Source organism: Rhipicephalus sanguineus, chromosome 4 (genome assembly GCF_013339695.2).
Source record: "Rhipicephalus sanguineus isolate Rsan-2018 chromosome 4, BIME_Rsan_1.4, whole genome shotgun sequence".
Classification (NCBI taxonomy): Eukaryota; Metazoa; Arthropoda; class Arachnida; order Ixodida; family Ixodidae; genus Rhipicephalus; species Rhipicephalus sanguineus.
The window spans coordinates 191,934,797-192,223,154 of NC_051179.1; the positions used below are offsets into that span (position 1 = coordinate 191,934,797).

At 47.2% G+C, this 288,358-nt stretch overlaps 1 protein-coding gene across 1 annotated transcript; it reads right to left on the minus strand.

Annotated features, from left to right (window-relative positions):
• Positions 1-91,816: 91,816 nt before the first annotated feature.
• LOC119390982 (oxysterol-binding protein 1-like) lies at positions 91,817-205,248 on the minus strand. Its single transcript, XM_049415006.1, is given in 10 exon segments — positions 91,817-92,718; positions 119,928-120,069; positions 130,037-130,416; positions 148,080-148,184; positions 170,931-171,176; positions 177,435-178,052; positions 194,102-194,310; positions 194,313-194,366; positions 204,777-204,941; positions 204,944-205,248. Coding segments are annotated over 10 exon segments (2,274 nt in total). The 5' UTR covers positions 205,074-205,248; the 3' UTR covers positions 91,817-92,493.
• Positions 205,249-288,358: the final 83,110 nt, after the last annotated feature.

The following is a 288,358-nucleotide window of genomic DNA, read 5'->3' on the forward strand; positions in this document are numbered from 1 at the left end:
TCATGATCCGGACGCCACCGCGGAGCGCTGACCCAAGCCCAAGCCGCGAAGAAGACGACTCTAAGGACAACCCGGATCCTCGAACCAGCCGCCGGCAGAAGGGACTACAACCAGAGTACGGGCTCCTTCCCGAAATGCCAGGCAGCCGAAGACCGTCACATCGACCACCGAGACGATGACAGACCCCATGGCACCTACAACGGTAGTGATGCAACAGCCAAGGGAGCCAACGACTTTCCGTGGATCGTCGTTTGAAGACCCGGAGAGCTGGCTGGAGACGTACGAGCGAGTCGCCACCTTCAACCACTGGGACACTGAAGAGAAGCTGCGCCACGTCTACTTCTACTTAGAAGACGCCGCAAAGACGTGGTTCGAAAACCATGAATCGAGCCTTCAATCCTGGGACCTCTTCCGGACGACGTTCCTTAATACCTTCGCGAGCATCGTCCGCAAGGAAAAGGCCGCTGCTTTGCTGGAGACAAGAGCACAGCTACCGAATGAGACGGTGACTATCTACACGGAAGAGATGACGCGACTTTTCCGCCTAGCCGATGCTGCCATGCCTGAGGAAAAAAAGGTCCGCTTCCTTATGCGGGGAGTGAAACAAGACCTCTTTGCAGGATTGGTGCGGAACCCACCGAAAACTGTCACCGAATTCCTAAAGGAGGCTACAACAATTGAAAAATCCCTCGAGATTAGGACAAAGCAATACAACCGCTCAACCCTGTCGACAGGCTACACCGAAGCGCACTCGCTAGGCACCGACGACCTACGGGAAACCATCAGAGCGATAGTGCGGGAGGAGCTGCGCAAGCTATTGCCTTCAGCGCAGCCTCAAGTGGATTCGATCGCCGACATGGTCCGCGAGGAAATCCAGCAGTCGCTTGGCACCCCCGATGCAGCGCAGCCGCAGCTGCAAGCAATGAACTATGCTGCAGCAGCCCGACGCAACGCCCCCGCTTCTCGTCCGCGTCAAGACGCCGCGCCGTCGCGGCAGTTCTGCCGCCAGACGCCGCCGCCATCACCACCAACGCCCTACCGTCCTCTTGTCGCCCAGCGCTATGCCCCGCGCTACGCCCCAAGGAAGACCGACGTTTGGCGCGCCCCCGACAACTGCCCGCTCTGCCATCATGGCGGGGAGGCCGGCCACACATACCGCCGCTGCCAGTACCGACAGATGTGGCTACGCGGATTCGCCGTCAACGCGCCGCGCCCGTAGCCAGGCGAACGGCCTCGCGACATCGACGACTACCTCACCGGAACACAGTGGCAAGAACGACGACCTTCCCGCTCGCCTTCGCCGGGCCGCTACATGTCACCGCACCGCCGGCAGTACATTGGCCCAAATCGGGGCCGGTCGCCTAGCCCGTATCCGGGAAACTAAGGGCAGCAACCGATGGAGGTGCGGTTGCTGTTCGACGAAATGCCGAAGATCCTCCGCGGCCGCCGCCGACGACCACCCGACGAGACCTGCAGAACACGACGCGAAGCAGACGAAGCCCTGCCGACGAAACCTCACGGACCGAAGAAGACCCGACGACGCAACATGGAAGCAGCGGAACATACCGACGCAGCCGTGACCCGACGCCGCGACCCAACCGCAACGCAAGACGACGAACTAGCGACCTCGACGTTCTCATCGACGGCCACAACGTCACCGCTCTCGTCGACACTGGGGCCGACTATTCCGTCATCAGTGGGCCATTCGCCACCAAGCTGAAGAAAGTAAAGACCGCTTAGAGTGGACCCGAAATCCGGACAGCTGGAGGCCACCTGATAACGCCGATTGGTGTCTGCGCGGCGAGAGTCACCATCAATAACCGGACTTATCCTGCGACCTTTGTGATCCTACAAAACTGCTCCAGGGATGTAATACTTGGAATGGACTTCCTACGTGAACACGGCGCCGTCATCGACCTGAGGTCTGAGTCGATAACACTAACCTCAGATAAAGCGCTCCCGCCCCGCGCGACGCCAGGGAACCATGCATTGAATGTGATAGAAGAGCAGGTGACCATTCCGCCGCGTTCAAGCGTCATTATTTCCGTCGGCACCGAAAAACCTGCGTACCTTGAAGGCGTCATCGAGGGCGATCAGCACCTACTCCTGAACCGTCAAATTTGCGTCGCACGAGGTATAGCCGAGCTGCGTGACGGTAAAGCAAAGGTAGTGCTGACAAACTTCAGCCACGAATATAGGCACCTCAACGTTGGTACGACGGTCGCCTACATCGAAGAATGTGTAGCCGCCAGCGATGCTTTCGCCCTCTTCGATGCTGCCGAACCTGCTTCGACGAGTCGAGGTCCCGAACCAGATTTCGACGTCAACCCGAGCCTTTCGAAGGTCAAGCAAGACCAGCTCAAAACCCTGCTCGTGCAATACAAGGACTGCTTTTCATCGTCGTCCAGACTTCGGCAGACACCGATCGCAAGACATCGCATCATAACAGAAGAAAGCACCCGGCCACTTCGTCAGAGCCCGTACAGAGTTTCGACGCGACAACGTGAGGCCATAAAGAAACAAGTCGACGAAATGCTACGCGACGACATCATCCAGCCTTCAAAGAGTCCGTGGGCGTCACCGGTGGTGTTAGTGAAGAAGAAGGATGGGACCCTACGTTTCTGCGTCGATTATCGTCGCCTGAACAAAATCACGAAAAAGGACGTGTACCCTCTCCCACGTATAGACGACGCCCTAGATCGACTCCACAACGCGAAGTACTTTTCTTCGATGGACCTCAAGACAGGCTACTGGCAAATCGAAGTCGACGAGAGAGACCGAGAAAAGACTGCCTTCATAACACCAGACGGCCTGTTCGAGTTCAAGGCCATGCCCTTTGGTCTTTGCTCGGCACCTGCGACTTTCCAACGAGTCATGGATACTGTATTAGCTGGCTTGAAGTGGCAGATTTGCCTTGTTTACTTGGACGACGTCGTTGTGTTTTCCTCGACCTTCAACGAACACCTCCAGAGACTTAAATCCGTACTTCAAGCAATCAAGAACTCCGGGCTCACCCTGAAGCCAGAAAAGTGCCGCTTCGCGTACCAGGAGCTCTTGTTTTTGGGTCACGTGATCAGCAAGACTGGAGTGCTCCCAGACCCGCAGAAGACAGCTGCCATCGCCGCTTTCCCGCCACCCACCGGCAAGAGGGCCGTGCGCCGATTTCTCGGCTTGTGCGCCTATTACAGACGCTTTGTCAAAGACTTTTCACCGAAAGCTGAGCCACTAACACAGCTCACGAAGACCGACGTCGAATTCAGGTGGCAAACAGCGCAAGTCGAAGCATTTCATGAACTCAAACGACGCCTGCAGACACCTCCGATACTTGCGCATTTCGACGAATACGCCGATACGGAGATTCACACCGATGCAAGCAGCGTAGGCCTCGGCGCCGTCCTTGTGCAGCGGACGGGTGGACTGGAAAGGGTTATCAGTTATGCTAGCCGGTCGCTGTCTAAGGCAGAGGCCAACTATTCCACAACAGAAAAGGAGTGCCTCGCCATCATCTGGGCTACGTCAAAGTTTCGCCCCTACCTCTACGGCAGGCCCTTCAAAGTTGTGAGCGACCATCACGCCTTGTGTTGGCTAGCTAACTTGAAGGACCCTTCAGGTCGCCTCGCACGGTTGAGCCTAAGACTTCAAGAGTTTGACATTACCGTCGTGTACAAGTCCGGAAGGAAACACTCCGACGCCGACTGCCTGTCTCGTGCCCCCGTCGACCCGGATGATGACAGCTTCTTGGGAGCCATAAGTGCCGAGGACTTCGCCAAACGACAGCGAGCCGACCCGGAATTTGAGGGCCTTGTGGATTACCTCGAGGGCAGGACCACCGTTGTTCCGAAGGTATTCACGCGGGGACTGACGTCGTTTTTCTTGCGTAACGGTGTTCTCCTAAAGAAGAACTTCTCACCGCTTCGAGCCGATTGCCTTCTCGTGGTACCCTCGACATTGCGGCCAGATATCCTCGAGGCTCTCCACGACGACCCGACGTCTGGACACCTGGGTGTTTCTCGCACGCTAGCAAGAATACAGGAGAAGTACTACTGGCCGCGCCTTTCCGCCGACGTCACCCGTTACGTAAAGACCTGCCGGGACTGTCAGCGACGCAAGACACCGCCCACTAGGCCAGCCGGACTTCTGCAGCCTATCGAGCCACCTCGACGGCCGTTCCAGCAAATCGGGATGGACTTACTGGGGCCGTTCCCGACGTCCAATACCGGAAACAAGTGGATCGTCGTGGCAACTGACTACCTCACCCGCTACGCCGAGACAGAGGCCTTACCCAAAGGCAGTGCCGCCGAGGTAGCCAAGTTCTTCGTGGAGCACATCGTCTTGCGTCATGGCGCCCCAGAGGTCCTCATCACAGACAGAGGTACCGCCTTTACTGCGGACCTAACTCAGGCGATCTTCAAATACAGCGAGACGAGCCACCGCCGCACCACCGCCTACCACCCGCAGACCAATGGCCTCACCGAGCGTCTAAATAAGACCATCACCGACATGCTGGCCATGTACGTCAACGTCGAACACAGGACATGGGACGTCATCCTTCCGTACGTGACCTTCGCGTACAACACGGCCGTACAAGAAACGACACAGATGACACCATACAAGTTGGTCTACGGACGGAGCCCGGCAACGACGCTTGACGCCATGTTACCAAACGTGACCGCCGAGGAAAACATCGACGTGACCACTTACCTACAGCGCGCCGAAGAAGCACGACAGCTCGCCCGCCTACGGATCAAGAACCAGCAGACGACTGACAGCCGCCGCTACAACCTTCGACGACGTCACATGGAATACCAACCCGGTGACCGTGTATGGGTATGGACGCCAATACGCCGACGGGGACTTAGTGAGAAGCTTCTTCGACGATACTTCGGACCGTACAGGGTACTTCGACGCATCGGCGCACTGGACTACGAGGTTGTCCCTGACGGCATTACGAACTCTCAGCGACGCCGTGCATGACCTGAAGTCGTCCATGTCGTGCGCCTCAAACCATATTACACGCGTTAGCGAATCTGAGGACTGTCATTTTGCTTTATTATTGTACTTTCTTGCTTGTGCTTATTGTTTATTGTACTTTGTTGCTTTATTCTTGTTATTTATTGATGCATGTATTGCCCCCCCCCCCTCCCCGTGTTCTGTTTTAAGCATCGGGACGATGCTTTTTCAGAGGGGGCATTGCCACGTGCGTTTCTTTATCACTTTTGCTGTATTCAGTTTTCGGCCACAAAGACTGTCAGCAACGCTCAGCGCGAACCGCGCCTCATTGTTCGAGAAGATTCGCGATCATCGTAGATCGTTTTGTTAAGATTGCGCGCAAGACGCGCACACTCGAGCTTATTCTAGAATTTGCACGACAGCCAGCGATAACGCTGGAATATTCGACGGCACATGTTTAAATGCCGACGCGCTTCACCGCTTGTCAGTTAATGGACGGTCGACGCTCTGTTCGACGCTATCAGGGTATTGCTTTAGTTTGACATTCAGTTTCTCGGCCACAAGTTCGGCCAAATAAACAGTTTCATCTCGGACGTGCTGACTGCTGTCTTCGTCGACGTCACGACCACGTGACATTATGTTCCCACCATTTGAATTGCGTGGGGTTGTTTGGAGGTCCGAAGAAGTGTCGTGAAGCGGAGTCGTCGTTGCGGTAGCCGCTCTTGCACCCCGGCGCAAAGCGAGTCGGCATACCGCGCCGTGAATCTCTTCGTCCTCGCAACGCTACGTACATCATGAACGTGTCTTCGTACAAGACGCTAAGCCTGGTCAAGAACAGTCGCAAAAATGACGAGCGAACGAAGCGCAGACGTCGCTGTACTCCACGTGCGCTCGTACGTCGCCGGCATGGTCGCCAGCGCCGATTACAACAAGCGCCAGCCGCGGCAGCTAGACGTGACTGCAGTGCCACTAGTTACTTTTATTTTTTATTTACAAAATACTGCAGGCCCAAACGGGGGCCCAAGCAGGAGGGGCAAAAGTACATGAGAAGGCAGATCAAATAAAGGCAGAGCAATCGCATACTCAGCAGAAATGAACACTGATAAATATAAAAAAGAAACTGCAGCATAAAATAACGCAAAAACCGCATAATTTCTTTAGAAGGGGCACTCCAAATTGAAGCAACAAAAGTAGAAACATAATCGAAAATTTTCACACACTCGAAATAAGACCATGTTTCAAAAGCACGTCATACATCGATATACACATAGAGGTACAAAATAAGGCAAGTGACATTGGCTTCTTAAATTAAGGATCAGGGAAACAGGAAATAAGAGATAATGAAGGTATAGGAAATTGGAACATCACGGTCAGAAGTTCAAATAATTACATGTTAATTCTAAGAAATTGGCGTTTTGTAAGGGGGAAAATGGCAGGTTGTTCCAGTCGGTGATGGTTCGCTGGAAGAAGGAATATTTGAAAAGATTAGTGCGTGTCCGATACGGCGTTAGAGAGTCAGCGTGACGACCGTTCTCACGACTGCCGCGCGGACCGCCTCTCCGGCGGAGCTTTTAAACTGAGTTTTTTTCTTGTAACGTTGCTCAGGACTAGTAATAAAGTTTGACCAACCAACCAACCAAACAATGTAGTTCTTCACAATGTCGCATGTCAAATGACCCGCAATCCTGTTTTTGTCGTGTTCCTCAGGTTAACTGGAAGTGCACGAGGTGTGTTTTTGTATATGTTACCCGCTTTTAGAACTTCAGAAAAAAACAAAAAAACGAAAGATTAGAGTTGCTTGACAGGTACAGATGCTATCACTTCCTTTCATTAGTGTATTCTCCTGTGTAAAAATATATGGTACAACACAGAAGTCGAACTGAATGCTACATTTTATGCACCAACTAACTGCATGGATTCATCTGTCGATTATGTAAACCTCTTGGATGCGTGCATTACCACCACAGGCGATATTCTACGCAGTAACATCACTGAAGCATGAAAATAATGAATTTCCTGTCATGAATAACATGAAAGCGAAAGTTAACTGGAGAAACATATTGGTCCATGTGCGTGTGCGGGCATGTATTTTTTTTTTTCAATATAAACATGCAGTCGTCTATTTACTCTTGTTTGCATCTTGCACGCCTTCCTCGTATTTCGCCTTGTTCATGCTAAAGAGTGATACGTAATTATGCATGATTATCAAAATAATTGATCCTGCCAGCTGCTGTCAAGAGCACATTGGTTTGAGCACAACTGTTTTGAACTATGCATTCCGCCCGTGGATGAAGAAATGATTGTGTCCTTTTCAGGGGTGTACGCAGAAATTTTTTTCGGGGGGCGGGGGGCACCTCCGTGATCTGAAGTGGGAGCAGGGCAGGCAGATGTGGTCGAGTGTCATTTTGTGCTGTGTATGCCATGGCAAAAAAAAAAAAATTCGGGGGACACTGCGCACTTGTGCTGCGGGCCGATCTGGTATAGCATTATCTCCGGGATCGTCCCCCATTCTGTGATGATGGACCACAATGACAACGACACGAAAAGTTCCGACTGACGGGCTTTAATGTCATAAACAAGCTAATGAGCGCAGTTCGTCTTGGTGCTGGCAGGGAAACCATACTGATCCCAAAAAAATGAGCGTCTCAATACCAACCAGTTCACTCGCAGCGCAGAAACGCCTTGAAAGCAGTGCAAATAGAAACCTAAAAATCTGCTGTGCACAAATCAATGGTTCTTGGTTTATATAAGTGGTGTCCAACTCCACATATCATTTTCGCAACTAAACAACAAAACAAATCTCGGAGGCCATACTTAACTGCACGCACCACATTTAAAAACGAAAAATAAAAAATACTTTGAAACCAATCTCTAAGGCCATACTTATGCACAGCACTAGCTGCAAGAGCGACGTCACTGCCGGTTTATCATCATCATCGTCATATGCTCAGAACATTTTTTTCTTTTTGTTCACGGTTTTGCTAGCGCGGTATTTGCAAAGAGGCTTCGGAGTGCTTGCGGTAGAGAGGCTCTACTTGCGGCGTGTATTCACTTCGCACGTGGCACTTCGCCCTCCTATTTCGCCATGTCGCACGTTCTGGTCAAATGGCTGACCGAAGAGTCCTGGGACGCGTACCCAGTGTGGGCCATTCAGAGTACGACCATAACTTTACAGCTCCTCTCAGAGGAGGGCAGTATTAAAAAGTTGCGCGGAAGCCTGGTTCTCGTGGACTTGGATCCCTGCAAGAAGCCAGCGTAGGCGAAGCTTTTCGATTTTTGTAAGTCTGTGGAGAAGTGTAGTTTTAAGCAGTTGTTGTTTTTGAGATGGCAATGCGATAAGTTTTCGCAGGCTCCCAAAAAGCAATGGAAAACAAGCGGGCCCGGCTGGCCAAAGTTGCCACGGTCAAGCGACGAAGTTCCGGAGATGCGCCTGCGGAGACGCACGGAGAGGCAACTTTTCGCGTTGCACGCACTTTACGAACATAGTGTTACCAATCAGCTCGCACATTGCATTTTGCACTGCCTTGAAAAGCACGTACAGGACTGCCTGCGTCACGTGGCAGCATCAGCACTCGACCGTAGGAGTAAACAACTTGGAGGAAAAGAAAACCAGTCGGTTATAATAGCGTAGGATAACAGTGAAGAAATGTCTCTTGCACGACTGATCGACGTGTGACTTTTATTTATGGTTCTTTGCAAACGGCGTGCAGTGATAGCAAACTGGCTGATTGGACTAGAAGCGGCGTGGTGCCCGTCTTTTGTGCACCACCTTGATTGGATGCTATAACGACGCCAGGACATAAATCGTGCGTCACTAGTGCTTATCTGCTTTTCGTTGCTCTAGAACTGTATTAATGCACATATTATAGGTGTGTTGAGCACAGAGAGAACACTGAACTATCATATATGTTACAGCACGTGGTCAATTTCATTTTTAACTGTGGAATAACAGTTTTCTCTGCAAAAGCAAGAAAGAATGACTGCTAACACGACTCCTGTAGGCTTGAAGTTTAATCAACTTCAAAAAATGTGCGTGTTTGTACCAGCTTCTGCCGCCACAGCAAGCTCTGTGCAGTAAGTGCCACCTTCCCCGAGCCTGTTGAGTTGTAACAGATGTCACATTGTTACATTCCTGCGCAGCTTGTTTCTGTGCTGATTGAAACATAATACCAATCTGTTTACACAGGTGGTTGTTCAGAAACAAAGGAAAATGTGCTGCTTTACTGGATCAGATTTGTGTTCTTTGTTTCTTTCCTGTGCTGCTTCCTTAGTTGTGCAGTAGGTAAGCCACATTGCATGCGCAGACGGCACAGCTTGGTGTAAAAAGTTTGCAAGTGGCCCGTGTGGCAGCAGCCTCTGTGGCCAAAGTATCCTTGTTCAAGGAGATGCTCAACTTAACTCCATGGGGGCCTCCACAGCTGACACAGGCGGCTTGTACGTGTGAGATGGGGGTGGAGGTGATATATGTGCATGTGTTACTGATTGTGAACAGGCTCCCCTTTATTTTTCGCGGATAGCTCCGCATTCAAGCCCTGTTGGTCATGTAGTATCCATTCCGTAACAAGAGGGTCTCCCACTTGCATTGTAGCCCCGCCACGATGGTCTAGTGGTTATGGCGCTCGGCTGCTGACCTGAAGGTCGCGGGATCGAATCCCGGCCGCGGCGGCTGCATTTTCGATAGAGGCGAAAATGTTTGAGGCCCGTTTACTTAGATTTACGTGCACGTTAAAGAACCCCAGGTGGCCGAAATTTCCAGAGCCCTCCACTACGGCGTCTCTCATAATCATATCGTGGTTTTGGGACGTTAAACCCCAGATGTTATTATTATTATCACTTGCATTGTACAAGTGAAGAGCAGCCCTCCCAATTATGACAGGTCTCAGAAAGCATGTGAATTGCAATTTGCCTGCATGGATGCTATACCTGTCACACATTCAACCTTGAACTCTTAGCTTCATCACTGCGCTAATGAGATGCGCTCTGTCACAAGGTCAGCCTTATGTTGGAGAAGCTATTGATGGCGAAAGTAGTACCTTCATCCTGTAGTTACGATAAATGCCAATAACACGTAATTTTGCTGTCAACACACCAATTGGCTTTAGCAGTCTAATAGTTTTTTCATTGCACAATACAATAACATCGTGCACACAAACGGAACACTTGACTCAACAGTTGCTCTGTTATGTACCAGATGGTGCTGCAGGTGGCGGTGGCTTATTATTCCTGTCAATGCTCCCACAGGAACACTACTGTGTGCTTTCGTCATTTCATGATTTATGCGACAGATGACACTGATCATCTCCCCGTGTTGGTGGGCGGCCTTTTTAAGGGGCCCCACCACACCTTTTCAAGTAATCATAGAATGACCTCGCCATTGGATTTTGTTTTCTCATGACTCTCCTCCTGCCATGAAAATTTATCAAGTATAAGCAGAATAACCGGTAGTTATTGCATGCTTGCACCTCTTTTTGTTTTTCATCCCAGCAACTGCACAGAAGCTGCACAGGGAGAGGAGAGTAATCAGTGGCAGGAAGGCTAGAAGCTACATTAGCTCATATCGTGGCCCTGACATTTTTTTCTTTTTTTCTTTATGTCATTGCCACCACTCCTAGTTTAGACGAGCAAGGTTGTGGTACCTACGTGGCTACGGTGTACTGCTGCGACACTATATTACGATGTGGCAGAAGTGAACAACCGTCTAGAAGTCTTACCCAGCTGCACGAGTATCTGGTGTGCAATGGCTGTTGTCTTGCCTAGCCTTGATTCAGGGGTAGTAATCAAATGCACATTTTAAAGCTGTTTTAATTAGCTAAACACCGAGCGATGTTGGCCAAGGCATCTAGCTAACAAAGCGTGTAGAAAGCTAGCATATGCTGTGAAGAATACTGGTAGTTTTGGAGACGACGATGTGCATCTGTAAGCAGGGGCGTAGCCAGAAATTTTTTCGGGGGGGGGGGGGTTCAACCAGACTGTATGTATGTTCGTCCGTGCGTTTGCACGTGCGCGTGTATATATATGCAAGCAAAATTAAAAATTTTCGGGGGGGGGGGTTCAACCCCCCCCCCCTTGGCTACGCCCCTGTTTGTAAGTACTCCGTGGCAGACTTACTGTGAGGCAAGTGACTGACTCAGGCACGTGATTTCTTAAAGAGCATGTACATGCTCTTTAAGAAATCACGTATATGCACCAGGTACCGCATCATGTAAATGTAGGAGTAAAAAAAACAACGAACAGATGACCGAAAACTGGATGTGCTAAGATGAGATACTTTTTTAGTGTTTCAGCGGATTGAGGTGCAAATATTCTTTGTTTATTGAACTAAAAACAAGCAGTAGAAGTATCACTGGGAATGTTTTCATGGGCAGAAACTGGCCGATGTTCGTGTCAGTAACAGCTGCTACATAGTTTGCTGAGGGGAGAGAGAATTTTCGGACGTCCTTGGCACAAAATTGCAAGTTCCCTAGTGCATGCAGTGCAATAATAGTTGGCTCACATGTTCACAGGAGCATTGACTACAGATCAGCAGTGTTTTCTATGTGTTCAAAAGGACTTGTAGGGCCCCTCTAAGCCTCGCATTTTGTTGACCTTAAAATGTTTTCTTTTGTCTTGCAAAACATTTTTGACAAACTGATCACAACTAAGATTACTTTTGTATCTTCAGAATGGCAATGAATGCCACTGGAACGCGTCACAGCGCATAAAAGGTCTTGAAGGCCACGTACAGGACCTTGAACAGAGGCTGCAGGAGGCCAACAACAATTATGGTAAGTTCCATATCAACAGGTACATTAAAAAGTGGGTGCAGTCTGTTTGTTGCCCGAGAACACATCCTACTGCACAATTTTGCAAGCTCTGTTAACTGTTCAACATCCATTTTTTTTTTTCTGCAGGTCATGCAGAATTAGCCTGAAGAAATTTCTGCAACCATATATTTCTTAATCTGATTAAACTGACTTCTCTTAGCGAAGCTTTCCGTCTATGCTTACCATACTGATGGGACCCAACTTACTGAAATGTTCCATATTTATTTGAACTGATATGTCGTTAGAAACTGTGGAGCTTGCTGACTATGCTTCATTGCTGACACATACACAACTCAGCATGTCATTGTCCTTGTCACCGCTCTTGTCATAGCTTGAAACCGTCTCTTATTCACCACCAGAATCGCTTTGCAAGATGTATGCCATATTTCCACACAAGTAACCTGCTCCGAAAAACTGAAAAATGTGCTTAAAAGTAGAGGTGTGGGTCATGTGCAGCCGTTTTATGCATTTTTTTCTTCACTTTTTGTAGAGTTAAAGTTAGGGGTGCAGGTCAATGCAGGGGTGGCTTATATGCGAGAAAATACAGTATGCAGTCTTCAGAAACAGTGAACTTTCCCCTGAGTCACATTAATTCTTCAGCAATGCTGTCTGATCCACTCCAGCAGACCCGCCACGGTGGTTTAGTGGTTATGGTGCTCGACTGCTGACCCGAAGGTCGCGGGATCAAATACTGGCCGCGGCGGCCCCATTTTCGATGGAGGCAAAAATGTTTGAGGCCCGTGTACTTAGATTTAGGTGCACGTTAAAGAACCCCAGGTGGTCAAAATTTCCAGAGCCCTCCACTACGTCGTCTCTCATAACCATACTCTGGTTTTGGGACGTTAAACTCCAACAATTATTATTCAACCTACTCCAGCAGCTTTTTCTTAAAATATCTCTGCCACTGGCATTCCTCATGTGCGCTGCAGTTTTTAAATTGCTGTTGCCAGGCTAAACAAATGTCAGAGGTGTAAAGCTAGTTTTTCTGGGTATCTACCACCCTACAAAGTGTAAAATGTACTTAAAGGGGCCCTGCAACATTTCTTCAGCATGGTCAGAAAACACTGCCGATCAGTAGTCGAGGCTCCCAAGAACACGCGAGTCAAACATTGTAGCGCAGCACGCGGCCTGGGATTTACAATAAATTCTCAAAGTCAGCTAAAGAGAGCTTCCTCTTCTCTCGACAAAAATGATGCTTACGGCGTGACTGACACAAGTTCCACGCCATTGGCTGCTATGAACAAGGCACGCTCGGTAGTTACTGCGGCCGCTGCAAGAGGCTGTCACTTGCCCGCGCGCGCGCAATTGCACTGATATTACGTTGCGCGTTCGAAGAAAAAAAAAAGAAAACGTGCTCAAGGTCATGAGGCGCGCGTGACTTACCTTCTTCTCCCGTGCCACCCCTCCCTGCTTAACTTCCAGCGCTTTTGTCAGGAGGACAGAAGAGAGAAAGCAATGACAGCGTGCGAGAAATCTTCGGAACTCCGCTCGTACTGGACGGATTGCAAAAATTTTTGCGGTGGTCGATTCGCGAATAAGCTCCTTTAATGAAGCCCTTCCATGGCTACTTGGAAAAGTGTTGCAGGGCCCCTTTAGAGCCAATTCGCTGGCCATAACTTGCTTTTGGTTCTGAGATGAGCAAGCAACAATTGTGGCTTACCACTACCAGTATGGGTACAGCCTCCAATGAGAATAGGGCGTATGCACTTGACGTCATCCGCGAGGAGCGCTAGCGACGGGGTTACCATTTGACGGTCCGCGCACTTGCCGCACGTGCAATAAACTCGGGGCACGCACTGTGTCCGAGATCCGTACGGAACAAATGACTAGAGACCTCCAGTAAACCTCCTCCACGCCAACGCATGGACAGCACTGATGGCGTGTACGGATGGACCTCGAAGATGGCACGGCAATGACGTTGCCGCCTTGCGGATCAAGGCTCAGTGCATACCCCCCCCCCCCATATAGCTCAGCCCTTTGGGGTTAGAGGGCATACTATAGTTTGTAGGAAATGTCATAGCTGAAATGATGTTAGGATTGTTTAATGCTATTATAAAAAACATTTGTGCAACTGATTGCATTAAAATGCTTTATTGGCTTATAATGCCTTTCATTAACCACCATGCCTACTTACCAGCTATGGCATTGTGCAACTCAGCAAATGGTTGTGGGTTTTGTACCCAACCACAGTGGCCACGTATTCATTGCAGTGGAATGTGAAAACCCTTGTGTATATAGATTTAGGTGCAGCTCACAAAACGCCAGGTGGTCAGAATTAATATGTGTCCCTCACGATATTGTTCGTCATTATTGTATTATTGTTGCAAATAATGTCAAAAATTTTAAAACTTTAATTTTTTATAACACAGATATTAGCAGAAGGCAAGCACTGCACAAAAACTGAGCAATAGTAAGCAGGTATGATGCCAGGATGTGTGCACATTTGCCGTGTCTTCTGCAGCTGATCAGGTGACAGCCCTCTATCATCTCTGCAGTGATGCCAATACATGCATGGCCTTAGAATTTTGTTTTACAGATGTTCTGTTGGTGATTCAGTGTGGTACGATAACCATGCTTGTTCAGAAAGAATAGTATAATGGAGGCCATTGCACACAGTAAGCTGTGTAATGAACATTTTTCTGGAAACTCCTGATTTAGTACACTTTTTTTCCCGGAAAATTGGCTGAGATTTGGGAGTGTGATTATTACGCGGGTAAAACTTTTGTGCGAAAAGTCAAGCTGCAGTTCGCAATCCTTACGATGGCTAGCGTATGCATTACCGAAGAATCAGGGTAAATAAGTCTTATCATTGCATTAAAGGCACATGTTCACTTTGCTTTGCATGAATTCCTTAATAGATGGCGCGGCGCCTACACGGGCGATCGCGAAAACTGAAAAAAAAAGACGGCTGAAGAACGAATCTTTTCGTCATCTTCGTGCCCCTGCATCTAATGGTGCATCTAATTTCATCGTTAGAGAAGCGATGCGGGACAGTCTTGTCCTTAGGCAAATACTCAATAGCCTTTAACGGCACACGTGTGACTTTTATACTCAATTCATAGCACAACAGTGCAAAGCAAGATGAGACTGCTCTTTTTTGCACAATGGCCGCATCACAAATTGATGAACATGTGCCATCATAATGGAAATAACCGCCATCGCCTAAGTTGGGGGTGCGATCATTACGCGGAAAAAAAACGAAATTTTGGTGCCAAAATTCAGGGGTGCGATGATTACACAAGTAAATACGGAGGCATATTTTCGGACATAGACAATAATACGCATTTTCTTTTTCTGCCTGCTTTAGACTCCCTCATTATGGTCAAAAAAGCAAGAAAACTAGTGCGAAAACTAGAGAAGCTCACTGACGTAGTCGAGAGTTCGACGGAATACCGTCTGGTCAGGTAAAGGCATGGTAAAAAACAGGTCACTGACCACTGTCAAAAAACAACAAAATGACGTTTCGGGATCCGTACGGATCCCTTGTTCACAACCTTTGTGAACAAGGGATCCGAACGAACAAGAGATTGTGAACAAGGGATCCGTACGGATCCCGAAACGTCATTTTGTTGTTTTTTGACAGTGGTCAGTGACCTGTTTTTTACCAGAAGCTCACTGAGCAGCCAAGGGAGCAACATGTTGAAGCTGAAAAGGTAAGATGTCTGGTTTTAGAAGCACATTTGTGCATATACGTAGCAAGACTGGCTTGTATTAGAGAATGAATGAAGGGAATTTTTGGAGGGCTCGTTTCTTTATTTGAAACTAGCTTAATGAAAACCAGCTGATAATGAAGCCAAGGAAAGTGCAGAGGACGTCAACTGTTTCAAGTGTATTGTAATAATTGTGATATAGATGGGAAGAAAGTAAAGTGGACGAAAGGACAACTTGCTGTTGGCAGGGGCCGAACCTGCGACCTACGGATAGAGAAGTACATGATGCAGACTTTTACGCCTATTTATGGTTGTAAAGGGTAATACATGTCAACCTTTTTTACCAGTGCTACACAGACTCTGAAAGAATTAAAGCAAGGGAATGGTTCAAGAGGCTTGTTTCTTTGTTAGACAGATCCTAACGAAGCCAAGGAGATATGAGGCTAAGGCATAAGGGACATTATTTGTACTTCCTAACCGTAATGTAGTTATGACATAAATGGAAAATGAATTAAAGTGGACAAAAAAAAAACACCTTTGTCATTGGTGGTGCTTGAATCCAGAACCTTAGCTGTCGGGCCCCATCGACGGCAAAGGTGTTTTATCATCCACTTGAATTCATTTTCCATTTACAGTTAAAAAGACTACAAATAATGTCACCTACGATTTCGTTGGCTTCATTAATTTATGTCTAACATGGGCTTTGAAAGGCATGTGAGCTTCCACTTATCAATTTTGGTACAAGTGCATATCTCAGTGATATGATTGCTGCGCCAAACTGCGCCAAGACATGAAACCTGTTATATCCTCCTACATTTTGGCAAAAATTGCATAATTTTGCGCTGAACGTATGCCAGGACATCGTTTCGGTGATGTTTCAGAGAAAAAAAAGAAGGCAGCAGGCGCTCGAAATCCTTGTTTAAATTACGACTGTCTTTCTCAGTGGTTATTGAACCAGATGGGCGAGTGTAGCTGGAGAAATCTCTAAAAGACAAATAAGTGCGTTCTCATGAGATGGCATTGCTCACTTGATTCACTGGTGATATTATCTAGTCGTTGCCTCTTCGTGCCTAATTACCATTCGCACTGCAATGCTGCCTGTTGCGACCACCTTGCCCAGCTACAAAGAGATGCACACAGTCTTGTAAGTGGCCACTTACGTAAGCATTCAAGTGCGTGCTCTGCCGTGAACTGCACCACCATGATTTCTCAGCGGACTGCTTGTGGAATACTTATTTTGTACAAATAGCTCGTGGCATGACAAAAACATGGGAGCGTACATGTTGCACAACAATTTGATCAAAATAGAAGGGCTCTGGCTTGATGTACTGATCAAAACGATGCCCGGGAGGGGGTGGGGATGGGAATGCGGGGGTGGAAGCCGAAGTTGCGGTGTATAGACCTACTCCATCTTTGTAAATAGCGGTAGGCGCCGTCGACATACTGAGGCGCTTGTAGCGACGTCGCGGCGCGTAGGCTCCGCCCAGCCCGAAGCTCGCTACCGCCCTCTATGACCACGTGACAACTAGCATAGCAGCTGCAAAGCTGCCTCCGAGCACCGCGAGTCGGGGCGCCTCCCGCGTGTTTACAAGGGGCGGCCGGGCGGCCGCGACAGAGGAAGTTCCCATGGCCCCAACAAGAACTCTGAAATGAACGTATAAAAACTACGTTGACGTGCAACTCTACCTCTGATAACCTCACCATAACATTAGGTATCTTGACGCCACGAATGTTACTGATTCGCGAAATGCCATCGACGTTCCCGTGGTCACACGTGTACACTTCAATTTGTTAACTAATGCAAGAACGGACCTCCTAGCCCCGCACGACGCTCTTTGCTGCGGTATGAAAATGCGCAGAGTAAGGTTACGAACAGGTCCATAATCGTTACGGTAAATCCTCGCACAAACAAATTTGCCGGGTCAGTTACTCATTCAAACGTGAAGGGCGATCTCGGTGACACTTTAATTGGCGATACAGCTGCGATAACGTGTTAAACAATTACTACATGCCATGGACAAGGCTGCTGTCGCTTCAGCGTACGGGCCCGCGGCTCTGCCCGCACGCTGAAGTCGAGGCCGCGAAGGCCTACAGCCCTTGTAAACAGACTCGGAACATTTCACGCTTACAGTTTGCCTGTGCAGTCTGACAGACATGCAAATATCTTAATGCGTATCGCCAAAACAGCCGTGTCCAATGCACTTGTGTTGCATGTGTAATCGCAGCCGCGCATACAATTTGGAAAAGCATAGCCGAAGTCGTGCTTTCATACGCTGCTGCATTAATGAACCGAGCTACACCTTTAGTTCACGCGAATGCTACAAAATCTTCCTTACCCCTCTGACTTCCACATTTTTCAATCGTGATGAATTCTCCGCATACGAGATTACAAAGCTATCCACACCGCTTACGTATTTGTGCTCTGAGGTCAACATGCTTCCAATGGCTCCACGCAAGGCTTATGCGAGAAAATGTTGTGCGGGACATTACAATGACGCACATTTGACAAAGCTACTCGTTTTCTTTAGATAAAACGAGCCCCGCAAACCGCTCCTTTTTGTCACGCTACCGATGAGCCGGCGTCGCAGACGAGATCTCATGTTTAACAGCTGCGGCCAATTTCTTGCGACGGTCTTCGTAAAAAAAGTGGACAAAAACTTATTCCGCCTCGTTTGTGCCTTCCTACGTAAGTAACCGCAACGCATCTCGTCGGCACACCCTTTCTTCGTAGCACGACGCAAACAGCGTACGCACCAGCGAAAACAGGCAGAGGAGTTGCTCGGAGGATTTCACCCGAGACGGACGTGTCGCCCGCGATGCCCCGCTCGCCCGTTCAGGACGCGCTCGTGCCTCTCGCTGATCGACGCCCCGTGACGCCTGCCTCGACCGCCATGCCGTGCGCCTCTCATCGGCGGGGCCTTCGCCGCCTCGTCACCGACGTGTATCGTGCCCCTTGCTGAATCGTGGTCCTGTCCGTGAACTCCTGTGACCGGCTCCCCAATCTTTCCTATCCTCTTCTCTCTTCGTCGCGCCTGTCGGCATCCGATCACTTCCTTTACTATTTCTTTCTACATTTTTTTTCTTTTATCCCTCCTTACCCCCACCCCTATAAGGCACTGCGCCGTGTCGCCTATAGGCAGACAGAAACTAGGTGCCTTTTTCCTTTTCCTCCCGAACCACCAAGAAGAACACGGCAGCAACTGCGGTAGGCACAGCGGCTTTTGCCTTCCGCGCGAAACTAAACGCCTGACGTCAGCGCCACCGCATTTTCGTAGGCTGCACGAGGGAAACACTGGGCGGCGCCGGCCATTTCCCTTCCAGATCGTCTGGGGAGCGACTAAAAAGCCACCAAAACATGCCCGCGTTGCCAGACCACTTTTTGGTGCTGTCCCTAGGATACCTGCGATACATTAGTGGTGCAGGTGGGCCCCCAGGCCCTTCTCACATTCTGTCCCTAGGAAATTCCAAGCGAGATGTACCTAGCCTAGTCCCGTGGCTCTACGTGCGTGCGAGACGTTGATCATGCGATTTAACCATGGAAATGCAGGTGGCTTGATTTAAAGGACGCACGAATAAAGGTGCATACTTGCTGCTTTCTTTGGGAAGGGATGGGGCCACTTTTTGACTAAGGGGCACGCAGTTCGCAAGGAGGGGGATCTTGCTCAGTTTTGTTTCAGCTCAATGAGATCATTCTGCGAGTGCAGGCATAGCCGCACAGTGCATTAAGTTTCATTTTAGTGCTAACTTTGCTGGCGTATCAAGCGCATTAGTTTACGAAGCTGGTTCTTTTTGGACGACGAAGTTTCCGACATGATCAGAACAGCTGGCATGCTATATATTCATATGAGCTGCATTTTGGGCCTTGTTTTGTGGTTCCAGAAAAGCCAGCTTTTCCCAAAAGGTGCCTTGGAAAAACGTTTAGCTCCAAAATTCCGTGATAGCCACCGAATAATCAATATTATTGCTTGTTTTAAACAAATGCTTGTGGCGATCGAGCCACCACGCGAACGAGCGTCACGCCGAAGCCGGCCTCCCTACTTAGAGCGCAGCATGCATGTGTACTAGGAGCCGCAGCGATGCAGATTACTTATTTTAATTTCTCATCAGATCAGTGGAGTTCCCGGTGCCTAGCGAACACATCGTGGTGATGGATCTAGGCCATCCTCAACACATATATGTCGCATATGCATGCATGGCTCCCATCGCATGCGTGCGGTATCAAGCAGATATATGAAACGCCATTGTGAATAACTTTTTCTGTTGTATCCGCGCACTTATATGAACTCTGCCTAGCTGTTCTTTATGAAATATTTTTTTCATTGCTGTGCTTTTCACATATCCTATCATCAGTGAAAAGGAGTAGCCGGTGCTATACAGAAGCACCAACATCTCCTAAATATCATATAATAAAAAAAAGCATTTGTTTACACCAGGAAAATCAATGCTCCTCACCACATAATGCTTCGCTGAACCGACCAATATGTTACGAATGCACACTGTCGGCTAAGTGTACATACAGTAAAACTCGCATACATCGGAATCAAAGGGCATCGCTAAATAGTTCAGTATACGTACCCGTAATTAAAAATGCATAAAATGCCTGTCTGAAGCTTAAACATTCATTCTAGAAGGATTCGTTGATGGGCTAGTTGGTACATATGTCTTGATATATACTGAGTATGTATCAATGAAACGAAGACCAGAGAAGACACATAAACGACATAGCCCGTCTATGAATATCAAAAATTACACCATTTCCCACTAAAGGGGACCATGAGGCGATGCGAAGCCGGAGCACTTCCACGATCGCGTTCTGTTGGCGTTCGTTGGGCATGCTACCGACCTCGCGTCGTGTAACGCGAAGAGGAACGCTACGCGCGTCTTGTCTTCCCTCTAGCATGGCCGTTAATTTTCAAGGGCGAGCGGGGAACGCGGTCGACAGGCGTGCGAGAGGGGGGCAACGTAGGAGAGGAGAGAGAGGGGGAGGGGACGCGCATGCGCTGGTGCTCATCGCGGCGTTGCGCAGGAGAGAATTTCGGCATGTCTAGCCCGCGTTTCAGAGGAAAAGTGGAAAGTGGGAGAGGAAGTGGAGAGGGGTATGGGAGAGGAGGAAAGGGGAGAGGTGAAGTGTGGAGGGGAAGTGGAGAGGGGAGGGAGAGGGTGAGTGGAGAGGGGTATGGGAGAGGAGGAAAGTGGAGAGGGGAAGTCCAGAGGAGGAAAGGGGAGAGGTGAAGTGTGGAGGGGGAGGGGAGAGAGTGAGTGGATAGGGGAGGAGGACAGGAGGAATGGTGAGGGGGAGTGGAGAGGAGGTGTGTGAAGAGGGTATGCGCATGCGCAGTAAGGGTGGTCACGTCGCACACCACCACCACCACCACCGGATTGAACTCCGCCATAAGATACTTCGCATCTAATAAATATTCATGTGTCTCGGACTGTGCCTCGAGAAAATTGTTCGTTCTAAATCTGCTGTGAAGCCGTTGAAGTTTTGCCATTACTTATTTTTCATCAACCTGCTCGTGTGAAACGTGTACGTATCGGACCAGACAACACTTTGCGCAACTGAAGCAGCCTGCTGATACTCTTTCCGGCAAGTATAATTACAGCCACAGGTAGCAAGCTTCACAGCATGGCATTTAGTTGTCGTCGCATTACAGCCCTGTGTAGCGGTAAAACTTACAAAGCAATGCCTTCATTATGGAGCGCAAAGAAATCTGTGCTGCACACGCCGCCCATATTTTGACTCGTACCCTGCTTGTTTACGCCCCTTGGATTCAATGCACTATATATTTACAATATATATGCGTGCAACAAGATGACAGATTCACTATAGTCAGCTTTATGGCATTGCAGCTGTGTTATGCCACAAAGCATGTACTGACAATTACGGTATCGACGATTCGTTGTGCAGCGAAGCCCACCAGCAGGGGAAATCGTAACTGCCACATACGTTACCTGATGCTTTGTCTTCTTTAATTACAAAATAGGCGCCCACGCAGTCTCCAGTCACCGTACGAGCACCCAAACGTCTAATAAATGCGCAAGTGCATAGCAAAGGTTTCTTCAATTCTTCTACCTACCCACGCAAACGAATTAGCAGCAACCCTCTTCATTAGAGAACAGACCAAGCCACTTCTTGGAATAGTGTCATGGAGAAACTTAATTATGCCAACAGAGAATATTACAAGATACCAATGAATCAGGTGGCCCTTCCCGAGCATGTCTATACCTATGTATTGCATTGCACAAAACGTTATCTGTTCGATGTTTGCCTTGCTTTTTGCGCATGCGTTTGCATATATATACTACTGCAGTAAATTTGGAATAAACAGTCGAAAGTTTGCGCTCCCCTTAACCCTTCCCTTCTGATTTCTTTGCGCGAAATAGCCACATCCGTGGCTTCTGAAAGAACATGAACCGACTAGCCCAACAATCCGACGAGCCCAACAATGTGTGCTTCTAGTAGCTAGCACCCCTAGCAAGAATAAAGAAAAAATACTTCAAGGTTTCAGAATCGGCCCCACGCATTACACAACTTGTATAAAGAGAATGTGCATAAGTGACAGGCATCAGGGCTTAAAATTCGGGTGTTTCCCAATACCATGAAGTCATATATTAGAGGCATTGAAAATGAGGTTTAATATCCTGTACAAAGCCTTCAATCTTCACAGGCGCCAGGTTGTACAACCAATATGCGGATAGCTGAGGCGAGCGCAAAGCGAACATTCTGCACCGAAGATCGCATGCCAGTGCAATCGATAGGTTGAGCATGCAGCCGATTCCGTGCAGCACATGTGTGATTCAATCGGCGCTTTTCTACTTCTGAAGGCGCCGTTACCCACTTTTGAACACGAAGTCCTTTCTTTTAAAGCGTCTAAGCACAATTACTTCCTGATAGCTTTACTCCGCATTGTCTAGCTTTGCGCTTCGCATCCGTTTTTTTTTCAGAGAGGCATCGCGTCTCATGAGTAACAACAACCTCATGTGCATTGTAGCATCCAGAATTTAGACGAGGTGACCAGCTGTAAACATGGTAGCGTTCACTAAAGGCGCAGGAGACATAAATGAAGAAATGAAAAGACGGTCGTCGTTCTAACACTGCCGTAAGCAAAGTGCGATTGCTTACCTTCTGTGTTGAACAGTGGCAATCCACCGCGGGCCGTCGCTCTTGCTCGTGGAGTAGCACCGCCAACTTGAAGAAGTGTGTTCCTAATGAGTTCTTTTACGTGTTCGCGCAGCCAACTACGCGGTAGTTGTTTCTGGGCATCGCTGAAAACTAACAGAAGCGATGGAAGACGCAAGTGTCACAGCAGCTACATCTCTCGCCTTGACGCTCACGGGAACACTGCTCGCCCGCGCCGGCCTACGCTTCCGAGCCGTGGCGACAGGCGGCGTTGTCGGCGCTTTGCACAGCGCCTATTGGCCGCGAGATCGAGCGGAGTCGCCGCCTGGCGGCTTCTGGCTGAACCGCGCCTAGTGTGGATTGCTCCATGCATCGTCTGCTAGACACGTTGTGTTTGCATGTGCGCGTACGTCATCATCATCATCAGCCTGTGTACGCCCACTGCAGGGCAAAGGCCTCTCCCATGTTCCGCCAATCAACCCGGTCCTGTGCTTTCTGCTGCGACGTAATACCTGCAAACTTCTTAATCTCATCTACCCACCTAATTTTCTGTCTCCCCCTCACGCGTTTGCCATCTCTTGGAATCCAGTCAGTTACCCTTAATGACCACCGGTTATCCCGCCGACGTGCTACGTGCCCGGCCCATATCCATTTCTTCTTCTTGATTTCAACTATGATGTCCTTAACCCCCGTTTGTTCCCTGACCCACTCTGCTCTCTTCCTGTCTCTTAAGGTTACACCTATCATTTTCCTTTCCATCGCTCGCTGCGTCGTCCTCAATTTAAGTTGAACCCTCTTTGTAAGTCTCCAGGTTTCTGCTCCGTAGGTAAGTACCGGTAAGATGCAGCTGTTATATACCTTCCCCTTGAGGGATAGTGGTGGATTACCATTCATGATTTGATAATGCTTGCCGAATGAGCCCCAACCCATCCTTATTCTTCTAGTTATTTCACTCTCATGGTTCGGCTCCGCGGTTACTACCTGTCCTAAGTAGACGTACTCCTTTACAACTTCCAGTGTCTCACCACCTATCGCAAAGCGCTGTTCTCTGCCAAGATTGTTCCACATTACTTTAGTTTTATGCATAATAATTTTCAGACCTACTCTTCTACTTTCCGTATCCAGTTCAGTAATCATGAGCTGTAATTTGTCTCCCACGTTACTCATCAATGCAATGTCATCAGCGAATCGAAGGTTACTGAGATACTCTCCATTAACTCTTATCCCTAACTCTTCCCAATCCCTGAAAACCTCCTGTAAACACGCGGTGAATAACATAGGAGAGATCGTGTCTCCCTGCCGTACGCCCTTCTTCATTGGGATTCTGTCGCTTTCTTTATGGAGGACTATAGTGGCTGTGGATCCGCTGTAGATTTCTTCCATTATTTTTATATAGGCTTCGTCGATGCCTTGATTCCGCACGTCATGCAGGGCCTCAAAAGGCGGTTTGTTCCGTTCCGTTAGTCCAACTTTAACCGCTTGTACGTATCCTAACACGATGAAAAGAAGCATTTGGCCTTGATCGGCTGATTATGTACCGTTATAAGATCAGCGAGTGCACTTGTCGAGAGTGCTGTGTGTGGTCGTCGTACCCTCCGTTCACGTGAGTCATATCAGTGTAGGTGCCCCTCTGTGGCTCAAGCGCATTGCAAAGTGCACTTGGCGTTGTCCTAAAGATGAGAAGTATTAAATATCATGTGAATATATCCTTTTAGCGGCTCGGCGGTAAAAAAAAAAAGGCTCTCACGCAGTTGCGCGTTGTGGTTAGGTGTGTAACTTCGGGACTCTCAATTATAGGTTACGCGACGAGCTTTACTTGTGTACGGTCCCGGTCCACTACAGAGAAATATTTCTGTCAAGTCACTTCTGACACTTCGCCACTTAAATTGTCCCCTACACAGAACAGAAAATATAATGACACGGAAATCGCAAAACTGAGTTTCCTTGCGCAATTATAACTTGTGGCGAAATGTATACAAAGACACCCGTGTACTTAGATTAAGGTACGCGTTAGAGTGCACTGATGGTCAAAATTAACCCAAACGGCGTACTTTACATTTATGTCGTAGTTATTTCACGCAAAGCCACATCTTTTTTTCTTTGCAGTATCTTGAGCATTTCTGTTGAGATATAGCAGATTGACGGAAGGCAGCGGACATTATTCGCATCAAAAAACGTACTTTGGTCCCGTGAAATAACCGGACCTTTGTTTCATTACTGTCGTGCAAGTAATCAATCCAAGAAAGTTCCGTGTTGTACAGTTACCTTTGTGTATTGTTACTGGAATAAAAACAAGCGTGTGCGTGTTAAACGTCTCAGTAGCGCGCTGTCAGCCACGTAGCTTTCTTCAGTAAACCTATCAACTGTCCTACATTGCATGGAGAACTGAATAATAAATTCGAATGAATATTTGAGCACGCAGAGCACATAGTGCTATTTGAACTCATCGTGCAGGAATACGGGCTTTCTTTTTGTTGGGGGTTATTCAGATGAACAAGAAATAAATACTTAATTCAGTCGCGCTACAGCAGTGCGTAGCAAGTGGAACACAAGCTAAACGTGTAGAAATAAAACAACAAGAATCCATATTGCTTTTTTAGCGCAAAAAACGACACCACAAGAAAGAAGACGGAACACAGCGCTACTCTCAACTGACATGGTTTATTGCGTCACTCCACTCTTTATAGCAGCCAGATACCGGTAGGACATGCGCCGTGCACCCTATGCGCACAATCACCACACCTTGGACACCTGAGCGCAATCATGAAAGCGCATCCAAAAAGCAAAATTCAGCAGAAAACAAGGTAATGGACGGCACACTAATGCACTGCGACCCCAATGATTGAATGAAAAAAGCTTCCGATAATTCTCGGGCGGTGGTGTCATGACTCTTCTTTAAGATAGTGGTTAGTCTAAACAAGGCTTGACAATTGCATTTTTTGCAGTGTTGAGCTAAATGTGAGCCTGTACCAGTCGGCAGGGATCGCTCATGTTCTTTAAGGCGCTCATCCACACAGCGGCCTGACTGACCTACATACACTTTGCCACAAGAGAGTGGAATCTTGTAGACCACCCCTACGCTGCACTCGACAAACTTCTGGTGTCTCTTTTCACATTGCGGCTTTTTGTTTTCTTTACAAACACGCCTGCACAACATAGACAGTATGACTGGTTGAAGGCTACATGCTACTCGCGGGACACTTCTACCGTGGCCGAGAAGAAATTTGGCTGCTACAAACGTCTAGCAGCTCAGACTACTGAATTTTGGTGGGTGCAGCTTCTGCTACAACTTCGGTCAAGGCGTTCGCCGAGGAAGGACGCAACGCAAGCCGACACTGGTGGCTACCATGTTCTCGGTAATGTCAGGCTTCCTGACACAGTTGCGCATTTGTTGTTAAGGAAAGGTCCGAAGTTTAGCACGGAACCACGTATTCCAGCACATGAGCTGCTGGCATTGAATAGGCGCATCTCAAGGAAAGCTGAACTGGAAGACCAGGAACGGTGCCTCCTTGATGGAGTGGATACCTTGCGTAGGACTGTCAACAAGGACCCCCCACCTTCGTCGGCTCTGATCAAGAAAACGGTGTCGTTTTTCAAAGACAATGAACTGCGGTTGTTATTAAGTGACAAGGAGGGTAATTTTGTAGTAGCCCCGGCTGCAGTCTTCAACGACAAAGCCATTCAGGCTGTCAACAAGAACTTCACTCCGTCCACAGCGAAACCTCACAAGGTAAAAAGCAAAGCAGTTTCCTTGTTGGGTAACGTAGGCCTCACCAAACTTGCTAAAGGTGTCAAACAATGCAAAGTGCTCGCTCTTGAAGTATTTTTCACTGCTAAGACGCACAAATTGGATGTGCCTTTCCGTACAATAGTCAGTGAAAACAATTGTTGGCAGATTTTAGTTAGCCGTTTTTTGCAAAAACAGTTGAATCTGCTGACCATTGAAGATCCTTTCGGCATAAAAAACTCCTCCGATGTTGTTTCCTTTCTGAGAGACAACCACTCAGTTGTCAACTTTTTTTCTGTGGACGTCGAAGATTTATATTATTCGATACCGCACGATGAGCTTTTTCGCTGTGTGATGGCCTGCATCGAAGAAAACGGAGAGTTAGACTTTCGCAATGCTACTGGAATGTCCTCAGAAAAATTCTTGTCCGTTCTTGAGTTTTATCTAAGCGCAACTTTTATCTCGTTCGAAAACCAGCTATTTATTCAAAAAAGGGTGTGTGTATTGGTTCGTGTGTGGCGCCTGCTCTTTGTAATATTTCTTTTTATCCTTTGTCGACCGTGCTCTTAAGAGTGTTTTAGACAATGACCTGGTCCAGATTTTTAGATATATTGACGATTTCCTTGTTGTGATAAAACAAACTAACCACGAAGGCTCTGGCGCAGTAGCTGATATTTTATCTCTGTTCAAGGACAACGGCAAGGGTTTAACCTTCACACACGAACTCACAAAGGATGGTAAACTGCAGTTTCTGGATCTACAACTTTCCTTACAAGCAGGTCATGCCTGCTGGATGTATTCGCCGCGTGCACGTAAGAGTCTTCTGCCATACGAGTCTGCGCACTATAAGGTTGTCAAACGTGCCATTGCCATGATGTGTCTTGAATCATCATTAATGAAATCGTGCCATCACACAGCTAACGAGAGCTTTAACGCGCAGTTAAAAAGATTGCAGGATGCGCGTTACCCAAGTGTGGTTGTGACGTCGGTCTCTGAAGTTTTGCTTCAGAAGCTGAAAGGCAAGCGCCAGAAGTGTAGAAACGACACAGAGATGAAGCCAGTAGTAGTGCCGTATTGCCATAAAGTGGCCCACGATCTTAAGAATGTGGCCACTAGGTACCAAATCCCGGTTGTATTTTCTGCCCCCCGGAAACTGTCTATGTTGTGCAGGCGTGTTTGTAAAGAAAACAAAAAGCCGCAATGTGAAAAGAGACACCAGAAGTTTGTCGAGTGCAGCGTAGGGGTGGTCTACAAGATTCCACTCTCTTGTGGCAAAGTGTATGTAGGTCAGTCAGGCCGCTGTGTGAATGAGCGCCTTAAAGAACATGAGCGATCCCTGCCGACTGGTACAGGCTCACATTTAGCTCAACACTGCAAAAAATGCAATTGTCAAGCCTTGTTTAGACTAACCACTATCTTAAAGAAGAGTCATGACACCACCGCCCGAGAATTATTGGAAGCTTTTTTCATTCAATCATTGGGGTCGCAGTGCATTAGTGTGCCGTCCATTACCTCGTTTTCTGCTGAATTTTGCTTTTTGGATGCGCTTTCATGATTGCGCTCAGGTGTCCAAGGTGTGGTGATTGTGCGCATAGGGTGCACGGCGCATGTCCTACCGGTATCTGGCTGCTATAAAGAGTGGAGTGACGCAATAAACCATGTCAGTTGAGAGTAGCGCTGTGTTCCGTCTTCTTTCTTGTGGTGTCGTTTTTTGCGCTAAAAAAGCAATATGGATTCTCACCAACTAGCCCGCCAACGCATTTTGTTGAAAACAACAAGAAAACGTCATCCATTGCGAAAACGCCGACTGTTGCCGAAGGCGAGCGACCCGTTCGTTGACAGAATGCCCTTCTCTCAGAAGTAAGAGTAACGTTCGGCGCACTTCGTGCATTAATTCAGGAATGAAGAGCGCACACATTACCAGAAAGCTGCAGTCAACGCATTTCGTTTGCCGGAAATCGGGTCAAATCGCTCACAACGAAGCGCTGTTGTGTGCGTTTGTATACGCGCCGACGACCGCCTATCCACACTACAGTTGAAACCCGCAATAACGAAATCGGTGGGGAAAGCACAAAATTTCGCTCTTGCGGGAATTTCGTTGGCGAGAGAATGCGGCAGAAAAGACATAGAATTTACAAAAAAACACATTTTATTTCCAAAAGTCTGTAAGTTTGCTTTGACGGGCCTTACCATGCAGCAATTTCATGCCTCTCGATCGGGAATCACGTTTGCCACGGCACAAAGTTCGCCCCATGCACTGGTCAGTGATGGCGGCACTGCGCTGTCACCAGTACCGTCATCAAGTGCGCCTACAGGCGAACCTCCTTCCGGCTCCGCTGGATCAGCGCAGAGTCGTGGACAGCAAGCTGCACGCAACGCCGAATTCTTCGGCGATGTCCATTTTTTTCCTGCCCTTTTCCACCTCACTGATGATTGCAGCCTTATCTTCCAGCGTGATGAACTTCCGCTTTTTCGTTGGAGGCAGCGAAATTGGATGAAGCAATCGCAACACACAGTTCACGTTGCACCAAGCGGCCAAGCGAACGCTCCACAAATGGCTCCACACACGCGACCATGTGCGCGCAAAGGCGACAAAACCAAGCACAGAGCCATGTCAACGAACGAAACTCCATGAGGAATGTGGATTTGGCTACGTAGCCCGCGATGACAAGCATGTGTCGGCAAGCCATTATCATCATCATTGTCGCCAAGTTTATGTTTTTTTTTTTGTAAAGAATGATGGCGGCTGCTCCTCAAGTGTGCTGTGGCGATAGTTTTGCACAAACATGAATGCACTTCAGCAGTTTTCGAATGTAGTTAGTATTGCGAGAGTAGATTACAGTTGAAATCAGCAATAACGAAATCGGCAGGGAAAGCACAAAATTTCGCTCTTGCGGGAATTTCGTTGGCGCGAGAATGCGGCAGAAAGACATGGAATTTACAAAAAAAAACACACACACATTTTATTTTCAAAAGTCAGTACGTTTGCTTTGGCGGGCAATTTCATGCCTCTCGATCGGGAATCTCGTTTGCCACGGCACAAAGTTCGCCCCATGCACTGTTCAGTGACGGAGGCACTGCGCTGTCACCAGTACCGTCATCAAGTGCGCCTACAGGCGAACCTTCTTCTGGCTCCGCTGGATCAGCGCGGATCAGCGCAGAACCGTGGACAGCGAGCTGCACGCAACGGCGAATTGTTCGGAAATGTCCATTTTTTCCCTGCCCTTTTCCACCTCACTGATGAATGCAGCCTCATCTTCCAGCGTGATGAACTTCCGCTTTTTCGTTGGAGGCGGCATCTTAGCAGTCAGCGAAATCGGACGAAGCAATCGCAACACGCAGTTCACGTTGCACCAAGCGACCAAGCAAATGCTCCACAAATGACTCCACACACGCAACCATGTGCGCGCAGCCGACAAAGCCAAGCACAGAGCCAAGCCAACGATCGAAACCACATGAGGAATGTGGATTTGGCTACGTAGTCCGCGATAACGAGCAGGTGTTTCGGCAAGCCATCATCTGCCATCATCACCATCATTGCCGCCAGCTTTATGTTTTTTTTGTAAACAATGATGGCTGCTGCTTCTCAAGTGCGCTGTAGCGATAGTTTTGCACAATTTAAGTGTAGCATGGATGCATTTCAGCAGTTTTAGAATGTAGTTAATGTTGCGAGAGTAAATTATTTGCGCACTCGTGTTTCAAAAATTTCGTTAATGAGGGACTGCGGTATGAATATTTTTCGTAGTCGCGAGTTACAAAATGCATTGACTCCTATGGGCGTTCGCCGGTGCTCCGAAAATATTTCGTTGCGGTGAGAATTTCGTTCCCTCGGGATTTCGTTATCGCGGGTTTCCACTGTAGCGCGGCGACGGTGCTGCCACCTGTAGCCCGATCTCGCGGCGAATAGAGGGAGGCGTCACGACGTAAAAATTGATTTAATCGAAACATTAAGTTTATGTATGCAAAGTTTATTCCAGCAGTCTACTAAATGTAGAGAGTTTAGCTGGTAATTCTGGATGTTAATGTCTGTGGCCGGAGGGTCTGGGGTGCGCGGTGTGACAAGGTGGCAGGTGCAGGGTGCACGCGTGCGAACAATTCCAACTAGCTTGTACTGCTTATATAATCTTTTTTACTGCTACTCGCCGATACTGTGAGATAACAATATTAAGTTGAGCAAATATAGATTTTAGGTTGCGTAAAAATATTTTTTAACTGTTCAAAAGTAATCTGTTTAGAATTACAAGTTTTTATAGGATGATAGTCTTTCACTCGATTGTAGTTGCATTAACCCTTTGACACGCTATGTACACAACTGCGTACACCACTTGTTTTTGTTAGTTGTATTCACTAGTAGTTAAGAGCCAGATACATTGAGCTTTGGATAAATTGAACCTCCTGTATAATAAATATATTTTCAGTAAAGTTCATTTTGCAGTGTACTGTTGGATACGATTACATTGCTGAAGGCACTACAACGTTCGATGAGTCGTTCGGCGTGCCGCTTCGCGCGAGCAACGTCTAAAGTATAATTTTCTTTGCTCAAAATTGGCATAACCGAAAACGAATTCACATTATATTTCCAGCCTGAGATTTGATTCTACAAGGAGGGAAAACAGCGCGAATTTTTGGACGAACACAAAAGGGAGACAGACGACGACAGGCGCTGTTACAACTGATCTTTATTTCTGTGAAGTAGGCGCATTTATACCATGTCAGTGTAGACACACGTGACTGCCATTAATGTGCTGTCATCCCTCTGACATCAACATCCCCACATGACCACTCTGTGTCACAAACAAGCGTGAATTATCTCAATGATAAAAAGTCCATTCCTTATTCAGATAGGGTTACAGATGCCATACTAACACATTTATCTTTAAGGCGTACTATTTCGGCTGCTTCAGTTACTTCTTCTTTCTTTATGCCTGGCAATGACGGTTGTCTCGCGAAACTTCGCTGTGCAGCCACAATCCCTACAATGGATACCGAGGTGGCCGCTGATTGTACCTTATACTCGTGCTCTTTCAACCTTACATTCAAGCATCTTCCTGTTTGACCTACGTATCTTTTACCGCAGCTTGCCCAAGCCTTAACCCTAGCAAGCTTTATTTGATTCTATTTATGCAAAAACAAGGCATGAATGACTTCACAATATATAGATATTACAATTTATTTGGGAATAATTACTATAACACACATAAATTAGCGTATTATGCGTTATTTTTGTTGCAATAGAATATCGATTGCTTCGAGATAACGTACCGATTTGACATATTTACACACATCTCTTCATAGTGGCGCCTGAAAGGGTTAATATATAGAGTACGAGCACGTTCTGGAATAGACAGCCTTTTATTAGTTTGCTTGCTTTACAAAACGTATTGTACTATTTATTGCAATTGAGTTACAGAACAGCTCATGCAGGGCACATAAGTTTTAATACTATACAAAGTATGGTCAAGATGTATCACTAATTGTACCCAATGCAGTGGCCTGGGAGATTTTGTTGAAAAAAGTACGCTCTCGCAGTATACTGGTGTCTGGGTTCTGCTTCTCGAGTAGCGGTAAATGTTCGTGTTAAAGAACTTGTAAAAGTTAAACAGAAAGCCTTTTATTACCACAAATTTCGTGGGGCACAAAGTAGATATTGGTCAAATATGTTCAATTAATTATCAAATCCTGTATTTGACTAAATCCCCGAGAACCAAGATCCCTTCTATTTGTCCGCAAAGGTATAACAGTAGGCACTTCACCACCCAACGAAGATGTAGGTTGTGCTAAAAGCACAAATGCAATCAATGTAGTTCATTTCAGTTGTAAAAAGAGCGTACAGGAATTTACATAGCTTGCGCTTTCAATACTGTAGCGAAAGCATCAAAGAAGTCTGATTCAACTAAATTTTAAGTGAACTGCTCATAAAAATTACATCATCTGCGGTCACGGGACTAAATAAACTTAGCAATGTCTGCAAGAAAAACAAAGACCTATAATTTAATTTTGCACTGGGGAACATTATATATAAATATGTATGGATTGCGCATGTTGGTTTTGCTAAACATGGTGCAGCCGCTATAGCTCAGAGGTTGAACGTTTGTGCTCGAAATTGTTGGGTTTTAGATGCTCCACTAGATGTAAAGTGCCTTGGGGAAATTGCAGAAAATGTGCATGATTTTAATTCTAGGACATCAATATACAGAACAAGCTTTCTCTGGTACACAGCACGAGTAGATGTGCCCAAAAAGCATAGAAAATGTTGTCTCGCAGTGTACTTCTAATAACACCATCAATTACATGAAATAAGGAATGTGTTCAATGGAGTGTTATTTTATGTAGTATTTCCGTTAATTAGCGTCTGGCTTTGCCGATTTTTGGGCCGTCCTTTATTGGGTGTGACCACTGCAATGCCAGTATGTGATATTTCTCGAATAATCATTTCTATTCGAAATTGATGTTATATCATATTTTGTTATAATAACAATATCTTGTGTGTGCAATTCACACACTTTAAATGGTGATATACCGACCAAAAATTTGTGCTGTTTTATGCAGATCAACATCGGCGACGGCGTCCTTGTCGAGAAGACTGTGTTCGATCGGCTACAAACACATTGCCATGGGCTGCCGACCAAGTTCGCAAGAAACCTGCTGCGTCATCTATTCTCAGAGGAAGAACCCAAAGGAAAGAGCCTCTATGGCACAGGTTCTAACAAATATAAGGACGTTCCCACGAAAGAGGCGCTTGACCCGGTGCGCCTGAACGCCGTGATTGGTATGTATTATTTCCAGTTTGCAGACAGAATAACACTGCATACAGACTGATATGTTGAACAAACAAGAGAAGGTACCTCAGCCAGGCTGCCCGATATTTCAGTAGGAGGACCTATCTTTGTCAAGGGCGCCTTGTCATCCTTGGTGTGTTAGTTTTCAGGAGGTTAGCGTTATTGCCATGTCCAGTGGTTGCACGTGGCGCTGTATTACCAACAGCGCCACGCGCCACCACTGGACATGACGCCAACACTAATCTCCTTAAAGCTAACAGGCCAAGGATGACAAGGCGCTTTTGACAAAGATAAGGTCCTCCTTTCGAAACGTTGGCCAGCCTGGCTGATGCACTTTCTCCTGTTTGTTCTACCTATCCCACTCCGTGTTTCCATCTGTCGGCTCCCATCTTGAACGTGTACAGAAGTTGTATTTTTGGGCAGTGTCGCATGCCTTCATAATTTCCATAGATGATGGTCACTGTTCTTCAGAAAAATATGTGAAAAATGTGCTGGCAAGACAAAGCCAAACTGCAACCTCGCTATTTATAACTGCATACTTTGACATTTAACTTTGATGCCATTAACCTATCTCTTGTATTTCAGTGCAGCGCACATCAGTCTAGCATGTGTCCCTGCCATAAAATTGTGTGGCGAAGTCCAACCTAGCTGTGACACTAGTTCTTAAATCGAAACATTTTGTTCTCCTTAAAACGTAAGGTATACGTTTCTAAAATTTCTCGTACAAACAGTCACATGTCTTTCTCCATGGTGACTGCTATAAGCTGGATGTTTTAATGGATTGCTACTGTGCTCTATTACCATGTAAACAATGGCGAAAATGCATTTCAATATTTGTGCATTGTTTGTCAGGATTTGAGGGAAATAATGTTAGCGCCCTGTTAATCCCATGACTGTGTGGTCAAGTGCCTCGAGGTCATGAATTTGACCTCTGCACGGCAGCTGAATATGGATACAAGCAGAGTGCAACATTTCTAAAATTTTAGCATTTATGCAACACCTGTATTGGGTTGCCGTGATCTACAATGTTATTCAAAAAGCTTCTACAAAAATGCTGCACTTCTATCATTTTTACGAGGAAATGGCAGAAATAAAAATGAAGCAGCAGCGCCATAAATAGTCACGCATGCACGCTGTACCAAGACTTTTCGCAATTCTGCTGTAAGCCATTGTTTTTCTCGTGAGGACTGTGCGCTTAAAGGGACTGTCTACCGTCCTTCATCGCTTTTCTGTTTTGTACGGCGAACGAAAGCATGCAGCCTGAAGGGTCCAACCCTGCAGCGGTTTCTCTGGAAAGTGAGTAAAAATTTTTAAAACAGAATTTTTCGATCTGCGTTAGGTCTTCTTCCATTGGCGTGAAACATGCCCACAACACTGGTTGGTGGACACGATGACGATTGCAGTGCCGGTAAAAATTAAAACCGAAAGCACATGAGATTTCTGTAGGATTACATTATTTTCGCTGAACACTAATGTAATGAATGTAACAATCGTTTTCAGCGCGCTAGCGGTTAAATGAAGCCTTACTATACGATTAGAGAACACTTCTTTTGCTGTAATCGCAGACTATGCGTTTATTTTAGCATTGCTGCTGCAGTCCAAGCCAAGTTGATTCATCAGAAGGAGACTATAAATGCACGCCTTCACAGCGCAGCACATGCGAGCATCCTAACAGCAATACAGCTGCACTGTACGACCAGCGCGGAGGGCCACATGGCATAGCGCATGAGTTGAAGCGGACGAAATCGAAGGCAGCGCCGCAAGCAGCGCCTCTGGGCGCCTTTTTAGACGCGTGAGGGAAAAAAGGCAAAAAATTACTCTTCGACGCAACCAAAAGCTGCCTCAAGTGCGTAAAATACAATTTTGAGTTATGCATTTAAAAAAAAGACACTGATTCCATAAAATAACCGGACCTTTGTTGCATCACTGTCATGCATGTAATCAATCGATGAAAGCTCTGTGCTAAGCTCTTACCTTTTTATTCTGTTAGTGGAGCAAGAACAAGTGCGTACGCGTTGAATGTCTCCGTGGCGCCAAAGCACTGTCGATCACGTAGCTTTCGTGACTAAACTTATCAACTGTCCTACATTTCATGAACAACTGAATGTAATAAAACAAATCCGTATTTGCACGAGCAGTGCTAATTGCACAGGAATATGGAGTGGTATACAAATGAACAAGAAGTAAACACTTAAGTAGTTCAGTCGTGCTACAGTAGTGCGTAATACAAAGAACACAAGCCCAACATGTACAGAGAAAACAACCAAAAGTGTCATAAAGTGCGTATGCGCAGACTGTCATCCAGGGCGAGCATCCCTTTCATCGGCAGATTGCGCTTCTCTCACTAGTAATAGTAACGTTGGATGATCTTCGCGCATCGATTCAACAATGAGGAGCTTATATATTACCAGTAAGCTGCAATCAACGCATTTTATTCGCCGAGATCGGCTCAAACCGCGCACAACGAAGCGCCGCTGTGTGCATTTGTATACGCGCCGCCGACGGCCTCTCCACTGACGCGGCGATGGTGCTGCCACCTATAGGTCCATGTCGCGGCCAATATTGTGCTGGCGGAGGGCCCAAAAGGGGGGTGGTCATCTTTGACAGCTGTCTAGGGACGTTTCGTTCTCTTGCCCCTGTACAAAGAGCGGGGAGTCGCTTTCGACAGTCTTCTTCGTCTTCTTAACTACTTCCCCTAAAACGCGGGCGAAAATTACAGTACTTCACAGTAAGCCCATTTCGTTGCTCTGAAGGATCCTTCGCAGAAAAGTCGTGTGTCTGTCATGGATTCGGACGCCTCGCTCTCCCGCTGACCGACGTGACTGCTTGACCATGAGAGGGTTGTCTTTAGAGCCGAAAGGGTATTCTTCTTCGAACGTTCGCCACTGAAGTTTGATCCTTTGTACTATTCAGACGGGGGACAAATCCTCGGGGGATAAAGGCGGAGCATAGTGACGTCAGCTCGCGAGGAGAAGTCTCCACTCACACGGACCAGACGAACGGAGGGGGAGACCAGTGTTACTAGACTACTCTGGTGGCTTGTGCCACCCATTTGACGAGCTGCTGACGACGAGCTGCAGACTGGACACCCACTGCCGCTCTCTGCAGGAGCAAGGGCAACAATGCGGCCAAACAAGAGCCCGAAATTCCGCCGTATCCCCCAACACCGGGGGATAATTTGTCCTGTCAGGGAAAAGGTCTCCGTATCCTCCGAGGAGTCGCGCCCACTCACTAATCCGTGACGTCGTGGTCACGTGATCCGCAATCCCCCCGTATCCCCCGCCGATTTCTTCCTCGTGTGAATACCCCTGTACCGGCGGCGACCGCAGGGATGTTGAAAGCCCCGATGTACCCCGAACCAGGTATAGAATGCAAGACTGTCACAAATTAGCGCGTAATAAAGCGCGCACGAAGCCGCTTTCAAACGGCTGCGAGACAGGCGGCGCGAGCCGATCGCCCAAGAAGCGCGAACGGCGAAAAAAACAAGCATCAAAAGACGCCGGCGCGCCGCATCCTCCTCACCCACTCGAGCCAGACGCAGACAACGCGATCAAACGCCCGGCAAAACCTGGATGTTTCTAGAAGGAAGGGGGGACGCATCACCGAGCGGCGCCGCCGCGAGTAGAACCGGCGCGAGAAATCTCGAACTATCCTTAGCCTTGGCTGTGCTGCACGCCGAAGAACCCTCCCGACGCTTCTAGAAACCGGGGGAGAAGGGATAAAAGCGTGCAAACGACAGTCAGTGAGAGAGTGAAGAAGTCGAGAAGGTCAGTGAAGAAGTGAAGGAGACAAGAGTGAGTCAGTCGGCCCGGTGATGATGAAGTTACGCTAAGTGTGGCTCCGTTAGCCAACGAAGACGTGTTTATGATGGTGTGCGGTCAGTCGATGGTCGATCTGGAAGAATCCGATGACGACACCGTGTGAGCCGTGACAAGTCACGACGACGGTTGAGCTACGACGATCAACGCTGGAGCTGGCGTGAGTGTTTCCCTGAAGAGAAGCATTCGATTACCGTCCAAGTATTGTGGACTGGATACGCCATTGTCTATTCAGGACTTTAACTGTCGTTGAATAGTTGTAATGCATGCGATTGCATTTGTAGCGTGTGATCTGTTTGTTTAGCTCCCGTTGTGTAAACACCGTCTGAATTATATTGTGAAGTTGTAACTGGTACCAGCCGAGTGTGCATGTGTTTGTATTATTTGTATTGCCTTAACTGAGAATATATTTCGTTTTCGTTTGTGCTATCGACTCTCGGCTCTGACTCGGTCTGTGGACCACAACCGGCGTTCGCTGGCGCACCAAAGGACCAACTCTAAATTATCCGCGCTTTCGTGGTGCGTTTTCGGAGGGCCGTGACGACAGCCCTTAGAATCCGCCCGGCGATTGCCAAACCCGATTAACGGGATCAGTGACAATTATTCTGGCGTCCGCGACACAGGACCCTTTTGGTGCAAAAGTGTGTCCAAAGTAGGGAGAAAGAGCCTTGAGACGTTGATAGTGCTCGCGAACGATTTTTGAGTGCTGCACCGCGTTCTCGCTAACCTGTGTGCATAGAGTGTTTTGGTATTCGAAGTTAGGCAGAGGTTTTGTGCACGCGGCTAGGTTATCGTTGACGGGCATCATGGATCTCGAGAAATTAGTTGCCCTTGCTGAGAAGATGGGTCTTTCTGGGGCCGATCTACGAAAGTGGGTTAGCCAAAAGGAAAAAGAAGAAAGAGAAAGAGTTAAGAAAGAAAGAGAGATGAAGGAACAACAGCTGAAAGCAGAGCTTGGACGAGAGAGGTTGGCGGTTGAGAGGTCTAACAAAGAGAGAGAAGCAGAACTTGAAAAAGAGAGGTTAGCGGCTGAAAGGGCCAAGGAGGAAAGGGAGGCGAGAGAGCGACAGATGGAGGAAGAAAAAGCAGCAGAGCTTGAGAGAGAGAGAGACTAGCGGCTGAGAGGGAGAAAGAAGAAAGAGAGGCGCAAGAGAGACAGATGCAAGCTGAGATGGCTGAAAGCGAAAGGCAACGGCAGCACGAATTGGAACTCGAACGGCTGGCTTCGTTTGCAGCAGCGCGCAGAAACTCCCGTCCAGGCTAGAGTGGAGAGCAGTGAAAGGGAAGATCATTGCTTCCGTTTGAACCCAAGCAAACTGCTTGTGGCGTTTGATGAGAGGAAAGATGACCTTGATGCATACCTGCACAGGTTTGAGACGATAGCTAGAAGCCAAAATTGGCCGGAGCAGCAATGGGCAACGGTTTTGAGCACTTGCTTGAGTGGCGAAGCGCTCAGTGTGTACGGTAGGCTGACACCTACCGATGCAGCTAATTACACGAAAGTGAAAGCTGCTTTGCTGAAGCGATTTAGATTCACCGTGGAAGGCTTCCGTGATCGGTTCCGTACGGGAAAACCAGCTGATGGCGAGACGGCAACGCAGTATGGCGCGCGACTCAGCCATTATTTTGACAGGTGGATCGAACTTTCAGAGACGGCACAGGAGTACGGTGAGCTTAGAGAGCTGTTAATCAGAGAGCAATTTCTCACCAGTTGCCACCCGAGCCTGTCGCTGTATTTGAAAGAGAGGAGAGCGATATCGCTTGAGGACATAGTTGGCCGATCAATTCTTAGAAGCGCAAGGTGGCACGAATCTGGCCAAAGTAAAAAAGGAAGTTCACGAGGAGTCGAAGAAATCGGCACCTGAAGAAAAGAAGCATGCACAGGAGAGTGTTCCGCGATGCTTTCTGTGTAACGAGTGGGTCATCGCGCTAACAGTTGTCGGACCAACTTCTCACGCCCCAGTGTGATGAAGTGTTTTAAGTGTGGACAAACTGGGCACAAAGCAGACGCATGTCGAATCGATGCGAGTAAGGCCCACCAAGCAGCTTGTGCATATGCCCCGCCAAACGAGGAAGCGGAAGGGACCAATGATGAATTGGCCGAGCTGAAAAGCGGGAAGAAGATGCATTTCATTGGTGCTGCAATGACAACAGACACAACGAAAGGAATGCCGACACTTAAAGGGACACTAAAGGCAAATATTAAGTCGACGTTGATTGTTGAAATAGCGGTCCAGAAACCTCGTAGTGCTGCTTTTGTGCCAAGGAAGTGCTTATTTTGAAATAAAACCACGTTTTTAGTAGTCCGCATCGCGTTAGCGCGCTTCAAATCTCCCGCTTGAAAATACGACTTTCATACGTCACTGCTGCCGTGCCCAACGTTGCCCGCTTTTACTGCGCGGCCGCCGAACCTAGTAGCAGCCGAGCGGAAGTAGCGGGACCCACAGTAGCAACAACGGCGCAGCGGCAAAGACTTGCTCGGATGAGCACATTCAAAGCCTTCACCAAGTTGCGGTTGGTCTCGTAATCCTCAGTACGAAAGTGCAGCGAGCACACACGCAGAGGTTTTGACTGTTTAGCACAATGGCGCAATGGCATGACACTTACGCATTACACTTACATGAACCCTTACGCCACTTCGAGCGTAAGGGTTCATTCCGCGGCACCCAGTGAAAAGACACACCGGTTTCCTTGCTGCAGCACTGGCGTTGTGCACCATTCGGGCATCCGGCAATATCACACGCATGTTGCATTTTGTCGAGCTTTCTGTCAGAGCGACTTTCACGAGCGCGCAAAACATGCACGGCAGTACGCGATCCCGAAACTACCACTGAGACGGGCGAGGCGCAGTTCGGCGAAAACGGAACCTTTGAACCACGCGCGCCGTTCCCCATGGCAACGCCACGGAGGTTTTGTTTTCCATGAATCAAGCGGAAACGAATAAACAGCATTTTATTACGTCTTTTGATGCTCGGAATGTTCTTTTTTTACTGCTGCTAGTTTGTGTAGTGATTTATTGTAGGCCGACTTCCATACGTCATCGGGATCACTTCGAAAATGTCCCACTCGTGGCGCTCATCATGTGATACATTTAGCTTAATTTCTCGGTAAGTAGGGCACTGTTGTTGATAATATTGCCGTTTTAGAAGTTGTCATACATTGGGCATTCACTCTGACATAAATTGTTATTTGCCTTTAGTGTCCCATTAAGGGGAAGGTTGGTGGAAAGGAAGCCACGGTATTAAGAGATAGTGGGTGCACCACTGTTATCGTACGAAAGAAATTGGTCCGAGAGAGTGATTTCACAGGCAATACCCAACCGGTTCGCCTGCTTGATAGTTCGATTAGAATGCTTCCTGAAGCCAAGATTGAGGTTGAGACCCCTTACTTCATCGGGAGAGTTACTGTCCTGTGCATGGATAACCCCCTGTTCGACCTAATCGTGGGAAACATCGACGGAGCGCGAGGGCCATACGATCCTGAACGTTTGGGAGAAGCCCCGAAGATGGAGCCCTCGTCAGTTCAGGAACCGCGACAGAAAGGAACCGCGGAAGAGAATCCCCGGAAAGATGTCGCCCAAGCTCCAATCGAAGCCGAGGTGTCAGAGAATGGCAACAAGGAGGCACCTACGGTCGCTGTACCGCCTCGCGGTGACATTGCAACTGAGCGGCCACCATCATCTGCGACTCAAAAGATGACGAAGGTGGTCGTCCAAGCAAAACACCACGACGCGCAGAAGTTGGCGAAGCACCGCGAACGTTCTAACGAACGCGACCACGCCTTGCCGGTGTCAAATGTGTCGACGGCAGCAGAGACGCCCCCTCCGGCACCGTCAAATGGAACGGCTCGCAAGAAGAGAAAGAGAAACAAAAAGAGAGCGAGCGAGCACCGAAAGAAGGGGCGCAAGCGCCACACGATTTAAACAAGACAGGGTGTTGGAGTTGAAAGTGTTTGAAATGGTTTGAGTTTTGAGTGTGTTGTATTATTATACCCTGCGTCGAGTGTGTATGGCTAGTGAGCCCAAGTGTCGTTTGCGCAACCTTATGTGTACAATGCCATTGATATATTTGTATGAGTATTGTAATTACCGAACTTTGTGCGTTCGCATTGTCTTATATGAAATGTGTGATGGTGTTTTGTACTTATGTACTTGTGTTTATCTTTCATATGTAGTGACATCGAAATGCCCTATGAATTGTATTGATATTTCTATTAGAGCACTGCACGGGCCCGGGCCGGCCCGAAAGCCCGGGCCGTCCGAAGCGTTTTTCGGCGGGCCCGGGCTGGGCTCGGGCGTGAAAGTGCGGGCCCGGGCGGGGCCCGGGCTTGAAGCCGCGGGCCTGGGCCGGGCCCGGGCTTGAGGCTGCGGGCCGGGCCGGACTCGGTAAGTCGGGCCTTCGACCACACGCGAACGTTATGCATTGCATGGTCTAAGGCACCGTGATCTAAGGTATACTGTGCCAAGCTGAAGTGACACGTGCCAAAGAGCTGGCTCTTAGTAAAGTTTAGCAATAAAAATAGAAAAACAGTTGAAGTGCTATTTTTTTTCACCAGTATAAATATAAATTGGCACTGTATATTTTCACTAACGTTTCGTCTGCTGGACCAGACTTTGTCAAAGTAACAAGTACATCGTGGTGGGTTTCTTTATAAACACGCCAGATCACGTATATATATATAAACAGCACTAACAATAGGCCAGATCACGGTTGTTCCCATGGGAGGAATAAAGATTTCGGTCTTTTATTCTAGGTTGACACATACGGTACATTTCATTTATATTCCTTGGTATTACGTGCCAAAACCACGATATGATTACGAGGCACGCCGTAGTGGCACCGGATCAATTTCGACCACCTTGAGTTCTCTAACGTGCACCTAAAGATAAGTATATAGACGGGTGTTCTTGCATTTCGCTCCCATCAAATTGCGGCCGCCGTGGCCGCGGGAATCGCACCCGCATCCAAGGACTTAAAGGGGCCCTGCAACACTTTTCGAGCATGCTCAAAAAGCGCTGCCGATCGGTAGTCGAGGCTCCCGAGAACACGCGAGCCAAATATTATAGCGATGCGCACGGCCTGGAATTTACAATATAAATTCTCAGAGTCAGCTGAAAATCGCTCCCTCTTCTCTCGACAAATGATGTATTAGTCCGCAAAATATGACGCGATTGTCGGCAGTTCCACCATTGGCTGATGTTATAATCACGATAACAACCTCATTATTACTTTCGTTGTTAATTTTGAGTTCAATAAGTAGATAATATTTATGTTTATATTCTGTTATCGCGTTAAAAACACCGAACAAACATTAATATTAGCACTTCCTCTCTCACCGACAGCTCGTCTGCTCGTAGTTGCGTGGTTCTGTTTTCTTTGCCATGCGCAGTGCCGAAAACGTGAATATTTCTGTGCTTTTGACCATCGCCGGTTGCCGTTGAGAGTGGCAGCCGTTCGAGTGTTGCCTCGTCAGCTGGGAACTGCATCGTCGGCACGTTCTCACGACCGACCGAGGCAGGGGCGCAGCATGTCTCCGATAACAATGCTGGCGTCCGGTAATGGCGGCGCTTCGGGGTCGTCTGCCAGTTACGAGGCGGTGTATCGGAGTATGGGCCGAAACCGATCTCAGCTGTCATTCGTTCCAAACGAGCGCGCAGGTTTGCTTCCATGGTTGGCAGAGCGATGAAAACACTACGGCGTTCGAGGTTCACACCCAACATAACCAAACCGACGCGCAGTTTTCAAGCATGCCCGATACACAGTGCCATCGGCTCCGCTCGACGAGAACGACGCAAGCCGACCGGAAGTGGCGGCACAGACCACGTGGTTGCGCCCAGACGTCAGAGAAAAAAATGAAGAAAAAAATTCCGCCGGCGCTCTTGGGCGGAGCCTCGCTCCTCTGCGCTCCCTCCCTCGACTCGCTGCCTAGCTTTCCGCGCGCTCGCGGCGTAGAGTGGAGGGCGAAAGCTGCGGAACGTGATTTCTCTAATTTGGTAACACCACTTAGACTTGACGGATTCGAAAAGTTTTTGCGGCATATGACTCGTGAAGAGTCATACGTCAATAACGAGACTATTCCAATATAACTCAGAAAGGTGTTGCAGGGCCCCTTTAAAAGCGAAACAGATTAATCGCTAACTGCCACCGCAGGCAAAGCAACATTTCGATGCATGTACACACCGGATTTTCCATGCGATCGCCCGCTACAAAGCGCACGGCATCATTAATAATCATCATCAACAACTAATATCCTCTAGCGGGCCCGGGTCGGGTCTGGTCATGAACAAGCGCGCCCTGGATTAGTTTAGTAGTGAACGCCCGGGCCGGGCCCGGGCTTCAAACGACGAGCCCGGGCCGGGCTCGGGCTGGGTACGGTCAAGTACGCCCGGGTCCGGGTCGGGCCCGGGCTTGGAACCACGGGCCGGGGCCGGGCTCGGGCTGGGTTCGGTCATGTACGCCCGGGCCCGGGCCGGGTCCGCGCTTGGAACCACGGGTCCGGGCTGGGCTCGGGCTTCATAAAGCGGGCCCGGGCCGTAAAATCCGGCCCGTGCAGTGCTCTAATTTCTATTGTGAATGTGACGCACATTGTGTGAAGGACTGAGTTATGGACTCTATATGTGGGACATTTCTAGTTGTGTGTATGTGCGCGCTCATTTGTGTTGTTTGAATATTATGTGATAATATTCTTGAAGTCGGGGGCAGTGTCACAAATTAGCGCGTAATAAAGCGCGCGCGAGGCCGCTTTCAAACGGCTGCGAGACAGGCGGCCGATCGCCCAAGAAGCGCGAACGGCGAAAAAAACAAGCATCAAAAGACGCCGGCGCGCCGCATCCTCCTCACCCACTCGAGCCAGACGCAGACAACGCGATCAAACGCCCGGCAAAACCTGGATGTTTCTAGAAGGAAGGGGGGACGCATCACCGAGCGGCGCCGCCGCGAGTAGAACCGGCGAGAGAAATCTCGAACTATCCTTAGCCTTGGCTGCGCTGCACGCCGAAGAACCCTCCCGACGCCTCTAGAAACCGGGGAAGGAGGGATAAAAGCGTGCAAACGACAGTCAGTGAGAGAGTGAAGAAGTCGAGAAGGTCAGTGAAGAAGTGAAGGAGACAGGAGTTTGTCAGTCGGCCCGGTGATGGTGAAGTTACGCTAAGTGTGGCTCCGTTAGCCAAAGAAGACGTGTTTATGATGGTGTGCGGTCAGTCGATGGTCGATCTGGAAGAATCCGATGACGACACCGTGTGAGCCGTGACAAGTCACGACGACGGTTGAGCTACGACGATCAACGCTGGAGCTGGCGTGAGTGTTTCCCTGAAGAGACGCATTCGATTACCGTCCAAGTATTGTGGACTGGATACGCCATTGTCTATTCAGGACTTTAACTGTCGTTGAATAGTTGTAATGCATGCGATTGCATTTGTAGCGTGTGATCTGTTTGTTTAGCTCCCGTTGTGTAAACACCGTCTGAATTATATTGTGAAGTTGTAACTGGTACCAGCCGAGTGTGCATGTGTTTGTATTATTTGTATTGCCTTAACTGAGAATATATTTCGTTTTCGTTTGTGCTATCGACTCTCGGCTCTGACTCGGTCTGTGGACCACAACCGGCGTTCGCTGGCGCACCAAAGGACCAACTCTAAATTGTCCGCGCTTTCGTGGTGCGTTTTCGGAGGGCCGTGACGCGAGCCCTTAGAATCCGCCCGGCGATTGTCAAACCCGATTAACGGGATCAGTGACAAAGACGCACCGGCTTCTCACGAGAGGCAAGAAAATGAACCATTCTCACGGTGAAAACTGCAGGTGGGCAAGCCATATGCGATCTCTCGCTCAGTTGAGTACCTCCCATAATTAAAAAGGGGCGTGGTCAATGTATTTTTAGGGCCGAGTTGGTAACAACGAAACGCACATGATTGGACCCATGTGGAGGTCCCTCTTCCCCCAGTAAGAGAAGCGGGGGACACGAAGGGATATCGCTTTGCTAACCAGTCTAGTTGCTTGTCTAACATGGTGTAGAAGCAAATCAGCAAATATCCCTTCTGGAAGTTTTTAGTGTGGCTCTGTATCGGCGGTCCACCTAACTTAGCCTTAATATCTGCAACGTAGGCATAAGAACTTCAATCTCAAGTTAGCTCAACCTGCCTGAGATCGCCTTCAAGCACTATAGCCCCCGGAAAGATCAACATTGAAATTCCGCCGACATCTCAGTCGCGCCAGACCTCTCTGTGCCTTCTCTCATCCGATCGTCGGGGACTCAGCGCTTCCGGTCATCGCGCGTATGCCTTCATACGTGCACGTATGCCTTCCTACCATTCGGATCGAAAAACTGTCTGACTTGGATAAGCTTGCGTAGACATGGCGGATATGGAAAATATCACCTGCACCGACTTTACGAATGCAGCTAAATTCCTTTCCGATGCCTCATCTGACGGCTTTAAAGTAGCACATATCAATATTCGTAGTCTTCGGAAACATTGGAATCAGTTCTGTGCCATCACTTCATCATCTCGCCCAACTTTCGATGCTTTCGTCCTTACAGAAATCAATATTCCATCCGAACATTTTTCACAGTTTGCTCTGCCGGGTTACCAGTCCTTTTCGTACACACACCCAACAAGAAAAGGAGGAGGCATCGCAGTTTTTATAAGCAACATATGGGCAGCTTCACAGTTATCGTTTTCTTTTTCACAAGCCGAAGTGTTAGCACTGCGATTGAACACGCCGTCTTTTTCGGTGACTCTCTTATCGGTGTATCGGCCTCCCAATTCCAATGCGCGGCTTTTCTTAACCGAACTTGAGTCCACGCTATCATCCTTATCGCTAGAACAGCATGTGTGCATCACAGGCGACGTCAACATTGACCTTTTGCGTCCCACTGTAGGCCTCGTTGCTGATTATCTAGACAGCCTTTCAAAATGGGGCTTAGAGAGCCGAATAAATCAAGCGACTCGTCAGGAACTTTTGCTTGGCAGGCTCGTCAGGTCGTGCATTGACCACGTTTTCGTGCGTGCGCAGAACCTGCTCACAAAAACCGCAATAGTACAAACGCAGCTAGCTCACCATTACTTTGTTTGCGGCTCAATCAGCCGTCCACATACGACTACGATACCAACCGATACAAAAAAAAACAGTATCGGTGCTAGATCAAAAAAAAATTGATAGACTGGTAGCTCATTATGACTGGAATTCTTTTTTGTCAATAATGGCTCCTGGTGATCTCTATGATAAAGTCGTAGAAACGTTCATAAGTTTAAAGGAAAGTGCTACGCGAACGTAGCACTTTCCCAACAACGTAACTTGGATAATAAATGGATGTCAACACATTTACTCGCGGCAATAAAAGAAAAGGACTTGCTTTGGACACAATGTAAGCGCTATCCTAACTGTTGAGACTTGCGGGTCAAATTTAAGCAAAGCAGAAATAAGGTTAATGCTATGATTCGCTCGGCTAAACGAACTCATTTCCGAGCTAAATTTAAGAATGCCAGTAGAAGCAGTAAAAAAACCTGGGCGTTTTTTTTCGAGTAAAGCCAAGAGCGCACAGGAGATTGCTGACAAATTTAACAGTTTTTTCTCCCGAACAATTAAAAACACAAATTCCCAGGTAGGCCCGTGCACTTTAGGTCACTGTGTTAGAGAATCGGCTTATCTGCCTTCTATCTAACAAGAGGGCTTACGATCTATCATATTCAGTTTAAAGTGTAACAAATCTACTGGTATCGATGGTATTTCTATTACTGACTTGCGCCATACATTTGAATACACCCATGAAGTTCTGCTAGCACTACTTAATCGCATTATTTCTAGTGGAGAAATTCCCATAAACTTGAAAACAGCAATAGTTATACCTTTACACAAAAACGGTGTGCGTGATAAAATTGAAAACTATCGTCCGATATCACTTCTGCCTTCTATAGCGCAAATACTAGAAAAACATTTGTTGTTAACAATGACAAGCTTTCTCGACCGCCACAACATTTTATCGCCCTGTCAGTATGGTTTTCGGCAGGGGAAAAGCACTCAGACGCTATTGGAAGACTTCTCTGATCAGTTGAACGCAGCGTTCGATAACAACAAGGTTGCCTGTGCGCTCCTTCTTGATTGCAGCAAGGCTTTCGACAGTGTCCATCATACCTTGTTATTAAATAAACTTTTTCAATTAGGATTTAGGGGTGCTTTCTGGTCTTTGTTGGCAAATTTCCTTTAAGACAGGCGTCAACTTGTATCCGTTGGGCAATCTCGTAGCGCGTTCCAAATCATCAATACCGGCGTTCCACAAGGGTCGATTCTTAGTCCGTTGCTATTCAATGTATTTGTAATTGACCTTCACAGCGCGATACCGGTTTCTCTATGTCAATACGCCGACGACACGGTGATCTTGACGTCTGCTAACAATTTCTATGAGGCGATTACTCTTCTGCACTCAGCTGCCACTAAAGCCATGGATTGGTTTCGTGACAACCTTATTAATATAAATGTGTCTAAAACTAATCTAATCTGCTTCCATAATCCACTGAAGAAAGTAACCGTTCACTATCCTTTCATTTTGCATTGTTCAAATTGTTCATCCTGCTCTTGTAGGCCATTACAGTATTCATCTGTTGTGAAGTACCTTGGCTTATACATTAATAGCGACCTCTCCTGGAATAGTCATCTTGCCTATGTTTGCAAAAGACTTCGCGCTGCGTCTTGTCTACTATATAATATAAGATACTACATGCCGTTTTCAGTACGTAAGATGATAACACAGGCTTTAGGCTACAGATACTGCGTTATGGAATAACCATTTACGGACACTGTGCTGTCCGATGGCTCAATAGATTAAACAGAATATTACGTTCGATCTTAAAAAATATTTCTTATGACCTGAACATGAACTCGGAGAGAGACATTTTCAAAGTGCTTTTAATGCCGAACTTCAATGATCTCTTAATTCAAACGGTTGTCTTAAAACATTTCTGGCCCAAAGAATTCCTGGTTCCGTATGTCACCTCCCGTTCTTTAAGGCCCAAAGTCCGTTACTGGAGACCGCGGTGTCCAACAAGGTATGGAACTAGAATACGAGCCCATTATGTTCCAGCTAATTTTAATGTGCTACCCCCCCAGCATTTTTCGCATAAAAACAAAATGCAAATTAAAGAAACTGCTACGGCGTATCTGTCGATAATTGTAATGCATGTAATGTCTGGTGTTATTTCATATGTACTCATGTGCAAGCATGCTACTGAACAATCTTCTAGTGTGGTATACTTTGCTTAAGAAACTTTCGCTGTATTTCTGTTTTTTGTTTACTTTCAATTTCTGTAATTGTTATATATTGCTAATAACTATCGCTTGTATGCCCTGTTGCTTATAATGCGCACGTTGTTTTTTGTCCTATCATCGCTCTTATGCCATGTACTACAACCTTGTAACGCGTTCGGTTTGTTTCGCTTTCTGCCAGGCTCTGACACTCAAGCCACCAATTGGCTTTGGCAGGCCTAGCCACATGTACTGCTTTATTTGAAGAAATAAAAGGCATTATTATTATTATTATTATTATTATTATTATTATTATTATTATTATTATTATTATTATTATTATTATTATTATTATTATTATTATTATCTGTTTATAGTTTCGAACTTTCACATCTTTAGCTACTGTTAACTTGATTGACGTCCGCTGGTAACCTAGATATACAGTATCAGAGGCTGAGTCCGAGCTAGTTGGTACATTGGCATTATGAAACCGTTAAGCGCACAAAGACGCGAACAAGAAGACGACACACAGGGCTCTGTGTGTCGTCTTCTTGTTCCCGTCTTTGTGCGCTTAACGGTTTCGTAACAGATATACAGCCTGCGTTAATATCTACTAATGTTTGTTGATTCTGTGATACTTGCCTCTTGTAAGCTGATTGATCGATTTTATACGTGTGTTAGTTATGTTGGGTTTTATGGCTCAAAAATACGTATGTTAGTTTGCTTTAAGTGTTGTACTGCTGAAATTCTTTGAGCTGCGATACCGCTAGTTTAAAGTTGTTGTTTTGTTTTCCAAACACGTCTCTGATCTCTTCGCTGTGTTTGCTTGCGTACGGAACGACCTAACCTGCCGACTTCGCGCTGGGGACGCTAGAGTCTGCGGAAGATCCTTTTCCTAAGGGTAGTGCAAAAGAAGAAAAAAATAGTGAAAAAAGCGAGTTCTTTCAAAAAAACCTGACTTTCAAAAAATAAAACAAAATAAACTCCGGTCTCAATTTTGAGAACTTTTTATCCAAGAGCGCTTATGTCAATGAAAACACAGTTTTAATATCATATGTCCTCATTTGTTTGGTTCACGAGATATAACGGGCCAAATTGACCCTTGCTGTGTGTGCTCACTCCATTGCGATTAATGATTGTTCTCAGATTGCATTGTGCGTAAATCTACGGTTTTAATTATTTTGCTCAAGCAAAGCCTTGCTCCGGTGTCTTGTCGTCAAGAAAAATGCATTCTCAGATTATATTTGTGTCTAGCGTGTGCGGAGGTGGGCTGCTGCCGCTCTCTAAAGGGCTAACGCGTGCACAGTTTGCAGCCTACAACCTCGCCTACAAGCATTAGAGGAAAGGTGGGCGCACCTGTTCAAGATATCAATCGCTTCTTTTTCCTGAAGAAATGCTTGGTCTACCTCATAGCGGTTAGATGTAGGCAAGTTTTCCTTGATGAGCCTAAAGCAATGCTAGCAGACCTCGCAGGTGAGGACATATGATATTAAAACTGTGTTTTCATTGACATAAGCGCTCTTCGATAAAACATTGTCGTCAGAATTGAGACCGGTGTTTATTTTATTTTGTTTTTTGAAGTCAGTTTTTTTTAATACTCGCTTTCTTAACTATTTTTTTCTTCTTTTGCACTGCCCTTAGGAAAATTATCTTCCGCATAAATGTTTCAAAGGCTCTTTTCTATACTTGACACTGTTTTGAAGTTTCTGTGTGAAATAGGAAACGCGCCAAGGCGCACGAAACTTAGCAAACTTTTTTAATTTGGGCGGAGTTTGGCATTTTTTCACATTTTTTTAACACGAAAGTGTTTTATGCCGGAGTCCACCAAGACTTCAGTGACGTATTTCTGTGACAGAAATGATGTTGAAAAAATTTACACGATCAGATGACAAAAAGTTCCGTCAACGGGCATCGAACCCACGACCGCTCGGTCCGCAACTACAGATGCCGGGCACGCTAACCACTGCGACACTGTCACTTTTTTTATTTTTATTGCCTTGCATACCAAGACTATTTACATACTCGCAAAAAAAAAAAGAGTAGAGCTATACAATTGCAAGGTGAAAATATGAACCGTCAGCACTGAGCTGACTACAATCAAAACTTTGGCATGCGCAACAATAGTTCCACACGTGAAATCCACTCTGGTGCATCCTCCTGCCCTTTCAGCACTTCAAGAAAACGGCACACTGATTCGCAGAAATATTCCCGTACAGATCTCACTTGTACAGTGCCGTCCACTCTTAGGGTGAACACGGCTCAGCGTGGCCGCGCTCTGCGGAGCGCCAGTGCATCCAGCCAACGCCGGTGCTGGCACGCCCGTGATCGCTTCCCTGTAGTACAGCAAGAGGAGCACGTTCCCAAGCGTCTGCGCCGTTTCGTTTCGATGCGCAGAGCGCGGCAATGCTGATCCGTGTTCACCCTAAGAGTGGACGACACTGTACATCCGCATTGTCAAAGGCAGTTCGAGTTTGCCATATACTATGCAGGCCCAGGAGCATGACTAGGTCGAAAGGTACTCCATCATCATTTTTAACAGAAAGAAAACGGATGCCGTGTGGACTTAACGGTAACTCTTTTTTCAAAGTTCTCTGTAATATGTCCCAGAAGAACACCCCGCTCCAGCAGTCTATAAAAACGTGTTCAATTGTTTCCGGTTTATTGCATAAGAAACAATGTGTGCCCCAAGGTACGAATAATCCCCTATCCACTGCGACACGGTCACAGACTCCAGCCCCGGGCCCGGGCCGGGCTCGGGCCTGAAGCTCCAGGCTTAGGGCCGGACCCGGGGTGCGAGGTGGCGCGCTCGGGTCGGGCCGGGCTTGGACATTGCTCCGTTCTTAAAGGGTCACTAAAGTGAAACACTGAATCGGTTTAGACCGATTAAGTGTACTCTGAGAACCCGAACGTCATTAATTTCACCATCAATGAGTTTATTAATAAAGGAGAAAAATCAAGGTCAAAGTTCAATTTTGGAATTTCGCGCTGAAATCTCCGCACGTGACGTTACGGATTTCAAATTGTATTCGTCGTATTTGGGGACCTTGGCTCAACGAAATTTCCAGAAACTTGGTATTTTAGGTCTGCTAAGGTCCCTCAGAGGTCAATGTACTTCGTTTTCACCCACTATAAACTACATAGGGCCCAGTAGATGCCGTCAGAATCTATGACGTCAAGGCATTTGCTGCGTGAATTTCAAGTTGGCGTCGTTACCTGCATTTTCCTGTGAGTTTTCTCTCTTACCAACAGTCTTGTCGCGGCGAGCGTGGTGCTTTTGGAATGGTAAAAGAGTAATTTACTGATAATAGAAAAATTGTTTTTCTCTTTAATGTGCCTTGTTCCGCATACGCTGTGCATACATATAAGTCCCACATTTTATCTCGAAAACACGCTTTTTTATGTGGGGTAAGCTATTTGAAGAAGTTTTATGAGAGATAAGTACTGAACTGCTTTGGCTTCTTGCATGTGAGCTACTTGATTTATCTGAAACAGGCGAGCTAAAATTAAATAGACCAGGCGCTAATATGTAACATATCGCTATTCTGTGCTTTATTTGCTTTCGTTATTATTGCACATTTCAAATGTTACTCTGTAATCGCAGTAATAAATGTAACATAATAAAACTATACCTATCAGATGTCATCGCAAGAGCGATCACAGAGCTCCAAAGCGGGGAAACGTTGTTTAAAGTTAGAGCCCCCTCTAAAACGAAAGGACTGCACGGAGTCTTGACACATAGAATCTCTAAAAGGCACATTCTTTTTCTGTGACTCTGTTACGGCTCCCAGTGGTCATGTGGCGCGAGATGGACATGAACAGCCTGCTTTGTGTTCCCACATTGTTAAAGTCTGAGCCTTCGTCTTGTTCCGCCATATCAGGGTCTCAAACTCACCTCAGCTAACGGACCGCATTCACGAAAATTTACTCCCGCACGGGCTAGGGCAATGACGAAGGTATAGAGCCTGGGAGTGGGAAACAGGTTTTAAATCTACCGTCATTTCACAGCAGATCTACCTTTCCCATATCTCATATACGGGATCATTTCTGAAAGGCATTTGGCGGCAGGAGTTCAACAACATATCGATACCCATTGTTGCAAAAAAAAGTCACAGTTTCACCGCAAGGGCGAAGCAATGAATGTGATAGCAACAAATTGTAGTGTTACAAGAAGTGAGGTTGGCAGCTAACTGTTTTGTATCCATTCTCGCGTAACTGCAAAACGCTGGTGTAAGAGAATACGGCCGCTCCAGGGAGAGATGCTCTCCGCATAGTCACTTTGCGTTGAGAGCGCAGCACGAAGAAGGGTATACGAGCCGCCCGCTTTGATGGCTTTCGAGATAACGCGCGCGCCAGCGATTGCGACCGCGCCCTTAGATTCAAAGTTCAAAGTTGCTCCTCGCGCAACACCCATCCCCCCTCGCGTCTTCGCGTCTTATTAGAGGCTCATTAAAGACGGGCGGGGCGTTTCCTGTCTGCTCCGAGCGGCGTGATGTTATCGCATGCACCCTCCGAGTGACGGAAATGGGCCGGTTCATTTGAACTCTGCTTCGGCCGCGTTCATCGCGCCCGCTCGCGCGCTTTTACCATCGGTAGAACGTACAATGCGCGGGGGGATCTTATCAATTTGCACTTTATACCGGAAGGACATGACGCAGAAACCCGTCGAGACTGTCCATATAACTGCTATCGCAATAATAGTGCTGAACGGAGCAACTTGGAGCGCACCAGACTATCGAAGAAGAAACCGAGGGGCATCGAGGGCACGTGGCCAGCGCAGCAGTTCGCCTTTAGTATTGCCATTAAACGGACGTCTCTCTTTCACGTCTGGAAACCAGTCATTTCGTACCACCCATAATGACTAAAATCTTGAAGCCGATTCTGAAATATAGCTTTTGTTTCACGGTTATATATCAACACGGTGACCGCAGGGGGTGCCTCACGAAAAATATGCTTTCGATCTGTGGTGTTTGTGTATCTCATGAACATACTTATAAAGAAAAAAAATGGGATGAAGACAGTCATGTGCGGGCGGAGGGGCGCTAGCGAGAGGTCCGCGAGCCACGTGTTTGAGGCCCTATATAGTGCGCTACATAGCGCGAGAGCTACGTGATGCTGCCGCAAGAGCGTTGGAATGTGCAGGAATTGAATAGGTCCATTAAACAATGCGTGGGGTGAAGTATATTCGCTTGACGAAATATCTGGCTTGAAAAAGCACAATGACAGATTCCGTGCCGGGTGATGTGCCCTTACCTCGAACCATATGCATCCAATGAGTAAGCTTCGGGAAGCTTAGTCGCGCCTTTATTACCAAACTCGAACGAACCCCGAAAATATGGCCACCTTCTACAAGTACAACATCGCTGGGAAGGCATAAGCCATTATTATATGGAAAAAACGAACACGGTGCAAACCGTGCATAACATACACTGCTGAAAATTGCAAGGAGAAGCCCTCAAATAGGAGGTTTGTAGATGACATCGAAGAGAGGCACGACGTTCGGAAACGAGAGAAGTGACGGGATGAGATGGACAGCTATGGTCATTCTCCAGAGGTCCACAAAGACATCCTAGATTTGCTCCAGTGGTGGAAGTTAAGAATAACGACTGCCGACGCCTTCGCAATTGGCAAGGCAGACGTGGTGCGCCCGTGCGGCCAGCGCGAGCAGTGCAAGAAGCTTTAGCGTGGCAAGATATGTGATGCAACAGCGCATGGCGTGCTTAAAGCAGGAATGTCTTGATACTTTGATTTTTCGCATGATAACATGTGAAGAAGTAAGTTATAAATAACCCCTTGCGCCATTAAGAAAACCTATAAACTATGCCATAAGAAACTTATAGACTGTATATACTAGCAGTGGTGTGGTATATGAAAATAATGCTATGACAAATAGTTTTTTTCATCCTTTCGGCTGCTTATACGCATACACGTGGGGCACGCGGTTCCATACCTTTACCTAGATTAGTGTATTTACAGCAACGGTCACAAATTTGGTTCTTTCCCTCTGTTTCTCTTGCTGTGGCAATGTGCTACAATGGTGAAAACAGGTGCTACATATCGAGAAGGGTGCACGGTTGGCGTTGTGGTTAGAGCATGCTATAAATTTCAATCGGCTATAGAGTGCAATAAAAACAAAGTGAAGTGAGCGTTTTGTTCTCTGCCAAGCCAATCTAGAAAACATGTTCTGGTGGTGATCCGTGTTACGTGGCGGCGAAGTCATCACGCCGTTCAAATGGGAGGCTGCTATTACCAGCTCCGCGCTAGAATAACAGCTATATGGTCAGTCTAACGGGCCCGCGACGCAGCAGAGAGACTTGGTCTTTCTGTTCCGATGTCGGAGCGGGCCCGTAGCGTGCTAGAGCGCCTTCCGATGGACTATAATAATGTTTATCCATCCATCAATCCATCCTTTTGTTGTTATTGCGCTCCTTATCGAAACTGAACTCGTGCTGCAAATCACTTTCCTTGCTACAATGTCTGCTACAAAACGGCCTTCAGGATCCCCAGTGTAGTTGCAGAAAAAATGGGTACAGTATACCACTGCCGAACAAACATTCATTGTATCCAATATCATCCGCTAAACTATTTGCACCGTGAGCCTCTTTTTACAAGAAATTACCGTATGTTAAAGTATAATTGTTAGCGAAACATGCGCCAACAAGGCGTAGATATTTGCCACTTAAAACACCTTGCTGTCGATTCCATGTTCTGGCAACACCACCTAGACTACTGGTTCGGGCCTCAGTCGGGCCTGATCTGTGGTCGGGCCGGGCCGGGCTGGGTAGGCGAAATTTTTTCTCGGGTTCGGGTCGGGCCCGGGTCTCATTTTGAGTCACCGGGCCGGGTGCGGGCGGGTAAATTTGAACGAGTTCCGGGCCCGGGCCGGGCCCGGGCCGAGAATGATGACCCGTGCAGTGCTCTACTCTAGCCACAAGGTGAGGCCTTGACGAACAGACACCGAGGATATCATCATTTCCAAGGTGGGTCCTCAATTTTCTCGTCTTCTGGGTCTTCGAAGTGTGCGACGCGCCGTATGGTGAGCTCAGCCTAACCCTACGGCCCGGCCTATCGGCGAGCAGTCACCGTAGGCGGCTACGCCCAGAGACCGCGTTAAACCATGATGGAAACCGTGGAAGGTACGGATAATGATCCGAAAGAATTTAACGTGCCGGGACAGTGGTACGTTAGGAAAAAAAAGGAAAAGCGGCCCCCCTAGAGAACGAGGCACGCCAAATGGAACGCCATGCGGAACGCGAGGCGGAACGCCACATGGAACGGCAACGCGCCACTGACAAACGCGAAGGAAGAAAGATAGCGGCGAAGTCGGTTGAAAAGCAAACTGCCCGAATTCCGGACGGCGCCGAAAAAATCATCATGAGACCTCGCGGTGGTCTCGTACGTCTGCTGAAATATGGAAGTGCCTACGTGGCTGACGCAATACTCTGCGCGGCGGGCGTGAGCCTAGACGCGGCTGGAGAAGACGTCTTCTCGATGAACTCGAAACAGCGTACCATTCTAGTCGCCACCATCAACGCAGAAAGGAAGAGAAAATACGCCGACTTGAAGCTCCTCATGTTCGAAGGGGAAAAGATCGAAGTGACTACGTACGTCGCAGGGGCGTAGCCAAGGGGGGGGGGGGGTTGGGGGGGTTCAACCCCCCCCCCCGAAATTTTTCAGTTTTGCATGCGTATATATACACGCACACATACAAACGCACGCACGAACATACATAAAGTATGGTTGAACGTCCCTCCCCCCCCCCCGAAAAAAATTTCTGGCTACGCCCCTGGTACGTCGCTATGCCGGAGGACTGCGGAAAAAGCGTCGTGCATGAAGTCCCTTTGACCTACTCCGACGCCGATATCTTGCAGCGGCTGCGCACCTACGGGAATCCTCCGGTCCTGGGAGTAAGAAGACTCTGAAAAACACCGAGAACAGTTTTGATATTGTTTGAAGGCAAAGAGGTGCCACGGTGGGTGCGACTCACACCCATGGCGCAACGCTGCGTAATTTACCGCAAGAGATACGAAGTTTGCATCGCATGCGGACGGCTCGGACACCGCTATGACGTCTGCCCGAACCCCGCGAAAGTGAAATGTCGTGGCTGTGGCATGGAGCAACCGCCACAAGGCCATTCGTGTAAGCCCAAGTGCCAACTGTGCGTGAAAGGACAGCCGCTCGGTGACAGAAAATGCAGAGAACTTTACCGGGTTCACTACGAGGTGAAGAAGAAGCAGTGGGAACGCAAGATCAACATGCGACCACAGCAGCAACATTAGAAAGAGCAGCCAGCTGGGGAGACCACTGATGGGACTCCCCGGGGTCGTTCTAAATAGAGACGCGACCACGAAGACTTTTGCGCCACAACGGACTCCTTCCCGAGGCTGGAGGAGACCACGGAGCAACAGCATGGCCGCTCGAGCTCCCGCACGCGGGGCCGCTCTGAATCCCGACCCAGGGAGAGACCGAGCTCAGGAGACCTGGCGCAACCGTGGCCAAAGAAGCGGAGCCAAAGCAAGGACCAAAACAGTGTAAGCTCTGGCAGTGGGGTTTCGCAGGCAAATGATAAGCAGGCCGAGGTGATCGATAAATTACGGAAAGAGGTTGGGGGCGCTTAAAGAGGTCATCGAAAAGCTCACTCAGGAGTTTCATAGACCAAAACTGCAGGCGCGCACGGGTTCCCCCTCCCCCCAAAATGTGCAACCCAAATTGGTATCTAAACCCATCTCCGCAAAAATCGGAACTATTCGTCTATAACCCAAACCCACTCCGTTGCAAGCACAGCTCGGAATTTGATAATAAAGTAGAGGGGAGACCCGTCCCAAAAGTGAACTAAAATCAGAATCTTAGGACTATTCATTCAAGAGAATGGACATAATGATGGGATAATAAAAGAAAACTGGAGGAATTGGCCACGCAAGCCCTTGGATTATTTAGAAGGGTTGCGCTGAAAGGACGTGACCTGAAGGAAAGAAGCTTGCTCAAACTAAACCAAGCACACGTAATAAGCCGTGTGAGCTATGCCACGCCTTTCTTGGGCATCAGGTCTGAGGAGAAGAGGAAACTCGACTCGCTCATTCGACGGTGCATAAAAAGGGCGTTAGGCTTACCAATCAGCACCTCCACAGAGAAGCTTCTCTCTATGGGAGTGCACAATACTTAAGACGAAATAGCGGAGGCTGTCAGAATAAGAACTCTCATCTAACATCGATTCTCCAGCTCCGGTCATCTCGTGCCTTCGCAGGGGAAACTCCCTTCACGTCACATTTGAGGGATCGGAGGTGCCATCGGAGATCTACCTCTTCAAACAGCGGAGGCCGATTCGGGCGCGCCTCCCGCGTCCTCTGCAATGTGTGCGCTGCGGTCAATACGGGCATGCCACCGCGACCTGCACACGCAATGGACGCTGCCTGCGCTGCGGCAGGAACCATACCGACGGCCCGTGCACGGCGGAACGTCCTCGATGCGGCAACTGCCAAGGCCCGCACGCTTCTAACGAGCCGCGCTGTCCCTCGTGGCAGCTGCAGCGACAGGCAGCGTTCATCCTGGCATCGTCCAACGGCAAGCTCACGCGCCGGGAGGCACTGGACCGTGCTAGGTCCGCGGCCAAGGCCAAGCAGGATGGGATCGCGGCAGCCAACACCTCCGCTACACGGCCGGGTCACACTTATGCAACGGCAGCTGGCACCTCCACAACAACACGTCCTACCGGCAGTAAAAACCCGCCGGTCGGTGCTGCTCCTGCTCGCGAGAACGGCTCTGCCATCTCCGTTCTTGCGGCAGCCGTCCGAGCCGCGCTGGACTGTTTACCTCCCGATTCCCCTGTTCGCCACCTCTGCGTAGCGGCACTGGCGACGCAGCAAGCGCTCACCAACAATGGCGAGTAAACACTGTGAACGGCGGCCGCGTATCCTTCAATGGAACTGTAGATCATTGCGCCGCCGTCACAGTGAACTCGTTGAGCACCTCCGTCTCAACGAGTTCGATGTCATCGCACTCCAGGAAGCCCGTGTGCGCGACAACGAGTGCAGACTTCCTGGATTCACCGCATACCACTGCGGCGCGCGTTGTGAGGAGCGCGGTTGCGGGCTAGTTGGATGCAGTGACAGTACACACCCGCCCGCTCGCCCGCGCGCTTCTGTTTACGTGCGCCGCGAACTCGCCCACTGTGCTATTGACATCACCAGTGTTTTGTGCAGTGGGGTTGAGGGTGTTGCGGTGAAAGTGCGCGTTGGTGAGTGCGACACAGCAGTCGCCAGTGTCTACGTGCAGCCGTGTCAACGGTGGGACACGACTATGGTGGTCCGGCTTGCGCGGCTCCTCGGAACAGAGTGTGTCATGTGTGGTGACTTCAATTCGCACCACAGAACTTGGGGAAACGGCTACACGGACGCCAGAGGCAGGGACCTGTTGGAATCAATAATAGAGGCTGGTCTAATCATCCTCAACACTGGCAGTCCAACCTTCGTCCGCCGCGGTGTCACACGCACTGCTATCGACCTCTCGATCGTGAGCGGGGAGTGCAGGTATGAGTGGAAACGGTGCGCGGGGACCTGGGGCTCCGACCACTACCCGATCTACCTTGAACCTCTCGATCGACGTCGCGTAGCTACGCGCACCTACACCGTGACGGACTGGACCAGGTTCCGTGAACTTTCGGCCGTTTCCCCACCGTCAGGAGTGGCCTACTTCACCCATGTCTCGAGCTGTGTGGAGGCAGCATCGCGTAAGTGTGTGGTGCCAGTGGGAACACCTGTGCCAGATATCAAGCTACTTAATCTCAGGGCGGTGCGCCAAGGAATACAGCGCCGCGCCACCAAAAGCGACCGCCGCGAGCTATGGACGCTATACAACCGCCTCGATGCCGTGTGTCGCCGGCACGCTCGGCGGCGTCGCGATCAATCGTGGGGCAGCCTCTGTGGCACACTCGAGGACCCGCGACGCACGGCAAAAACTTGGCGGATTTTTGGTGCCATTTTGAGACCGCTTGATACGCGCTTCCCAGCCCTCGCAATTGCCGTTGCCAGGGGACTGTCCTATCAACAGCTGGCAGAACTGCTGGCAGACACCCTGTGCACAGGGGCTGCACAAGTTTCCACTGGCATACCGCCGCTCCCACAGCATCACCGCCGCGAGCTGATCACACCACACCGCTTCATCATATCGGATGGGATTCAGCACGAGGTGAACTCTCTGTGCAACGCGGACTTCACGCTATGGGAGCTCCGACTGGCTCTGGCGTCGCGCAAGCGGCGCTCGGCGCCGGGCCCCGATGGAGTGACGTACCAGATGCTTCGGAACATCGACGATTCACAACTCCCAGCCCTCCTGGCTGCCTACAATGACGTGTGGCGCTCGGGACTCGTGCCACAAGAGTGGCGCGAGGCCATCGTCCTGCCCATCCTTAAAAAGGGCAAACCCGCATCGGAACCGGCGTCCTACCGACCGGTATCGCTAACATCCGCGGCGGGAAAACTCTTTGAGGCCATGGCGCTACGGAGGCTGGAGTGGATCGCCGAAGCACTGGACGTTTTCTCACCATCGCAGAGCGGATTCCGTCGCTCACGGGCCACTGCCGACGCACTCGCCGACGTCATCGCAACGCTGGAAGAGGCGCAGCACAAGGGAGATGCCGGATATCTTGTCCTCCTGGATATAAAGGCGGCGTTCGACTCCCTGCCACACCCCACCATCCTGGACGCGGTGCAAACTCTCGGAGTGAGTGGTCTCCTCCTCGCGTACATCGCCTCCTTCCTCAGTGGTAGAACTTCGCGAGTGCGCGTGGGGGGGGCCCTCAGCGAGCCGCGCCCGGTGTGTGTGGGTGTTCCGCAGGGCAGTGTCCTGAGCCCCTTTCTATTCAACCTTGCCCTGGCTGACATCGGTGACCACATCCCCCATGGCCTGCCGTATGATGTGCGCGTGGCCGTGTACGCGGACGACATCGCTGTGTTCACGTCAGGACCAAATAGATGCGGCGCGAGTGTTCGCTCGTCCGTGCAGCGGGTTCTCAACGCCATCGACGCGCTCGTCAGCGGCAAGGGGATGCGGCTGACGCCGGAAAAGACGGAAGCGATGATGGTGCACCGCAGCTCGGTCGCGAGGTATCACATCAAGCCATTCACCAGTCAGGGAATTCCCATCACATGGGCGAGAAGGGTGAGGTACCTGGGAGTGCTGCTGGATCATCGCCTCAGCTGGAGCCCCTATGTTGATGCGCTCAGGAAAAGCGCGAGAAGAGCGGTACCTGCCGCCCGTGCGCTGCTTGCGCGCGGCAGGGGATGCTCGCCAGCCCTTGCTCTCCGCCTCTTCAACGGCCTGGCCACTGCCCGCATTCTTTACGGCCTCCCGCTCGCCAACATCTCGAAGACCGGCTGGGAGAAGCTGGCCGTGGTCCATCGGACGGCGATCCGGCAATTCTTCAGCCTGCCCTACTCCTCACCGGAGGGGCCAACGCTGGCGGAGGCGGGAGACATGCCGCTACCGCTGAGCGCCGACATTCGTGCGCTCAATCACATCGGGCGCATGAAGCGCACGCACCACGGCCAGCAGCTGATTTTCCCCCTGGACTCCCTGCCGCACTCGAGAATGGGGCAGTGCGTCGCGGCATACAGAGCTCTAGTGTCACACTCGCCGGACGTGAATGACCTCGACGTCCCTCCCTACCGGCACCGTCCATTGACTATCCGGACAAACATACCGGGAGTGAGGAGCAAGCGGACGACGCCGGCGTGCGCGCTTCGGCAGGAAACTGCTGCCACGCTGGACGAACGTCTCGCCGGGCGACTGCAGCTCTTCACGGACGGCTCTGTGCTCAAAGACGGCTCTGCGACGGCGGCGTGTGTGGTGCCCTCATTGGAGTTACACAGCCAGTGCCGTGTGATGTGCGAGGCATCGTCGACGATTGCCGAGCTCGCCGCACTCGACCTCGCGGCCGATGCCCTCATCCAGCTGAGAGTTCCGTCGGCTGCCGTGCTTTCCGACTCTCGTGCCGCTCTCCAGCTGCTCGCAAGGAACTTCCGAGGACCACCGATCGCCACCCGCATCGTCCGCAAGCTGGAGGCGGTCCAGGACCTCGGTTGTGATCTCGTGCTGCAGTGGATTCCGGCGCACATCGGAATTGCGGGCAATGAGGCAGCTGACGAGCTCGCGAAAGCAGCGCACAGCGCGGACGCGCCCCTCACCCACGCGGTAAACACGTACGATGTCGGGCGCGCACGCATCCGCCGCTCGGTAGCTGCACGCCACCCGGACGCCCGTGTCGCCGCCGGCAAACCGCCACGCCCACTCCCGAGGACCGGTTTGGCGCGGAGAGAGAGAGCCTTCCTCCTCCGCCTGCGCGTCGACCGAGCACGGACCGCCGAGCGGCTTCACCGGCTGTCGGGTGGCGGTAACCCCAAATGCGCCCACTGCTCGCAGGTTGAGACGCTCGATCACATCCTGCTGCAGTGCGTGCATTACTCCGAGGAACGCCGCGCCCTCATCAGGAGCTACCGTGAACAGGGACTTGCCACCAACAGCGTCGACGAGTTCCTGTTCCCCAGTGTGCAAGTGGACACCGTAAAACGTGCCTTCAACGCGCTGCTGAACTTCTTCCAGTCAAGCGCGCTCTTTGAGCGCCTCTGACGTGTTCGAACTCTACGAAGCGGCTTCACACAAGGTTCATCGGACAACAGTTCGACGGACCTCGATTTCTACAGTGCTGGGGCTACGTGCTCCGGCGAGCGCCTCGCGCTCGTGTTGGTGTGTGTGTGTGTTTTTTTTTTTTTTTTGGCCCGAATATGGCTCCCTTTCGTGCGGCGCTCCCGCTTCTGCTCGCCTTCTTAGCGGCCTTGCTGGGTGCTGCGGGCCTCGCACGATGTCCGCTCTCACGGGGGCACAATTACTACTTACTCCTTTCGCTATCTTTCATTCCCATTCCCCATCCCCGCACCGACCTGTTGAGGTGTCGTCCATAGGACAGACAGTTACGGGTCGGTGCTTTTCTCTTCATTTCCCCTTACATAACCACTCGTGTGTGTTCACAGTTCGATTGCCTAAGCCGAACGACAACAGGCAGAGCTATCCTCGATATGGTAGGCCTGCAAACCGATAGGGGACCACGAGGCAAATCAAACATCCCGAAAGACGGCCGAGAAAATCTAATTATTTCTCCCTCCCTCGAAACATGCATTCCATATTCCACGCAGAAAGGAGGGAAAAAGAGAGCGCAAACTCTAATCAACGCTTTGGATCAATCGGTCACAAGTCGGTTGCGTACGTGGACGCGACAAGTGGCAAGTCGGGCGCGGCGGTCGCCTCGGTGGTCGACGACCAAGGTGCCCCCATATCGGCCGCCACCATTAGAAGCCGCAACACGGAAACGGCTGAAGAACTTGCAATATTTATTTTTATTTATTTATTTATTTCGTAATACCCTCCGGACCAAAGGCATTATGGAGGGGGGTGAAACATGATTTTCTTTACTCATACAATGTTAGCTAAAATATATATATAAACGTTGTGTACAAAGAGAACAGGTAGGTTGGCGTGTCCGTTATACAATGATAGCTAGTGCAGAACGAAACAAGTGATGATCGGTCATGATGGCCACAGATCCGGGAAGGCGGTTCCAGTCTACAGATGTTCTGGGGATAAATGAATAACTGCATGTTTTGGTTAGGCATGACATAACACAAACTTTATTAGAATGATCAATTCTAGTTGATACGTAAGAAGGCGGAAAAATAAGTGAGTCGCGAAGAGTTGGAATATAATGATAAATTTTGTGAAATAGACAAAGGCGGAAAAGCATATGCGACGAAATGAAAGGGACGGCAGTTCGAGCGAGTTTTTCATGGCAGTAATGCTAGCGTGACGGCTGTAGTTGTGAAGAATGAAACGAGCAGAATTATTTTGGATTAATTCAAGAGCATTTATTAGATTAGCTGAACTCGGATCCCATACCGCAGCGGCGTATTCTAGCTTGCTACGAATTAGCGTCTTGTACATTAGTAGTTTAAGTGAGACAGGTGCGGAGGAGAAGTTGCGGCGAACGTACCCAAGCATGCGATTTGCATTATTAATAATGGTGCGGATGTGGAGTGACCAGCTTAAAGAAGTGGTGATGTGTACGCCTAGATATCGGTAAGAGGTGACTGGTTCGAGTGGAATGTTATTAAGTAAGTAGGTAGCAGAAGAAGATGACATTCGGGAAACACGCAATACCTTACATTTGGAAGTATTTAGTTCCTCCAGCCAAGTCGTGCATCAGTTAAAGGTGGAGTCAATGTCATTTTGAAGGGTAGTGACATCGTTTAGGCTGTTAATTTCGCGGAAAACAACACAGTCATCCGCAAACAGTTTTATGTTAGAAGAAACACAAAGAGGTAAATCATTAACGTAAATTAGAAACAAAAGGGGACCTAAGACGGAACCCTGCGGTACTCCAGAGTGAACGGCGCGAGATGAAGAATAACAGCCATTGGCGGTTACAAACTGCGTGCGGTTAAGTAAGAAAAGTTCAATCCATCTAATGATGTTATTATCAAGGTTTAGTTGTTTGAGCTTTATGAGCAGTAATTTATGACTTACTTTATCGAAATCCTTCGAAAAGTCGAGAAAAATACAATCAGTTAGTGACCGACGATCTAAAGTGACGTGAAGCTGATAATAATAATAATAATAATAATACTTTATTAACATTTGGCACAGTAACAATGTGATACAAAATTGGCCTGCCAAAGCCTGATGAATGAATGATGCCAGTTGTGTTTCGCAAGATAGATTTTTGAGGAAACCATGTTGCGCTACTGAAAAGAAAGAATGTGTTTCTAAAAATGAGGCGATGTTAGTGTAAATAATGTGCTCTAATATTTTGCAAGGAATACTGGTTAATGATATTGGGCGGTAGTTTAGGGGTGAACTTTTACTACCTGACTTGTGTACCGGAGCCACCTTCCCGACCTGCCAATCATGCGGGAGAGCGCCGTCATCGATGGATTGCTGAAAAATATTTGCAAGAAACAATGAAGAAATGGCACTGGTGCTTTTTAAAAACTTAGGAGTAACTGTGTCGGAGCCCGGGCTTGATGATGTCTTCAGTGAATCAATCAGCTTAGAGATACCAGAGGGCGTAATGATGATAGGATCCATGGTTGAGTAGTTGTAACCGGGGTGATAAGTAGGTGTGACGTCAGTATACCTGGTGAAGTTGCTGCAGAAGACGTTGTTTAATATTTCGGCGCAATCAGATTCGGCAACAGGCGTGCCATTATTATCGATTAGATGAAACATACTGTTATGGTTAGGATTAATGACGCGCCAAAACTTTCTTGGGTTGTCAGTTAACATGGATGGTAAAATATGTTGCTGGAAGTTAGCTTTCGCTTGTTTGACGGCAGTTACGTAGGCGATATTTGCTGCATAGTTATTCCACCGAGTGCTGGATGACGAATTCTTTGCAAGGCGATATAGACGCTTTTTTTTTTATTAGACAATCTTTTTAGATGGTTAGTGTACCATCGCGAGCCAGAACGACATGAAATATTACGCAGTGGAATATACTTCTCCGTTAGTTCATGAATTTTGCTCACAAAAAGGTTCCAATTGGACTTTACGGTTCGGTTTTCGAAGTCAATCATGAAAGAGTCGAAATAATGAGTCATCTCGGTGTTAATCGCATCAAAATTAGCTCTGTTATAATTACTAATGCGCTTTGTCAGTTTTATTTTCTCCTTAGTTGGAATATAAAGACCAAATGAAATAGCCAAATGATCACTTAATCCAGGTGACATAAATCAGAAACAAGATCAGATTGAGTGGAAAGAATTAGGTCTAGTATATTGGCACTCTCATTAGTTATGCGAGTAGGCTGAAGGACAAGTTGCGAAGAGAAAAAAAAAGAGAACACAAGTCAAGAAATTCTTGACTTTGCGAAGAATATATGACAAGGCAGGCGGATCAAGAGCCCATGATATGTTAGGGTAATTAACCCAGGGTTTTCGCCGTACATGTACGGCAGAAGATTCCTGGTACCAAAGGGTTTTCGTCGTACATGTACGGCATAGCGTTTATTTTTAAAACGCGCGCCTTTTTCGATCATTTCTCTTGTTTGGCCTGTGCTGCCACACTTCGGGAATACGTGTAATTTTTTTCATGCGCCGAATCTCTCCGGTGTATTTTTTTTCGTTTCCCAAAACGGTGCGCCGTCTATCGCTTGCCCATCTGAGCGCGTTCGCGGTGCAGCTGGTTTAAAGTGCGCGCCTTTTTCGATGATTTCTCTTGCTTGGCATGTGCTGCCACGCTTCGGGAATACGTGGAATTTTTTTCATGCGCCGATGTCTCTCCGTTGTTGCTTTTTTTATGCTTCGCAAAATGGCGCGCCGCGCGCCGGCTATCGCTTGCGCAACCGAGAGCGCCCGCGGCGCGGTTTGGTTTCAAACGCGCGCCTTCTCCCATTTCTCTTGCTTGGAATGTGCTGCCACGCTTCGGGAATACGTGGAATTTTTTTAATGCGCCAATGTCTCTCCGTCTTTTTTTTTTCTTTCCAAAGAGGCGCGGCGGCTTGTAGTCTCGCATCAGAACGCGCGCGCGCGGTCCGGCTGGTTTCGGTTTCGTCCTTCGGGTGGTTTTCGCTTCTTGCGCCCGCAAAGCTGATGGCTGTTTGGTTTCTAATCTCTCAAAGGGTGACCGCTTGTTACTCTCTCGTTTATTGCACCCCGGCGCGCGATTACATCTGTTTCCGTGCGGCGCTAAATTACACAAACGACGCCGCCGTGATTGCGTTTCCTGTTTTGGGGTCTCGGAAAAACTAACTACGTCTTGTTGGCGATAAGACGAAGTATTACTGTAGCTTTTTCACTCGTTTTGCTTTCCGGACGGGCGCACAACCATAGAGTTTTCTTCCGTGCGCTCACTGACGCAGTTCGCTTACGCTATGGAAGCGCGCGCCGGTTGCGCTGTTGCCGGTGAGTCGAGCAGCGATTCTTCCGATGCGGACTATTCCCCAAGTGGCGAATCAGAATCTGATTCATTGGATTTCAGTTCGTCAGACAAGGATTTTTTGACGAGTTCAGACTCCGATGACGATCAAAGAGCGACATCTGAAACGCGTGCGCGGGGAGTCTAGCTTCAAAGACTATCACACGCTGAAAAGTTTTTAGTGTTAAAGCACGAGCGTTTTTAACCGGAAACGTACTCTGGTGCGCTTATTTTTGTATGTTTGTGAGCTATGTTTAATACAATGCATAATTTTTATTCATAAAAAACTGTGAAGCTTTTTTTTTTTGTAGGATTCTGCTTGATTTTACTACGAATAAACCATATGTATGTAACAAGAAAACTGATTTTTTTGTCACTTTACGGTCACGAAAAAAAATTTTAGACAATTTTTTTCTGAAATAGAATCGTCTGAAGAATTTATTTCAGCAATAAAAAAAATACACATTTTTGGACTGGATTTCGCGAAAAAATTCGACCCTCAAAGGGTTAAAGTCGCCCAGTAATACTATCGGTGACGAAGGATACTGTGTCAGAATGCAACTGAGTACATCGTGTAAGTCTGAAACAAAAGTAGGGGGGTTATTAGGGGGATATATAGCGCTCGCTTGCGTTGGAACGGAAGCTCATATTATAATTAGCGATAGCAAAACGGCCATCTGGAATTTTGGAAAAGGTCGGATCTCGCCCGAAGCGGCAAGGGTTCTGTCCGGTAGACGGCTAAACAGAAAAATTAGCCCAATTTGGACCCCAGCACACACGTCCGTTCCTGGCAACGAGGTGGCCCACGAGTTAGCCGGAGCTCTCTACTTCCGGGTAGAGCATGGACGAGCGCCTGCAAAGTTACACGGAAATCGTTGAAAATTATCGGCTACTTCGTTCGCAGAGTCGTGTGGGCACAAAATGAGTGATAGCTTTAACGCACAGCTTACGCGTCTTTTAGATGTAGGTTATCCCCGTGATGCAATGGCCAGTGTCACTGAGCGTTTAAAGAAATCCATTATGTTAAGTCCTAGCATGGCTGCAGAAAGCGATGGGAAGAAACGTGTCGTAGGTATACCGTACATTCATTGCGTGTCTCACAGGCTAAAGAAAGTAGGAAGTAGATACGGCGTTAATGTTGTTTTCGCGGCTGCCAATAAGCTAGGTAAGTAAGATATGTGCCGCTGTGCAGAGGAAGAATGAGCGAGTAAAAGACAAGAAGCGAACCGATATTTGTTTCGTAAAACACACAAACAAATTCACTGATTGCCGTACAAGTGTGGTGTATAAAATTCCTTTCAGCTGCGGCCGCTTCTACGTAGGACACAGGGGCGTAGCCAGAAATTTTTTTCGGGGGGGGTTCAACCATACTTCATGTACGTTCGTGCGTGCGTTTGTATGTGTGCGTGCCTATATACGCAAGCAAAACTGAAAAATTTCGGGGGGGGTTTGAACCCCCCCCCTTGGCTACGCCCCTGGTAGGACAGACGGGCCGCTGCATTAACCAGAGATTATTAGAACATAAAAGATCACTAACCGGAGGCTCACCTTCTAATCTATCGGTACATTGTCGAGATTGTAAGTGTACGCCAAAATTCAATGAATGCGCAGTTTTGTACCGACATAGGAATGAAGAAACGCGTCTGATGATTGAGGCATGGCATATCGAGAATAGTGGCAGCGCATGCGTGAACCAACCGTCGATTAACTTGCATAAAGATGAACTCAAATGCCTCAACAGTTATCTTTCGCGTAGGCCCCCACGCGTGCCTGATTGATAGGTTCGCCTATTGCATGGGCATGCGCAGAGATGTTTTTGTGCCTTCTTTCTTTTCCGCCCTTGTGCTTCTATTCAGTTGTTAGTCGGCGTTTGTGGTGTCCTGACTTCTTTCTTGTGTCCGTGTTTGCACGCCCTGTCTTTTTAGAATGAATACTTACCAACTAGCTCAGTTCAGTGTTATTCTGAGGATAAATGCTTTAATTCTCTACGAATTTTCATTTTTTAATCGAAAGCCCTATGCATGTAAGAGAATGGTAAAGCAATACTAAAACCAACATCGTGAGTTCGAGATAGAATCCGATGCAGTACAATTTAAAGAATATGTACAGTTGAAAAAGAATCTAATTACAGCGATATTTTTTTAATATGTGAATAACAATGTGTTACTGCTCATATGCATTAAGAGTTGTTCGACATGATAATTGTGGTTGGCTGTGATAATCATCAGGTTACTTTATTCAAACGCAGTTCTGCAATAAGGTGTGTACTATATTAAACAATATAGGAACAAACGAGATCGTGCATGCTGTGCGATTCAAGTGGTGTTGTGAAAGAATACCAAATTTGCCCTTATGCATGTTTTCTTTTTGAAGCAATTTTAGGCTCTGCAACGTACTTCTTTGCTCACTCTCACCGTGCCCATGGGGATATCCTCATTTCATCAGGTAGTTATGTAGCGACTAGGTAATTATAAAAGAGGCCCAGCTTGCAGGTTCAAACAGTGCATATAGCGCATTAGTCCCAAAGCGTCACTCGAGAAAGTACAGGTTTTGTTATGAAAATGACGAATTGCAAGAAATGTTTCCTCGGTTTATCAGCCTACCTTGGCCTAGGTGATAATAGAAGAATGAACACAACATTTGGTGATTACAAGAATTTTTAATGTTGATTATGCAAACATAGCACCCTATACGTAGAGACTAATATAAGTATACAATATGCAGAGATGCAATGACTATGCATTCACTGCATATATACAGCTATGATCTGAATCTGGTGTGACAGCTGGTACTTAATGTTCTGTCTTGCTTCTTGTCCTGCATCATATGAGCCTACTCATGTCATTGTTCTCAGCTTTGCACTGTACTCAGTGCAAAGCTGAGTTGCTTGATTTGAGCAGGCTTTCAGATGAAGTGCAGGTACAACTCACCTATTTATGTTATCCAGGCCATGCTCTTTTCATTTTATAAAAACGTAGCTCTATATTAACTATCCAAGTTGTTAATACCTATATGAAACATTCGGGTGTGCCAGTAGCTTAGGTAGAGCTTGCTATATATAATTCAGTAACACTGGTTGCCCTACACAAGCAAATCTTTGCAGTGAAAGTGATCAAATGAGAACACATACATGGGTGCTCTTAACAGCTACCACAGTCATTAGTCAATCATTCTCGGATTTCATCATTGCTGAGAGCAGGATCATACATGCCATGGCACTGCTTATTGTTGTGCACTTTGATGATGTACTATGCATTGATTAATTGTTGTGTGAAGTATGGCTAGGTATATTAAAGGGACAGCGGAAACCATTGAGACCAGCAACAAGAAACGTGAATATTATGTTCACTGCAAACACTTTATGTTGGCATCAATATAAATATTCACTTTTATGTAAGTACTGTATTCTTGAAAATGTGTGACAAGCAGCGATGTATAACAATCATTAGATAAGTTATAAGAAATTTCACGCATACATTACTTTCACTTAAATGCTCCGTCAAGCTTACCACATGGGAATGTAGAACATTTTTATGCACAGTAAGAACTTCAGGCATGGGTGGACAGATTTTGTTTCTGGTAGAGTAGAACTATTGTGTTCAGAAAATTTACAAGTTGCAAGAATTAAATTTCCACAAGGTTGTTGTTTTGTGCTGCAGTTTCTCTGTGTGGTTTTATATGTGAAGAAAAAGATGACATCAAGAGAAAAGAGAAAGAGATAACATTAGCTTGTGTCCAGCAGTTTCTGGCAATAAATGGGCACCTAAATAGCGACTAGTAACCCATGGGCCCAGGGCCGTCTTTAGCCAATGGGATGGCCCAGAGTTGCTCTTTCCAGGCTGACATGAGGTTCAAGCCACCAGGTTCAAGCGTTATTGGTTTAGTGGAGGCACCGGGTCCCCACTTGCTGCATAGCAATTGTCGGATGCGTAGGGGTATACTGGGCTCTTGCCAGTCTGTAATGACTTTAGATCTACCTGTAGTTAACTGTGCAGTTCCCTCTTGACCTTAGAGGGAGCACCTTGGTGGCTTGTTATGTAATTGCTCAAGCAATGGCATGAGCCGCCTTATTTATGGGAAGGTATAGTGTACAGGTGCCCGATCATCTGGACAGAATTTGCTGTTCGGTCAGCGAGATGCACCCCTGGTGAAGTTGCAGAGTGAGGTTTTGGAGTTGCTGATTACATATCTGACACAACCTTAATGAAAACCAGCAGATGATGAAGCCAAGCAAGGTATAGGAGACGTTAATTGTACTGTTTCAAGTGTATCACTGTACAAATTGTGATATAGATGTGAAGAAAATAAAGTGGACGAAAAGACAACTTGACGCCATCAGGGACCGAACCTGCAACCTTCGGATAACGCGCTCAATGCTCTACCGTAGCTCAATTGGTAGAGTATTTGGCGTGTTATCCGAAGGATAGCAGGTTTGGTCCCTGACGGCGGCAAGTTGTCATTTTGTCTACTTTACTTCCTTCACATCTATATCACAATTTGTAGTGTTACACTTGAAACAGTACATTTAATGTCCCCTATACCCTTGGCTTCATTATGTGCTGGTTTTCGTTAAGGTTGTGTGAAGCAAAGAAATGAGCCCTCAAAATTCCCTTCTTTCATTGATTACATATTTGGCTCACGTGGAAGCCATTGCCAATGCAATGGGCAGTTCCTCGGCTCCTTAGGCGTTTTCAGCTCACATTGAGCCTCCCACTTTGGGATCGCCATCTGTTACAATGTACACGTTGCAAAGAGCTATGAACATTGTCACATCATTTTTGTATTTTTATTCTGTGATTTGGGGTGAATATTTCTAGGTAGGGGGAGTAATTAAAGATATCTGCGTACATTATGGGGAATATTCGCTGCTGTCTCATGCTGTGTAGTTCATTATGTCAATAAGTTCATTGAGTATGTGTGTGCCCATAGGACTCTGCGTGAGTCGTAATATATTGCACTATCTTTAGTGACCACTTTCTATAGTAGTCTTCCCTGACATTTGGAGTTTGGTACGGTGTTGCACACAGCTCATGATAATGAAGGCCTGCACTAGGCGTACCAAGTTGGCCTCTTTCATGGCAGCATGACAACTGGATATCCTTTAGATAATTAAGCCACATCATTTGTTTGGCGTATGGTTTAGCCTGTGTATGGTGTATTGCACAGTTTTTTTCTATCTGACCATTGCTGTCACCTACCCACAACATGATGCCATAAGCTTACAGGCCATGCGGTAATGCTTTCATGCTATTCAGTTCTTCCAGTAAGCGTATACATTCAGCACAAAGGAAGACGGAACCAATCCCCAAGGTGTTCGCCAGCTTTTGAATTCTATGTCACCTGATCTGATCTCCGTAAACGGGGTGGGTGCTCGAGCCGACGTTTCGACAAGCGGACTTGTCTTCTTCAAGGCTGGAACTGATTTCAGTTCCAGCCAAGTCTACTTGTCGAAACGTCGGCTCGAGCACCCACCCCCTGTTTACGGATTTTTTTCATCGCGAGCTTCCATCTTTCACTTCCTGCCGTTTTTTTGGATCTGATCTGATCTCCCCTGTTACGATTACCATCACATGGTACACATGGTTGTCCTTACATACATGTACGTTTACGTTTAGCTTCTCTATAACAGCCTTGTGTGTGATGTTGTCAAAGGCCTTCGTGAGACTCATTCTAACGATTGCTTTGGTATGCAATATCTGAAATCACACGTCTATTATGTAGGGTTCAATTTGTACATAATGTTGTGTGCAGACAGTTTTGGCCTGAACCTGATCACGGTATGCAGGAAAAGATCGCAGTCATCAATGCCTCAAACTACGTACGTAGCTCCTGGCTTGGTATGACCATGTCAGCATGCCAACAAAATAACATTAATGCGATCTGAATGTACTTAGTCATATGAGCATTACATAATAGGCTTGCCTGTGTTCGATGTTACTGAAATAGGCCAGAGGTGATCTTGTTGCACCTCTTTTCTTGGCTTTGGGATAATTACCATCTGTGCAGTTTACCACTTATGTAGGTGGCTGTCTTGCTTGCCAGCATTCGATCAGGTACTGGGTAGGAGCCATGATAGAATCATCACAAAGATTTTGCCACATCTTGTTAATGATTCTGGCGGGGCTGGGCATTGAGTACATGAAGAACCTAATAAGTTTCACCCTGTCCTCCCCTCAATTATCGGGCTGTGTAGGTCCCAGTTTTTCTTACCAGCTGTACGGGTAATTGTTCCTTGGTTGTACAACTTAAGTATCGCGACTATTTCTTTTGATGTCTTCCTCAGCATGTGATAACTGTTAACAAGAAAAAAAAGATCGCATGTATCCATGTATTTTATCTGGGCAGAGTAAGAACACAGCTACTCAACAGGCTTGCGCAGTATTAGAAAGGAGAGGATGCCAGTCTGATGCTGTAACTTCTGATAACAAAAGTTACAACTTCGAATAGAAACTCATATACGTAGGCATGCGCAGAAGGGGGGCAGGGCGGCACCCCCCCCCCTAGTCACCTAAGAAGAGGGGGGCGCAAAGTCTGCCCCATACATTGACTTAATATGGAGGGGGGAGGCGCCGCGATGAACCTTCGCCCCCCCCCTCCCCTGAAGGGGAACCCTAAGCACGCCTATGCTCATATATCTATTAGTCAAAAGGACGGCCAAGAACAGTGACAATAATTTGAGCAGGCACTCGTGCTTTGCCATGGCCGCGGACAATTATGACGCAAGGTTGAACGGCTTTGGGAGAACTAGGATATACGAGTGAACCTTGTGAAAATTCTCCTACTTGCAGCTTTTTTTTTTTTTTTAGCATCGTGCCTTTGTGGCTAACTGCGTAGATTCTGCAGTGCTAGCTGGAAAGAAAACACAATTTGTGCAAGTGAGCGTTTATTTTCATTGCATTTCAGAACGGTGCCATCGGTGGCAGGGGTCGCCGTTAGATTATGGCACTGCATCCGCCTGCCCCCCTCCCCCCCCCCCCCCCCCGACGCCCGCCTCCCCATTGCCGGCACTGCGCACTTCTATGATATGAAGAGGAAGAAATTTTATTCATGACCTACACGTCTGCACGTCGCGATCGATGTCCTGATCGTCGTGAGCGTGCAGCGCTGTTGCCGCGACAGGTTCCCTAGAGACGTGTGCGGGGACGCCGTGTTCTTGCAAGTTGACGCGCACACACCTTCAAACGCTGCGATGTCGCGCCGAACGCGACCTATCGCAGATGGGCTGATTGTTGCTGAGATGCGGCAGCAATAACTGAATTTCAACTATTGTACAGCGTAAAGCCCCTCTATACCAACAGCGTTTCGGGAGTCCATGACCGCAACCATGCAACTCGTGCCGCTGTAGAACAGAACTTAACCGTGCAAATGCTTTGTTTACGTCAAAATGCGGAAAATTAAGCCCACCAAAAGTATATGTTTGAGTCGTCTGCTGGTGATAGCCGCCGCCATCGAACACAGCTGCAGTGACGAACGGTTGCCAGCACTTCGCGAACGTCGGGTCCGCCAATCAGCGCGCCCATGCTGTCCGCTCGTGTGGTCCCACCGAGGACTGTTGCGGAAGCCTCACGGCTCGAAAGGCGGAACGGAACAGAAAAACGGAGTGGAAACGGACGTGCGGTGGCAGCGCGGTCGGCTGAGCGGTTTACCTCTCCGTCGCCGCCTCGTCTGTCCGTAACGCGCGCCTAGCAAAAATACCAATAGGATTTTCTATTGGTCCAATAGAAAATCGCTATTGGTTCTATAGGACATCTATTGGAGCTGTATTGGTTGTATAAGACTTCTATTGGTACCAATAGATACCAATAGCCATCACCTATTGGTGTCTTATTGGACCAATAGAAGTTGTATTGGTCGAATAGGTGCTGCCTATTGGTGTCTTATTGGACCAATAGAAGTTGTATTGGTCAAATAGGAGCTGCCTTTTGGTGTCTTATTGGACCAATAGAAGTTGTATTGGTCAAATAAGTACTTCTATTGGTTTCTTAATGTACTAACAGAAGATGTATAAGGCCAACAGGAGTTTTATTGTTCAAACAGCTACCGCCTATTGGTAGCTGTTTATAATATCTTGTGACTGATTGAGCGCGTCGGACCCGATCCCGATCAAATTTCTTGATCATGATTGGCTATTATACGCAGGCTGCAGACGGGATCAATTCACTTTTGATAAGTCTGATCCCGATTGAGCTTAATCGTACACCGTGAGACACCGTGTGCAGTTAGCAACTCGCGCGACTAAAAGAGTTATAAAAAGGCTGCGTGTCGACCACGGCGGTACGGTGTCTCCGTACCTGCCGTGCGGTAAACGGGCGGTACTATAAGTGAGACGGTGCACGGTGTGGCGACGCTGCATGTGTGAACATTTTTTTTACACGTTCCTTGGTTAAGCAGGCTAAGCCATGTGCTAAGCTTTAAGAGAAGCTTTGGATAATATGTAAAGTTTATAACTATTTATGCTAAGCAATATAAGTAGTGCTGTAAAGATACAGGAGAAAGAATTGTGGATCTGCAAACGCGTGCGCTTGGCGCGCCATCCGCGCTCGGCCGATACGAAGACAAGCCCAGCCTGCGGCCAAGCTAAGCCAAAACGTTCTGTGTCTGTATAGTGCACTAGAATATGGGGTAGTGTGTTCAGACGCCCTCTCTAGCCATGCATCGCGTGAAGCGGCGCGCGTGGACAAAAAGCCGATCCGCGTGGCGGCGCTGCCGTAGCATGGGCTGCCGTAGCATGGGCGCACCGCTCAATCTCAAAGGCCACGGCGAGCGGCAAGGGATATTTACCACCCACAAAAATAAATAATGGGGGGGGGGGGGGGGAATAAGGTCATTCTGCCTTAAGAGGCAGAGAGATAGACCGTGAATTTATAAATATTTTTGGTATAATAAGATAGATTTAATCAATGTAGACAAGGTATTAGGCCAGCATGAAACAAGGAAGTTTTTCCTTTTTCTTCGAGCATGGTGGCAGACATGTCACCGCCCCGTTATAAAGGGGACGCTCATAGCATCCATCCATCCATCCATCCTGGCAGGTTTGTCTGTGTAGCTCTGCCGCTCCACCGCTCTGTCTTCTCGGGTGCCTTGCAGTGACATGTTGCTTGTGTTCGCGCTCGCTTAGCGGAAGTTTTTCTGGCGATTGCTTTGCTGGCCATGCGACAGTGAGGCAATGCCGAGTCGTCGGCGGCAACGACACTGATTTGCACCTGGGTGCGAAACAGGTTATCATTGGAAAAAAGGTGAGCAGCCATCGCTTTTCGCTGTTCCAAAAGACGAAGCACGGAGAAAACTTTGGGAGCGGAATTTACATCGTAAGGACAGGACCCTGGACGAAAGCTGCTCTGTATGTGAGCTGCACTTCGAGCCGTTATGTGTGATCAAACTACGTGCGCGTTATAAACGGCGAAGAAGTTCACGTACCCCGTGGGAGACGAGAGCTGACGCCGGACGCCGTGCCGACGTTACTGCCCAATGCCCCAAGCTACTTGTCAATGAAAGCGTCGCATCCAAGACTTCCGAGAAAGCGGAAGAACTCTGCGGTTGATTCTACAATCTCCAAGAAAACTGCAGCGCCCTGTGCTGACGGTGAGGCCACTGATTCAGCTCCGTCGGCTCCACGCGAGCAGTCGGAGTTGACGATTTGGACACTGCTGTTGAAGCAGGGAACCTACACTTGGTGGAGCGCATACTCCAGAGGATTCCATCTGATCACAAAGAATACGTGGAGCAGAAGAATGATGATCGGCTCATATATTATATGTCCGGTTATGTGGCACGAAAGTTCCTAAAGCGAAATGACATGCACAGAGTGTAGGAACGTTCTTTTGCTTACCACAGCTAAACCGGCAAAAATTTCGAGTTCACATAGCTTTGTGACCGAGGTGGCCTTCTCTACCCGTCTGACTCCTTATTTGAGGCATTGAAGAAGCTAGAGGGCATATTTACCACCTTTTTCAGCAAGCAAGAGCTGTGCAGCAACAGCGTTGTTGATGTGATGCTGCTCGCAAAAAAGCACTTTGACTGTACCCTAGGCTGCAGCCAACATGCAGACCTCCTGACCGCTGCAGTGGTAAAGTTTTATGTGCTAACACGACTTCATTTTTTAGTGAAGGGTATCAACCAGTCTCGAGAGGCGAAACGAAAAAAAAAAAAGCTGCATGCGAAAATCAGTCAATGTTCTTAAGGGTGCCACCGTGATCAGTGGTCATGAACTGATAACTCTTCGGAATGGCGACTAATTTGATCAGTGTTTCTGCTCACTGCAGTGTGCGCGCACGTAAATAAAGAGTTTCTTTCTACAGTCCGGCAGTGGTGCCAAGTGATGTTTCCTTTTGACTGTACAATGCAAAATCCCGGCCACGGCGGCAGTATTTCGGCGGGCGCGTAATGCAAAAACACCCGTGCATCTATTGATTTAGGTGCGCGTTAAAGGACCCAAGGAGGTAAAAATAATTCACAAGTCTTCCACTACGGCGTGCCTTGCAGTCTAACGGTAGTTTTGTGAACTAAGCCACATAAACACGATTGCATGAGGCAATTATCAACAAGAACGGTGCCGCGCGTAACGAAGAAAGTCGAAGCTGTCGCAGGGTGCAGGCTACGACTCGTTATAGTGATATTTTAACAAAAACCTTCAGGGTTCATAGATGCTCCTTCGATACATCGAGCTTCCTAATTTTTTATGCGTTCATCGACCGAGCTTTAAGAAACTGCAGGGAGTTTTGTTTCCCCAGTTATGACTGCTTCACTGTCGTATGCTAGTGCCTGTTTTTTCATTCGGAGCGCGTGTTTCAGCTTTATTGCATTTCGTTTTGTTTTGAATGCATGTACGACCACACCCATTCAGAATGCTTGTCGCTAACGTGTCAGCAATTAAACACATAAGGTTATTAAGCGCGACGTATCAAAGCACGGAAGCGCATCAGGAGCAATGCCTGGCAATGCGCGATGTGACAGCCCATGCTCAGGTGGTGCCATCTCGCGGCTGTCGATACCAACTGCGGCAGCCATGGCTCCTCCCTGAACACACTACCCATATTCTAGTACACTATAGTGTCTGTCGCCATAGCGCGCGCTTTGTGTGATCTCGATGCTTCACGTAAGCCTGCGTACACGGTGTTTGCTTTAGTGTGCTTCCGCGACGATAATGTGAAGGCTGTGTTCAGCGTGCACCAGATGGAGACGTTCTGAGCCATAAATGTCTTGGATTTCGACCGATTTCGACTCTACAAAGTGGCACCAAGAATAATGGCAAGACGAGCAACAAGGTTATACTTCAAGGCCCATGTGCTCCGATTGTTTGGTGAGATGAGTGGGCATGGTATTTACTCCTATTTAGTATTTATTTGATATCACCTTTCTTTTTGTATCCAAACTTGGGACGAAGCCGAAATTGCGGGAAAACAAGTCCCTCGTCCTTTGTCTCCGGTATTTCATGACAGCGAGACCAGCGATGCCTCGATTGCAAGTGCACACGCTCTAATAGAAGTTGAATGATTGAGCGCACATATTATTGCAGTTTGTTTTTGTGTTTGTCAGTATGCACAAAAAAACGTAGCATAGATTAGAGGTAAAGGACAGGCGCCCTGCTCGTGAGTGTAGTTGGATCGTCTAGCAAGCCCTTTGTAAGTACTTACAACGTGCATGTTGAGCCGAAAACGCGTTTATCGCCTCATAGTAAAACGCTCTAGTCGACGCGGTTTGTGTGTTGTAGTGCGCGCCAATCGGCTTATCATACTTGTTCGACATAATGTCACAAGAACCACATGAACGCCACATGATAATTCATTATACAAAATGTGCATAGCGTATGTACTACATTGGTGCGATTTATTAATGTTGTTGGCTTAATTGCATAAGCACGTAACATGCAGCACGTGTGTTATATCCAACTTATTGCAGCCTGACTGCTGTGTTGGGCATGCAACGATAAGGAATCTAGGCTGCCTTTACTACAGTCTTACATATTACTGTTGCCTCATCGTGAATCTACCCTAGCTTAATTTATTTCATGCCATCTTTAAGTTGAGATTTAGTGGCATGCTCTAGGTATGATAGTCGCACCACCATCGTGAAAAAGAACACGTCACAGATAGTAAGTGATTATTGAGTTTGCTGTAATTTAAAGGGGTGGTGCCATCAAATTTCGAGGCTATAACAAGCCTGTTGTGGGTTTCCTCTGTATGCAAGGACACTCCACACGAAGGGTCGAACACAGCAAACGTTTAGAGTATATTTTAATTCACTTCCAAAGTGTACCTAAATGCCCATTCTCCCGATCAAAACCCATCGCTAGCGCGCCAACACTGACGTAGATCTGTAGGATGGACAACGAAAGTTGTAGTGACGTCACACCAGATCTGCTGTAGTGACGTGAGTGACCTGCGGACCTCCGCCACCTCCGCAACGTACGTACCGGCTGTAGTGAACTAGAATATATTCTAGTTCACTATAGTACCGGCAAAGCATCGGTTGCTACATCACTCGCCAAGTTTCGATCGTTTTCTGGCTAAGTGCGTCACAGCCTTGTGTGGTCACGTGACCACGCCTCCTACACTTCTACGTCACTGCCCAACCTCGGCGCCCAGAAACCGAAACCGAAGGTTGTTCACATCAAAAGGCGATATTAAATTATTTAGCGAGAATACATGAATCTTGGTGCGTGCATCGTTGTTCCTGGAGCTATAGGAAACGCTTACAGCAAAGAACGCGCAAGCCACAAACATGGTGGCACCACCCCTTTAAGGACGAGTTTGCAGTTCATTCTTGGGTACAGCTCAAAAAACACAGGACGCAAGCGTGTAAACAGGATAAGGTGCTGCTTAATTTAAAAATAAAATTTGCCCCTTTCTTTTCCTTCCTTCTTTGCCGCAAAATTTTGCCGATATACTGTTTTCTTTCACGCAATAAGCCACAGTTGGGTGTGTAATATTTCACTCAGTTTTTTGCAATAGTTCAGCTCCTGCAACATTGTGAACATGTGCAGCGAATGAAGGTCTAGATAATTTCTCACTGTGCCGCCTACTTTCTATACATTGCTTCAAAGGTATAAACTTTAATTGAATATGTGTTACTGTTTTCTGATTTCATGGCTCTGTTTATTTACATAATCTTTCAGGCACTTCCTCGAGTGCAGATGAGGCAGTCCAGAAGAAATTGACACAAGACATAGTTGCCTTGGCAAAATAGTCGCCCGCAAGATCGCCAACATCATCAAGGGCCAGAAGAAGCACTTGTAGTTTTGATTATGAGAATATATTTGAACATATGCCTCATTCATCCACTGTGATTACCATTGCAGGGGCGCTGCCACATTGTGGGCCTTCTGCATGAAAACTAACACCAACGACGCATTTATGCAAGACCATTTGTGATGGGCTAATGTATGGCAAATAGACAGATACAAAACTAATACATTACCAATAGGCTAATATAGTTCAAATATGCAAATACAAAACAAATAGACCTATACAGAACCAATAGACCTATAAGAACCAATAGACCTATAGGAACCAATAGACCTATAGGAACCAATAGACCTATAAGAACCAATAGACCAATAGGTGTTCCAATAGGCTATTGGTTTTCTATTGGGAATTTTTGCTAGGGGGAGGTGTATTAAGCGCATATAATGTAACCAGCATAAAGTATAGGCGAGAATTTTTTTCATAATTGTGGTCTTGATGAGCTCAAAGAAGAAGGCCAAATGAGTGGGCCCGAAGCCTTTTTGTGTCAATGCCGCTGTCAGACACGCACGCACGCACACGATACAGGCACGCAGGCACACACACGCTCATACACACGTGATAAAGACATGCACATACATACACACACGCACATACATACACACGCGATACAGACACGCACGCACATAAATACGATCATACGCACGCGATACAGGCACGCACATACATACACACGCACGTACACACGTGATGCAGACACATGCGTGCATATGCGAACAGACACGCAGCACATACGTACACATGCGCATACACACGCGATATAGACAGGCACGCCCATACATACACATGCACGCGCATACAGAAGCGATACAGACGCGCACGCACATGCAGACGCGATACAGACACGCACGCACAACATACATATGCGCATATACACGCGATACACGCACGCACATAAATACACACGCGATACGGACACGCAGGCACATACATACACACGTCATATAGACACACGCACATACACAGCGACACAGACACGTACGTGCATGCACAAGTGATACAGACACGCACGCATGCACATGCGATACATGCACACACGCACATACATACACGCGCGCGAATACACAAACGCACGCACGCGCAGGCGGACACACACACACATACGTGCGTACACGCACAAACACGCGCGAAGACACACACAAACGCACACACATTCACTCACACGTTAACACGTGCGCGCACATACAAAAGCAGGTGCACATATGCACACATGCAAACACGCATACACCTGCACACACCCGTACACACACGCCTGGAGGGTTCATGGCGTGCGTCACCAACTGAAAGCGCGCGAAATTTGCTTGCGCTCGCTTCTCGTGACGTCTAGCGTCACCTGACTGGGAGGTATCGCCAGTATCGCGCGTAGCAGCCGTTCAGCGTTGCGGATGCGCCGGCTCCGCGAAAGAGAGGGTGCGCGTAGGTTGCGAAACTTTTGTGCGAAGCCGCGTATGGTCTCGCGCGCGTATTCATGGCGACTGCACCTCGCATTCATGCGTGAATTTGTGGCTGTTGTTGCGCGGTTGGCTGCTCAAACAGCGCGCAGGGTTTCCGCCTCTTTAGGTTTCCCAAGGAAAATAACCGTCGACGCCTTTGGATTCGAAACATCAGAAGCAGCAAATGGACCCCGACCGACTGCTCCGTGTTATGCGAGATACGTACTTGAGTATTTCCCTTGAAGACAGCTTGTATTGTAAACAGCGTACCATTAACACAAACTCATTATTCGTTGTGCAATGGGGCCCTTTCAGGCGCACAAACTTTAAAAATGATTTTGTCACGCTGAAAAAAGGACCTTTATGGTTCGCGTTTCGAACGCTTGGGCAGATTGAAATTTTGCGGCGATCACGCTATAAGTGTCAAGCCTAATGTGTTGCGTTTAAGTAATTTATCGCGCGTTCTGAGCACGAGCTTGGGATGTTACCGTGATGTTGTGAGGGGAAGATTTATTTCGATATCGCAGGTTAGTGCCGCCGCGCGTCAGCTGTGACGTTCATCTGGCATGTGTTGTACGTTATGTGGTCTGCGTTTCCGTGACTGCCACCCTATGGTGTCACTTACCGCCGTGTTGCCGCTTGTGCACATGCTACCAGTTTCAGGCTTAAATCGCGCACGTAAGTTAATCCGCGCATCTGTGCTAAGCCAATGCGCCTTGCGCTTTTTAGTCATGCACATATAGTGTACGATGTGTGTGCTTGTGCAGGAAGCTCTTTTATTATAGCAAGGGACCCTCATGTGCTCGATGAACTTTCGTGGTTAGGAAGTATATATATATATATATAGAGAGAGAGAAAGGTTAAGTGAAAGGCAGGGAGGTTAACCAGAAGCTTTTCGGTTTGCTACCCTGCACTGGGGAAGTGGTAAGGGGGATGGAAAGGTAAGGAAGGAAAAAGGAGTAAAAAAAACGCACACACACACTCAAGCACAGGAGCATCATAGTCGTTTAGCGAGGTCGGTTGAGCGGATGAAGTATAGAGCGTAAAGAAGTTGAGCAGAAAAATGATTTACTAAAGTACACCGAACCGGATGTCCGCTATCACAGACTAGCAGAGTGAAGTATTGTTTTCATTCCTCTGTGGGCCCTGCACATTCTCTGGCGAAAACCTTAGATGCCTCAGCAAACACGAGGGATGTGAAAAATCATTACGCAATTACGCCACCATACGACCAAAGATTGTGATGTCATGATGACGTCGAATAACGGGACTTCACGCAATGACGTCATCACATGACTTCGCCCATTTGCACTGTCTTCGTGATCTGCCCACCGATCACGGAGGCAGTGCAAAACCAGATGAGCTGAAAAAAGCTTGCAGTGCCTCCGATCTTGGAGGCAGCGCAAAACCATCTTAAGTACGCTAAGCTTTCGGAGGGGGGGGGGGGGGGAGTGAGGAAGAATACATCGGCTGAAGAAAAGGAAGACTGCTTTCGCTTTCGAGTGGTCTTACACAAATGCGTAAGGGACCCTGAGAGTTTTTTTTTTCTCTTATTAGAGAGTTTGAGTGCCGGGGACTCCAAGCCGCTTGCTTATGCACGCTTTCTGCACGTTCCCGGGTGTTGCATTGCCTCCGTGATTGGTGGGCCGGTCACAGAGTGCAAAGCGCCAATGTCATGTGATGAAGTTATCAGATGACGTAACGTAATCTGACGTCAACGTGACGTCATTGTCACGTCACAAGTTTTAGCTATCTATGACGTCCTCGCATCATTTTTAATGCCTCCAGGATCGGAGGCGTTGCACGATTTCGGCACCTTACTTGGTCTTGTATTGCCTCCGTGATCGATTTTCACAGCCTCCGTGATCGGTGGACCGATCACGGAGGCTGTGCAAAGCACCGATGTCATGTGATGACAATATCAGATGACGTAACGTAATCCGACGTCAGCATGACGTCGCTGACACGTCACAAATTTGAGCTATCTACGACGTCCTGGTGACGTCATCACATGATTTTTTGCCTCACTCGTGTTGGCGCCGAAGCTTCGGGACTCCAGTGAATTCGCGCGTTTCATGAGGCATCTAAGGCGCTCGCCATAAAAGCAATGTTTTAATGGCCATGAAATTCAACAGCGCCAATTCTACTTGCATACTGTTGAAAGCGCGAGCATGGGAGATCCGATTTCTGACTGTAGTGATTTTGCGCACTCGCCGGTACTCCGCTCCCGAAGCAAATAAAGAAATCAATGTTATATATATAGTACACTCAACACTTCAACTCCAACTTCGGAGCGACCATCATGGCAGGGTCGAAAAACTTCTCACGAGATCACTGTGCAGAGAATTAAGCGCCAGCCGAACCGTACTAAACATCTTCAGCGCCAGAAATATTACCAAGCGTCGTTATCATTGAACCTAAGCTTCAAAAAAGTAATCAAGTAAACAAACCAACGTAGACGCAAATCCACATGTCTTCATAGAACGAAAACTCACCGATGATCACGATGCTCCCTCATGCGAATTATGAGCGCAGCTCTGTGTTGAGTCAACGCCAACTGTGTTTGAAGTTCTGGCTATCCGCATTGTAACATTCGTTACATATTGCCACAGAAACTGCCAGTGCTCGAGTGCTACACACACCACCCTGTTCATTGCAGGCGTCGCGAACCAAGCAAAACGCTGACATCGACATCCCCGTCACAAGCGAGACAGTCGCAGCGCACCTGCCAGCCCTGCATGCGCACGAGCTCCGACCTAAGGGCGAGCGCGCGTGACGGAGGAAGAAAGCGATGTTAGGGGCTCGTAATATCGATAAACTCCACGTTCGCTGTCTTTCATCCTCGTTCGCTCTATCGGTTACGCCGACGACGCCAACGGCGATGCCGAACAACGCAGGAACGGGCGCCTAAGCGCTGCGCTCTAAAAACGCGTATCGTAGAACGTCGTGGGCTCGAACCGGCGTACACAATTCTAGAAATCAGTTTCTCGACGATTTGGACCCATCTAATTATCTACATATTCTTCACTAAACTTGTATAACAATGTGCTTGCACAAGTTCGCTTTCGCAATTTGTTTAGCAGCGCTAGGTTTCACGAATGAACAGCGCGTACATAACCTCAGCTGTGCGCCCGTCGCGCGGTAAGACTATATATGGCGGACGGCGCCGGAGCGGTGGCGTGGCGGTGACGTGAACGGCGTCATTGCCGCTCCGCGACGTCACTGCCCCGCCCATTCACCAGACTCTCCCCATATACGGTTCTGCCACCCATCCATCCAACCCATGATTCAACCCCTCTTAAACGGAGCGCGATAAAACCACGGAAATTATTTTAAAAGAGAGCGCAAATATCAAAGTTAATATGAGCCGATTTTTATTATTTTCTGTTAAACTTGTTTGCAGCAATAAATTCCTGAAAGAGAGGCATTTTGTGCGATTTGTCATGCTTGCGATTTTTTTTTTCTTCAAGAGTGCTTCGGCAGGTAAGAGAAGTAATAGAGCAGAAAACTGGGCGAGTTGGTATGTATTCATCGTCACAGGATAGCGCGCACTAACAACGGGGACAAAGGGAGAAGAACACGACAACACAAGCGCTAACTTTCAACTAAAGTTTATTCAAGGAAAAACGGAAGAGAAGAAAATAACACAAAAACCGCGCATGCGTCACTGCGCAGAAAACATAACCAAATTATAAGCCACACATAATATCAAAGCCTAACAACATGGTAGTTGATAACCAATCTGTTCACCGTTGCAAGGCGCTAATCATTGTGGCCAAGAAAAGACAGTTCTTTATCTGTTAGTGCCAATGACGTCTGGCTTACACATCTATGTCCTTCTTTTTTGATTTGGAAGGCCTCACAGATCTCCCTTGTAGTCTTGTCCTTGTGACGGAATAAAACTGTGGTGCCTGTGAAATCCAAATCAAAAAAGACGGACATAGATGTGTAAGCCAGACGTCATTGGCACTAACAGATAAAGAACTGTCTTTTCTTGGCCACACCGATTAGCGCCTTGCAACGGTGAACAGATTGGTTATCAACTACCATGTTGTTAGGCTTTGATATTATGTGTGGCTTATAATTTGGTTATGTTTTCTGCGCAGTGACGCATGCGCGGTTTTTGTGTTATTTTCTTCTCTTCCGTTTTTCCTTGAATAAACTTTAGTTGAAAGTTAGCGCTTGTGTTGTCGTGTTCTTCTCCCTTTGTCCCCGTTGTTAGTGCGCGCTATCCTGTGACGATGTCTCTCACTTGTTCTTTGAGGGAAATATTGTGACTAAGAGGTGCGCCGTTTATTCACTAGGTGAGCTCAAAATTCATAAATCGCAAAATTGGCGGAAAAGTGTTCTTCGCCGCCAATTTTTTTTTTTTTTTTTCAGGCGAACAACATTTTTTCACAATGCCAACTTCAAAACCATTGTTCTGGGTCTAATGCCTAGGCCTAAAGTATTGTCATCACCAAAATAGGGAATGGTGATCGGGACCTCGTGTTCGATCTTATCTGGACACACCCAGAGAACATGTATATTGTGGTGGCTAGAGCCCCTCTAGCCACCATTTCCTGTAGTTTCCTAAGTCCTTAGATAAAAATCTAGGGACTTCTGTCAAGGTCAATCTAAATAGGTCGCGAAAGTCGGAACGAAAAGTGGTCGGAAACCTATTGCGACAAACATCAACACCCGCGTGACGATTAAAGCGCTACTAGGTGAGGGGGGGACAAATAATGAAAACAAAAAATTATTTAGGCGTTTATTTTCATTAGTTTTAAATTTATTTGTCACGAATTAAATTAGTAGATTACTTTATTCAAACTTTAGTCTTGGGTATGTGGTTGAGTGGCCAATTTTTTTCGTTTATTTTCAGAAACAGCGGGCACATGCAGGCAGTCTGGTAACATGGGCCAACGGTTTTGCTCATTTTGAGATGCAAATGGCGTCGCTCGTTTTTGCGCAGTAGGTTTGTGCCTGTCGTCCGTAGATATTTCCTCGCATAAGCGTTGTTTTTTAGTCGTGGTACTTGGCAGAAGGTAATATAGCCCATCGCAGCCATCGCGAACCGTTTCAGTGACTGTGTTTTGCCAGCGCACGGCCGGCGTGCTGTCGCCCTTCGGGATGATGAGTCCGCCACGCTACGCGAAGAAACGCTGCGCTGTCTACGGATGCAAGAGCAACACTTGTGCAAGGTTTGTGTGTGTGATGATGTGGATTGTGTGGCCCGTGACGGGGCGAAGAGGGAATGACAGTTCTGCTCTGCGGTACGCCTTGGAGGGGAAGACGACGAAAAGGAATCGCGAGCGGGGCGTGCGGCTCGAGGAGTTGGAGCGCGACACGGTTGGAACGGCAGCCGCTGGTCGGCGGTTCGGGTCGCGACATCGCTTAACCAGGCGTCCGGCAGCCATGTGGACCTGGTGAGCCTGATTCCCGCTCTGTGCCCGGTGCTGACACAGAGACCGGCAGCCTAGTCTGTTCCTGGCCTGAGGTCCTGGGGCCCGAGTGGTGTCACGAGGTGGCCGCGGCTCATGTTGGCGACGGGCAGCGAACCTGCGCTGCAGTGGCCTGGTGATCTACCGGCCTGCAGTGCCATCATCACCACCACTACCACCTCGCCACGGTCAAGGCAGCGTGACTGTTGACTGCCCAAGGAGTACCGGTGACGACCGACCTCGCCGCAGCGGCAACAGTTCATAACGGCGAGTAGGACAGTTTGTGTGCGAGGCGCGTAGGACGTTTAGGATGTAAATAAGGAATGCTGTAGTGTGTTGTGTGTGAATCGTCAGAGTTATCGGTTGTGTTAAAATCTGTGTTGTGTGTACAGAATCACCTGACTGCTGGTTGAATTATTTCGGATCCTGGGCCCACATTACACCATCACAGTGTGCACGTTGAATTGTTATGCTATTCTGATTTCTGTGTTATATATTTTGGGGTAATATCCTGTTCAACTGCAATATTTCGCCAATAAAATACACCTTATTTATCAAATCTGTCTTTTTCGTCTTCAAGATAACCCGTTATCTTGCAGGCTTCCATTATAGAGCCGTCATAGTGATAAGAAAAGAACATGCAGCTATAAAAAAAAAAGTAAGAAGCGGCGCCTTGTCAAAAAATTTCATAATTTCGCGCCCATCGCGTTAAAAACGTGACGTCATTTCCGCTTCCGATTGTGGCGTCATCTTTTTCTTTTTTTTTTAAATTCTGTTTGTCCCCTCCTCACATAGATGGCGACTGTTGCAACAACTAGCCACCGGCTTGACACGTGGGCTTCTACGGAAGTTACGCTACCAGTTTACATATACCTTGCTTCTGTCGTTTCTATTCGGTTGACGGTGGTGATGCGGATTGCGCCGCCTCCTTTTGGTTGTACGCGAACGCAGTTTTCGCTCTTCCGCGTCGCCCATTTGCGGCGCTTAACGCTTGGCTCGCTCCAAGGATCGTCCGAACTATAACCGGGTTGAGGCCAAATATGACCGCATGATTATCTCACAGATACAGAACTGTAATATCTATTCTTGGGGCAAACTTGGTTGCTTTCTTTATCAAAGTTTGCGAATTTCTGTAACAGGGGCGTAGCCAGAAATTTTTTTCGGGGGGGGGGGGGTTCAACCATACTTTATGTATGTTCGTGCGGGCGGTTGTATGTGTGCGTGTGTATATATACGCAAGCAAAACTGAAAAATATCGGGGGGGGGGTGAACCCCCCCCCCCCCCAACTCCCCCTGGCTACGCCCCTGTTAAGTTACATTTTCATGTCTTTAATGGGTAGTTCTAATTCATACAGTGACTAGTATCTTTTCTTTTTACAATGCAACAAACTTCAAATTAGTCTTATGGTTGTCTGCAATGATTTTACATCTGTCTAGGCCTTACTACGCATTCATGTTTCTTTCTGGTAGCCTGATAATCTGCAAATGCCAAGAAGTTTAAGGAGAAGATCTACCCGTATGCCTAAGAAGAAGAATGGTAGTGGAGTATTCCAGCGAGAAGTGATGGCCACATACTGCAGAATCCCGTTGTCAATCGAATGCCAAGAGCCCAATGACCGAAGTGCTTCAGCAACTCCACTGGTTGGTTGAGGTACACAAGGTCATCGATCACTGCGTTAGAGCACACAAATGCAGCAAGGACAACTCATGGTGGTAAGAAACCTCGTGATCAGTGGGAGTATGTTGTGATACAAGCGGATGGCCTTTACCATACCGGGAAGTTCCCATGTGTAGCAGTAAACTGTGATTGTGTATTCACTTTCCGCTGTTTTTATTGCGATGGCAATTATATGGACACTCTCAGCTGGTCTTTGCCGCCCCATTCATGTCGCGTATATATATATGTATGTATGTATATATAAATAAAAGCCACAAAGAAAAATAAATCAGAAGAAAAAAGTTTCCGAAGCATACGCCACCGGGATTCGAACCTTGGACCCCTTGCTCTGCAGTGCGCTGCTTCAAACAGCTCGGCCACGTGCCACCGGCTGTTTAGCATAACGGCGAGCTATTTATATATACACCATTTAACGCTAACGGCACGCAGAGCTCGGAGGTGCTTCACTGTGTAGGTATCACCCGCGAGATTGCCCGAAGGGCGCGCTTTATAAAGGGACACTAAAGGCAAATAACAACTTATGTCATAGTGAAAGCTCAATGTATGACACCGTCTAAAACGGCAGTACAGTAATACCTCGTTAACTCGAAGTAGTAAAAACCCGAAAAAATTTCGAGATAAGCAAAGTTGGGCAAATTCTATTGAGAAGTTCAGTTCTATCTAGAAACGTTATCCCTACTGACCAGTTTCTTAACAGGAGCGCCTAACTGGCTCTTTGTAAAGGTTTTGAAGAAAAATAATGACATACCAGCGCTATTAACCAGCTGTGTTTTTCGGCACTGCCTTTTTATTTAGTGCAGAGAGACCGACTAAGGCTGGTCTGCTTCTCAGTAACACTTGCACCTAGCAAAGCTTTCTCGAGTTGCTTAACACATCGCATGTGCCGATCATCCGCGCCGCTGCACTCAAATTTATTTCGCATCAAGCGAAGCATGTTTCTTGTTTCGGCGGATGTCGTCACCCCTCGAGTAGCTGCGTCGACGCTGCCGCGATCACTGTGCGTGACGCCACGTTGTTTGGCATAAGAAAATGGTCAAACCAGCCGATGTTGCAGGCTAAATCAGTTTAGCCTACCGCTAAGTCCAGAGAATCGGCCTTATCTGTCGATGTGACTGGAAGGGGCTCCTCTCGCACGATGCCACACATTCAGCGCCGTTTTGACGTCCGGAAACTTCGAGCCTCGAATCCGTTTCTCTGCAGCATCAGTGACTTGCTTTGCTTTGGTGGCGTTATCCTCACCACATCGCACGGCCGACGAAAAAATCCGCGCGACGTGCCTTGCGTAAATAAAATGCTGAAATCGCATCTCTGACGGTAAACAAAACGTGTACGACCCGAGCTATTTTGCGGGGCCTGCTTATGTGCACGTCTATAGCGGACGTGACACATGGTTGCTCGACAAAGTTGGTATGCCGCTAGGTTCCGACTTTACTTTCGGGAACAGTGTCCACTTCGTCGTAAACGCGGCAGCCTCGCGCGAACCTTGTGAAACGTATGACATTTTGCCGCTAGTATTTTGTGAAACGGTTCGACGGCGAAGTTTTGGTTCCATTCTCAGTCGAGATTTCGAGATAACCGAAAGTGGGCACGGAAATACTTCGAGATAAAGGGCAATAAATACATTGCACCTATGGGAAATTGTTCGGTACCGCGGAAAACTTCGACTTAGCCGATTTTTCGAGATATGCGAGTTCGAGTTAACGAGGTATTACTGTATTATCAACAGCAGTGCCCTACTTACCGAGAAAATAAACTACATCTATCACACGATGAGCGCCACGAGTGGGACATTTTGGAAGTGATCCCGATGACGTGGGAAAGTCTGAATACAATTAATCACTAGTAATCAAACTAGCTAAAATTAAAAAGGAACCTCCCGTGCATCAAGACACGTAATAAGATGCTGCTTGTTCGTTTCTGTTTGGTTCATCGAAAAAAGAACCTCTTTGGCAATGCCATGGGGAACTGCGCGCGTGGTTCAAAAGTTCCGTTTTCGCTGAACTGTGCTTCGTCCGGCGCCCTGCTTCGCTCACGCAGTTGCGTCTCAGTGGCAATTTTGGTATCGCGTACTGCCGCGTGTGTTTTGCACGCTCGTGAAAGTCGCTATGACAGAAAGTTCGACAAAATACCGCATGCATGTGATGTTGCCGGATGCCCGAATTGTGCACGCCGCCAGTGCACGCCGCCGTGCAGTAAAGGTTGGCAACGATGGGCACGGCAACAATGACGTGCAATAACGTGCAAAATACCGCTTTCAGGCGGGTGAGTTGAAGTGTGCTAACGCGATGCGGACCACTAAAACGTGATTTTATTTCAAAATAAGCACTTCCTTGGCATAAAAGTAGCACTACGAGGTTTCTGGACCGCTATTTCAACAATCAACGTCGACTTAATATTTGCCTTTAGTGTCCCTTTAAAGCAACGCTCCTACATTTTCTTTCAGTTTGAAAGCTGCCCTTGAGATGCGCACTAAAAAGTGGCCCATTTTTGTTCCCACTGAACATGTGGAACGCCGAGTGAACAATGCGTCAAACGCCACCGGGCGGCAGGAGGTACGGAGGGGTCACTCCACGCACGGCAGTTCTAAAGAAAAAGAAGAGCGTTGGGTTGTAGCGCGCTGCTAAAACACGAAGAAGTACTAACAACCGTAACAGTTCGTGCTCGTCTTGTGTGTACCTGTGCGTTCTTTTCGAGTGCCCTTCCTTGTGTTTGAGCAGCGCACTGCAAGTGTCGAGCTGTGACCGTTTGCGGTCGTCCTGTGTGTGTTCTTTTCGTCAGTCCTTTGCGCTTGAGCGGCGCATTGCAAGTATCGAGCTGCTTGCCATTCTTCGTGTGACATTCTAATTTGTTGCTATAGCATTCATTGCTTCGCTGTTGCGGCGAAGCTGTGACATTTCTTTTAGTTCAACAAACTATAAAGTGTTCTGTTATAAACAACACTTGGTCACAATAAGGCTGAAAAATCACCCGTGGCAACAGTGGGGTCAACAAGTCAGACCTGAGTAACATCACTCACCCTTGCCACATCCCAAGAGCTGTGCTTGGCTGTGCTGGTGCAATCTGTAGCAATTCCCACATTTGAAAGCTTATGCAGTGGACTCTCAGTAAACGGGAAATCTCTTAAATGGAATTGCTGCTTAAATGGAAGAACTGCCTCTAAAATGATTGGTTTCATACTTAAATTCTGCGCCCCCATTCATCTCTCAGTAAACGAACTCCTGTTAAACGGAACATATTTTCTTGGTCTCTTAACGTTCTGTTTAACAAGAGTCTACTATAATAGACAACACAATTTACATGCAGCGCATAAATCTTTCCATGATCTCAAAGAGTTACACCACCAGCTAAACGAAATTATACAAAATCGTAAAATTAGTTTTGGGCACTTTGCATCCTTCTCTGTACAGACCTCCATACCAGGCACGTAGGCAAGAGGGGGGGGGGGCGCAGACCCCCCCCCCTAAAAAAATCCTGGCTACGTGCCTGCTCCATACCGATAAGGACATGTCTGTCCTGCATGTCTTGTGTGACACACTTAAGAACCCGATACCGAAGTGTTCTGCATACCTTGTGCAGCCACTGGCAAGTTTACTTTGCCCACACTGAACAACACTCGGCAACTGCTTGTATATCTCAGTGGTAGTGCTTCTCATGAGGCTCATCATGCCCTACTTTGCTCCAAAAAACTTAGTTGCTTTCCTGACTCTACAGCATTTTCTATTGAGGAACATTCTAAAACTACTGCAAGGTAAAACTGGCATTTAAGGGGGCAGTTTTCCATGAAATGTGACCCTCAAAGGGTCATGCTTTATGTTAGAAAAGATATCCAATAGATTAGATGGAAAGACCACAATAAACAGCCTTGTCAATATGTATTCGATATAAGTCAACGTAAGTCCACAGTAAATGAACACTGGTAGTAAACATTTCCAAATTCATAAAAAATATTGAAGTTGTAGGCATGGCTACAAGACAAAGCTTGCGAGCCAACAGAATCTGCACATACTATAAAACCAAGAATTTTAATTCCCTAAAAAACAGAACATTCAATTTCTCCAAGCGCGCGTTGCAGTTCGTATATGTACGTATGCATACATGATGCATATATGTATACAGTACGCTTCTTCAACAACGACATTTAAAAAAAAAGGCATGGAAGCGGTAGCATGTCAACAAGAAGGGGCCCCTTGCGCACAACTTGCACACACCTCATCGAAACAGTAGTTCACATCACAGAGCCACCACAGCTCCACAGGCTCACCTGGCAGGCAGGTAGACCGCACATATCGGTCACTCCGAGGTCAGCACCTCCGGTCTACGCTTCACTCCCACGCTGAAGCATATATTCGTATCGCATCACTATATAGAAGATTATCTTACTACGTGAACATCGGCGACCAAGGAAAAAGACTGTGGGCTGCCAAATCTTGGCCTCATTATACGTCTGCTCACGTGGAATTGGCTTTCTCGGGGGTCTTCCACGTGAACAATCACAAACAATGCTCGCAAAGTGAACAAGTTGCAGTGGTCTGACTGGGGTGGGAGTTTGTCAAGGTGCCTTGCTTGCACCCGAGCGGCACTGTCTGCCAAAACTTGCTCTCGTCCAATAGGGGCACCAGCAATGGCTGGAGGCATGCCCGCTTGCACCAGCCCCGGTCACGGGAGTCGGGGAAGGCCGCTCATTATAGATAGATGGAGGGGCAGCGATCCCACTTGGCCTGCTCCTTGCAGCCCCAGTACTCGTTCTGGTAGACGTGGATCGGGTTGCCCGTCACTGGGTCGGTCTCCTTGCGGAACCAGGCAGGCTCGTGGCCAACATACGGCCGACCTTGGGCAGCAGCAGCCTCGGCCTCGGCCTCACGCTGTCGACGTGTGGCACGCTGCTTCTCCTCTAACTGTAGCTTCACCTGAAAAGAAAGGAAAATTTAGGTTCTCAACGCAAATAACCACCATGATGAAAGTGCCTGAACCCCTCGGAGACACTGCGCTAAAACTTTGTTTCCTCAAGCAGAAAGTAACACCCACTTTTTCTGCAAAGTCATGCCACTGCTCACCTATGCACAGTACAGTAAATTATACTTATCTTGATACAATAAAGTCGGTAAAATTGCCACTTTAGTTCATTTTATCAAAACTTTATTAAATTAAAATTCTACTTTCTATGCAAAGTATAGTTGACAATGCAGTCATTTTTCAACAGAAAAGTGAAGCAAGACTGAATAATACCGGCAGCATGAAAACCAAACTGATTTCTTTTTTTTATACCGTATCTCCCACTCTGTTTGCACTAATATGAAAGTTCTCCCGCTCCGTGGAGTAATATTATTTCCATGAAATCAATTTAGAGCACGTGTGTGAAGTGAATCAAAGCCAAAACTCGCGCTAAAACAGTATTTTTTTTAATCATGCATAGATGACTCCTTGAAACACACAGGTGATAACATCTCCATAGTGCAGACCACTTATAACGTAACCGCATATAGTGCAGGACCGGTTATAATGCGGTCTTTTTCGACTCCCGTTTACCCTCCCATAGAACCGCATGTATACACATACCGCTTATTGTGCAGTCCCCCAAGATGAAATACCGTTTATAATGCGGTTGCGGGAAAATATTTCTGACAAACGCGGTAGCGAGTGCGGTTCTCAAAGGAGGTACGCCGCTGGGGGGGAGCGACGAGGTAGCTACGAATAGAGTCACTGTATATGCTACCTTTAGGTAGCAGAGTAGCGCATAGGTCCGGCTAGCAACCACAGCTATGCGGTGAAGTCGCACTTCGTTTTTGCAGGCGACACGCCTACCGTGTCGCCGGTTAGCCTGCCTGGCGTGTCGAAGACCGGCGATAAACATTGGCTGTCGATGGCTAGTGTTAATTTAGTCCGCTGCAGCGGCGGCGTCGAGAAATAAAAAACATTGGCCCAAGCGGCAGCTTCTCTGCAATGCATGGTTGCTAGCGGCGTTGGAAGACAGATGCGCAACTCTGCTACCTAAAGGTAGCATATACAGTAACTCTAGCTACGAAAGGCGAGGGCACGCACAGTGAACGAACGAGGGGCGGAGGTAGGAAAAAGAGAAGAGGTTCTTGATGGAAAATGGAAAATAGAAAGGTGGGGGAGTGACACAGTAACTGCGGCAGCGCTGTGCGGGCTCGCCGAGTGGGGAAGGATGGTGGTTGCCTAGGCGACGGAGTAGCCTTTGCACCGGCGGCGGCAAGGCTCTGCGGCCGCTTGCCGGCAGCGCGTTCCGCGTGGAACGTACGATCGCGTCCTCATCATGTGCGCTTTAAAGTAAGTTTCCTGTTGGGAAAAGCGTCGTCGTTATCACACTTGCTACAGATATCGCGTTTGCTACCTCGTCCGCAAATTGAAAAGTTTTGCGGCTTCATGACGCGAGCTTTCGCCTTTTCTGCCAGTGCGCAGACTTAAACGAGCTTGGCGGGCTTTCGTCGCCGTTGATCTCCCGGCCGCGAACACTAACTTCATATCACGCGCGCTGTTCTTGGGTTAGTGCTTGAGTGCGATCTTTTCGACGTCCGACCTTCATGTTGTCTTGGTCAAACTTCCCGCGACAACATGCCGAACCGCAGGCTAGGCCTAATCAGCGTTGATTGGTTTTCGGTAGCGGTCGCGGGCGATAAAAGTTGCGGTTTGGTGCGGTATCAACGAAACTTTTTGCGATGGCTGCACTTGAAGGGAAGGGAATCATATCGTTAATGAAAACGAGGGCATGGTTGGCACAAGCAACTCTCGAATGGTGGTTCCGGATTCGATTGCAATGTCTTGGACATCGCGTGCGCGCCCGTGAAATCGAACGATCGGTACCGCGCTCAGCACGTGAAATTTCGGTCGCGATTCGACATGGTTTCTGTGTAATGCGCATACCTCGAGGTGGCCTGAAACGTAGTCGGCGAATTTCCGCGATGGCACTCTGTTTTGTTTGCTTTTTTCCCCCTGTTCATTTCGTTGGCAATGCGGGTCTTTGGCGGTTAATTTTTGAACAATCAGAGATTTAAGTGGTTGTAAGCGCGCCAAATCGCATATGTCGATTATCGGACACGCGAGGCTACATGCTCAACACGTTTTGCGCAAGTGCAGCCTTTGAAGAAGGTTGTTTTGGTTATAGTGCGGTACCGCTTATGTGCGGATATTCGCGACTCCGGCGACTTACGTTATAACCGGTCTATACTACTTGGCACAGGTAGAATAAAAAAATCTTTTTTTTTGCAGTAGAAAGGCTAGGTGAATGGCTATAATGCAGGCAGATTTTTAAGTGCTGGCTTCAAAATTTCGTCACCTCGTTCTATTTTTGCCATATTGATCTCAAATTGCAATAAGCGATGTTTAGTGTATGTAATGGCATTTGTAATTGGTAGGTTTAGAAATTGCTAGCATTGTTACACTATCTACTATTCTGGCTGTTAATCCATGTATTAAAATGGCGCTTTCACTTTGTGATTCTATCACAATACAGTGTGACACTGTTTGCCTTTTCATAATTAACTCAAGAAATGACTATCCTGCACAAGAAAAAATTGAAATAGCACTTGAAGTGGGCGTGTAGAACTGAACACGGGCACCTATTTCACCAGGATTGGTGGAGAAAAAGGAACATTCACTTTTAAGACCAGCTTTCCCTCTCAACTCTGTCCCTATCGTGGGGAAAAGAGGCATTTGTTGTGGGCTACACTACATCTCTTAACATGAAAGCGTTTTGTGCTGGGGTCCACCAAGACTTCACAGATGTATTTCCTTCAGTAGAATGCAGATGACAAAGAAAAACAGAAGTTTCATTAGTTTGGGTGACCTGGGAGTTGAGCCCACGACGGGAGTCGGGCATTTAACCCACTGCGCCACTGATGCTCAAGCATGAGCCTTTACAAACCCGCCTTATGTCTCTCACAGCTTCTCTCGTTAGCAGCGACCTTGTTGGCGTGGGGCAATGTCCCCGTCTTAGAGAGTCAAGTACTGCGTTGTGACACTGACGAGCACCGACAGGATACACTTCGATAGTCTCAGCGCTAGGGCACCACGATGCCAGCGTTGCCCTACTCCATGCCGTGGAGGCTGGCTCCCCGATTTCCACTGCATTTCCTTTCAGTGGAGTTTGAGTGAGTGCTTTGTTGCAGTAAGACACGCCAGCGGGCAGCGAGACGCCTTTGCGCGTTCATGGCCCAAGCTACGGGCATTGCCTGTTGCATTCCTGAAGCGCTGTGTGGTGTACGCACGAGCACAGGCATAGGTACCCAATTACTGGAGAGCGCATACCTTGCTGTTTCTCTCCTCAATTTATGACGCTTTGAGGAAATATATATCGAGTACCAGTGTTTATTATGGGCTGATGCCACCTTGGCACAGGATTCACCGTTCGCTGTGTCCGGGTTTATTTTAACTACTTCAGCTACCACAAAGGTTTATTCTTGATCAGTGACATTAGTCGTCGGGATGGAAATGTTCGACCAGGCGTCAACGTAGGTGCGTCCACATCAAACGGTGCTACAGCAGCCAAACACCAGCACACACCGTGCAAGCTCTCATTTATCAATGTACATTAAACTACTTTTCTAAAGGCAAGTTTCACTTTCGTGTTATACTGATTCCTATGACACAGAAATCAACCATGTTTTTTCCTTGTTATTTTTTTACTGAAGGAACTATGGCACCTAATATTTTATGTAATACATAAGCCAAAAGCAGAATTGATTAATTTTTCACACATCAGGGTTCATAGTAACTTTGAAGAAAAAAAATTCAGGAGGTTTTAAGGACTTTCAAGCACCTAACGAAGAATTTTCAAGGACTTGAAACAACACTTGTCGAGATCCTAGAAAAAGCAAACACCAGCTTTTACAGCGTGAAACACATCTTTCACTGCACACAAGCCAAAGCAGGCACTTTTTCACAATTAATAGCAAACTAAAGCAGTTTTTGCAGTTTCTTTCTTTGCTCATATTTTGTTCACTGCAGGTTTTATGGCATTACACTGTTTTCAGCAGGTTTCACTATTCTTCTGCTAGGTTGCTCAACGTAAAATGATTCACCTCACAATATGGAAGTACTGCGCGTGCATGTGCGCACCCACCACACACACACACAAAATGTACGTTGCCAGCCTTAGAATTTTTTCAACTTATATGGATATGTTTTGTTATATAGATATATAGATGACATAATTGCCACAAATATAACTCAAAATTGCAGGAAAGAAACACAAACATGACAACACGGGCAGCACTTCCAACATACTTTGTGTCATTTTAGGCTAAGGCAATTATGTCACACAACAAGTACCAACTAGGCCATGAACAGGTTCACCTGGTGAGTATGTGTGTGCAGACACCTTCCCTCCCCACTGCCACAAAATAAAATCCTCATTAACTCTCTGACCAAAAGTAGGCTTGTGCGAATGTAACTTTCTAGGCTGAACGTGAATGGCAATTAGTGTCGAATAACTCTGAACTGAATACGAATAGTAGTAGGATGCCAATTATATGTGGAAAGATACTTTAAGTTTAAAAATTTCTCATACTTAAGCAATATAAGACGCTAATAAAAAAAGGACAAGTCCAGAAGTGTGGCTTCGCAGCGGTACGGATTTCCCCTGACAAGCTGGTTTGACGACACAGCAGTCCCGTGGTGCAGTGAAACCATCTTTAGTGCGGGTTACATGTGGTAGAATATGTCTATTCGGTCTTTTTAAATACTTTCAAATTTTAAATCAATGATATAGCGAATTTGACAAATGTAATATGTGCTTGATTATTCGCACAGAACTATCTAAAAAGCAACCGCTAAATATTGGCTCAACAAATGTGTATTGACAAAATTCAAGGACATTTAAGGACCTACAAAAATGTAAGGGTTTTCAAGGCCTTGAAAATGCTATTTGAAAATTCCAGGGTTTTCAAGGGTTTCAAGGACCGCTATGAACCCTGCACATACAAGTTTTACTAACGAGATGTATGTTATGTGAGAGATATAAATTGCCAGATTCAAGATTGTGGGACAAAACTGAACAAAAGTTCGTAAAGACACACTTCTGTCTACTAAGAAAAATATAACAGAAAATATCAGATAAAAAATCTACTGCCATCTAATAGGCAACACCTGTCTTCCAGTACACTCTTGTTTTCTGCTTGGTTTTCCAGTCGCATTTGCATTTCTTACAGTTTCTAAAAGTTTCCATCTTGGCAGGCTGGTGCTGAAATGCGAACTGAGATGGGGCAAAGCAGAAAACAAGACTGGCCGACCTTCCAGACTGGCTTACATTGCTGTTGCTCTCAGACTCGCTGCTGCTCATTAAATCAATAAAATCAGCCGCGAATGCAGTGGAATGCCGATATCTTTCGATGTGCACCGCATCCGGTGGCGGTCATTTTCACTTTCCATTTACATGGTCACCAAACTTCGAAGCTTGTTTAAAAATCAAGGCCACGTGGGGAATAAAAAAAGAACGAACTACGTACAGAAGAAAAATACTAGTATAGTTGTTCCCCTTTCCGTCGGATGGCGCAGTGCGTCCACGAGTCTTCCGTGAGATTGGCAAGAGCCACCACATATAGGAAATTATGTTTGGTAAGGGCGCAACAGGACAAAATATAAAGGAAAGGTGGGGGTGTAGGATTCATCGTGGAGCCAAGTGTGATAGGGTGAAGCAAATGTGTTTGGGTTTCGGGCCCAGAAAGAGAACGTGGCTAGGGGTAGCTTGCTTGTGGAGGGAAAATAACTACAGAGAAAAGAACCAGGAGATAGAGAATTGCATAAATGCGGATATTAAGGAAATTGGTAATAGGACTGAAATCATCCTGTTGCCCACATCGATGACCTTGAGGGATATTCAGACACCAATTGGAAGTTAGGTATTGCTAGAACTCTGCAAGCAACATAGTGCCATGTGGTTGTGACGGCGAAGAAGGCTGCAGCAAGACTGGGAAATGCGAAACCCTTTATTTGGGCGGGAAGGCAGCGATGGAAGCTGTTTTCCACGGGTTTGGGCGAACACCAGGCTTGCTAATCACGTGGCCCAATAACAAGAGCTCCTCGTAGGCAAAGCGGCACTTTTCTGGTTTCAGGGTGACTCCGGAGGTCTTGATTGCTTGAAGCACAGCTTCAAGGCGCCGGAGGTGTTCGTCGATGTTTGAGGCAAACACAACGATGTCGTCCAAGTACACGAGGCAAGTCTGCCACTTCAATCTTGCCAGTACTGTATCCACAATGCATTGGAAAGTCGCAGGTGCTGAGCAAAGACCGAAAAGCATGACGAACTCGAACAGGCCATCTGGTGTTATAAACGCAGTCTTTTCTCGGTCTCTCTCATCGACTTCGATTTGCCAGTAGCAAGTAGGTCCATCAATGAAAAGTACTTCATGTTGTTTGATGCAAGGCTTCATCTCTACGTGAAAGAGGGTACACATCCTGCTTCACGATTTTGTTCAGGAGATGATAATCGATGCAGAAACAGAGGGTTCCATCCTTCTGAACAGCTAAATAGCGCGAACTTCAGGGACGAAAGACAGGAGAATGCGACACACACAAGCGCTATTTAGCTGTTCAAATGGAGTACCAACTAGCCCAAACATGCACCTTGCTAAATTATATTTCCATCCATCTTCATTAACGCCACGGGAGACGCCCACGGACTCTTGGATGGCTGGATGATGTCGCTGCGTATCATTTCATCGACTTGTTTCTGAACGGCCTTGCATTCTTGTGTCGAAACTCGCCACAGGCTCTGATGGAGTGGACAGGCATAGCCTTTGGTTATAATGCAGTGTTTGGCAACCGGGCTTAGTTCAATTCGCAGTGATGACAAAAAGCAGTCCTTGTATTGTTGGACCAGGACTTTGATCTGTTCTTGCCTGTGCATGGGAAGACTCGGGTTGACGTCAAAAGCGGGTTCAGGAACTAGCGTCATCGGAGTAGGTTCAATAAAATCTGTGGGGGCGAAAGCATTGCTGGCTTTCCCAATTTCTTTGATAAAGGCGACTGTTGTTCCTTTGTTGATGAGCTTGGACTTGTTGCTGAAATTTGTGAGCATCACCTCTGCTTTCCCTCCATGAAGCTGAGCTATTCCTCATGCGACGCAAATGTTGCGATTGACTAACAGGTGCTGGTCGCCCTCGATGACGCCTTCTAAGTCTGGTTTTTTTGGTGCCAATGGAAATTATGATGCTGAAGAGATGCGGACAGTGACTTGCTAGTCAAGCACATCTAAGGCATGGCTCCCTGGCGTCGTGTGGTGCGGCAGCACTTTTCCTGAAGTTTGTGTGACCGACTCAGATCTCAGGTCGATGACGGCGATGACAGTGTGTACAGCTTGCACTTTGAATTTTCATTTTCTGGACACAAGCTTGCCTGAATAAAGAGTTTCGTCTTGAACACGCCAAATGCTGCATTCATCAACACCATGACCACGTAACAACAGTCTTGATATAGTTAACACGGGCCCTAAGTGTGAAGGGCAGATCACGTAGAAAGTTGGAAACAGGCAATTTAACACTGATTATTGTCTCATGACACAAGGAATTTATGACAAACTGAGAGAAATGAAAATAAACAAGGAAGGGATAAACAGCTTGGGTAGTCATCATAAAGGCATAACATTACAAATGGGATATAAAACTGGAAGTGAGAGCATAGAATCAATGTTTGGCAGCTCGTATTTAAACAACAAAACAAATAACAAATACAGCCGCTAGAGTTGAGGAAGACGTAGGTAAAATACTACCCTGGCAAGGACTGCGAATATAGTGAGCTGTTACATGTAATGACAGAAATAAGGAAAGAGAAGCAAAGAATTAGCTGGAATCCAATCGTTCCTAGTTGTGAAGCCGATCATTCCTAGCTGTGTGCAGCACATCGCCAACTAACCTGACGCCGTCACTGCCGGGGCGCTTGCTGTACCATACGCATGCAATTGTCATGAAAGTGTTCTTGAAGACCACTCTGTTCCTGACTGCACACAGGCGCAGCGATGGCGAGCTGCTTACGCTTGTGAAGGCAACATGTCTGTTCAGCGCACTTAGCAATCACGCAAAAAGAGGCAGCATGAATGGCGGCGCGGCACATACCACTGCGCCAAGCCACATGCACTATTGAGCAGTTAGCTGAAGATGCTTATCAGAAGGGTTGTCAGCGATTAAGCCGTGCTGGTGCGTTTGCCACCTGCCGCCGTCATGCCTCCGTGCATTTCCAGTGTTTATCCGTAAAGACATCGCCGCACTGCACCGGCGACAGTGGGCCCTTCAGATTTTCGATATACTTCACCCCATCACGCTCCCGCATTGCGGCAAAGCTGCCTTTCGGACTCTGCCACGGCTGCTAACTAGAGAAAGCACTGGTTCAAACCTACGAGATGATAGACGCAGCAGAGGTAAGGGCTTTAATGCCATTTCGCAGCCGGAATTTAGGCAGAAAGTCTGGAAAATTGAACGCCGAAGAGTCTTATACATTAAAGGGGTGGTGCCATCAAATTTCGAGGCTATAACAAGCCTGTTGTGGGTTTCCTCTGTATGCAAGGACATTCCACACGAAGGGTCCGACACAGCAAAAGTTTAGAATATATTTTAATCCACTTCCAAAGTGTACCTAAATGCCCATTCTCCCGATCGAAACCCATCGCTAGCGCGCCAACACTGACGTAGATCTGTAGGATGGGCAACGAAAGTTGTAGTGACGTCACACCAGATCTGCTGTAGTAACGCGAGTGACCTCCTGACCTCCGCCACTTCCGTAACGTTCGTACCGGCTGTAGGGAACTAGAATATATTCTAGTTCACTATAGTACCGGCAAAGCATCGGTTGCTACATCACTCGCCGAGTTTCGATCGCTTCCTGGCTGAGTGCGTCACAGCCTTGTGTGGTCACGTGAACATGCCTCCTACACTTCTACGTCACTGCCCAACCTCGGCGCCCAGAAACCGAAACCGAAAGTTGTCCGCATCAAACGGCGATATTAAATTATTTAGCGAGAATACATGAATCTTGGTGCGTGCATCATGCTTCTTGGAGCTATAGGAAACGCTTACAGCAAAGAACGCGCAAGCCACAAATTTGGTGGCACCACCCCTTTAACTGGGGCAGATTAGGAACACCGGACTCGAAGGGAGCGCGTCCTTGTCCGCCACATCAGTTGGGCCTCCACAGAGGTTGAAGGAGGAGGAGAGGTTGAGGAAATAGTGTCTTTTCCTTTCACATGTAAAGCGTTGCCGACGCCATATTGTTGCACCCATAGGTCGCCAAAAAATTTAAGCTCACTCAGACTCACTCAAGAAATATCTTTTGCTCTGAGGGCTCATTCGGACTCAGAGCCTTTTTCTGAGCTGGACTCACTCAGACACAAACTCACCAACTTATTACTCAGCTGGACTCGCTCAGACTCACAGCTTCACCTGAGTGTGAGTCGACACGAGTCCATTGGCGTAAAATTAGTTTTTTCAATCATGATGTCAATCTTCTTTAACGCCAATATCTCACATAATCAGTGCTCTACGATACGCCTTTTGATCTTGTACCTTCAAATACGAGTTATCGATGCGGTGTCTTGACGTGGGCGCGGAGGGGAAACGTAGCGTCGGGCTGCAGCAGCGTAGCTCATGGCTTGCGGCTGAGGCGGTGCTAGCTGAGGAACACCCAGTGACTGTTGAATTTCTTCCCGCACAATGTCAGCAATCGACGTCACTTCAGGCTGCGAAAAAGGTGCAAGCTTTCGCAGCTCTTCTTGAACGATGGCTCGTATCATTTTGCGCAAATCGTCGGAGCCAAGGGTATGAACAGCTGTGCTGTCTTGAATTGTGCATCGATTGAACTGCCGGGTGCGCATTTCCAGCGTCTTCTCTATCGCTGTTGCCTCTGACAAGAATTCCTGGACGGTTAAGGGTAGATTCTACATCAGCCCAGCTAAGAGTTCTTGCTTGACTCCTCGCATGACGAAACGGACTTCCTTCTCCTTGGGCATGTCGGCGTCAGCGTGGCATAACAGTTGAGTCATTTCTGCCGCGAAGATGTTGATGTTCTCGTTCGGCAGTTGTGCCCGTGTCTCCCCGTTCCCGTTCCTCAGTTCGGCCCGTGTCTCCAGCAAGGTCGCGGCCCTTTCCTTTCGGACAACGCTCGCAAACGTCTCCAAGAAAGTGCTGTGAAAGAGGTCCCAGGTCCGAAGTGTCGATTCCCAATTCTCGAGTTATGCCCTTGCTGCTTCTTCCAGGTAAAAGTATACGTGGCGCAGCTTGTCCTCGCAGTTCCAGTTATTAAATGTGGAGACCCTTTCGAAGGTCTCGAGCCAAGTCTCGGGGTCTTCACATGGCGAACCATGGAAGGTTGGCGGCTCCCTGGTTGCCTGCATCACGATCGCTGTAGGGGACACTGCGGCAGTCATCGTTCCTGTTGTCTCCGTTGCCGTGGCTTTTGGCTTGTCCGGTAGGGATCCGAACTCGGGTTGTAGTCCTAGCTGCCTGCGGCTAGCTCGACGATCCAGGATGTCTTTCGGGTCTTCTTGTTGACGACGTGGACTTGGATCACGGTCTTGCAGGGGCGTCCGGAACATGGACGAAGCAGCACCTCCACCAGATGTCACGTGGTCGTGACGAAAAGTCAAACTACAGCAATACACCCTGTATCCTGATAGCGGCGAACAAAGCGTCGGCCGTCGATAAAATTGCTCATGGCTGGGACGCGCAGTCCCAGCCATGACACATCCCGCATCGAACTTTCCTGTCTTATCACTGGTGGTCGCGCAAGCTCTGGAATAATCTATACTATTCGCGTCCTGCGCGAAACCTTAACAAAGTGATCTACTACAATCGCAAAGCTTCTCGAACACTGTGGCGTGGTCAGCGTTGAACGTTGCTAACCGTCCTTGCTGGTCAAACCCGAATACATCAAAAGAAAACAAGAAGCGGGCATGGCAATATCATATATCATCATTATCATATATCGTTCCAGTAAGGACATTTTTATAAAATACGCGACTCACACGAGATATTTTCATCAAGACCTTCCCATGAAAGAGTCTGTGGGGGGAAGTCATGACACCCCTTCCCCTAACTCAAGCCTCTGATCAATAAATATTGAGGTGGCGCACGAATGCTAGCATGCTCAGACATGTGTGAATAGACGTGAGTATAAACGTAAGCCGACACATAAGGCTGATAGTAATGCTGAAGATGAGTAGATAGGACCATAAGTCGGCAAAGAAAGGTGGAGCTCACTCGGACTCACTCAAGAACTATATTCTGCGCTTAAGGCTGACTCGGACTCAGCCTCACCAATATTTTCTTCAACTTGACTAACTCGAACTCAGACTCACGAAAATTTTCTTCCACCGGACTCACTCATACTCAAACTCACCAAAATATTACTCACCCGAACTCACTCAGACTCGCGGCCCAATATGAGTCTGAGTGAGTCGACTCATGAGTGAGTTTGCCGACCTATGGTTGCACCAAACCATGCAAATAAACCCAATTCGGCCTCTGGAGGGGTGGTGTTCCCTAGACAACTAGGGAACACCACCCGATCTCGGAAATAGTAGGCGAACGAGATAAGACGGAAAGGCAAGCTAGTTGGCTTGGCTGCATTGTGGAAGATTTGCACACACCAACCACACGAACACACAACGAAAAAAGTTCACAAGGACCAGCGCAGACTAGCAAGTGACCTTTATTCAATAAAAACACACATATACATTCCCGATAAGGACCTCACAATATCTGCGCATGATTAACACGGCACCGTATATTCCTTTACATAAAAAACGATAAAACTATTAAGAGAACCGATACACTATCACATCTTGTTTAGCAAGTTCATTTTTGTCTTCATTCAATGCGATGGAAGGATGACTAACACATGCGTCTTGAAGTCTAGAGATATGCCAAGCTTTTACACTCTCTCTTGTCGTTTGATTAGGGTGAACATACAAAACAGCAGTTTCATTACCCATTGGACTGCACGACTTCAATGAATAACGCGCACAATGTAATCCTAAATGCGTGTCAGGCCTTCCCTTCTGGTTGGCCTAGTATTCGTTTAACCTTGCCTTTAAATATCGGCCCGTCTGACCTACATAGCGTGGTGGTGTTCCCTAGACAACTAAGGAACACCACCCCTCCAGCGTTTCACCAAGCTAGCCAAAAGAAAAGCTTTCATATTGCTATCTCATAAGAATATGCTTAGGGATACCCTGCACCCCTTTTTTTTCTGTAATTTCGCTTCGAAGTATTACAATAACATTCGATTCGATTTCCACTGAAACTTTATTATTCGAATTCGCTTCGCACCCAAAATTTTGCTCTAGAAAAAATCCATTGAACAGATATTGGTCGAAGCAAAGATTAAAGGAATCCATTACAGTAACAGGACAAGAACCCACCCCTCATGCTTGGTGAAAAAACATATCCTGCCAAAAGCGGACCCTGTTATGAACAGCTCAGACAATCTTGCAGTTAGTTGTGCATGGCAAAAAAAGAGTTTAAAAGCGGAGCGCAAAGTTGTCATTTTTTCAGGAGCCCTTTCTTTCATACAGAGACCTGTGCTCACTCCCTTTGGAGCTGCCCCCACCTGCTTTTTTATGTCAAAGAGCAAACAGCGTGCTTTTGGCCAACAGCCGACATAAATGAAGAGCGGCGTTTGGATCAGATGTGCTTTTTGCCACTGGGTGCTGCCACGTGCTGGCTCCGTGGTCCAATTTCTGCTAACATTAAACAGTAGCTGCACTTGTTTGCAGAAGGATAGCTGTGGGAAAAAGCCATCCCGTGCGCTCGAGGTCATGATGCAAGCTGACGTAACTTCTTTTCCCATGTGCCATCCTTCTGTGTGTAGCTTCCACTGCACTCATCGGCATGAGAGAAGAGAGAAAGTGTGTGACCAACCCCCGCAACTCCACTCTTCTGGATGGATTCTTCATGAATTCGGGGGGACATTTTTGCAGCGATCGATTTGTGAGGCAATAAACTCCGATACAGAGGTGATTCGATGATTACTTGGAAAAGTGGCTCAGGACCTTTAAAAGAAACATTAAATATAATGCCCATCTTCTTTATGAAAAAATGAGTCCAAAAATTGTCTGTATGACAGAAAATAGCAGAAACCATGTTGGCAACAGCCTCCCGTCGGTGCAATCAGATGCAGTGTCACTGCCATCATAAAATAGCAACAGAGCATATGTTTTGCAAGTTCGTGTAAATTGACTGCATATGCGGCAAGCACACATGCAGTCAGAACTGTGGTTATCGTTTCCCACAACCGTTGACAAAGCCATGGTCGCTACCGACGCGATCGGCTACGGAGACAACAAAACTCCAAAAGTACACGCGCATCCAATGCTCACTGAGCCAAAGCGATGCTGCCTGTCACAAACTCTGTGAGCAAAACCGTGGTAGACACATTCATAAATAGCAACGGTGTGGGCAGTACACAGACTGAAAACGGAACTACCATCTGCCGCAGTCGCTGCGCATGAAACTGTGGTCACTATCGGTGCAATCATCAATAGCGACTATGTAGCTCCGAAGGTATGTGGCTAACGCAGCGGTAGATTAAAGGCAATAAAGTCGTGCAAGGGCATACAGCGTTTTCGCATTCCTGTCCTTCGCTTATGACTATGGTGGAGCAGACTTCGGCACTTAGTTTTCAGTTGGCCTCAAGTGAAGCTTTTACGCACACATTCGTGGCAGCCAGCTATGCCGCCCCTTATTGGTCCGTTTGCGCATGTCCCAGAAAGGCATATACAAGTTCTTTTGATGACAATAAATGTTTTTTGCATAGATCGTTGTTTGCAAACAGATTTTGCTGGTTTTTTGACAATACAAAACTTAGGGTGATACGAATATTTTCACTCCCCCGTGAGATTCGTATCACCAAGATTCTACTGTATTAAAAAGCTGGCAGCACTACATTTAGGTGAATATTTAATTTTAACCTGCTAACATTGGGTGCACGTCAGGTTCGAGTACCGTAAAAACCGGAATATAGGTCGAATTTTTTTTTCTCGAAAAACAGCCGTATAAAGTCGACCCCTGTTTTATATACCGGTCATTTACAGCAAAACTTCCAAAGTCTGGCCACTATGGGCAACTGAAGTCAACCGCTTCTATTGCCAGCGCAATCAGTGGCGTCGCTTTGTTTACTACCAGCCTTGAGCCGTGGGCGGCCTCATTTTGCGCTTTTGTTGTTGTCTTGTGAATCTATTTGGGCTCCAAGCTTTTTTTTCTCATTCTCGAGCGGTGGCCGACAACAGTTTACTGTAGTGTTTAAGAAAACGGCGATCGAGTTCGCGAAGGCATGAAGAAATCTGGTCTGAAGTGTGTGAAAGATGTGTTGGGATGCTAGTGCACGTGAACAATAGCGGGAGCCGGGAGTCACAAACAATAACTGAAAGTTTATCTTTGCATGGGTGTTCTCGCTGCTCCAATCTTGCTGGATACTTTTTCTTTATTGCTTCCTGATGCAAGAAAATTGCGTGAAAAAACGTAAGACAAGACGAAGAAGGCTACAGCACAAGCACATACTAACAACTGAACTTTTATTAGAAAGACAAAAATATATAGAAAGCCCAAACCACATGTTCACCACGAACAGAACCGAAAACCTCAGATGTGCGCATCCAGGTACGTTATCTCTGCCTTATTTAACGCAAAGGAAGGCTTTGCCACACAGTCATCTCCAGCTTTCAAAATGAAAAAGCTTCAACGAGCTCACGTGCCGTCTGGTCCTTATGACGTGCAAGCACTTTGGCATCAGATAAGCGAGGAGTAAACGTACATTCACGGCAGTGCAGGGCCAAATTTGACGAAGGCTGACCATTCAATGATCGACGGTGATCTTGCAGGCGCGCATTCAGACAGCGGCCTGTTTGTCCTATATAGTATTTACCGCACGTGAAAGGCACCTGATATACAACTCCCTTGCCACAAACCGAAGGGCTCTCCCTGTGTTTCACCTTACACTCATGCCATTTCTGCACAGTCCCATCCACCTTCCTTTCAACAGCGGCGCATACTCAACCAAACTTATTCTTAGCCGAAAAAACAACATCTATATCATATCTCGCACCAACCTTCTTGAGACGATGGGAAACACCATGCAAGAAAGGGATACTTACGAGAGGCTTCTTCTCACATACCCTATCATTTTCGACCGAGCCTTTCAACTCAGATTTCAAGGTCGTGAGAATTCTTTCACACAGGGGGCCCAAATTAGCAGTAGGATAGCGCGCTTCTCAGAGCCTGTCCAGCTGCTTATCGAAACTTTCACACAACAGGTGCGGGCACGTTTTCTTTAAAGCGGAAGTCAAACAAGAGACCGCCACGCCATTTTTCACTAACTTAGAATGGCCAGATTGGAAGTCTAAAATTGGCTTCACTGAACGTGGGGAATACAGCCAACAAGTGTAAGCACCACCAAAACGAATGGTCAAGTCTAAAAACTGAATAGCACCTTCCCGCGGTACTTCAAAATTGAAATTACGTGTACCCCTCGCTTGTCTGATGCCAAAGTGCTCACACGTCATAAGCTTTTTTTCATTTTGAAAGCTGGAGATGACCGTGTGGCAAAGCCTTCCCTTGCATTAAATAAGGCAGAGATAACGTACCTGGATGCGCACATCTGAGGTTTTCGGTACTGTTCATGGTGAACATGTGGTTTGGGCTTCCTATATATTTTCGTCTTTCTAATAAAAGTTCAGTTGTTAGTAGTGTATGCGCTTGTGCTGTAGCTTTCTTCGTCTTGTCTTACGTTTTTTCGCACTATTTTCTTGCATCACGAATTACCAACTCGCCCAACAGTCAATTCTTCTAAGTTTGCTTCCTGAGATGCCAGCAGCTCTGGTTACAGCGGCACGTGTGGCTATTGATCAGCGGGCAGATCGAGTGCACCACAGAAGCATTCACTACTGGCGGACGCTGAAGTATCACATCACGACACGCAGCAATCAGAAAAGCCAGACCACAGCGCATCTAGAGCTGGAGACTAAGGTTGCACAGTTTAACTGGGAGCCGCGCTCGTGTCGCGATTGTTACCGGGGACCTCAAAGTGCATCCAAATTAAAGCTGTCAAGACGGTTGTGACGTATTGCGATGATAATGCTTGAGCTGATCTTTTGGTTTTCTGCCAAGTGGAACTTCCATGTAAACACGCGCGTAAATAAATGGCATTTTGACTGTGCACCATTTGAAATTGCCTTTGTTTCACGGTGAAGGTGCCTCCTGATACTTTGGCAGTTACATGTACTTTGTTCTCTTTCTTTAAATTTTCAGTAGTTAGAAGTCAACCTATATTCCGGTTTTTATGGTAACTCTGATTCTATTTCTTTCTTTAACGGTACCAGAGAGGCATCAACGCGGCGGGGTCAGCATAAAATTGCTACATATAATCATGATTTTTAGTACTTTACTTCTACGGGGCTTTTGCCATGGCCAAACCGATTCGTTGTACAATGTGGGTATAATAGGGGATGTATAATCGAGGTGCCACTGTAGTTCCATCTAAAAGAGTTCTGTTTACTGAAAAAGATGTGCAGCACTATTTGTCTACACCCTCTCAACATCAATTAAAGGAATTGTAGGCATCAGGAGGTGAATGTAGCTTTTCAAAAAGCAGAGAAAATTACAAAGAGCTGTGGCACAGCGTTGACAGAATTCATGGTGCAGTTGCTATTGATCACGCATCAAAAAACGTATTACTTTTTGCTTGCTTGAGTCCCTGCCACGTCATTTTTAGCAGTCTCCATAAAAGAAATGCTGCACAAACATCTCGGATCCTATTGTCCCTATAGCTATTTATGTGCAGTGCATCGACTACTAATTTCATGCCTTCACTGTGCCGGGATTCTTGCATTGCTGTAATGCATGCATTTGCCCCAGGAGCATATGAGCAGTGAGGAGCCTTCAAGCCGGTTTCGTGGAAGAAAAGTAGGCTCAATTGTTTTAGTGCTGGGGCGGGTAAAGCCGATTTATTCTGTACTCCTGGAATTGTAACCACGTAACCACAGTAACCACGTGCACATCTACACCGATGGGTCAACCACGGTGTCCAGTTCCGGTGGTGCGGTGGTCATACCAGCACGAGAAATCACCCTAAAACTCAAAATATCCCATGTGACTACATCTACGGCGGCAGAACTTACGGCTCTGCGTTGTGCACTAGAGTACATCGATTCGGAGAGACCGAGCAAATGGGCTGTTTTATCCGACTCGAAACCGGCATTACAGTGCCTGCAGTCAGCTCTCCGACGCGGATGCCACGAACAGCTTACGCACGAAATTCTGAAGATTCATCACCGTGTCAAAGAAAAAGGCCACGAGGTTGACTTTCAGTGGCTACCTGGTCATTGCGGGATCAGTGGCAATGTTTCCGCAGACAATGCTGCTCGCACATCCCATCAAGAGACCACCGTTTCGATTCCTCTATCTAGGACAGACGCTGCAAGGCAGCTTCGTCACCTGGCACGTAGTCTCTGTTTGGCGGAGTGGAACATGCCAAGTATAAGACGTACAAGACTCCACCAAATAAACCCTTCGCTGGAACTCCGACCTCCATCCGGACTTCGTCGACGTGAAGCTTCGCTTCTATGTCGGCTTTGGTTAGGAGTTGCCTTCACGAAGACATACACAACATTAACTGGAGTGACCGACAGTGCAGCATGCGAGGTCTGCAGCACTGAGGAAGACATTGATCATCTGCTATGCCGCTGCCCTCGATTTGCCTCTGAACGACGAACTCTTTCTGACGCGATGCGACGATTGGACGATCGACCGCTCTCCGTGCAGATGCTGCTGGAGCACCGTCCCCATCGCTCGGCGGCCCACAAGGCCGTTAAAGCACTTTTGTGCTTCTTAAGAACTACGGGCCTTTGTGAACGCCTATGACTGTTGTACAGTGCCACCGCCTCATAAGTGTCAGCTCATTTATTGATCATTTCCTTTTTTTTTTTTTCTCGCTCCCCCTCTCTCTCTTTGTCTCTCCCATCTTTCCACTCCCCTTCCCTTTCCCCCGGCGTAGGGTAGCCAACCGGACTGCTGTCTGGTTAACCTCCCTGCCTTCTCCCTTTTTGTGTTCCTTCCTTCCTTCCTTCAAGCCGGTGCCGCTACTGGCTGTCATCCATGGGTGCGGGGGGTATCCTGTGCCAAATGGTCAGCTGCTGCACACTTAGTGGCCCCACACAAAAAGGAGGCCACAAACACATCTGAGTTGTCGCCTACTAAAAGCACGCAGTACAATCGCATCGGTGCTATGCTGCATGCACTACCAAGAAAATAGTGCAAGATGGCTGTTGTGACCGGGTAGTTGGTGATAAGTAGTAATGGAACGTTCGCAGGTGACTTTCAATACTCCTTGTACATTTCAAATATGTGTTGGAATGTATGGCTGACCAGTCTTTGCACTTGGATCATTCTTTGTCTAGCATCCTAGAGACAACTAATGTTATCAAAGTTTTTGGCTATGTAGACGATTTTTTAATACTTTTAAAGAAACCCATTGACTTTATAATCTTGACAAGTCTGTTCATTCTATCCTTGACGCGTTTCAGCAGTGCGGGAAGGGTTTGACCTTTACCCATGAAATCCCTTGCAATAACTCGTTGCAGTTTTTAGATTTAAGGCTCTGTTTAAGCACTCACGTGTGCTGGTCTTACAGCCCACGAGCGCAGAAGGGTCTGCTGCCATATGATTCAGCGCAGTCGAAACTAGTTAAGCGAGCGATAGTGAAGCTTTGTCTGGGGTCTGCGCTTGGAAAGTCATGCCCACATGCTATGCAGGACAGCTTTAGAAATCAAGTACGGGGAGTCTTGGAAGCCGGATACCCTTGCACGCTCGTTACGGCAGTCGCAGAGACTCTCCTGCGAGAGTCAAAAGCACCCCGTTCCGGTAAGACACCAGGGCCGCAATCCAGGAGCCGCCCTGTAGTGTTGCCCTACATTCACCGCACTTCTCACAATCTGAAGAAGGTTGTGGGCAGGCACGATGTGCCGATGGTTTTTTCAGCCCCGCGCAAGCTGGCAAAGCTCTACCTGAAAATTTCTTCGGCTAAGAAGAGTCCTGGAGTGTGTGGCATGAAGCACGAAATGCCTTATGTAGCCTGCACGGTTGGTGTCGTCTATGAGATTCCACTTTCATGTGGAAATCTTATGTCGGGCAGACCGGAAGGTGCATCAACGTTCGTGCAAGGGAACATGAATTGACCATAATTAATAAAGAGAACGCGCATTTACCAGCGCATGTCCGACATTGCATGTGCGTACCAAATTTCCGAGCGATCCGAGTTTTGGGCCGAAGCCAAGACAGCACCGCACGGGAACTTTTGGAAGCCTATTTTATCTCAACTAGAGGAAACGCGTGTGTTAGCCAGCCTACTGTTTCCTTATTGCATGGTGAAAAGAGATTCTTGCGTGGCTTGTTGTGATCTGACAGTGAAAAGCGATTAGCGTTGCGACCACGTGACTGATGGCATATCTTGTTGACGACGAAAAATAAAGTTAGTTGAAAGTTTGCGCTCGTCCGAGTCTCCCGAGTCCGTGTTTTTATATGTGTGCGCATCAATATTCTTTCCTTGCTTTGCACTTACGGAAAAGGCGAGAGACCTTTTATGGCACTTTCTGGAATTGGCCACACCGTAAGCACGGTCGCTCTTTATACAAATGAATAAATGTGATCACAGTACGCATAGCATGCAACAAGCCACTGCGGCGCAGTCAGCAAATATATCGGGCTCTACATGGACTGCATCAGAGAATCATCACAACTATTCTTTAACCACTGGTAGGGCTAAAACAGGCATGGAGTAATGATGTTTTATTTGCAGTTCACAGTGGGCATTTGTCCATATAATTAAAGGGACACCAAAGTGATACAATGAATCGATTTTGATTGATAAATTGTACTCTGAGAGCTCTAATGTTGTTAATTCCACCATGACAGCTTCATTAGTCCAGGAGAAAATCAAGGTCAAAGTTTCATTTTAAAATTTTGTGCCGGAATCTCCATGCATGATGTCATGGATTACAAAGTGCATTTTTCGCATTTTGGTGACATTGGCTCAAAGAAATTTCCTGAAACTTGGTACAGTCGAACACGGATATATCAAACCCACATATATCGAACTCGTAAATTATCCCCTTAAAAATCCTTTGTAAAAGTATAGAAATTCGCACGTCTACATCGAACGGTATTTTTACCTGCCAACGGATATATCGAACGCCGCGTGAGCTGGAAGGTGCGCTTCGGCACTCGCTGAGCCCCGCGACCTTCGCGGCACCGCGCCTCAGCCGACACCCGACACGCTCGAAAAACATGAGGGCGAGAGGGCCGATTGTACTCCTGTTCGGTGCATTCTCCAACTTGCGGAACGGCTTTTTCTTTCTTTTTTTTCTCTCTCTCTCTTTCTCATACTTTCTCCGCGTTACCGTCCGCTCGGAGAGCAGGAACGAAGGAGCCAGCGGCCTCCTCCTTTCGCCTTTTTTGTTTATTTATTTATTTATTTATTTATTTATTTAACATACCTTACAGGCTCTCGTTAAAGCATAGGGTAAGGGGGGCTTACAGAAATTGAGAACGTATACAGTTGAAATATACAAATAAATGCAACATAACAGCGACACTAATAACAGTAATAGAACATTGATTACAAGGAAAATACAGTCACCAAATAAATGCACATCCATACAAATGTCTATGAAATGATGCTAGGTGTAGTGAGAGAGTAGTTTCTCGCAGAACGCGTTGTTGTTAGTGACTGAAACTAGTACCACGTTGGGAAGATCATTCCACTGTGAGATTGCCTGTGGCAAAGCAGATAAGTTGAATGCACGTGTTCTGCCAAAAATACGCCTAAAGCTGCGCTGATTTCGCATGCGTGCAGACATGCGATCCAGTGTGTGTAGAGGGAAAGCAGATGGATTTCTGCTATGAATGTACTTGTGAAACAACACAAGGAGGGCTATCTTGCGGCGGATATCCAATGGTTGTAAACCGATCTCGCGTTTAATTTGTGATACACTGCTATGACGTTGGTAGTTCTGAGTGATGAAGCGGGCTGCTCCGTTTTGAATGGCTTCGATCATCTGTATTAAATAGAGTTGATAAGGTGACCAAACTGGTGAGGCATATTCTAACTGTGGACGTACGAATGTTAAATAGGCTTCATTGTAGTACTTGCACGAAAACAAACGGGGACGAAGAAAGGAGACACACGGACTAGCACAATCTAACAACTGATTTATTTTTGAAAAAAACGTTTGCTTTTAAAAGCCCAACGTGATCTGCGCGCTTCTGCCGTGTGTCTCCTTTCTTCGTCCCCGTTTGTTTTCGCGCAAGTACTACAATGAATTCGTTCCAACTAGGCCGGCTAGCAGTTTTGCTTAAATAGGCTATTTTGCGGACGCTCGATGTGGAGTAATGGAGATTTCCACACAAATAACCTAGTGTTTTGGGTGCCTTGGAACAAATGGAAGTTATGTGGGAAGACCATGAAAGTTTAGAGTCAATAATGACCCCTAGATATTTGTATGGGGTGGTTCAAGATACTTCACTATTGTTAATTTTGTATGAAAAAGTGAAAATCGAGTTTTTTCGGGAAACCGACATTATTTTACATTCTGAAGTGTTCAAGCTCATTAACCACTTATTACACCAACTGCAAACGAGGTCTAGGTCACCTTGAAGGGCCTCATGATCAGAGGAAGATGTTATGGTTCGATAAATGACACAGTCGTCTGCGAAAAAAAAAGGCGTATACGGGATGAAATGTTAGTCGGCAGATCGTTGATGAAGATTAGGAAGAGTAGAGGGCCAAGGACGCTACCCTGGGGCACTCCTGAAGTGACTTCTGCGATATCTGAATGAGAATCATTTGCAAATGTGAGCTGTTCCCGAAATGAAAGAAAATTTCGGAGCCATGATAGCGTTAAGGAGTCCAATTTAAGGGAAGACAGTTTGGAAATCAGATGACAATGGGCGACACGGTCAAAGGCCTTCGAAATATCGAGGAAAGCGCAATCTGTCTGTGTGTTCGTGTCCAAGTTAGTCTGTAGGTCTGTCGTGAATTCCAGTAGTTGTGTATCGCAAAAGAAACCTTTCCTAAAGCCATGTTGGGTGGAACTAAAAAAATCGTTTGATTCAAGATGATTGTAAATGTGAGAAGCAATGATATGTTCAAGTAATTTACAGCTGATAGAGGTTAACGAGATGGGGTGATAATTTTCAACCTGATCTTTACATTCTGCTTCAAATACGGGAATAACTTTTGCGACTTTCCAGTCCTTAGGAAGCTGACCGGTAGACAAAGACTGTCTGAAAATGTGAAATAATATTTGAGAGGACGTGGAAATTGTATTTTTTAGTATCTTTGAATTGATATTATCTAGACCACTAGAAGTAGAAACTTTGAGGTTGTTGATTAGTTTAGTGATGCCCTCAATGTTAATATCTACGGGTACCATGAAAGGGTAATCAAGTTACGGAAAGTCAGGAATGCTAGAATGATCTTCCCGTGTGAAAACGGAAGAAAAAAACGTGTTAAATGCACTTGCACACTGGTCTCTTGGGAGAGGTAATTGATTTTTGCCTTTCAAAGTAACATCTGTCACAGCAGAAGCTGGTGATAATTTTTGCCAAAATTTTCTGGGATTGCATTTTAATAATGAAGGTAGGTCATGTTTAAAATACTTGTCTTTAGCAGTGAATAACGCGGAAGTATAACTTTTAAGACATTCCTTACATATGCATTCCAAGTAGAGGCACTAGAAGCGTGCACCGCGGTCCTATACAGCCTTTTTTTTTCCATTCCTCAAAATTCGCAAATGTTTGTTAAACCATGGGTTTCTCTTATCATTAGATTTGGAAATTTCAGGGATGTATTTGTCGACTAATAAGTAATCTAATCTCTAAACAATGACCAATTTTCATCGACGGTAGGACTTGACAATGAGGACAAGAATGTGTTGCGATAGAATTCTTCCAAGTCAGAATTCATACAACTATAATTGGCCTTACTGTAGTCTCTAATCACTTTTTTAGTTTTACCCGCGACTTTGAGAGGAATGTTTATTGATAACTGAACGAGCTTATGGTCACTAAACCCCTCAAGGCAAGGGATTTCATCTACATTATTAGGATCTGTGGTAAGTAATAAATCCAAAATATTATTGCCCCGTGTTGGCTGGTTGATTATTTGAGCGAAATTAAAATCAAGGGCAAAATTCACAAAGTCAATAGACATTTTTGAGGTGGATGAAAAATTGGTCCAGTCAATTTGTGGTAAATTGAAACCACCAAACAGATAGACATTATTAGTGTGGCATTTCTCAATAGCTAATGTGGTGCTGCTGCGAAGGTGATATATAAATGATGGTTCTGAATCGGGAGGACGGTAACATACGCCTACTAGTATTTTAGTGGCAGAATTCGTGCACGCCACCCAGACAATTTCGAAGTTTGAGTTTGTATCGATGACAAAAGTAGGTATCTATTTTTTTTATAGCAATAAGGACACCTCCCCCACATTTACATTGACGATCACGCCAGAAGACATTATAATTGGCATTCCCGTGAAGAATTTCACTGTCATCAACATCCTGAGTAAGCCATGTTTCAGTGAGCAGAAGGACATCAGTTAGGCTATCATCTAAGAATGAACAAATGAGATCACGCTTGCACAGTAAACTGCGAATGTTAGTAAAGGAAACACATACAGCCGGTGCAGATTTATTCCGAATTTCTTTAGAGACATGCGCACACCTATGCCTCAGCTATCTAGCAGACAGCTTGACTGTGTGAGTAGCACTATCATAGATGTACGTTTTATCGCCCATGCGCAGACGATCAACGACTAGCTTGTAGGGCTTGTTTTTATTTTTGGCAAATTTGGTTAGCTTTCTTCTGGCTTGTAGCATGGGTAAAGAGAAATCTTCGCATATTGAAAATGTGGATCCCTTTAGTTTATAAGCTGAAGCAAGAACACTCTGCTTATCTTTAAAAAAAGCAAATTTTGTTATTATAGGCCGGTGTTTGCCAACAGCACAGCGACCAAGTCTGTGAACTCGTTCAAGTTGCGCGGCACTTGTATTCTTCTGTAGTTTCTTCAAGCAAAATTTAATCACCTTCATTTCTTTCTTTGTTGCTGTTTTGTGAGTTTTGATCAGCCAACCACAGCCCGCGCCTTTTGTATTTGCTCAGCCAACCACAGCTCACGCCTTTCGTACATCGCTGCTGTCCTCGCAGGTAGCCCGGGTAGCCATCGCCACCATCACGACTGATCGCGAGCACTTTGTTGGCGGAGTCCACTTCCGTGAGTTGTCGCATACCACCTCATTCCTCTTTTGTGTGCGTGCTGTGCAAAGGCGCCGCGGACTGCTTGAATTTTCGACTTCTCGTGTAGCAATGGCCAGCGTCAAGAAGTGCAAGAACCTTGACTTTGCGACGAAGTTGAAAGCCATACAGCGTGTTGAGGCAGGCGAAAAAAGTTCGGTGGTGACAGACAAAATCGGGATACCACGGAGCATGCTGAGCACCTTGTCGAAGAACAAGGCAGATATCAAGGCAAAGGCGGCAGAGCAGCGAACGTCAGGAGCCTGTCGTGAGTGCGTTCCTGCCTGTGGGAAAGTAGAACAGGCACTCTATGCCTGGTTCTTAGAAGTGCGCGCAAAGAACATTCCTGTGGATGGCCCAATGCTGATGGCTAAGGCCAAATGGTTTGCCGCTGCACTCGGTGAAGACAATCTCGCCAACAATACTGGGGGGCTTCACCGATATAAGCAACGCTACAACGTCGTCGGCAAAACCATTTCTGGCAAAAGCGAAGCCGTAAGCAGCCAGGACATCCAGCAGTGGATGACAAAGGAGTGGCCGGAAGCATCGGCGAAGTTTTCACCTGCGGAAATCTTCAACGCCGACGAGACGGGTCTATTTTGGCAAATTCTGCCAAGCAAGACTCTCGATGTCCGGGGTAGCACATGTCACGGCGGCAAAATGAGTAAAGTCCACGTGAGCGTTCTGCCGGCAGCCAACATGGATGGGTCTTGGAAGCCCTTTGTGATCGGGAAAGCAAGGGCACCGCGCTGTTTCAAGAACTCTAAGCAGATCCCCGTTCGCTACACATTGAACAAGAAGGCGTAGATGACGCGTCAGCTCTTCACAGAATGGCTGCAAGCGTGGGACGTCGAGCTGGGCAAGTCGGGGCGTCGCGCTTGCCTTCTTGTGGACAACTGCTCGGCCCACCACACCGCCTGCGAGCTCAAAAACATCGAGGTGAAGTTTCTGCCGGCCAACACGACAGTGAAGCTGCAACCGCTCGACCAGAGCATCATCAAGTCCTTCACGGTGGGCTACAGGAGGCGACTCCTTGATAGGCTGCTGGTCAACCTCCGCATGGGCACCGAGCTGAAGGTTGACCTGCTTGGTGTCATTCAAATGATGACGGGCGCCTGGCGAGACGTGAAGACGGACACTGTGGCCAACTGCTTCTGGAAGGCAAGCTTCGTGACGGTGGAAATTACGGAAACCGGTGAAGACTGCGACAACGAGTGCGTAGACGACGCATTTCGCGAGTTGTCGTCCCTCTTCCCCGCTGCCATACCACCCGAAGTGTCTGCAGACGATATCATGGAAGTGGACTGCATTGTTCAGGCTGTTGCGAGCCTCGCTGACAAGGACATTGTAGCTGCGGTCGCAGGGACCCAGGATGCCCAGGCCGACAGCTCAAGTGGCGACGAAGATCATCCGGAAGAGGCGGCGGCTACACGCGCGTACTCCGCCGCTGAAGTGGCGGCAGCGTTGGGCTTGATTCGCTGTTGTTGCGGCGACATGGAGGGAACCGGGCTGTCGCACCTGGACAGCCTCGATAAGTTTGAGGCCAGCGTCTTCAACTTCATTTCGAAGAAAAGAAGCAGGCCAAGATAAGCGATTTTTTTTCCCGCAAATAAAACATTCTGTTGCATCGTGGGTACGGAATTAGTTGTCATTCTTGAATGCGCCGATTGTAGGTGATCGTCCGCCACTGGTAAGGTCTCAGGACCTGTATTTTTTTATATCGAATTTTTCATATATCGAACTAATTCGCAATCCCCTTTGAGTTCGATATATCCATGTTCAACTCTATATAAAGTCGATGGCCCCCTCAGAGCACAATGCACAATTTTTACCCATTAGGAACTACGTAGGAACTAGTAGTCACTGTCAAAACCTATGACGTCACGGCATTTGGTGCTGGAATTTCAAAGTGGCGTCGCCACCCACATTTTATTTGAGCGCGTTTTTTCACTTACCAAGCGCCTGCTCACGGCAAGCGTGGTGATTTTGGAATGGGGAAAGAGTCATTCACTAATACGAGAAAAATCATTTTTCTCTTTAGTGTCCCTTTAAGGTATAGTCGCCCATTTTTTTAACCTGAACGCGCGAGCATTGACCGCCAAGTTGATAAGTGCCGTACAACGGAGTGCAGCGGCGAAATGAACGAGAATACGCGCATGCGCGCAATGAGCAGTCTTGGACAGCTGCCATCTGCGGAAAAGCATAGCAGACGGCAGCTGCCCACGACTGCTCATAGCGCGCATGTGCGTATTCTCGTTCATTTCGCCACTGCACTCCATTGTACGGCGCTTATCAACTCGGCGGTCGACGCTCGCGCGTTCAGGTTAAAAAAATGGGCGACTGTACATCCACACTGTGAAAACAGTGCTAGACACACATCAGATACAATGAGCACCCGTTTTGTCAAGCACACTTCTATGTCGCAGACTTTAGCGCTGCTTTCCCAGAAGCTCGACCAACTCGCCTAAATCAAAGTTTTGCTTGAGCACACTTTTTCCAGTGTCAGGTAGCCCCTTCCGAGTCATGATATGCTTCACCGCATAACAACATTGCATGGCAGCAAAGCTGACTTCGAAATTTGCCAAGGCTGCAAACGGTGCAAGGCTGAGAGATAATCAGCCTAACAGTGACTGTGGATAGAAATTATGCCATTTCAGAAAAAGAGGAGTCCCCACGTCCAAATTTAGAGAGATTCCTATATAATGCTTGCATGGGGCATGTGGCAGTGTCACATTAGCATCCAAATTATCAGGCATTGGTCATTGACGGTACTGCCCATAATTATCTGCAGTACTGTCTCTGAATGAAAGCAAGACACGCACCTGGTTAGCCTCATCCCAATTTCCTTCCTCCATGAGGCGCTGGTCAGGCCGCCGTCGGCTGTCAGTGGGCGCCACACTGTCATCAGGCTCATTCAACTGGCAGGCTAGCACCGTGAAGTTGTACATACGCTCATACTCCTCCCTGGAAATTGAGGGCAACAACACGCTTGAAACAAACTTTTCGACATTAAATTAGCTAAGCTCATCAGTGAAAACGCAATGCTTAGTGTTTCAAACTGTGATCTTCGTAATCTTCGAACAATTATTGAGTAAACGAAATCAAAACAGGGGTGCAACAGCCAAAACAAAATTTGGAGCAATTTTTGGAGCAGCAAAATGTTGCTATTGGAGCATAAAAAAACAAATTTGAAGCAATAAAATGAAGAAGGCTTACTTTTAGAAAAGAAAGAAAATATGTACACACCATTCTGACATCAGCTAACTCGTGCAGAGTGCACGTGAGCACTGCTATTTCAATAAAAGCAGTGTGTTTAACATCCCACAGTGCAAACAATGACAAAGTCCACATTAGCAATTTCTAACTCTTTAGCGAAGTCATCAATAAAAAGACCGATTTTACTGTACTTTCCATCAGCCGCTTATGTGACTGCTGCTCGATTTCGCAGGCGTGCCATTATGGAAGTCTTTGCAGGCACAGCACTGACAAATTCCACAGAATATCGGCACCTATTATATCCCTGGCGGAGATCATTTTGTCTAACCCGCAAACTGGAAGTGTCCAATTACGAGGCTGTCCTGTCGTGTAACGAAACTAAATTTCTACCAACACAGGTCTTGGTCAGGCTCCTTCTCCACTGTACGCATTCTGTTGTGAGCTAGAAACAATAGATCATTTCTTTTTCACCTGCAGGCGATTTACTACAGCCCAAAAAGCCCTGCTATTGGAATGGATTTATCTGCATCTGCCATTTTGTATTTTGGAGCCTCCATTTCTGGCTTCTGCAATGCAAATGTATGAGTGGCTGTGTGGAATTATCTTAATGAAATCAATCGGTTTACTAGCCAAACGACCTTCTTGTACACACACATACATATAATGAGTTAGGGAATTGATTCTAAAGAGACAGGGCGTGCAAACACGGACACAAGAAAGAAGTCAGGACACCACAAACGCCACCCAACGTTTGTGGTGTCCTGACTTCTTTCTTGTGTCCGTGTTTGCACGCCCTGTCTCTTTAGAATGAATACTTACCAACTAGCTCAGCTCTCTGTTATTTTAGGGAATTGATTCACTTTTTTATTACTACAGTCGAACCCACTTATAACGATCCCACATATAACGATCTATCGGTTATAACGACCATATTTCGGAGCACTTACGATTTTCCTATGCTAACCATTGATGCTGCGTCCACATATAGCGAACATTTTTCAAAGCCTCCTACTTTTACAACGAACACTTCAGACACGGTCGCGGTAAAAATATGGCGCATACGAAGCGAAAAAAAGTTAAAACATTCCTTCTAAAGCGTGACAGGGCAGCGCGCTTGCGCGTGCCCCGCTCCAGTTAACTCGCGACCACGGCGCTCGCGACTAAGATATCCCAGATTGGCGAGCACCGCACGCAGATTTCGGACGCTGCGAGCGAGGTCGCTCACTTTCCAGGCGTTTCTTCAGTGGCAGAATGGCAGTGAGGAAGAAAAAAAATAGTAGGCAGCATGAAGCCTTGCGGTCAGCTTTCGCACGGTAACCTATCCTGACGCCGTTCTCTGCAGCTACGACCGCCTGCGATGAACCAAACAATGCCTTGGAACGCAAGAAGGCATAAATGCAAGAAGTGATAACCGCGATAACTTTCCATCGCAAAAAGGTTCACTGCGTCCCTAAACTCGTCGACGCCACAATGTGCCGCAAAAGGTCGTCCGTCTTTTCGGTAACGGCAGAGACCGGTCGATCGGTGATTACGACTTCCGCGCGATTGCAAGCATCAGAAAAGAGTGAAGGCGAGGTGGCGGCCGCCGATGAACGTGCCATTATGACTTATAGCCGACAACCTTATCGTGCACAGTCATCTGTAGATATCCGCTCGGCTGCGCGTGTGGCGTACGCCGTACACTGCGGATTGACGGCGGTACGAGCGCGCCATGCTGCCTGCCGTTCGCAAGTTCGCCGCCGCCGCGTCGTGCGAGACCGCTTTAAAGCATGGCTCGCCGCGCACGCTTTTCAGATGTCGCTCCATGATCGTCATCGGAGTCTAAACTAGTCAAAAAATCCTCGTCTGACATAGCAACGTTGCTTGTTGGGCGAGTTGGAACGAGTCAGTCATAGCGTAGTTTAGCGCAAAAAACAGGCAACAGACGAGTGAGAGGACAAGGACACGTGAGTGTCCTTGTCCTCTCACTCGTCTGTTGCCTGTTTTTTGCGCTAAACTACGCTATGACTGACTCGTCTGACAAACTGAAATCCAATTAATCAGATTCTGATTCGGCACATGGGGAATAGTCCGCATCCATGGGCGTCCGGAGCGGGGTGCAAGGGGGGGCGGCTGCCCCCCCTTGGAATTGCGGATAATATTTTTCTATGCAGTTGCGATAAGCTACACAGCTTGATTAGCACACTCAGGTCCTGACCTTCAGGTTTGCCATTAAATTTCGCGCGTTACAAACTACTGACTAATCTTGCCTGTCATTTCACGGCAGTGAAAGAAAGGCTGCCAGTGCTGAATGCCCCCCCCCCCTTGCGTATGCACCCCCCTGCAAAAAGTTCTGCGGACGCCCTTGTCCGCATCGGAAGAATCGCTGCTCGACTCACCGGCAGCAGAGCAACCGGCGCGCGCTTCCATAGCGTAAGCGAACTGCGTCAGTGAGCGCACGGAAGAAAACTCTATGGTTGTGCGGCCGTCCGGAAAGCAAAACGAGTGAACAATGTACAGTAATCCTTCGCCTTATCGCCAACAAGACGTAGTTAGTTTTTCCGAGACCCCAAAAAAGGAAACGCAATCACGGCGGTGTAGCGCCGCACGGAAACAGATGTAATCGCGCCCCGGGGTGCAATAAACGAGAGAGTAACAAGCGGTCACCCTTTGAAAGATTAGAAATTAAACAGCCATCAGCTTTGCGGGTGCAAGAAGCGAAAACCACCCGAAGGACGAAACCGAAACCAGCCGCACCGCGTGCGCGCGTTCCGATGCGCAACTGAACGCCGTCGCGCCGCTTTGGAAAGCAAAAAAAAAAAAAAACGGAGACGCATCGGCGCATTAAAAAAAAATTCCACGTATTCCCAAAACGTGGCAGCACATTCCAAGCAAGAGAAATGATCGAAGAAGGCACGTGTTTGAAACCAACCACTCCGCGGGCGCGCTCGGTTGCGCAAGCGATAGCCGGCGCGCCGTTTTGCGAAGCATAAAAAAAGCAACAACGGAGAGACATCGGCGCATGAAAAAAATTCCACGTATTCCCAAAACGTGGCAGCACATGCAAAGCAAGAGAAATGATCGAAAAAGGCGCGCACTTTAAACCAGCTGCACCGCGAATGCGCTCGGATGGGCAAGCGATAGCCGGCGCGCCGTTTTGGGAAGCAAAATAAAAATACAATGCAGAGACATTGGCGCATGAAAAAAATTCCACGTATTCCCGAAGTGTGGAAGCACAGGCCAAGCGAGAGAAATGATCGAAAAAGGCGCGCGTTTTAAAAATAAACGCTATGCCGTACATGTACGACGAAAACCATTTGGTACCAGGAAGCTTCTGCTGTACATGTACGGCGAAAACCCTCAAGGGGTTAAATTTCTTAGCGAACCTCGGGCACTTTGGGCGTTTCTTTCTTTCTTGTGACCGACCCGACCCGACCGACCCACCCACCCACCCACCCACCCATCCATCCATCCCTCCATCCATCCATCCATCTAGCCGCCTACATCTGGGCGCTCTCCCGGTCGTCTCCACAGGTTGTAAGATACGAAAATTTGCATGGCATAGGATGAGTGTATGACGAACATGATTCACTGGTGAGGACATGAATAACGCAAAATACCTGTCGCGTACGTCGTGAAACCCTTTCCCACTGTCACGTGCAGCAAATACCCGCATACCAGTGTTCATGTTATGCGGGTATGTGCCACAGGTAATAACTGAGTCTCAACGCAGTAACCGCAAACATACACATTGACGCGGAAGGAAAGTGATAATAGTCATTGGGGTTTTACGTCCCAAAACCACGATATGATTATGAGAGACACCGTAGTGAAGGGCTCCGGAAATTTTGACCATCTGGTATTCTTTAACGTGCACTGACATCGCACAGCACACGGGCCTCTGTCATTTCGTCTCCATCGAAATGAGACCGCCGCGGCTGGGATCGAACCCTCGTCCTTCGGGTCAGCAGCCGAGCACTGTAACCACTACACCACAGCAGCCGACGCAAGGCCCCCTGGAGGACGCTGGGCTACCATCCACTCGTCCACGTGGTCCGCAACGTCCACCACATGGATTACGATATATCCAGGGTCATGCTTCCTACATTAACTCTGGCGAGGGGACAATGTCCCTCATGATTAGTGGTGACTTCAGCATTGATTTATCAAAACCCAACAATGCCTGGTTCTTAGACGGCATGAAAGACGGTTTGGATGTAGACAGAGCATCACAAGATCTCGGTGCCACGTCCAGGACAGGAGGCATCATAGATCATTCCTTCGTAAAAGCCATCTGCGATTTCCACGAGTTATACTAAACCTCGCACTTCACTACACTTAGACCTTTCGTAGCCGCGATCACGAACGGATCCGATAACAAGTCCTGTCCAGATGCCGGTGCTCATTGATCACGGTTACAATGACCTTATCCGTGAACCGCCAGGAATCCCTTCCACGAATGCACACGGGTTCATGAAACGTCCTTGCGTTCTTCGTAACGGATAAGTATAAGCAAAACAACTGCAACTGTGACTGTGACTGTAACGTACGTGCAGTGGCGTGCCACTCGGCTGTGTATATATCTAGGGAAACTTTTCTTAATAAAGCTTAGTTGCGTGTAGCGCCTGTCCTGTGCATCTGTTTTCCTTTACTGTCCTATTCGAATTCGCGCTTTCCAGTATTGAAGCATATAATCACTACATATCAACTGTGTCTAGTGTTGATAACACCTATGTTGCTGTTGGTATCGTTCAGCAACTGTAAACAACTGGTTATATAGCACACGTCTTCAAAATATGTGTGTGCGTTTAGCATTTGCACATTTCTCTAGCATCATTCCGTAACGTTTCGCTCAATGTGAAAAATTGTGAACCTTCCTGCTCATGCTTCGCATAACATCGATTCCCACGGTACGTGGGATCTGCCGAATTTTTTATTACTAATTTGACAAGAAGATTTTTTTTATACATTTCGTCGAGCAGCAAAATTGCCTTCATAATTTTGTAACGTGTCTATTCTATAAACTGCCTTATTATAAAGTTTTATAACGTTTTACAAAACCACTCAATACTTGGCCAATCCCTCACAGTGGGTGTGAGCCACAGTGAATATCGAGCCCCGGAATTGATCTCATCAGTGCTAAATTTTTAGAGTACCAAAGTATATTCCAATGTTATTCTATCAAAGATATTCCAACAATCCGTTGATGAATCCACACTACCGTCTGACTGGAAAATCAGAAAGGTGGTTTCTGTGCATAAATCTGGAAGTACAAACTCTCCTTTCAACTACCGACCAATTTCATTAACCAGTACTATTCCGTGTAAAATTCTTGAACATGACCTTTTACACTAACATTGTAAAGTTCCTTGATGCGAACTCATTTTTTTTCAAATGCTCAACATGGCTTTCGCAAATCCCTGTCTAGTGAAACACAGCTAGCTTTATTTACCCATTCACTACACATTATCCTTGATCGTCATTACGCTGCTGATTGTATTTTTCTTGATTTTGCAAAATCTTTGGAAAAAGTTTGCCACTATTTGCTTCTCGTGAAATTAAGCAAATTAAACATCGATACACTACTTTCTTGTATAGAACATTTTCAAAATGGTCACTCGCAATGTGTCTGCTAGCACCTTTAATTCCCAGTTGAGTCCCGTCCATTCTGGCGTACCCCCAGGTTCTGTACTTGGTCCCCTCCTTCTTCTCATTTATATTAATGACTTGCCTGAATGCGTTACATCTAACATTCACTTATTTGCCGACGATTGTGTAGTATATTGAGAAATTACTGACCCAAATGATGTAACAGTTCTTTAGAATGACCTCAGCTCTAACTGGTGTAAAGTCTGGATAATGGAACTGAACGCTACTAAATGTAAAGTATTACGCATTTCCCTTACATTTTCCTGCTCCGCTACTTACTTGCTTAGGAACTCTGCTCTTGAAGCCGTAACGTCCTATCGCTACCTCGGCGTTCACATAACTAGCACTCTTACCTGGTCTCTTCACATTAACAAAATAATTAGAAGTGCTAAGTGTTTGTTAGGTTACCTACGACGTAACTTTTATTCTGCCCCTGTCCCCATAAAACTCCTTTACAATACTTTAATACGAAGTAAACTAGAATATGCAGCATCCATTTGGGACCCGTCCACCTTTGCACTAACCACTGCTCTTGAGCTAGTCCAAAATATCTCTGTCCCCTTTACCCTTGAAAACTATAGTCGTACCGCAAGTATCACTTCAATGAAAGACTCCTTAGAGCTTCCGTCACTCACCTGTCGCCGTAAATTCTGCCGCATATGTCTGTTTCACAAAATACACTACCGTCCCATCCTGCATAACAACCTTATTCTCCCTCCATCATACACCGCCTCTCATCTTATCATCCCCAAAAGGTGGAAATCATACGATGCTCAAAGCACACATGTAATCAGTCATTTATTCCCCGAACCTCACAGGACTGAACCAATCTGCCAGGATCAATCACATCAAGCAAAACGGAAAGGCGAGCTAGTCCATTGTTCATAATTCTCATTTTCATGACGTTTTAAACTCAAATGTCCTGTTGTGCAACCAACCAATTATGTAATTGTTTTATGGCAAACTGTCTGATTCTTGCTTGTTTAGTTACGACTTGTACTGTTACTTATTTTTTTTTAACTAACATTGTATTTACAGAACAACGTTTCTATAATGTTTTTTAAATGTACCACTCCCCTCTATAATGCCTCTGGCCCTGAGGGTAATTCCAATAAATAAATAAATATAAATAGGTGAACAACAAGAAAAACAATTCGTAGTGACTGTCAAATGATTTGACAGGTGCTGCAAATGCTAATGTGGACCTGCCAACCGGTGACCTCGAAATTCGGGAGATTCATAAAGCAAAAGGCAGTGGGGAAATGTAAGAAAAGTAGTGGCGTACGTTTTTGTATATTGTTTCTTAGGGCCGCAGAAACGCCGTACAATGCTCTGAATGATTGCCAGTAAATTTTCAGACTTCAGCGATCTTACTCGTAATTATAGAGCGCGTGTGATGTGTCTCCTGACAGCTGGTACTAATGGCCCCTTCTAAATCTTAGTAGGCTTTTTCGCAATGCACCGGTGTACTGCGGCGAAAGCGCCTTAAAAAGTGTGCTGCACACGACAGAACAAGGCCAGGAAATTTTAAAACCATTGTCCTTTTTTCTTTTCTTTCGCAGTGGGGTTAAAATTGTTTGTTGGGAGATTTATGGCTGTATCCGCACAATCGCAAGGTTTGCTCAAGATTCACGAGTCTCCTGGGCAAATCGGGAGAGTTGGCAGTCAGGTAAATGGCCAATCTTTCCATTGAGTACACCAGCGGCATGTTGTTAAAGGCAAACTAATGTGCAAAAATGAATCGGTTTAGATTAATAAGCTGTACTCTGAGAACTCGAATGTTGTTGATTTCACCATCATAGGTTTATTAATACAGGAGAAAATCGAGGTCAAAGTCTCATTTTTAAATCTACACACCGAAACTTCCATGCGTGATGTCGTGGAAACTGCATTTGTTGCATTTGGCAACATCGGCTCAACAAAATTTCCTGAAACTTGGTATGTTGAGTCTATGGCCACCTCAGAGACCAATCACATTTTACTCAGTGGGAACGAAGGCCCTAGTAGATGCTGTCAAAATATGTGACGTCACGGCATTTAATGCGGGAATTTCAAAGTGGTGTCGTCACCCACATTTACCTTGGTGCATATTCTCGCTTACCAAGCTTCTTCTCGTGGAGAGTGAGGCGATTTTGGAATTGTGAAAGAGTAATTTACTAATCTGAGAAAAATCGTTTTTCTCTTTAGTGTCCTTTTAACATTTCTTTATGCAGAGCTTCTGCTTTGATTTTCAAATGTCCGTGTAGAGCAGAATTGCAACCAGCAGAAAAAGGAAGTTTTAGGGCACCCAACACAAAGCACGCCTACACCTTTTTCGTGCGTCTGGATTGGATTGGATGATGATGCCCCAACTGTAGGTGGCCAACGCAGCCTCCATTTCTCACTGAAATTAGCGCAACTGTGAAAATTTTGAGGCTGGTCGGACAGTTTGGTGCATCATGGCGCAATTGAAACAAATTTCATTTTGTCTTAGCTTGGCACAAAAATAACTAACTGTATCAAAGTGGCGCAACTGGTGCAGCTGTTGCACCCCTGTCGAAAGCTAATGGAGACATAATGGTTTTGCCATAGGACAGCAGCATGAAGACTGCTAATTTATGGATCCACAGACGCATTGAACATGAGAACATAATAAAAACCTCAGGGATTTTATGTGTAAAGACCATGACATGATTATGAGACACACTGTATGGAGGGCTATTGGTTATTTTGACCACCTGGGGTTCTTTTAACGTGCACCTAAATATATGAGTACATGGGTGTTTTCGCATTTGCACCCAACAAAATGTGGCTGCCATGGCAGGAACCGAACCCACAACCTCAAGCATAGCAGTCCAACACCTGAGCCAATAAGATACCACCGTATGCTGACAAGTCAAGAGGAGACTATACTTCAAGATCAACTCAGGTTACCCTGTTCTAATAGTATGTGGGAAATGCATCGGAAGTGCAGAGGCTGTGATCACGTGTCTGGAAGGAACAATTCCATTGTATGGGAATGGTATGAAGTATCACCAGAAATGCAAAAATACAAATCTGGCTCCACCATCCACGTTACTTTTCTAATGTGGCACCATTTCTGATGGGCTAGCCTCTTTTGACTGCAGCTAGGCCTAAGATGGTTCTAACTGCACAATGAAATCTTTCGAGGTGAAAAGGCTTCAAAGATAATTTCATTTTCTTCCAATAACACATGCTGCATTATTCAAATCTAACGCACGAAAATAAAGCAATCGGAAATTTAAAACTAAAACAGTGCTAATGATTAGATAGATTTTCATCTTTTCATTCAAATGAAACACAAATGCATGGATTGTAGAAGTAAAAATACTTTGAAAATAAAAAGAAAAGTTTATTCCAAAGCTACTACACCTCACAGTAAAATCTAATTTAATTCTTATAAAATCAGGAATTGATCTGCAATGTAGTTTGAAGCAATGCGTATGAACTGCATCGGAAATGTTTCTCGGTCAATTAGTATGGAGATGGTTGGAGTGATATATCATAATCTAGAACAGCATGACCTTCTAACATAAACCCAATCTGTATACCACAAAGTGTTGTGGGTAGAGTTTTAACATTCTCCATATACATTTTTAAAATTTGATTTTGCTTTTTCTTTTCTGCAGATGATAGAAGTTGAGTGTTTGTACCATGGCTAACATGGCACAAACACTCAACTTCCATCATCTGCAGAACGACCAATTATGATTTGATTTGAAAACTGCTTGCAAAGCTGCACTTATTGCATATTATAGCATCTACTTATTCGATAATATTCACTTTCTGCCAAGCAGCTTTTCCCTACTGTTACTCGAAACAATAGATCAGCAGTTTTATCTATCTTGTGAGCTAATTAGCCTACAAGAAAAATTATTGCATACTTGAAATCAATATTGCCAACTAAACAACTCACTTTATTTCAATCATGTTTGGCCATAAAATAGTGGAAACATTTCTGCAACCCATGTTCCCCCTTTACTGACTCTACAAAAATCTTCCTTACATCAGCAATGCAAAAAGAAACTGCTGAACTGGGTCAGTTAGGTCAGTGTTGCAGATAGAAATGCTGTTTGCCGTCACTCACCCAGGCAGGCGGCGCTTCCACACCAGCCGTGGGCTGGCCGACTCGATCACGGGCCGGCTTCCCTGGCTGCCAGTGGTGGAGATGACGCGTGCGTACTCCATCTGGCTGTCCCAGGTGCCCTGCAGCACCCAGATTGGGTTGCCGTCCGGGTCCGACACAAAACCCGTCACACGCCGGGGGGGCTCGCGGGAGAAGTACGAGTACGGCTGGAACTTGAGCCGGGCCACGTGGCCCTGCTGGTGGTTGCGAATCTCCATGTCCCCCTGGTGGTCCACCCAGAGCTTGCCCACTATGATGTTGTGCACCACGGTGGTCACCTTGTGCCAAGTGAAGTGGCCCCCCCGCACGAGCTCCAGGTGCACCACTCCCAGTGGCACCACCTGCCACACCGCATCATCTGCCTCAGAGCCGCTCCACATCCAGCGAAGACAATTTAACAACCACTGCTGGTCAAGATAACTGTATCTACTTCAATGCACACCCAGTTTTCGAGGGTTCAAAATAACAGTGCACCTGAATGTACTGTTATTAGACTAAAAAAACTGGACTAGCTAGTATGTGGACAATTACAAGAAAAAAAATTGAGGCAGCTGCACACTAGTGATGTAAAAATTAAGGAAACAGCGGAGCTGATGCTAAATACTCGTAGTACCTGTTGCTGTTTGTCATGACATTGTATCGTGTACAACTGTTTTGTGGTCAAGCTGACTACTGCTTTGGTGATTCTGTATATTTCGTGCATATTGTATTTCGATTGTGTATGGCTAAGCAAGCACTGCTGCTGTTACGCCCAGCACGAGCAGGACAATGTCAGGAGGCAAACCACCTCCTTTTGTCCTGACCGTGCGCAATGCTTTGTATTGTCCAAAAAATGAATAAATGAAATGATGGCATTCCTCTCCTTGGTTTCCTCCCCATCATCTTCACTTCCCTTTCCCACCCCTTGCTATATCATACTATACATGGCTATGCTATGCTTCACCCTCTCCCCTCCTCATCAACCGGAGTTCTTTTTCCCAGCCCCTTGATATACTATACTATACGAGGCTATGCTATGCATTACTCTCTCCCCTCCCCCTCACCATCACTTCCCTTTCCCACCCCTTGCAATACCATACTATACATGGCTATGCTATGCTTCACCCTCTCCCCACCTCATCAACCGAAGTTCCTTTTCCCAGCCCCTTGATATACTTTACTATACGAGGCTATGCTATGCATCACTCTCTCCCCTCCCCCTCACCTTCACTTCCCTTTCCCACCCCTTGCTATACCATACTATACATGGCTATGATATGCTTCACCCTCTACCCTCCTCATCAACCTGAGTTCCTTTTCCCAGCTCCTTGATATACTATACTATACGAGGCTATGCTATGCATCACTCTCTCCCCTCCCCCTCACCTTCACTTCCCTTTCCCACCCCTTGCTATACCATACTATACATGGCTATGATATGCTTCACCCTCTACCCTCCTCATCAACCTGAGTTCCTTTTCCCAGCTCCTTGATATACTATACTATACGAGGCTATGCTATGCATCACTCTCTCCCCTCCCCCTCACCTTCACTTCCCTTTCCCACCCCTTGCTATACCATACTATACATGGCTATGATATGCTTCACCCTCTACCCTCCTCATCAACCTGAGTTCCTTTTCTCAGCTCCTTGATATACTATACTATACGAGGCTATGCTATGCATCACTCTCTCCCCTCCCCCTCACCTTCACTTCCCTTTCCCACCCCTTGCTATACCATACTATACATGGCTATGCTATGCTTCGCCCTCTCTCCTCATCAACCAGAGTTCCTTTTCCCAGCTCCTTGATATACCATACTATACGAGGCTATGCTATGCATTACTCTCTCTCCTCCCCCTCACCTTCACTTCCCTTTCCCACCCCTTGCTATACCATACTATACATGGCTATGATATGCTTCACCCTCTACCCTCCTCATCAACCTGAGTTCCTTTTCCCAGCTCCTTGATATACTATACTATACGAGGCTATGCTATGCATCACTCTCTCCCCTCCCCATCACCTTCACTTCCCTTTCCCACCCCTTGCTATACCATACTATACATGGCTATGATATGCTTCACCCTCTACCCTCCTCATCAACCTGAGTTCCTTTTCCCAGCTCCTTGATATACTATACTATACGAGGCTATGCTATGCATCACTCTCTCCCCTCCCCCCACCTTCACTTCCCTTTCCCACCCCTTGCTACACCATACTATACATGGCTATGCTATGCTCCACCCTCTCCCCACCTCATCAACCTGAGTTCCTTTTCCCAGCCCCTTGATATACTATACTATACGAGGCTATGCTATGCATTACTCTCTCCCCTCCCCCTCACCATCACTTCCCTTTCCCACCCCTTGCAATACCATACTATACATGGCTATGCTATGCTTCACCCTCTCCCCACCTCATCAACCTGAGTTCCTATTCCCAGCCTCTTGATATACTATACTATACGAGGCTATGCTATGCATCACTCTCCCCTCCCCCTCACCATCACTTCCCTTTCTCACCCCTTGCTCTACCATACTATACATAACTATGCTATGCTTCACCCTCTCCCCTCCTCATCAACCGAAGTTCCTTTTCCCAGCCCCTTGATATACTTTACTATACGAGGCTATGCTATGCATCACTCCCTCCCCTCCCCCTCACCTTCACTTCCCTTTCCCACCCCTTGCTATACCATACTATACATGGCTATGATATGCTTCACCCTCTACCCTCCTCATCAACCTGAGTTCCTTTTCCCAGCTCCTTGATATACTATATTATACGAGGCTATGCTATGCATCACTCTCTCCCCTCCCCCTCACCTTCACTTCCCTTTCCCACGCCTTGCAATACCATACTATACATGGCTATGATATGCTTCACCCTCTCCCCACCTCATCAACCTGAGTTCCTATTCCCAGCCTCTTGATATACTATAATATACGAGGCTATGCTATGCATTACTCTCTCCCCTCCCCCTCACCATCACTTCCCTTTCTCACCCCTTGCTCTACCATACTATACATGACTATGCTATGCTTCACCCTCTCCCCTCCTCATCAACCGAAGTTCCTTTTCCCAGCCCCTTGATATACTTTACTATACGAGGCTATGCTATGCATCACTCCCTCCCCTCCCCTTCACTTCCCTTTCCCAGCCCTTGCTATACCATACTATACATGGCTATGATATGCTTCACCCTCTACCCTCCTCATCAACCTGAGTTCCTTTTCCCAGCTCCTTGATATACTATATTATACGAGGCTATGCTATGCATCACTCTCTCCCCTCCCCCTCACCTTCACTTCCCTTGCCCACCCCTTGCAATACCATACTATACATGGCTGTGCTATGCTTCACCCTCTCCCCACCTCATCAACCTGAGTTCCTATTCCCAGCCTCTTGATATACTATACTAAACGAGGCTATGCTATGCATTACTCTCTCCCCTCCCCCTCACCATCACTTCCCTTTCTCACCCCTTGCTCTACCATACTATACATGACTATGCTATGCTTCACCCTCTCCCCTCCTCATCAACCGAAGTTCCTTTTCCCAGCCCCTTGATATACTTTACTATACGAGGCTATGCTATGCATCACTCCCTCCCCCCCCCTCACCTTCACTTCCCTTTCCCAGCCCTTGCTATACCATACTATACATGGCTATGATATGCTTCACCCTCTACCCTCCTCATCAACCTGAGTTCCTTTTCCCAGCTCCTTGATATACTATATTATACGAGGCTATGCTATGCATCACTCTCTCCCCTCCCCCTCACCTTCACTTCCCTTTCCCACCCCTTGCTATACCATACTATACATGGCTATGATATGCTTCACCCTCTACCCTCCTCATCAACCTGAGTTCCTTTTCCCAGCCCCTTGATATACTATACTATACGAGGCTATGCTATGCATTACTCTCTCCCCTCCCCCTCACCATCACTTCCCTTTCCCACCCCTTGCAATACCATACTATACATGGCTATGCTATGCTTCGCCCTCTCTCCTCATCAACCGGAGTTCCTTTTCCTAGCTCCTTGATATACTACACTATACGAGGCTATGCTATGCATTACTCTCTCCCCTCCCCCTCACCTTCACTTCCCTTTCCCACCCCTTGCTATACCATACTATACATGGCTATGATATGCTTCACCCTCTACCCTCCTCATCAACCTGAGTTCCTTTTCCCAGCCCCTTGATATACTATACTATACGAGGCTATGCTATGCATCACTCTCTCCCCTCCCCCTCACCTTCACTTCCCTTTCCCACCCCTTGCTATACCATACTATACATGGCTATGATATGCTTCACCCTCTACCCTCCTCATCAACCTGAGTTCCTTTTCCCAGCTCCTTGATATACTATACTATAGGAGGCTATGCTATGCATCACTCTCTCCCCTCCCCCTCACCTTCACTTCCCTTTCCCACCCCTTGCTATACCATACTATACATGGCTATGATATGCTTCACCCTCTACCCTCCTCATCAACCTGAGTTCCTTTTCCCAGCTCCTTGATATACTATACTATACGAGGCTATGCTATGCATCACTCTCTCCCCACCTCATCAACCGAAGTTCCTTTTCCCAGCCCCTTGATATACTTTACTATACGAGTAAAGTAAAAAGTTGGGCGAGTTGGTATTTGTTCATGATGACTGAGGGGCGCGAAAAAACGGCACACAAAGAAAAGAAGTACACGGGACGACGCGCTCGTCCCGTGTACTTTTCTTTGTGTGCCGTTTTTTCGCGCCCCTCAGTCATCATTTACTATACGAGGCTATGCTATGCATCACTCTCTCCCCTCCCCCTCACCTTCACTTCCCTTTCCCACCCCTTGCTATACCATACTATACATGGCTATGATATGCTTCACCCTCTACCCTCCTCATCAACCTGAGTTCCTTTTCCCAGCTCCTTGATATACTATACTATAGGAGGCTATGCTATGCATCACTCTCTCCCCTCCCCCTCACCTTCACTTCCCTTTCCCACCCCTTGCTATACCATACTATACATGGCTATGATATGCTTCACCCTCTACCCTCCTCATCAACCTGAGTTCCTTTTCCCAGCTCCTTGATATACTATACTATACGAGGCTATGCTATGCATCACTCTCCCCTCCCCCTCACCTTCACTTCCCTTTCCCACCCCTTGCTATACCATACTATACATGGCTATGCTATGCTTCACCCTCTCCCCACCTCATCAACCGAAGTTCCTTTTCCCAGCCCCTTGATATACTTTACTATACGAGGCTATGCTATGCATCACTCTCTCCCCTCCCCCTCACCTTCACTTCCCTTTCCCACCCCTTGCTATACCATACTATACATGGCTATGATATGCTTCACCCTCTACCCTCCTCATCAACCTGAGTTCCTTTTCCCAGCTCCTTGATATACTATACTATACGAGGCTATGCTATGCATCACTCTCCCCTCCCCCTCACCTTCACTTCCCTTTCCCACCCCTTGCTATACCATACTATACATGGCTATGCTATGCTTCACCCTCTCCCCACCTCATCAACCGAAGTTCCTTTTCCCAGCCCCTTGATATACTTTACTATACGAGGCTATGCTATGCATCACTCTCTCCCCTCCCCCTCACCTTCACTTCCCTTTCCCACCCCTTGCTATACCATACTATACATGGCTATGCTATGCTTCACCCTCTCTCCTCATCAACCAGAGTTCCTTTTCCCAGCTCCTTGATATACCATACTATACGAGGCTATGCTATGCATTACTCTCTCCCCTCCCCCTCACCTTCACTTCCCTTTCCCACCCCTTGCTATACCATACTATACATGGTTATGCTATGCTTCACCCTCTCCCCACCTCATCAACCGAAGTTCCTTTTCCCAGCTCCTTGATATACTATACTATACGAGGCTATGCTATGCATCACTCTCTCCCCTCCCCCTCACCTTCACTTCCCTTTCCCACCCCTTGCTATACCATACTATACATGGCTATGATATGCTTCACCCTCTACCCTCCTCATCAACCTGAGTTCCTTTTCCCAGCTCCTTGATATACTATACTATACGAGGCTATGCTATGCATCACTCTCTCCCCTCCCCCTCACCTTCACTTCCCTTTCCCACCCCTTGCTATACCATACTATACATGGCTATGCTATGCTTCACCCTCTCTCCTCATCAACCAGAGTTCCTTTTCCCAGCTCCTTGATATACCATACTATACGAGGCTATGCTATGCATTACTCTCTCCCCTCCCCCTCACCTTCACTTCCCTTTCCCACCCCTTGCTATACCATACTATACATGGCTATGATATGCTTCACCCTCTACCCTCCTCATCAACCTGAGTTCCTTTTCCCAGCCCCTTGATATACTACACTATACGAGGTTATGCTATGCACTACTCTCTCCTCGTCACATTCACTTTCCTTTCCCACCCCTTGCTATACCATACTATACATGGCTACGCTATGCTTCACTCTCTCCCCTCCTCCTTTCCCACCTCGTCAACTTGAGTTCCTTTTCCCAGCCTCTTCATATACCACACTATATACCATACTACAAGGCTATGCTCTGCTAGCATGCCTGGATAGCCAAGTGGTTACGTTGTTCGCCTTCGGATCGCAGGTAGACAGGTTCAGATCCTGCCTAAGACATTTTTTTCGCTAAGAATTTCGCTTTCTTTCTATCTTTTTTTTTCTCTCTCTCTGTACTCGTTCTCTCGCCCAACGGAGTTATTGCATCCCACGCCGGACAAATTGACGCACGTGTTCTAGGAGTGAACCAGAAGATGAGGAAGAGGACAAAAAGAAAGAGGAGGACAAAAAGAACATGTGTCAGTTCATGATAATTTCTGTAGACGACTGACAGACTTCCTTTGAGAGACAAGCACAATCCGCCTTCATAAAACGGGAAATCTATACTCCTGTCACTTCCTTTTCTTCTGCGATGCAGTTTTGCTTGCTTTAATATCACTTCTGGATCACCTTGATAGCTTGCCAACAGGCACCCGTCAATGGAGTTTTCGAGATGCGACAGTAGCGCCAAACACACAGCCTAGCAAGTAAAAGTAGCAAAATCATGCCTGGCAGTGCATTTTTGGGGGGGTCATAGATATTTACACCTGCCCAGAGGAGAATACGGGGGCACCCAGGGAGCCTTTGTTAGACACGTGCACAGATGGAAGCTTGAGTGCATCTATGTGCGAACGCCTCATTTTCTTGGAATATCTGGTGGCCAATGCTGGTGTGGGGAGAGAAGGCCCAAAATAAACAAACATTTATTAGCCGAGTGACTAAGCTGATGTCACAGCCACGATGTCCCAGCTTGTCGGTCTCTTCGTCCTTTCATGGACGCAAAGCACACTGTCCACTACATGGCTCCCCCCCCCCTAGCGATGAAGGCGTTGCCATTGAGCGGTTTATCTTGTTGAGATGACATTGCCAAGGTCCACATGAGCTGGCTTCAAACGGTCTATGGAAATCGTCTCTTCGCATCCGTTAACAAGGAATGTAAAGTACTTAGGATGGCGCTTGAGGACTTTAAAATGACCGTCGTAAGGCGCTTGTAATAGAGTACGAGGAGCATCGTGAGGGATGAAGACGTGGCTGGTATGAAGTAATGATGAGCTCATATAAACGGTCTTGCAATCACGACGATGTGGCGGCGGTACAACAGTAGCCATAGTAGTTCACAGGCGGTCAGCGTAAGAACGTACCTCAGCAGATGTCGGTTCCGAAGCAAAGAACTCGCCAGGTACACGAAGTGTCGCGCCGAAAACTAGCTCTGCTGATGAGCACTGCGTGTCTTATTTCACCGCAGTGCAAAGACCTAGACAACCTAAGGTAGGCACTCGGTCTATGGAATTGTTGAGACTTGCGCATGCAGTGATGCTTTTAGGTGACAGTTGAAGTGTTCTACCATGCCGTTCGAACATGGGTGGTGTGCTGTGGTCTGTATGTGTGTTACGCCTAAAAAGCGGGAGAGAGCTCGAAAGAGGCATGATTCAAATTGTCTCCCTGGGTCTGTCATGATGGTGTGTGGCACACCGTAACAACCAATCCAGGTGTGCACAAGAGCCTGCGCAACAGATTCTGCAGTGATGTTGCTTAGCGGCACTGCTTCCGGCCAGCGTGTATATCGGTCGATACAAGTGAGCATGTATCTGTTTGCGGACGGTAGTAGTGGACCCACAATGTCGATGTGAACATGGCTAAAACAGACGTCTAGTGGTGGAAAATGACCAAGCACGCTCATGGTGTGTCTGCTGACCTTGGTGTGCTGGCATTGGATACAGGATCACGCCCAGCAACGCACGTCGGCATTCATACGCGGCCACAGGTAGTGGGAGGTGAGGAGGCGTTGTGTTGCTCGCACTCCCGGGTGCAATAACAAGTGGAGAGCATCGAAAACTTGCCATCGGAATTGTGGGACAATACGGTCGAGGCCGATCTGTAGACAAATCGCAAATGACCTCTATAGTCGCAGCCAAGTGGTAAGACCTCTTCGCAGTTCAGAGTGTAGGAAGTTCAGGGTCTGTACACTGAGCATTAGTAGCTAGGCGAATGAAGTCAATGCCAGAACGAGGTACTTGGCTTGCGTTGATGTGAATCCGTGACAAGAGTGTCAGCAACGGGATTTTGGCACCACTAATATATGTCGAATGTCAGTAGTGAACTCGCAAACATAGGCAAGCTGGCGAATTTTGCATGGTATGTGTGAGGAACTGTTGAAATAGGATAAATCAGTTGCTTGTGGTCAATGAGAATAAAGAACTGGCGACCTTCGAGGTTGTGACGGAAGTGGTGGACTGTGAGGTAGATTGCCAGCAGTTCGCGGCCGAAAGTGCTGTAGCAGGTTTCTTGCACTGTCAGCTTCCTTGAGAAGAAAGATATGAGCTGCCATGTATTGTCAACCAGCTGTTGAACAGTGCCAACAGCTATGTCGGAGGCATCCGAGATAATGAAAATTGGTGCATTTTCGGGTGCGCCAGAGGAGCGGCAGAAGCGAGAGCATTTTTGGCAGTGGCAAAAGCACAATAAGCGGCATTCGTCCATGGTATAGACGTGTTTGCTAGTGTTTCCCCGAGAGCAGACTGTGCAGCGGCTGCAAGATGGAAGCACAAGGAGGAATGAAACGGCGGTAGTAATTGATGAGGGCCAGAAATTCCCACTATTTCTTTGTGGTCAATGATTGTGGCTAATCTTTAATGACTTAAACGCAGAGTGAGACTTGATTGGATGCCTCGCTGATCAACTTGATGCCCGAGGAAATCGACACCAAACACTCTCTTCGAGACGTTGATAACGAGGCCGTATTGAGAGACATTCGAAGACCTTACATAGGTCCGGTACATGTTCCGCAGCAGATCGACTGAAAACAAGGATGTCGTCTAAATACACAAAACAAAAGGTCAGCCCACATGGCACTTGATCAACAAACCTCTGAAGTGTTTGAGCAGCATTTCTGAGACTGAAGGGCGTGCGGACGTATTCGAACATGCTGAAAGGTGTGATGACTGCGGTTTTAGGAATGTCGGAAGACTCCACAGGGATTTGGTGGTAAGCTTTTAGGAGCTGGCTCACAAGGTTCTTAAAGGGACACTAAAGAGCAAAACGATTTTTCTCGCATTAGTAAAGTAGTCTTCCACGATACCAAAAACACCACGCTTGCGGCGAGAAGACGCTTAATAAGCGAGAAAACGTGCAAAAAGAAAATACAGGTGGCGGCGCCACCTTGGAATTCCCGCACCATTTGCCGTGACGTCACATATTTTTGACGGCGCCTGCTTGGGCCTACGTAGTTCCTAATCAGTTAAATCGAAGTACATTGTCCTCTGAGGGGGCCAGAGACTTTACATAACGAGTTTCTGGAAATTTCGTCGAGCCAGTGGCACCAAAATACGTTAAATGCTCTTGGAAATCTTTTACGTCACAAATTGCAAAGTTCGTCGCGAAATTTAAAGATGAAACTTTGAACTTGGTTTTCTCCTCTAATAATAAACCTATGGTGGAGAAATAAACTATAGAACAGTTCACCGAGCACACTTTATCAATCTAAACCAGTTCATTGTTTCTCTTTAGTGTCCCTTTAGGCTTGGGCAAAGTCCCGCGCCGTAAGCGTAACCTTAGTTCCAGACCGCTACAGGTGCAGCTTGCGCGAAAGAGAAGTCTTCTCCCTCTTGTTCTTCGAGCGCCTTGATGATGATATTAACACTTTCGTGACCGTGCCTATTCCCATCGATAGTATGTTATCGATGACTTCAAGATCAAGTTTTGGCACTCTCTGAGCGGTTCTGGACAGCTAACGCAATACAAAGCATAAAATTGCATGTTTTTCATCACTTTTGTTTGCGAGTTTGTTTTTTCCACCGCAGGGAGATTTTTAAAGCTCGTTCGCAGTCGGGTAGGTGAGCGCTCGTTGATTCGGACTTCGCGTCGACGCCACTCGCGGGTGCTCCACAGAAACGGCGAATTTCGACGGACTCCGATTAATATGAGCGGTAATCTCTGGATGATGGTAGCACCACAGACACAGAAGACGACTTCGATTCGCCAGGCTTCAGTATGGACGGCGAAAGTGCGTCAAACCTCCCCGGTACATCAGCAGCTATCCGCCGTAAGTTTCGTCTTCTCCTCGGGTCGTTTTATCGCTGCTGCGCGTCGATGTAAACGTATCCGGTGTGTTCTAAATAAGAAAGAGCGCAGTTCTCTTCGCGAAGACGGCGTGGAGTACACTTTGACCCAACGCTCCGGTGTGCTGCGCGGCAGCGTCTTCGTGTTGTTTTTTACCGCAGAAGTCTTCAGAGAGATATGCAACCACACAGATAAGTATGCGTGGATGCATACTTTCGAAAAGCCTGCATACAGTGAGAGGGACGGATCTATGGAGGGAGGTTACTGAAGAGAAGATGAGCAAGTTCGTTTCACTCCATGTGTACATGGAGCGCTTGCATTGGTGTTGGTGTCGACGACACATATTTCCAGGCCTTCGTCCACCGTCAGTGATGCCATGGAAAAGGTTCAAGGCTTTTTGAGTGTCTCTGATCTGAAGAAGACGACCGTCGCATCCCACGAGAATCTTCACCCCGTGTCTTCTCTATTGCAACACATGAACGATTTTTCTACGCTATCTTTTAACCCTGTCGGAACCTTTCAGTGGATGAGAAAATGGTGAAATGTGAAGGTCGGTATGGTATTCGGCAGTATATGAGTTAGAAAGAGGTCGAATGAGGGTACTATTATGGATTTTTGCAGATTTGGAACAAACTACACTGTTCATTTCAACAAATACACAGGAAAATTGAAAAATACCAGAACTGCAAACTATGCTAGGAACGTTGAACAGAAATAAAAATTTTTTTCCCGAAACATGCGCAGCCAGCCTTTGTTTCACCGCATCGAGAACCTGCATCGCGCGGTGGCATGATGGGCACTAGTGCCTATATTCTTGTATTTATGTAAATAATCTGTGCACTTACAGAGCTTATATTTCCACTATTATTCTACGAGGGCTTTGAGTTCAAAATGTATATTTCGATTTTTTTAAATGTTGAACCATTGCAGAGTAGCATTGATGTTTTTATGAATCCTTCTTTCTTTCTGCTGCATTTTTCTTTGTCTGATCATTTTTTTATTGAATTCGAAATAAATTCGTTGTTTGGAATTAATACTGTTGCAAAGACCAATTCTTCCTCTATCATTTGATACCCTACACGTTAGCATCAATTATATTCTGTGACAGGAAAAAAATATTTCCTGGACTAGCCAAAAACAACCGATTTTTTCGCGGTCACGAAAGTGTTAACGCAGTCAAAACCACATATAGCATAGCTAACTGTAGCATGCGCACGCTCGTGCGAAAGAAGTCTTCTTCCTCTTATTCTTCGAGCGCCTTGATGATTATATTAACGCAGGCAAAACCACATATAGCATAGCCAACTGTAGCATGCGCACGCTCGCGCGAAAGAGAAGTCTTCTTCCTCTTGTTCTTCGAGCGCCTTTATGATGACATTAACGCAGGCAAAACCACATATAGCATAGCCAACTGTAGCATGCCCACGCTCGCACGAAAGAGAAGTCTTCTTCCTCTTGTTCTTCGAGCGCCTTTATGATGACATTAACGCAGGCAAAACCACATATAGCATAGCCAACTGTAGCATGCCCACGCTTGCACGAAAGAGAAGTCTTCTTCCTCTTGTTCTTTGAGAGCCTTGATGATGATAACGCAGGCAAAACCACATATAGCAAAGCCAACTGTAGCATGCAGCGCTCGCTCCACTCCGGCAGTGCACTTCGATACTAATACCATAAACGAAGAAGACAAGGCGGCGGAGCGGAGGCCTCGCAAGACAGCAGCAGCGCGGGCTCGCCGCCAAGACCCTGCGGTGAGAGCTCGTGAGGCCGCAGAGAGACGTAAGCGTTGTGCGGACCCCGAGATACAAGCCCGCGAAACCGAAGCAGCGCGGAAATGGCGGCAAGAGAACCTCGAAGAGGTACGGGTGCGGGATGCAGCGGCCAAGCGCCAAAAGCGGTCGCTACCTGAAGTTGGTGGCGCCGACGCATGCTTCATGCACGATTTTCTCGATCACACGTTCGGCCACAGCTGCAAGGACTGCAACCACTTGTGGTTCGACAACAACCTGACCACAATCACTACTATTACAACGTGTGACATCTTTATATGACAGTAGAGGAATTGTACGGAGCATTCACGGTTTACCCGATTATCTCCAAGCCAGCTCCTCAATCATCACTCACTTCGTGGATATCGCGTGATTTTACTAGATCCACTTTGCTGGATGTGCAGCAACCATGAAGCAATGCGGTGAAGTCGTGAATGTGAGGAATAGGATACCTGTGGGGAATCGTCACTTTGTTTAACGTGCGGCAATCGCCACATGGCCTCCAATCACCTGTCTTCTTTGGAACCGTGTGTAAAGCGGATGCCCAAGAGCTAGCAGAAGGACGAACGAAACCCAACTTGAGCAATGATGGAATTCTTGTTTTGCCATTTTCAGGTGGTCAGGTGCTAAGCAGCGAGGTTGGGATATACTGGTGGTCTTTTCGTTACAATGTGGTGCGAGACTGTGCACTATTGGGCGATCTGGTAATGGGGTGTGGAATAGCTCTGGGAATTCATGTAGGATGGTGGACCAAGGTGCAGATACCTGGGTGTGTGCTTGTATGAGACGCAAGGGCAGCGCAGATGTGGTGATGCCTTGCACCGACAGGTTGGTTGTGGAGTCCAGAAGGCAGCACTGGCATGGCTCGACAACCAGGTTAACCTTCCTCAAAAAATCGATGAGTGGCCCGCGGACGTCGGCGACAGTGCATAGCCATCGAAAGGGATGCCGCAGTCCGAGATGAAGATTCACTGATTTCTGGCCATACGTTCTAATATCGGAACCGTTGACTGCGGTGAGAAAGGACGTGTCATGGCGATGTCGTCTGCAGTCGTCAAAGGTAGGTGGTAGCACACAAATTTCTGTGCCCGTGTCTATAATGTAGCGAACTTTCGCTATGCAGTTGGTGACATAGAAAAGACGGCTTTACGCAGGGCCGGTAGCACTCGCTGTCATCAGCCTGACCGCTTCCCTAAATGTTGCACAGTGGACGGCACTGACGTGTATGAGTGCCATATCTGGTGTGATACCAACAAAGGCAGATAAATAGCAGGAGTTGCTTTGGTTGGACGTGCGACGACGTGACTCATTCATTTCTACCAGCAGAGAAGCGCAAGGTAGCTAGCTCAGTAGTTAGTTGGTCCACATGCATAGAAAGCTGTGCGTTTGATACACTGAGTTCATGAAAGCGCTGCTGTAAATGCGATTGACTCGAGACTGGCACATTACACAGTCGATGGCAGATACGAAAGGATGGAATGTATCCATGATCTGGTCTGCCATCGTTGTTAGGTCTTCAATAGAAATTGCCACAGGTGAGGTACATAAAATCATCCGTACCCGATTTGGTAGACGCTGCAGGAAGAGCTCGCGGACGATTTTCGAGTCCGTTGAAGATAGATTGTTTCCAAGTACAGTATATTGCCAATTCTAATTACCGTATTTACTCGATTCTACCGCGCCCTCGATTGTAACGCGCACCCGTTTTCCGCGACCAAAAAAAAAAGTACAACATCGATTCTAACGCGCACCCATTTTTCAATGAACAAAAGAAGTCCGTAGGAGTCCACCTTCGCACATTCAGAAGAACAAGTATTTGGGTTTTAAAGAACTAAAGTTTCAAAAAAAGAAAGCACAAAGTCAAACGGCGGGCCTTGCCGCTGAAACTGTCACCACTGCGGCGGCGATACGAGTCGCGTAATGGATCAGTCTTCGTCGCTGTCGGACAACTCCTTGTCGCTGTTAACGCTCTTCGATTTCGGCAAACCAGCCCTGCTTTTGTTCACAGAAACTTTTTCGTGAAGCTTTGCTGTAAAACAATCTTCTGCTTCTGTTTCCGCCAGTCTCGCATGCACGTTTTGGCAACTTCGAACGACCGCGATGCGGCCCGATTTCCATCCGTCTCTGCACATGTAATAACTTTTCTTTTAAGTGCGACATCGTGGTGCACTCGTCGAGTATTTGGAGCGGGCACTTCCATGCCACCGATGCGAATGTAGAGCGGGATGACAAACTCCTCAGCACACGTACGAATTGAAACAACGACAGAAATGGCCGAAACGCATAGGAGGCGGCCATTTTGAAATGCCGATGGCAATACGATAACCGAGTTTCTTTTTTTTTTCGGTACTCGATTCCAACGCGCATGCGATTTTTCGACTCGTTTTGCCGAAAAAAAGGTGCGCGTTAGATTCGAGTAAATACGGTATAAGTCGACGTTTTTTTCATAAAGTGACCTTCCAAAGTTCGGGGGTTGACCTATAATCGGAGTCGACCTATACGCGGAATCGTAAAGTCAACTTATCTGTGGGGTCCGACGAAAGGTCATCGTCCTCGGATTTCCTGCTATTCGACGCATCGATAACATCAGCCACAGAGGCAGCGGAGTCGCGGCAACAGCTATCTCCCAATGTGCGTGCGCCACTTCCGGAGCCGAACATTTTTGCGATCTGCCACAACGATTGTGAAAATGTAGCGAAACCACGCGAGGCAAAACTACGGAGCGTGTTTAAAAATCACTGCCGCGCGGCATAATGCGAACTGCTTGGGAAACACAGTCTCGAAAGCAGCATTTTAAACTTTTGATAGAGGGCGAACGATGCTCTATGAATAAAGAGGAATTTATCTTGCAATGAGTCCTGCAGTTTTGTTTTCATACAATAGAAACGATTCATTGACAAACCATTGGCGTTCCACAGAAAAGCTGGCAGCGCCGTGTGGGCTGGCAACACTTCGTGGGGAACTAAAGCACATGACCAGTCACATGCGCCCACAAGTGTTTTCGCGTCTTTTTGCACTCACGCCTGTTCGCCATTTCTGCATTTCACTTCGCTTGCGAGCAGTGGTGTGCGCAATTTGAGACGCTGCCAAATGGACGCCAAGATGCCACCGCTACGCCGGCAACAGTACAGCGCTGCTTTCAAAAGGCAAGCGATCCTTTACACAGAGTCGGAAAGCAACGTTGAAGCAGGGCGCAAGTTTGATGTGTCGGAAAAGTGCGTGAGGGAATGAAGAAAACAAAGGACCAAGATCTTCGCATGCGCTGCTACACATCTTTCCTTTCGTGGACCAAAGTCTGGATGATACCGATACCCTGCCGTTGAAAAGGCGATTCGAGATCAGGTTCACGACCAGAAAAGTAAGAGCCTAAGTGTCTGCTACGATGATATTGAAGCAAAAGCATGTGCTGTCAACGATGCCTGGTATGGACTGCCAACCGACATGGTCCGCGCGGCGTTTTCCATGTGCAGCATCTCAGTACCACCGGCACCTGTTCCGACGGCGAGCAGCAGCAGGGGCTCACATGATGGCAATGACCGTGAATGCGTCCTTCTCTCAAACGACGACGAGTCATAAGCAATGTTTCACGGGCAAATAAATGTTTCTTTGCATCACACCCTCTTCTGAAAAACTTATTGGTGAGCTATGGCCACAGCATGAGGCTGTGTTCGGAGTCAACTCTTTTTTCCCCTAGAAGGGGTTGCAAGATGGGGGGTCGACTTATAATCGGAGTCGACTTATAACAATATACGGTAGCTGCGTCATGCGGCGAAGTAGCTCGGTCGGCTTTCTGTCGCCAAGTTCCTCCGATGATAGGAGCTGTTGAATGCGACGAGACTCAGAGTCGGTGGTGCACCGTAGTAACTCCTGTTTAAGAGTGTCGTACGGGTCTTCGGGTGGTGGAGCTAGCAAAACGTTGCGGGCCAAAGCAGTAGTGGTCGGGCTGAGTGCACTCCCAGCATGGTCGTACTTGGCCATCTGGGATGTGATGTGGTGATGGCGGAACTGCGCTTCGATGTGGATAAACCAGGGCTCACCATCTGACTGAAGCTTGAGTGTGGCGACGGAAGGTGTCGAATTTTCTTGCGATTTGGTTCCATGGCGTCGAAGCGAAGCTGCGGGACGCATAGTTGCAATGTGGGAAGCGTCCGTGGTCACCAACTTGTGGGGACAGAAGGCCCAAAACAAACAAACATTTATTAGCCGGGTGACTAAGCTGAAGTCACAGCCATGATGCCTGAGCTTGTCGGTCTCTTTGTCCTTTTGCAGACGCAAAGCACAATGTCCACTACACTAGCAATATTGAAGTGGCAAAGAAGAGCTAAGTGGTGCCCTCTGGTCAGAAGGGCCATTACCTTGACAAGCTTGATCGGTCTACACAGAGTTACATAAAAAGTTTTGCAAGCTGGTGTCCCAGGTCAGGATAGCGTTCCACTTGCAATCCATAGGCTCGGAAGTGCTAGGAAGACATAGAAGTATTTCTGGATGCTTCAAAATATGCAGTGTATTGAAATTAGAGCTCTGAAATATTCTTAGAATAAAAAAACATGCTTAAGACTGGGAATTTCATAAATTTTTCGTAATCGAAAAAATTGGTAATGTGATGCTAAAACAGGATAGAAGTTCAGAGGAAGATGGAGGATAGAAGTGATGAGAAATCATTGAACATGGAATGTCGGTGGAGCTAGCATTTCAACAAGTGGACTTGTCAAAACACTGCACCCCGATGAGGACAAGTCAAGGTCTTAGTCTTAATGCTGGCTCCAGCAATGCTCCCTGTCCGCCACAGTAGTACTGTGGTTACAGTGTGCCACTGGCTGCTGACCTGAAGGTCGCGAGTTTGATCCTAACCAAGGCAGTCGCATTTCATTGGAGGCAAAATGCTGGTGTACTGGGCAATGTCGGAGCCCGTTAACCCATATATGCCCAAACTCGGAAAAAATGACGGAAAAAATATTTTTTTCACAAAATGTTTACTTCTACCCTCAAAAGAAAGCACAAGTTCTTTATTTACTGCCAGGTAAACACAACACTGTTTTTCAAGGCGTCCTACATATAGGACACTGGGCATTAGGGGTGCTATGTGCGGGTGTGGTAAGCCTTGAAACATTTCACATGCACACCGACATTGCACTTCTTCCTCTCCATGACGTCTTTCATACAAAGCACGTGTTTGCCCGGAGAAAGCGGTCGGCATTTCATGTGCACTTCTTCCTCTCCATGCCGTCTTTCACACAAAGCACGCGTTTACCCGGAGAAAGCGGTCTGCACGTGGCAGCATGAAAAGCAAGCAATGTCTAGGCTTGTAGGTTTGCACACGTTGAGAATGAGGCCTGCTGAATGTGCTGTAGGTGGCGCTAGTCATCAGCTAAAGAAATAGCGATGTTAGGGTGCATCAAAGAGGCGTCCTACATGTAGGACACTGGGCATATATGGGTTAATTAAAGAAAACCATATAGTCGAAATTTCCAGAGCCCTCCAATACAGCATGCCTCATAATCATATTGTGGTTTTGGCACATACAACTCCATAATGCTCCCTGTTCAATGACTTCTCATAGCAAATGTCAGGTTTGTAGTTTCACACTGACACAAAAATAACACAGCGCTCACCTGCAGGTACTTGCCACGGAACTTGCTCGACATGGAGAATTCTTGCCAGCATCGCCAGCCACGACCCTCACAGTGCTGAGCCAGCATTGGTGGATGGTGGCTCACCTGTGGCACAACAAACTCAGCTAAGTAACTGCGAGGCATGCTACTGCCATGTGTGTGTGTGTGCTACTTTAGTAGTGGCCAATTCACTGATCCGAAGTCAACCCCACTTACACGAAGCTAGACAAGTCAAGCAAGAAATTTCCCTGGTCTCTCTCTCTGGCCACTTCTGTGTTGGTAGCACAGTGTCTAGATAGTGGAGCGGCAGACTTCTAATGACATTTATGCACTAGACTAATATCAATACTGTGGTGGTTTTTTAAGCTGATGAGAAAGGAGCACACAGTCAAACCCAGTAATATTGAACTTGTAAATAAAAAGCACTGCCTGGCAGTTTGATACAGGACATAATTCGATATAAATTTACTACAGAATTGGGCAACATAAAAGCACTAACTATATAATTGTCCTAATATGCAATGTTTCTTGCTTCAAAGTCCGTTATTTTCGTTTATATCTCTCATTGCATAAGACTACATAAACTAATAAACCATTGTTTTGTCCACTTCTCAAAATACAGCTTTTGGCTACTTTCCTTGTTTGCTGCATCAATATATTTGGACCTAAGGCATGCTAGAGCTACAGAAAAATCTCATTTCAAGAAACATGTTTACAAGAGACACTTGGTGATAAGCAAGAAAGAAGGGGAATTTTAATGGCTCGTTTTTCTTTGCTAGACACAACCTTAAAGGGGAAAGGACAAAAATTTTGCGGCTGAGATAGCCTGTGGGATAAATTCCTGTGAACATGTCTATACAGTTGAACCCACATGTATCAAACTCGCAAATATACGGGAATTAGTTCAATATATTGTATAACTCGATATAACACTTCTGAAGTATTTACCTCATTTTTGGTTCAGTGCGCAAGTTTGCTTCAAGACAATACGCATTTTTTTTTCGCTGTTTGTAGTTGGGGGTGAGTATTATATGCAGGGTTGGGTTATACGTGAGAAAATAGAGTACAAGTAAACATCTCCATATGCAGCTGTGCGCACCCGTCGGGCGCCGGAAGGCTCTATTCTACCTTGGCCCTAATGTCGGCCTTGTTCTTCAATCGTATTCAGCGCACTTTGGAGATGCTGTACTCAGCATCTCCAAATTCGATATAACACTTCTGAAGTATTTACCTCATTTTTGGTTCAGTGCGCAAGTTTGCTTCAAGACAATACGCATTTTTTTTTCACTGTTTGTAGTTGGGGGTGAATATTATATGCAGGGTTGGGTAATACGTGAGAAAATAGAGTACAAGTAAACATCTCCATATGCAGCTGTGCGCACCCGTCGGGCGCCGGAAGGCTCTATTCTACCTTGGCCCTAATGTCGGCCTTGTTCTTCAATCGTATTCAGCGCACTTTGGAGATGCTGTACTCAGCATCTCCAAATTCGATATAACACTTCTGAAGTATTTACCTCATTTTTGGTTCAGTGCGCAAGTTTGCTTCAAGACAATACGCATTTTTTTTTTCGCTGTTTGTAGTTGGGGGTGAGTATTATATGCAGGGTTGGGTAATACGTGAGAAAATAGAGTACAAGTAAACATCTCCATATGCAGCTGTGCGCACCCGTCGGGCGCCGGAAGGCTCTATTCTACCTTAGCCCTAATGTCGGCCTTGTTCTTCAATCGTATTCAGCGCGCTTTGGAGATGCTGTACTCAGCATCTCCAAATTCGATATAACACTTCTGAAGTATTTACCTCATTTTTGGTTCAGTGCACAAGTTTGCTTCAAGACAATACGCATTTTTTTTTCGCTGTTTGTAGTTGGGGGTGAGTATTATATGCAGGGTTGGGTTATATGTGAGAAAATAGAGTACAAGTAAACATCTCCATATGCAGCTGTGCGCACCCGTCGGGCGCCGGAAGGCTCTATTCTACCTTGGCCCTAATGTCGGCCTTGTTCTTCAATCGTATTCAGCGCACTTTGGAGATGCTGTACTCAGCATCTCCAAATTCGATATAACACTTCTGAAGTATTTACCTCATTTTTGGTTCAGTGCGCAAGTTTGCTTCAAGACAATACGCATTTTTTTTTCGCTGTTTGTAGTTGGGGGTGAGTATTATATGCAGGGTTGGGTAATACGTGAGAAAATAGAGTACAAGTAAACATCTCCATATGCAGCTGTGCGCACCCGTCGGGCGCCGGAAGGCTCTATTCTACCTTAGCCCTAATGTCGGCCTTGTTCTTCAATCGTATTCAGCGCGCTTTGGAGATGCTGTACTCAGCATCTCCAAATTCGATATAACACTTCTGAAGTATTTACCTCATTTTTGGTTCAGTGCACAAGTTTGCTTCAAGACAATACGCATTTTTTTTTTCGCTGTTTGTAGTTGGGGGTGAGTATTATATGCAGGGTTGGGTTATATGTGAGAAAATAGAGTACAAGTAAACATCTCCATATGCAGCTGTGCGCACCCGTCGGGCGCCGGAAGGCTCTATTCTACCTTAGCCCTAATGTCGGCCTTGTTCTTCAATCGTATTCAGCGCGCTTTGGAGATGCTGTACTCAGCATCTCCAAATTCGATATAACACTTCTGAAGTATTTACCTCATTTTTGGTTCAGTGCGCAAGTTTGCTTCAAGACAATACGCATTTTTTTTTTCGCTGTTTGTAGTTGGGGGTGAGTATTATATGCAGGGTTGGGTAATACGTGAGAAAATAGAGTACAAGTAAACATCTCCATATGCAGCTGTGCGCACCCGTCGGGCGCCGGAAGGCTCTATTCTACCTTAGCCCTAATGTCGGCCTTGTTCTTCAATCGTATTCAGCGCGCTTTGGAGATGCTGTACTCAGCATCTCCAAATTCGATATAACACTTCTGAAGTATTTACCTCATTTTTGGTTCAGTGCACAAGTTTGCTTCAAGACAATACGCATTTTTTTTTCCGCTGTTTGTAGTTGGGGGTGAGTATTATATGCAGGGTTGGGTTATATGTGAGAAAATAGAGTACAAGTAAACATCTCCATATGCAGCTGTGCGCACCCGTCGGGCGCCGGAAGGCTCTATTCTACCTTGGCCCTAATGTCGGCCTTGTTCTTCAATCGTATTCAGCGCACTTTGGAGATGCTGTACTCAGCATCTCCAAATTCGATATAACACTTCTGAAGTATTTACCTCATTTTTGGTTCAGTGCGCAAGTTTGCTTCAAGACAATACGCATTTTTTTTTTTCGCTGTTTGTAGTTGGGGGTGAGTATTATATGCAGGGTTGGGTTATACGTGAGAAAATAGAGTACAAGTAAACATCTCCATATGCAGCTGTGCGCACCCGTCGGGCGCCGGAAGGCTCTATTCTACCTTAGCCCTAATGTCGGCCTTGTTCTTCAATCGTATTCAGCGCGCTTTGGAGATGCTGTACTCAGCATCTCCAAATTCGATATAACACTTCTGAAGTATTTACCTCATTTTTGGTTCAGTGCACAAGTTTGCTTCAAGACAATACGCATTTTTTTTTTCGCTGTTTGTAGTTGGGGGTGAGTATTATATGCAGGGTTGGGTTATATGTGAGAAAATAGAGTACAAGTAAACATCTCCATATGCAGCTGTGCGCACCCGTCGGGCGCCGGAAGGCTCTATTCTACCTTGGCCCTAATGTCGGCCTTGTTCTTCAATCGTATTCAGCGCACTTTGGAGATGCTGTACTCAGCATCTCCAAATTCGATATAACACTTCTGAAGTATTTACCTCATTTTTGGTTCAGTGCGCAAGTTTGCTTCAAGACAATACGCATTTTTTTTTTCGCTGTTTGTAGTTGGGGGTGAGTATTATATGCAGGGTTGGGTTATACGTGAGAAAATATAGTACAAGTAAACATCTCCATATGCAGCTGTGCGCACCCGTCGGGCGCCGGAAGGCTCTATTCTACCTTAGCCCTAATGTCGGCCTTGTTCTTCAATCGTATTCAGCGCGCTTTGGAGATGCTGTACTCAGCATCTCCAAATTCGATATAACACTTCTGAAGTATTTACCTCATTTTTGGTTCAGTGCACAAGTTGCTTCAAGACAATACGCATTTTTTTTTTTCGCTGTTTGTAGTTGGGGGTGAGTATTATATGCAGGGTTGGGTTATATGTGAGAAAATAGAGTACAAGTAAACATCTCCATATGCAGCTGTGCGCACCCGTCGGGCGCCGGAAGGCTCTATTCTACCTTGGCCCTAATGTCGGCCTTGTTCTTCAATCGTATTCAGCGCACTTTGGAGATGCTGTACTCAGCGGTGACATCAAACTTCTCCACGTTTCATCATCATCATCATCAGCCTGTCTATGCCCACTGCAGGGCAAAGGCCTCTCCCATGTTCCGCCAATCAACCCGGTCCTGTGCTTTCTGCTGCCACGTTATACCTACTAACTTCTTAATCTCATCTACCCACCTAATTTTCTGTCTCCCCCTCACGCGTTTGCCATCTCTTGGAATCCAGTCAGTTACCCTTAATGACCACCGGTTATCCTGCCGACGTGCTACGTGCCCGGCCCATATCCATTTCTTCTTCTTGATTTCAACGATGATGTCCTTAACCCCCGTTTGTTCTCTGACCCACTCTGCTCTCTTCCTGTCTCTTAAGGTTACACCTATCATTTTCCACGTTTACCTGTGTTGATAGTTGCCCGCTTTACAGAGAAGAGCAGGTCCTTCCGTTTCACGGCAACCATTGCGTTAACAAAGGGAGTGGGAGGAGAATCGCGGAGAGGAAAACGGCGACTGCACACATCAGGCCAACAGCCACAACGACAAGGAGTCACGGGAGAAAGCGTGCGATGGCAAGCAGCAGTTTTCACTCACTCCGCGCAGCACCCTCCTAATCACACAGCTCATTCTCAGAAAAGCACGCGGGCAAGTCAACCTCTTCTGAGGGAAAGCCAACTTTTTTGGGGCTTTTCGCACTGTCAGATGTTTGGTGTATCAAGTGCTCTAGCTATTTTTGTTCGATGTAGCTGTATATTTTCCTATGCATTGACATTAAAGCATTCTAGTGTTAAAATATAGCTGGATATAAAGGATAATTCAATTTACCGGAGTTCGATATATTCGGCTTGACTATCATCTACCAAATCTCAACAGTGAATATAGCTTCTAAGGTAGTTTATATGAATTTTGAAGTTTGCGTGCATGAGCCAGCTCTTTAGCAGCAACTTGCGACATCGACATCATCTAACGTGACCCGAAGGTGACCCTTAACTTCCGAGACGTCACCACTGCAGTCCCGAGCTCAGAGATGCCCAGCTAAATCATGACGTCATAGTCGCCATTGCCCTTTGGCCGCGCTTGCGCCAGCATGCTACAATTTGGAGGCTGCTCGCAAGTCCATGCCTGTGGCTACACGCGGAAGCTTCCAGAAAGTTGTTGCCATCATACGACAATGATGGCAACGACATTACACAGCACTTGCGGCAGGCAATGCAGGTAGCACGGAAGTGCGCCACAGTTGCGTGTGCTCTTTCACGCGCTAGATGGCATTAGTTGCACCTTGCAGTTTGTCGTTCTCGGAGCTCTCTCAAACTGAAACTGAGACTGGTCAGTAATAAATAGACTGCAGCTAATTACGCGTCGCATGCAGTAGCAAGCGATGTGCTGTGTTATGACTAATAGGCCTCCAGCAATATACTGCAGCAAAGAAACACCCAACCAACATTTCTGTGTCAGTACCCCTTCAATGAAAACCCACAGACAATGAAGCCAAGGGTCATTACTTGTGGTCTTTTTAAGTGCATTATATTATGATATAAATGTGAAGAAATTAAAGTGGACAAAAAGACAATATGCCGCTGGTAGGGACCGAACCTACAACCTTCGGATGATGTGTCCCATGCTCTAGCAATTGAGCTACAGCGGCAGTTGTCCTCCCATACACTTTATTTGGTATTTCTGTTCATGTAAACATGCGAGCCCTTTAAATTCTGTGCATGTAAAACAAACCCTTAGAATTCCCCTTCTTTCGTTCATTCATAGCTAGGGTCTCATCCCAGCAGACTTGATGCCTTCAGGTGAGGACTTATTGTTCAGCTGCCACCTCGTCAAAAGATCCTGTACTATGTGATGCCAGCTGGTAAAAAAGGAGTAACCAACAAAGAGGCAAACAGCTTCCACCCTGTTTAAGTTTTGTGACATGAGGCATGCACTGCACCAAGTCAAAAACATGGTTGATCCGTCCGTCATAGGAATCGGAATAACACGAAACTAAAGCGTGACCTTACACAAGTAACTGAATGTTTACTGTACATTGATATAAGAGAGTTGGCACAATGTATGTTGATGTCTGGTAGCTAATGGCACCATTTAACGTGTATGCCAGCTCATAAAAAGATCACGTGCTACGTGACGCCAATAGGCAAAAAAGAGTGTTCCACACTCGCCGCCATGGCTGCGATTGGCGCTGACTTAACACTCCTAGGTTTAAATCAACATATATACCCCACAAAGTGGACGGGAGGATGACCGCCGCCGTAGCTCAGTGGTAGAGCATCGGACGCGTTATTCGGAGGTCGCAGGTTCGGTCCCTGCCGGCGGCAAGTCATCTTTTCGTCCACCTTACTTTCTTCACATTTATATTCTAAATACTACAGATCACACCCCCTATACTTTCCTTGGCGTTATTGTCTGTTAGTTCTCATTAATATTGTGTCTAACAAAGATAAAACGAGCCCTTAAAAATCATCTCCTTTCCTTCACTTTGATGATTGGTGATACATCTCCATCTCAACGACTAACGTCCATGTTAAATGATTAAATGAACCCTTGTGGTAGCTGTAGTTGTCAACAGTGAAAGCGTAATCAAAGAACGAGGTGTGATAGCCAGAAGAGCGTCGCATATTGGACGCAGAACTTGGTCGCCATCCCGCGGCATGTTAAAATGTAATTGAACACCATGGCCGGATTAGAAGGCAAGGAGAAAGAAGTATTTGAGGAGGAGAATCTGTAGGCCGTGGCAGCGCGCGAGGGCGGCGCGATAGCGTCACGGCGAATGCGGCTTACGCCGAAGCACGACAGATGACGCTTTCGGCCTGTTGCCATCTTTTACATGCTCTTCCATGGACGCGACGCATAAAAATCGTGATAGCGCCTCGTGCAATGTAAAATTTCTAAGATTTCTCTCTGTAACGTCAATCGGTAGATATGACAGATATTTTAGCTGCAGTTCCTAATCGATACTGCCAGAATTATAGGCCGCACAGCGCTTGAAACGAACTGCTAGTAGTGGCCCCTGAGCAGACGACGTCTGCCGCCGCATGCACACACCCCTCGCTCCTCGCTCGCATGTTGTGCGCGCGCATGCGTAGGTGGCCTTGGGAGGGGAAGTTTCCTACGCGATTTGCTGGTTTTATTTCTCTTTAGCGCTCTCAGTGGCTTCTGCGCGCAGCGCCGGCGGCGCCGACTCCTCGATGTTTGCACGCGCTTTTCACGCCGCGACAAAGGAGAGTGCTTTACAGATTTCGACTAGTGCTTCTTCAGGATGGGGCGGAAATGTTTCGTGCCGAACTGCAGCAGTGGATACACGTCCTGCAAGGAGAAGGTAATTACCTTCAAAGTTCCTAGTGACCCAGTGAGGTTGGAAGCGTGGGCTCGCGCCATACCAAGAAAAGACCGACAGCTGACTTCTTGTGACTACGTTTGCGAGAAGCACTTCTCGGACAGTGACGTAGACATGCGGCGCTATTATGGTGAGATTGGTGCCGAAGTTCTCCCTGATAAACCGAACGGCCAGTGTTGTTACGAGACGCCGTTCCTTCAATCTTTCCGCGCTGTCCCAGCTACTTGTCTGCTGTTCTCAAAAAATGACGTGAAATTTCTAACACCTGGGGTTTTGTCACACGCACCTAAATGTAAGCACACGGGTCTTTAGCATTTCGATTTAGCAACCTAAATCTGAACTGATGGCATATAGGGTAAGTCCCATCATTCGTGGAAATAAATTATACCTAACTCATTGAATTCACGTTATCAAAAATGATAGATTTCGCGTTGTACAAAATATATCGCGCTGGTAATTTTTCTGCATGTGACGCCATTTTTCTCATTAATTTAGCGAAAAAACTTGAGTGCGCTTGAGCTTCGCCTTTAAGAGTAGAACGCGATGGCGTAATCGGGCTCCGTGCGCGTCGACTTCTCAATTGCTAGCCTCACCGACACAGACAGCGGTATTTCTGCGAAACGAGCTCTTTACCGCAGTCCCGTTATAATTTGGAGCCGGCGAGAACGCACAAAAACACATCCATTCGGGTGTGAAGTGCGAACGGCGAATCGGCGACGAATGGCCTTGAACCGACGAGCTTCTTTGGAGAGCGCGGTGAGAGGGACGCGCGCATTTTTCCTTCTCCGCTAGCGGAGTCTCGCGACAGAGGGCGCGTGAGTGCTGTGCCCAATTCCGTGACTTTATTAGGATGCCCGAGCGAGCGCAGTTTCGCCTCCTCAAGAATTCTTGCTCCGTGCTAGAAGGAAACGCAAAGCGCGTCGTGCCGCCCCGGTAGCCCGGCCGCGATTTTTCTCGGGGCGAGCACATGAGCGGGGAACGCGATGTTACAGCCAGGTGAGGCAGGCGCGCGTCGCAGAGCTATTTTTGGTTTGGATCAGCGTGATACTATGAACGAGGCCGACGCTTTTACGACGCTTGGGCCAATTTCGCCACCTTGCGGTGTGTCAAGGCATTGACAAAATTGAACTTGTATTGAAAACGCGCCGAATGGGACGGACGTGTAACGCGTTGCAGGTGCTAATCGCGGAGGCCATAGTAATGACGAATTACTTTACCTTGCCACTCCCAGAAGGCAACAACACCCCGCCGATTGGGAGAGTGGTAGATATAAAAGGCGCGTTTGTAAAGCCTCTAGAGTGTGACCGTGGCGCAGTGGATAGTGTGCCCGGCATCTGTTGTTGCGGACCGAGTGGTCGTGGGTTCGATGCCCGGTGACGGAACCTTTTTTTCTTTGCCATCTGATCGTGTACCTTTTTTCGACGTCATTTCCGTGACGGAAATACGTCATTGAAGTCTTGGTGGACCCCGGCATAAAACACTTTCGTGTTAAAAAATGTACCTACTACGTGCAGCACCACCTCTGGAAGAAACTGTGGTTGCTAAGGAGACAACCGGAGCATCCACGCAGTTCGGAAAGCACACGTGGCTTCAACGCACCGGATCTAGAGGAAACTGCTGTTTGCCACAGCCGCTGCAGATGAAACCTAGCTCGCTGACGCAAAATTGTGGATTGTGACTACAGTTAAACCTGCTTATAACGAACCTCCATATAACGAATTCCTGGATATAACTAAGTTTTTCTATTCCCCACCGTTACTCCATAGAAGCATGTATATTTGAGACCTCTACGTAATGAAGTGGCAGCGGGCGACCCCCTCGAAATAACGAATTTTCCCTGCCGACGACCTAAAGGTGTTGGCCCAAATTTTGTTATTTTTGCGCGAGCAGCTACCCGAAGCACCTTCTCCACCACGACGGAATGCAAAGTGGCGGCGTCGCGCTTGGTGCGCTCGAAGGCATGGCAACTGCAAGGCAAGAGTGAGCACATATGTGCGTGCGTAGGAGCATGCTCGAGGCGGGCCTGCATCCGTCGACCCGGCGATCTTGCCGCCGCGGGCGTGACCATTCCAAACCCTCCCCTCAAACCTGATCCCGCCGCTTGCCGCAGCTGGCCTAGCCCGCTCCTTTTTGCCGAAGAGAGAAAGAAAAAAAAAGCGAGGTTTCTTTTTTTCAGCGCGCTGGCACCGCCACTCTTTGGTTACAGTGCGCTTCACTCTGCTAACCTCTGCGTTTCACTTTGCTAACCTGCCATTAGGTGACACTACTTTAAAAAGAAAAAAAAAAAGAAAAAGAGGGAGTCGCAGCAGCGTCAGCAGCGCTGTGGCTTTCTGCATTCTCCGTGTCTTTCTTTGTTGGTTTTCTTCTGTACGATGCCATCGTGTTGCTCGCTCTTCGTTTCTGACGCCTCGCACTTGTGCGAACCGACACGCGACCACACACCCAGTACCTGTGGTGACAATCCAAGGATGAGCGCTTCGACGAAGAAACGCAAGATACTGACTTTTAAGGACAAAATGGCCATCTTGGACGCCATTTCTAGAGGCCAAAAAAAGAAGGATGTCGCTGCCAAATTTGGCATCCCAGCCAGTTCTTTGTCGACGATTTTAAACATGAAAGATGCGATTCACAGCGCTGTGGAGCATGGCATGCAGAGCAAAAAGAAGTTGAAGTTGTCAACATACGCCGACGTCGACAAAGCTGTGTTCACATGGTTTATGGACATGTGAGCACGAAACGTACCACCAGTGGCGCTGTTTTGCAGCAAAAGGCAAGGTATTATGCTTGCATCTTGGGCTGCGATGATTTAAAAGGCAGTAACGGGTGGCTCGAAGGTTTTAAACGCAGGTCCAGGATCGTCGGCAAAGTGATCAGTGGCGAGTCCTCCTCTGCGGATGGAGATGGCGCCGACTCGTGGATCCAACACAAACTACCGGGTATATTGGAGCGCTACAAAACGTCGGATGTGTACAACGCTGACGAAACGGCGCTTTTCTACGAATTGGCTTCCGAACCGTACCCTTACGCTTAAAGGGGTACTGACACAAAATTTTGCGGCCGAGATTGCCTGTTGGATCGATTCCCGTGTACGTGCGTGTACCATCTGCAAAATATCGACAGCGAATAAAGCTTGGAAGGTATTTTATAAGAATTTTGAAGTTCGCGAGCGCGATCCAGCATTATAGGCCGCACCTAGTGCATTGACACCCTCGGAGGTGACCCGAGGTGACCCCCCTACTTCCCCTTCGTAACCGTTTCAGCCGGTACAAGTTATGATGACGTCGTAGCCACCATTTCTGTTTTGACGCGCTTCCCGACGAATCGCTCCTCGTCAGCAGGTGAAACCTGAAGTGATTCGCCACGTCGAAAATCCCTTCCATCCCCGCCGCAAGAAAATCGTTGCCATCAGACGATGATGAGCCCGACGACGACAGACCGCACGGAAATGCCTCAGTTCTGTGTGCTCACGTGACCGAGCGTTTCACTCGCTAGGTGGTGATAGTTGCACCCGGCGGCTTGTCATTTTTGGAGCTCTGTCAAACCGAAACTGAGGCTGTGTCGGTAATGAGGAGCTTGTAATTAATTATATGTCGCACGCTGCAGCAAACGATGTGTCGTGTTATGACTAACAGGCCCCCAGCAACACCTTGCAGCAAAAAAACGCGGGGCGAAAATTTTTCAGGACTCCTAGAAGACGTCTGCCATGGCGGTAAACAGAGCAAACGTCGTTTGGCTGTTCATCTGTGCACAAATTCAGACGGAAGCGACAAGCAAGTTCCGCTGGTCATCGGCAAACGCGCCCGACCTAGGTGCTTCAAAGGAGCCCACAGGATGCCTGTAAAATATGTGGCGAACACGAAAGCCTGGATGACAGGCGACATATTTAGTGAGTGGCTGACAGATTTCAACAATGACGTCAAGAGGCAAGGACACAAGATTTGTCTGTACTGCACTGCACACCACGTAGAGGGGCTCGAGCTCTCCAACATTGAACTGCAGTTTTTACCCGCGAACTGCACATCGCTCATTCAGACCCTTGATAAAGAAATTATTAACAGTGTCAAGTGCTCATACCGTCAGCGACTAATCCAAAAACTGCTCCTGAACATTCGTCTGCAGCGAGATATGAAGGTAGACATTGTGCAAGCAATTGAGATGCTTGAAGCGTCCTGGCAAGAAACAAGTGCTGAAATTGTTGCGAACTGCTTCCGCAAGGCCCGTATCTCAACAGAGGTTCAGGTGGTTCAAGCTGAGGAAATCGACGCCGGAGAGGAGGAGCCTTCATGCTCGCCCAATCTCGCCGAAGCTTGGATTTCGCTGCGCACGAATGGAGGAGCCGCAGTCAATGTGCAGATTTGTGATTTTTTATATGCAGACAACTGCGCTGTCACAACTGAGGAGATGACTGATGAGGCTCTGGCAGAAACTGTCCGAGACCGCAGTGACGACAACGGACCTTGGGAGGACGACTCGGCACGCGCTTTGCCCTCCGTGAAGGAGGTGCTGGACGCCATCGACCTTTTGCACTGCACCGCGGGCTTGTTGAACGATGACGGAGCAGCATTGTGTTCATTGATGTCTTACAAATGGTCAGTGCTGCCGTCCATCATGAACAAACAACAAAGCAAAATCACGCAGTTTTTTACCGCAAAATAAAGTTTGGGATGAGTTCTGCCGTCCGTTACTTCTTTTCTTACTTGCAAGTTTCTTTTTCGAATTTTCATGCCGAACCTCCATATAACGAAATCCTCTTTATAACGAAGTTTTTCGGGAATTTGTCGATTTCGTTATATCCAGGTTTAACTGTATGCACTTCTGAATGCATGCGGCAAAAATGAAACTACTGTCTGTGGAAGCCCTCGCAGACGAAACCGCAGTCATTGTCAATGCGACCATCGATAGCCTCCACATAGTTCGCATGCACCAAGTAAAAACAAAACTACTTTGCCGCAGCTAATGAAGTCTTGGTCGTTTACAATACAATAGTGGATGGCAACCACGTTTTTTTTCGAAGGCTCGCAACTAACGCAATGTCATTGTGGTTGCAAACAGAAATAGGCATGAAGGCATTACGTTATCATGAAAAAAGCGTATTTACTCTGACATTTCTAGTCCCAACAAGTATGCGCATGTTAACAGCATCAAACTCTCATGAGTTCAGTTATGTTCGGCCACAACCCACTTAATTGGGACAATCCTCAGAGTGCGATGGGTGCAAAGTGCCACACATATGCAACACAAAAGAGCAAAAATGGCATTCGCGTACGACTGAAATGAGGTGGTGCATTGCCTTTATCATCAGCATGACACATAGCAAAGAAACATGGCAGCCTCGATGTGTTTCTGGACGACACTTCCTGGACATTGCAAGCACGGCCTTTGAGATCGGTGCATGCTACTCAGAGACACACACCACTGCTGGCAGCACAATCACTCCCTAGCGCCACCCGAGTGTTGTGTCCATTCTCGGCGAATCTGCTCTGCTACCTTTAATGTTCAAAGACTTCACGGATACACGTGCAGGCACCTCGGCTCCTGCAGTTCAGATACCCAACGGCCACACCCTCGTTTCCCTCTTCCAACAAGGTCATGGGTACACGTAGCGGAAGCACCCAAATAAGCAGCCAAAAAAGAAAAAAGTCACAGTTTCACTGCAAAGGCGGAGCAATGAATACGATAGCAGCGAATGAGAATGTGATATGAAAAAAGGCTAGGAGCCGACTCCTTGAGCAAACGTGGCGGCTGCAGCAATCAATGTGACCTTCAAGCAACCTATGGCTTCAACACAAACATTGCGATGAAAGAGATCAGCCTGCGAACACAGACTGAAGGTGGGCAGCCCTACTCCGGCCACTCCTGCCCCACTCCGGACGGACTGCATGCCTGCATGCTTTAAAGAGACGCTCAGAAGATCTTGTAAAGAGCGGACGTGCGTCCTTATGCTGCGATGTTCCTTGTTCTTTCTTTGTTCTATCTGTAAGAATATAAGCTTTAAAGTTTTCAAACCAAACTTTTAGTTTTGTGCTTCTTCAATCATTCACAAGAGGTATTATTTAGGCACGAAATAGGCTTTCACATCTTTGCTGCCTGCGACGACAAACATTTCTGCACAATGTCTAGGGAGTCAGGTTGAAACAGTCCTCATTTACGCAGAAGCACCAGACTAGGGCAAGTGCACACATCACCTTAGAAGTGGGCAAAGGATCCTCATTGCTACCCTTTAACTTGTGTCCCGGACGTCATATCTTTTTAGCGCAAACAGGAAGAAAAAGAACGAACTGGCTGAGAAGAGAAGAAGACAGTGCACAGGGCAAGCGCTAAACATCAACTGGCTTTATTTAGAAAAAAAAAAACCATGGACAAGAGAGATCACCTAAAGCGCATGCGTGCAGTCGTAGCATAGCTAATCAAACATCGACCTGAATAATCTGAACTCGTTGCCGTACAAATGTATAAACGTATCACTAATACACTCTGTGCCCTTGCTCTTAATATGGAAAGCTTCCAGGTATGGAAAATATGGAAAGCTTCCAAGGTATCACCACCCCTACCCAGAATCTTGATCTCGCTTAGCTGCGGTGCACATGTGCAGGCTGCGCAATGAACCGGTAAATGTGTAATTACTACCATTTTTCAACGACAAGTCATGTTCCCACGCACGATCGTTGATGCACCTCCCAGTCTGACCTATGTAGGTCGTCCCACATGATAGTGGTATGGCATACACCACGCCTATTGCGCACCTCACGTACGGCCTGGCATGGTTCTTTTTGCATCCATGCTTGTCTTTTTCATCGCATACGCGTGCGCACAGGCCACCCAGTTTCCGAGGGGCGCAGAACACGACAGAAACGCCGTGCTTGCTGGCGACCTTCTTAAGGTTGTGGGACATCCTGTGGATATACGGTACCACTTCAGGTCCCCGCCTCACTCATGCATCACTGGCAATTTTCGGTTTCATGCCTCTCATCTTCTTCAAGATGTTTTGGGAAACTGCACCAACGACCGCGCATGGATAACCAGCTGCCCGTAGCCTTGCTAATTGAACTTGAAAGCTGTCCTGCATAGTGTGGCGTACACGACTTCACCAGAGAAGACTTGAGGCAAAGCTTCTCAATACCCGTTTTCACTAGCTTAGAGTGCGCCGAATCATAAGGCAACAAGTCTTTTTGCGCACGTGGGTTGTATTGCCAACAAACATGGTCTTCTCTAAGATGTAATTTCAAATCTAAAAACTGTATGGAACCATCTGATGGCAGTTCATGAGTGAAGTTCAAGCCTTGCCCATGTTGGTGAAAAACTGATAAAATGTGGTCAACGCAGTGATCCAGGGAAGAATCCATGTTAGTCTTTAAAATGATCAAGAAGTCATCAACGTGTCTAAAACCCTTCAGGAATACCTTGTCGTCAAGTACACTATGTACATTATTATCAAAAGCCGCCAAAAAAATGTTGCAGAGCACAGGTGCCCCGATTGTGTTCCGATTTACGACACCTGTGCTGTATTAGCCATCATTCTTTTAGTTCTCCCATGATCGCGACACACAACTTTGGAAGACCTTTTATATCTCATATTTTCCTCTCACAGTGCTCTTGGTCGGCGGGGCGATGTCAGGGTAGCTAGGTTGGCTAGTTGGTATCACATTATGATATAAAACTTTCAGCGCAAATGAACTTCTTCGTCCTGTGTCGTTTATTTGCGCTCAGTTTTATATCATAATGGAGTGGTGTCGCCGTCTGGGAGCGGTAAAGTGAAGTAATGCATCATGACCGTGGCCTTCACGATTAGCTCCTGCAATGCGTCGTTGCTACGTGTCCGTCCCAATCAGCGCGTTTCCAATAGCAGATGTGCAACTTTGTCAGTGCCTTAACACACCTCGAGGTGGCGACCTTAGCCCAAGCCTCGGCCTCACTCATAGCATCCATCCACATCAAAAATGCTCCATGACGCGCGCCTGCCTTGCGTACATACAGCATTCCCCACTTATCAAGAAAAATTTTGGCCGGGCTAGAGGGGAGACACGACGCGCGTTGCGTTCCCTCTAGTCCGGCCGCCGTGTTCTGTTTACTCTTTAACATGCTGCGGAATGGCGACCTTAGTAAACGCTCTTCCAGCTTTCACACCGCTTTCTCTGATTACACTCTCACCGCTAACTATTACAGCTACCACAAAGGTTTGCCAAACCGTTGTTCCTGGACGTTAGTCGTCGGGATGGAGATGTGCCACCAAGCATCCACTTGGGTGCAGCCACGTTAAACAGTGCTATAGCTGCTAAACACTGATAGACATTGACCAAGCTCTCTTACATCGAAGTACAGTAGACATTCAACTCCTTCTGTAAGGACATGTTTTACTTTCGTGTTATATCGATTCCAATGACGGAGGAATTAACCATGTTTTTTTGCAAATTTGCTCACTACAAAACATAAAAATCGAATTCCTTCTACTATTGCTTCATATTTCTCGCTACTGATACTTCTGCATGTAGTACAGGGACATCTGGAAATGCAACAGTATAGAGATAATGAGCTGGAAACTGACCCATCGTGACTTCAGACTCCCAGCTATACAGCATATCGTAAAATGCTGAGCTCCAATATCGCTGCCGATTTCACTGCCACACCATTCCAGGAAAGCGCCCCACTCCACACCCCGGTCATGCACTGAACCCATGCAACACTGGCCTGCATGAATTCCATCCAGTCCTGCTTAGCAGCCCGATCTCAATGTGCCTGTGCCTGAAATTGGTCACCAAAATTTAATCTTTTTTTCCCACATACTGGTTGCACGCTAAACTTGGCGCAAGACACACATGATGATTTTCAGGGTCCCTCGAGCAAAAGCATGGCCTTCGAGGTCTGTATTGCAAGATGGTGCCTGTGATACCGTATTCTGTTAAAAAGTAAGGCCTTTGAGATCCGCGTTTGTTGCTTAGAGCTGTTGCATGGACTCGACATCGGAGACACTTCTATGTCATGCTTCCCACTATCTGATCACACTGTGTTGCATTTCTCAGTAAAAGCTCGTTAATTTGACTCTTGTTAATTCGTAAAATCGGTTAATTTGGACACGTCATCTGGTCCCTGTATATACGCATCACTCTATGAGACTGGGCGCTCGTTATTTCGGACAGATTTGACCGCAAATCGGATAATTCGGCGACTTTCGGGCCGCTGGCGAGGCTCGAAAATGAAAAAAGAACAATTCCGAACAGAAGTGAAGCTCAAACGTAGCATTGCCACGGACATCAATTATCGACTTGGCTTGACTTGAGACTGGTTGAACGTCTTTTCTGCGCATTTGGCGGTGCCATTTTGTTGCTTTGTTCCCGTTGGTGTGCTGCATCGTTGAACGCCGTTTTATCAAGGAACGATTTAGTACGGTTCCTTTAGCTTGATCGTTGAAGGTAATTGAAATGAAGGTAATTGAATGGTCTTTCAGAAGCAATCTAAATATTATGCATAAAAATTATATACATAATGGAGAAAAAGTGTCAAATGTAAAGTTTCACCAAAAACCAACATAAAAAAGTTTCAAAAGGTATGCATATACAAGTAAAACTGTGAACTAAAAAAATTTCTAAATATACAAAATGTGGCAAAATGTCTTCTTTCTTAAATGTAAAAGTTTGGTCCACCTATCTATAACTGCCTTTTTTTAGCTCGCTTCAACATCAGAGCACTCGTGTGTCCATCACAGCTGATGGCTCTCATGCCACTGCAGGAAACAATTTCGAGTAGTAGTAGTAAAACACACCTGCACATCACAAGTTCTGCAGAAACAATTAGTTTTTAGTTCACCTTTGTTGCGGTCATAGCATAGCTTGCAGCTTCTGCACCTTTTGGCCTTTTCTGGCTTGTGGAGTGTTCGTTTAGTGGAAGGTGGTGGAGGAGTGCGAGCTGGCTTGGCACCATCGAGGTTGAAAATCTGACAAACGAGTTCTCTGAAGGCAAGGTGGTCATATTCAGATTTTCTTTCAAGTTCGGGGATCTCTGGGTGTGCTGCGCGGTGTGCTTGAAAGAAAATAAAACTATTCACACAGGCAATATCAATGCAATGGAAGAAGAGTGTTTTCCACCACCGAACGCTTCTCATGAGGATGTTGTAATAGGCAATCATCTGGTCCGATCTATCTACTCTAGCATTCCAGCATTGTATTCATGTACAGTATAACCTCATTACAACAGACCTTCATAGTGAAGAGGGTTTTGGTCTGTTGTAAAGGGAGTATGTAAAATCCAAGTACTGTTACAACAGACTTTTATGTAAACGCTGAATGGGTCTGTTATAACCAGAGAGAATTACGAGTCACAAACATGGTCATATTTTTAACGGGGGACCAAAAAAAATGCGATTTTTGGAAAATCGCTTTTTCAGTTTCTGTAGCCCATTTTCTATCTGATTTCAAAATATCTTCACTGAAAACTACGTAGAAGTGCTATAAAATTTCATTTTGCGTCTACTGACTTGGCATATTGCGGAAATAGCAAAAAAACAGCGTTTTTGAAAATTATAGCTCGGCAACGGTGCAACCGGTCGCCACCATTTTGGACTCATCGTAAAGAGCATTCCTCCGTGTTCAAGTTCTCCGTTTCAGCTAGCTTCTCCATTCAGTAACAAGCGTACAAAAAAAAGCACATGCTTGAAGTTCAATTCAAGGCCTCCGATTGGCTGCTTCTACGGTGATGCTCGCTTCGGAATTGTCGTCTGCTGCTTGTGCGCCGCGAGGTCGTAGCTGTCGCAAATTGCGCTACTTAGTGACGCGTTCGCACTCGTTTTGTGTTCACGGGTCGATGATAATTTAGAACGCTTTAGTTTGGCAGCTGCAAGCGGAAGCTCAATCATCAGATTACGATAGCGCGCCGCACTCATCACGAACATCGCAGACGTGCGACTGTAATAGCGTTGACTCGTTGGACCCGCTGTTAGAGGTTCGTCTTATCAGCACTTCGGAGCTTATGACGAAGATCACCGTGGGACAACTCTTTGTACTCGCAATCAAGCATGATGTACTTTGAAACATCGGGCACCGTGGCCACACACATCGCAACCGAGCTTTCTACTCGATGTCGTGGCTAGGCCTAACTCCGCTCACGGTGCCGATGTACGAGACAAATCCAAACTCTGCGGGCAAGAACATCGCACAAGCGGACATGCGAAAACGAAGAAGCCGCAATGTCCTTCGTCACAAGCAACAAATCGCATCGCCCGCTGGCTTCTCAGAATTGCGGATAGGCATTTTGCATATCGGCAGCGGACCCCCCCCCCCCGGCCAAGCTCGCCGCACAGCGACCGCTCGAAGAAGTGGTGGCAGCGGCTAGCAATTTCGCGCGTCAGCGTCCCAAAACGCAACACCAAGCACGCTGCGCGCCGATTTTTCGTCGCTACAGCTAGGCATAGCTGATCATTGACAGACCGGAGATCGGCGGCCTTCGTTCTTAAATCGGTACGTCGACATCCGCGGCGCGCTGTTCCCGTCCCGAAAGTACGCTAAGCGATGTTTGAAGTCGGAAGTTAATGACCGTAGTAGAAAAGTCTGCTCTAAAGGAGTCCTGACCACCTTGCTGACCTGACATTTTAGTCAATTATATCCGAATGTCCATTGTACCAGAATCCGTTGTAAACGAATCTCAATCAATGGAACAAATACGGAGGTCGGCATAACGCCGCAAGTTAGTATGTAATATCTGAATGTCTGTTGTAAACAGATCCGTTGTAACGAGGTTATACTGTATTAGCAACGGCTTCGGTACAGAAATTTGAGCCCAAGTGTTTCCCCTTTTTTCCCTTCTTTTTGCTGTGACTGTCATTCTATGGGAATGGTGCTCATCATGTTGACAACACGACGGCCTTTCCATTGGAGGTATAATATACAGCGTAGCCTGGTTATAACGAAGTTGGCGGGAATCTGAAATTACTTCGCTATAACCGCTTTTTCGCTATATCTGGACTCTAAAAAAAATCAAACATTATGCAGACCAAGAAAAAAAAATTTATTTACACTTTCTGAAAAAAGCGATCAAGGGTCCCTTGCACGCGCTTCACGAGCGCACGTTTCAGAACACAGTGCTCAGCGTTGTCCATCATTGTCTCAGCGTTGTCCATCGTTGTCCCGGTTCGGAGCACAAGTCCATACGCAGCGTGTCGACAGCTGCGAGAGCAGCTCCGGCAGTCCCAGGCTGAGGTGCACCAATGTCGTCACCTTCGCCATCCGAGGAACTGGCCATTCCCTTTTCGGAGACGCTAGTGGTGAGTTCATCGGTGGTGAGCTCCTCCATTGCGACCAGGTCTTGATCCGCCAGGGCAAAGTCTAGATAATCCAACCCGCTTGGGACAAGGCTTGCATCGCCCACGGCCTCCCACAGCTGCCTGAAGCTCGTCACTGCCGCGGCACCATCCGCTGCAGCAGCATCGATGTCTGCTTCTGCTGTTATTTCTTTGGCAGCGCTGCTTCCCCGTGAAAAACCTGCTTTCTCGAAGCAGTGAAGAATAGTCTCAGACTTCACATCCCGCCAGGCTCCACTTGTGAAAAATACCACCTTTGACAATGCTCTTGCATGTGATCCCATGGCGGTCTTTAAATCACTGCAACCATGCACTGCCTGGGTTGAAGTTCTTGTGGCCGAGAGCAAACCCCAGATGTTTGGCCTGCGCTAGCAGGATCGGCCCATTGAGTGGGACGTTCTTGGCACGAGCGTCTACAAACTATTTGTAGAGCGCCGCTTTGACATCTCCGTAAGTGGCAGCGCGGATCCGCTTCCGTTCACCGCTGCCAACGTCGTCCAAGACGGCATCAATATTGCTTGCATTTTTTATGATTATCGCCAAAGTCGACTGTGCTATGCCGTACTTCCGCGCAACGTCGGTCTTCTTAATTTTCTGCCGAACTTCATCCAAAATGGCACGTTTCACTTTTAGAGAGAGCACTTTTCGTTTGGTCGTCGATGAGGCGGTCGTTCCGGGTATGGCTTGACTCGACATTGTCGTAAAGTTCGCCGATGCACATGGGCAGGCCTAGCTGCAACCCCGGTAAGTCCAAGCGCGCTGCTATAATCCACTTTTCACGAGTGAATAGAGGCAGCACGAGCGAACGAATGCTTCTGCTGCTCAACCGTGGTCAAGTCCAAGCGCGCTGTGATAATCCGCTTTTCACCTGTGAACAGAGACACAGCACAACATGCGCGAACTGCTGCTTCTGCTGCTAAGACTGAGCTGACTGAAAACCACGAAAGAAAGAATGGCTTTGTGTGCGACAGGTTTGCGCGGAGCCGCTGGCGAAGCGCCGCAGCCAGGCTTAGGCAGGCCTAGCTGGTGGTGCCATGCTGTGGAAGAAAAGCAATTTAGGAGCGCACCAACTAGCTTCGCTTTTTCACCGAAATGGTGCGCCACAAGCGGAACCGGTCTAAAGCGGCCACGAAGTTTCTCAAGCTGCCCCCATGACCTCCTCTCTGAAGAGAGGAGTACGCCGTGAAACGAGATAAGATTGTGGCAATCGGCCCGCCTCGCACTGGAAAGAAGAATGGGAAGCGTTCGCGAGACGGCTACCAGGCGACCGTGCGGTGCGGTTGAAGCAAGCTTTGCTTGCTTCAACCGCACCGCCAAAACAACGACAAACGTTGCTTGCTTCAACGACAAAAAAACGTCATTATATCCGCTGAGTCGCATTTTTTTACTTCGTTAAAAGTACACTTAAAAGGCATTGAAAATGCGGAAATTGGAACGGGAAATCAAGATCACTTCGTTATAACCACTATTTCGCTGTAAGTGGGTTCGTTATAAATGGGCTACACTGTACCACTATCACGGAGCCATCTTACATCCCCATGTCGCACTTTTTTCTCCCAACGTGTGTCTTTTAGTTCACCAGGAAATCCTTGCCAGTCCTTTCTCGTTGTACCAGAAGCCAATGTTCTTCGGTCAATCAGGTGACGGAACAAACGCGTCGATGTGTAGAAGCTGTCCATGAATATTCGGTATCCCTGATCAAGATATTTGGCACACAGCTGGCAAACTACATCGAATGTCAATCCATGAAGTGCTGGCTGATCCCGCTTGCCGGTATATACACTGAAACGTACCGTGTATCCGGTGCCGGGATCAGCTAGGACCCAGAGCTTGTAGCCCCATTTTGTGACCTTATCTTTCATATACTGCCTGATGTCCAATTACCCTTTGGATTTCACCATCCGTTCGTCCACGAAGAGATCACAATGTGGCTGGAAAAGTTTCGCCGACACCTGATTCACATGCTCCATGAGCCACAATACGAACCGGAGCTTCCCTCTCGATAGCTGGCGCACATCGTCCAAGTCAGCAGCATGTAGCATAGCGAGCAATGCTATGAAACGGCATCTAGGCATTATTCGCCGTGGAAGCAGGCCACTGTGGAGTTCTCCCACGTTCCAGTAAAGTTTCAGCTGCGGAACCTTGACGAGGCCCATGTAAATTATAAGGCCAATGAACTTCATCGTTCCATCCAGGGTCACCTCTTCCCACGAACCATCGGAACAAGCGTGTGTCGGTTTTTCGAGTATTTTCATCCAGCCGTATTTGTTTGAGTTTTCACAACTTCCAGGCTGATCGTTCCCTGACTCACAGTCCGAACTGAAATCTGAACTTCCGAAGTTGTCTTCCAACTCTTCGCTGCTCGTTTCGTCAACGAAATCAGCCGTTGTAGCAGCGGAATTGCGAGATCCGTGTCAATTTTCAAACGCGCCGAGTCGCGAACTTGACGCCATTCTCTCTATCAACTCACGCGACCGCACTCGAGTAAAACTGCAATTGTCCACCGCCACCTCTTCGAAAAAAAACAAACTACTCTGAGAATGAAAGAGTAGTGTTCAAAATACCGCGCAGATGGCACTACATGTCCGCGCAAAAGAGTCAGTTTGAAAGCGCGTTGAAAGCTATCGGTCATATACGACCGATGGCCCTATGGGCCGGTCCCGAAAGTGTTAATTCGCCATATTTTCCAGTCGCGTGAAACCCAATTTAGCGAGCTTTTGCTGTGTTGGTGGATGGACTCACTGCAGACCTGACTGACGGAGTCACTGGTGGACAGACGAAAAACTGTGGCACAATCTCTTAGCCAACCTTTTAGCCACCTCATGCAGCCCTCCTCCTCTCATCCTCCTCCCCTGAGCTATCCTTCACGCTGTTACACCACCCCAAACTGCACAAACAGGCATTTCAGAGCTGTGCTCCACAAGGAGCCAACTGACCTGTTCAGAGATGGCCCGCCAGCCAAGGTCATCACGGCGATCACACTCGTAGGTCTCCCCGAGGAGTGGATTGAAGGGCTTGCCAGTTCGATTGGACGTGGTCGCGTATGACGACACTGCAAAGGCTGCTATGTACACTAGCTGCAAGGCAGGATCGTCACACTGTGCGGCTCGGTCCAGCAGCTCTGAATACTCGTAGTCCTCTGTTAGCCGTTGTAGTGTTGACAGTGGCTCGTTGAAGTTCACCTGCACATACACAGCATCACATTAGTCCCTTCGCAATGCCATTCCATGGCATTAGCGGCACTGAACAGGATGGCAACAGGTACTATTTTTGCATTAAAGTAAAATTTGCAGGATATAAACCTTACACGACACATGACGTTATATACCCTTTGACAGTGCCTATAACAGTATGTAGTCACTAGGCTTGTGGGAAGAGTAAATTTTAGGTTCGAAGCGAATAGTGGATTTGGTCAAGTAATTTCGAATCAAATTCGAATAGTATACATCAAGCATTAGAAAGAAAAATTAGCGTATTTGTCATGACCCAACTTTTTTTTTAACAATATTTTTTTTTAACTGAAACAAGGCATGTGCAAATGTCATTCTTTTTGGTTCATAGGAAGTGGAAGCAACTTTGAATAGTAGCAGGCTTTTACTTTCGGTGGAATGCTAGCAATAACGCAAAATACGTTAAGTTTTAAAATTTACTATACTTGGAGCACATAAGCCGGTATAACAAGCTTTTAAACTTAAAAAATGATGAATCGGTGTGACAGTAATATGTTAATTTAACCTTGAAGTGGGATTTCGCGGCAGTGCGGATTTTCCCTGGAAAGGTGTATTCACGGTATAGCACCTCTTCACTGCAGTGAAACCACCTTTACAGGGAGGTTACATGCGGACTAATATACACCTTCATGTTTGAAAAATGCGCGAAAAAACCACAACACACAGGCAGGAAGGAGACAGAACAACGCTTTTTTCAAACATTATCTTGCACCAACTCGCCCAACTGTCCCTGCTAGAGTTTAATATACACCTATTCGCTCATTTTGAATACTTTGAAATTTCCAATAATTTAAGTTCGAATCGAAGCGAATTCGAATATACTGCAATATTTGTTCGAATATTCGAAGTGCTCGAATATTTGCACAAGCCTAGTAGTCACCAGTGGTGGGGAGGCCAGCTTGGATTTCAAGCAACTTTTTTAGCAAAATAAAAGCTTTTTTGAAGCAGTTTAAGAGCATTAAAAATGGTGTTTCAAGTTGCTTGAAGCAGCAAAAGTAAGTATATGTACAGCAAAAATTCAGTGCCATGAATCTCACGGGGTCAAGAAAAATAGTTGTATCACCAAAGAAACATTGAAAACTAGTATGCCCAAAGTATGCAGCAAAAAAGAACTGGCATGCATTTTATTTATTGTTTCTTAGGGCTGCAACAACATCACAGACAGCTCTTAATTTGGCCTGATTTAGGAAGTTTATTACCCTTTATCATTTACTGCAGACGCTTTTGTGCAGCCCCCTGGAACACTAGAGCACGAGGCTGCATGCAAACATTTGGACATGTTCGACTGTATCGCTACCTTTGAGGCCACGGAATGTGTCACCACGTGGCCTAAATAGTGGTGTATTAGTTTGGTGAAGCTTTGCGATCACCCCTGTGAACTACTTACGCCTAAAGGTACATTTCCTTGCACGATAAACCGCACCCGCACCGCAGAGCCGATGCCTTCTCGGCAGTCCGAAGCTGACGGCGACCTTCGCACCGAACTATACTGCAGACGCATTTTCTCATATTATTAACTATTCTAAGTGAAACCAGAATGCTCTTCCACTAGTGGGGACATTAGACGCTCGTTTTATCGAAACGGGACCAGGAGAGCGCACGCATGAAGCTCAGGTCTCAGCGGCGTGGCGTGAGAGCAAGCTTCGGCAGATCGTCTCCGAAGTAAAGCCGGTAAAACGGCACTCGCCGCTTCATCTGATATGTAGTAAGCTTTTTGATGATAAAGCGCTATGGTTTACATCGCTGTCACTTTATTACCGTCCCGGCAAGGGACAACAGTACGTGCCGACAACCCAGTCGGTACGCCCCAATCTAATCACTGGCTCGCCCGATCCATGCGATACCGTCCCCCGTTTTCCTCCATACGAAACTGAAGAGGCTTGCACTTTGCTTCCCATACACGCGTCACCTTTAGAACAGCGGCAATTCATATGCTTACAGCCGCGGAGCGATCAAGCAGCGAGCTGGCAACAACCAGTAGAAAAGCTTATCTCACCGGTGTCGCACGCTCCGCCAATAGAAGCGACGGGTACACTGCAAGGATTGTGAGAACGCCCTCCGATTCTTTTGCTGCTTGCGCTTCTTCTCTGAAGTGATCATAAGCGAGAAAGGTGGGAACGAAAAGGCGGAACTTTGAGCTTTGAAACGACGTTAAGGTGGCGGCGCTCGGTGGCAGAAAAGACGAGATACGACACCGTGAATTGCGCCGTTTTAGCATGATTTTGGACTTCTTTTTCACCGACCTCACTTGTGCACGCCGCCGCGCAGTAAAGGTTGGCAATGTTGGGCATGGCAACAGTGACGTGTGAAATACCGCTTTCAGGCGGGTAATTTCAAGTGTGCTAACGCGATGCGGACCACTAAAACGTGATTTTATTTCAAAATAAGCACTTCCTTGGCATAAAAGTAGCACTACGAGGTTTCTGGACCGCTATTTCAACAATCAACGTCGACTTAATATTTGCCTTTAGTGTCCCTTTAAAGCAACGCTCCTACATTTTCTTTCAGTTTGAAAGCTACCCTTGAGACGCGCACTAAAAAGTGGCCCATTTTTGTTCCCACTGAACATGTGGAACGCCGAGTGAACAACGCATCGAGCGAACGAGTGGTAGTTTCGGGATCGCGTACTGCCGCGTGTGTTTTGCGCGCTCGTGAAAGTCGCTCCGACAGAAAGTTCGACAAAATGCCGCATGCAACGACGCTGGCACTATGAGCCCTCAGCAGCATACCGCGTTCATCGGGGCTCAAGTCGCTGAATTGCAGCCCAGCGTCGTGAGCCAATGTCTCATTGTCAAGTTCTCCGTCCACATCCATTAAGGCGATTGCAGCAAGCTTCAATGGCCGTAGCTGCTGCTGTGGGTCCCGCTACTTTCGCTCTGCTGCTACTAGTGTCGGCGGCCGTGCAGTAAAGGCGGGCAACGTTGGGCACGGCAGCAGTGACGTATGAAAGTCGGATTTCAGGTGGGTGATTTGAACTGCGCTAACGCGATGCGGACCACTAAGACTTGATTTTATTTCAAAATAAGCACTTCCTTGGCATAAAAGTAGCACTACGAGGTTTCTGGACCGCTATTTCAACAATCAACGTCGACTTAATATTTGCCTTTAGTGTCCCTTTAAGGAACAAAATGTGCTGCCTTCTGTGACAGCAAGTAGACCCTTTCCGATCTTGGTGCGCTTTTTTACATGACACCAGTGTACTGTGACGAAAGTGAAACTTAAAAAGAGTTCTGCCCACGACAGACCAAGGTCTTGAAATCTCACAACCGCTGTCCTTTGTTACTACTATTGTCTTTTCATGTTGTTAACCAGTTAATGCTGTTTTTTTTTTTAGATTTATGGCAGTGCCTGTACAACTGGAAAAACTGCTCGAAATGTCTCCCAAGCTAATCGGGAGAGTTGGCGAGCGTGCCATGTACATTCGCTTTCATTTGAATCCAAGTGCCCACCTTACGTATTATGTCCAATTGCAAGACATAGCTTGCTTCGACATGGCAAGCAGACGTAAAGAGAGACCAACATGGCTTCGAGCATAGCAGTAAGTGCCAATGTCTCGAAAAAAAAATAAAGAAGTCAGCGCCATCTGTGATCTAAAAGCAAACGCACACAAAGCCGCACTGGGGCCTCCAAGATTCATGCGTACCAGCGCACTAAGGTTACAACATGATGGGTGATGCTGACAACCCACCAAACCGGCAGTGGGGTACGCATGCCCATGCTTGAGTTCCTTGCACCCACGTGCAATTGCCGTCACTTCTGCGGCCACGTGGGCAGCACTTGTTTGTATTTGCAGGACAGAGCACATTTGTATCAAACAAATCAGGGCGAAAGTCATTTTACAACAACCGTTCTCTAGCACAGAGGTTCTCTAACTATCCTGTCTTGAGGAAACCCAACAGCTTTTCCAGGGTACCACAGAGCCCGTAACTTTTTCAAGGACTATCCGCACCAGGAAAATAAAGAGTTGGGGGGTGGGGAGGAGGGGGTGCATAGGTAGGCGATGACACTTCCCGATGTGCGCAACTACAGCAATATCAAAGGCCATCGCTGTTGATGTGGCACTTGCAATTCCTACCCTCCCTGTACCAATCCACGCAATATGCTGGACATACAAAAGCTTGTTTTATTTTTCGCAAAACAAAATGAAACTATGCACCAGTCGCACTGCAAAATGGCTGTGATATACCGCACATAACGCTAAGCCTAAATGCTCATAGAGCCCATAGGAGACACGAAGCGATGCCTATTGCGTGAATCGAGGTGCTCGATGCATGTTTTGATTGTGAAACAGATGTAGTGCGGTGAAAAATTAGCGTGTATAGAAACTGTGCCAGGTGAGTGCCAGCTTGCCATGAATAACATGCCCTGCGTGACCGTTAATGACATTTGAACCGTTAATATCATCTTCCGTATCTCCGTTTGCAGAGTGATTCCTGCACACGTATTACAAACTGCGCTCACGAGCATCAATTGCCAGCACTCCACGCGCTGTCACCGCAGGTCCGCAAATCATGCAAGTTTCATGGTGCACACTAGACAATGAGACTTTAGTGCTGCTACCGTGCGTGTCTCTTGCTACCTGAAGACTCCCGGTGTAAAGATGCACTGTGGGATGGCTTTGTTAAATGCAAAACACAGTGCAAATTTTCTAGCTAAAGTCAATAAATGAGGTGCTAATGGGGGTAAAACAGGAGTGGGTCGATTACGCGTGTTCTGGCCGCTCACGAAACCCTAGACCACCCTCCACAGAAATCCCTGGGTTTGGTGGAACTCAGTTTGAGAACCCATGCTCTAGCACATTGCTATCCAATGGGCCTCGGCCGGGACCACAAAAAAATTCGAATAACCCCAAAATTCGTACGAGCCATGATTGTATCACCGAGATTTACTCCCAGGAGACGTTTATGTTTTTCCTAGAATAAGGAAAAACACAAGGTCGACAGGCAGAGTGAACATCTGATCTTTACATGTTGAAATCACAGCAGGTGAAACAGTCACAGCGGTAAGCACAATGCTCTGCAAATACAGCACTGAATGTAATGGGGTATTTTTATTTATATTAAAGGGACACTAAATTGAAACAATGAATTGGTTGAGACTTGGTTTAGATTGACACACTAGTCTGAACTCAAATGTTAATTTCACTATCAAAAGTTTTTAATAGAGCAGAAAATCGATGTGAAACGTCTAATTTTCAAATTTCGCTGCTGAAATTTCCGCACGTGACATCATGGATTTCAAAGTGCATTTTTTGCGTTTTAGTTACACTGGCTCAACGAAATTTCCTGAAACTTGGTGTTAAGTCTATGGCCTCCTCTGAGGACAATGTACTTGACATTTACCGATTAGGAACTAGTACGTAAATCCTAGCAGACGCCGTCAAAATCTATGACGTCACGGCGTTTGGTACGGGAATTTCAAAGTGGCGTCGCCACCCACATTTACCTTTTGCACATTTTCTGGCTTACCAAGCGTATTCTCGGTGCAACCTCGGTGATTTTGGAATTGCGAAAGAGCAGAGTTACAGATATTTGTTGCACGCTTCAAGTGCTTTCTTCTCTTGCAGCGACGAGCACACTGGAAGTTAAGCAGGGAGAGATGTCACAGGGGAAAGAAGAAATGTGACGCAAGTGTCATGACCTTGAGCATTTATTCTGTTTTTTTCTTTAAACATGCGCCTTGCTTTTAGTGTGATCGCGAGCACGCATGTGGCCACGTGGCGGCCTCTCACGACAACCACGGTAGCTACGCAGCCCACAAGGCTCAAATCAGCCAATGGCCATGAATTCGGATATCCGGTGCAGTCACTTGGGTAATGGCATCATTTGTAAAAAGAAGAGGGGATGATTTCTAGCTGACTTCGAAAAGTAATTGGAAATTCCAGGCCACGTGCTGCACTACCATGATTGGCTCACGTGTTCTCGGGAGCCTCGACTACCGATCGGCAGCGTTTTCTGACCATGCTGAAAGTGTTTGCAAACTCTTGCCAATATCCCTTTCAAGTTCTGTTAATATAGCTTTTGCACAATTCACCGTGAAATTGATCATCAGTTTTGTTGAACGAGAATCAGTGCTAACACCTAGCCAGCATGGTTTCAGGAGGTCAATCAGTGGCCTTACAGTCAAAACTAAAGGCAAAAAGCTAAAGAAACTACCTGCCCTTTTCTTCACATTCCTTACAGGGCCACGAATCAACAGCAGAGCACTCACAGGCATTGGGATCTTGGTGAGCTCCTTGCCGATGCAGTTCTTCATGATGGACCAGAGTGAAAGGCTGCACGATGGCTTTTCTGGAATGCGAGTGCGTCGTTTCCGGACACTGCCACCACCCTCGGCAGAGGGCAGTACAGCCATGCCATTGCCTTCAGAATATGGTGGATCGACAACCGGTGGCGGGTCACTACCGCCACCAGATGACGATACGGCTGGCAGGGGCGGCGGGGACGACAGGGGCTCCAGCTCCGAGTCAGAGTCAGAGTTTCGAGAGTCGGAAAGGCCGCTCAGTCCACTGGCCGAGCGGCGATGTTTCATTCGCGATGCCGACTCACTCGACGGCATCGAAACGAGAAAACGGTGCTCGAGACCCGTGGCACCTGTGGGCGAGTGCTCAGGCGCATCGAAGAACTCTTCGTCGTCCGAGTGAGTGGCTGCCCCCCCACCTGAGGAAGGTGCACTGGCCTCCTGCGCTGCACGCTCGAGTGACGAATGCTGCTTGGCAAGCTGCTCGACCATCTCCTGGAGGCGGAGGCACTGCTCGTGCTCGTGTTGCAGCATACGCACCCACTTGCGGCCCTGGCTCTGTGCCAGCTGGACATACTCGTTGCATGCCTGCGCACATGCCATCACATCTTAAGGGACAACTCTGCCTATGCAACTACTTTTCGACAAGAGGATATTTCCAAGCTTCAATCACACTTTCTGCCGGGCGAGTTCATACTTGCAAGTAAAATTGGTTGAGGACGAACTAGACAAGGATGCAGAAGAGACTGACATGCTTATCTGCAGAATGGGTTTATTGAGAATGGGTTTTATCTGCAGCGACAAGGGATTTGCATTGGGTCCCATGTGGCACCTGCCTTGTGCAACATATTTTTAGTGGACCTGGATCCCTGTATGTTAAGCATCCTAGAGAAAACCAATCTTATCAAAGTATTTAGATATACTAATTGAATGCTTTGCTGGGCCAGTTCATTGTTTAAAAAAAAAAAAAGCAGAGCGCGAAAAAGACCGGACAAGAGAGAGATCTTGTCCTGTCTTTTTGTGCTCTGCGTTTACTTTAAGACAATGAAGGTTAGCAGTGAGCACCCATCCCGTCTTTTTTTGCATTTTTATCTTATATTTAGACATAGTTGAAAGTTTGCATCTGTATGTCTTATGCATCCTTGTCCAGTTTGTGCGCAGCCAATTTTCTTCGCCAGTATTTCCATGCTACTTGTACTTAACCATAGCACCACCTCCATAAAACTGCGCAGATGTTTCTGTAATAAAACCCACCTAGAACACTTCTGTCGGATTAACGTGTGACAGCAACACACATTTCCAATGGTGCATCGGACACCAAAAAATTTTCTTACACGACCCATGTGATGTCACAAAACGCAAAATGAGGTGGCCAAGAACGAAGTTCCTGCAACTTAGGTTGGTGCCTCACTTGAATGCAATTTTACGACTTAACATTTTTGCAGAGTCCTTCGTTTTTGATGCTCTGTTTATAGGACTGTGTGGAGAGCAGTGATTTAGTTTGGTGAATATAGCATCCAATGTAGGACCGTTTTGGAGACCTGAGGTTTGTTTGGCAACACATGATGGCAAACTGGACGCTTCGCTTATACCAATCCCTGCATTTCTTTTAGGTTTCCCCATTATTCTATGCGAGGAGGCCACTGTCAACAAAGCTGTAAATGTGGTTGCTCAATCCCACATTTGATAAAAATGATCCTTTTAATTGAAATTAATTTTTTTGACCATTTAGTTACCTGGACAATATATTGCAGCCCATACTAAATAGTCGGCGAATGTATCTAGCATAACAGGTTAAATTTAATATAACGAAGTGCCAATTTTACCAACTCCATTTTCTTTAGTGCTTGACTTTATTTAGTGAATACCATACTCAGAAAGCACATATAATATAACCATTCGAAACATGTACCTGACGCCAAATGGTGCAGAAAAGTAAATGAAAGAAGTGAATGTGCTTCATGAACACGTGCTGATACCAATAGCAAATACCCAACTTACCTTCCAACTTGTCTGAGTGAAAGACTTTATACTATTAAAGCTTGCAGTCAATACAAAGTGTTTCAAGTGCATGACATTAATTTCAAGTATTATTCCGTGAGTGCATTTCTATTGTGACAAGATTACAGTGATGCTACCGAGGACTTCTGATTTGGAGTAATTTTTGGAGCAGCAAAAATTTCCTTTTGGAGCACTTCGGAGCAGCAAAAATTTCCACCTTGGAGCACTTTGGAAGAGGTAATTTTTGCATATGGGAGCACTCTGATGCAGCTAATTTCACATCCTGGGGTACAATGGAAAAGCAAGTTGCATTCACATTCCAGCACCCGAATAATTATTATGGGGCTCTTATGAAGAGCTAGAAATATTTTGATTCATTGCAAATCTCGTGGAGAAAATCAGCTCAAGAGCACTCCATATTTCAATGGATAATGCAAAAATAAGGGCGCCATGCAGCTGAGTGCTCTGAAACAACCTTTTCAGTGATTATTTTCGACACCAACAAATAAACAATACTATGATCAATGAAATTGTAGATTATGAAAGCACACTCTAAATACATGTATTCAGGAAACGTGGTAGACAAACGCCGTGACGTACAACAATGCCCAATGCCAACGAGTCATACTTTCTTTAACCCATATATGCCCATACTCAGAAAAATTCAGCAAACAAATATTTTTATTCACAAATAGGAGACTTGTGCCCACAACAAAATGTACAAAATATTTATTTACTGTCAGATAAGTGCAACACAGCTTTGCAGCGCTTTTTGCACAGTTTTTTTCTCGTGGCACTGAGCTCAAGCTGTGTATTTGCAATTGCGGGCAGTAGTATGGTCACTGCTACCAAAGTACCTTTATCACGAAGGGTGAAATGGCGGGATTTTTGCAATAATTTGAAGAAAAAGAAAGCGTCATAACTTAGGCTATCCTCCGCTCGAGGGCCTCTCCCGTACAGAGTACACGTTCACTCAGATGAAGTAGTCCGTGCGTATTAAGGGCAAGCAAAGTGAAGGCTATAGCACATGTCATTTGCTATGAATGGCTCCAGTCTACACCTAAAGAAGTAGCGATTTTAAAGCACATCAAAGAAGCGTCCTACATGTAGGACACTGGGCATATATGGGTTAATGCATTCGCCTAAGACTACTCCAAGGTGAAAGCCAGGTTCTTTTCCTTCTGGATCGATATCATTGCTGGGCGCTACATGACGTCACATAGCTAGCCTCAAAAACCCAACCTCTTTCGACACTCCCTTCCCTCTCTCTGAGGCCCCTCTGTGCTGTAGTAAGAATTCTCGCAGCACTTCCAGACTACCATTTACGCATGCACTGGGATGCCTGGAAGATGGAGATCTGCTTGAAGTCGAGCTTCCGCGAAAGTATCAGAAAGTGTGCTCAGTGTTGGACTACATGATTTAACGAGCGTCGTTTTCCTTTTACAACGAAGCTATACATGGCTAGGACATTTCCGTTTGTACGCCAAAAACCCCCTAATGCCCTGCAGAGAGCAGTGCAAAAAAATCTTTAAAAAAGAAAAAGAAAACTCACAGGCTCGTGCATGCATTCGGCTAAGACAACTCGAAGGCGAAAGCCATCTTGTTTTTCTTCTCACTCTACGCATTGGCCTCGAGGCCCACCACTGGAAACGCCAGCGCCACCATCGGCGTGACGTGCTTGGCAGGATCATGTGGTCTCAGCGGCCGCGTCGGCTGCTCGTGGAGCACTGCCGCGTACTTTGAAAACGAGTTTCAAGTCCCACATGCGCTGTGGTCTGTTCAAATTCGGAAGTTTTCTTTCATTTTCTACTCAACTGAAACCATTGTAATAGAGTGGCTGCCTCTGAAGGCGACGAACATGGGGCTCTACCGCTCAGTGCCGCAATGCCGCGCTGACGCAACGGAGCGCAGTGTCAGCCTGCACTGGTAACCGCGGGACAAGAAACTGCGTGAAGCATTGGTTGTAAAGCTAAGAACCGGCAAGTAGCCATCGGCTACGAGTCTTGTGTGCAACAAGCACTTCCGCGACGAAGACTTTCATTACTGCGCCGGGCCTGCAATGTTCGGTGAGTAGCAGACAGCGCGCACTGAGACGATGGCTCGCGTGCGCTCCCGCCGGCAAATGATGCTTGTCTGCCACAGGGTGGAAAAGGCGCTACCTTTTACCATGTGCGATACCATCTCAGAACCCTCCCGTGCGACCTCTTGATCGTCGGCCCCGTGCTCAGCGTCCACAAAATCGGCTGCAGATGCGCAAGTCATTGTTTAGATACATTGAATGAAAAAACTCACAGGGTCTCTTACGCATTCGCTAAAGATGACTAGAAGGCGAAAGCCATCTTCTTCTTCTTGTCAGTAGTCGTACTGATTCTCCCACACACCCCTCCAAAAGCGTTCTGCACCTAACGCGGTTTTGCACGGCTTCCGTGACCGATCACAGAGGCAATGCAAAGCGACCATGACGTGTGAATACCTCATCATGTGATGTCACGTTATGTGACGTCATAATGATGCTACATATTTTGGCGATCTGTGACGTCATGATGACGTCATATGGTGACACCATCACGTGACGATTATTTTTTGCATCACTCGTGTTGATACCGCCGACGCGGGACGCCGATGGACAATCTTCCCATTTGATGAGGCATCTAGGGCTTTCGCCTTCATAAGCTACATAAGTTTTGCATTGCCGCCGTGATCGGCCCACCGATCACGGAGGCAGTGCAAAGGGACCATGTCATGTGAATACGTCATCATGTGACATCACATTATGTCACGTCATGGTGTTGTCATAATGAAGTTACAAATTTAGGAGATCTGTGACGTCATCACGTGACGATTATTTTTTGCGTCACTCGTCTTGACGCCGCCGACGGTCAATCTTCCCGTTTGAAGAGGCATCTTGGGTTTTCGCCTTCATAAGCTACGCGACGTTTGCTGGTGGACTAGCGAGAGTCAAATGCTGCGGCTGTGTGCTGCATTTATGTCGGCGATAACATTTTTTCAGTCGAGCTTGCGTTCCCCTGACGCAAACACAATGTGCTGAAAAGTCCAAATTTATTTGTGCCACTCTCAAACTCACGTCGGGCCTCTCCAACCCCATGTATTTTCTTGGAGCCTGATTTATTTACGTGGGAAAGATGCCACCCTGTTGGCGTTAGACACGACACGGCTGCAAAAATTGCTGGGGTACTCGCCAAATAATTACTATACTGTTTTGCGACAGCTGGTTGCTGCAATAACTTCTGTTTTATTCACCGCTATTTCAAGTTCATAAGGGTCCTAGTTCACAGCCAACGTTTGCAGAACAAGTCCGGCAAACGTTACTGCATTTTCTTTCTTTTCCTTGGCGTTGCATGCTACTACATGCTCGGTCTCGTAGACTGGTTCTCCTTCCACCAGCAATCTCGAAGTGGTGAAGCTTTGGTCTATGAATTTGTTGATGACAGAGAGCGGCAAGTTCACTAGAATACAAAGGGAACTTTAATTAAGGAGAAATAAAAAAAAGGTGTCGCATTTGCTCACGTTTTGTGTGAGCACCAAACGAAACGAATGCACTGAACAAAGAAACAGAAGCAGCGGCATTTGCCCGCTGAGAACACCGATCAATACGCAATGCGAGACAACTTGTCAAATGACATTGAAACGTACACGAATTTAGAGCGAAAAAAAAAACTGAATCGTCGGGATGGCACATCACAAAGTTGCCATGCGCACCGAAGCCGTAGTTGTAACGAAATTGTTTTTGAACTGCTCTGATAGCGTCCGCGCAACAGTAGTTCTTTGTGTACTCACAAATTCTCATATTTTGCGGCCTAAAGTTCACTGTGCTGTGCCAAAACACGCTCGTAGCAACAGCGAAACCATCAGTACGAACATACATGCAGACGCTCATACATGCAGAGGCACCGTTAGTCGTCGAGAACCCGTGTGATCACTGGCTTGAGGCTTCTTTCTGTTATGCTCTGTTTGGTTATACAGTAAAACCCCGTTAATTCGGACTTCACGGGACCAGAGAGAATGTCCGAATTAACCGAGGGTTCGAATTATCGCGAGTACGATCAAAACACTAGAAAAATGTTTCCGCCACCACCAGACTTTTATTTCTTAAAGAAGTCGGTGATCGCGGTTTGCTTCGCGGAGGCAACGTGCAAGGAAATCACAATTTTGCTAAGTTCCTGAAGGTGGCTGTCCGCGCACACTGTGCCGCAAAGCGGCGGTCTAGCTGACGCAGCCACGCTTGAAATATTTCGGCCGTCATCCAAGCCTTTCTATTAAAGCGGTAGTCGACAGGCAGCTGCTTAATGTTCTTAAAACATCTTGGCTTCGCAGCCTTTCCGATCACCAGCAGCGGCAGCTACTCTGTGCCGGTCATGTTCGTAGCCAGAAGAACCGTCACCCGCTCTCTACTCCGTTTCCCGCCGACGCACGGGTCCCCCTTAAACACGATCGTCTTCTCAGGCAGAGCCTTAAAGAACAGCGCTGTCTCGTCAGTGTTGATAATGTTGCACGGCTCGTACGTAGAAAGGCGTGCGGAAAGTCCGGAACGCCAGGCCTGCACAACGCTTCACCGCGCACGTTGCGGAACACCAGGGGTGCTATCGCGGAACGATGCCTTATGCCATATTCTACGCTATTCTTATCATCCACCACTCGTGGCTAAAGCCCCTAGTGGCTGGCTGATCGCGTTGATAACGCGGACGGACCGTCGCCATGTTGCCTGTTGCTGATGACAGTAGCGATGCACTGCCTTTCATTGTGTATGTGCCTCCGAGATGCAAAGCTCGTTTTAAATCTCGGAGGCCATAATCCGATCTCGTTACCTCGTTTTAAATCTCGGAGGCCATGATCCGATCTCGAAGTGTTAGATGCGCCGTCGATTTCGGCTGCGAATCCGAATTATATCCGAACCGCGGCCGTGGCGGTATCCGCTGCTGCTTCCCCGTCTCGACCCGACCTCGGTCGGGAGTTCGAATTAACCGAAGCGCGGTCGAATCTGTCCGAATTAATGAGAGTTCTCAGCCATAGAACAATGCACATTTTGGACGGGACCAGACGCCGCGTCCGAATTAACCGAAATTCCGAATTAACGGGGGTCGAATTAACGAGATTTTACTGTACAGGCAGTCTACTCTAACGAGATATTTCACATAGTCTGCACTCAGCGAGTCACAACCTTTCACGCAAGAGGCCGTTTCAGGGGTCTCCAATGCGGTGACCGCGTGAAGCGGGTACTCGTTTTCTGCTAAAAGACAGCGACTGTAGACTATCTTGCGCTTTCAGTTCGTCGAAAATGATTATTTTGACAGTAAAGAACACAGTTCCTTTCGACAGTGCTTACAGAAATGCCCTGGAGGGCTTCTGCGATGTGTTTTTGTAGAGCGCCGACAGCAAAACCTATGGGGCGCACGCCGGCGGTATCCTACCTAGCACGCAATCGAGGCAGGGCGACTCCGTAACTCCTCGCGGCCAATTGATCCTGCCCCACCCTCCTCTGAAAGCTTTCTGCACCTAACGTGGTTTTGCACTGCCTCCTTGATCGGTGCACCGATCACGGAGGCAGTACAAAATGACAATGTCAAGTGATGATGTCATCATGTGATGTCACGGTGTATGACGTGATGACAATGTCACAAGTTTTGGCAATTATGTTGTCATCACGAGATGATTTTTTGTATCACTCATGTTGACGCCACCAACGCCGATGGTCAATTTTCATGTTTGATGAGGCATCTAGGCATTTGCATTAATATTGCCACATGCCACCTTGTATGAGCCATCCGCTGTGGCACGTGCACGCGAGTGGAAGAAGAAGAGAACGTTGTTGTTGCTGGTCTGGTTCTGGGGAAGATGTCAACACCTGGCTGTCTGTCTTATTTCGCCCGTGACACTGGTGGAGGTGCTGGGTACATGCACCTTGGCTCCCAATCTCCAGCCGCGACTCCTAGCAACTTGGAGACAGCCACAGCTCCCACAGCAAGCAGCAGCCGCTGCCTGCTAGGACTACCCCCCGAATTCGGTCCCTTGTCAAGACTTGACAAGATGACAACCTCGACTATAAGCCAGGCGAGTCAAACCAACGACACCTATTCTCCGCTCCCGCATGTTTTTCATGCACCGCAGACACCACGGTCTTTCCACGGAGACATTTTTGAGGATGTTGATGACTGGCTCGACCACTTTGATCGAGTTGCCAGCATCAATGAATGGGATGAAGGTCGCAAGCTGCGGAGGATTTACTTCGCATTAGAAGACTCTGCCAAAACATGGTACGAGAACCACGAGGGTTGCTTTGCGACGTGGCAAGAGTTTAGCCGCCAGCTCCGCGACGCGTACCGCAACGCCGAAAGGAAGGAGAGAGCGGAACAAGCCATGTCGTCTAGGAACCAGCGACCAAACGAGAGAGTTTCGATGTTTGTCGAGGACATGCTTCGACTCTTCAGGCGGGCCGACCCTGCGATGTCCGAGGAAAAGAAGGTGCGGCATTTGATGCGTGGGGTTAAAGAACAGCTCTTCGCCGGACTAGTACGCAATTCACCAAAGACCGTGGCCGAGTTCATCAGTGAGGCGACCACGATGGAACGTACTCTCCAGCAGCGGTCGTCACAGTACGAACGCTATGACATAATGGCCACGGCATGCTCTATCGGGTCTGACAGCGAGAGGCAGGCCCTCGCAGACTTCATAAGATGTGTCGTGCGGGAATTCTCGAAGACAGCCCTACGCGTGTCCGCCGAATCTGTGACTGCCTCCTCGTAGCAGCCTCTTTGTCAGCATTGAATGTGAGCAGGACATCCCCGACACTGCAATCGCGGTGGGAAATTTGTCTCTCCTTCTTGCACAACAAATCGGCGTTGCCCAAGGTGTTGTTCAACCCAGAAATAGACAGGCTCGCCTACTAGTCACGAACTTCAGCGAGGAGTATCGCCATCTTACAAGGCGCACCGCGATCGCATACCTTGAAGACAGTGCCGACGTCTCGGGTCCCTCAACATTAGCTGCCCTTTCGTCGTGCGACCATTCCGCCATGACATTCGCAAGCACTTTCGATGTAAACCAGGATCTACCGTTAGCACAACGGCCACATCTTTTGGATATACTCAATTCATTTCGAGATTGCTTCGCTACAACCTCGAAGGTCAAACAGACGCCGCTTGCCAAGCATCGTATCATCACCGAGCCTACCGAGCCTACCGAGAGACCTGTTCGACAACATGCCTACAGGGTGTCGCAAAAAGAACAAGACGCCATACGTCAGCAAGTCCAGCAGATGCTCAAGGACGATATCATCCAGCCATCGACTAGTCCCTGGGCTTCCCCTGTTGTGTTGGTGAAGAAAAAAGATGGTACCCTTCGCTTTTGCATTGATTATCGAAAGTTGAACAAGATCACGAAGAAGGACGTTTATCCTTTACCCCAAATAGATGACTCCTTGGACCATATACGGAACGCTCGATACTTTTCTTCCATGGATCTACGCAGTGGCTACTGGCAAATTGCAGTTGACGAGCGTGACCACGAAAAGACCGCTTTTATTACTCCTGACGGCCTCTACGAGTTCAAAGTCCTTCCTTTCGGCTTATGCTCAGCGCCAGCTACTTTTCAAAGAATGATGGACACGGTTCTTTCTGGGCTCGAATGGCAATCATGTCTTGTCTACCTAGACAACGTGGTGGTCTTCTCGGACACCTTTGAACAGCACATCCAGCGCCTACAGACAGTTCTTGAGGCGATTCGAACAGCCGGACTTTCCCTCAAACCTGAGAAATGTCATTTTGCCTACGAGGAACTCAAGTTTCTTGGTCACATCGTGAGCCACGCTGGTATCCGCCCAGACCCTGAGAAAACAAGTGCTGTCACCGCATTTCCCGTGCCAACAAACAAGCGCGACCTACACCGATTCCTGGGACTGTGCGCTTACTACCGACGCTTTGTCAAAGGTTTTTCCAAAATCGCTGAACCCCTCAACCACCTCACGAAAGAAGGCGTACCATTTGTTTGGGGTCAGGAACAGCGGCATGCCTTTGATACCCTGCGAAGCCATCTCCAGGCTCCCCCTGTACTCTGCCACTTTGACGAGAACGCTGCCGCAGAGCTACACACCGATGCCAGCAACGTCGGACTTGGAGCTGTATTGGTTCAATAGCAAAATGGCCTAGAGCGTGTGATGGCCTATGCCAACCGAACATTATCATCAGCAGAGAAAAACTACTCTGCAACAGAAAAAGAATGCTTAGCTGTTGTTTGGGCTATAACAAAGTTTCGACCATACTTGTACGGACGCCCATTCAGAGTAGTTAGTGACCACCATTCTCTATGCTGGCTCGCCAATCTCAAAGACCCTTCAGGTCGTCTGGCACGGTGGAGCCTTCGGCTGCAAGAATTTGACGTTACCATCATTCACAAGTCAGGACGCAAACACACCGATGCTGACTGTCTCTCACGTGCACCAGTCGGAAGTGCCAACGCAGACCTTGATGAGGACGACACTTTTCCTTTCCTCTGTATCAGCAACCAACTTGACTCAACAACAGCGCGACAACTTGGAGCTCAGCCCACTAATTGACTATCCGTAAGGGCGCAGATCTAGTCTTCCTCGAAATTTCACACCCTCGGTAGCCTCCTATTACTGGCCACGTCTCACGAAGACTGTCAAGCATTACGTTTGCACATGTCGCGACTGTCAACGTCGTAAGACTCCACCTGTCCGACCAGCGGGACTGTTACAACCAATCGCCACACCGAAAGCACCATTTCATCAGGTTGGCATGGACTTGCTGGGATCATTCCCCACGTTTGCGTCTGGAAATCGGTGGATTGTGGTCGCCACTGATTATTTAACACGACACTGCGAAACAAAGGCCCTGCCCAAAGCTACTGCAGCTGACATCGCCCACTTTTTCGTCAACAATATCGTCCTCCGTCACGGAGCGCCAGCTGTCATAATATAATTACTGATCGTGGAACAGCTTTCACCGCAGAGATGCTACAGGAAGTCTTGAGGCTCAGTGGCACAGAACATCGCAAAACCACGGCTTATCACCCCCAAACAAACGGACTCACTGAACGGCTGAACAAGACCATTGCAGACATGCTGTCAATGTATGTGGCCATTGACCACAAGAACTGGGATGATATCCTCCCTTACGTAACTTTTGCTTACAACACTGCGGTGCAAGAAAGTACAGGTTTCACCCCTTTTCGCTTAGTGCATGGTCGAGAGGTCACTACAATGCTCGATGCAATGCTCTTCCCCGACAACCAAGGACTCTTTAACACGGACGCTGCCACATTCGCTCAACGCGCCGAGGAGGCCCGTCAACTCGCCCGATCCCGTATTGAGAGCTGTCAAACTGCAGACGCACGTCGCTACAATCTTCGGCATCGAGATGTTACCTTCAAACCAGGCGATGAAGTCTGGGTGTGGACCCCCATCCGACAGCGCGGCCGGTCAGAGAAGTTACTGCGGCGCTACTTCGGCTCCTACAAGGTTCTACGCCGACTCAGCGACGTAACCTACGAGGTTCTCCCGGAAGGCACCCCAAGACGTTCCCGTCGGCTTCCACAAACTGATGTGGTTCATGTTTTAAGGCTCAAGCCATATTTCTCGCGTCGTCAGTCAAACGTAGAGTGACTTTCCCTGCAATGGCTACTTACCTTCTTTCTTTTTGTTGCTTTTCTGCTTGTTCTTGTTGTGTCCCACTTTCTCTATTTACTTCTTCAGTGACGGCAGCATGTTCATTTTGCCTTACAGGCACAATTGTTTCGTTTGTATAGTGACGTTTTTTTTTCTTTCCTCATTTTTTAGTGCGCGTAACCAGCATCGAGACGATGCTTTTCCGAGAGAGGGAGTAATGCCACATGCCACCTTGTATGAGCCATCCGCTGTGGCACATGCACGCGAGTGGAAGAAGAAGAGAACGTTGTTGTTGCTGGTCTGGTTCTGGGGAAGACATCAACACCTCGCTGTCTGTCTTATTTCGCTCGTGACAATATTGCGTAATGAGCATTAACAGCCTGGCCATTAACAACCTGGCCTTACATACCAAACTGGTCTCCACCTTGTCACTCTGTGCCATGCGCTAAATAGCTGCACTGGTCATCCACTTCACAGAGCGGAATGACTCAATTTTTAAAGACGATAGTCTTTCTTGGGGAACTTAAACGCAGAAATTTTGGTCTGTCTTTCTGTCTGTCTGTCTTTCTGTTTGTCGGCACGTCCCTCGATTCAGCCACTCGGCCAAAGTTGAACCACTTGCCCAAAGGCCAGCCGTCTTGAACTGGTACGGCTGTTCATACTTGTGAACGTTGTCGATCAAAAAGTAAATATCATGCATATCTGAGGTGCAACATCACTAGGTAAGTATTAGGTGGCGTGTTCCTTTAATAGAAAATGCATACATACGTAATTTTAAGGACCCTAGTTTCTTGAGCTGAGCTGAAAATGCATAAGAATGGAAGCTTGAGCGAGTTGGTATGCGTTCATCTTTGTTGAAACAGCGCTCACTAGACGACGACGAAGTAAAAGAAGGCACAGGACAGGCGCTGCCTGTCCTGTGCCTTCTTTTACTTCGTCGTCGTCTAGTGAGCGCTGTTTCAACAAAGCTGAAAATGGGACTGCGCTGAAATTTGCCTTCCTCCGTGCCCTTCGCACGAGCTCATTGTTGTGTTTCGGTTTCGGTTCTGTATTGCACTGTACGAATGCCATGGGTTGGTGTTGAAAAACTTTAGTTTTGAGAAGGCCAAGAAGGTGAAAAAAAATATTTAAAAAATGAAAAAGCAGCGTTGTGGGCGGCCTTCAGGCTGCCGGTTGTGGGCGCCGCTCTGGCGTTCCTGTTTTACCCAGGCGACGTGTAAATAAAAGAGTGTGTGGAGAGTACTCGTTGAGTGCGGACGTTTCTCTGCTTCAGCGCTTCGCGCCAAACCGCGTTTTCGGGCTGGCTGGCGTCCCCGCCGGTCGCGTTGGTCACCGCCGGTCTTCGCCTGCTGCTGCGCCGGGACTACCAGCACGCAACACAGCACTCATGTTTCCCGACGTATTGCCAGATGGCGTCCATATCTCACACAGCGCCTCTTCTATCGTCTTTACACGACATTTGCAGCGAAGCACGCAGATACGCGGCCAATTTTTTTTTCTTTTATTGCGATAGCAATTATATGGACACTCTCGACAGGACTTTGCTGTCGCCGTTGGCGCCATTTTCCGTATAAAGTCTAAATTGATAACATTACCCCGCGCATCTTATGTTCTACAAGCGCCTTTGGGAGGCGTTGGTTCTACCCACAAGTAAAAGCTCGCGAACGCTGGCGACGAATGCGGCTGAAGCAGAGATAAAACGAGCCGACCGTGTCCGTCGCACGGGAGGTGCATGCGATATCAGCCCGCGTGCACTGAAAGGCACGCGGGCCTTTTGCAAGGAGCATGAAGGGATGCCAGAAAAGAAACTGAAGGACGCTTTGTAAATTCCAAAATGTGTTCGGCGAAAGCCTGTAGCCATTCGACTTTGCCAACGGATGCCACCGCTGGACGCCGATGCCGCATACAAGCGTTGGAAGGAGCAACGTGCAACCGCGAGATCAGATAGCCACGATTGGTGACATGGATGACATAGTTATCAATACACGTGGCATAGAATTGTTGCTCCTTGTCTATTTTCCCTTTCTTAGTCTGTGGACCTGTGTACACAAAACATTTGCCGACAAAATAAAATTGCTAACTTCATTGACCAGCGGGTTACTGCAGATAACTAGCATAGATTGGGCGAGTTGGATGCACATTAAAACTTGTTTCAAGTACTATCAGCTCTGAATGAAGCGCCAGCAGTGGTGTGCGTGGTACACTTCGCACCCTTATGATTAGAGATAGATACGCTCTTGCGGTTTGCCGCTCGTGAGCCTCATTCATGCTTTCTATTGCGCAGTGCTGCCTAATCGGGTGTGCGTGCATGTCAATGGTGATGACAGGACGGCGCGCATTAGACGGTCCCTAACATAGGTCGGCAAACTCACTCATGAGTCAACTCACTCAGACTTACTCAGATCAAGCTGTGAGTCTGAATCAGAGTGAGTCCGAGTGAGTAAATTTTGGTGAGGCTGAGTCTGAGTGAGTCCTATTGAGAAATATATCAGTGAGTCTGAGTCCGAGTGAGTCCAGTTCAGGAAAATTTTGGTGAGTCTGAGTCCGACTGAGCCCTAAGCGCAAAATATATTTCTTGAGAGAGTGATTGAGCTCCACACTATTTTGCCGACCTATGGTTCTATTATCTCAGCCTCAGCATTACTATCAGCCTTATGTTGGCTCATGTTTATACTCCCATCGACTCAAACATACTTCAAAGTACTAGCATTCATACGCCAGATCAATATTTATTAATCGGAGGCGTGAGTTACGGAGAGGGGGGGGGGTGCAGGCTGACCTCCCTTCCGTAAACTCTTTCACAGGAAGTGCTTGATAAAAATATCTCGTGTGAGTCACGTCTTTCAATAAAAATGTCCTTACTGGATCGCAACCACTGATAACTCATGTTTGAAGATACGAGATCAAAAGGCACCAAGTAGAGCACCAATTATGCGAGATATTGGTGTGAAAGAGCATTGACACCATGGTTGAAAAAACCAATTACACGCTAATGGACTCATGCGTTGACTCACTCAGACTCACTTAACTCAGATAGAGCCATGGGTCTGAATGAGTCCGAGTAATATTTTGATGAGCCTGAGTCCGAGTGAGTCCGGCTGAGAAAAATTTCAGTGATCCTGAGTCCGAGTGAGTCCGGTTGAGGAAAATTCTGGTGAGTCTGAGTCCAAGTGAGCTCTAAAGGCAAAAATATATTTCATGAGTGAGTCTGAGTGAGCTGCACATTGTTTGCCGACCTATGGTCCCTAATGCTTGGGAAACGCGCTCCGCTGTTCATGTTTCATTTGGCACCGATAGTACAGCTTGGTAAACAGCAGGAAAAATCGGTGGATGTGTGCAGGAAGAGGAGAAAGAGAGCTCTTTCCCACCATTCTTTTCGCCCCTTTGGCTCATTATTGCTATTCTTTACAGCGCTCTAACAAGATTGAATATTTTAAGGTGAAGGCTTTGCATTCCTGATCGAACGCGAAAATTGGCCGTCGGCATCCCGAGTCAGCAGCGTCAACACGAGTGATGCAAAAAATCATCACATGATGACGTCCCCTTATGATGTCATCATGACATCCCAGATCGCCAATATCTTTTACGTCATAATGTCACGCCACACGATGACATCATCACATGACATCGTCACTTTGCATTGCCTCCGTGATCGGCCCACCGATCACGGAGGCAATGCAAAATCAGGTGCTGTGTCGAAAGCTTGCAATGTCTCCGATCCTGCAGGCAGTGCAAGATCACGTTAACGTCCAGAAAGCATTCGGAGGGGGGCGGGGAACGTACAATACATCGACTGAAGAAAAAGAAGATGGCTTTCATCTTCGCGTCATCTTAGGCAAATGCATAAGGGACCCCGCGAGTCTTTTCAGTACAGTGACCGCATCATGCCCTATCAAGGGTCGACCGTTGAGTGTGATTTACACTATTTTATTGCAAATACATCTTACTACGATTTTTGATGTGAAACCTTTGTAATTATCTACATTAGTATGATTACACTAATTGCGTTCAGCATACTTTCAAACGACCATAAACGAGTCGGCAAACGATTTAACGTAGGAATTAAAATATGGTGCAAAAAAAAAACTCCGCATAACCTACCAATATTTCATATCACCGTCGTGCATCCCCTTTTGAAACGTGCTCTCAACCTTTTTATTTTTTGTTTAAACTTCAAGTACTCACGACGCGCTTACACGGCAGCTCCTGAAAACTTGGATTTAATCAAAGGTTGTCGCCTGTAAAGACCATTTAATTTATTTGAATGACATCACCCGTCGTTTGTCATTTGCTTAAAATTCCGAACAAAGCAGGTGAATCAAAGGAGCAGGCTTGGCAAACGAACGCTCGCAGCACGCGGCATACGTATATTACGCTTTAACGCAGACACGGAAGCCGAAGCCCGAACGCTGCAGTCAGTGATCGAAAATGGGCTGGAAAGTCATTTTCAGTGTGCCACGGCCATAGAACAGTGGCAAAAAGAAATCGTCGCCACACGTGCACATGTACACATTGATGGTTAGCAGATAACACCAGGAGCAAATGACACTGAACGTGCTCCTGACGGCAACTCCGTCCGATTTCACTGGGCATATTGCTTGAACATTCAGTACAAATTGATTTATGAACTTGGCCGCTAATGTTTCAATAACTTGAGTAGGGCAGACTGGCCGGCAGCGCCGAGCAACCTTCACTTAGCGAGCGCGCACACTATGAGCGGCACCTGAGTCCTCTCTCTGACGTCACACGCGAGAGGGCGCCACTCAAAGATCTTGAGGCGAATAATCATACCAATTTAGAAAAAGTTGAATTTGCTTCCAATCAGCATTGAAAGAACAGTAATTAAAGCAGAAAGCTGGGCTAGCTATTATGGTTGACTCGAGACATCAGAACAACTAAGAAACAGACCACGTGAGGAGCCCACTCTGCCCCATTCATGCGGTCTGTTTTAGCGCTGCTAATAGGTTAAATGCTAGCAAAACCAATGTGCACTTACATTCATCATTGCAGTGGAGGTGATGCGGAAGAGTGTAGCGCGCTCATTCACAGCACGCACACGTGCTGCTAGCTCTGGCCCTCCACCCGCGGCTGCTGCATCGAGCTGTTCCAAGTCGGACAGTGAGCGCTGCAATGCCGCTCCGTGCTTCCCAATGAGCTCGCTGCACATGGACAGGTCCTCGAGCTTGACATGCAGAAGCCTCAGCACGTCAGCAGCTCACATTTATCCAGCTGCGATGGCATGTCCAGCTCTTCGTCTTCCTCTGAAAAGCCATTCGTAGCGTGAAGCAGCTAAAGCTTCGCAATGGACATCAACATGCATTCAGTTGGTAGGCATATTGTAAACAGTTATGACCGTGGTGGATACGATTTAAACGTAGGTATGCTTAGCAATCATGACAAAGCAGGCATTTACGGCAATAAAAGTGCAATCACTTTAGCCACACACCAGTAATTCCCATGAAATGATCCACATAAATAAGTGGAGACAAAAACAGAACGAACTTACAAACCTGAAAACAAATCTGCATTTTGTACACACACTTTTGAAACACGAGCAGCCTGGTAGCTCTCACGGCACAACGTTCTCATGCTGTCACTGTTGCTGTAATCGAGTTGCACATAAATCAAGATGGATGTGATAATTAAATTCAGATCAGCTAAAATTAATAGTAAAACACGAGCATTCCTTGCCATCTGGTATTCAGCAGCAGTCATCTGCAGCCACCTTCCGTTATGGTCAATGCTGGCATCAGTTAAACCTTTGCATTTTGCATACATTTTCATGCATTCGTGTGAGCTTCTTGCACGTGTAATTATCTCTATATAGGCTAACTGTCCAGGCAGAAAGCTCCTGCACATAGTAAACTGCATCACGTTTTTTTTCTCCCTCTTGAATAAAACACGCTCAATGGATTGGGAACACTGTATACAATCCACTTCCAAGTGATTGTGAACAATATTCAAAATTAGCAAAGCAATGCCCAGTGGTAGAGAACACTACTATAAGAAGCCTTCTTTGTGGAAAGGCTAAGAGACAAAGGCACAGCATAAGAACCTGCCAACAACCCGTAGCCATTACTATTTTCTAGAACTGATGAGATCAGTAGCATTACTCAGTGTCATAGGCACCATAACTAAATATCTTACTCTTTACGCTAACATAAAAAGAAGGAACCATTGCCACCCTATGTTACCTACAAAAAAGGTAATGCATTACTGTTACTGAAAAATTGTAACGCACATTTCTTCTGGCGTTACTCCAAGGTCAGAAATTCTAATCAGTTCTTAAGAAAAATAGCCAACCTGCTCCGCCACTACGACAAAAGAACATTGAGGCGACCTGTGGGAAAGTGACGCCTACGAGACGAAGAGTTTTGTGCGAACTCCCGACTGTAAACAGACTTCCAGCCAAGGGGTGGCTAAATGCGAATAGAAGTGTTCACACGTATGCAGAAGCAACTTAACTGTCTGATTCACTTGGGTCAAGGGAGGGGGAATAGATGTATCTTTGTTTATTAGGACTGCCATAAAAGCAGAGCCAACACTGGAACCACAGACGTTAACCTGATATGATGCCTGTATCGTAGGAGTAGATATGTAGTGTTCATTGTTTTATAAAATTAGATAGCCAGCACCACAATCACAATTGACGTTTCACCGACGTTACACCTCCATAGGCTGTCTTTCCAAAGCAGTTTCTAGACCTGGCAGGCTGTGTGGTATAATACCCGACTGCCATGCAGAATGCTTGGGTTCGATTCCTGTTGGGATCCTAATTTTCATTCTTTGCATTCGTCAGTCAAAGCTACCCATGTCGGTTTTTCTTAACGTTCTCGCATTTAAATTACCATGTCTGCTCTCACCATTCCTGGGTAGATATAAAACTGTCAATCCCTGTGCTGGTGGTGGTATCTTTATTGCTCCCAGACAAAAAAAAAAAAGTAATAAGAGGGTGCGCATACCCGTACCCCGCAGCCCATGGTACAAGGCTATGTGCAACACGTGTCTGGAGGAAAGGGTTTGACGACATTGCAACAGGATTTCACATTATTCATGTCATGACCATACAGTCATATTCGTCGATCCTCTTACCGTCCCATGCCAATTTCGGTCTACACCAAGCATAGGCGTCAAACTCTTTCATGAGTCGACTCCCTCAGGCTCACTCAGACTCATACTGAGAAGAGCCTGAGTCGAGTGAGTTCGGTTGAGAAAAATGTATAGTGACTGAGTCTGGTTGAAGAAAATTTTGGTGATTCTGAGTCCGAGTGAGCCCTAAGGGCAAAGTATACTGCATGCGTGAGTCTGAGTGAGCTCCACATTTTTTGCCGGACCTATGGTCCTATCTACTCAACTTCAGCATTACTATCAGCCTTAGGTCGGCACTCGTTTATACTCAAGATACTGACACATATTTCACCGCATTGCCGTTCATACGTCAGCTCAACATTATTGACAGAGGCTTGAGTTGCGGAGGGAGAGGGTGAAAGGATGCTTTGACCTCCCCAGCCAACTTTGTCACGGCAAGCTTTTGATAAAAATATCTCGTGTGAGTCATCTCTTTCAATGAAAAGGTCCTTATTAAATTGCAAACTCTGATAACCCGTATTTGAAGGTACGAGATCAAAAGGCGCTAAGTCGAGCACCGATTATGTCAGATTGGTGTTTAAAGAGCATTGACACTACGGTAGAAAAAGCTAACTATAGCTAACGGACTCGTGAGTCTACTCACTCATACTCCACTCAGACTCAGATCGAGCCGTGATCTAAGTGAGCCTGAGTGAATTATATTTTGGCGAGTCTGAGTCCTAATGAGTCCGGATGAGGGAAAGTTTGGTGAGTCTGAGTGAGCCCCAAGGGCAAGATATTTTTTCGTGGTGAGTGAGTCGTGAGTGAGCTCCACATTTTTTGCCCGACCCTATGACACCAAGTTAAGGAGGTGATCATGAGAGCACCCAGACGTAGGCGGCTAGATAATAGATACGTAGATAGAAACGCTCAAAATGCCTAAGGTTCGCTAGAAATGCTTGTATTTAAAATGTTAATGTAAGTATGTTACTTGATACAGTTCCGAAATCGCAACAAGGCAAATTAGTAAGTTACTGACCAAGTAACACGTTTACCTGTAACACCACTAGTTGTACCATGTTACAGCAGCACTGTTATTACTGCGTGGTGAAGCCCCTTTACATCAAGAGCCTGAACTGTGCTTGTCCTAGCACGTCGTGCTAACAGTGGCAAACAATGCATAGCCTCAAAAGTGGCAAAGGGCCCACCGTATTGGAGATTGACCTCAAGCGCACACACACACAATACAAAAACACATGAGAGAAGAGGAATTGCTCGATAGGGCTCATTTCTTTGTTAGAAATGGAACCAAATGGATCCAAAGACGGTTAAGCTAGGAAAGCATGGGGACATTATTTGTTGCTTTTAACTGTAGTGTGTAGTAATATGACAAATTGGACATTTAGTTGGGTGTACGTAACGAGCCTACGTACGCAGCACGGCTGCGAGAGAGAATGCGCATGCGCCGTACGTAACGATCTCTTCCAGGGATGTGCGCGTACGCCCTAACAAGACGCTGCGTACTTAACGCAACGCTTACTACGTTGCGTTCTAGCGAGACCTCGACAACCAGAACGAGAGCACATGGTGGTTGCAGTGGTGTTGGACGCAGACAGAAACGCGAACCCAATGCAAGTCTGTGGGTACTCCACATGAAAGGCCATGTTTTGCGTGCCAGACAAGGTACAATCAACGGCACGTTCCGCGTCCTGACGAGTAGGAAGACAAGCCTGGCGTTCCACAAAATCCTCAAGCAACCGGTCTTTGACAGGTTCTGTCTTTCTCTTTCTCTCAGGCTTCTCAGCGAATGACCCGGTAAAAAAAAAAGGAAAGTAAGCTTGGTACGTACTTTTATTCAAACTGCAACATAACGCGTGTTGAGTGTTGTGCGAGCTTTGACGTCCTTGAAGTGCTGCTAGTAGATCGGAAAGTCAAGATCACTGGAACGCGACCAGTTGCTGAAAGTTATGCTCATCCACAGCCTCATCCACGCCATCCAAACCTCATCCACAGCCGCGCTGAATAGAACGCTGTGTTCGACCAAGCGCGGCCGTGCCCCATTAAACGCCATTCTTATATAGTGCACCCAGCTTCAAAGGTGTGTACACATAGGAATGTTTCAATGTACACGGCAAAGGTCAACGCGTGCAACCAATGCACCCAGGAACAACGCTAAAAATGCAACAGCGAACGCCGCGGCCTGACTTGTATGCTAGTAGCCGTTACAGGCCATCGGGGTCCTGTGTACAGATCCCAGAGGCCACGTTATTACTGGGACCTAGCATACTTCTGACGTTGGTGGCGCTGATAAGCATGGCGAAAACACTTAGTACATCTCGCATACGACTTATCTAGTTAAGTGAAACGCATCACGGTCGTTAAACTAAAAGTGTTGTAGGACGCTTTGCTTGCAGCGTACACAACTATTGTGCACAGCGTATGCAACTTCTGCGTACACCAAACTAAAAGCGTCTATTAAATTATGACAATAGACCCCCTTTACGTTGTTGGGGCTCGAACTGACAACCTTCGTATCCTAGGTTGTGGGTCTGGGTCCCACCAGCTCATGGAATTACCCATGAGCCCTCCTGAAATACCCTTGAGAAAACCTTGGTGCTGCGATGACTGCAGACCAAGGTATCATGAATAATGCCCAACAGAAAATTGTGTACTAATACACTGTTCCTTACAGCAGCAGGTACCGATCTTGGAAGCGCAGCTCTCCAGTTCTCTGTCTTAAATTTTTATACTGTACTTATTCTTTCAAAGATGTGCAAGCAAGACTTTGGGACTAAAAGACACCTTCCTATATTCAGTGACAGTTGCATCACAGAAACCTTGCGACTCAATTTATTTAGTTGCTATAAGAGGCTCTATATTGAAGCATGTTTAACTAAAGAACACAATGCAAGTCCCTAGGAATGTTGCACTATATACAGTCTTTGCAGCAATGCACCTAAGACTGTATATGTTCAATGAACTCATTACTGATGCACTAGTAGAAACAGTGATGTTTAAAATGTACTGCCTGCATTTTAGATTCTTCTCATTAGACCTGCGCTGTAAAATTTGTTCACAAGTACAAACAGGTCGTGGAAGTTGCTCTGAGTGATACTATCTGGCATGAAAGCAAGTCTTATTTTTGAGACACAATTCACATCAGGCAATTTTTTGAAATGATAAGGCCCATTTCGTCACTGTACCTAAAATAAATTATTGCACATTGGCGTGATGTCCACATCCATAGACTCAATGAAAATCTATAAAATTTTACATTTCCATTTATCTTGAAGATGTTCCTAGTGAAGCCAAAGATGGAAGACATATAGTGAAACCAATTTCCCAGAATACAAAAGTGGCCTCTAAGCTGCATAAATAACAACAAATTAAGGACAGCACAATAAAGCAGAGCCCCCACAATTGATGCCCATCATCGTCATCATTCTATGTCCAATGAGGCCACTCCCAATGATGTCCATCTTGCATTCCTGCAAACTTGTTCATTTCATCTCCCTGCTGTCCTCAATCACGCTTCCCACCCCGCGGCATCCACTTCGTCCTCATGCACCACGACCATCTACCCTACACATTACCTGGCCCACCCACGTCCACTTCTTTCTTCGCAATGTCAACAGGAATATCACCTGCACCTGTCTGTTCTACAATCCACTCTGCTCTTTTCGTATCTCTTAACGTTACGTCTACCACTTTTCACTCAACATATGCTGGCTGCATGTTCCTTAATTTCTTCTCAAGCAGAACTGTGCGAATATTGAAAATGTTCAACACAAATAAAGCAAAAAAAACTGTCTTTGATGATGACTATGTCCTCATCATCATTCTCCTATGTCAACTGCAGGACGAAGGCCTCTCACGAGATCTCCAACACCATCCTGTGTCATGCAGCCAATACCACAATGTGCCTCCCATTTTTGTACATTCAGCGCTCCACCAAACTCTGCGGTGCCCTCGGCCATGTGTGCATTGTTAAAAAGTTGCAATACGAGAAGCAGCAACAGGTTTCCTTACTCCGTCGAAATAAATTCACTGCTACTATGCAGTTTATTAGCTGCAGAGCATTGAAGGTACTTTTGGTGATGTACTGCAGTTGAAACCCACATTAACAACAACGGTTTTAACGATACATCAGTTATAGCAATGAAATCTGGCAAACTGGTGTATGTCCTGAAGGGCAATGGAATACGAATTCTTTGAGTAGAAAAAAAAGAAAATGAGAAATGTGAGCCACAGCACCACCTAGCTGCAGGCACAGGTGGGCATCCAGCAGGTACAGTAGGCGCTGGACAGAGATAACAAATCAGCTGAAAGTCCGAAAAAGGTATGTTCCACAGCAACAAGAAAGAGCGTCCGACTTACACAGTCACTATCTTCTCTGAAAAAAACGCTTCTAAAAGCTCACGTGCCATTCTTTCTTTACACCTACCAGGATTTTAAAATCGTAAAACCTCGGAGCAAATGAGCAGGCCTTGCAATGGGCAGAAAGATACACATTCATATCCTTGTTCAAATTATTCGCGTGCTCCCTCATTCTGTCATCGACGCAGTGGCCAGTTTACCCTACACAGCACTCGCCGCAGGACAGGAGGATTTCATACACCACCCCAGTGGCACAATGCACATACAGCTTGGCATGTTTTACATGGCAGCCTTTCAAATGGCTGTTCATGATGCTGGGACAATTGTAAGAGCCTACTGAGAGCAGAAAACACCATAGGTGCACTGTACTTAGTGGCCACTTTTTGAAAATTGTGGCTCATTTTGTGCACGTAAGGCACAACTTCAGGCCTTGTGCCACTGAGCTCACTGGCTCAAGCACCATTCACAAGAGTGCCTGCTTTAGCCTTCTGTAGAAGCGTTTCAGCCAGACATCAGGACAGACTCACCAAATCAGCCATTTTGAGTCGAATGCCTTTTCATAGTGTATGAAAGCTTTATGAAGGGATCTGTAGCACTCCTTTCCTGAATCCAGCTAGTGCCCATCACAAGAGTTCATCAATACATCCCCCAAATTGATGCCAACGATACAATCAAGAACTGGAGAGCAGTAACCTGTCTAAACTGGATGTGCTTCACTCAGGAGAATGAGGCAACAAATGGTGAATTCATTGGCGGATTCGGAGTGGCCGACGAACTCCACTTCGTGGAGAGAATTCGAAGGAAATCTGCCAATGGAACACAAGCGCCCTCGCCAGAGCAAACGGTAGGGGGCGCTAGCGCACATCTGCTTCGCAAGCGCCCAGCATTCCTCGCGGTTCACGCAGTTTTCGCCTTCACGGGCGCCAGTGGAGAGAACAGGCGCGGTCGGACAGCGCATTTCATCGCACACGCAGTACGCCACGCTCTGCGCACGCGCGGGGAGCTTGCGACTTCGGTCGAATCCGCCGCTTTTCGCGGAGTAGAGAGAGCTGCTCCGTGGAGTGGATCTGGCGCAGGAGCTGCTCCTGATCTGCCAATGAAACATACAGGGAGCACTCTCAATCCGCCAATGGAACAGACTTGCCCTGAATGGAGCAGAAAAACTGCTACCGGAAGTGCTCCGAATCTGCCAATGGAATTCACCAAAAGTATATTTTGCATGCTCTGATGTCAGCTCTTTTTTACGGGCATCTAGAAGTGATTTTGGTGAAACTTGCACCCCACATACTCATGTCTAGCCGTCCAAGAAATGAAAACCCCACAGAGCATGTCATATGCTCAGCATGCAAAAGAGAACACTGTCCTCCCACAGCTTATGTGATTATCCTTTATTACGACGACGCCTTTTGCACCAAAAAATCCACAGTATCGAATTTGTTTTTTAAGGTGCACTGGAGCCCCAAAAACTGGGGACTCACTTTCACCATGCCTGAACTGTATCAGCTGCACTTTATGTATTTTGATGTCCGTACAACTATATGCTGCTCTGACAGGCTCCCTGGACATCTGCAAGGCTGCCCAGAGAAGCACTAACATAGACCAGGCGACCTTCCGTGCTCTGCAGGCATAATGCTGAATAAAAGTGGCAGCATAGCTGCTGTCACATGTTTCCTTCGTCAAGCTGCCTAAAGTAAATTTCAGCTCTAAAGGCCTTCAGAGGGCTGCGAGTCTAGTCACAGAGTCCTTCAGCATATACGCTTGTTAGCTAATTCATGAGAGGGCGAAAGCCCTCTGTGTTTGGTTGCACCAAGTGTATGACTGGTAGAGGATGGTAGAAACTAAAGATCCAGGAAACGCTTTGCAAGTACTTACTCACATGAGCAGGCCAAGTTAACATCCTTGTACCCAAATGCTCAACGTTCCAAGCACCTCATCTGGCAATCCACACTTTCAAGAGCCAGATCAGTGCCTGCCCACTAGCATAATTGCATCTGCACTTCTATAGGTCTCGCCTGCACATGGCCACTTCACGTCCTGATTGAAACTTTTCAAGAACTGCTCATGCATACATGTCAACTTTTTGCATTAGTGAAGTTCGAGATCAAACCAAGATAATATTCCCGGAGAACCCCAACTTCTTTCTACAAGCAATGGTCAGTACTTGAGAAGTGGACGGGCCAGGGGCGTAGCCAGAAATTTTTTTTCGGGGGGGGTTCAACCATACTTTATGTATGTTCGTGCGTGCGTTGTATGTGTGCATGCCTATATACGCAAGCAAAACTGAAAACTGAAAAATTTCGGGGGGGGGTTGAACCCCCCCAACCCCCCCCCCTTGGCTACGCCCTGGACGCGCCACCAAACTCCTACGAACAAATATGAATGCATTGACACGGAAGCCCTGTTCATTTCACACGCACCAGATGAGTTTCTACATCCTCCAAAACGTGTCAGTAGTCTCCCAGAGAGAGACCTATGTCAAGGATTCTGCAGAAGGAACCTTGATTGGCAAAGCACATGCCTTAAATGCCAGAAACTTAGTTTGCTGTGCAGATCAGAAAAAAATGCATAAATGAAAGAAGGCAAATTAATGTGGTATTATCTGTTCATAACTACTCAACACTTATCAAGGATTACAGATACAACAGAAGTCTGAAGGGACTATGCGTAATGACTTCCAGGAACATTACCAAGCAAAAACAATCAAAACATGTGGAAATAATTTTGAAAACCCACCATAAACTCTTTCTGTCTTCTTACACACAAGCTTACATTTTTGTGCAATCCTTTCAGTATGCACCTGTACCTCATCTAATGGGCCCTTTTGCATATCACTGCTCCTTCCATCAGCAACACAACACTTCACCTCACAAGGCACCCACATGCCCTACACACTACAGATTTTTACAGCTTGTTACTGTACTGTCGACCACAAAGTTTGCGGGATGTGCAGCGCGTGGCCGAGCGACGGATAACTGTATTGCTGCGTCACCTGCCGTGATGCGACGGGTGTTGAGGCTATCGGCCGCAGCCTCCGCGATTAGATCCGGCAACGGCACGTTGTCCTAAACGCACCGACACTAATCGCCGAGGCCGATAGCCTCAACACCCGCCACATCACGGTAGGTGATGCAGCAATGCAGTTTTCCGTCGCTGCGCCACATGCTGCAGATCCTGCAAACTGTTGCGGCCGACAGTACATATCAGAAAAAAATGTTTGCCACCCATGATGTATTATTGTGTTGTTGTAGTTGTGCATACACACAAGAACATAACATAGGAAAATCAAGCTGTCTTCTGAACCTCAAGAGGTACTGCACATTACAGGGCTCCAACAAAGGAGTGTAACTACAGTAAATAATCAAGACTATCTGCAGAAGAGAATTGCAACATGGATCCCACGTTGTCTTGATGTTCATTTTGAGCAATCCATACAAAAAGCTCGCCAACACATACCAGTCTTTCCAGTATTATACCACGGACTGCATTCAGTCCTATTCATGTGACACTACTCTAAATGCATAACTTCATTCAAAAATATTTATCATAAGATTACTCCCCGCCTTGCTTCATTCAACAATTCTTACATACTTCCCTTTAGCCATGTATCATGTCAGCAGCACTGGCGACCTTCTTAGCTTTACGCTGTCTCTGTGACCAATCACATTCCCAGCCTCTCTTTATGTAGAAGCAAAGACACACATTCCTGATCCCTCTCATATTTCATAATGCAGCTCGTCACGCTCATTGTATGCTCACTGTCGTATGTCACTCAATTTGGACACTTCAGTGCAACGTGCCTATATTGGGAATTAAAAGGCACAACACCGGTTTTATCTGCGTCTTTAGCAACCAATGCATGCAATGGGCGTTCACAAAAGCACTTTAAAAGGCTACCGGCGAGTTGGAGCAAATGCCCGAGGTCCGTGCGTTAAATTTTCATTGCACGGACCTAGACAGGGTGCACAACTGCGACATTTAAGTGCTTAACGCGGCGACTAACCTCGACTACATATGAAATTGAATCCTTTCGTGCGTATTATTTTTGTTTGAAGAAGCAACAAGCAAAACAACATTCCCGTGTTTCGGTCTGCTGTCAAGTTCGAAAAGCAGGTTGAAGTGAAGCATACGGCTGCAAGCTTCACGTCAAGCGGGGCCAATTGCCAACACAAGGTCACGCCTACTGCCGGCGTCCTTGAGCGTCCAACGACAGCGGCTAATCTGCTCACCGGACTCCATCATGCGCACGGCACGAGCCTTGGCCAGCTCCAGCGCGGTGACCCATTTCTGTCGCTCGATCTCGTTGCTCGCCTTCAGGTGGAAGGTCTGCGTGCCTCCGTTGGAGATAACGAAGTTGCAGGAGTCCTCGGTGTGGATCACCGCGCTCACCAGCTGATGGTGCCGCGACACGTGTGCGCCATCTCCGCCTGGTTCCTGTAGTACGAGAGCAGCCCGTTGGAGAGGACGAACCATCGCTTCTGGTAGCCCTTCAGGTAGTTGGTCCACTTGGCCAGCCATCCCTTCATCTCCGGCTCGCCCTGCTGTGGCCCGTCTCGCTGCTGCTGCTCATGGTGATCCCGCCGCGCCCCTCAGCGACACGCTGTCCCCGGCGGAGGAGGCTCGACGGCCCGCTTACCATACGCTGGCGACTCTGTCAGCAGCCACCCTACGACGCTCGACGACGATACGGGAAAAACAATCACGCAACGTCGGCCATATTCTCCCGGCGTGTAGTAGTAGTATAGTGTACTAGAAGTAGAATATGGGGTAGTGTGTTCAGACGCCCTCTCTCGCCATGCATCGCGTGAAGCGGCGCGCGTGGACAAAAAGCCGATCCGCCTGGCGGCGCTGCCGTAGCATGGGCTGGCAGGATTGTCTGTGTAGCTCTGCCGCTCCGCCTCCTCGCGCAGTTCTCGGGTGCCTTGCAGTGACCTGTTGCTTGTGTTCGCGCTCGCTTAGCTGAAGTTTTTCTGGCGATTGCTTTGCTTGCCATGCGACAGTGAGGCAATGCCGAGTCGTCGGCGGCAACGACACTGATTTGCACCTGGGTGCGAACAGGTTATCATTGGAAAAAAGGTGGGCAGCCATCGTTTTTCGCTGTCCAAAGACGAAGCACGGAGAAAAACTTTGGGAGCGGAATTTACATCGTAAGGACAGGACCCTGGACGAAAGCTGCTCTGTATGTGAGCTGCACTTCGAGCCATTATGTGTGATCAGAAGTTCGCGTACCCCGTGGGAGACCAGAGCTGACGCCGGACGCCGTGCCGACGTTATGCCCCTAGCTACTTGTCAAAGAAAGCGTCGCATCCAAGACTTCCGAGAAAGCGGAAGAACTCTGCGGTTGATTCTACAATCACCAAGAAAACTGCAGCGCCCTGTGCTGAAGGTGAGGCCACTGATTCAGCTCCGTCAGCTCCACGCGAGAAGTCAGAGTTGACGATTTGGACAATGCTGTTGAAGCAGGGAACCTCGACTTGGTGGAGCGCACACTCCAGAGGATTCCATCTGATCACAAAGAATACGTGGAGCAGAAGAGTGATGATCGGCTCATATATTATATGCCCGGTTATGTGGCACGAAAGTTCCTAAAGCGAAATGACATGCACAGAGTGTAGGAACGTTCCTTTGCTTACCACAGCTAAACCGGCAAAATTGCGAGTTCACATAGCTTTGTGACAGAGGTGGGCTTCTCTACCCGCCTGACTGCTTATTTGAGGCAGTGAAGAAGCTAGAGGGCATATTTACCACCTTTTTCAGCAAGCAAGAGCTGTGCAGCAACCAGCGTGTTGATGTGATGCTGCTCTCAAAAAAGCACTTTGACTGTACCCTAGGCTGCAGCCAACATGCAGACCTCCTGACCGTAGCAGTGGTAAAGTTTTGTGTGCTGACACGACTTCATTTTTTTCGTGAAGGGTATCAACCAGTCTCGAGAGGCGAAACGAAAAAAAAAAAAGCTGCATGCGAAAATCAGTCGATGTTCATAAGGGTGCCACCGTGATCAAGTGGTGATGAACTGATAACTCTTCGGAATGGCGACTAATTTGATCAGTGTTTCTGCTCACTGCAGTGTGCGCGCACGTAAACGTAAATAAAGAGTTTCTTCCTACAGTCCGGCTGTGGTGCCAAGTGATGTTTTCTTTTGACTGTACAATGCAAAATCCCGGCCACGGCGGCAGTATTTCGGCGGGCGCGTAATGCAAAAACACCCGTGCATCTATAGATTTAGGTGCATGTTAAAGGACCCAAGGAGGTAAAAATAATTCACAAGTCTTCCACTACGGCGTGCCTTGCAGTCTAATGGTAGTTTTGTTACCTAAGCCACATAATTACGATTCCATGAGGCAACTATCAACAAGAAACGGTGCCGCGCCTAACGAAGAAAGTCGAAGCTGTCGCAGGGCGTAGGCTACGACTCGTTATAGTGATATTTTAAGAAAAACCTTCAGGGTTCATAGATGCTCCTTTGATACATCGAGCTTCCTAATCTTTTATTCGTTCATCGACCGAGCTTTAAAGAAACTGCAGGGAGTTTTGTTTCCCCAGTTATGACTGCTTCGCTGTCGTATGCTAGTCCCTGTTTTTTCATTCGGACTGCGTGTTTCGGCTTTATTGCATTTCGTTTTGTTTTCAATGCATGTACGACCACACCCATTCAGAATGCTTGTCGCTGACGTGTCAGCAATTAAACACATAGGGTTATTAAGCGCGACGTATCAATTAAAGCACGGAAGCGCATCAGGAGCAATGGCTGGCAATGCGCGATGTGACAGCCCATGCTCAGGTGGTGCCATCTCGCGGCTGTCGATACCAACTGCGGCAGCCATGGCTCCTCCCTGAACACACTACCCATATTCTAGTACACTATAGTAGTAGCAGTAGCAGCACCCGCGGGGGTGGTTCCACGCCCCCGCGTGGCAACATCCGGTGGTGCCACCAAACAGCCGCACACACGCCCAACATTTCGCACCGGTGTCCGCATGCTATGGTGGTATATTTTCCGGCCTGTACGTCGTGATGACACCTGTTCTTTTTATTATTCCCAATGACATCGACACGAACAGCGCGACGTTCAAACGCGGATGGTGCATGTACTACCTAGGCGTACACTAGGCGGTACATAGGTGGGAGGAGGGAGAGGGGTCCGTGTCCGTCCACCTTCTTGCAGGGCCCCCAGTGAAGTCTAGCCAGAGTTTAAAGGAGCACTGACACAAAAATTTTAGTTTTGCGCTTCATTGCTGCAATGTGTTGCTGGGGGCCTATTAGTCATAACAGGGCACATCGCTCGCTGCAGCGCGCGACAGATAATCATTTACTGTCTGTTTATTACCGACCAGTCTCAGTTTCCGTTTGGGAGAGCTCCGAGAGCGACAAGCATAGTATTCGCAATTGATAGATGGATGGATGGATGCCAGATGGATGCTATGAGCGTCCCCTTTATAACGGGGCAGTGACAAGTGTGCCACCTATAACCTCCTTGCACCTGGCTCGACAAAAAAATCTCTTTCCTTTTTTAATTCTTTTTTTATGTTGGCCTAATGCATCTACTTCGATAAAATCAATCTTACTACAGGAAAAAAAAAAGCGTAAATTCTCAGCCCAGTTCTCTGCCCTTTACGCCAGACAGTTCTTATTTTTTCCCAGTATTTATTTTTCTCCTTTCTCTCTAATTTTCTGCCACCAATACTTAACCGTCTCTTACTTATTTCAATCGCGGGTGTGTTGAATTGTCGTAAAATGCCTCCCTCCTTATTTCATTCGTGCCCTTTCGGTAGTTACTCAAAGCCGGTTTTTTCTCCATAGCTGCCGTCCAGTAAATCCTCTCCGCCTCTCTGACTTTTCGCTTAACGCTCTTTGTTGACATACTGCTTACACTACCAGCCGTATATTTACTAGTGAGCCTCCTAGTTCTTTTTTCTCCACTGTGTGTCCACGCTCTTCCTATACAAGTAACGGAACACCTTCTCTGCCCATCTACTCTCCTTCATATTCCTTAGCCTTTCTTCGTACCTTATTTTGCTCTGAGCCTCCCTCGCCTCAAAACCTGCCCATCCCATATCGCCCCTTACAGCCTCATTTGTCGTCTTCCCGTGAGCACCCAACGCGAGGCGTCCCACAGTCCTTTGATTTATATCCATTCCCGATTGCACCTCTGCCCTCATGCACACCACTGAGTTCCCAAAAGTAAGCCCCGGAACCATTACACCCTTCCACAGTCCTCGAAGCACCTCGTACCTATTGTATCCCCCACAATGCTCTGTGCTTCATTATTGCAGCATTCCTCTTTCCTTTTGCTGCCGAGGCTTTTTCCTGTACCTCCATGTACCTGTCACCCTCATTTATCCATACTCCGAGGTACTTGTATTCGCTCACCCTCGGTATTTCTTGGCCCTGTATTGACACCGCCTGATCACAAGGGTCATTAAATACAATCATTCCGCATTTTGTTACACTAAATCCCATTAGCGCACCCAGGATTTCTCTCGGGGGGGGGGGGGGGGGGTTGAACTTCTGACAAGATTACAGGAGTGCGGGGGCGGGGGGGGGGGCAAGCACATTGCATAATATGCCATTTCCTTGCTTCAGCTGGAGTAATGCGACAAATAAAATACCAAATAATAACAATAATAATAATAATAATAATAATAATAACATGAATTATGATGATGATTATTCAGCGTTTTACAGAAAGGTCTTGAAATAACTTGACAAGGCCAAAAAACCGTTCAGTGGAGCAGCTGTGCACGTAGAAAATAAACTACAAATTGAACCGACATGTCGGCTGGCTGGCGGTCGCGCAATGATGTTAAAACTTTATTACTATGGTAGGTAGCGCATACAAACGGGACGCAAGAAAGGCACATGAAGACACCCAGCGCCGTGTGTGTGTTTTCGTGTGCGTTTCTTGTGTAAATTTCAAAGCGCACCATAAATATTACTTATAAACTACATAGTATTGATTATAAATAGCATGTACAGTTCAATGCAGCACACGTGCAGTACAATTCTCAGCTCACGGATAAACTGCATTATAATCACACTTACTAATGTTGAATTCCAATGGCGGAGTCGGAGCAAGCTTTTCTGCTCCTTTTGGAGCAAGTGTGTTCCAATGGCAGAGTGAGGGCGGGAGTCAAGCGTTCCAATGGGAGAGTCGGAGTGCATTCAGAGCGGGAGTCACTCCGTGGAGCAGGAAAAGTTGCTCCGCCAAAATCGGCGGAGTCGACCGGAACTCGGCCTGACGTACTTCCTTTAACACGTTTGCCTGCTTGGGGGCGCTGCCGCTGTCGCGTGTTTTGACAGTAATGGCGGACAACATGGGCCACATGGGCGTCTGGGCAAATCGTGCGGCATTGCTTCCGCTGATCGATAGCGACAGCTCCGAGTCAGAAAACTCCAGTTTCTGCACGAGCGATTCATCGGATAGTGACAGCGACGCTGAAACTGCCGCGTACGAGCGGGAATTCGACAGCGGAATTAGCAGAATGGAATAACTACACGCAAGGTATTCTGGGCAACTCAAGCACTTCCGCTGCCTTCTTGCTCCCATGCTTGCTCCGGCGGCGCGGATTGTGTTCCAATCGCGGATTTGGAGGCGTCGCTCTACGCCAGAGTCGAGTGCTCGCTCGCGGAGTCCATCGGCTGCTCCGACTCTGCCATTGGAATTCAACATGACTTTCCAGCGTAGATTCCCAGGTCACTCCGGCGCATGTAGGTTCGGCGGCTGAACCATCCTTAGTAAAAATTGACTGGTCAATGGACCCATGAGACGACGATACCTGCTGAGTTACCGGTTCCTCTATGGACGTAATCGGGCATTCCGGTGTTGTTGCTGCGTCGCTTGAATATGAACACGAAATCCTTTTTGGGTAGTAGGTGAGGATGTGTTCGACCATAGCCTCGTTCGACTGGCGCTTCGAGAGAGGGCTTCGGCGAGGTAGGTCATTGCCAACGCAGATTTACGCAGCAAACACGGCCACAAGTTTTAGCAAGCAAACTGAACGTGCACGCATGTGTGCACATCAAACGTTGTAGTTTCCGTCCGATGTACATGCAAAAAAGAAGTGGTAAAAAGAATGGGCGAGAGACGTTTACTGAGAAAAAGAAAAGGAAACGTGCCGCCCCAACACACCTTCCGCACTTTCCCAAGGTTCTTTTTTTCTTACCAGACGTCGTTAAAAACATTTACACCTTCTGCCACGGCTTCTTGCTCCTCCCGTCTTTGCAACGGCCGGACTCCGCATGGCATGCTTAGAGTCACTGCGTGCGTGCGATGCTGCGACAATGGCTGGCGACGCACACACTAGTTGCCCCAAGGGTTGCTCAGAAATGCAGGAACCACTCAATGTGCTTAAACTCGTCGTGTGCGCGTGCTACGCAGCCTCCGTGGCTTCGCGGTCGCTTTGATGAACGAGCCGCTGGCGAGGTGTCCTTTCTTCTCGCCGCACTAACACGTCTCGTTCGACCGCTGTCAACGAGGTTCAGAAAAAAGTGCGCGACCACTCCGTTGCAGCCATTAAGCAACAGACGGTACCATTCACCAGCAGCCCCGAAGAAAATAGAAAACACGTGCGTCGAAGCTTGGCGGATGGATCAGATGCCGCCGACGCCTTCTTATCTTTAAAATTTGAGTGAGCATTGTCCCGCGTTTCAGAAACCATGCGGTTCCCTCTTCGGAGTTTGAGGAAGGGAAGCACATGAAAAGGGCTTCTTTTCTTGTTCGGCGGGTATGGAAGGGTGCTTCAGGCGGCGGCGGTGCTTGTCGGCAAAAGAACAGAGCAGTGCAAGGGCTTGACCGGAAGGCATGAGTTGAACAGTGAAGGGGGTGGGAGCTTTTTAGACGGACGCGTCGAAGTGGGTACGCAGATGCCCCCCTCTCTCTCTCTTTTTCTTTCTTCTTTTTTGTGTGCTGTACACAAGGGGTAGGTTGCATTGAGCGCGGTTCACGTTGTTTGGGTCGTTAACATATGTCAAGATTCATTTCCGGTAGTTGGTTTCAACTGCGAAAACTGTAGTTTAAGGAAAATTGATTCGGCTGTCCGCGTCCTCGGAATCTTCGGCTATGGGGTTGCGATCTCTTGCAAAATTGGGGACGTCGTTCCCGTCTTTCTTTCAGGTTCTCGGTTCAGCTGGTGTCTTGAATTTTCTATTTCGGCGGCCGGTCGTTGCGAGCGATGGTTTCGATCACTACTCGGATAGTAGAGACTGATGCATTTCTGTGGTGGTGTTGATTGGAAAAGGGGGAGGGGGTTGCTGGATTTATCAGCTTGCGTCATGTTTTTGAAAGTGAACTGCTTTCTGAATAAAAGACTTTCCGTAGCTGTTCTTGGTGAGTTTCTTGAATATATCATCTGTTTTTCTTTTGTTTTTTCACGTTGTGCGCTGCAGTATGTTTCGGCTCTTCGCATTAATGTCTAAGACTAATATATTCCGCATTTTTGGGGGGTCTGAAGAAAACCGAAGATATCGACTTGTGTAGGTGTTTTTGCAGCGTTTTATTTTCAGGCTACGGGAACATCCAAACACGGCCGAGAGTCTTATGTTTCAAGGGCGAATTGTATTCTCGTTCAATGAAATTTATATGAGAGAGAAAAATTATGACGTAGGATCTCTTGACGATCGAAAAACAGTCGTTTAGACGTATCTGAGAAATATTTTTGGTTGCGGCTGGAGTGAAATGAGAGCTCGTCCCTCGATGTGTTCCATTCTTATATTTGCCGTGGCATGCTCTATTGTAGTAATCAAAGGGGCAAGAAAATAAAAAAAATCACAGCATATCCACGGAGTGAATGATGATGAGTGGGCGAAGCTGCGGAGGTTCATCGGTAAACCGTGAATCTTCCGTGAATTCTGCCCAGTACATCATCACCGACGTGAGATCGGGCGCGTTTATACTAAAGGTTCGATGAGTTATGACGACTTGCAGCTCACTTTAATTTTACATGTACGCTGTGAATTTTCATTGTTTAGAAAACCATTGCTTTAGAAAAATCTGGCGTCTTTCGTTAAGCAGCTGGCGTCTTTTCGTTTTGCTTTAGAAACATCTGGCGTTCTTTCGTTCTGCTTTTACAAAACATCTGGCGTCTTTCGTTGGTTATTTCATCAATCAACGGCGTTTTGAACAAAATTTTATTGTTTAATCACGCACAGGAGAAATCTCACCAGGCACTACCTTGTAGGTAAACAATGGCTGCTAATGGGAATGAGAGACAGAAGAAGTCGGCTTTTAGCTAACACTTACACTTCTACTTCTACTAACGTTTCCTACTGGAACATGCCAATGGCTGCTAATGAGGAATGAGAGACAGAAGAATTCGGCTTTTAGTTAACGCGCACGCTGCGAATTTTTATTGTTCAACAACGCACAGGAAAAATCTCCCACCGGCACCACCTTGGAGGTCGAAGCGTAAGACTTGTTACGGACTACGACTACTACTACTACTGCTACTACGACGACGACGACTACGAGGGACGAACGGGTGCTACCTTAAGGAGCTTCGCCCCTAAAAAGCGCCAGACTGACAACCCGTGAAAGCATATTTTTTTCTGGAAAGCTGCGCCCCGCCACGGTGGTCTAGTGATAAGTTATGGCGCTCGACTGCTGACCCGAAGGTCGCGGGATCGAATTCCGGCCGCGGCGACTGCCTTTTCGATGAAGGCGAAAATATGATTGAGGCCCGTGTACTTAGATTTAGGTGCACGTTAAAGAACCCCAGGGATTCAAAATTTCAGGAGCCCTCCACTACGGCGTCCCTCATAATCATATCGTGGTTTTGGGACGCTAAACCCCAGATAATATTATTGGAAAGCTGCTTCTTTGGAAATTGAGGAACGCAGAGCCATAGAGCATGCGGTTTGCGTTTTTTTTTTTCAATTTAGGAGTAGATGAGTGAATACAACACATTTCTAGAGCCAGTCAGGAAAAGTCGACCTCAGGACACCTCTGGATATGAACTTTGGACTCCCGGTGAGAAGGACAGCGGGGCAGTTACGGGCATAGGCGTGCGCAGGGGGGGGGGGGGCAAGGGGGGCGAGAAGGGGGGGCGCAAAGTCAGCCCTATACATTGTAGGGGGGCGAGAAGAGGGGCGCAAAGGCAGCCGCATACATTGACATAATAGGGAGGGGGGGCGCTGCGACGAACCTTCGCCCCCCCTGAAGGGGAACCCTGCGCACGCTTATGGTTACGGGGGTGGGGGGGGTTTGGTCGGCCTCAGGGAGGGGGGGGGTTACAACCCCCGAACCCCCCCCCCCCCCCCGTCGGTGCGCCACTGCTAAATCCTAGTCCTAGAGCTTCCCCTTCCCTTCCGCATATATCTGCCAGCTGCTGTATATCAGCAAATAAGACAATATCGTCAGCATAAAATAATCCTGGAAGCTTCGGCTCAATCATCACGCCGCCCTGTTTGTGTGACAGATTAAAACCAAAGTTGCTACCTTCTAGCGCTTTTTCCATATTCACCATGTACAGCATGAGTAACAGCGGGGACAAAGGACATCCCTGTCTCAGCCCCTTGCTAATCTCAACGTTCTCTTTGCTACTCATTCCTTCCCATTCTACGCAAATTGTATTTTCTCGGCATATCTCCCTCAAAAGCTGTATGCAGTCGTCGCCTATGCCCATTCCTTTCAATATATCCCACAAAATTTCCTGATTAACGTTGTCGTACGCCCCAGTGATGTCTAGAAAAGCCATGTACAAGGGCCTCTTTTCTATTTTCTATTGCCCATAGACTGTCACGCCACCAAGCGGATGTCAGGAGGAGTGTTAGCAGACGACAAACCGGCAGCCGCTCCCTAGTTCGGCTGAAACACTACGAGTTTTCATGTTTCGTGAATCCGTGACAAACCGTCCGTGACAAGATAAATTTGATTCTTTCTTGTGAGACGCGAAGTTTTTGTGAAAATACGTGGTGAAGCACGCTGGGCAAGTTGTGCTGCCAATGATGGCACGCAGCGTACACATTTCAGCTCCGCGAAGTTTTCTGTGGCCAAGCAGGTTAGTGTTTCTATGTCGAAACTCGCGCTATTTCGCTTGTACATAATATCCGTCGGAGTGTTCATAGTGTATGAAACCCATAACATTATACGCGGCATGTCGCGTCCGCTCGCGATGTCCTCTTCTATAATAGAATAATATCAGAGCCTTCGTAATAAATAGGTGATACACTAAACTAAAACGCTTACATTTTGTCAGAAAAGAGCTGTATGAATCTTGCGAGTGACCATTCAGTGATTCGGGCTGCGCTCGCTCCACGGCTATCGTGAACTACGACCGAGTACCGGCCGCGTTGCGGGCTCAGTTGATCTTGTCCTCAGCTGACGCATTCTGACGTAGAATAAACGTGATTGATTGATTGATTGATTGATTGATTGATTGATTGATTGATTGATTGATTGATTGATTGATTGATTGATGGAATATGTGTGTATCCACGTTAGTGGACGCCAGCTGGCGAAATTTGATCGGCAGCCCCCCAAGCAACCCTGGCCGACTGCCGACGTTTGGCTGATCACTGGCAAATAGCCGGCAGCCGACTTCACTGGCCACCAGGCATCCGAAAAGGGTCGGCCGGAGGTGCGCTGCCAGCTACGTCGGCACTAGGTCGGCTCGAAAAGTGTCGGCCGGAGGTGCGCTGCCAGCTACGTCAGAACTAGGTCGGTTCCACGATTCGCGCCACCGTCGGTGGCCGAGTGAACGCCGAGCGCGCAAAACGCTTGTCGGGGCGACAAGTCGGCAACACGTCGTGCCAGCCTTGGTTGCCGACAAAGGATTCAAACAGCGTATATTTATTTTAGGGCAGCATAAAATACACTGTAGGAAGTATAAACAACTCCTACATTGTGATTTTTTAAACATTACAAAAATCACCTGTGACACACAACATACTTGTGGTCCTTGAGCTGATTACACCAAGTGAGATATTATTTGTGCGAACAATCCAATATAATAGCGAGCCATTTAATTTGTGCATGGTTTCGCCAGGTGTGATCTACTTTAAGAGATTTTTTCGAGACCATCATTCGCCAAGTGTGCGACAGTATTTATATACATGGGCGTTTAACTATGCTTTTGTCACTGTTCGATGCTTAAGACGGATTCTTATAAAAATAAAGGTGACTGAAGCAACAGTCAATTTCTACCTCAAATTTGATGGCATAAATATTAAATCGTAAGATTTCATTCCAATTTGGATATGCATTGCAAACTCAGTGGCTACAGTTAGTCGGTCGCAGTAGTAAGGCAGTCCAAGGTCAAAATGGGAGCCGACAGATGGATACACGGGATAGGTTTGAAACAGGAGAAAGTGCCTCAGAGCAGACTGGCCGACGTTTCGATAGGTGGACCCAGTGGCGCACCGACGGGGGGGGGGGGGGTATTGGGGGTTGTAACCCCCCCCCCCCTGAGGCCGACCTGACCCCCCCCCCCCCCAGTAACTGCTTCACGGTCATTGTCACCGAGAATCCATCGTACACGTTCAGGTGGCCTTGTTAACGTTAACATTTCAATTCAAGAGGTGGTATCAGGTCGAATTTCCTTCATTTAATGTGTTGTATTCAGTCATCTACTCCTAAACAGAAAGAGCGAAAACCGCAAGTTCTGTGACCCTGTGTCCACTTCCAGTGAAGCAGTTTTGGACGAAAGAGAAGATGCTTTCACGGGTCGTCGGTTTGACTCCTCTTCTTTTCCTGCCCCCTCTGATTACTGCAATAGAGCAAGGAGATAGTTCGGAACCTTCGAAACAAGCTATTGTTCTTATTCTCGGGGGAAGTCTAAAACGGGACGGTGTACAATGATAATATATTGTAGCAAAACAGCCATTTGGGCTAGTTGGTAACGGTTCATATCTTAAAGCAAATAGGCGCACTATGGGAACAAGGACAAAAGGGAGGAACCGACGACACAAAGCGCCCTTTGTGTCGTCGTTCCTCCCTTTTTGTCCTTGTTCCCATAGTGCGCCTATTTGCTTTAAGATATGTACAATGATAATGCGGCGCGTGACTTAGCCACAGACGTCGGTGCACAGTGCTTGTGACATCAAAAAGTATTACGTATAGCAGCTAATCCAGCTGTGTACGCAGTGCTACATACATGTATGTCCAGAACAGGAGTTCGCAGTGTTGTTTACCGGTTATAACATTATTATCCGGTTCACACAGGTTCACACCTGCACACACGCAAATTATATTTGGTTACTGGGACGCTTCTAATGCAATTAGAGATTAGAATATCAAGTGCTTCAATAACATTAAATTGTCGGTGTCACATGGCTTGGTTTAATGGCACTAATGGAGCGACGACAAAGTTGCGCAACAAGTATATGTTGGTTTTGCCTCGAATGTGCAACTTTTTCAAATTCTACGTCACAAAACTCATTTTATAGAACTAACAAGCGTTTTCATGTACATTCAATGCCTTACTCGCTATGGAATCGAAACTCGCTTAAGCGTGATGAACATTTCCTGTTACGATGCCGATGGCATTCTCATTACTTTTTCTTAAATCCTTGATATTATAGTGAACACGAATTGTGTCCGTCACGGAGCACCTTTGTTTTCTTTTAAATACTCAATAATGTACGCTCTTCTGCCGACAAACATTCTTTTTTCATCAAAAATGGGTTCTACAAAACATAAAATAAGAATGAGGTGGGATAGCCACTTCAACCAATAAGACCACAATTTCGATCAAGCCAAACTTTACATTCTACAAATTTACGGTCACCACGGCAGAGGAAATACATGGAATCGTATTTGATACTATTTGATACACAAATTTCAATCCCTACACCCATCAGGAATAAATCTAGCTCGTGGTAATTTGGAATCACTACAAGCCATAGCATGATTTCTATAATATTAAGAGACATAAAGTACGCTCAGCCTTCAAATAACCTGGACAAATATTCTATTCGCAACATAAAATCCCTACTAGCCTCCATCATACACTAACAATGTTCTTTTTTAAAAAATATTTCAAGTTCTTCGCGCCTTATTCCGACTGTTCCCCCCTGCCTTTTTTTTTTCTTTTTTTCCCTTCTCCTTCTTCTTACTGGACTGCCGCCCAACTTTTGAGGCCATCGGTGACACTTGATGCGTATATCTGCCAATGACTTCACCCATTAAGCACGTGTGGGCTTCAAAAGTACACCGCCCGCTTGCCCCACCATCTTCTGCAGCCCTTTGTGAGTGCTAGACGCGTCGCCCTTCTGCAGCCTTTCCAAGTTGCTTCCATACTCCGCTCTTTGTCGAGCCTTCTACGGCTCTCGCTTTGGTGAATGGCCCGTCCGTTTGCGCTAGTACACTGTAGCACTGTAACTGTAATTTGCGCCATACACACGTGCAGTCCGAAACGGGAGGGATAAAGCCCGGGCCGAAGCCAGTTCGAAACCGCAAACGGCGCCGCGTGCGCGACTTCTAAGCGAAACCACGTGTTCGAAAAAGCCGTAAAAAGAAACGGTCTTGCTGATATCCCCCCCCCCCCCTCCGAGCGCGTGGCCCGCAGCCGACGATGGGGACGGGCGGTTCGTGAAAATGTCTTCAGCATTCCGAGCACAATAGCGCGTTCTCTGCCTTCTCCAAAAGACTGGCCACCGGAAGAGCGAACCCGAGGCATCCTCAACAAAACTGCTTGTACTGGCTGCGACGCCCGCTGCATCAGCGGAACTGAGAACCTGTAAGAAGGACGGGAAAGACGTCCACAATTTTGCAAAGACGCAGACCGCCGAATCAATTTCCTTGAAACTGTAGTCCTCGCAGCTGAAACCAATTACCAGAAATATGAATGCTGGCAGATACAAGCTACCCAATCGTGAACCACGCTGAAGGCAACCTACACGTAGCGTCTTCGCTTTTCCCTGCGCAGAGCCTAAGAAAATAGAAAAAAGTCACAGTTTCGCCGCAAGGGCGAAGCAATGAATGCGATAGCAAGAAAAGCGGCCCGTGATGGACGCGCTGCTACTACCGTGCGTCCATCACTACTCGGCAGCTACTAGACAGTTTTAATATCACGTACGTAGGGATTTCTCATACGCAAACGTGAAAAGTACACGTACGTTACGTGCACGACATCTGAAACGCTTTCAGCTACACGCACGCGACGCGCGGTGAGAGCTACCACGTAGCTCGATCTGCTGAGAATCATGAACACTGTGGTAGTTTGTTCGAGCGCCCGCGCGAGCAGACAGCGGAAGGGCAAGGTTCTCGCTGCGCAAATATAAGAAGAAGCGAGAGAGCTGGCCGACGCCTTTAAGTGCGCCCGCGCGCTCCTAGCGCCATCTCACTGGTAATGAAGAAACGCTTATAAGCGCCTCCGTCTCGGAGGACTGCAAACGGTAAAGGGTGTGTTTATAACGCTCGCCATAAGCTGCCTAAGGGATGTGCGCTTTGTGGAGTAGTGCTTAGCGCCCCGCGCTGCGAATTCAGAGGTCGCTGGTTCGATTCCGCGCTTCGGAAGCATTTTTCTGATTTATTTTTCTTTGGGATATTGATGTATATATAAATACTTATACATATACGCAGCATGACGGCGGCGACGGCGACGGCAAAAATCAGCCGAGACTGTCCATATAATTGCTATCGCAATAAAAAAGATGGCTGCTTACAGCTCACACAGTCCGGCATTCCAAGTATCAGGGGCGTAGCCAGAAATTTTTTTTTCGGGGGGGGGGGGGGTTCAATCATACTTTATGTATGTTCGTGCGTGTGTTTGTATGCGTGCATGCGTATATACGCAAGCAAAACTGAAAAAAAATTTTTTTTGGGGGGGGGGGGTTTGAACCCCCAACCCCCCCCCCCCCTTGGCTACGCCCCTGCCAAGTATCCCCCTTTCCCTGTCTCTCATCTAACAGTTTACCTCGACACATCCACACGCCAAAGGAGCTCCCCACCCTCTTTTACTCTTCAACTCATTCCCACCGGTCTCCTCTGTCCTTTTGCTGACGAGCACCGCCGCCTCCTGACTCACCCTTTCATACCGGCCGAACAAGAAAAGAAGCCTTCTTCGGTGGTCTCGCTCCCTCGAACTCTCAAGAAAGAACCGTATGGATTTCGAAACGTAGGGACACTGCTCACTCAAAGTTCCAAAGATAAGAGGCCGTCGGCGGCGCTTCGAAACAAGTGTTTTCTGTTTTAGGGGCGAAGCTCCTTAAGGCGGCACCCGTTCGTCCCTCGTCGTGGTCGTAGTAGTGAGTAACAAGTCTTACGCTTTGGCCTCCAAGGTGGTGCCGGTGGGAGATTTCTCCTGTGCGTTGTTGAACAATAAAAAATTCGCAGCGTGCGCGTTAACTAAAAGCCGAATTCTTCTGTCTCTCATTCCCCATTAGCAGCCATTGGCATATTCCAGTAGGAAACGTTAGTAGAAGTAGAAGTGTAAGTGTTAGCTAAAAGCCGACTTCTTCTGTCTCTCATTGCCATTAGCAGCCATTGTTTACCTCGAAGGTAGTGCCTGGTGAGATTTCTCCTGTGCGTGATTAAACAATAAAAATTTTGTTCAAAACGCCGTTGATTGATGAAATAAACCAACGAAAGACGCCAGATGTTTTGTAAAAGCAGAACGAAAGAACGCCAGATGTTTTTCTTAAAGTGTAGTAGTTCTATGTAGCCACCTCGCCCGATCGTCAACGGGCGAGGTGGACCGGCAACGGCGCGAGGACCCTGCCGTACGAGAGTTAAATCACACTAAAAGACATACTTTGCGGGCGATACACTCACTTTTCGTCTTAGTGTACATGATAAAGAAATTATTTCTACGAAAAACGCAAGGCACACCTTGAGCAATATGTTTGGTTTTGGGACGCTAAATGGAACCATGAGGCGATGCGAAGCCGGAGCACTTGCACGATCGCGTTCCGTTGGCTTTCGTTGGGCATGCTACCGACCTCGCGTCGTGGAACGCGCGTCCTGTCTTCCCTCTAGCCTTGCCTTTAATTCGCACAGGGCGAGCGGGGAATGCGGTCGCTCTTGGCGCTCTTTCGCTCGGGAGCGGACTTCTTTCTTGCATTTCACCGATCACAAGTGATAATGAAGGGACCACGTAAACCAACAGTACAATAAAAGTTTGATGTTTAATATATACACGATGTTTCACACTCTTTATATTATGTACTGGGCGCATTTCACGGAAGAGTTTCACGGTTTACAGATGATTCCCTCCGTAGCTTCGCCCCACTCATCATCATTCACCCCGTGGATATGCTGTGATTTTTCTTCGGGGCTTGCGTTTTGTGCAGGCAAATGTCGCCAGCGGGGTGCTCGTGCATTTTTTCTTAACTTTGTTGACAGCGGACGGACGAGGTGCATTGGAGCGGCGAGAAAAAAGGCGACCTCGTAGTACGCGGCTCATTCGTCAAAGCGACCGCAAACCCCAGAGGCCGTACAGCGTACAGCTCGAGCACATGACGATATTAGTTTAAGCACATACACTGTCGTTCCTGCATTTCTGAGCAAGCCTTGGAGCAACAGTATGTGCGTCGCCAGCCATGCCGCAGTACTGCACACACGCAGGGACCCCAAGCAAGCACGAATGCTATGCGAAATCCATACGTTGCGAAGACGGGAGGAGTAAGACGACGTGGCAGAATGAGTAAATCTTTTGAAGGCCGTGGGACAAGAAAAAGGGGCTTTGGAAAATGCTTTCAGTAGGCAACTCTCGCTCTCTCTTTTTACCACTTCTGTTTTGTATATTGTACATCGGACGGAAAAGTTCGCTTTGCTAGAACTTGCTTCTGCGTCTGCTGCGCAAGTCTTCGTCGACAGTGACCTACCACACCAGACATCTCGCTGACGTGCCAGTCGAACACGATCCTCACCTACTTCCCGACAAAGATTCCGTGTTCCAATTCAAGAGAAGCAGCAACAACACCGGAATGCTCGATTACGGCCAAGAAGGAACCGATGACTCGGCACATAGCGCCTTCGGATGCCTCAATCGATCAGTCACTTATCAGAGGGTACTTCAGTCGCCGAACCTGTGCACCCGAATGACATGGCAAATCAGTAAGCGTGGCTACAACAGTTTATCCGTGAGCTGAGAATTGTATTCTACGTGTGCTGCACTGACCTGTGCATACATAATCAATGCCAGAAAGTTTACAATCAGTATTTACGATACACTTTCAGATTTGTAGTTTGGCGAGGCTCGAAGGAAGTATAATATAGGATGTTCTGCTCGCAATATGCACAAAATTCTAATAATAATAATATCTGGGGTTTTACGTCCCAAAACCAAGATATGATTATGAGAGACGCCGTAGTGGAGGGCTCCGGAAATTTCGACCATCTGGTGTTCTTTAACGTGCACCTAAATCTAAGTACACGGGCCTCTACCATTTCGCCTCCATCGAAATGCGACCGCCGCGGCCGGGATCGAACCCGCGACCTTCGGCACAAAATTCTCACTTGCAGAATTTTTCAACTGCTAAAGTTGCCAATGGGGCTTGTTTGTATGACATTTCCTGATTACTGTGGCTATCGGACACAAGACACAATAAATGGAACACAAGAAAGGCACACGGCGCCGGGTGTCCTCGTGTGTCTTTCTTGCGTCCGATTTGTTTGCGCTACCATAGTAATCATTTGTTTTATAACAGTTTGTGCGATCGCCAGCCGGCCCGCGCGTCAGCACCCTTATCCCTACATGGAGCTGAAAAATTTACAAAAACAAGTATTTGCCAGACACATTTGTTGGAACTATATTACGCGTTGGTTTATTCAATTTGCCGTTTATTTTCTACGTGCGCTGCTTCACTGAGTGGTTTCTCGGCCCTCTCAAGTATTTTCAATATCTTGCTGCAAAACGCTGAAACATCATCATCATCATCACATTTGATATTATTATTATTATTATTATTATTATTATTATTATTATTATTATTATTATTATTATTATTATTATTATTATTATTATTATTATTTGGTATCACATATCTCATTTGTCGTTACATTCCTGTAGTCTTCTCAGAATTTCAACCCCCCCCCCCTGAGAGAAATCCTGGGTGCGCACATGGGTGGACCTATCTGTCAAAGGCGCCTTGTCATCCCTGGCGTGTTAGTTTTAAACGGTTAATGTTGACGTCATATCCAGCGGTGGCGCTGTTGGTAATTTCTGCCTGGAAAGAAAAAACTCGGAAGCGGCAGAGAGTAGCTCTTGCCACATCATTTCAAAAATGTTTGCAACATTTTTGAAATGTAATTGTAAAGTGTAATTGTAAAGTGTAAATGTAAAGTGTAATTTGAAGGTCACAAATGAACTTTATTTAGATAAGCGATTATTTATTTTGCTTTTTCATGCAAGTAATGTCACCCGCTTGCATTAAACCGAGCTCACATAATACATTTATATCATTTCTGAACTAAAACGGCCATTAAAAACCATTCTGTATAACCTAAAAGAAGCATCGTCTGTATACAGACAACATGAAGCATGAAAATTGTTGCGTGCTGCCCGAGCAGCGCTGCACACCCAAACAGTCTGTGGATAGAGAGACGCAGTGTTTTGTTCTAACAGCTAGTCCTTTATTATGTAATTTGCGCAATGTAATGAGTAAAAGTTCTTATCTTTCGCTGACGGATAAGTCAGGCAAACGGAAATACCATATGTGCTATGTGAAAAAAAGTCATCAAAAGGCGTGGCCGCAATGTAAGATTTTAGTACCAATACACGAACAATATAAACAAGAAATATTCTTTCAAGATTGTTAGAACGAACACATAGCAATGGCAATCTACTGAAGACTCGTGCTGTGAAAAATAAAACGCAGGAGGTGGAAAAGTGCGGAAAAGAAGAGGGTCAGCCTAAGGCCAACTAAAAGGAATCGCGCGCTGCTCTACAGTATAGCTAGGGAGAGTGGAGTGAAAAGGATTCAGAGCCTGAATGTCCAACGAGAGGGAATGTACAACGAGGCTGAATGTCCAATGGGTCACGTGACCGGCGAGACGGAATGTCCAACCGAGACGGAATGTCCATCGAGACTGAATGTCCAACGAGACTGAATGTCCAACCGAGATGGAATGTCCAACGAGACGGAATGTACAACCGAGACGGAATGTCCAACGAGACGGAATGCCCAATTTAGAAGAGATAAACGTGGCCCTCGTTTGAAATTTCTCAGACAACTGATTCATTGGGTTAACATAGCCTAACGGAAGATCGAATTTTTTTTTGTGTGTGTTTTGCAAATATTGACTGTCTGTGGCGTCGGGCGTCGCATTTTTGTTTCCGTATTCGCTTTACTGCATTTATCATAATTTCAAGTTTTGTTAGTTTTGTTTCGATTTTGTATCTTTAGTTTCCATATGTATGTTGAATATGTTACTTTATTGCTTTATTTTGTTTGTTTGCATACTTTGCTGTTCCTGTTTATCTTTGTCATAAATCGGACATCACAGCCCCTTAAAAGATTACGAGAGAGGGCGCTCCCTCGTCCACTCTGTGCGGTATCTATCTGCGTTTAATCCCTGAGAGTGTTACCAGCGCCACTCGTAGCTAAGGCGGCGAGTGTGAAACACTATTTTTGCCAGAAAGCGTCACGAGGCAGGACGAAGCCCTTGCTATGAAAGTGCGAAAGAAGAATAGTTCGAGAGACTCAGTTATTTGTTAGAAAACCAACAGCCAATTAAGCCAAATAAAACATTGGGGACATTATTTGTTGCTTTTTTTTAACTGCGATGTAATGATTATAACCTATATTCAAAGGAATCCAAGCAGACGAAAAAACACCCTTTCCATCGGTGGCATCCGAACCCGCAACCTTATAATTACGGCGACGATTTGCGCTTGCTAACACTCCCAGGGATCAAGCTCACGTAAATACCCAACAAAGTGGACGAGGGAGCGCCCTCCGTCGTAGCTTAATTGTTAGAGCATCAGATGCATAATGCGAAAGTTGTGGGTTCGAATCCCACCGAAAGAAAGTGTGCTTTTTCGTGCCATTTAAGTCATTTCAATTTAGGTCATATTCGTTACACTACAGCTAAAAACATCAACAAATAACGTACCTATGCTTTCCTTGGCTGATTGTTGGCTTTCTACGAGCCCCTAGAACAATTCTTCTTTCCTCTTAAAGAATGCGGGTCGAAGAAGCTAGGAAGGAAATTTTCCCTTAAAATTAAATTCTTGGGTTTTCCGCGCCAGAACCACGAAATGATTATGAAGCATGCTGAGTGTGGGATATCAGTTTTCGTTTTGACTACCTTGATAAAAACATGTCATGGCATTTCGGCCAGTGTTGTACGGAACGGCGTTCCAAGGAACGACGTTCCAGGAACTAGTTCCTTTTTGGAGGAACGGAGGAACGCCACCGTTCCATTGAGGTTCGGTGGAACTGTAACGGTAACTCGTTACGTTTACGTAGGAACGGCAGAGGGAACGGAGTTCCTTCTGTAAACGTTCCTCGGCATTGAATAGGGGCACGCACGCAGAACGTCATGCCGAACTGGGCGGCTGGGCGACCGCGTAAGGCGCAAGAATCTACCAGGGAAGCGCGCAATGCCGAGACCGGCCACGTGCGGAAGGCATAGCTGATGTTTTCTATTTGTCCGAGCCAGACTGACAGCAATAAGGGGTCGTGCTGGAGCGTAGACACACATTGGAGAACTTTTACTTGACATTAGAGAATAATCGAACACCACAGTAAGGCCGCCACCTGTGAAGGGCGCGCTATCTTTTTACCTCGGTGACATTTTTGTTCGGCCTACTCGAAAGTAGCTTTGTGTGTGTGTGTGTGTGTGTGTGTGTGTGTGTGTGTGTGTGTGTGTGTGTGTGTGTGTGTGTGTGTGTGTGTGTGTGTGTGTGTGTGTGTGTGTGTGTGTGTGTGTGTGGTGTGTGCGTGCGCGCGTGTGTGTGTGTGTCTGTGTGTGCGTGCGTGCGTGTGTGTGTGTGTGTGTGTGTGTGTGTGCGTGCGTGCGCATGTGCGTGTGTGTGTGTGTGTGTGCGTGCGTGTGCGTGCGTGTGCGTGGCTGCGTATTCCGGCGGTTCTGCTACGCGTACCCGTGGCTGAGCCGACTTACAGTAGTCGAGGTGCCTGCATGCGCGTGGTTCCGCGGTGTCTTCGAACGGCTCGAATCATCGTTGTGAATCTGATGTTTGATGCGCATGGGACAGAGGAACCAATCACAACGCTAGAGGCCGCGGAAAGGGAGTGAAGCACCAAATGCTAACCACCGTAATTCCGCGCGGTGGACTCCCACTGCGCATGAATGGTCTTGGGCCCCTATGTAACGGTGGCGAAGTCACTCTTTGGTTCTATCCCCTACAGTAAGCGCATTGCCGCGTGCAGCGTACGCTTCAGACATTTTATTGGCTTTTTGTTCGCGCGCTAGGCGACTGCGAAGCTTCGGCTAAGTTCCTGCGAATGTTATTTCTCGTCGCGTGGTCTTTAGCGGTTGGCTAAAGGTTCTTTACTAAGTTGCGAATATGTATCCTGGACAGTATTTTCTACTCACACCACAATGTTTATTAGCTCTCATTAAACGCCTACGTATATTGTACTTTTCGATGTAGCTTCGTGCAACAATCTTATTTATATTGGTGTATGTGCAGAAATTTCTATTTGAATACCTGAAGCGCGGTATACTGAGTGCGCATTTGAAGACTGACGTGGAAGCCATGTGTGTTGCGCTTCAAATAGACGAGCACGAAAGGTGCAGTTAGACGCGTCTGTAGTATGGCCGGTGGTCTAAAAAAAATTCGTCTAGGAGCGTTTCTTTAAATTCCTTGTATTTGCATATAACCGGCTTCCGGCGATTTCAAATTTGTTAAGTATATGTAGCTCGATGTGAACTTAAATTGGGCACATCATTTCGCCTCAGGATTGTCCGGCACTGTGATTTCATTAAAAAGTCAAATGTAACGTTAATGTAACGACACGTTCCAATTTTCGGAATGTAACTGGAACGAGTTCCTTCCAGATTATGGGAACTTGTAACGGGAACTCGTTCCAAGATTGGGAAGGAACGAGGAACGAGCTTCCGTTCCCGTTTTAGAGGAACGTGTACAACACTGATTTCGGCTACGAGAGAACTGCATGCCGTTAAAGAGGTGGCGTCACCAAATTTTGAGGCTATAAAAAGCCTGCTGTAGGCTTTCTCTGTAAGCAAGGACGCTCAGCACGAAGTATTGCACGCAGCAAACGTTTAGAATATATTTTAATTCATTTCCAAAGTATGTATAAATGCTCATTCTCGCGATCGAGACCCATCGCTAGCGCGACTGACACCGACGTCACTGTGTAGGAAGCGTAACGAAAGTTTTAGTGACGTCACACCACATTAGAGTGACGTGCAATGAGCGGTGACCTACAGCTCCGCTGCACCGGGCCAGTCAAGACAGCATCAGGCCATCGGCTGCGAACTGCTCATTTTTTCTGAGCTTATTGCCGAAGTAGCCAATCTTGCTCGCGTTTTGCAAAGTGCTTCGCGTGAATAATTTTTCATTACAACACATCGCATATAGGTAATCGTTGGCGACAATAAAAACCGTTTTTATCATGTTTAAAACCATTTGAGGACTTTTCAGAACCGGCCTGAACACGAGCTTTTCTATTACTCTTCCATTGACGTCGATATTAGCGCTGTGAAGCTCAAGTGAAAAAAAAAAGAACTGGGTCGGGAACAGACTTGTACGCATTACAGTGAAAGAGCGTCAGCGATTACAATTACTTTAAAAAAAAAAACTAACGGATTACGGAGAAAAAACTGAAAGCTAATCGATTACTCAACAAGGTGAGGTACCGGGCTATTTGGTTTTGCATAATTGTTAAACTGTGCTAAAGTTACAGGTACATATTTTTAGGGAGGACGCACATAACAAAGGCATGAAAAGCGCAAACTCAACTCGATTTGTTGAAAAGGCATCAAGTTATATGAGCACGAGCAAACGGATGCTAAAGAGAGTTCTTTAAATATTTTTTCTTATTTTTAAATACTTCTTTTTTGCGTCTTATGTCCTTATTTTATTCCCTCGTGTCTTTGCACTTTCTCTCTCTCTCTCTTTATATATATATATCCCTGCCATCAGGGCCGTAGCCAAGGGGGGCGGGGTTGGGGGGTTCAAACCCCCCTCCGAAATTTTTCAACTTTTACACGCACACATACAAACGCACGCACGAACATACATAAAGTATGGTCGAACCCCCCCCCCCCCCCCCACCGAAAAAAATTTCTGGCTACGTCCCTGCCTGCCATCTGTACAAGACTGGGTATCGAGCAGTATTACGCGCCGTGCGTAATACGCAGTCTCAGCGCCACGTGCTATCACGACGAAACGAATTTTCACGCACGTCGCAAATGTTAGGGCACATTCGGAAAATTTTCACAGCAAATATTGGGATGTGTGGAACGAAAACGGAAAAGCGAAATTTGTGACCGGGACGGAATGTCCAACGAGACTGAATGTCCAACGAGACTGTATGTCCAACGAGACTGAATGTCCAACCGAGACGGAATGTTTAACGAGACTGTATGTCCAACGAGACTGAATGTCCAACCGAGACGGAATGTCCAACGAGACGAAATGTCCAACGAGACTGAATGTCCACTATTGGACATTCAGTCTCGTTGTACATTCCGTCTCGTTGGACTTTCAGGCCGCAAGCGAGTGAGATTCACATTTAAAAAAAGAAGCAAAAAAACATCCGCTACTGCGGCCCGCGCCCCGGAAGGTCCCGGTGGGGAGAGGGAAACTTTTTTTCTTTTTTTCCGCTGTTCTCCGGTTTTCTTTCTCAGCGTGGAGCCGCCTCCTCTTTCGAAGAAGCCACACCTCTGCAGGCACGCCGTCAGTGCCCAGCAGTGCTTTTGCCGCCAAGATAGGAACGCGGGACGCGTGTTTGACCACGGCCGGTCTGGAGGCGCGCGCTCGCTCCTTCCTTTACGGCCTGCGCACGGGGGGCTGTTGCTACCTATGGCCGCAATTTCGTGGGGGCGCTCCGAGCCAACTGCTCCTAGAGTTACTGTATATGCTACCTTTAGGTAGCAGAGTTGCGCATCTGTCTTCCAACGCCGCTAGCAACCATGCATTGCGGAGAAGCTGACTCTTGGGCCAATTTTTTTATTTCTCGACGCCGCCGCTTCAGCGAGCTGACTTAACACTAGCCATCGACAGGCAATGTTTATGGTCGGTCTTCGACACGAAAGACAGATTAATCGGCGACACGGTAGGCATGTCGCCTGCAAAAACGGAGTGCGACTTCACCGCATAGCTGTGGTTGCTAGCCGGACCTATGCGCAACTCTGCTACCTAAAGGTAGCATATACAGTGACTCTAACTGCTCCTAGAGTCACTGGAAAATTTTCAGAGTATCGCATCTGTTTTCCGCGCGCCGCCGCCGACGCGATTGGCTTACTCGCATCACGTGACCTCTCGCCGCCGTATCCCTTCCAAGCGCTTTGGGTGCAGGCGCGTTGAATGCAGAGCGCGGCCGGACGTTTAGCAGTACCACGGTCCCTAGAAGTACTTCGTCGCTTTTTTAAACGCGTCTTGCAGATGCCAGAGAGTAGCTCACCAGTAACCGAACGTTGCTGCTGAGCTACTCCGGGAATTTCGCATATTTTTGCATTCCGTGTGGGAAACGTTAACGTCAAAGAGCGTCGTTGTACGTGGCTGCATAGTTGGCCGCGGAATGAATTCGCCCCCCTCGAAGAACACTCCTTTCTGCAGTGAACTACACAAACTTTGCTGGAAAAGCTCTCATGCAACAGGATACTTCACCTTTTCGGTTCGCTATGTTCAGCGATATTGAAAACTACATACATACCTTTCTATTTGCTCGGCTGTTTATATTTCGATCTGTTGAACAAATTGTGCATGCATTTCGAGTTATAAGCGTGTCACGCACGAGAGCGAAATCGAAGACTTATTAAAATAATAACTGTTTACTGTATACCTTGAAGGCAATTGTCGCATGATCATTTGCCACTGCGCAAAACTGTTGATGAACTTGGTATAAGGCAATGCTATTAAGCGTATTTTATTTTTTTTTTCAAAAAAGAATGTTGGCAATGCTGCATTGCGCCTATCGTACCCTAACAATACTGTTTAGTGGGTGAGAAATGGTCACAGCAAAAAAAAAAAAAAAAAAAAAACATGGCTTATCCTCTCACGCATTGAGGGAATCGATTTCATGCGAGCTCTGGATCGATATACATACTGTGTTGCAGTAGCATCCGCGTTAAAGCTTTTCGGGATGTGCTATTTCTGATCAAAATAACATAAATCACTGCACCGAGGAAGTTTTGACAAGAGTGCATTACGAAAAAAAAAGTTGAAATTAAAAGCAGTGCAGAAACCGAACCCCAGCCATTTACGCGCTGGCAACGCCAAAAAGAAAAAGAAAAAACTTTGTCGGAACACAGCAAAACATTTGCAAATGCCCTGCAACGTTGGGAATATTAAGGAGACAAAAAATAGGAAATGAAACAGCTGAGTAGTGACGTCAATCATTTTTGATGGCCTATTTTCTACGTATCTGCTAGGAAATGACAACGCATTCGCAAAATAAGATGCACCTTACCTACCGCACGCCGATTCGCCCATGCGTTCGGCTGCTGGCGTTCCGAACCGATACAAATACTTCACGCACAACTTCCACTTACCGTACACACACCACTTCTATTACAGATAACACCCAGCTGAACAGCAAGCATGGTGCGCAAGTAAGGTATGCGTCAGCGATCAGTCGAAGGACGCAATGCTGAATGTTTTCGATGTTCGATAATGTTCTCGAATGCGCTATGAAGTGAACCTGAACACCGTCTGCAAAGCTAGCGCAAACAGTCAACATTCACCAAGTGTCGAAGTAAATGGCATCTCGCACGGTCATTACGCTAATGCAACTATGTCTACAGCACCGGACCTTGCGAACACACCCGGCCGTGAAACGAAAAGAGACCGATGAAGCCACGAAGAGAGTTCGCGAGCACATGGCAACATTCGCCGCACGTTTCATTAGCTACACCGCTTACCGCGCAGTCAATTCAGACTGTCGATGACTCGAAATCACTTCTGATATCCTTTTGAAGAAACACACACGCATATATTGCAGTTATGCCGAGCGTAACACGGCATCGAGGCGAAAAGATCGGTCACTTCTCAACACACGCTACCAACGCGCCGGACGGTCCGGAAGGGAAATGGCCGCCGCCGCTCAATGTTGCCAGCGTGAAGCCTACCTTTGCGGTACTCTGAAATTTTCCAGTGACTCTAACTGCTCCCTTACTCACTCCCGGCCGTTGCAGAGGCTAGCGCGCGCAGGGAGTGCTCGGCTTCCGACTTAGCATGGCGCTTTCTGAAGTTACTCTATATGGTATTCATGGTACCAATGCGATAGAAACATGGTAGCAAGTATATGTGATGACTCTGGTAAATTCCGCTTTACAGAAGTGGTGGCGCAGGCCGCTCATAAGCCCGCTTCTGTTGCTCGGCAAAGCATCGACGCGGTTATAACACAGCCTTGTTTTTTTTTTAGGTTTCTGTAACTTCGAGAATAAGTAAGAGGATGAACATTGCATTTGGTTGAGGAAACGGTTTAATCATGGTTTGGGAAATGTTTATTTCAAATGTATATGCCGGCCGTCGCTGTACTTGAAAATAACAAAATTGCACATTTTTTGTTGGAGGCATCTTAATTCGTGCTTTAATATTGAAACAAATACTTCAAAAAAGTGAAAGTCACTGCATAGTGGGGACGGCCACGCTGCAGACGAAGAGGAAACATAAAAAAACTTTCAGAGAATCCTTTCAATGGGAAACAGAATGTTTTCCTTGGTACTACAACAATATGCGCATGGAGAACTGAAAAAAATCACTGCTGGTAAAACACTGTAGTGACGATCACAGTTTAAAGAAGTCAAGTCTGTCACAGCCTGATATGCTTCCGCGAGGGCTTGTGAATAAAACCGGAAGGCCTGTCATTCTGATCTGTTAACTTTTTTGTGTAGTTTAATAAGAAGAATCCGGAGAAACTTTTCAGAAATAATATGAGCCAGCACTCTCGCGTGACTCTTGTCCACACCTTCCGGACAGTCCAGAAGTGGCGAATCTTCAAGGTATGGCTCAACAGTCAATTGCAGAGTCTCGAGGATTTTCGTTCGAGGAAGATATTTGACTGCTTTCTCGAAGAACGTCACAATTGTGTCCAGCATTGATAGTAACTCCGGCTTTGGGTAGTGTAGATCATAGGCTTCTTGCTGACGGAGAAGATGGTACAAAGGACTGCTCGTTTTGTTTGTCGTCACTAGCATGGCGCATGTTTCGCAACCGACATCGGTGATGAGTTTGGCAATGTAACCATCTACATACACCAAGCCTGAATAGGCAACAGAGTTCGGTGGTTTGCGAGGAGGTTCTCGCAGAGCTTCAAGTTCCTCACTAACATCATCTTCTTCAATGTTTTCATCGCGAATGCCCATGTCTTTTGAAGGTAGCGCCTTTTCCTTGACAATGTGGGTCAAAGCAGCTGTGACGGCTCTTGCGTCTAGCGCGTCATTGCCCCCGCACATTGCCCTCAATTTTCCAAACAATGCCTCTATAAGATCAATGTTAAATTTCTTCGTGACTGCCCTCAATTTTCCAAACAATGCCTCTATAAGATCAATGTTAAATTTCTTCGTGAGCACATAGTTTACTCCTTTTCTCAGAAGAAATTGGACTGTCTCCACCGTGGACTTTGTGGGGAAAAGCAGGGCAGTGTACGTCTCGTCTGTAAAGTTTCCAACGCCAGCGGCGACAGAAGAATCCTGGATGCGCTTAATTTAGCCTGAAAATTCATTTTTCCAGCCACAGCAACCTAAGCACACGGGCCTCAGGCATTTTCGCCTCCATCGAATATAAGGTGGTCGGGCCTTAAAAAATATTGTTGTTGCTAGTAGCGCTGCGTGTGCGTGCCGAGTCCCGAGAAAGGCAGACTGTCCCCACACGCACCTGTACTTCCTTCACCGCTTGCTACAACCGAAAGAAGTAATTAGAACGAGAAATTGGCCGGGCACAGCTGGTTTACAACACGAAGCGCATGCGGCGAAACGCGCTTTGGGCGGTTGGCTCGCGACGCCCTCACGCGGAGCGCGCCGTCGTGACTGTATAGAAAAAGTTCCATTGTACTCCCGGCAGCTGCACAGGCCGTAAGGGAAGGAGCGAGCGCGTGCCTCTAGACGGCCGTGGTTTGACAACCGTATGCTACAGAACGCAGGAGAGAGAGGGGAGCCCATGGGGAGACGCCCATGTCGTCTGCTCTGGCGTTCATTGGCTGCCAGTGCCGCGAAGGCCAGGTCCATTCGTTTCACCTGCACTTCGTGAACCGGTTCACGGTGGCGCTGCACTCCGGCATTCGTTTCACGAGTTCAACATGGCGGCGTCGGCACCGAGTTATTCGTTTCGAAAAAGTGCAGCCGTCGTGCAAGGCTAGTTCACGAATTCCCTGCACCTTCTCGTGAGGTAGTGCCTAAAGTAGACGTGATGAAGGGGCTTTAGTAGTGCCGAGTCCGTGCAGCACAAGATGGCTGGAACTGCAGCAGACGACAAAGCCGACTGCATTCGTGTCTATTTCAGCGGCGTCCAACGAGTACGTCAGCGAATGTTTTCCGGTAGTTTCAAATGCCAAGCAACGTAAGCGGTGGCGACTTTTACGAATCACAACCACCACAATTAGCGAGACAGCCGACCGTAGCAGTGGGCTTGCACGACATCTGCACTCTCTTATTCGTTTCGGCATCTCGTTGCTGCTGCACTTTCTGAAACGTTCCCTGCACGACGGCGGCACGGCGGCACTCAGACGGCACCGCCATGAACCAGTTCAGGTAGTGCAGCGGTGAATCGAATGGACCTCATTTCCGCTTTGGTTGAAATTTTTCGCACGGTTGCCACAGCAACGGCTGACGCCTCGCAGTAAATGGCGGGTGAGGAGCAACTGAGAGCTGCTGTTAGGGTAGCCACGCTACCGCTGTGTGTGGTGTTTTGTGAATACGCCGGTGGTGATCAGGGGTGCTATGCAGGATGGCCCGAGCTTCTCGGGCACACGAGTTTGCTCCGAGCCCGCCCTACGACGGCCATGATAGGAAGACAGTGCGGAGCGCGCGATAGAAGCGTTGACAGGGGTGGAAGTGCTGCGCCATTTGCGCCACGCTGCGCCAATCCGCTTCTGCTGCGCCATCCTGCTCCAAAACGCATGATTGCGCCGAAACTGCTCCCAAGCGGTCTTTGGTGCACGGCCTCCGCGATGGGCTCCGGTGCGCTGCCGGAACCGATCACTCACCGAGACTTTGTCTGGGCAAGTTGGTGCGACATTGCAAAATATAACAGCACGAGGGACGGGACTGAAGATACAAAAACCACAGGACGAGTGCTGCACTCGTCCTGTGGTTTTTGTGTCTTCAGTCCCGTCCCTCGTGCTGTTATATTTTGCAATGCCATCACCGAGGCTACGTTTGGTGCCTTCATGTGCCGCTGTCATCCGTGTCATGGTGCGCCTAAGCGAGCTTATATCATCACATCACTTGGCGCGCTCTCGTGACCTTGTCGAAGGCGCAAAAAACCTAGCGAGCTTGTATTGGAGCTAGCTACGAGAAAGTGAGTTGTGCAGCCATATTTCGATTGTGACGCCGGCGGCAACGGAGTTTTTTGGCACGCTGCGCGCACGAGGTGGTTGCTGTCATCGTGGCCTGGGATTGCGAACATGAATAAAAGTATAAGTGCGTTGACGCTTCATATTGTCGAAAAGGTTCTATTTACTGCGAATATTTAATTTGATGTGAAACCATGAGGATAGTGTGAGCAGCTGCCGCGGACGTAAAGAGGCGACCATTATTTAGACACTTTGCGTTAAGGAAACCGCTGTATACCTCAGTGTGTAAGATGGATTTTGTGTCATAAGTCTGCACGAGAACGAAAAATTTGTTTTATCCGTTTGCGGTCAATGAAGCCACTACCAACAGCGAAACCACTCACAGGGCTTCGATCTGTGTAAGTCGGTGGGACCATTTCCGAAACTCATTTTTTAGCCAGAGCATGCATCTCCATGTGCAGAATTTGTTGCATGGCACACAAGCCCTTAGACGTTATAAATGCAGCATGTAAACGCGCTCGTGCAGCGACGAGCTTAGTCTCGCTAGTGCGACCGGTCACGTTGTTCGATTTTGGCTCATCAGAACCTGCGCTCGGCTCGTGGTCGAGTACGCTGTAGCTCGTACCATTCGCTCGTACCATCTGCAGCACATGACATGCCGCCGTTGCTGTGTGTGGTTTGGTACATGAGGTGGCGAGTGAAGACATATACAAAAAAGAACAAGATAGACACTTCGAACGTTTATTACTGAAGACGAATGTGAGGTAGTACGAAAACAGAAACACGGGATACAAATTGTGCGCTTGCCACATCTAGTATCATCGCACCCCAAGTACCATATTTGCGTGCGTATAACCGACGCCAATAATTGACAAATCTTGGAAGGGAACTTGAAGGGAAAAGGTGGAAGCGCGTGGCGCAATTTTTGGCGCGATTTACGCGCGTTTGGAGGGTCGCGCGCGTCATTTTGACGAACGCTATCTCAAAATCGCGCCGCCGCGTCTTCCTACTCGAAGTAGAAAAGAAAACGCCTCGTGCGGCGCATCGCCCGCTCGTCCGGCAAGCTGAGTTTAGGGTGCAGGTGCGTGTTTGTTTGGTTTCTTCCAATGCCTCCAGATGGCGCTGACCTCCGCGCACATGTACTGATTGAATGTGGCGATATTCAACCAGGTATACGTGTGGGCACGAGTCTACATGAAGCCTTGGGTTTTGGGGACAACAATGGAAAGCTGAACACGTCCGCGATAGAAATAAGTAAGAGACGGTTAGAGTGTTGGTGGCAGAAGAGTAGAGATAAAGAACAAAAATAAATAATGGGGGAAAAATAAGGTCATTCTGCCTTAAGAGGCAGAGAGATGGACCGTGAATTTATATTTTTGGTATAATAACATAGATTTAGTCAATGTAGATAAGGTATTAGGCCAACATGAAACAAGGAAGCTTTTTTTTTTTTTTTTTCTTCGAGCCTGGTGGCAGACATGTCACCGCCCCGTTTTAAAGGGGACGCTCATAGCATCCATCCATCCATCCATCCATCGAAGGAACTTTTTGAAGTCAGCGTAGGCTTTTGACGAAAATGTAGCAACCCGGCAAACGCGGCGCAAAAACGCCGCTGCTGAAAAACGTTCATTATCACGTTTTTCATTTATCAGTCTAGTCAAGTGTAGCTATTCAAAACGTCGCTTATCTCGTTTTCTTGAGCCATTGCTCTATCACGGCTGTGATGTTTTTATAACACGTACGCGTGTGTGTGTATGTGTCATTTGTTTAAGTGTGGTTGGTTCATCAATATTGAATGTTTTCTAAAATCGTTGGAATTTCTTGTGTTTACCAAAAATAAAAAAAATTAAACAACAATGATGTTTGACCCTACAATTCTGCTCCAAAACTAACTTGCATTGCTCCAAAACACACATTTTGGTGCTCCAAAGCTGCTCCAAAACAGCATTATTCCTGCTCCGTGAGCTGCTCCAAAACACTCAAGCCCGCTTCCACCCCTGCGTTGATAAAAACGGCTACAAGAACGAGGATGGCGTCACAAACGCATGCGCGGCATTTGCGGCGGTTTTCAAAGGAATACCGCGTGCGAACGCGTCAGCGCCGCCACTCAGTCAACATTTTGACAGTGCAGCGACGTCAGCGTGATTGTCGCGCTATCTTTTGCCAATTGATGATCGCGCCACCCACGGGCGTGTTCATGGGCGTTTGTCCTCTTTCGGAAAATTCTTTCGTTCCACCTAGTGCATGGAAATTTCCACTCTTGAAGGCAACAAGGGCGACCACGCAACACTCTGGTGCAGCTCGTTGCGCTTCTCTGGAATATTACAGATAAATAAATGGACAGGTTACTGCTATACTTACGTTACACGTATGAACATTTTTTTGTATTAGCGAATCGGTAGAAACAGTGTCTCCGCAAACAAGTAATAGTAACATTTCTCGCCGCAAATGCCACCAGGGGCACTTGCTTTAGAGGTGTGCACGGGCTCCGGGGCCGACGTACTTTCACATCGGGCCCGGGCCGGCCTCGGGCTACTTGGAGCTTTATCGGGCCGGGCTCGGGCCCGGCGTAAAGCCCGACTCAAGCCCGAAATATAGAGAATGAGCGGGAATTGTTTTCCAGCACACAGTGCCTTTTCCGCGACCGTCCTTTACCGCTTTTCCTTTCCATTCGCTACTTTAAACAAAAGGGTAGCAGGTAAAGCGCTGCCTCTGTTGCAATCCGACAAACAGAGAAGTAACACCACCTGAGCTAGTGACGGCGCCACGCGACTGTTCGCGTTAGATTTAAGGCCAAATCCCATATGAGTGAAAATGCACGCGATAGCGACGAGCGACCCGACGTAGATCGCCTTCGTGCAAGCTGACGCTTGCATTGGCATGCCACATACACGTGACGGCTTTGGCGAGCGAACTCCATTGTTGCTGGTATGAGGCCGTCTACTTGAATAGCAAAAGTGCCGCGAACAGTCTCTATTAGTGACTGTTCGTCGTGTGTCGTTTGATCATATTCGATATGCTCAATAAAATGCCAAATTACCGGAAAACAATGTTTTGTTTTCGCAGCGAACCTTCAAAAAGCCGGGCCGGGCCGGGCCCGGGATTGTGTTTTCGTACGTCGGGCCGGGCGGGCTCACAGCCCTTTGCCGTCGGGCTCGGGCGGGCCTTCGACAAAGTCAGCGGGCCCGGGCCGGGCTCGGGCTCGGAAATACGGCCCGTACACAGCTCTAACTTGCTTCATAGCTGTGAGTGGTACGTCGTGAGAGCGGTGAAATTGAATGCGAGGCACCGTAGGCTCCGTAGCCACGTGATGATATAACCTTTAGTTCTTCGTGCGTGTGTGCAGAGGGAATGAACCTGACACCTCGTAAAGCAGTGTACAGTTTCCGTCAATGGACCAACAAGATATATTCCTGATTATAGCTTTTATGTCTCATTAGCAGTTCTGTGGTGCAGAAAACGAGTCACAACGCCACCGAAAAGTCTATTTTTTTTTATTTGACTTGTAGCGCCAGCTATTGGCATTAAGAAGAAGCACAAACTTGTAACATATGGCCTCTGAGCTTGAAGCTGCCGTACATCTTTGAGGCCACGTATTCGGCCAATACACTCATTCCTGCTAAGCCTACCGATGAACTTGAGTACGGCGCTCGGAAAGACTTCAAAGATATCACGATCGCTTTGCTGTCGAAGTTTCTAGGGAACAAGCTAAGTCAAATACAAGCATCAGTTGAGAACTTAAGGGCCACACAGTGCACGGCGACGACTTATTAGATCCGAGGCGGGCGGCAGCCATTTTGGCAGCAGCGACGACGCCGTTACGTAGCGGAAGTCGCTGCCAGCCGCACGCTGATTGGTTCTGCGTCCATCGAACTGCTTCCGGCGTCGACGCTGCCGCCCGTGATGTCTGGACCGTCCAGAGGTGGACGTTTCGGCCACCGTCACCGGTAGCGTCGACGTCGAGGGACGCCGGCGTACGAAACGCCGGGAAAACGCCGGCAAAAACGCTCTATATGGTTCGGCCTGGCTCTATATGAATCGTGCCGCTAGCTGGCGTTGCAGTCTGAGCACTGCTCCTCGGCAAGAGGAAACGTGGTGGGCGGACCCGATCTTCGCCGCGGGCGTCTGTCAATCAAACTGATTGACCCGCGAACTCGGGCACAAACTCGTTGATTCTGAAAAGGCCCCAGTTCAACTCGTGACTGTCGTAATGCCGGTGTGGCTGTCAAGTGTTTCACGTGGTAGACGCTACTCAGCAGCTTCTTTGCATATAAAATAATTTCTTCAGCTTGCAGTGCTTGTGCAGGGCTTAGGCCATCGGTGGAGCTCGTGGTCACCTAGCTTCTTCCACCTTTTTACGTGGCTCGTCTACTCAGTCTGCTTCGGTGTAATCACCGTGTCAGTTCGGTCTCAGTATTGGTGCTATTGCTTAGGAAGGTTTTGATAGTGAATAGTCCTTCCTTAATTGTTAATGTTTTAATTTCCACGACATTATAAGTACAGAGGTAATTAACATAATAATAATTAGCACGATCCCAATTAACACGTCATCGGCGAGTAAGGTCTTGATTATCTTTGTTTTAATTACACGCTCCTAATTATCGTCGTGTTAATTAGCATTAATTGATAACGTTTTAGATACCGCGCCATTATTACTCAGGTTTAATTCGCAAGGTCCTGAATAGTACAGAGGTAATTAGCGTAATCCTAATGAGCACGATCATAATTAGCAGGCTCATAATTAGCGTCGTGTTATTTAACAATAATTAATATGGTCTTAATATCCACGACATTATTTACACAGGTTTAATTTGCAAGGTCCTGAATAGTACAGAGCTAATTAGCATAATCGTAATTAGCACGATCCTAGTTAACACGATCTCGGCGAGTAAGCTCTTGATTATCTTGGTTTTATTTACACGCTCCTAATTAGCGTCATGTTATTTATCATGATCTCAATTATCTTGTTCTTACCTTTACACGACTTCATTAGGATGGTCTAAGTAAGACGTGGCTTAGTTAGCTCGACCTTAGCAAGATTTGGCCTAATCAGCTTCGTCATAGCACGTATTGACTTAGCTAGGTATAGACCAGATTTTTTTCAGCCTCGTAGCGCGAGTGTCAGCCGCGCCGCTACTCTCGACACGAGGCGCCGCCTGGTGGTGCAGACGACGCGGGGGCTGCTTAGAGCGGGAGGTAACGGCCGTGCTTGCGTCGCGTGTTGCTTGTGTCAGTGCTTTCAGAGCTGTTAGAAAGTAGCGGTCTCAGCTGGTTGCTTGCCGCATACTCGGAACGGCAGTACAATGTATAAAAATTCGACCGGGTGGCACTGTGCCGTCGTTGGGTGCCCGAACAACCAGCGAAAAAGGAAGCGGCTGATGCAACAGACGCGACGTTCACGGGAACACGAGAGGCTTGTGTTTGTGCAGCGTGTATTCTAGACGTTTTCAAGGCCCTTGATTTCAAGAACTAATAAGTGAGCTGGTGCTCTTGCACAGGAGGCCATATTTTCCATTCAAATGGCTGCACGGCAAGTGCATGGGGTAAAACACGACACATGCTGGATGAAAAAATAAATTGAATTATTAGAACGGCAACGATGAATTTTGAAATGAGAAAAACAGTATCCATGCACCTTACCACATGTTTTCTCAAACTGCGAAGCCAAGTTACAGGCGCCCGCGACAGACTGGAGGCAAGCTTCAGATATTAACATGCACGGAAATTTCAACACACGGGTGTTTAAGCTTGTTGCCCACATCCAAAATGCAGCCACCTTGGCTATAAATTTGTTCAAAAAGGCACAGGTATACCTCGATGTAGTGAACAGTTTCACTTTTTGCAACTTCATGTCCATAGAACATATGTATCTTGAACCTCACAGCATGTCTATACCTGTGGTTTCATAAGAACGAAGTTTTACTGTGACAGCAAAGGAAGGCCGAGGCGATCAATCTTGATCCGGCTCAATTGCTATCGAAAATGCCCGTGTGACAGGGATCTTGTCACTGCAGGAGCGATCCTTCCATTGCAGTTTCAAGTATATATCCTGACTGAGGCATGTCGCGATAAAGTGCACGCGTATGCGCCGCTCGGTCAGGATCGAAATTAATCAGTATCGGACTCAAACGTAATCTCCGTCGGTTTTGATCGTGATCCAAAGCAGCTGTGCGACATGGTGTTTTTTTGCAGACTCTGCTCTTTAACAACACAGAGTTTGGGGGCCGGCATATGCGCGCTGCGACTAGCTTTGCTACAGGCTTCGGACACTACGCCCAGGCCATGTTTTCGCAGTAATATCGCTCAGAAACCGCACGTATTCTGAGCTACAGAATTCTGCCTTAAAAACTGACATAATAGCCTAATCCCGTTGTATTTTGCGAGAGAACACAAAACAGCCATCGCGCAGCACAAAGTCCGACGGTAGCGTGGCACGAAAATATCTGTCGCTGCTGCCTTTCGGAAAATAGAAAAGGCTACAGCGCACTCGATTTAATCTGGCCATTTACATGCGTAAATTTAAGACGTTTATTTATATGATACAGTTCTAAAAGAAAAAAAAGAGTCAACTGCACGGTGTTGCAACTGTTCAAACCTTCGTGACGATGTTGCTGAACCTTCTCGCGAAGTTTGACAAGCTCCCTGGCACAATTCCACCGTTCGAAAATGTAGTGGCATGAAAGAAGATGCATGTTCCGACATTCAGAGAAGATTGAGCGGCTGCAGCGCTTGCGAATCTGCCATCGCCCGCTACTGTGAGCCACAAACATGGTGCACCGCGTTGTCCGCCAGCGCGCTTCAGCAGCCCCTAAGGAAATGCTCGCACCGCGGCGCCTCGGTCGGCCAAACATGGCGGCCGCCTACGAGCGCTGGAAATTCTGGTCTATAGGCTTCCCAAGCAACGCTTAGCGGCGCTGCTGCTCTTGACAGGCAGCGCCATCTCTGGCAGAAAAAAACAGAAACTGGGGTGTTCGCAGCGCGCGTTTTCCCTTCTCTCCACCGCGTTGCTGCTCGCTTCTGTGCACGTGCAGAGCTCTCGCGGTGCACTTTCGGCGCCTCGCAATGTACCGCTTGCAGTGCGGCTTCAAAAGGATTTTCAAGCTTGACTGGCACTTCCGAAAAGCGAACTTGATAAAATGAGAAAGGCTCGTCAATCACGTTAACGGTGAAGAGCAGACGATCGACGACAACCACGCCCGACTCAAAGCGAAATGCATTTCCCAAGTCGCGATTACACCGTGTAGGACGTATACCTCGAGGTAAGTCTCATTCTGTCATGTTAAAGATGAATAATGGCCCACATGCACTCCGAAATGAAGCCGTACACGCTATCGATGTTCTGCGGCGTGGACTACGAATCATATGATTGTTGTTTTGATATGACATATGCTTACAGTAGCAGCCGTGTACTTTCGTGAACAAACGACGTATGTAACTGCGCGGTAGTAAACACGGACGACAAGAAGATACAAGGACAACAAGAAGATACAAGGACGTGTTTGTCGTCCGTGTTTACTACCGCGCAGTTACATACGTCGATCATGAATCACCAACTCGCCCAATCGTCCACCGTGAACAAACGTTTGCGGCGTGCGAAAAAAAGATTATACGGCCACGGCACTGCTTCCTGAGAAGGTTAGAGTCAAGTCCTCCGTGCCGCCGGAGAATCACCCGCCGATTAAGACGCGAGGCAGCTAGCTGAGCTTCAACCACTGTGAAGCAAGATGAACTGCTCGCCTCGTTTTTTCGGCTCTCGCGTCATGCTTGCAGTCTCTTTTTATGATATCGACTTGGCAGGCGTATAAAACCTGTTGCGTGAACGCGGCTAGAAAATCGCACAAAGTCAGAAGGTGGTTACTTCAAGGTTGCAATTGCAAAGCATGTATTAAGTGCCAGTTATATTTAGCGGCTTAAATATATATCACCCCAATAAAGTGACAAAAACAAAGCAAACCTGCAGAACGATGTCAAAGCTTGCTGAAAATGCACAGACGTCCGTTCCGGCGTGATAAAGCAGCCTTCCCGACGCGTGAAATGCAGGCGCCGAACTTCTGACAATGTGCGGAGTTCAGTTGAATTCAACCAACCGCGCAACGCTAACGGTATAACGCGAATGTGAACGTTCAACAACGACGGGTAGGTCTCACGAGCACGGGGAATCAAAACACAAAGTTGCTTCACCTACAACCGTAACTGGACTTTAACAATGCGAGAAGACAGCGAGTAATCATTACTGTAGTCGCTGCGTGCATGCGCCCCGTTACTTACCGATTCAGGTAGTCGGAACGAACGAAAGCGATGAACTCAGACAGCCAAAATAGAAGGCGAGACAGCGCTGTCAGCTCCACGCTTGCCGCCTTTATTTATCGTGCGACACGCCCGGGAACCGATACAGTTTAACACGTGAATCGTGTGCCTTGTCTGCAGTGTTGTGGCTGGCCACTAAACCGCAATACTTCGGACCACGCTTGCGCTTCCGCGGGGTCGCTTCTGCCATCGTGGAAATGCGCAGCTTCGCACAGCAAGCCTCTCGGTTCAACGTACCCAGCTGACGGCCTCCCAGTTACCCGCACCGAGAGAAGAACGCGTGCGCACGTGCGCTACCGCTACCGTGAAGGGGGCTGAGTCGGCCGCGCGAAGGTTCAGAGCTTTCCGACAGAGCCGCAGCGCGGCTGGCGCGGCGCTGTCGTCGCGCCGCAAACTTGAGCTTGGGTTCCCTATACCGCCCAGCCAATTAGCTAATCAGCCGGGCGCACGTGCTCTGGGACCGAGCAGACGATGAAGAAGAGAACGACGAGGGCGCGCGCCGTCCGAGCAACGCGCTAGGATGTATACAGGCCGACCATGGTGATTATGCACGTGGCCTCGGCTATTAGCTCTAGCCGCGGTGTTGTAAGGCGCTCGGTCGGAACTAATCTCGGAGGCCACGGTGCTGATTATCCTAAAGGATACTTGCTGACATTAAACGCTTCAAAATGAATTCAAACGGCCCGCGCACACATAAAAATATAGTTAGTAGAGCTTTCTGCCACTTTTCCGGCATGGGTGCACGTCTGCAGTCAGTGGAACGACAAACAAATGAAAGAAGGTGCCTCTAGTTTTGCGACACCACCCAACCTTCTCGACCGCCCTTGACGTGACGCCGCGTCCCATCGTAACCAATGGAACGGAGCGCGCGCTGAGGGATGGATTTCACCTTATCGTACTATTAGCTTGTTCAAAAGGGGGTGTCGCCAGAGCTCGGAAAGATACCGAGTTTCGCCAAACTCGGGCCATCCTGCATAGCACCCCAGGATTGCGGTTAGAGTTGTTTCCAAACTACTGAAGCCGTAAGTAAACAGTGCGTAGATAGACGGCAGCTGCGCACGCATCGCGTAACGACGAGTAAGTAGATGTCCAAGACTTACGCGTTGGAGCGTTTGTTTGCCTCTAGGGTTCCATAACGTCGCTAATGTCGGAGCTCGCTTTTTCCCGTAGTCTTCGCCGCATGTACGTCACGCGTGTTTTAACGCATGTCAAGTTTTAATTCTCATAGTAGTATTCTGGTCTTGGCGAAATGACCCGTTCGGCTTATTTACCTATGTACGGCCGTACGTTGCCGTTCATCGAGACAACAGACGGCTTGCTCATAAGATGCCGCCTGCGCGTTCGATGCATAACGTTTATACTTGCGAGTTTAAACTTACGCGAAATGGGGGTCTGTACGATCGAGGCTCGAGTACGCGCACCGCTGCACGCTTGCTTGAAAGATGAAATACTCGATATGAGTTTCATATCAGCACTTTCGACGTCGTCAAGCCGCGATAGTTATTGAATTTCACTATCCTGAATGGCCCCCTTCCGCATCTTGCGCTAAACACTCCAATCGCGATTAAGAAACGTGATTAATAATTCACCCTGTAACATCCGTATCTTTCAGGGCCAGCATAAATCATGCTGTGTAAAAATGTCCATGGGAGACGTACGTAACTCAATGTCGCGTTTGTCTCTTTTCATCATCGTCCCATTTTGAGCACTGCTTTCTTCACTTTCAGTAATGTACCATCCAGCCCAATTCAATGCGCTACTGTACTCTGTAATCATTCCGTTTCTCAAGACACTATTTTTGCACTCAACCACAACGTACGTTATCAAGTCTAATATGTCAAGTTTATTGAAACTGTCATGGTGGAGCTACATGGTAAAAATATCACAGTAGCAGGTTCCAGAATTTAGAAAAACTGCCAGGATGAACTGTTACGATTATATAAATGTATGGTTACTGTGCAAAAATGGCAAATAAGTGTAGACATGTGAACAGCGAAAATGAAAATTAAGTAAGATGATTATATATATAAGAAGGAATTTGTACTAAAGTATACTGGTTTAAACAAAAAGCATGTAAAATAACCAAAAGTGTTTCAACAAGCAGAAATACAAGAGAAAGTAACAAAAAAAATCAACCTGACATAACACTCATTGCATTGTCAATATAAATTATACAAAACCAAAAGGTATACAGCAAAATGACATATAACTATTGTTACAGGAAAAGAGAGGCATGGGAAGGACTATACACAGCTGTATTTACAAGTGCGTTTGCATGCAGTACTGCGCAAGACAAACAGCTTGCTCCAGTATTCCTCGTTCTCATCGCCTTTGTAATTATGAACGAAGCGTCTTCTATAACTGCTGCTATTATGTAGCAATACTGAGAGTTAATTAGAAGATTTAAATGAGTTGGTTAATTTCTGGACCTAATATTTATTGCTTCATGTAGAGAAAGTGTGAACATTCTGTGATGATTCTATTTTGAGAGGTATCAAGGCGTTTATTGACGGCACTAGTCGACGAAGCACAACGGCGACAGTCAAGACAGAGCGCGGACTCTGAGCGCGAGGAGCGTGCTGTCACAAGAGCCGAAGGGGACGACCCACTAGAAAGCGCTCGAGAGGGCGACCCATTAAAGATTTCCAACGCTTCGCGACAGAGGTAATGAATGCCGTATTGCTATGCTAGAGAAGAGGATTGCGAATTTGCTGTAATTTCTCCCCACAGCAGGCATAAGATGATTATTGTGCTAGGAAAAACCAGGTACTGTTGTTATAAGTAGTGTTCGGGATCAGTACTATCACAGTGAGTCAAAGCTAGTGAAGCAATGGCAGCAATAACAACATAAACAGCAATGTAATGAAGAGAACCATGACATGCAGTGCCGGCACACAATTGCCACCCGGCCCACTCAAATAAACAATTTTTAAATACGAAGCATTTCTTAGCGAACCTCTGGCACTTTGAGCGTTTCTATCTACGTATCTATCTATCTATCTATCTAGCCGCCTACCTCTGGGTGCTGTCATGATCGCCTCCTTAACTTGGTGTAGACCAAAATTTGCATGGGAGGGTCAGAAGATTTGACGAATATGATTGCCGGGTCATCACATCAATAACATTAAAATCCTGTCGCGTACGTCGTCAAACCCTTTCCACTAGACACGTGTGGCACATACCCGTTTACCACGGGCCTTTGTATCTACCCAGGAACGGCGAGAACACACATTGGTAACTTAAATGCTAGAGTGTTAAGGAAAACCAACATCGGCAGCGTTGACTCAACGAATGGAAAGAATGAAAATTAGGATCCTAGCAGGAATCGAACCCAAGCATTCTGCGTGGCAATCAGGTATTCTACCACTGCGCCACGCCAGGTCTATAAATTGGTTTGGAAAATAGCCTACGCAGGCGTAATATCGGTGCACCGTCTATTGTGGTTGTGGTGCTGCCTATCTAATTTGACAAGAAAGCAATAAACATTACATGATACTCCTACGATGTGTACTCCTACGATACAGGCGCTATATCAGATTAACATATGTAGTTCCAGTGTTGGCTCCGCTTTTATAGCAGTCAAAGAAAGATTACGTTTGTATTCCTATGATTCAGCAAGCTATATTGAAGCATTGCTCGACCCCGGAGGAATACATTAACGAAAGTTACATATGATATCCACATCACCGCAAGGTAAGGTGCACTTCGTCCACCAGAACAACGCAGTGTCCTCTTCATTTCTTACGAGGCTGGGCGATGGCCTCATGCTGACCGAGGATGATGCCAGATTGATTGACAGACGCTTTGTAGACTCGGCCACATAGGCCACATACGCCCAGATAGTCTACGAATACGACAAACACCACCCACTGATGTTGGTCTAGGTAGCACTATCCAGGCCTACAAGCCTCGACGGCCTATACCTGACCAACGCAAAGGGTGGCTTCAGGTTCCGGCATGTCGCCCGCTCTGTCGACAGACAATGTGTCGACGAAATGAACGAGGCATCCACGAATTCCAACATCTCTACTATACCACATACTTCACTACACATGGACCCCTCGTCACCACGATCACGACCGGATCCTATAACAAGTCATGACCAGCTGCTGGTGCTCACTGATCACGGTGATGATGCCCTTGTTCAAGAACTATCAACAACTTCTTGCACACATGCACACAGGTTCGTGAAACGTGCATGCGTTCTCGGGACACGTATAAGCACTACATATCAGCTTACCGCTTCTGGTGTTGGTAATACCCACGTTGCCATTGGCAGCGTTACCCAACCGTAAACAACTGGTTATGTAACACATATGCGGCTCTTCAACCTATATATGTGTGCGTATAAAATTTATACAAATCTTTAGCGTCATTTTGTAACATGTCGCTCAGTAAAAAAAGTTACGCCACTGTCACCTACCCGCCGCATGCTTCGCATAACATCGACTCCCACGGTGCGTGGGATCTGCCGAACTTTTTTTTGGACACCCTGTACTAGTACGCTCAATGCAAACGCTATCTGGGATGAGCCTATATACAATTATGCACGAAACAAGCACTATGAGGTTTCGGAAATGCTATCAACAATGCACGTCGAATTATATTTGCCTTTACTGCCTCTTTAGGGTTACACTAGAGCGTGGCTGCTGGATATCCTGGGTGTAAAGATGGTTGTGTCATCGGCATCATTATGCACTTGGTTTTACCAAGAGTAGTAAATAGGTCACTAATAAGCATCAAAAATAAAGGAAGGCCTGAAATAAAGCCCTGTGAGACTACCACATGATTAGCTTGCAGGGATAGCTGTTAGGCTGTGTCATTTGAGACCGGTTAATAAATTTCTAATCAAGTTTTGTGGAGGACCAGAAACCTGGAGAATGAAAAATAAACGAAGAGATTAAGGACATGCAACTTGCAATGGAACGCAAAGTGATAGGTGTAATTCTGAGAAATAGGAAGATAGCAGACTGGATCAGAGAACAAACGTGGGTAGCCTTTACCCTAGTAGATATTAGGAGAAAAAAATGAACCTGAGCCGGTCACTTCATGAGAAGGACAGATAATTGATGGTCAGCTAGAGCATCGAAATGGATACTGAGATGAGAAGAACGACCGAGGGTGGCAGAGGGTTAGGTGGAGCGAACATATTGCCACGTGAGTTTCCTTATCGCTTTTCCTGTATTCGGTTTTCGGCCACAAAGATTGTCAGCAACGCTCAGCGCGAACCGCGCCTCATTGTTCGAGAACCTTCGCGATCATTGTAGATCATTTTGTTAAGATTGCGCGCAAGACGCGCACACTCGAGCTTATTCTAGAATTTGCACGACAGCCAGCGATAACGCTGGAATATTCGACGGCACATGTTTAAATAACGACGCGCTTCACCGCCTGTCAGTTGATCGACGGTCGACGCTCTGTTCGCCGCTATCAGTTTATTGCTGTAAGCTGGAGTTTCATTTTCCCGGCCACAAGTTCGGCCTAATAAAGAGTTTCATCTCGGACGTGTTGACTGCTGCCTTCGTCGACGTCACGACCACGTGACATCTGGTGGAGGTGCTGTTCCTTCATGATCCGGACGCCCCCGTCAAGCCGTGAACCCAGCCCACAGCGCGGAGAAGACATTGCAGCCAGCTACGACCAGCGAGCTAGCCGTAGGCAACAAGGTCTACCACCGGAGTACGGGCCTCTACCTGACAAGACCAGGAACACCCCGACAATGCCCACCACATCAACGACGGCGACAGCACCCATGTCGCCTGCACCTGTGCTCCTACATCAACCGAGGGAACCACCTACCTTCCGCGGGTCAGCGCTCGAAGACCCGGAAAGTTGGCTTGAAAGGTACGACCGCGTCGTTCGTTTCAACAACTGGACTGATCCCGATAAGCTACGACACGTGTACTTCGCCTTGGAAGACGCCGCTCGAACATGGTTCGCGAACCGAGAGGCCACGCTCACAACCTGGGACCTTTTTCGTGCTGCTTTCCTGGACACCTTCACGAGCGTCGTCCGGAAGGAAAGAGCCGAAGCTCTGCTAGAGACTCGTGTACAGCTGCCGAACGAGAACATCGGCATGTACACTGAAGAAATGGTCCGCCTTTTTCGCCATGCTGACCCCGCTATGTCCGAGGAGAAGAAGATCCGCTTCTTAATGCGAGGAGTCAAGCAAGAACTCTTTGCCGGCCTTGTTCGTAACCCACCTAAGACGGTCGCGGAATTCGTCTCGGAAGTCTCAACGATCGAAAAGGCGCTTGAAATGCGCACGAGGCAGTACAACCGCCGGATTCCCACGACGACCTACGGGGAGGTTCAAGCGCTGCAATCTGAAGACCTGCAAGACACGATCAGAGCGATCGTGCGGGAGGAGCTGCGAAAACTGTTGCCGTCTTCGCAGCCTCAAGTACACTCGATTACTGACGTCGTACGCCAGGAAATACAGCAATCCCTGGGAGCACCTCAACTAATGCAGCCTGAGCCACAAGGGATCAGCTACGCCGCTGCAGTCCGCCGCAACACTCCTCCTCGCTCGCGTCAAGACGCCGCGCCACCGCAGCAGTTCCGCCGCCACCACCACCGACGCCATACCGCCCGCCGACAGGACAACGCTGCGCCCCCCGAAAGACCGACGTTTGGCGTGCCCCTGACAACCGACCGCTCTGCTATCACTGCGGGGAAGCCGGCCACACATACCGCCGCTGCCAGTACCGTCAGATGGGCCTACGTGGCTTCGCCGTCAACGCACCGCCCCCACAGCATGGTGAGCTGCCACGTGACATCGCCCACTACTTGGCCACCACTGAATGGGCACCTCGACGTACCTCGCGTTCGCCGTCGCCTGGACGCTACCGTTCCCCTCAGCGACGACAGATGTACAGCGGCCCAAACCGGGGCCGGTCGCTTAGCCCGTATCCGTGAAACTAAGGGCAGCAACCGATGGAGGTGCGGTTGCTGTACGACGAAATGCCGAAGATCCTCCGCGGCCGCCGCCGACGACCACCCGACGAGACCTGCAGAACACGACGCGAAGCAGACGAAGCCCTGCCGACGAAACCTCACGGACCGAAGAAGACCCGACGACGCAACATGGAAGCAGCGGAACATACCGACGCAGCCGTGACCCGACGCCGCGACCCAACCGCAACGCAAGACGACGAACTAGCCACCTCGACGTTATCATCGACGGCCACAACGTCACCGCTCTCGTCGACAGTGGGGCCGACTATTCCGTCGTCAGTGGGCCATTCGCTACCAAGCTGAAGAAAGTAAAGACCGCTTGGAGTGGACCCGAAATCCGGACAGCTGGAGGTCATCTGATAACGCTGATTGGTGTCTGCACGGCCAGAGTCACCATCAATAACCGGACTTATCCTGCGAGCTTTGTAATCCTACAAAACTGCTCCAGGGATGTGATACTTCGAATGGACTTCCTAAGTGACCACGGCGCCGTCACCGACCTGAGGTCTGAGTCGATAAAACTAACCTCAGACACAGCGCTCCCGCCCTGCGCGACGCCAGGGAACCATGCATTGAATGTGATAGAAGAGCAGGTGACCATTCCGCCACGTTCCAGCGTCATTGTTTCCGTCGGCACCGAAAAATCTGCGTACCTTGAAGGTGTCATCGAGGGCGATCAGCACCTACTCCTGAACGGTCAAATTTGCGTCGCACGAGGTATAGCCGAGCTGCGTGACGGTAAAGCAAAGGTAGTGCTGACAAACTTCAGCCACGAATATAGGCACGTCAACATTGGTACGACGGTCGCCTATATCGAAGAATGTGTAGCCGCCAGCGATGCTTTCGCGCTCTTCGATGCTGCCGAACCTGCTTCGACGAGTCGAGGTCCCTAACCACATTTCGACGTCAACCCGAGCCTTCCGAAGGTCAAGCAAGACCAGCTCAAAACCCTGCTCCTGCAATACAAGGACTGCTTTTCATCGTCTTCCAGACTTCGGCAGACACCGACCGCAAGACATCGCATCATAACAGAAGAAAGTACCAGGCCACTTCGTCAGAGCCCGTACAGAGTTTCGACGCGAGAACGTGAGGCCATAAGGAAACAAGTCGACGAAATGCTACGCGCCGACATCATCCAGCCTTCAAAGAGTTCGTGGGCGTCACCCGTGGTTTTATGAAGAAGAAGGATGGGACCCTACGTTTCTGCGTCGATTATTGTCGCCTGAACAAAATCACGAAGAAGGACGTGTACCCTCTCCCACGTATAGACGACGCCCTAGATCGACTCTACAACGCGAAGTACTTTTCTTCGATGGACCTCAAGACCGGCTACTGGCAAATCGAAGTCGACGAGAGGGACCGAGAAAAGACTGCCTTCATAACACCGGACGGCCTGTTCGAGTTCAAGGTCATGCCCTTTGGTCTTTGCTCGGCACCTGCGACTTTCCAACGAGTCATGGATACTGTATTAGCTGGCTTGAAGTGGCAGACTTGCCTTGTTTACTTGGACGACGTCGTTGTGTTTTCCTCGAACTTCGACGAGCACCTCCAGAGACTTCCGTACTTCAAGCAATCAAGAACTCCGGGCTCACCCTGAAGCCAGAAAAGTGCCGCTTCGCGTACCAAGAGCTCTTGTTTTTGGGTCACGTGATCAGCAAGACTGGAGTGCTCCCAGACCCGCAGAAAACAGCTGCCATTGCCGCTTTCCCGCCACCCACCGACAAGAAGGCCGTGCGCCGATTTCTCGGCTTGTGCGCCTATTACAGACGCTTTGTCAAAGACTTTTCACGGATAGCCGAGCCACTAACGCAGCTCACGAAGACCGACGTCGAATTCAGGTGGCAAACAGCGCAAGTCGAAGCATTTCATGAGCTCAAACGACGCCTGCAGACACCTCCGATACTTGCGCATTTCGACGAATACGCCGATACGGAGATTCACACCGATGCAAGCAGCGTAGGACTCGGCGCCGTCCTTGTGCAGCGGACGGGTGGACTGGAAAGGGTTATCAGTTAAGGCTCATTCACACCAAAAGCGGGGCGGCCAAAGCGGCAAAGCGGTGAGGCGGAAAGCGGGAAAACCTCCTCTCCAGGCGGCGAAAGCGGGGCGGAAAACGAGGCGGCAGGTCCGATCGCTCTCGGACCAATTTTTTGCCGCTCGCCGCTACTCGCCGCTTTGCCGCAGCCAATCAGAACGCGCTGCGGCGGTGGCGCGGCGGTGGTACAGGTGTCTCTTTGGGAGAAGCCGTGCCACGTGATAGCGACACGTGCGCTAACGCGCGAGAGGCCCCGCCTCCTCGGCCGCGCGGGCAGCCAAGAGAGCCATACGGTCTGAACAGGTACGCATGCTCGCCGCCTCGCCGCCTTGAAAAGCCCGCTTGGCCGCTTTGCCGCCCCGCCTTCGGTGTGAATGTACCTTTATGCTAGCCGGTCGCTGTCTAAGGCAGAGGCAAACTATTCCACAACAGAAAAGGAGTGCCTCGCCATCATCTGGGCTACGTCAAAGTTTCGCCCCTACCTCTACGGCAGGCCCTTCAAAGTTGTGAGCGACAATCACGCCTTGTGTTGGCTAGCTAATTTGAAGGACCCTTCAGGTCGCCTCGCACGGTGGAGCCTATGACTTCAAGAGTTTGACATTACCGTCGTGTACAAGTCCGGAAGGAAACACTCAGACGCCGACTGCCCGTCTCGTGCCCCCGTCGACCCACCACCGCCCGACGACCCGGATGATGACAGCTTCTTGGGAGCCATAAGTGCCGACGACTTCGCCGAACGACAGCGAGCCGACCCGGAACTGAAGGGCCTAGTGGATTACCTCGAGGGCAGGACCACCGTTGTTCCGAAGGTATTCACGCGGGGACTGACGTCGTTTTTCTTGCGCAACGGTGTTCTCCTAAAGAACTTCTCACCGCTTCGAGCCGATTGCCTTCTCGTGGTACCCTCGACATTGCGGCCAGAGGTCCTCGAGGCTCTCCACGACGACCCGACGTCTGGACACCTGGGTGTTTCTCGCACGCTAGCAATTAAGAATACAGGAGAAGTACTGCTGGCCGCGCCTTTCTGCCGACGTCACCCGTTACGTAAAGACCTGCCGGGACTGTCAGCGACGCAAGACACCGCCCACTACGCCAGCCGGACTTCTGCAGCCTATCGAGCCACCTCGACGGCCGTTCCAGCAAATCGGGATGGACTTACTGGGGCCGTTCCCGACGTCCAATACCGGAAACAAGTGGATCGTCGTGGCAACTGACTACCTCACCCGCTACGCCGAGACAAAGGCCTTGCCCAAAGGCAGTGCCGCCGAGGTAGCCAAGTTCTTCATGGAGCACATCGTCTTGCGTCATGGCGCCCCAGAGGTCCTCATCACAGACAGAGGTACCGCCTTTACTGCGGACCTAACTCAGGCGATCTTCAAATACAGCGAGACGAGCCACCGCCACACCACCGCCTACCACCCGCAGACCAATGGCCTCACCGAGCTTCTAAATAAGACCATCGCCGACATGCTGGCCATGTACGTCGACGTCGAACACAAGACATGGGACGCCATCCTTCCGTACGTGACCTTCGCGTACAACACGGCCGTACAAGAAACGACACAGATGACGCCATACAAGTTGGTCTACGGACGGAGCCCGGCAACGACGCTTGACGCCATGTTACCAAACGTGACCGACGAGGAAAACATCGACGTGACCACCGACCTACAGTGCGCCGAAGAAGCACGACAGCTCGCCCGCCTACGGATCAAGAACCAGCAGACAACTGACAGCCACCACTACAACCTTCGACGACGCCATATGGAATACCAACCCGGTGACCGTGTATGGGTATGGACGCCAATACGCCTACGGGGACTTAGTGAGAAGCTTCTTCGACGATACTTCGGACCGTACAGGGTACTTCGACGCCTCGGCGCCCTCGACTACGAGGTTGTCCCTGACGGCATTACGAACTCTCAGCAGCGCCATGCGCGACCTGAAGTCGTCCATGTCGTGCGCCTCAAGCCATATTACGCTAAAGTCCCTGGATATTTTTGGGAAAGTACCGTCTTTCTTTTAACCGAGCCGCCACGCCGAGCACCCTCCTCTCCCGCCTTCCACCTCCCCGCTTCACGGGCCGTCGCCTGGGAAACGGGCGCGTTATCTGCGTGACATAGCATTGTTGATAGGAAGTGGCGCGAGCCGGCGCCCGCACGGTGGTCGTTTGGGAGAGGAGATAGATACGGTTTGGACACTTGGGAGAGGAGGGTTGGACACTTGGGAGAGGATATGGAGTAGAGTGTCGCTACTTTCTATATATCAAGGGACTTTATATTACGCGCGTTAGTGAATCTGAGGACTGTACTTTTGGTTATTGTTTATTGTACTTTCTTGCTTTACTCCTGTTGTTCATTGTTGCATGTATTGGCCACCCACCCCTCCCCGTGTTCTGTTTGAAGCATCGGGACGATGCTTTTTCAGAGGGGGGGGCATTGCCACGTGAGTTTCTTTATCGCTTTTCCTGTATTCGGTTTTCGGCCACAAAGATTGTCAGCAACGCTCAGCGCGAACCGCGCCTCATTGTTCGAGAACCTTCGCGATCATTGTAGATCGTTTTGTTAAGATTGCGCGCAAGACGCGCACACTCGAGCTTATTCTAGAATTTGCACGACAGCCAGCGATAACGCTGGAATATTCGACGGCACATGTTTAAATAACGACGCGCTTCACCGCCTGTCAGTTGATCGACGGTCGACGCTCTGTTCGCCGCTATCAGTTTATTGCTGTAAGCTGGGGTTTCATTTTCCCGGCCACAAGTTCGGCCTAATAAAGAGTTTCATTTCGGACGTGCTGACTGCTGCCTTCGTCGACGTCACGACCACGTGACAATATAAAGCCATTTGCAGGCATAAAATGGAATCATCTCATACAGGAGGTGGTGGGTTGAAGATCATTGAGAGAGGCCTTCGTCAGAGAGTGGACATGAGATTGATTGATGATGTTGAGATGTACTGAAGATTAGACTTGAAAGAAGTAGTAACCTATTGTTTATGGTGTGAAAGGCCTTTATCTGGATGATGAATATAAATTCCACTATTAAAGTTCTGTCAACTGTTGCTCGACTTCTTCAGTTAAAGCAATTGGTGCCATCACAGCTGAATATTCTTGGTAAGATCCAAATCATTGAGGAGACAAAAGGTTAAATTTGTTCAAGTAGGGTGTTAATTGAATGGAAAAAAGCTCTTCAATCATCCTACCAACGAAAGGAAAAATACATATTGGCCTGTAATTCCGTACTGAAGTCTGACCATATTTCATTTGAAATTAGTTTCACTTTACTAATGTTGCTACAAAGCATGTGTGTATGAATGTGCCAAGAATGCAGTGCGAAGTAGACAATGGAACAGCAAATGTTGTGTGATCTGTTGATCAGCCATGCTGGTTTTCAGCTGACAGCCTTGTGTATACTGATAAAGGCACTCTCCTGTCCTTCCTACACACATGACGATACTTTGAAATTGAAGCTGTAATACAAAAAAGATACCTTATACAAAAAGCAAGTGCAGCAAGGAACAAGCATATTTGCATTTCGGCAATGTTACCCACACTTAGCTCAAAAACTCAAGCCATTTTACAAGTTGCTGAATTAACAGTTCCACATTGCCACTATAAAGTCTTTTCTTAGAAAAGCACCATGCAAATTATTGACCGTACACTCTTCTAGAAAATTCTCAAGCCACAGCGTGCAAATATAGACGTTGACTGAAGCATGAGTGGCAGAGCCTCTGAAGTCAGTTCAGTGCTCAAAAGCAGCTGGTAAGAAAAGTGGTTTTATTTTTTATTTTTAATCACAACAATGCAGTCTTTAGCATTGACTATGAGCCAGGCAATAGTGTACAAATCAACATGTTTCTTCATGCTGCAGCCTGGTAACCGTTTATGGGTACATGTAAAGGATCTATCTTTAACCTTTGATCGCACCAACAAGGTAACAACCCTAGAAAGAAGGCACAATGTCTTTACAAAGGTTCGGGCACAAAGTCTGACGTGCCACTATGATTGCATAAAGGAACGGTTCATGCTCACTATGTCCAAAATTGGCTAATTTCCCCTATAAGGACATGATAGATGACACAGCATCAAGTTTATTGCTAGACATTAACACTAAGTGTCCAAGACACACATATGCAGTCTAGGCCAGCATAACGATGTTACACTGAAATATTTGAGGCAGCCACAAAAATGTAAAAAATACGGCCAAAGCGACCAGCATACCGTATTCAGGCTGACAGTTGGTGCTTCTTGGTCATGGATATACTTTTCAATACAAAAATGAGAACAATCTGGCACCACTTCTCATGTGTAAGTGTGCTAAATCACTGCGCTACCAGTAGCAAAGGTATTGCAGCCTAACACAGTAGGCATCAGCGAAGAAAGAAATACGAACTGGCAAAATGTTATATTATACAGCTGCAGACAAGTCATGAATTTGCCAATCCTCAGGAAAAAAAGTGTGAGGTTCATCTATGAAAAGTGAGACAGGGTCAGTGAAACCAGAAGTGAGAACATGGCACGTTGTATGTAATTCAAGTTGGAAACAGCATCCTGAGAAAAAAGCAATAATCAACAGCCCTTATGCAAACCCTGGCAAGACCAAAGTATGGTAAAGTATACAATGCAGACGTGTGCCTTGATAGAGATCTTTCTTCAAATTTTTTAAACCAAATATCAACAGTGTCTGCAAGAAGAGTGAGAGACCAAACAAGAATTCTTCCTCAAATAGTCTGTAAAATTCCGTTTTCCTTCTAAAATTCCTGCATTCCATAGGTATTTGAATAGGGAAGTCAAAACAGGCACTGAGCTAAAGACACCTCTTCAAGGTAAATTGAGGATACAAAAAAGATCAGGAAAGCCTAATATTGCACGCAGCTCTAACGAGACTTTGCTGTAGGTACGTTATCGTGCACATTTTTGCTGAGTTTATGGCAGCGTTTTGCTTTCTGCTGTCCTGCGGTTTTCCGTGGACGCCCAGCGGGCATTCGTGCTGAGCCTCTTGGTAAGCCCGGCCTGCGCCTTGCGAGACTTGTCGGTTGAACTTTTATTTTTTTGCCACGCCTCCTGTCCACTGCCCCTGCAAGCTTTATGGTGAGTAGTAGGGCGTCAGCTCCACTGCTACTCTTCACCTTCTTCAGCTGCGATATCGCTGCAGCTAGCAACTTGTCGCCTGATGGGCTGCTTGTTCTAAGAGAAGCGATGCGCCGAAGCTCGTTTTGGAATTCTTCTTCCATGGCTTCTCGTTCCTGAAAAAAATTCAGTGAAGATTGTTTGTAATACAGGCATTTGCCTATCTTCAGAGTGAAACATATGTACTATCGGTATCAAATGAAACCCGAACACCGGCAAGCCTTCGCAACGGTATATTGCGCACCGTCCTGTCATCACCATTGATGCGCACCTGTCTATCGTGATAACTGGATGGTGTGCAATATACCATTGCGAAGGCTTGCCGGTGTTCGGGTTTCATTTGAAGCTGATAGTACCTTCATAAAAAACTATGAAGTGATGTTGAGTTTTTGCACAAAATATCAGAAGCTCTGTGTCCTTACTAATCTGTCCTGGTGAGATCTATATATATCAGTGGAATTACGTGTGTCCAAGAGGGTCAATTAAACAGAAAATCACTAGCACGGAAGCGCAACATTGTAACCATACCATGAATGCATGCAATAAACATGCAGTACAGAACACGCTTAAAGTGCTGCATAGAAGTTGGTGCATTGAGACGCTTCGCTCATTTGCACTTCAACATGGCCGCATATCTTTGCATCCTAAAACACTACAAAGTAGGACAGTGGCATAGCATGTTTTGGGCCATGCAGACCTCACTAGGTCAACACGTGGGTGCGTGTAAGCTACTGTTACAATTCACTCACACAGCTAAAGTTGAGTCTGGCACGTTTTTCTGTTCACAAATAAGAACTGCAGTCTGATATTTATGTACCTCAGCTGTCAAGCTTTGTAGAGGAAGAGGCGCTAGTGGAGCAGTCACACAGCTCGAACCATCCTCCCTATCCACTTCTTCGGGATATACAGGGCCTTGTGGTGCAGACAATAGAGTGGGCTCTTGCTGGCTCATCGGCAGGAAGTACTGAAGGCTAGGGCATTGGTCACCTGCCGCCAGCTGACCAAGCAACAGGCAGTCTTCTAGTGTGAGCACTGGACTATTTGGAAAGGGACCCCCAAAGGCTTTCTGCACGACAGCTTGGTGCTTGCAGAAAGCACCTTGGTTCCCTCTCCAGCAGCTACATAGGCCGATGCCAGCATCAACTTCATATGCTGCAGTTCCAGATGAACTGGGAACGCTGTACATAGCATTGCCCAGGCAAACAATGGACTCCGAGGGCACATCTGGTATCTTTTCTAGAAGATTTTGAAACCAAATCTGGTGAGAGGGCTCTCGGTGCTGTGCATGATGGAGTAGGTGAAGTTTAAAGTACTCCTCTCACTTAGTCATTATATACTCCACCAAGGCTACTGCATTATATGCCTTGTTTCTGCAGAGCACAATATCTTTTAAAATCTGGATGGATGCCTCTGAATAATTATTCGTGTTGTGCCCTCGTGTCATGAGGCCTGCCCTGCACAGCAACACCCACTGCTGCTCACACTGGAGAAATGCCTCCACTCTCTGGCTGTACGGCACATGACCTAACGCATGCAGAGCCTCTTTAGCTGCCTGCAGCTCTTCGTCATTCTGGGCATACAGGATCTTCAACAGAAAAGCAAAGCATTTCCAGTGTATCAATTACCCCTATGACAGCCGTTATATTATACTCAGCAGTTTTCTAGTGCAGTGCATAGTTTTCACACAGATATACTTGCTATTTCACAAGCACTTCTAGCAGAAATTGAAATGACATCCAAAAACATGCTACCCTAACTAAACCTTTTTCAAATATCACTGGCTGTATGTACTAGCCACAACTTAACCACCACCTTTGTTCTAGGGTAGACTTAAATGAAGTAATGGTAATGATGACTGCTGGGAAAGCTGGTTTCCTGAAGTGTTCCAGATGTGTGACTTTTTTTTTCTTTATTTGCGAATGCAGCCGATAATACGTTCATATTTGCGCAGCCACAATCTTGTTCTTGCACTGTTTTGCTGCAACCATGGTGCTCCATTGTGACTAACACAAAATCTGGGACATTTCAAGGGGCCCTGTATCAAGCTCATTTAAAAGTGTGTGAATATCAAGAAAGTTTTAATTGTCTATGAAGGTGATCAGATTGTCAGGTATTAATTTTTTTTTGCTAAATAGCACTGTTAAGGAAAATTACTGCAGACAGCGCCGAAATGAACCCCAGGCGCTCTATAGAAAAATACAACTGCTAAGTGTTGCACAGTGATGGAAAACACTTTATACCATTGTGATGTCTCGCTGCTCTGCACAATGTGTGCATTGGTCCCAGTGTCTTCACTTCCTCAAAGCAGAGGATACGCTTGGGTCACTATTTATCGGCATTAATTGCTGCTCGTGTGGTCTCCAACAACTATATAGCAACGGAATGACAACTCCGTCAGCTCAATGCGCTCTGCAAGTTCTCGATTCCTTGGAGCCAGTCCTTGCAAGCCTTTTTTAACATCTCGCAGAGGAACCGATGTTAAATATTTCTCCGTTGTGACTGTGTGTGTGTATGCGGTGAACACTGATGTGTGTGCGCGTATTACTTGTTCCATCTTTCCTCCTCGCTATCTCTATTCTTTTTTCTCCCCTTCCCCCTCCCCCCGTGTAGGGTAGCAAACCGGGTATAACCTGGTTAACCTCCCTGCCTTTCCATCGCTTTTATCTCTCTCTCTCTCCAACAACTATGCCTGTACATCTTAACAGTACAGCATGTAGTGTGTAAATTAAGCAGTTACGCATCGATTGCACTGTGAAATATAATCTCTGTAGGTTCCCACATGGGTGCTACTCAAAGTTTTTCACTGCTAATAAAGGTAGTTACTGGGCCTTTTCCTACAGCTCATCTTCTCTATAGGGTAAGGGCTATTACAAAGTGCGTTAATCAATTATTACCTTTCAAGGTTGCATTCATTTTGGGTAACATTTGTTAATTTTCTCACCGCACTAAAACATGGACAAAGTGCATAGCCATCAAAACTTTTTATGTAAAAATCACGGTGGAATACGAGTCATCATAATAACCTGCTATGAGCTCCTTGATTCGTACCATTGTAAGATGTAATTAGTTTTTTCACTGTAAAGAATGTTCTTTTTTGTTTCATTTTCCTGACTACCTAGCTTTTTAGATACTCTTGGAAAGTGCCGCTAGAAAAGTTGTTTGGTTGGCTATTCAAAACCATTCGTCTAAAAGAACTACTAAGCACTTGTCACTCATTTTGCACAAAAAGTAATTGATGGTAAAATATATTTTGAAGACTTATGGGAGTGCATAGAAGTTACTTTGTCTACACCCTTTTTTTTTGCCACCCACCCCCCTCCCAAGTCATTGCTTGTTTTACCTTTTGGAAAGCTGCCATGAAGCGGCGCCTGTCATCTTTTAGAACATTGCTCTTTGCTGATGTCAACCACCTCCACTCAGCCTGCAGCACATGAAAATGGCAGAGCAGCTGCTGTGCCGAGGGCCAGACAGAGCGCAGCGCATCTTTCTCGGGCCGTGCGTTGTCCGTCATGAACACATGAGGGGCCTGCAGTAAAAGTTAAATAAGTGTGAGTTCACGCCAGTAGCATTAATCATAAAATAGGTGTCAGCTAAAATAGCCTTGAAGTGATTTGTTTGAATGTAGTGCCAACACTAGAGGTGGCTATCCACTGCTTTCGTCTGGGGAAGGCAAGGTCAAGTTTTGTGTCAGTGGTGTTGTGCTAGAGATAAATTTAACTTAAGAGAATGCAATGTTGGGTGAGTTAGTACATCATTTGGAGAAAAAGCATGTTCAAGAAACTGGGAACACAAAGGGAGAGGCAATGACACAAGTGGTGGTGTTCATGTGTACTGTACACTGGCCCATTCGTTGGGCTTACCATTACACAGTTCTTTTACAAGGGCTGCACATGTAGCACTGCTGTCCTTCAGAATCGAGGTCCACAAAATGGTGGTATTGTTTAAGTATACGCTATTTCACAGAAAGCTCTCCAATAAGCTCTAGTGCAAATACAAAACCGAGCTGCCACATTACTTTTGGGGTGGTGCGGAAGGAGGGAGAGCTGCACTGCAATGAAGGCTGCACTTGTATCGGAAACCCTCCCTACCCGTCATAAAAACCTAAGATTGAAATTTTTTAAATTCATTTTACTGTAATAAAACAGGAATTAAAAAGGCAACTTACCTTAAGTGCATGGTGTAACAGCACAAAGAAACGATTGAGAACACGAAAGAGGAGAAGAACACACAAACAGGCACTGATTTGTGCATTATATACGTTTGTTTGCGCATTACGTATATCTTCTATGTATGTATCTTTGTGTATGTACACAAACAGTGTCTCTTTGTGTATTCTGCTCTTTTGTGTTCTCTTTCGTTTTTTTACACTGTTACACCATGAGCCATTACCAACTAGCCCAACTTACCACGCTTTTTTACCTTAAAGGGGCCCTGCAACGCCTTTCTGAGTTATATTGGAATAGTCTCATTATTGACGTATGACTCTTCACGAGTCATATGCCGCAAAATTTTTTCGAATCCGTCAAGTCTAAGGGTGTTACCAAATTATAGAAATCACGTTCCGCAGCTTTCTCCCTCTGCTCAACGCCGCCAGCGCGCGGAAAGCTGCGCGGGGCGTGGAGGGAGGGAGCGCGGAGGTGCGAGGCTCCTCCCATGCTCCCCTCAAGAGTTACATCAGCGCCGGCGGAATTTTTTTTCTTCATTTTTTTCTCTCTGGCGTCTGGGCGCAACCACGTGGTCTGTGGCGCCACTTCCGGTCGGCTTGCGTGGTCCTCGTCGAGCGGAGCCCATCGCACCGTGTATCGCGCGTGCTTGAAAACTGCGAGTCGGTTTGCTAATGTTGGGTGTGCACCTCGAACTGCCGTAGTGTTTTCATCGCTCTGCCAACCATGGACGCAAACCTGCGTGCGCGTTTGGAACGAATGACAGCTGAGATGGGTTTCGACCCATACTCCGATACGCCGCCTCGTCGCACTGCTCGCGCTTGAATCGTATTCAACACGGCAAAGCTGCGTGCACCCTTCTCCCAGTGGCGGTACTTCGATGATGTTTGCTCTTCGAATGCGGGTGCACAGCGAGTGCGGGCTGACAACAACGAACTAAAGACTAGAAGAAAGGATCGTGGGGCATCGGGCCGGCACGGACCCATCTCCCGGCTGTCTGCAGCTACCGTGAAAATGCGAGTCTGCTTGGTTGCTGTGTCGCGGTTTCTCGGGAACGTGAGTCTACGGGGAGGATACGCCGAGGTACGGCTCGATGACATGCTGAACAGACAGCGAACGGGACTCTCGCCATACAGCGAACACAGGTATCCTAAACTAGCCGGCGCCAGCATTGTTATCGGAGAAATGCCGCACCCCTGCCTCTTTGGGTCGTGAGAACGTGCCGACGATGCAGTTTCCAGCTGACGAGGCAACACTCGAACGGCTGCCACTCTCAATGGCAACCGGCGATGGTCAAAAGCACAGAAATATTCACGATTTCGGCACTGCGCATGGTGAAGAAAACGCAACCACGTAACTACGAGCAGACGAGCTGTCGGTGAGACCGGAAGTGCTAATATTAATGTTTGTTCGGTGTTTTAACGGCATAACACAATATAAACATATATATTATCTACTTATTGAACTCAAAATTAACAACGAAGGTAATAATGAGGGTGTTATCGGGATTATAATATCAGCCAATGGTGGAACTGCCGACAATCGCGTCATATATTGCGGACTAATACATCATTTGTCGAGAGAAGAGGGAGCGATTTTCAGCTGACTTTGAGAATTTATTGTAAATTCCAGGCCGCGCTCTTCGCTATAATATTTGGCTCGCGTGTTCTCGGGCGCCTCGACTACCGATTGGCAGCGCTTTTTGACCCTACTCAAAAAGTGTTGCAGGGCCCCTTTAAGTAACCTCATTGCATCTCAAAGTGTATTGATTATTACTGCAAAATCCTGAAGCACCCTTCCTAGACAAACGTGTGCTAACTCATTTTTTGTCCAAACAATTAACCAGTGAAATCGGTTGACTGAAAAGCTTGTGCACTGTGTGAACGAAGCTGTATTTAATTCCCTATTGTAACCCTTTCCCCCTCGCTGTAACGCCTTTGGGCGCTGCTGGGTAATTGATGAATAAAGAATAAAGACCGAAATAACGTGCCATGCCTGCAGTTGGCCACAAGCACCTGCCCATAACTCACTTTTTCATTTGTGTTTTAAATCCATTCAGCTTCAATTAAGCCCCCAGCATAACCAGAAAGTGAGAGATGACAATTCAGTTGCGGTTTCTTTACTTGTGCTTGTGCACATGACTAATTGGTGCACTTACTAAAGTACGCTAGTTTCAAGTAATTGTAGTTAGGCTGTTTGTTGCAATATGATACCTGTGCTACTGTCGTGCATAGTCATGTGGCAGTTTCACATCTACAGAAATAATTCTGTACGCATTGCTGCCACAGAAACTCAGAAAATGCCACTTTTAATATAACTAAGTTGATGCGCAGTGCCACTGTTTTGTGTGAAAAAGACAAGTATTACTGACTGTGATGCGCATGTAAAAGATTGATAGTGCCTGTGTGCGTGGTGTTGAAGACAAGGATGCTGTGCAAAAATGCACCAACGTGGCCAGCTTCAGAAGGAGAAAAGGAAGAGCAAAAGTTGGCACACAGTGTTTGGGGTTCTTCACAGTCGGGTGTCAAAAGTCAAGTGTCCGAGCTTGCCTGCGTGTCCACGAGTTGAAGCTAAGGGCTCCACGTGGCCATGTGTGTTCTGTGCCTCCAATGCATCGCCTCAAGGCCCTGGTCTCTTCGTCAGCCTTCATAGGTCAGCACCGACCTCTTTGAAGCCGTCTCTCCACTTGTCCGCGTACATCATCTCTCCTTGCTCTAGCAGCTCAACTGTCCAGTGGGTGAGCCTGTGTCGGACTGCGTGAATGTTCTCTTAAATAGTGATGCTCATTAGTCAATTCCTGCTTTCTTTGTGATTGTGTTGTTTGCTCTTTGAGTGTGTGTTATTTTCTATGTGTATAAAGTGCGTTAAAAACCTGCAAACAGCCTTGTCACTTTGGTGGGACTGTCTGCGTCCCCAACCATAAGAACAACACCATACAAATTACATTGACAACTGTCCTTTATGGTCAGGTGCTAGCACTTCTATGCTGGGTTTATAATATGCATGGTGCTGGAATGGCACCAGAATAACAAGTCGATAAATATGACTGTAGAAAGCTTCCCCGATTAGAGGCTGGTTGCACATTCATTTTCAACAGAAAGAACAAGGCAGTTTTTATTTTTTAAGTATTGAAATGCCAGTGGTGCAATTATAATAAAAAATCTGGGCAGAGCATATATTCAATGGCTGTTAGTGCCATGCAGTTTAACTGTTTCTTAAATATGTCATATGTCGCCCCGCCACGGTGGTCTAGTGGTTATGGCGCTCGACTGCTGACCCAAAGGTCGCGGGATCGAATCCTGGCCACGGCTGCTGCATTTTTGATGGAGGCGAAAATGTTTGAGGCCTGTGTACCTAGATTTATGCGCACGTTAAAGAACCCCAAGTGGTCGAAATTTCTGGAGCCCTCCACTACGGCATCCCTCATAATCATATCGTGATTTTGGGACATTAAACCCCAGATATTATTAGTAATATGTCATATGTCCAGGAATGGCTTACTTTGTTATGACAATGGCTGCAGGATCAGTGTACTAACCACAATGGGTGCAGCAACCATTTGTAGAAATACTTCAGATGGAGACACATGTAAACATGGGTTTACAGAGTTCACTGAACATAGATTTTTTCACACTGTTGAGATTGAAGCTAGCAGACAGATAGCAAGCAAAAACTTGGTGAAAGAGCACAAGAGTGATATCATAGTAAAAGTGTGTAGAGCTAAGCAGTCTGCCATATCGGTCATCTTTTTCTAAAAGCTGTCATAATGGCATAGTTTGCTTGCATTATAAATATTTCAAAAATTTTCTTTCACAACATACTTTCTTGAGCACTGATATATACACAAGTACCTGTGTATTTCCGAAGCATAAGGGGCTGTGATGTTTCAGCAATCGGAACGCCACTTCGTATCCACATGTGCTCTGTGAACTGTGTATCAGGACGCCGATGGGCACTGCTCCTGCTTTCGTGGCTGTAAGCAGCACCGTGACATTACTTTTTGTCTCGTCGCATGGTGCTGTCGAGTCGTCGAATATAATATCATGGGCTGATTCAAGCTGCTGAGCACGACGCATGATGGGAGTGACAACAATGAATAAAAAACTTTGAGCGCGCAAAAGGACGTAGGACCAGAAGAAACACAAACCACAAGCGCTCACTCGCAACTGAATTTTATTAGACGGAAGAACATACATTTATACATACATCGCATCGCGCATGTCACAAGGAGTTACAGGCCTACAACCCAAGGAACGTGTTCAGTGTCTGTTGATAAAATTGAATTCTTTGTCATGTAAAGATAGGGATGGTTGGCTAACACATATCGCCGCATTCTTTGTAATGTGATAGGCCTCCAAAATTTCACGCGTGGTCTGCTGAGGGTGACGAAACAAAATAATGGTGATTTCGAACAATGGCTTGCATTTACATGTTTGACAGTGGGAGGCAAGATGAGATGAAGGCGTGCCATTCAATGAATTTTTGTGTTCTCGAAGTCGGGTGTTGATACATCGACCGGTCTGGCCGATGTATACACGCAACCACACGAAAAAGGGATTTGGTATACCACACCTATACGGCAACTTACGAAGGCGTTTATGTGCTTTTGACTACATTTTCCACTCGTCACTAAAGTGCCCTGCGCCTTTCTGTGCACGATGGGGCAGATGCGCCCTAGCTTCTGCGGTGCAGAAAAAATTACGTTCACGCCATACCTCTTCCCAACGTTTTTTAGTCCATGCGATGTCTGGTGTATATACGGAATAACCGCCCTATTCCTGGTTTTTTCTTCTTTAGTTTTAGGAGTAGGGGGATCATGTCTCTGTTTAACTATGCGTATGAGCTTTTCGCACACCGAAGTGATGAGGTGTGTTGGATACCCTGCCGCTTTGAGGCGATCATATTGCACCCGAAAGGCGTCGTTAATCACATGCACGCAGCTTTTGTCAAGTGCCGCGCGTAAGCAGGATGATACAATTCCACGCTTCACAATCTTTGAATGCGCTGAAGCGAAATTCAAGATCGGTTTTGCGGACCGAGGGCAATACTGCCAACACACGTGCTCCGCCTTGAAACTTAACTTCATGTCTAGAAACTGCAAGCAGTCATCACGTGGCATCTCACAAGTGAAATCGATTCCCATCCCCTCTTCTTTAAAAATATTCAAAATTTCCTCCCTGCTTTGTGCCGCTCGGGAATTGTCAATAAGAATCAGGTAATCATCTACATATCTGAATATCTTAATGCCTCTCCGCAATTTAGTGTCAACTGCCTTATCTACTTCACTAAGAAAAATGGAACTTAAAACAGGGGCCACGCAAGACCCTATGCACACACCCGTTTTTTGCATGTACAACTTCCCGAACCAATTCACAAAGGTGGATTTTAGGTAAAAAGACAACATTTCTAGAAAAGATTCTACTGGCACACCGCACTCGTTTCTAAAGAGCATCTCATCATTGCACTCTACAATGCATTTTTCTACCCTTCTTAACACTTTATCGTGCGGCAATGAATAATATAGGTCCACTACGTCTATACTGAAGCCTGAGACACCAGCAACATTGCTACTGTTCAAAACCTTAATAACATCTTCAGATTTACTTATACCAAAAGGATCCATTACAGTCAACCCTGAAAGATGCCTTTGAAGGTATGTTGATACAGCTTGCTGCCATGTGTTGCGCTCCGACACAATTGCTCTAAATGGCATTTCGGGTTTGTGGGTTTTAATTGTAAAAAAGACTTCTAACTCATCAGCCTTCGCTCTCTGAACGCTTGCCCCAAGCTTCTCTAAATTAAGTCTTTTTAACAAACTCTTTGCTCTGGCTTTAACTTCTCTGCTTTTTGCCGTCACTGGTTTGAAATTTTTTTCCAACACTTCTAGCGCTTTCTCTTTGAAAGTACCTTCACCAATGGTAACAAAAAAACCTTCTTTATCTGACGTAATAACCCTCAATTTCTTTTCGGAACAAAAATCAATCAGTGGTCCAACACACAACTTCGACTTATTGCACCGCTGTTCCCTCGAGACAACGTCTACACATTCCGCGACACACCTAACTCGTTCTTCTTCTCTTGCTAATCGAGAAACATTCCGAGCAATCGCTAACCTTTCCTCCGGGCGGACGGACGGTTCCTCCGAGAATTTGGGTCCCCGTCGCAGAACATTCTGGAATTTCTCAGGTATCGGCACGTCACTAAGGTTCAGAACACGTCCTTCGGGTGCGCTCTGCCTCTCCTTCACTGGAAGTAGCCCCCGGATGTGGTTCCATAGGACTTCCGTCGCATGTTCGGTCACTTTGCTCCATTCACCGTAGGCCCCACTGTGGGTGCGTTGCCGAATGTTCGGGTCACACAAGACCCGGGGCCAGACCTTGTAAAACCGGACTTGCCTGTACCATTCGGAGCGAAGGATACGGCACATCCTCTTCGAATGACCGGGCGACGGGTTCATCCATCCACACAATAACCGCACGTCTACTGGGCACAAGCCCTGCCGCAGATGCCACGATACTACTCGTGCCCTGCAGGTCGAAACGGCGATCCAAGAGGCCAAAATAGCCGGGTCTTGAAGAGAAGGATTGAAACATGGAAAAGAGCCCTGTGTAATAGAAATGCTTTGTAACAAAATGGCTAGGTGGGCTAGTTGGTAACGCATGATTAAAAAACTTTGAGCGCGCAAAAGGTCGTAGGACCAGAAGAAACACAAACCACAAGCGCTCACTCGCAACTGAATTTTATTAGACGGAAGAACATACATTTATACATACATCGCATCGCGCATGTCACAAGGAGTTACAGGCCTACAACCCAAGGAACGTGTTCAGTGTCTGTTGATAAAATTGAATTCTTTGTCATGTAAAGATAGGGATGGTTGGCTAACACATATCGCCGCATTCTTTGTAATGTGATAGGCCTCCGAAACTTCACGCGTGGTCTGCTGAGGGTGACGAAACAAAATAATGGTGCTTTCGAACAATGGCTTGCATTTACATGTTTGACAGTGGGAGGCAAGATGAGATGAAGGCGTGCCATTCAATGAATTTTTGTGTTCTCGAAGTCGGGTGTTGATACATCGACCGGTCTGGCCGATGTACACGCAACCACACGAAAAAGGGATTTGGTATACCACACCTATACGGCAACTTACGAAGGCGTTTATGTGCTTTTGACTACATTTTCCACTCGTCACTAAAGTGCCCTGCGCCTTTCTGTGCACGATGGGGCAGATGCGCCCTAGCTTCTGCGGTGCAGAAAAAATTACGTTCACGCCATACCTCTTCCCAACGTTTTTTAGTCCATGCGATGTCTGGTGTATATACTAAATTGCGGAGAGGCATTAAGATATTCAGATATGTAGATGATTACCTGATTCTTATTGACAATTCCCGAGTGGCACAAAGCAGGGAGGAAATTTTGAATATTTTTAAAGAAGAGGGGATGGGAATCGATTTCACTTGTGAGATGCCACGTGATGACTGCTTGCAGTTTCTAGACATGAAGTTAAGTTTCAAGGCGGAGCACGTGTGTTGGCAGTATTGCCCTCGGTCCGCAAAACCGATCTTGAATTTCGCTTCAGCGCATTCAAAGATTGTGAAGCGTGGAATTGTATCATCCTGCTTACGCGCGGCACTTGACAAAAGCTGCGTGCATGTGATTAACGACGCCTTTCGGGTGCAATATGATCGCCTCAAAGCGGCAGGGTATCCAACACACCTCATCACTTCGGTGTGCGAAAAGCTCATACGCATAGTTAAACAGAGACATGATCCCCCTACTCCTAAATCTAAAGAAGAAAAAACCAGGAATAGGGCGGTTATTCCGTATATACACCAGACATCGCATGGACTAAAAAACGTTGGGAAGAGGTATGGCGTGAACGTAATTTTTTCTGCACCGCAGAAGCTAGGGCGCATCTGCCCCATCGTGCACAGAAAGGCGCAGGGCACTTTAGTGACGAGTGGAAAATGTAGTCAAAAGCACATAAACGCCTTCGTAAGTTGCCGTATAGGTGTGGTATACCAAATCCCTTTTTCGTGTGGTTGCGTGTACATCGGCCAGACCGGTCGATGTATCAACACCCGACTTCGAGAACACAAAAATTCATTGAATGGCACGCCTTCATCTCATCTTGCCTCCCACTGTCAAACATGTAAATGCAAGCCATTGTTCGAAAGCACCATTATTTTGTTTCGTCACCCTCAGCAGACCACGCGTGAAATTTCGGAGGCCTATCACATTACAAAGAATGCGGCGATATGTGTTAGCCAACCATCCCTATCTTTACATGACAAAGAATTCAATTTTATCAACAGACACTGAACACGTTCCTTGGGTTGTAGGCCTGTAACTCCTTGTGACATGCGCGATGCGATGTATGTATAAATGTATGTTCTTCCGTCTAATAAAATTCAGTTGCGAGTGAGCGCTTGTGGTTTGTGTTTCTTCTGGTCCTACGTCCTTTTGCGCGCTCAAAGTTTTTTAATCATGCGTTACCAACTAGCCCACCTAGCCATTTTGTTACAGAGTGACAACAAGCACTGCCCAGAAGCCGTCCTCCACACTTGCATGGACAGCAATTCCTGAATCAATAAAAATCAATCTTTTAAAGCTGTAATGGGAAATTGTCGCAACAATTATGAACCATACCTTTGATTTACATTGAGTTGTATGGTAACCTAGCACAATGTGGGTGCGTTATTTCTGTGTGATTATACTTGGCAAACAATAGCCGGTCAGTGGACATAGGAGAGTAATAACCTGGACAGTTAGCCGCTATAAAATTACAGTCATTACGCTGCAAAAGTGCCATTTATGTATTTGGTGCTTCCTGCAAGTAAAGTGCGAACAACACATAGACAGAGAGGGACCATACCACATGCTTCACTCTCTGTCTGTGTGTTTACTCTTTGCCTTACATGCGATATATCGCATGTTTTAGAATATCCTACCAGATCTAATTTGTTTGCTAATTCGTTTTTTGTTGATTCCATCAGCGCATGGAACCACTTATTAAGTGAACATGTGTGCTAGCTGTATCAATGAAGATGCGTTTTTCTTGTCATTGTAACCCCCCTGCTGCAGCGCCTTCGGGCTAAGCGGTAATCATTGGATAAAGAAAATAAAAAAATAAAGATATGACACCAAAAAAGTTAAATTTCCATCCGTCTCAAGTTTATTGTTGCTTAAATGGCTGTTTGCCGTAGAATCAGTCCAGACGTGTTTTCTGTAATTTGAATGTCCATAATATGCTACCCTCCTATATCTATTAGCAGGCTATTAATTTCCCAACTATAATCACTTTGAAAGAAGAAGGCTATAGTGTTTCCACTGAGCGTAAATATTAACATATGCTCTTGTTGCAAAAACATGTGCTGACTGCCTATTTTATCATTCAGCGTAGTTAATGCAAGTGCACTGGGCACATTTTCCTGGAGCTGACAGTGCAACTGCATTTATGTAATGGCAGCACACTTCAAAACACAAGGACAGCACATGCAAAGGCTATTGTCCTTGTAAAAAACATGGTTTTCTACACACAGAACATTGGCACATGCACATTAGCACTCTTTGAATCAGTATGTTTCTCCCTTGCATGTTTCTTTTTAGCACCATTAAATGACATTTTCAAAATTGCATCAACCTTCTCAAGAAGATTTATTATCGTCACTGTGCTTTGAAGTATGCTGCCATCAGCTGTCGTAGCTTACGCAAATGTGCGTTAGATTCCAGCATGTTTGTTTTTTATTTTATCATAATAATTACTGATGAAGTTTGTAACCTGTGGAAGCGAGTATGGTACTCTGTATTATAACACAGTCGTACCACAAAGGCAAAGTCGCTGGCTATTTGAAATGATGAACAGTGGCATATTCAAAATGATACGCGCACAAACAACGAAAACGAACAAAGGCAGCGTTTTCATTGTCTTTGTGGTGGTGCGCCTACCGTTTTCAATATGTCACTTTGCCAACTAGCTCAGACCCAGACATTAGTTATGAACAGCGGATAAAGGAAGACCGAACCTCATGTTATTGCAGAAAGTTTTCTCATCATTATGAGTCTTTACGTGCAATTCAGGATGTAAAACTGGCTGGCAGATGGAAATGGTAGTATGTAGTAATCTAGCAGGGTGATAAGAAAATGTACGAATTCTTTTTTCTGACAATTCAGCAATAATACTACTAAATTGATGCCACGGGAGTGTGTAGGATGATTGCTGCATCAAATTATTTTCTAATCAAGTAATTTAGTATACACTTTTGTGCTGGTTAAAAATAATCAAGCCATACATTGCCACTGCCTCACTCCAGTTTTCATATAACTGTTGAGAGCATTGATTTGAGGCCTATCTATAGTGTCTACCAACAAGATAGCGAGCAACTACATAAATTTCTGAATCAAACAGATTTAAAAATCTTTTGCAGCTTTCATTTAGAATATAAGCTCATTCTTTTGAATGACCTATTCCATTAACACCAGGGCCGTACCCATGAATTTTTTTCGGGGGTGGTTTGTGTTCAGATTGGCTAACTTTGGCTATTGGTGGTCACTGTGAAGGCGTGTAAATATTTTAGTATCACCCGAAAAGTTAAAGCACGAAAAAATTTCGAGGAGGGGGGGAGGTCACAACCTCCCCCTCCCCTACCCCTCGAAAGGGCTCGTTAGGGCTCCTAGTTAGTTGAAAGTCAGTGCTCATCTTCGTTGCTCTCTGTCTCGTGTCTTACTTTGCGCTGTGATCACAATTTAAAATGGAACACCAACTAGCCCGTACCCAGACTTTGCCCCCCTCCTAGTTAGGGCCCTGATTAACACAATCCAGTCTTTATCTGACCAAAGCATTACAAAATCATAGTTGGCCCTTTATGTGTTTAGCTCTTTTCTAGCCTTGGTAAATTTCACGCTCTTCAGAAAAAGCTCAAGAAATGGAAGGAATGCATTTAGTGATAATGTTTTTCTGTGCAGTTATCAGACCATGGCTACATAATAGTGTTGGCATGCCCATCAAGAGCACAAAAGCAGCAAGAGGGTTTACCACAAGAGTAAATAAGTCGTTTCCCAAATGGTATGCATTTCTAGCTTTGCCATAAGAACGTCTCTCTGTTAAATGCTCGAAAGGTGCAGTCTTAGTTTAATGTAGCAGCAGCAATATAGGAGGGGTGTGTTGTGCTGGGCGCTACCGTTTACACTGCCTCACTCCAGTTTTCATATAACTGTTGAGAGCATTGATTTGAGGCCTATCTATAGTGTCTACTAACAAGATAGCGAGCAACTACATAAATTTCTGAATCAAACAGATTTAAAAATCTTTTGCAGCTTTCATTTAGAATATAAGCTCATTCTTTTGAATGACCTATTCCATTAACACCAGGGCCGTACCCATGAATTTTTTTCGGGGGTGGTTTGTGTTCAGATTGGCTAACTTTGGCTATTGGTGGTCACTGTGAAGGCGTGTAAATATTTTAGTATCACCCGAAAAGTTAAAGCACGAAAAAATTTCGAGGGAGGGGGAGGTCACAACCTCCCCCTCCCCTCCCCCTCGAAAGGGCTCGTTAGGGCTCCTAGTTAGTTGAAAGTCAGTGCTCATCTTCGTTGCTCTCTGTCTCGTGTCTTACTTTGCGCTGTGATCACAATTTAAAATGGAACACCAACTAGCCCGTACCCAGACTTTGCCCCCCTCCTAGTTAGGGTCCTGATTAACACAATCCAGTCTTTATCTGACCAAAGCATTACAAAATCATAGTTGGCCCTTTATGTGTTTAGCTCTTTTCTAGCCTTGGTAAATTTCACGCTCTTCAGAAAAAGCTCAAGAAATGGAAGGAACGCATTTAGTGATAATGTTTTTCTGTGCAGTTATCAGACCATGGCTACATAATAGTGTTGGCATGCCCATCAAGGGCACAAAAGCAGCAAGAGGGTTTACCACAAGAGTAAATAAGTCGTTTCCCAAATGGTATGCATTTCTAGCTTTGCCATAAGAACGTCTCTCTGTTAAATGCTCGAAAGGTGCAGTCTTAGTTTAACGTAGCAGCAGCAATATAGGAGGGGTGTGTTGTGCTGGGCGCTACCGTTTACATTGTATGCGCGTTCTTTGATTGACTGACAGCTTACCATGTGATTGATAGTAGTCCTTGTTAGCCTGCAGCTTTGGTAAGGGGTTCCCAGGTGGTCCATACTTATTTTCTCTCCAGCTATGGTGCCATCGGTAAATGCTTCTTGCATTAGGGCTAAGCATCCCATTTGCAAGGGCTGCAATGCCATCAGACCTGGCAGACAGCTGCTCTTGATGGTGGCGGATTACTTCTGATGGCGTCATACCAGTCTCAAAATATTTTTGAAAGGCTGCATGTGTCTCTTTGCTTGATCGAAGCCGTCGTAGTGCATCGGCCGATTGGGTGCTGTGGTTGTGCTGTGCCACTAACTTTATGACGGCTTGAAGAGGGACCTCTCTGCATAGGAATGGATCATTTCTTTTTGTGTTTCTGTTTACTTTTTTATTTTAATATCTATGGCAGCTGGGCAGTGCATATTGCGGTCTTGTGCTACCTTGTTTCTGTCATTGTGCTGGCAGACCCACACCTTGTGACATACCATCCTGTAAGAGCATATTAGATAACATTTCAGAGAAAGGCTATTTACACTTGTTTCACAATTGAACAATGACAGTACTCAATGTGAACATGGCAGATATTTTTACCTTTGCTGATTGTAGCATGCACATTTCACATATTGGGATTCCACTGCCCCAATTACACTACACCTGCGACCGATGATGTACTGGGTGGCTTGAAGGGGTCATGAACCACTTTTCCAAGTAATGATCTAATGACCTCAGTATCGGAATAAATAATAATAATATCTGGGGTTTAACGTCCCAAAACCAAGATATGATTATGAGAGACGCCGTAGTGGAGGGCTCCGGAAATTTCGACCACCTGGGGTTCTTTAACGTGCACCTAAATCTAAGTACACGGGCCTCGCACATTTTCGCCTCCATCGAAAATGCAGCCGCCGCGGCCGGGATTCGATCCCGCGAGACCTCAGTATCGGAGTTTACTGCCTCCCGAATCGATTGCCGCAGACATTTCTCGAATCCGTCAAGAATGAGCGGAGTTACGGGGGTTTGGCGCACGCTCTCAGCGCTTTCTCTCTTTTCTCGTGCCGACGAGCGCACTGGAAGCTAGACAGGGAGGGATGGCATGGGGGTAAGAAGTTACGTCAGCGCGCGTCATGAAACGCGATCGCTCTCCCGCTGTGATTCGCGTGCGCGAGTGCGGCTACCGTGTAAATTTAGCAGACTGAGTAGTGCGGCGTGGGCAAGTGGCGGCACCCCGTGGCAAGAAGCGCATCTCATCCGGTTATCGGCCAATAAGCATGCTATATCTCTTGCGACGTAAACTGGCAGATCCGCGACGTCAACGTGCAGACGCCCCGCCCACCGACGAGAGTGAGAACTGGCCTCTGTTTGAAAAGAGGGCGCCTGAGGAAACGGCAACTTCGCGCTCCGCTTGTGGCCTTTACGCGGCGCGCACGACTGTAATATTTTGCAGAGCAGTTCATAGCCGTGTCAGCTTTCCGCAGGATGTGTTTTTTCACCAAGCCGAAGGGGTGCTTCATGACCCCTTTAAGAAAAGACAAAAGCATGCATTGCAACAACGAGAAAAAGTGAGAGAAAATTCATGCAACACATTGATAATTGCCAGAACAGACTCACAGTAGGATCTCCCAGCAAAAATAATACCAAGGGATCTTCAGTTTGCCCGCTTAGGTTTTCTAGGACAATTTAGCCCAACTGAATCCAACGGGACCAAGCTGGTCTCTCAGTTAGAATTGCTAATTAAAACCAGTAAAATAATGGAAAAAGAACAATAGAAGGTCTCGATATTGACTTGACATGGATAGTTGAGAGGTCTGTATGAGAACCTAAACTATACATGAACACATTATGGGAAATAAAGTTCAGCATGGTTGAAATTTGGGGTTGTTCGTACACGCTGTCAACGAAAAATAGGACTGAATGAACAGGGACACGAGAAGTGGGCACACTAGCACCTGTGCTGTGCGTCCGTGTCCCTGTTCATTCAGCACTATTTTTCGTTGACAGCATGTACGAACAACCCCAAATTTCAACCATGCTGAACTTTATTTCCCATAATGTGTTCATGTATAGTTTAGGTTCATGTATTATGGGAACTCGCCCGTTTCGATAACAGATGTTTGTCAGGTGCCATATGCATGCGCAATACATTGACTAAGTCGTTCCACTGGCTCAAGAGGAGTAGGCAATGCTTCAAGACATATTTCTAGGTTCACAAAAGGCTAAATGCTTTTCTTTAATGATCAATTATTGCACTATAATTCTCCTATTCATCTGTGGTAAACTACTTTGTTGCTTCACAGGCTTACTCATCCAAGGGCGTACAATTGCTCCTGAAGTTACCGCAGTGGTTGCACAGAACTGTGTCGTATATAAAAAAGAAAAAAAAACTGAATCGAAATTGTCAATTTTTTGTGTTTTTTTCTGTTTTTTTTCTGTGTTACAAGTGCATGAGGTAGCTTAGATCAAGAATAATTCTGCTTACCTTGCGCATTTCGTCTTTGTGTCTTTTACAATCCAGCATGTGTTGGTTTGGGCACTATGACGCTGAATCCAGTGTTCCGCAGCTGCAACGTCTGCCAAGTTGCAGCGAAGCACCTTCATATCGGGTGTAGAAGACTCGCTGTCTTCTACGCACAATAGAGAGTCCGCCGCTGCCTCAGGTTCAGAAGCAGAGCAACATCCTCCGGGCTGATCTTCGGAAACGCCAGAACTGTCCATGTCTTTGCTAATGAAAGCTATCGAGTATTGCGCACTGGATTGAAAGCAGTTAAGTGCAGCGCACGGCCGATGACAGCAAATGCTGGGAAGTGTGGACTTCGCTGAGTTCGTTCGGGTGTTTCTGCTCTGTCGGAAAATGTCAGTGAGTGCCGATCGATGCTGCCCAAAGCCTGTTTGACAACTCTGTTATCGGTGTTTCTTTACTGAGCACAAAGCAAGCGGAGCTATGTACGTTAACATGTGGTGCACAAATGTGCGTTCGCATCTGGCGCGCACATGCTGGTGCGCCGCTGCAGTTTCGGTTTCGGTGACGTATTTTGTAACGTCACATGTGTAGTCGTTGATAAAGTGGCAGAGCGCACATATACCGTTGTAGTACACTGAAGTGATGTAATATACTTTAGCAACTTCCATTTTGCTTTAGTTATTGCGAAGTGCTGCAGAGAAACACAGCTGCTCGTTAAGTGTGTGAGTGAGAACAGTTTCTGACAACAGTACGCCATCAAGAAATTCTCGTTGAACTATTCTTTACTTGCGAAGGCAGTTTTATTTCCTTTTTTCTTTCGAAGGTGTAATGACCGTTTGGGATATTAACGTTGCAGGTCAGTCCAGCACAGCGCAAAAGATAAAGTGTAACACATTGTTGGCCGCATCGCCATCGCCACCACCAATGTCATGGGCTTTTAAACAAGTCGGAAAGTCTTGATCCTATAATAAATTGTGCGTTATCACTACTATTACAGTTGACAGAGCAAAAGTGTGTGCATCTAACTTACCACATGTGAGGATGGTTACCTTTTCATGCCAAGTGTGCTGCAGGTGAGCTGGCTCTTTTTGTTTTTCTGCTGCTCAGCAGCAGCAGACGACGACTGTTGTTTTCTAGCACGGAGGGCTTTTTCTTATGAAAGTTGCAGGTTCTTTGTTCCTATCGGAAGGCAAGCGTTCTTTCAAGCGTTACGAGCGTGGTCTTCTCAATGAATCAAGTGAACTTAAACCGCGCCGCTGTAGAGCTTGAAAGTAAAATCTGCTTTTTTTAAATCGCGAATGTACTTTACTGAAAGTTGTCGTGAAGGAATGGAAACTGCAAGGCTGAAAATTACTAACTTATGATCGCTAAGGCCATCGATGGATGACAATGATAGAATTAGCTCGGGATTTGACACAAGGGCCAGATCAAGAGTGTTACTGCCAGGACTTGCTATTCATACAGTTTGAGCAAGGTTAAAAGAGAGAATAAGATCCAAAATATTTCTGGAATGACGCGAAGGTGCAGTGATGTTGACCCAATCGATGTCTGGAAAGTTTAAATCACCGCAAACCATGAGGTTTGCGCTGGGAAACTGATTCTGCATAACAAGTAGAGTGCTGCTTATGTCATCAATGAAGGAGCGATCAGAATCAGGTGGTCGGTAGCAGGCTATGATAACAGTGGTGCGATAAGCAAGTGATATGTTCACACAAAGTATTTTGCTTTTAGACATATTTGCAACAGGAGAAGAAACCAGGGTATCCTTAACAAGAACCATCATGCCGCCTCCCCTGTGATCAAGTCTTGCATGTCTTAGTGTGATTAGTATGCTTCTAGGTGCATGAGTGGTCGTGTAGCATAGGTAAATGTTTGCATAATGTCCCCATACGGTTGCTTGAGGTTTGTTTAATGATTTGTCAGGAGGGTACTTGTAGTGAGCATTTTGATGGGATTCAGCGATTTCTCCATACATAGTCATGCAATCTTCCATTTGTTCAAATTGTGAAACTGTTTTTTATTGATAAGGTTCAGGTACTGGGGGTGTAGTTCCTTTTGCGTCTTCTCGGGGATTTTTGTCTGGAGACAGATGGGGGACACAAATGGCTCTCCCAGTCGATACTTCCTCGAGCACCTTTACTCTCAGTGACCCGTGCAGGCCTGGCATCCAGATGAGCCGAACAGCGGTTGGCGTGGGTGGACCCGTCTAAATGCAAGCCTGATATTCTTACAGATGATCATCGCTTGACGTTTTCGCGCTGCCGGATCAAATTGCATCGCAACAAACCGCTGCCACCACGGATCGTCGAGACACGTGACCCTTACCGAGACACGTGACATTACTACTGACGGAGCCTACAAAAGGATCGACATTCGGCCAACGGACTCACTCGGGCAGCAGCGGTAGCGGTTGGCGTGGGTGGATCCCGTCTAAATGCAAGCCTGATATTCTTACAGATGATCATCGCTTGACGTTTTCGCGCTGCCGGATCAAATTGCATCGCAACAAACCGCTGCCACCACGGATCGTATTGTACTTTTCACTTGTGCACTCGCACTTTAGCTACGGCGTATTAGTATGGGGGAACGGAAACAAAACCGACATAGGAAAACTGGCAGTACTACAACGTCGAGCTGTTCGTTTGCTTAACTCTTCAAATGAATACATAGGGTCTTCTAAATTAATGATGCGCTACAATATCCTTAACATTAGAAACTCTTACAGAGCGAAGATTTGCATTCGGCTGTTTAAAGAAGTTTCCAGCAATTTTGAGACATTTTCAAATCGGTACCTCAGTCGAGACACAGGATACAGTTTACGCCACACATCAGTAGTAATAAAGAAGGCCAGGACAAACTATGGTATGCAAACCATTGAGTATGGAACTATGTCCTTATGTAATATCTATCCTAATGTTGTTGAAATAGCCAGAAATTGTAAAACAATTCATGAATTTAAACATCTAATAATGAACATGTTTCTTGCTTCGGAAGTGGATGTGTTGTATAAATGTTAATATGTTTGGTTACTGCATTAGTAATGGTACTAAGTGTTACTGTCAGCGAGCATTACTGGTCACTGCATTATTCATTATGTTCTTGTTGTTATTACTGCATTAATGATTATGTTCTGCTACTATGTCATTACTGTCATGTTATTACTGTAAATAGTGATCGTGTTCTTACTGTACTAGTGATTATGTTCTTGTTAATTGATCATGTTCTAGAGAAATTGGAACTTTCGAATCCGCTGTCTCTGCTGCCCCAGCGAGGTAAGGCCTAGTCTGCAGGGGGTTTAAGTCCTCCTTTTGCCTTGCCTCGCGGGCAAACCCTGTATGTGTTATGCCCAAATAAAGTTTACTTACTTAAAAAAAAGTTCATCCGCAGGTGGGATGCTTTCAAATGAGAATTATTTAGCTTAAGGTGCTACAAGTCCCTAGCTGTTATTAGTTCACGCTGCCTTGCAGTCGGTGACCATGCATGATGCAGCGGTTATGTGTACGCTGAAGCTATTCCAGCCTGTTCCCCTGTTGAATGTTTGGTATATATAGAGATATTTTCAGTGTGTGGGCAGACACCTTCAGCCCTAACATTGTGCCCGAGAAATTAAAGCTCACGAAATCCGCAGTGGCATTTTTCTGATTTAATTGTTAGTGCTGCCGTGTGAATGGTATCCAGTACAGTTCCCAATCACTGCATGTGCTTCCTCTGAAAGGTAGCAGGAGCAGAATGCAAACGAAAAGGGAAATTTTTGAACTTGTAGAGTCCTTCGAGTGTCACAAATGCCGTTTTCTCACTATCTAATTCGTCCACTTCAATTTGCCAGTATCTGCTTCTTAAATCAAAGATAAGTATGCATTGCATAAGTTACCCAAGGTATCGTCGACTTGTGGAAGTGGATAAACATTCCGCTTCGTGATGTGGTTCAGTTTCCTGTAGTCCACACAAAACTGCACGGTGTCCTCCTCATTTTGACTAGTACGACCAGTGATAGCCACGGACTTTTGGATGGCTCTAGAATGGATGGCTGTATTACATTGTCCTTGAGCATCTCCTCTACTTGCTTCTTTATCGCTTCCCTTTGTTTTCGAGCCACATGGTATGGATGCTGACACAGAGGTTTTAACATGTCCTTTGACTATGATGCGGTGCTTTGCGATGGGAGTATGTATGACTTCCAACGAAGTGGGGAAGCTCTCCGCAAATTCCTTAATTAAATCCACAATTTTGTCTTTCTGTGGCGACGACAGCTATCGGTGAATGTCCATTGACTGAAGGACACTGTTTACTGTTGAGGAAGCTGGCGGTGCTTTATCTAGAATGCAAACATCCGTGACTTGTAAGTTCTCATGAAGCAATGCTATGGCTGTTCCCTTTGCCATATGCTGTACCTCGTTGCTAAAGTTGGTTAACAGCACACCCACTCATCCATCATGCTGGTTCACTAGACCTCTTGCCGTGCGTATTCCTTTTTTGAGCAGCAGTCCGATATGTCCATCTGCTAGTCTAGCATAGTCACGAAAAATTTCACTTTCCACAACAACTGTCATGCACCTACATGGTGGCACAGTCACACCTTCATCCGCAATATGGAGAGGTGAAACAATTGGTTGCTCCAAATGACACACTGTTAAAGCATTCCCTGTAGAAAAAGAAACTTGAGATTCTTGCAAGTCGATGACTGTGTTGTTTATTGCAAGAAGTCCATGCCTAAAATCAGCTCACGGAAGCACTCCGGAAAAACAATAAAGCTGCTGATATACGCGAAACCTGTTATTTCTATTCTCGCTATGCACAATTCTATGGGGCTCTCCGGCGTATCTGAGGTCCGGTCCACTGAGTGAGCACTTTCTTCAGCTTTTTTTGCAAGCATGCTACTTATTAGTGTGTAGTCTGCACTAGTGTCTATTATAAACAGAGTAGCCTCAAAGTCATCGATGGTGGCTTTCAGTTCGGATGTAATGTCACCATTATTGCACTGGTCCGTTATTGCGTCACTGCCAGTGTCTGGCCCGGTTAGCAGTGGAAGGCCTTCAGTTTTCTGAGAATCTGTGGGCTTGCCTCCACAGGTTGCTGGTTCGAGTTTTCCCGTCGCGGGCTTGGTGAACAGCACCTTGGGAAAATTGATGATGGACATGGATTCAACGACCGACAGTGCATTGGCACTATCGACTGTGATTCCCATTGCTTGCTGGGTGTTCTGATAGGTATGGCGTGAAGATAAAAATTATCCAATTTCATAGGGGTGCTCTCGGTTCCAAGGGCAGGGTGCATTCACTGGAAAGATAGTCCCACTTGACGGTACTGGCACGCCCAGTAATGATGACCTGCCGGCCCATAGTGGTAGTAGAGGGGCCGCTGGTCTGCAGTGAGCCAGACATTGCTTTTATGAGGTCTTGCTTCTGGCATGGGCGGTGGCGTAATGCGAAAAAATGTTGGGAGTATAATGGCAGCGTGTGAAGAGTTTCTGCATCTGAGGTCCTGTCGTACAACTTATGCGTATGATAGCTAAGGCTGTGATTCCATAGTCGGATACAACTTTAGAAGTCCACGGCATTTCCTCCCCAAAGGCGGATGCACACAAGCCTGCACCAATGGGCGCGCACTCCAGACTGACGTCACGAGCCAGACGGCCGTTGACCACGCCTTCGGAGAGCATTGCCGAGTGACTTTCGAAGGACTATTTCTTCACTGGCAGAGGCAATCGGCTGCCACACTTCGGTCGTCTGGGCGAGGCCTCTCTGGACTTCTCAAGTTGTATCTGGCTATAGTTGTTTGTTGTGTAGTGCCTGGGGCTATGGTTGACGAATTGCTTGCCGCGCTTCTTCACGCACAACATCCGCAAGCGATGGCATCACTGAAGGACCTTGGGCCAATTGCATTTTTTGCAGCTCCTCCCTTACGACAGCCCTCAAAACTTCCCGCAGGACATCAATGTTGCTGGTGAGGATTGCTGACACCGCGCTAACTGATGAGGTGCACCTACATCCTTGTTGTAATGTCGTACACGTTGCTTCAGTGTCTTCTCCATCATTGTTTCCTCTGAGCTAAACCCAGCCATGGTGTGCAGCAGATTATGCGCCAGGCCTGAAAAAACCTCCTCCTTCAGGTGTCACAACTTCTCCTCAGCCATGTTTGGGTTGGCTCGGCAGAGGAGCAGGGGCATGTCTTCAGTGTACATGACACGTCTTCACTGTACATGGCCACACTATCGTTGTTCGTTGGTTCGTAACCTGAAAAGCAGCCCCTGCATTCTCTCAGTGGTCTGTGTTTGGGTAGGTAGCAAGTAGCTACCTTCAGAAGTCGCCTAACAAGGACGATTCATGGTTTTCAAACCACATAAGCACAGATACCTGCAGTGCCAAGTAGACGTAAGGAAGTTTCCTGGCTTCATCCCAATCGTTCAAACTGGCAACATGCTCGAAGCCATCGAGCTGGTCGCCGGCATCTCTGAAAGTGTCGCCGCGGCAGACCTGTAGTGTTCAGGGCGAATCCACGACGATATTAGTTGGAGATTGCGCTGCTTGGGCAGCCAGCATCGTGGCATCTGAGCTTACGATCTGTGCTGGTCTGAACAAATTGGTGAAGGGGCCAAACTCTGGCTGCTCACCACGTGGGTGGCGACTCATGCGTTGAACAGGCGTTACCGTAAAATCGTGAGCAAGCGCCCCCCCCCCCCCCTCCCGCCATTTTCACCGTTTTATTCACTATATTGGAAATGGTCAATGCATGCGTACTTGATATCGCATTTAATTAGGAGCACGGGTGTGCATTTTAAATGCGAAGCATTTCTTAGCGAACCTCTGACACTTTGAGCGTTTCTATCTACGTGTCTATCTATCTATCTATCTAGCCGCCTACGTCTGGGTGCTCTCATGATATCCTCCTTAACTTGGTGTAGACCAAAATTTGCATGGGAGGGTAAGAGGATTTGACGAATATGACCGCTGGGTCATGACATGAATAACGTTAAAATTTTGTCGCGTACGTCGTCAAACCCTTTCCACTAGACACGTGTGGCACATACCCGTTTACCACGGGCCGTGGTGTACGGGTATGCGCCACAGGTGATTGACAGTTTATATCTACCCAGGAACGGCGAGAACAGACATTGTTAACTTAAATGCTAGAGCGTTAAGGAAAATCAACATCGGCCGCGTTGACGCAACAAATGGAAAGAATGAAAATCAGGATCCCAGCAGGAATCGAACCCAAGCATTCTGCGTGGCAATCAGGTATTCTACCATTGAGCCACGCCAGGTCTACAAATCGGTTTGGAAAAACAGCCTACGCAGGCGTAATAGCGGTGCAACGTCAATTATGGTTGTGGTGCTGGCTATCTAATTTTACAAGAAGGCAATAAACACTACATGATGCTCCTACGATGTCTGCTCCTACGGTACAGGCGTCATATCAGATTAAAGTCTGTAGTTCCAGTGTTAGCTCCGTTTTTATAGCATTCTAATAAACATTACGTTTGTATTCCTATGATTCAGCAAGCTATAATTAAGCATTGCTCGACCCCGGAGGAATACATTAACGAACGTTACATATGATATCCACATCACCGCACCGTAAAGTGTACTTAGTCCGCCAGAACGACGCAGTGTCGACTTCATTTCTTACGGGGCTGGGCGATGGCCTCATGCTGACCGAGGATGATGCCAGATTGATTGACAGCCGATTTGAAAACTAGGCTACGTAGGCCACATACGCCCAGGTAGTCTACAAATACGACAAACACCATCCACTGAGGTTGGTCTACCCAGCACTATCCAGGCCTACGAGCCTCGAGGGCCTATACCTCACCAACGCGAAGGGTGGCTTCAGGTTCCGACATGTCGCCGGCTCTGTCGACAGACAATTTGTCGACGAAATGACCGAGGCATCCACGAATTCCAACAGCTCTACTATACCACATACTTCACTACACATGGACCCCTCGTCACCACGACCGGATCCTATAACTAGTCGTGACCAGCTGCTGGTGCTCACTGATCACGGTGATGATGCCCTTGTTGAAGAACTGTCAAGAACTTCTTGCACACATGCACACAGGTTCGTGACACGTGCGTGCGTTCTCGGGACACGTATAAGCACTGCATATCAGTTTACCGCTTCTAGTGTTGGTAATACCCACGTTGCCATTGGCAGCGTTACCCAACCGTAAACAACTGGTTATATAACACATATGCGGCTGTTCAACATATATAAGTGTGCGTATAAAATTTACAGAAATCTTTAGCATCATTTTGTAACGTGTCGATCAGTAAAAAAAGGTTACGCTACAGTCACCTTCCCGCCGCATGCTTCGCATAACATCGACTCCCACGGTACGTGGGATCTGCCGATTTCTTATGTATATGCATCTTGCAGTCGCAAAACTTTCCGGAGTCGTCAGGTGTGGTTATTTTTTATTCTTAGGGGCTCTTCCACCACCATCTTCAATTCTGATCTGCAACCAAGCAAGGGTCCCCTCTCCTTCCATATTTTACAGCGCAAGATGGCACCACAGTAAGGAACACAAGAAACACGGAGCGCTGACTGACAACTGTGTGTCTTGTGTTCCTTACTGTGTGTCACTCCGTGTGTCTTGTGTTCCTTACTGTGGTGTCTTGCGCTGTAAAATATGGAAGCTAGAAACTTAACTCGCCCAACATATTACCTTGTGGTCCCCTCTCCAAATCGTGCCGCATTATCTTTCATCGTAGGCGGGGGCGCTTGGTTGGGATTTTACGGCAATTCTGCTGGTAATTCCGCTGGCTCCAAGCTTTGAAGATCTGAGCTATGCTCCCTAGCCTGTGGTGGGCTTAAAATCATTACCCAGCACCTCTACCAGAATGTAACCAACAAACACAGTACCTGTTACTATAAAAATTATTTATTTACGGCGAACCTGTGCCAATCAAGTCAAGAATAACAACCCTAGGCAAGAAGGTGTGTTGCTAGCTGCTCAAAACTTCACCGATCTCTTCCTCACCACACCTGTAGTCTCGTTTCGGTCACATAGCGTACGTGCTGGCCATGTGGCGTGGTGGCAGGTGCACGCCGGCGATGCATGGCATGTTTTGCTTGCCCATTGTATGGCGGCCTTTATGAATGTAGGATGCAGCATGCATCTTCAGCAGATGTCAAACAACTTGTGGCAATATGATCCAACGAAATTCTATTCCATTAGTTTCATTCTGATTAAAAGGATTGTATATTCATCCACTCTTTCAACACTACCATCTCTCATCTCAACAGTATGTTCCCCACACAACAGTCTCAATAAACATGAAGCTGTCGCCAGGCAACAGCTTTGCATAACAGCTTGCAAATAGGAGTGCTCAAAGTGATTTGGAAAAAACACAGGAAAGACACTCACTTCAACTGAGTGAGCATTTATCTGTACTGTGGTCCGCATGACAAACTTCATGCCACTGGCTGCAAAGCAGTCGACTCTTACGGCGTGGTTTCTTTTTGCAATGGCTACCTTATTATGGCAGATACTTTTAAGGAGCTGTTAGCATGCTACCTGCCCTCTCCTTGTGTTTGTTTTCACAATAAGGGCTATTTATAGAAAAAAAAATTCGCCAGATCCCACACATTGTGGGAATCAGTTTCATGCGAAGCAGTCAGCGAGTAGGTTTCTAGAATAGACGTCTTTTTGTAAATGGGGTAGTTTTGTGGACGTCGTGGTATTACCAGGAAGGTCGACTACACTGGCATTTAAAGGGCAACTTATGGTCTGACGTAACATCAGCACTCATCTTGGAGCACAGACGTCAGTTTTATTGAAATACGGTACGGCGCAATTCACATGTCGCGTGTGATGCTGTGAATATCATACATAGCACTCATTATTATATTTCTCGGGGCCGAGCAACGCTTGAATATAGCTTGCTGAGTCGTAGGAGTACATGTGTAATGTTTGACTGTTATAAAAGTGGAGCCAACACTGGAAGCAACATTGACGCCCAGCTGTCAAGACGTCTGTATCATAGGAGTACATAAGTAATGTTTATTACCTTGTTATAAAATTAGATAGCCACCACTGCAACCACAACTGACATTCCACCGACTTGACTCTTGCATAGGGTCTTCTTCCAAAGCAGTTTCAAGACCTGGTGTAGCTCTGTGGTGGAATACTTGATTGCCATGCAGAATGCCTGGGTTAGATTCATGCTGGGATCCTGATTTTTATTCTTTGCATTTGTTGGGTCAACATGCCTGATGCCGCATTTTCTTTACGCGCTACCGTTTAAATTACCAATGTATAATAATAATAATATTTGGGGTTTAACGTCCCAAAACCACGATATGATTATGAGAGACGCCGTAGTGGAGGGCTCCGGAAATTTTGACCACCTGGGGTTCTTAACGTGCACCTAAATCTAAGTACACGGGCCTTCAGACATTTTCGCCTCCATCGAAAATGCAGCCGCCGCGGCCGGGATTCGATCCCGCGACCTTCGGGTCAGCAGTCGAGCGCCATAACCACTAGACCACCGTGGCGGGGAAATTACCAATGTCAGTTCTCACTGTGCCTAGGTAGATATAAACTGTGAATCACCTGTGGCGCATACCCGCATAGTGCGGCCCTTGATATACGGGCATGTGCCACACGTGACTGGAGGAAAGGGCTTCGTGACATATACGCCAGGATTTTCGCGCTATTCATGTCGTGACCAGAGAGTCATGTTCGTCATACAGTCATACCCTCCTATGCCCATTTTGGTCAATACCAAGTTAACGAGGTGACGATGAGAGCACCTAGACGTAGGCGGCTAGACAGACAGACAGACAGAGAAAGAAAGAAAGAAAGAAAGAAAGAAAGAAAGAAAGAAAGAAAGAAAGAAAGAAAGAAAGAAAGAAAGAAAGAAAGAAAGAAAGAAAGAAAGAAAGAAAGAAAGAAAGAAAGAAAGAAAGAAAGAAAGAAAGAAAGAAAGAAAGAAACGCCCAAAGTGCCTTTGGTTCGCGAAGAAATGCTTCGCATTTAAAAATGGCATAAAGGTAAACGTTCGGCAGAAGTCTGCCTGGTTGGGTAACAGAAAACCAGAGAAAAGAGAAAACTCCAACCACAAATTTATTTTAGGATACCTAACGTTTCGAAGCTTGACCGGCTTCTTCTTCAGGGGTGAGACGGCCCAGATGCACGACGCTTATATACGCCTTCTTGCCGAAACTTGTCGCAAGCCTTGGCTGTAGAGGGAGGGCAATGCCTCTGTGGTGCGGTTGATGTTTCCCGCTGTCTGTTGTATATGCCACGACTCGAGGAGGAGCCGCCAGCGCAAGCTACTTTCTTGTTCCAGAATCACCGCATCGTAGAGACTAATGCGGTGGTCAAACTTCTCGCAGTGCTCCGCCCCTGCACTCCGTTCGCTGTTCAGTTGACGGAGATCGTTCTTGTGCTGCCGCATTCTTTCTCGAAAGTTCTTTGCTTCCCCAATGTACGAAGCGGGGCAGTTGGAGCACACGATCTTGTACACGACGCCGTGCGCTTTTTCCGCGCAGGGCGTCACATGTGCCCATTCTTTGTGAAATTTACCTTGCAAGTTTTCATTACTTGCTTGAGCAACAGTTGAGCCACTCATATGTTTAAAGGTGCATATATATGTAGGTGGTGTTATTGTTATTTTTTTTCTACCCTTCCCTTTGCAAGCATGACAGACTGGGCATGTTGGTTCGGCATAATTGAAGTGTAAGGCACGACAATGGCCAAATCGGAGAGTACACACACAGAGCACCATTTCCAATAATGTTTATTATGAAGTAAGCACTGTATATATATACACCATGCACTGTCACAAATCATCAATGCGTAGTCGCATTCAAGTAAAAAAACTCCTTTGGTGATAGTGACATTGAAGCTACGTGAACACACTTATCATCAGCTTTAATGATTCTCTTGGCCTCAATTATTAATCTTAGCCATTTATTGTGGCTTCTGGCGACAACAGATCAGGCGTAAAAATCATGACTACATTGACAAACACGGTAACGAATTGTGAGGTCGCCTTCTCTGCCATTTCTCACACCGTTGTTGTGCTGCCTCAATCTGTCATTCGAGCGTTGCTTGGTTTGGCCTACGTACTTTATATTACACAAGGGAATCTCGTAGACCACACCCATCTGACAGCTGACGTACTTGTTTTTGTCATTCACCATGCAGGCCGGAGCTCTTCAGAGACAAGGGTTGGTCATCCTGCAGAGCCTGGAAAGATTTAACTGGGCAGAGAAGACCACCTTTAGATCTAGCAGAACTTTGGTCTGGGCGAGCTGGTTCATCGTCGGACTTGTTTGGGGCAGCGCTAAAGAACACACGGACAAAGACACATAGTAGACGCCACGGGCGCTGACTTACAACTGAACTTTATTGCCTTTGCCAGTGCATTTATATGTGCCATAATCGCTCGTTGTGACAGCCACGTTGCCCAGAACTAACAAGCAGCGATAAACAACAATCTTAACAATCTGTTTAACTATAGCAGAGGAATTTCACATGGAGCATGCGTGCAAGAGAGAGAAAAAAACCAAACAATAACAACGACATAGTAAAATAACAACTGGCGGACGCTTCGCGTGTAAAAGCATAAAACGATGAAAGATCACATGACAACAAAAGGGAAGTGCAAGTGAGAACCACGCTAAATAAAACCTTTGAGATAATCAATCTCAGCGTCAGACAAAACGATTGAAGGCCTGCTAACGCAGTTGTCACCTGCCTTATGTATGAAAAAGGCTTCCATGATTTCGCGCTCAGTTTTATCTTTCGCTTTCTTGAGGAACTGTGTACGATGAAAATCAGGGGTACAACCACAGCGTTTGCAGTGCTCACCCAGGAATCCTCCAGTTTGATTGCGCACGTTCAAATTATGCTCCCTAGCTCTCTCGTTAAAACATTGGCCGGTCTGACCGATGTAGCGGCGACCACAACTCAGGGGAATGCTGTAGACGACATTAAAAACGCACATTGTAAACTTGTTCCGGTGTTGCGTGACGCAAACACGTCGCTTCTTACTGTTAGTCAAGGCACACAACTTTGAGAGTTTGCATGGAGCGGAAAAAACAACCTGGACGTTGTGTTTCCTTGCTATTCGTTTAATATTGTGCGACACTTGGTG